At 33.5% G+C, this 243,793-nt stretch overlaps 28 protein-coding genes, 1 long non-coding RNA gene and 2 other non-coding genes across 47 annotated transcripts; 10 read left to right on the top strand and 21 right to left on the bottom strand.

Annotated features, from left to right (window-relative positions):
* Positions 1 to 525: 525 nt before the first annotated feature.
* Positions 526 to 1,452, bottom strand: LOC122579258 (abscisic acid receptor PYR1-like). The gene has a single exon (XM_043751383.1). The coding sequence runs from the start codon at positions 1,355 to 1,357 to the stop codon at positions 725 to 727; it is 633 nt and encodes a 210-aa protein (XP_043607318.1). The 5' UTR covers positions 1,358 to 1,452; the 3' UTR covers positions 526 to 724.
* An 8,251-nt stretch (positions 1,453 to 9,703) lies between these two features.
* LOC122578294 lies at positions 9,704 to 11,570 on the bottom strand. Its single transcript, XM_043750223.1, has 4 exons — positions 11,219 to 11,570; positions 10,931 to 11,095; positions 10,661 to 10,828; positions 9,704 to 9,977 (listed from the first exon to the last, which is right to left on the bottom strand). The coding sequence occupies exons 1-4, from the start codon at positions 11,294 to 11,296 to the stop codon at positions 9,828 to 9,830; spliced, it is 561 nt and encodes a 186-aa protein (XP_043606158.1). The 5' UTR covers positions 11,297 to 11,570; the 3' UTR covers positions 9,704 to 9,827.
* Positions 11,571 to 11,654: 84 nt separating this feature from the next.
* Positions 11,655 to 14,392, bottom strand: LOC122578293 (mitochondrial carnitine/acylcarnitine carrier-like protein). Of its 3 annotated transcripts, none has more exons than XM_043750221.1 (4): positions 14,308 to 14,392; positions 13,844 to 13,934; positions 12,440 to 12,831; positions 11,655 to 12,260 (listed from the first exon to the last, which is right to left on the bottom strand). In XM_043750221.1, exons 3-4 carry the CDS (start codon positions 12,829 to 12,831, stop codon positions 11,744 to 11,746), a joined length of 909 nt encoding a protein of 302 aa, XP_043606156.1. In that variant the 5' UTR covers positions 13,844 to 13,934; positions 14,308 to 14,392; the 3' UTR covers positions 11,655 to 11,743. The 3 variants fall into 3 exon arrangements, with proteins under 3 accessions (XP_043606156.1, XP_043606157.1, XP_043606155.1); XM_043750222.1 differs by lacking the exon at positions 14,308 to 14,392 and adding an exon at positions 14,117 to 14,250 and having other exon boundaries at positions 13,844 to 13,930; XM_043750220.1 differs by lacking the exon at positions 14,308 to 14,392 and adding an exon at positions 14,117 to 14,250.
* Positions 14,393 to 15,542: 1,150 nt separating this feature from the next.
* On the bottom strand, positions 15,543 to 16,610 carry LOC122580471 (mitochondrial carnitine/acylcarnitine carrier-like protein). The gene is made up of 2 exons (XM_043752743.1): positions 16,219 to 16,610; positions 15,543 to 16,047 (listed from the first exon to the last, which is right to left on the bottom strand). Exons 1-2 carry the CDS (start codon positions 16,608 to 16,610, stop codon positions 15,543 to 15,545), a joined length of 897 nt encoding a protein of 298 aa, XP_043608678.1.
* A 3,692-nt stretch (positions 16,611 to 20,302) lies between these two features.
* LOC122578751 lies at positions 20,303 to 24,061 on the top strand. The gene is made up of 8 exons (XM_043750777.1): positions 20,303 to 20,729; positions 22,040 to 22,191; positions 22,297 to 22,392; positions 22,468 to 22,530; positions 22,848 to 22,916; positions 23,290 to 23,392; positions 23,490 to 23,650; positions 23,741 to 24,061. The coding sequence occupies exons 1-8, from the start codon at positions 20,405 to 20,407 to the stop codon at positions 23,891 to 23,893; spliced, it is 1,122 nt and encodes a 373-aa protein (XP_043606712.1). The 5' UTR covers positions 20,303 to 20,404; the 3' UTR covers positions 23,894 to 24,061.
* A 14,484-nt stretch (positions 24,062 to 38,545) lies between these two features.
* Positions 38,546 to 40,663, bottom strand: LOC122579015 (transcriptional regulator SUPERMAN-like). 5 transcript variants are annotated; one of them, XR_006320580.1, is made up of 3 exons: positions 39,763 to 40,663; positions 39,531 to 39,606; positions 38,546 to 38,846 (listed from the first exon to the last, which is right to left on the bottom strand). XR_006320580.1 is itself a non-coding variant. In XM_043751094.1 (2 exons), exon 1 carries the CDS (start codon positions 40,392 to 40,394, stop codon positions 39,777 to 39,779), a length of 618 nt encoding a protein of 205 aa, XP_043607029.1. In that variant the 5' UTR covers positions 40,395 to 40,663; the 3' UTR covers positions 38,546 to 38,846; positions 39,763 to 39,776. The 5 variants fall into 5 exon arrangements, 3 of the variants coding, with proteins under 3 accessions (XP_043607029.1, XP_043607030.1, XP_043607028.1); XR_006320581.1 differs by lacking the exon at positions 38,546 to 38,846 and adding an exon at positions 38,907 to 38,927; XM_043751094.1 differs by lacking the exon at positions 39,531 to 39,606.
* Positions 40,664 to 65,738: 25,075 nt separating this feature from the next.
* On the bottom strand, positions 65,739 to 66,311 carry LOC122611008 (protein ALP1-like). Its single transcript, XM_043783960.1, has one exon. The coding sequence runs from the start codon at positions 66,309 to 66,311 to the stop codon at positions 65,739 to 65,741; it is 573 nt and encodes a 190-aa protein (XP_043639895.1).
* A 12,568-nt stretch (positions 66,312 to 78,879) lies between these two features.
* On the top strand, positions 78,880 to 80,050 carry LOC122579787 (AT-hook motif nuclear-localized protein 23-like). The gene has a single exon (XM_043752022.1). It carries the CDS (start codon positions 78,955 to 78,957, stop codon positions 79,894 to 79,896), a length of 942 nt encoding a protein of 313 aa, XP_043607957.1. The 5' UTR covers positions 78,880 to 78,954; the 3' UTR covers positions 79,897 to 80,050.
* A 5,162-nt stretch (positions 80,051 to 85,212) lies between these two features.
* Positions 85,213 to 90,763, bottom strand: LOC122578440 (AT-hook motif nuclear-localized protein 8-like). The gene is made up of 5 exons (XM_043750405.1): positions 89,836 to 90,763; positions 89,674 to 89,726; positions 87,908 to 88,039; positions 85,944 to 86,105; positions 85,213 to 85,856 (listed from the first exon to the last, which is right to left on the bottom strand). Exons 1-5 carry the CDS (start codon positions 90,359 to 90,361, stop codon positions 85,515 to 85,517), a joined length of 1,215 nt encoding a protein of 404 aa, XP_043606340.1. The 5' UTR covers positions 90,362 to 90,763; the 3' UTR covers positions 85,213 to 85,514.
* A 513-nt stretch (positions 90,764 to 91,276) lies between these two features.
* On the bottom strand, positions 91,277 to 95,783 carry LOC122578205 (AP-2 complex subunit mu). Its single transcript, XM_043750113.1, has 12 exons — positions 95,491 to 95,783; positions 94,564 to 94,741; positions 94,267 to 94,357; positions 94,081 to 94,175; positions 93,811 to 93,949; positions 93,592 to 93,730; positions 92,950 to 93,066; positions 92,770 to 92,860; positions 92,097 to 92,239; positions 91,896 to 92,010; positions 91,722 to 91,766; positions 91,277 to 91,644 (listed from the first exon to the last, which is right to left on the bottom strand). Exons 1-12 carry the CDS (start codon positions 95,571 to 95,573, stop codon positions 91,564 to 91,566), a joined length of 1,317 nt encoding a protein of 438 aa, XP_043606048.1. The 5' UTR covers positions 95,574 to 95,783; the 3' UTR covers positions 91,277 to 91,563.
* A 1,968-nt stretch (positions 95,784 to 97,751) lies between these two features.
* On the top strand, positions 97,752 to 99,776 carry LOC122578129 (pentatricopeptide repeat-containing protein At2g01860). The gene has a single exon (XM_043750020.1). It carries the CDS (start codon positions 98,108 to 98,110, stop codon positions 99,623 to 99,625), a length of 1,518 nt encoding a protein of 505 aa, XP_043605955.1. The 5' UTR covers positions 97,752 to 98,107; the 3' UTR covers positions 99,626 to 99,776.
* Positions 99,777 to 101,974: 2,198 nt separating this feature from the next.
* LOC122578131 (protein LOL1) lies at positions 101,975 to 103,832 on the bottom strand. 2 transcript variants are annotated; one of them, XM_043750021.1, is made up of 6 exons: positions 103,725 to 103,832; positions 103,287 to 103,458; positions 102,796 to 102,909; positions 102,588 to 102,701; positions 102,401 to 102,510; positions 101,975 to 102,297 (listed from the first exon to the last, which is right to left on the bottom strand). In XM_043750021.1, exons 2-6 carry the CDS (start codon positions 103,348 to 103,350, stop codon positions 102,259 to 102,261), a joined length of 441 nt encoding a protein of 146 aa, XP_043605956.1. In that variant the 5' UTR covers positions 103,351 to 103,458; positions 103,725 to 103,832; the 3' UTR covers positions 101,975 to 102,258. The 2 variants fall into 2 exon arrangements, with proteins under 2 accessions (XP_043605956.1, XP_043605957.1); XM_043750022.1 differs by having other exon boundaries at positions 103,639 to 103,796.
* Positions 103,833 to 124,041: 20,209 nt separating this feature from the next.
* Positions 124,042 to 127,199, top strand: LOC122579516 (aluminum-activated malate transporter 14-like). Of its 2 annotated transcripts, none has more exons than XM_043751700.1 (6): positions 124,042 to 124,433; positions 124,658 to 124,810; positions 124,897 to 125,169; positions 125,294 to 125,415; positions 125,618 to 125,761; positions 126,400 to 127,199. In XM_043751700.1, exons 1-6 carry the CDS (start codon positions 124,187 to 124,189, stop codon positions 127,051 to 127,053), a joined length of 1,593 nt encoding a protein of 530 aa, XP_043607635.1. In that variant the 5' UTR covers positions 124,042 to 124,186; the 3' UTR covers positions 127,054 to 127,199. The 2 variants fall into 2 exon arrangements, with proteins under 2 accessions (XP_043607635.1, XP_043607636.1); XM_043751701.1 differs by having other exon boundaries at positions 124,043 to 124,433; positions 124,670 to 124,810.
* A 181-nt stretch (positions 127,200 to 127,380) lies between these two features.
* Positions 127,381 to 127,452, bottom strand: TRNAC-GCA. The gene has a single exon. It is a non-coding gene; the product is annotated as a tRNA-Cys (tRNA).
* A 321-nt stretch (positions 127,453 to 127,773) lies between these two features.
* On the top strand, positions 127,774 to 129,016 carry LOC122578834. Its single transcript, XM_043750882.1, has 2 exons — positions 127,774 to 127,950; positions 128,322 to 129,016. The coding sequence occupies exons 1-2, from the start codon at positions 127,809 to 127,811 to the stop codon at positions 128,840 to 128,842; spliced, it is 663 nt and encodes a 220-aa protein (XP_043606817.1). The 5' UTR covers positions 127,774 to 127,808; the 3' UTR covers positions 128,843 to 129,016.
* A 189-nt stretch (positions 129,017 to 129,205) lies between these two features.
* Positions 129,206 to 133,128, top strand: LOC122578832 (protein ABCI7, chloroplastic). The gene is made up of 3 exons (XM_043750880.1): positions 129,206 to 130,186; positions 131,777 to 132,036; positions 132,579 to 133,128. Exons 1-3 carry the CDS (start codon positions 129,278 to 129,280, stop codon positions 132,901 to 132,903), a joined length of 1,494 nt encoding a protein of 497 aa, XP_043606815.1. The 5' UTR covers positions 129,206 to 129,277; the 3' UTR covers positions 132,904 to 133,128.
* Positions 133,129 to 135,614: 2,486 nt separating this feature from the next.
* Positions 135,615 to 141,084, bottom strand: LOC122578831 (pentatricopeptide repeat-containing protein At3g29230-like). 3 transcript variants are annotated; one of them, XR_006320554.1, is made up of 2 exons: positions 136,068 to 136,158; positions 135,615 to 135,978 (listed from the first exon to the last, which is right to left on the bottom strand). XR_006320554.1 is itself a non-coding variant. In XM_043750879.1 (2 exons), exon 1 carries the CDS (start codon positions 141,054 to 141,056, stop codon positions 139,155 to 139,157), a length of 1,902 nt encoding a protein of 633 aa, XP_043606814.1. In that variant the 5' UTR covers positions 141,057 to 141,084; the 3' UTR covers positions 135,615 to 135,978; positions 138,729 to 139,154. The 3 variants fall into 3 exon arrangements, 1 of the variants encoding a protein (XP_043606814.1); XR_006320553.1 differs by having other exon boundaries at positions 136,064 to 136,151; XM_043750879.1 differs by lacking the exon at positions 136,068 to 136,158 and adding an exon at positions 138,729 to 141,084.
* Positions 135,800 to 137,291, top strand: LOC122578833 (expansin-like B1). Its single transcript, XM_043750881.1, has 5 exons — positions 135,800 to 135,999; positions 136,117 to 136,223; positions 136,318 to 136,499; positions 136,612 to 136,744; positions 136,839 to 137,291. Exons 1-5 carry the CDS (start codon positions 135,855 to 135,857, stop codon positions 137,040 to 137,042), a joined length of 771 nt encoding a protein of 256 aa, XP_043606816.1. The 5' UTR covers positions 135,800 to 135,854; the 3' UTR covers positions 137,043 to 137,291.
* Positions 141,085 to 142,226: 1,142 nt separating the features above from the next.
* LOC122609926 (SUPPRESSOR OF ABI3-5) lies at positions 142,227 to 149,223 on the bottom strand. 2 transcript variants are annotated; one of them, XM_043782872.1, is made up of 17 exons: positions 149,080 to 149,223; positions 148,941 to 148,990; positions 147,591 to 147,706; positions 147,387 to 147,427; positions 146,565 to 147,267; positions 146,408 to 146,479; positions 146,235 to 146,327; positions 146,080 to 146,159; positions 145,814 to 145,958; positions 145,582 to 145,666; positions 145,418 to 145,509; positions 145,276 to 145,344; positions 145,012 to 145,188; positions 144,721 to 144,901; positions 143,732 to 144,637; positions 143,329 to 143,516; positions 142,227 to 142,559 (listed from the first exon to the last, which is right to left on the bottom strand). In XM_043782872.1, exons 3-17 carry the CDS (start codon positions 147,636 to 147,638, stop codon positions 142,380 to 142,382), a joined length of 3,060 nt encoding a protein of 1,019 aa, XP_043638807.1. In that variant the 5' UTR covers positions 147,639 to 147,706; positions 148,941 to 148,990; positions 149,080 to 149,223; the 3' UTR covers positions 142,227 to 142,379. The 2 variants fall into 2 exon arrangements, with proteins under 2 accessions (XP_043638807.1, XP_043638808.1); XM_043782873.1 differs by having other exon boundaries at positions 145,814 to 145,955; positions 148,941 to 149,222.
* A 5,908-nt stretch (positions 149,224 to 155,131) lies between these two features.
* On the top strand, positions 155,132 to 157,761 carry LOC122609932 (transcription factor MAMYB). 3 transcript variants are annotated; one of them, XM_043782881.1, is made up of 2 exons: positions 155,132 to 156,151; positions 157,501 to 157,761. In XM_043782881.1, the coding sequence occupies exon 1, from the start codon at positions 155,210 to 155,212 to the stop codon at positions 156,122 to 156,124; it is 915 nt and encodes a 304-aa protein (XP_043638816.1). In that variant the 5' UTR covers positions 155,132 to 155,209; the 3' UTR covers positions 156,125 to 156,151; positions 157,501 to 157,761. The 3 variants fall into 3 exon arrangements, with proteins under 3 accessions (XP_043638816.1, XP_043638815.1, XP_043638817.1); XM_043782880.1 differs by lacking the exon at positions 157,501 to 157,761 and adding an exon at positions 157,077 to 157,379; XM_043782882.1 differs by lacking the exon at positions 157,501 to 157,761 and adding an exon at positions 157,096 to 157,379.
* A 69-nt stretch (positions 157,762 to 157,830) lies between these two features.
* On the bottom strand, positions 157,831 to 162,431 carry LOC122609931 (type I inositol polyphosphate 5-phosphatase 2). Of its 2 annotated transcripts, XM_043782878.1 has the most exons (11): positions 162,334 to 162,431; positions 162,134 to 162,239; positions 161,928 to 162,020; positions 161,596 to 161,680; positions 161,362 to 161,466; positions 160,592 to 161,131; positions 160,372 to 160,507; positions 159,867 to 160,051; positions 159,663 to 159,771; positions 159,171 to 159,319; positions 157,831 to 158,294 (listed from the first exon to the last, which is right to left on the bottom strand). In XM_043782878.1, exons 1-11 carry the CDS (start codon positions 162,361 to 162,363, stop codon positions 158,084 to 158,086), a joined length of 1,749 nt encoding a protein of 582 aa, XP_043638813.1. In that variant the 5' UTR covers positions 162,364 to 162,431; the 3' UTR covers positions 157,831 to 158,083. The 2 variants fall into 2 exon arrangements, with proteins under 2 accessions (XP_043638813.1, XP_043638814.1); XM_043782879.1 differs by lacking the exons at positions 161,928 to 162,020; positions 162,134 to 162,239; positions 162,334 to 162,431 and having other exon boundaries at positions 161,601 to 161,682.
* Positions 162,432 to 173,236: 10,805 nt separating this feature from the next.
* Positions 173,237 to 176,682, bottom strand: LOC122578101 (tobamovirus multiplication protein 2A-like). Of its 2 annotated transcripts, none has more exons than XM_043749981.1 (7): positions 176,589 to 176,682; positions 175,960 to 176,201; positions 175,450 to 175,549; positions 175,202 to 175,282; positions 175,011 to 175,115; positions 174,687 to 174,896; positions 173,237 to 173,541 (listed from the first exon to the last, which is right to left on the bottom strand). In XM_043749981.1, the coding sequence occupies exons 2-7, from the start codon at positions 176,193 to 176,195 to the stop codon at positions 173,434 to 173,436; spliced, it is 840 nt and encodes a 279-aa protein (XP_043605916.1). In that variant the 5' UTR covers positions 176,196 to 176,201; positions 176,589 to 176,682; the 3' UTR covers positions 173,237 to 173,433. The 2 variants fall into 2 exon arrangements, with proteins under 2 accessions (XP_043605916.1, XP_043605915.1); XM_043749980.1 differs by having other exon boundaries at positions 176,474 to 176,668.
* A 6,335-nt stretch (positions 176,683 to 183,017) lies between these two features.
* LOC122580726 lies at positions 183,018 to 183,117 on the bottom strand. The gene has a single exon (XR_006320868.1). It is a non-coding gene; the product is annotated as a small nucleolar RNA Z101 (small nucleolar RNA).
* Positions 183,118 to 185,318: 2,201 nt separating this feature from the next.
* Positions 185,319 to 188,225, bottom strand: LOC122578051 (ribose-phosphate pyrophosphokinase 1-like). Its single transcript, XM_043749919.1, has 8 exons — positions 187,937 to 188,225; positions 187,472 to 187,630; positions 186,785 to 187,033; positions 186,541 to 186,684; positions 186,287 to 186,454; positions 186,116 to 186,185; positions 185,856 to 185,937; positions 185,319 to 185,669 (listed from the first exon to the last, which is right to left on the bottom strand). Exons 1-8 carry the CDS (start codon positions 188,069 to 188,071, stop codon positions 185,489 to 185,491), a joined length of 1,188 nt encoding a protein of 395 aa, XP_043605854.1. The 5' UTR covers positions 188,072 to 188,225; the 3' UTR covers positions 185,319 to 185,488.
* Positions 188,226 to 189,648: 1,423 nt separating this feature from the next.
* LOC122580104 (ALA-interacting subunit 5-like) lies at positions 189,649 to 190,905 on the bottom strand. The gene is made up of 3 exons (XM_043752378.1): positions 190,538 to 190,905; positions 190,142 to 190,448; positions 189,649 to 190,042 (listed from the first exon to the last, which is right to left on the bottom strand). The coding sequence occupies exons 1-3, from the start codon at positions 190,903 to 190,905 to the stop codon at positions 189,698 to 189,700; spliced, it is 1,020 nt and encodes a 339-aa protein (XP_043608313.1). The 3' UTR covers positions 189,649 to 189,697.
* Positions 190,906 to 191,837: 932 nt separating this feature from the next.
* Positions 191,838 to 200,485, bottom strand: LOC122578536 (protein NRT1/ PTR FAMILY 7.3). The gene is made up of 5 exons (XM_043750514.1): positions 200,382 to 200,485; positions 199,239 to 199,362; positions 194,202 to 194,419; positions 193,554 to 194,113; positions 191,838 to 193,122 (listed from the first exon to the last, which is right to left on the bottom strand). The coding sequence occupies exons 1-5, from the start codon at positions 200,406 to 200,408 to the stop codon at positions 192,246 to 192,248; spliced, it is 1,806 nt and encodes a 601-aa protein (XP_043606449.1). The 5' UTR covers positions 200,409 to 200,485; the 3' UTR covers positions 191,838 to 192,245.
* A 15,193-nt stretch (positions 200,486 to 215,678) lies between these two features.
* On the top strand, positions 215,679 to 216,845 carry LOC122611207. The gene is made up of 2 exons (XR_006325481.1): positions 215,679 to 215,830; positions 216,348 to 216,845. It is a non-coding gene; the product is annotated as an uncharacterized LOC122611207 (long non-coding RNA).
* Positions 216,846 to 217,126: 281 nt separating this feature from the next.
* Positions 217,127 to 218,981, bottom strand: LOC122611206 (glycine cleavage system H protein, mitochondrial). The gene is made up of 4 exons (XM_043784189.1): positions 218,761 to 218,981; positions 218,560 to 218,648; positions 217,674 to 217,844; positions 217,127 to 217,373 (listed from the first exon to the last, which is right to left on the bottom strand). The coding sequence occupies exons 1-4, from the start codon at positions 218,858 to 218,860 to the stop codon at positions 217,245 to 217,247; spliced, it is 489 nt and encodes a 162-aa protein (XP_043640124.1). The 5' UTR covers positions 218,861 to 218,981; the 3' UTR covers positions 217,127 to 217,244.
* A 787-nt stretch (positions 218,982 to 219,768) lies between these two features.
* LOC122578075 (ras-related protein RABH1b-like) lies at positions 219,769 to 223,277 on the bottom strand. The gene is made up of 6 exons (XM_043749943.1): positions 222,980 to 223,277; positions 222,198 to 222,268; positions 221,589 to 221,677; positions 221,303 to 221,414; positions 220,716 to 220,806; positions 219,769 to 220,263 (listed from the first exon to the last, which is right to left on the bottom strand). The coding sequence occupies exons 1-6, from the start codon at positions 223,097 to 223,099 to the stop codon at positions 220,123 to 220,125; spliced, it is 624 nt and encodes a 207-aa protein (XP_043605878.1). The 5' UTR covers positions 223,100 to 223,277; the 3' UTR covers positions 219,769 to 220,122.
* A 10,423-nt stretch (positions 223,278 to 233,700) lies between these two features.
* On the bottom strand, positions 233,701 to 234,762 carry LOC122611009. The gene is made up of 2 exons (XM_043783961.1): positions 234,363 to 234,762; positions 233,701 to 234,305 (listed from the first exon to the last, which is right to left on the bottom strand). The coding sequence occupies exons 1-2, from the start codon at positions 234,760 to 234,762 to the stop codon at positions 233,701 to 233,703; spliced, it is 1,005 nt and encodes a 334-aa protein (XP_043639896.1).
* Positions 234,763 to 235,827: 1,065 nt separating this feature from the next.
* Positions 235,828 to 238,172, top strand: LOC122578993 (BOI-related E3 ubiquitin-protein ligase 1-like). Of its 2 annotated transcripts, XM_043751068.1 has the most exons (5): positions 235,828 to 236,064; positions 236,159 to 236,310; positions 236,519 to 236,799; positions 236,901 to 237,254; positions 237,835 to 238,172. In XM_043751068.1, the coding sequence occupies exons 1-5, from the start codon at positions 236,018 to 236,020 to the stop codon at positions 237,916 to 237,918; spliced, it is 918 nt and encodes a 305-aa protein (XP_043607003.1). In that variant the 5' UTR covers positions 235,828 to 236,017; the 3' UTR covers positions 237,919 to 238,172. The 2 variants fall into 2 exon arrangements, with proteins under 2 accessions (XP_043607003.1, XP_043607002.1); XM_043751067.1 differs by lacking the exon at positions 237,835 to 238,172 and having other exon boundaries at positions 235,834 to 236,064; positions 236,901 to 237,725.
* The last annotated feature ends 5,621 nt before the right edge of the window (positions 238,173 to 243,793 follow it).

The following is a 243,793-nucleotide window of genomic DNA, read 5'->3' on the forward strand; positions in this document are numbered from 1 at the left end:
AAAAGATGTAGATAACCGAAAAAAAAATTATGCCTATTATATCAAAGTTCAGCTTTATTGAAATTAATAATAATCGTTAAAATGTCTGAAAATGAACTAAAAATAAAATCTTTGACGAAAATTTGTCCGGGCTTTAACTTCAACCCATAGAAAATAAATATGATAAATCCTTCGAAATAATACTCATCCTCCAATCATCATACTTGGTAGAATAAAAGAATGGGATTAAAAAATATAAATAAATGCATTATACTTGTCAGATTTCAAAGTTTTTAGAAAAATTATTATGCTATTTATTAAAAAATATACTCGTATATCATTTCCTGTAAGAATAAACGTTCTAGCCTTATGTCATTTTTCTTAGTATAATGTCCTTCATTAATTTTCACAAAACGAAAAAGACAACACTAAACATTTGGGATTAATATAATAAATTTTTGTTGAAACAAGCACCACATTTCTTCACTAAAAAGAAAAACATTCACAATTCACTAAATAGTTCATTCTTCAAAACACCCCCAAATATACAATTTGACAGAAACAACCATCATTACAAACAAAGGGTGTATTTTTTTTTCCTTTCATTTTGTAAGAAATTCCATACAAACAGAAAAAAAGCACAAATCTTTCAATTCAAGAAAGAGAAAGAAAAAAAAAAGGAACAAAGTGTAAGTGAAGGTAAAATCTTTTTTACTTTTATTATCCGGGTCGGATCGGGTGGAGCTCAAGTGCGAGTATCGCGGGCCATGGCTTCAGTAACCGACGCCAATTTTTGCAAATTCAACCTAACAACAGTATCAGCAAACAACCTCGTATCTTCTTCAGTGTTACCAGGAGGAACATCAACAACATAGGATTCCAAAACAACAGACGACACGTCATCACCCACGACATCATGAACAGTAGTTACAGCGCGGTAATTTCTCAGCCTATGTTCACCACCGATAATAGTAAATCCCAACACATGTTTTTCATCATCGAGTATATCCAGCCTTTCCGTACTGGTGGCTGCAGGCAAGCCGGATATAACATTGACGTCACGTGTGGCCCCCACAGTCATTGTGAAGTTTTCGTCCACGTGGCAGCTTTTAATGAAGTGTTTGTATGTTTGTGGCTTGTCGAACCTACGAACAATTGACCAAACGGTTTGGACTGGCGCGTGGATGTGTTGTGCGAGTAAGGAAGAACACTGAGATGGTGTGAGAGTGTATGTGTGGAACTCGGATATGATTGGTTGTAATTTGTTGAATTCTTCTAAAGTCAAACCTTGTGGGGCCGACAGGTGGTGGGTGGTGGTCTGCGATGGTGGTTGTTCCGGCGTGGTGGTGGTGGCGGCGGAAGTGTCGCCTGTTTCCATTATGTTTTCTTGAATGAATCTTTATACGACTTGACTATATCTAAAATTCTAAATAGAGTTTTGGGAAAGAGAGAGAGGGGAGATAAAGAAGGGGGTGTGGGGGATGGGATAGATAAGGACTAGATTTGTTTATTTAGTTTATAAATAAATAAAATAAAACATTAATTAAATATTGATTTTGCGGTGGAGTTTGTGAGGGTATAATTGAAAATTTTGTCCTTATTATTTTAATATTTTAGGCTACCTAGCTTCTGTTATATACATTTAAAACAAATAGACTTGCTAACTTTGATAATACTTTATATCAAAGTAAGAGAAGATTCTTCTGAAAAATGAGTGGGTTAATAGCTCAGAGTTTAAAGAAGTTTTTCTGTAAAATCGTGAATTTAAAGAGTGCCAAGTAAAAATCTAAGAGGATAAAACTTTCTTCTAATATACGAGTATAATTTTCGTGTTTTTAATCAGATTATTAAAAAGTTTTTTTTCTTATTAAATATTGAGTGAAAGACTCTTTAACATGAACTTAATTAAGACAAATACTATATTAGGTCCAAGTCATGTAAACTGGGCCATTAAAAAAGAAGAAGCCACGCAATTAACTCGTCTAGTCGCGCCGAACATATATATACTGTATTCGATAAGTGTGAAGATTAGAAGAGGACGCTAAATGAGTGATGAACATGAAAGACACATACTATCAAACCAAATGAAAACAAACAGAATAAAGAGATGCTTATGACACTGTAAATTTAGAACTGGATGCAATATACGGATCAACTATGTGCAAACTACAAAGTAAATTGTTTTGCGAAAGTCTAAAACTTTATAAAACTTTGGTGCCATTTTAATTTTATTAAATCTTCATACAATCATACTTTCCAGTATGTATATGTATATTACATTACATATATAAGGGTGGGGGGAGAGCTTCCCTGCTCCTCCCCTCCCCTCCCTGATTTTTCTTCTCCTTCCCCTCCCCTCCCCGAAACCTAGGAGCACTTCACCACCTCTCCCCTCCCCTCCTCACCCTTTTCTATTTAATTTCATTTCTATTTATTTTTAAAACTAAAACATTTTTATTTAATAAACTAAAACTAATACAACTTAAAAACACAAATAAAACACATAATCTTATTCAAACATACGAAAATAAGTAAATCATAAAACTTAATCAACATAAACATACAACTAAGGCGTCGGTCATCCGTACTGCTCACAAAGGGCGCGTTTCTGCGCCAAAACCATCTCCAACATCGGCCCGCTGAGGTGATCGTGTGGCCTGATCACGAAGTCCATATCATTCTGTCGCTGCTGACTCTGGACCATCCGTGTCATCTCCTCCTCCCGTTTCCTCCTAGCCTCCTCCGCCGCCATATAGCTATCCATCATCGCCTTCTGCATCTGCATCTTCTCCTCCCGAGCTCGTTTTTTATCCTCATTGTCGCATTTCAACTCTGCGACCATCTTCAAGAACTCCTCAGATGTAGTAGAGGCGGAAGGAGTAGCCTGCTTACCCTTAGCTTTACGGCGGGGTGGCACGGGTCTAGCCTGATGTACTGGTGCATCATCCATGTCGTTCCCTCCCTCCTCTTCTTGCTTCAAGTGGTCCTTATTCAAGTCAATATGGACCGACGGCTCCCCTGATGAACGTACATGGACAGACCCTTCCGTTCTTGCCCTTTTGCTACCCGACTCCTCACAAATCCCCTCCAAAGTAAGAACCTCTGACCATTTCGGTCCTCTCCTCAAAACCTGCCACGCCTCTACATGCGGAAACCCGGACTTGTTATTGTATTTCCGCATATACAATGCCACGGCCGCCTTAAACACATCCTCGTCACTTTGGCCACTCGACATCTTACTTTTCTTCACATTGTAAATACCACAAAAACCCGACACCTTATGCTTCAAATCCTTCCATTTCGACTGACACATTTCAGGGGTACGTCCCGACTCACGGTTCAAGTGTGAGTCCAACTGAAACTTCACCTTCTTCCAAAACGAACCCGCCGTTTGGGCGTTTCCGACGTATGGATCCTCAGAAACGTTTAACCAAGCTTTTGCCAAACACGCCTCTTCATCCTTCCCCCAATTTCGACACTCTCTTTTACCTTTAACCGAGACTTGGGTCTCGGGTATTGCTTCCACCTCTTCCTCCTCCACGTCTTCTTCTTCTTCTTCTTCATCTTGAACCTGCTGAGTCGCGAAGTGTGATGATGAACCACCCGCGAAACCCGAAAACCCGGTTTGAGTTTCATTCGCAAAACCCGAAAACCCGATATTCGGTTGAACACTTGACGGGACAGAATCGAAAAACAATGGATCCATACTATTCAAGAAATCTTCAACACGTTGTGGCCTATACACATCTTCAGCCGTATTTTTTTGCGAAGGAGGAGGTGACATAATATCGCGATTGTTTAGCGGTGGCACGTTTCTACGTTTTTTGGGTAGATTTGAGTAAGTGGGTTCTTTTGGTTTCTTCCCCCTATTCATTTTTGAGGGTTTAGATGGATGAATTGTTTGAAAAAAAAAAATAAAGAAGAAAGAATGGAGGATGTAGTTCGGCAGAAAGAAAAGAAGAAAAAAAATGAGGAAGAAAAGAGAAAGAGAAGAGAAAAAGTAGGGGGCCCACGTTTTTTTTATTTTAATTTTTTTTGTAACGGTCAAATACTCCGGCACCCAAACCGACACCACGGTGCTCAGTCCGCTCCCCACCCAACCGGTACCGGGGGGTCGGGGCGGTGTGCCATCCTGTACCGGCCCGGTACCGGTCCGTGCCTATACCCACTTCGTGCACCCTAAAGACAACCCCATATTTACTGTCATAGCTTAGTTAGCCTAGCAAACTTTGATACTTGACATAAATGTCACGGTAATAATGATTTATGTACATACACATATCAAAAAGAAAAATTAGAACGTAGGTCATTCAGATCTGTTTCTGTCACTACATACGACACAATACTAACTATAAATCAAAGTTATAAGATGTGAATGCTGTTATTAATTTAGTGTAATTAAGGGATATGGCTATAACACTTGGAAATGAGTTTGGAAGTACGTATACACCCATTAAGTAAATGACATCTCTGACCCAAAAGTTTTATAATAACTGATAGACATAACTATAATGTTTTTTACATGAATTCTAAATGTGAAATTGCTAGCATGACATGATTGGAATTTACGTGTAGAAATTTGATAGAAGTACAAGTTTAAAAATGGAAAAGTGAATATGTAGGTAACTGTGTCTTGCTTTGATAAGGAACATAGGCACATGATGTAAATTCTTATTCACATTTCCATTTTGTCAATTCACCGTATAGTGAAAAGGAAAATCACAATCATGCTGTCAATTTCTATTCTTCATTTCACATGGAAAACTCATATATGATATTATATTATATGTCATCAAACATATATGAAACTTTGCCACCTCCTATAAATATGTCCATCCATAGACTGCATGAGATATGAGAAAAACATATACGTAAACTTTGATCTCTTTCAGTTATTAAATCCTTTGGATGTCTCTTATAGAGAATTGATACGTGAGAAAATATATACAAAACACGAAATACTCTATAGCGAACGGGTTCTAGATTTCTGCCAAAATCTAGAACATTACTCTTTGTATTATCCCAAAACAAAATTCGTGTAACCCAGACAGTTAGGGTCGAATTGTTGTTTTCGGAAAGTGATATCACGATACAAAGAGATATCCAGTTATTGATTTCTTACCTTGTAACTTGAATTTCCCCAACAAATACGTAGCGAAACACATAGAGAGTAATCTGATACAAGCAAACTCAAGTATAAAACGACTAAGAAGGTTCAGATCAACACATGAACCAATAACAAGCCATTACACAAACTTGTATTTTGAAGGCAGTAGAATTGAAAAGGGGGGTGTATGTGAACTTTAACCAATAGATGTGGGGAGTGATGTGTATGTATATGAAAAGTAGGCCGAGTCCACCTCATTCCATTGCTGGTCCAGCCAGGCAACCAACAAAGCTTTTTAAGCTATTTTCTTTAAAATTTTCGTTGCATGATATTATTATTTTATATTATCCTTTGTAGTCCAAAATTAATGTGATCCATGAGTTTGAGCATGGACTTATATGTATTGGCGGATATATGAAAAGGGTCAACAACAACTTTTTATAACATCATACACATACATACTTTATGTGACTGTGAGCAGCACTTTCTTCTTAAAGGTCTTAATCCCAAAGTTCAATCAAATAGGATGAATCATACTGACTAATCAAGAAATGAACTTTTTTAGTTGTAATCCATAAATAACAGAAATTGGAGGTTTACTTTTTAATTTTTAAGGTTTTTTTTTTTAAACGATATAGAAAGGGGATTCCATTAGGTTACCTTAACATGATTAGGGTAATCTTAACCCTTAAATAAAAATCAAGGGTCACGATTCAAAGATCATCTTGGCCTTTGATTTTCATTTAAGGATCAAGATTTCTCCAACTTGACTCAAGTTGGGGAAATAACTTGAGAGAATACCCTTCCAACGATATAAAATAACAACTTATTTTCTATCTTTTAACAATTTTCTTTATTGATATTTCAACTAGTCATTGAACTTTTATAAATTGTTTTTTTAGTCATCGTATAACTTTGTAGGCGGACTACGCTCATGATGTCCTTCACTAAACGGGAGATGGGTCGAAATTTATTTATGAGTTTAGGGAAAGTCTTTTTAACAAAAAAAAAAAGGAGTTTTGTTTAGCTAAATATAAAACATCTCTTCTCTTCTCTTTTTTTAATAAAAGAGGATCCCAAAACAAACACCCTTCAAGAAATTGTCACGTGGCAGCTGACCCATATCGTTTCAAAATCCCTCACACAAACCGTCCCCTGTTTCTTTTCTCTTTTCTTTTTTCTTATCTCCTACTTCTTCTTATTTTCTTTTATTTTCTTTTTGATCCAGATTTTTAATCTCTATGAACATGACATCTGGAAAAAATATTTTATGAATTATCTAATATATATTTCAGATCATTGTTTATCATCATCGATGTTGTACTAAGATTCAAAGGTCTATTTTCACACAATATTCGGATCTCGATCAATGACGAACGGAAGTAAAATTGCAGGTTTTATGCGATAATGTAAGTCAACCTATATGTATCTATATATATTATGGATGAATTATGGATGAAATGGGGTTAGGGTAATGATTTGATTGGGAAGGTAAGAAACCCTAAATTTTGGGATGATATAAATTTTGTTCATTTGTAATTGTCAACTGATTGACAAACAAATTTGATGTTTAAATCATTTCAAATTTCCTTCTAACTTCAATCTAGGGTTTTTCCATACGCTTTGGTGCTGCATATTATTCTCATATGTTGTAACCAACTATTTAAATTGGATCCATTTGATTTGATGTTCAACAGAAAGAACATTCTCAAGGAAGGATATCAAGATAAACTGTAATACTCCCCCCTTCAATACTTAATCGGGTACTTTTTAAATTTTTATAAGTAATATTGAGTAGCTTAATGATTATAAAACTGAGTATATTAACGATATTATTATATCAAATTGTTTTGAGATTCATCTTTAATCAGTTAAGTGGTTCATTCTTCCACCAATTTATATATTCTTTCTGTATGAGAATTTATTATTTAATGTATTATGTTATATATTGATGTATTCTATCAATTAGATTTTGTTTTCTTTATCGACAAATTCATTGTTGAGTGAAAACCAACTATGGCAAGTGTACCAAAGGTGTGACCGTTCTTTCACTTGTGTCGTGGCTTTGAATTTGAAACACATCAACTTGAGTCGAGCCTTTCTGTTTGTTTTTGCTTTAGCTACTCCTTTGCTCTACTAACGTTTGTAAGAAGCCTATTGCTATGCTCCTGCCAAATGTATTAGATTGTTGCAGCAAATGTTAGATGACGAGTCAACGGTCTATGAGTACAGATGTACCTTTAAAATTCAAGTATTAGTTTTGGGAAAATATGATGAAGAAAATCGCTCACTACACCAATAAAGTGATTTATTCTTTGTGTGTAATTTGCTTTTGGTATTTTAATTGATTGCACTATAATAAGGTTAAGATTTTTGAAATGCTTATGTCCATTCTAGAGCCTTCCTACTTTAAAACACGGGTTAATTTGAGTAATCACAATGTGCTAATTACTTTTATGTTGTACAGTTTGCAAACTTACAAACATGTATAGCAAGCTAAGTATGTTCTGGTTATCTTTTAATGCCTTTATATGCTACCAATTAAAAAAAAATAGCGTCAACGTTGACGATATCTAAATCATGAGGTATATGTTTTGTGGTTCTTGCTTTTATTCTAAACGCATACTTTCGTTGTATCATATTATCATATCTTTTATAAGTTGGTTCATATCCCAAATCAAGAATTATAGTCATTTTAAAGGGAATAAAAACTATCCTACAAGGCTTAAGATTTTTATGTATTGTCTAAAGAGTGTCATGGACGCTTAAAATTTTGACTAATAGTTTGACATATGAATAGAAGCAGCAAAATAAAGTTCCTTATGGTCCTCTCAGCACCATACTTGGCTATAGATCTCATTGAGAAACTTTTATGAAATTGCCACTTTTAATATCATTCTAAGTAGCATCGGGATAAATATGTTGCCTTTCGAAAGGTTTTGTAGGTTCTCTATCGATTATGGAATTACTAAAATTACTGTTATGTGAGGAAAAAGTATGATAATTGCTTTGGGTGAAACCTCTGTGATTGATTATGACCTGTTTTGGATGCCGAAATGATTGACATACGTGATTGCTATATGTTGGCTTTTAATAGTGGAGTTGGTTTTGGGTTGTGGGATCATGGTGAGGAGAGTAGAAACATATATACATGCCACACGTACCTTAGCACGTTTTTAAGTATTTATATATGTGATTAATTTGGAACGATGGACGTGAAAAACATCTAATTCCATGCTTTGTTTGAAATGGTTTATATAAAGTTGTCATGGCATCTTAGATGGGTAAACATCTATATCTTCTTATATTGATGGTAAATGATAGAGAACGAGGTGATTTCTCACACGTAATGTTGGTAACAAAGCAAACTTTATGTAGAGCATGCTAAATCATAATGTTGTATATAAGTTAATTGTAAATTTTGGTTCATAAAAAACTAATCAGTGCCTATTTCATTTTTTTTTTGTTTTTAATTTCTATGCAGCATTCGTAAAAGCCAGAATTCACCCAAGCAAATTGGAATGTACGTGAAGAACAACACTTGGCTCCTGCGTATTTTTATAAGAATGAAGATTATCACGTTACAATTGTGAGCTTCTGTAAACGTATGCTCATAACAATCACTGGTTTCCTTGTGGTTGATATAATAATAGAATTAGAATAGACTGTTATTAAGTTTATAGGATGAGCCGATTAACCTGATGTTGGTATCCACCTGACTATCCAATTTCGTTCTTGACTCAACATGCTTGGGAATGTAATCATCTTTTGAAACTTGAAAGTACACATGACAATATGAAAGCTAACATGAGTTTTAGTCATCTATGCGTTTCATATTGTTTTTTATAATTTATCTTATGGTTCGTCTCACTTTTATATATATGATATAAGCAATGTATAAAAGTAATATCAAAGTAAGAAAGTTTAATATTTTAGTTTGTTAATCATGTCCGGATAATCATTCGAGTTGATTAGCTAGTATAAAATTATTTGCGGTTGCAAGATGGAAGTCTCCTCAATTGTGGAAATGAGGCCAAAATAAAAATGAACACATGAATGGAGTATTTGGTCATCCATTAACATGCAAGTTGCTATTAAACAATGCTATTAATTACAGTACTTGTTATTCACTAATCCACTTTATCTTTATTTTAGTTTCTCTTTAATCTTTATGTTTATATCTAATTATATTTATGTACCTTCGAGTAAGCAAAGTATGGTGCGTGTCGGCCATTTCATTCCAAAATGGCAAAATCATTACCTTTTCGTAAGTTCCTAACTTCCTATAAACCTCAAATACTTAAGAAATTTCAATAGGGTCATTTTGGAAATGTAAAGATACCAAACATTTAATAGAAGATCAGTTACCCATATTAAAAAAATTTATACATCATAATAGAAAGGATATCAAATACGAAAATGTTGATTTTTCTGTACATGAAAAGTTTAACCATATGGTTAGCAAATTGAAAAACCTTATAAATTATCTATGCTTAGAATTATTAATTTTCAATAGGGACATTTTGGAAATGTAAAATCATTTTTGATAGTAATGACAAGAACTCCTTTCTTTTGGTCATGTCATATGTGCAATATATATAAACAAGATGTACAAAATAGGAACAAGGCGATCCATATTTGTTTGTTTTCATTATTTTTGAGAGTTTTTCATACAAAATAAACACAAAAGGTTTAAGATGCAAAATGAAACAAGCAAAAAAACAGATTCGGGCGGCACTAACTAACAACCTAATAGCTTGAGATGTGGCCAACTGTTAGCTTTCTTCTTCCCATTCTCGAATGCCTTTTCATGATGATTATTGTCCCCGTTATTGTTTCGATTCTTCCTTTTTTGCTTCTGCTGCTTTTGTTCCACTATTTCACTCCCATTCTGTATACAAAATTACCGATGTTAATTAATAAACTATATATAGTCTCATTTGTTTGGTCTAGCTGTCTGTATGCAGAGGTAATTTAACAACTAAAAGGTATTGTGGTATATTCGTATTTTTTTTTCTTTGTAAAAATTAAGCTGCCAACCTTTAAAAATGTCACTAATTAAGGGTTTTTTTTTTTTTTTTGAACGGCACTAATTAAGGTTTTTGATAATGATAATCTTCAGAGTTGTCAATAATACGTTATTACGTACATTAAATTGTGACAATTCTTAGATATTATAAAAACAAATTATTTGAACAATGATATAAATGCTCAGTGTGTAATGATATATATATATATATATGTATACAGGATATAATGTAGGTAAATTCTAAACTTGTGCTACAAATTTCAAAAAATGATAAGCATCAGTTACCGGGACTATGTTTTATTATTAGTACATGTATAAAGGAGTTTGTAAATTGGATCATAATCCATAAAGCTAGAAATATAAATCTTAACAAATGGTTATGTTTAATGTACATTTACATGTAATAACCTTTTAAACATCCATATTTATCATTTTCCCCAATTTTGCTAGTATTAAATTAACTTGTGTTATGTTGAAGTCTACACAATGACTCACAAGGACATTAATTAATTGGTTGATCATTGATAAAGGTTCGGTAGTTTTACCTGCAATTCACAACCAGTACTGATGGGAAGGATATCTGAAGAAGATGCGCGCTTGCATTTGGGCTTAGGATTGTTGAAAACAGGGTATGAAGAAACCGGTAGTTCTTGTGGCCCAGAAAGCGTTGATGTTGTGGCTGAAGTTCTACGAGTTTCAATCTCTAACGAAAGCTGAAATTGTGAGGTGAATGTACGTAAGTATATATACATGAACCCCATGCAAAACAAGAGTACTTATGAATTTAGAAATACATAGTCAAGAAGAAAAGAGACCTGAATGAGACGATCTTCAAGTGACTCTATCCGATCTAGCAAATAAGTTTTCTTGTTGGCCTCCATGACGGTTGCCTTCAATGGTACACATTCGTTGTTTTTTCTGCCAAACGAGAATATATAGCGCCATCTTGATAGATTAGGATTCCTTGTGATATGCTTCAGCTACAAAGATATGTAAAAAATTATTTTGATTAGACCCATCGATATACAAACTAAAAAATAGCATTGATCTTCATGAATTACGGCTTATTAACTATGAAAAGAAGGGGGTGGAATTAAGCTCACAAAAGTTTCCATGCGATCTGGTTTTGAAAGAAGGGGCAATGAAGAGTGAGATTGCAGCTGATCCTCCATTTTTACCATTTTTAGTGTAGCAAGACTGTTTTGTTAGATATATGCAAGTACATGTGTATATATACATAATCAGTGAAGGTTGTACACGTGTTTCTATGGAACAGTAAAAATTGCCCCCTTTTTTTTCTCTGTTGACTGGACCAAAGGCATAGAGTTTTAAGGGAAAAGTTTGTTATACTTGGTCATAAGAATGAATCAAAGCTTTGATGTGAATTAGTAGTGCCTTTTTTAGGGGTGGAAAGATAACAAGATCAAGAGAAGAAAAATTTGGCAATTATCATATGTCAGATGAGGGAAAAACCCAATGCTTTTTAAGTAATAATTTTAGAACTGAAGCAAAATCCATGAACCATAAAAGAAAAACCCATGAACCATAAAAGAGAACTATTTCAATGCGTTAAAAGTAATAATTTTAGTCAATACAATGAATGTTAAAATTTGTAACTCCAACCACCTCTAACCCAAGCTTGACCTTGTGACTTCATAGGCTAAAAAGCAAGCAGCATTTGCTGGGATACTTCGCGCCATTGCAGGTCCAAAACCTTTATATAAACCACCAATTCCTTCAGATTTTAGAATCTTCTTGAAAGCGTCAATCGACCCTGAATACTTAGGGTTCTTGAAATCATCAATCTGGATCACACTTTTGACAACGTCGGTTGGGTAAACTGAAACCCAAAATGCACCACCAGCTAAACCACCTGCCATCATCAATGTACCCTGGCTTAACCCGGAAGTATCGGTCCCGCCAGCAATATATTGTTTTAGGGCCTCGTAGACACCAAACATTGTGGCATTTCCAGGGATTTCACGAGCAAATGTGGGCATCAACCCTTTGTAGAGACCTCTGATACCCCCTTCAGACCTGAGGACCTGCTTAGCCACGTCCATCGGACCACCATACTTGACCGCAGCTGCAACGGTTGCACCTGCTTCGGCCACTGCTCCTGAACTTGCACCTTGGGCCTGCAGTCTAGATTCCAAGATATAAGTTGCACCATAGACTGATATGAAGTTATATTTACCCTTAAACTTTATAGGTCAAACTCATTCTTCTGTGTCTAATAGTAAGACAACTGACCAATTAAGTTTTACTTAAAAAAGTCAATAGGCAAAGTGCATAACTATGATGCAGTTACAAGAAGCACGGACCTGCATTTAATTAACTCGGTTGGGGTGGCCAAAAAGGAAACTGCAACTCCAGCACCGGCTCCAGCAATAACCTGCTGGTACACAGTCAACGGTGCACCGGGTGCAGACCTCAATACGGTCTCCATTTGACCCCTAACGGAGAACAAGAGAGCATTGAAGGCTGCCACAGTAGCGAGTGGAGCCCCCATACCTTTGTATAGGCCGGCTGCACCTTCAGCCGCCAATGTCTTTTTAACAGCATCTATTGCACCTGAATATTTAGGGAGTTGACCAGGTACTGGAGTAGGTTGACTTTGGAGTTTGACCTTGATGGTATCAAAAGGGTGTCCAACTACCAGTTGGGCCACCCCTCCTACTGTTCCAGCAGCCAAGTCCTTTGCTACATCACCCATCTACAAATTGATATCTTTGTCACCAATATGTCTATATCTTTAAGTTCAAGCAATTAGTATTTAAGATTATAATTGACTACAACTTTGTATCAAACTTCTATGGCAAGAATGAAATGCCAGGCTTTTCATGAATATCTCAAGAACTGTGGATGGGGTGGCCGAGATAATCTTATCGACAATTCGGTTAAAGCTTTTAACTTTCAGATACTAGAGAAGTGCCAATGTCGAAAGGTTTCTAGCTGCATGGGACCTTCCGGTGTTATTAGCTGAGTCTAATTAAACTTTGTACGAGTCATTTTATTTTATCTAGCATTGGATAGGGCTATGGTTTTTTTTCCTGATTCATTGTATTGCACTATGGTGCATGGACGTTTTGTAAGTCAACTAGCATTATGCTATGTTGCCTATTTTTCGTTATAAGTGAAAATCGAACCAGGGTAATCCCTTTTACCCAAAAAAATTTGTATCAAACTTTGCTGTGATTAACTTTTGACCAGGGTTTGATGTATACATCTAAACACAAATTGTGTCCTTTGTCTAGGTACAATATATATACCAACCGGCCTTTGGCCTAGCGGTATCAATAACAATCAGGGATTCAGACCTTGTATTAGTGTAGTTAGACCGTTTTTAATAAATTTTATTATAACATTCGAAGTTGAAATTAATTCACTTGATGCTCAAAATTCAAAAACCAAATGTGGATGGACAGCCACTCCAGCAAAATAGCTGACTTCAATAAATTATGCCAACTTGAAGTTGCATTTGGTCCATAGCATATGTCATCTTAGACACACTACATTCTTGAAGATCAACAACTTTTTTTTAAAACTTTTTTTAGCTTGAATTAAAAAAAAAAAAAACAAAACAAAACAGTTCATTACTTAATCTACACCAAAAGAAGGATCCAACACAAAAAAAAAAGTAACAACTTGCAACTATCATAAACAAAGGAGGTGATTTGATTGGTTTATGTACAAAGGAAGAAATATAAAAGATTTCAAAATCATACCTTTGCAGAATGTTTGATTAGCCCACTTGAGATTGATCAAAGAAAAGATAACCTTAGCAAATCTTGCTCCAATAAACTCGATGAATCCTGCCTAAAATAACAGAGCAAATTATCGAAAATAACATTAACAGTATCGAAAAAAACAGAGCATCAAACGGATTTATATACGTATCAGATAATGTTCATGGGAATTCTACAAGATTGCATCTTTTCAATCGAATATCCAATTAAGAGACTGTAAAACACAAAAAGAAAGGAAAAAGATGAAAATACCAAATGGGTATAAGTTATTAGTATGTTTCCATGTATGAATCTTTTAAAAATCGAATCTTTTTGATAAATATGAGGGCAAAAAGGGTTTGTTTGAAATTGAAATACTGAAGATGTGAGAGCCACAAAAGGGAGATACAGAGAGATAGGATTGTGGGTTCTTATATATATATGGTGGGAGAAAAGATGTGAACCTGTCAAGAATTGAGGACAAGATTCAACGATCAATCTCAAAATACTTGTACAAAAATTTAGCACATATTTGTAGGTGAGGAATGGCTGTCCCTAAAGCAAACAAACACCAAAGATTCGTCACAATGTGGCAAAATTTTGGCAGAGTGGGATTGTCATTCTTTACCAACAAAGTCCATAATGCAAATTTACCAAATTCTCCATTCTCCACGAATATAAAATACTCCATGAGTAAATATTGCATACTGTAAGTAATAAAAAAGTTTATTAAATGTATACGTTAAGGTCATGTGTTGTGAGAGCTAGATATGCTGCTCTTAATACGCATACGTCAACAGCAACGGCAACGGTATCCAATCACGGCATAGCCGGGGTATGGGGGAGATATGATGTAGACAGACTTTACCCCAACCCAATAGTAGAGAGGCTGCTTCCAGATCCACCAAAGTGGAAAGGACCTCCGGCCCAAGAGTGGAAAAAATAGGGTTAGATCCACCGGAGTGGAAGCCTTAACAGGAAGAGGATAATCTCGATCTCAAAGTCTCAATCTCAGCTCGATCTCCGTCTCCTGATCACAAACTCAGATCCAGATCTAAAGTTTTGTTACCGTTGAGAGATGAGAGCGTATAGAGAAAGAGAGCTTTGTACTTTTTCATTATAAAGAAAACCAATAATCGGTTTTATAAAGTATCTATTATTTGTATTTGTTAAGGTACTATTCAAATTGCACTACCGGATAGTACACCATATCACTCAGGGTAGACTACATTGTCTTAATCGGTTTTTCACTAGTAACATCTTCTAAGGAAAAAGCCAAAACAAGCAATAACATAAAAAATTAAATAAGATATCCCAAACACCCCTAATTACTTTGAAAGCCATTCACTCATGTCGGAATTTTGGCATGGAGATCGTTTCCTTATCGTGTGTATAATACACTTTTGTTTCTTTCTTTAATTTATAAGTATCAGTATGATTGATTTAATGACCTACGTACCCACAGATTAATCTACACACTACCACCCTGTCTACTTACCTCTATCGGTTTCACAAGCTCTCGTGGGCTTTAATTGGTTTGTTGTGACGCTAGTAGACTACAATGCTCTCATCGATTTGGCGGTTACATAATGGGAATGAAGCAAAACCCATGAAACATACCGAAAACTATTTCAGTGCGCTTAAAAACAATAAACTTAATCATTACAACAAATGTTAAAGATCATGGCTCCAACCATGTCTAACCCAAGCTTGACCTCGTAATTTCATAGGCTAAAAAGCAGGCAGCATTAGCCGGGACACTTCGCGCCATTGCAGGTCCAAAACCTTTGTACAAACCTCCAATACCTTCGGATTTAAGAATCTTTTTGAAAGCATCAATTGACCCTGAATACTTGGGGTTCTTAAAATCGTCGATCTGTATCACACTCTTGACAACATCAGCTGGGTAAACTACCACCCAATATGCAGCACCGGCTAAACCCCCTGCCATCATCAATGTACCTTGGTTTAATCCAGAAGTATCTGTCCCACCAGCATAATATTGTTTTAGGGCCTCGTAAGCACCAAATATTGTGGCACATCCAGGGACTTCACGAGCAAATGTGGGAAATAACCCTTTGTAGAGACCTCTAATGCCTCCTTCGGACCTGAAGACCTGCTTAGACACATCTATTGGACCACCATACTTAGCGGTTGTTGCAGCAGCCGCGCCTTCTTTTGCCACTGCACCTTGGACCTGCAATCTGGATCACAAGAAATAAGTCTGCACCATAAACTGACATCAAGTTCAAATACTTTACTCACACCCTTCAACTATTAAGGTCAGATTCATATATCTGTACCTAAAGATCACACATGCTTGACATTAAAAGTCAAATGGAAATAACTAGGATGCAATTACAAGAAGCACCGACCTGCATTTGATTAACTCCGTTGGGGAGGCCAAAAAAGAAACTGCGAATCCAGCTCCGGCTCCAGCAATCACCTGTTGTTTCACGGTCAAAGGTGCACCAGGTGCAGACCTCAACATTTTCTCCATTTCTCCCCTAACAGAGAACAGGAGAGCATTGAAAGCGGCTGCAGTAGCAAATGGAGCCCCCATACCTTTGTATAAGCCGCTTACACCTTCAGCTGCCAATGTCTTTTTAACAGCATCTACTGCACCTGAATATTTCGGGAGTTGACCAGGTAGTGGAGTAGGTTGACTTTGTAGTTTGACCTTGATGGTATCAAAAGGGTGTCCTACTATCAATTGAGCCACCCCTCCAACTGTTCCAGCAGTCAAATCCTTTGCAACATCACCCATCTGCAAATTTATGTTACACTCATTAATATGTTCATCTCTTTGAGTTGATGAGTTCAAGGCCTTGGTATTGAAAACAACATTCAAATTTTGATTTTAGCTACAAACAAATTTTGTCGTGATAAACTTTTTTCCAGGTTCAAGGGATTTAGCGACCTTCCACATATAGAATTTGAAGTTCAAATCCAATCCATTAGAAACCAGATATTTCTAAGGTGCTTTCAAAAAAAGAGGCAGCTTTTATTCTCAAAATAAACTAAAAGCTTCGGACTTAAAAACACGCAATCCCATATATGGTCTTAAGGGCATTACTTGATCTACACCAGCAAAGGGAATGATCTAATACGAAAAAAACTTACCTGTGCAGAATGTTTAATTGAGCCACTAGAGATTGATAACCTGAGCAAACATAACTCCAGATAACTCAATGGATTCAACCTACATAATTCGGGAAAAAATGAAGACAACATTAATATATGACATGAAAATTAATAAATAGAGCATCAAGCACATTAATTTATATAGCAAATGATGTTCATGGGCATCCAACAAAATTGCCTCTCTCAATCTATATTCATTAAAAAGACTGAAAAACAAACCAAGAAAGAATAATACCAAATGGGTATGAGTTATTGGTATGAAACTTATAAACGTCGATTGAATTTAATGAATATGCTGGGTGCTAATGGTTCAAGATTGCAGGTGCATATTTATATATGGTGGAAGAGGATAAGAGATGTGAACCTGTCATGAATTGAGGAAAACATTCAACGATCAATCTCAAAATACTTGAACTAAAATTTAGCGCATATTTGTAGGCAAGGAATGGTTGTCCCTAAGCAAACGAACACCAAAGATTTGTCAAATTTTGTAAGAGTGGGATTGTCATTCTTTGCCAATAAATTCCCCAACAAATATTTACCATAAGCTGCATGCATAAATATTACTTTACTACAAAATAGCTGCATATTTTTAAGCGTAGAAGCCAAGGCTTCTATAACTTTTTATAGATTGAAAGGACTCATAGCTTGATCAATTTACCTTACTTAATTTCAATGTAGTTACACTTGGGCTAAAAGGTCTTGAGGCGGTCAGCCCAGAGATCCACGTCCAAATCGCCTTGGGATAGCCGGCTACACCACTCCCATAGGCGATCCAGGTTCCAAGCGATCCCCACAGGTTGCTTCAAACTCGTTTTACTATCACGAAGACCAATTAGGTGGAGCCGTTGAAAACGGCTAGTTCTTTTAAAAAAAAATAAACTTTTTTTTTAAATCTTTCACACTATGTATATATATACACATACACATTTTTTACATTTTTATCATCTTTCACTCAATCACTCTTCTTACTACTTTCTTCTAACAAATTTTTCTCCAACAATTTCAACAATCCTTTCAACAACCCGGGACACCGTCCATGCTCAAACGTTCCACAACCTGATTTGTCGTATTCCAACTTGCTTAATAACCCGGCATTGTATCAATACATGGCACAAATGAATGTTAACCAACAAATGACTACACAACAAATGACGGGTTTTCCTAATTGGAATACCCCACGATATACATACGGATTCGGTTCGTCACGACAAACGACGCCACCTCAAAACACACCGGCACAACACTTTAATTTTTTTTGATCGTTTTTTTTTTTTCATTCTAACTTGGTTTTTTGAATGCTTCAAAGTTGGGATGCTCGTGTTAACATCGACCTTAATGAATTTGACGATTAGGAGCCGGTGTTCCAAGAACGTGTTGGTGGTAGAGACACGGCTAGGAGAGCGGCATGTTTGGGGTCGTCGGGTTCAGGAGGCAAGGGTAAGGTAAAAGCTAGGTACAATGAGACGTCTGACCATTTGTCGGTGAAGTTGGACGGTTTGATGGACATAAGCAAGGAGCGTGTTAGTATGGCCAAGGAAAAGATGGAGTGGCTAAAATGAAGCTTAAGGCGAAAAGCACGATCAAGCTCATCAAGTTATGAGTGTTGACCACCGACTACAATTATCTTGACGAACCCGAAAGGTCGATCATGGTAAAGGCGCAAGAAGACATTCACCAAAAATATGGATATGCTTAGTTTTCTTTTCGTTTTTGTGTTGCTTTTTTTAGAAAAATATTAGTATGTGTAACTTTGTTTTTTTTTTTTTAAATTAAAATGTAATGTTTATGTATTAAAATCTAGTTTTAATTTGTAACTTTTATATTAGGCTCTAATTATGTGACTTTTTTTTTTCTATTTAATATTAGATAAAAATAATATGTAAAATATAAATCAATCACAAGAAGTTGCCACTCCATTACATCCTAAGCAACTCATGGATATCACATGACACTTTCTAGTGCAAACACCCCAACCCAGCAACTCCACTCTTTTTGGACTTATACTGTTGTTATTGACTTGTTTATATAACTTTAGTAGTTGATTTATTTTGTTATTAAAAGCTCTTATAACTTTGGCTTTTATTGTTTATTCAATGTTCCGTCAATAAATATATTACACTTTATAGTTGAAATATTAGTTTAGAATTTTTTTTAAAATCACATAAATATGATAAATGTGATAAGTGGATTTTATCATCTTATAAATTAAGAGTATTTTTAGGTTTACACTAGTTTGGTACCCGTGCAATGCGACGACGATGACAATTTAGTGGTATTGGTGATGGATGGTGATAACATCGACAATTAGCGTCGAGTGGTGTAATCGTGTAAGTTGATGTAATGGTTATAGTGAAAGTATTTTAAAAGATAAAGACTTAAAGTATAAATTAGCAAGATAAAGTTTCAAAGTGTAAATTAATTTATTAAGGTCAAATTTAGTAATCTTTAATAACCTTTTTCATAAAGGGTGTTTATTAAGGGTAATTTAATATTTTTGCATCTAACCATTTTTTAATACTTTTTTAAAATAGGGGTTGATAATTATATACCTCTATCAAGAGGAATGAAATCATGAACAGTGAACCAGGCTAGCAGGCATAACTTGCTTATTTATTTTTTAACCAGGCTAGCAGGTAGTTGCGCAGCTGTCTGCTAGCTTGCTTATTTATTTTTTAACAATAGCTGCGTATTTATTTATGTTTGATATAAGTATACATATATTTATGTTCTTTTTTATATTTTTAGTAGCCTATTAACATGTTTGGTTTTTTTATGATATATCGCAAACATTTTAACGTAATTATGTACGTAAATACGATCGTTAAAGCCGGCCCGTAACGTGGGCTTATAGACCTATTAGTTATTAGGCTATCTCCAATGCAGGTGCCCTTGGATATCCTTTGCCGTTAAAGTTTGTCCAAAACTAATGATTTTTTGAAGGATGCTCTTATCTAAGAGCATGTTCTTATTTGTCCTTACCTAATAAACTTTTGTTTTTAGTGGAGGTAAAATGATATGTAAGGATATATAAGGATGTTTGTATGGTTAAAGATAAAGTTATAAGATTTAAAAGATTTGTAAAGATGTATAAAGATTTATAAGAATATGATGTGAACTTCCTTAGCATTGGAGATAGTCTTATAGTATAGATTAGAGTAGAGAATGGAGGAAGGGGAGTAAAAGATGTGGAGTCCAACAACCCACCCATGACCCACCTTGTCACGCCTTTGTTATCAGCCGTCGATCTCCTCCTAATCATGATTATCATCATCGTACATATATACGAGTACTACATAGTATGGTGAGGAGTACCAGATTTTTGAAACATAACTCCGTTGACTAATTCTCCTCCCCCACTCGCTCCGCTAGTTGTATCTCAAAAATCACGTCATTAATTAATTATATATATATGGAATGGAGTTAACACCGATGATATCCCGATCGGCTTCTTGTGCTAGCAAAAAAGGTTTTAATAATGATTTGATTTTGAAAAAGTGGAGATACAACAACAACGTTCCAGCTGCTGGAGGAATAAAAAGATTATTCGTGGGTGTTAAAGCTACGGGGGAGACAAGTGGCGGAGAAAGGAAGATTAGTGGTGGTTACCGGAGCTCCTCCGGTGGCATGGAGGTTATTACATTTAATGATCTTATTAATAATAATAACAACACAACAGATACATTATTATTAAACTTGCCGGACAATATTGGTGCCCTTGTTAGACTTGTCTACGGAATCGGTTAGTTTTTCTTTATTACGTACCCATTTATTGTCTGTTTATTTACTACACTACAAAAAAAAGTGACCGAGTTCTGTCCGTCCGGATGCACTCTCGGCTCGCCAATAGATAAAAAGATATGACCATTTACATTGTTATTTTTGCTGTCTGGATTGGTTAACATTGGTATTTACAAAAACTATCTTTTCTTTTAGAACGGCAAAAACTATCTATTTTAATATTTGTTCAATATATCTAACTATAGCTTTTATCAAAGTATATATCTGCAGTAAAATATTTAGTACGGAGTAATACTAAACTTTAGTCCAGTACTCTAGGAGTAATTCATCTATCTAATTCTGTTAAAGTTTGACATGTGTTATGTATTTATTATTTTTCATCATCTCATTCTTTAATTTAAACATATGTCATGATCATATAGTTAATCATTTCTCTTAAATTAGGAGTCTATTATTTCTCATACCAATACCAATAGTTAATTTGACAAATTATAGAAACGAAAGCACGATATTCCTTCTACCAAACATATATAATGATTGAAAAGTATTGTTTGTTTGTTTTTTTAAACATAAAGCATAGATGATATCGGTTATCTCTTAGAAAGTGAGGATTATTAATCATATGACAATCTGTATTTAATACGGTATCATGTCCACTAATAGTTTGTCAAATGTTTGGTCACAACATTGGTAACCTAACATTTCTCTTTACGAATGGCAACAAAATCAAATAAAGTGACCAAATTATTGAGACAATTATACCTTTTGGATTAAATTTAGTATACGATTGTTCCTCACGTTAAATACACCATTATCTCATATGACATATTTGAAAGAGAAATATGTTATTTTTTTTAAGACCATCTTCAACCGTACACATTGGTATTCAAGAGACAAAAGTCTCTACCAAATAGACCAACTTTTGGGCATTGGCTGATTTTAAACAAGATAAACAACAAATGGAGCAACTCTATGGAATTCATATACCCTGTGTTATGTAGATTTTAAGCTAATTTTTTAGTACATACTTAAAAAGGGCTGATAGGAATTTACCTATATTATTCAATTCAAGGAAGTTCTGCATGCACTTTCAAGTTTCTAAGTTCTAACCACTGTAAAGCTCTTAACTCTTTAATTTTGTTCACAAACCTTTACATATTTTACAACCTTACTATAAGTAGTATAAATCCAATAGAGTTGACAAATCTGCAGTAGATATGTGGCATGTCTTTGAGCATGAACTTTAAGAATTTATGTGTTCTAAATATTTAGTTCTTTTATGGTTCCTGATCGAATAAAAAAACATCGCAGGGATATATGGCACGATGGTGTTAGCAGGGAACTTTATATGCTCCGCCTTAGGAATTGATAGCACCGGAGGTTATTTCCCATCCTTAGATGCCATTGTTTCAGGAATTGGATACTCTGTCCCTCCAATCATGGCCCTTCTATTTATACTAGACGTATGCTTAACATTCTTGTAACACATAATCAGATTTCACTTCATCTCAATGCAGAACTTTATATTCTATTGTTGTTTTGATTGTTCATTTTTTTTTTTTTTACAGGATGAAGTTGTGAAAGTGTCACCACAAGCTCGTGCAATAAGGGATGTAGAAGATGAGGAGTTAAGAAGCTTTTTCTACGGAATGTCTCCGTGGCAGGTACAATATTTTTATATGTCAAATATTTCATCTTCATTTTCTTCTTGTAGTGTCAAGTCAATAACTTTGTTGCAGTTTATACTTATTGTCGCTGCTAGCTCCGTTGGTGAGGAGCTCTTCTATCGAGCTGCTGTCCAGGTCAGTTTTTATCATAAAATTAGCTACATGTTGATTTCTCACATGGTTACAATGTTGGTTACAACAAATCAATCTCATTTATCATCGAAAGTGCAAAATGTTTTGTGACTAAATGTGTTTTTCCCACTGATATATGCAAATGTTCATTAAATGTCTATAAATGTGAACAAATTGGCCCATATTTTTCGAAGTCTTGAAGAAATAAAATGTAAAATTGCATTCCCTTTGTAGCGTGCAAATGATTCATCTTGTGACTTGTATCATCTTATCTATACTTGAAGCATGAAATTTCTTTATTTTGTTTTTCAATTAAGTAGGGAGCATTAACGGACATTTTTTTAAGGGGCAACGAATTAGTAACAGATGCTCGCGGAATGGCTGCACTGGTACAACCTCTCTATCTTCATCCTATAGTTGATAGCTAACTCATAATATCTGTTATGTTGCATACTAGTAATATGTATTACTTCCTCTGTCCTAAACAAAAACTGAGTGTAATCATTACATGTCACTTTTACTTAAGATAACTTTTTTAACCTTTTCCATTTGTTCAATACTCCATGCTCTTTTTTGAGCTCTATAATACCAACTTCAGTTAGGGGTGATATAGCCATATAGGAAACTTAATCAATTACAATCTACCCATTTTGAGTAGTGGACAACTATTTTGGGACAAGCAGACAATAATTTTGGGACGGATGGAATTTAATTAAGGGGATTCCATGATAACAAATGGGTTTGTGTTTTTTAATCTTCTAGGCTGGGGTGCTGCCACCATTTGTACCATTTGCCCAAGCCTTTGCTGCCGTTATTACAGCTGCTCTCACGGGTACACTCTATTATGTTGCTGCATCTCCAAAAGGTTGATCTCCCTATTTTACTGTCCTTTCATCTGGTTATAATTATTAAACGGTTCAGAAGCTAAAGATTTACTTGGTTTATGCCATATTCCCCTTTAGATCCTACTTACATCATAGCACCAGTATTGAGCTGTCATTCCGGTCATGGTGAAATGAGGAAGCTTTTTGCAGCATGGTATGAGAGGAGGCAAATGAAAAAGATATATTCTCCGTTACTTGAAGGGCTTCTAGCCCTTTATCTTGGATTTGAGTGGAATCAGGTAATACTAACAAAACTTCTATTTGGTTGCTATTTTCTCTTATTTCAGTGAAGAAAAAGTCACCTGATTATTGGTTTCTTGATGATACAGACAAATAATATTCTTGCACCCATTATTACACATGGGATATACTCTGCAACGATACTAGGACACGGGCTTTGGAAGATTCATGATCACCGGCGAAGACTCCAGGAGAGAATCCAACAACTAAAACTCGAAGAAAAGAACTCAGGTAAGCTATAAATTAGGGCAGTAGAACCTTTTTTACCTTTCTGAATATAGGAAATCTGTATATTGCATGCACAGAAGAGGTTGATTGTAAACAGAGTAAGTGTGTACAGGCAATTTGTATACATATACATGTCTCATTTCTTGAACAACATAATAAAGAATCAAACTTAAATGGTTTTAGCAGAGTTGTGCAGGTTCACTTGAACCCATTGAGGAATTTTTTCATGTATTTACAGATATAGTATAATTACTTGGGTTAATTGAACCCGCTGAAATTCTTTTAGTAGAAGTTAAAAGCATTGGGATAAATCTCTAGTTCCTTTACTGTTCATGAAAGTTCATATAGACATAGCAACTTATCTAAATAGCTAAGCTGAGAAGAGGGCCTTAACCCTTAAGCATTTAATATTGTATTTGTTTCCTTTTTCGGCTCATAATTTACTGAGCTCAAACTCCATTTCTTTTAGGATTCTTCGAAATAAACTTTGGAAGATGGTGTTACCTTAATATCTTTCAACTTTTTTTAGGAAAGTAATTTTTTACTAGGTATTGAAAATAGTTCCGTAAAAGCTGGACCCAATAACATATAGTTCTTGTAGCAGCGCTGCCGCTAATCAGATATGTTAAGTAAGAAAGAATAGCTGTAAAATAGTAATTGGATACATCCATTACATTCGTAGTTGGATTAGACCACACATTCAGTTTACACAGCAGTGACACCAGCACTTGTGTTTTATTCACGTGTAATGACTAATATCAATGCGAAGACATCAAGAACTAAAACTGTTAACCCCTAATGATCTATTAGCTAATGTTCACATGTTCTGCTCTGACATTGGTACCGATTTAAGTTAAAAACTGTACTACCCTTTCCCTCTGAAAAGAAAATTTGCACCATAAGGGATGCAAGCTCCTGGTTCAGAGCACTCTGTGCGTTTTTCTCCATAAGTCGAGTTGTAGATTCTAGTAAAACTGGTATTGTTTCTTGTCATTTTTTCTTTTTCACAATTTTGGTTCACCCCATGGTTCTGAAGGACTTTAAGAATAAAACATTAGTTTTGTGATATAGTAGTTTTAGCTCATCTAACTACAGGGATAAGTATCTTGTAATGTAACAAACTTTGAATGAATGTCTATAGTAGGAAATAACTAAAGTTGTGTGTATTGTATGTAAACAACTCGAAAGTAATGTTTATTGTATGTAAGAGAATGTATTCAACCAATTAAAATCAGACAAGTGGCACCTCTATATGGTTGCCACGTATGTTTTCTTACATACAATAAACATTTTTTAAAGTTGTTTACATATAATACACAAAACTTTAGTTATTTCCTACTATAGACATTCGTCCAAAGTTTGTTACATTCCAGGATACTTATCCCTTTAACTACATACACATCATAAACTTTGGTGTGTAAATTAAAAAGGGTAAATGGGTGGGAACCCTTTGGTCCCATGTACCATTTTGGCACTGAGAGCGCACACCGCATAGAACTCATGCCCGGTAAGTCACCATTCTCACACATGGAATCACAAGATATAGTTTCTCCACTTGCCTTTGGCAAGTTTTGAACCTGTGACCTCTAGCCTTCATCTGTGGGCCCATGTGGTCACATGATGACGGTACCACTGGGGTTTCACCCCATTGGTCTTTGGTGTGTAAATTAGGATCCTTTCAAGTTGAAATTTCTCATGTTGGTCATGTTAAATTAATCAAAGTGTTGTATTACTTTTATTTTCAAAAGACAACTATACAATCTACACAAATTCCACACAAGTTTACAAAGTGTCCCGCAACCTATAAATGGATGGTTCATTACAAATACCACAAAAGCCAAAGTCTAATGATCGATCAGTCATTCATAGTGTTTTGAACATGATAAATGATCCACAATATCTAAAATAGCGATAACCAACTGGGTTAGATCAAGCGGTTGGAGCCTTTACCTCTGTAGACAGAAGTTAAGAGTTCGATCCTCATGCCCAACAAGACTAGAGGTCTTTTTCTACCCTTGGTAGAACTTGGAAGCAGTTTTTCTACCTTTGGTAGGGGTAAGGTTGTCTACATCCCAACCTTCCCCATGCACCATCGAAGACGGTATTGAAACCCAAAACATATGGAAGACGGCATTGGGGGTTACTTTAATATCTAAAATAACGGTCACACTTTCTCTCATAAGGGTTCAACTTTGAGACAACTTGATGGAAACTTGAAAAGATCTCGACCCTTATAAATCGTCTCTTTAAAGAAAATGTTTGACTCCTATATCATACACTCAGTATTTCAATCAATGATCAGATTATGACAGTTGAAAAATCAAGAAAGATATCTAAAGAGGACAGTGGTGCAAGTACAATAATGTGGAACATGATAATGCCAAAATAAGATCTCTACACTGACCATACATATTTCTCTAGCTAGTTAAACACTACACCACAGCTGAGAGATATTATTATTGCAAAGTCCCCACGTACGTACACACATATATATATACACACAATTGGAGGCAGCATACCTAAGAAGGGTCATTATAGTTACTGCAACTGCAGCCCATGCAATGGAATAAGACCTGTGCTTCTAAATATCATGACCCTACTACTATTTAATCTCTCTGCAGAACAACTTCTCAATATCCGAATCTTGGTCGATGTATATTTATTGCCTACTAGCTGTATCTCTTTTCTTGAATTCGTATCATTATCTGCCAAGGTAATTTAAAGTGATACTGTCACACCACAGTAATAAGAATTAATCAGATTGTCAGCTCTAGCTAGGTTCCTGTTTTGGGTTTCTTGGTTGTGTTACTTGTGTATGTTATGTATCTAGTTTTTTCTTCAACAACTAATCATTCTAACTTCAACTTTTTTTAGTAGTACGCAGATCTGCTTTGTTACCTTTACATTGCTCTAATCGATCTTTCTTTTATTAGTAGGAAACAAAAAAGTTGCATTTATATATTGACATTTGAACAAGCTACAAATTCCAGCTACACAAACATATATACCGTACATAAAACCGAATAATATGAAGTAAACAAGATACACAACCAAGCAGAAAGACAACAATGTATCCATCCATCCGTCATGTTTCTAGGGCGCACTTAAAAATAATATGAAATTCAGTCATGGTGATTCCATTTCAGTTAAGAAATGTGTGTGGTTTGATGCACTTGTAGCCAAGTTAAGATAAAAGAAAATCCATACTAACCAACTAAAGCACTATAGCAAATTTGTTTCTTTATATTCGTCTTATTTTTGTTGTAATATAAGAAATTAGTTATAATAAATAATAAATATAGAATAGAAGTTTATTAATTAGCACATAATGTATAATGGTTGATGGAGTGATAGATGGAGTGGTATGCGTTACCAATGCAGCTTAGTTCCACATGTAAAGTTAAGAGAAGCAAGTACAATCCTTAGGGATGCCCAAATCATTTAGGTATTAAGTAAATAAAGACTTTTTACCAGCATCATAACCCTTATGGAGTGGGATGATGGGGATCCAATGTGATTCTGAGAACAAGGTGTCCTCCTTTACCTTTTTTTTTAATGTATAATGGTTGAACATAAAAGTTAAAAAAAATGTAAGGGCCAGAATCTATAAAATGACTAAGATAAATATAAGAAAAGCAAAATATAAATTTAGATAAAGTCAATTATTAAATGGGAGAAGTGAAAGTGATGTTGTTAGACATTTAAGTTAGGTGAAATCTCTTTTATATGCTAATTTTTTAATCCATAAAAACATGAGGGCCAATTATTTATTCATTATACATTTATGAATTAAAAAATTAACATGTGAGAGGGATTTCACCCAACTTAGATATGTGACAACATCACATTCACTTTTCCCTTATTAAATGCTAGTATATATATAGGAAACACCTCACATTTTGTTTTTTAATCATAAAATTCATGGGTCAATTGATTTATTTAAAATAGAAAAAAATTATAATGGGGACAACCTCATATTCACTTTTCTCATATTATATATATATATATGGGTGATGGCAATATAACATTAAGGTACTTAAGTTTAGATGTGCAATACTCACATATAAATTTTTTAATACATAAAATTTATGGTGCCCCAACAACATTTATTCATTAAACAAAAAATATTAGAAAGTTTGTGAAGGGTTCCACACCTAAGATTAGGTGTCGGACATTCACACCACTAGTTTCCCTCCCTCTTTCTGCTTTTATGTGTAGTTTTTTATTTTTTTTATTTTTAATTTTCTTTTTTTGAACTTTTTTTTGTTTTTTATTTTCTTTTAACAAAAACTCATTCCAAAAAAATAACAATTTTTTTTTTTGGTAAAAAATCATATGGGTTACGTGTTAAGAAAACGTATGGATACGGTATGGGCGTTGCCTTCATCCATTATAAAGGATTGTCACCGGACACATAAGAGAATGGTATGGATTTGATGGGCGGCGATTAAAGAGATGGTGACAGTTGTTACGGTACAGGCGTAACCCTTAATTCTAAGGGCAAAGCCCTTAGAGATGATTTTTCAATGGTTCTCACGGTTCTCAGCTGATTTTTATGGAATAAAAAATCAAGATGTGGGGGGTTTTTCATCCATGATTTTTATGATTAAAAAAACAAAATGTGAGGTGTTCCCCATCTAAGCTTAGATGGGGGACAACCTCATACTCACTTCCCCCTTATATGTATATAGTATGTTCTTTTTAATCATTTGTTAATAGTTTTTATATTCCCTTGTAGGGATTAGTTTCCTGGAATGTAACTATCTTTGACCGAATGTCTATAGTAGGAAAAAATTAAAGTTATGTGCATTGTATGTAAGCAACTCGACAAAATGTTTATTGTATGTAAAAAACATACATGGCAACCATATACAGGTGCCACTTGTCAGATTTTAATTGGTTGAAACGAAATTCTTACATACAATAAACATTATTTCGAGTTGTTTATATACAATACACAACTTTAGTTATTTTCTACTATAAACATTCGTTCAAAATTTCTTACATTCCAGGAAACTAATCCCTTCCCTTGTATGGGTTTTTCTAAGGTTAATGAAATTATTCATTCTCTAAATTTTTGAGCAAAATCTTTGATCCATTTTCATGAGTTCATTAGATTCATTTCAGTTTTAACCACAATCCTTCGTTCATTTCGAAACACTAAATCATTTTTTATTTTTGATTGTTCCGCATAATGTTTCTCAGCTTCTTCAAAATTCATCTGTGGTTAATCGATTGCTAGTGGCTACTAAATGATTTTTCCTTCAAATCAAAAAACACAGTCAGTGGCTAGATTTATTGTTATTTCTTCATAGTACGTCCGTACTCGGTAGTAACATCCAGTGCTATTGAAAAAAAAGTTCTGCAGCCCCAAGGTTATTTGATAATGAACACGTATTTGATAACGAACAAGTTCAAGTAATTCTGCAGCCCCATCTCGGTAGTAACATCAGTTCCAGACAATCGCTCAAGTTCAAGTAATTTTGTCCTAGGAAGAAATAATAATTCAAAGTTATTTGATAACGAACACGTATTTGATCTAGCACCATTGCATCACATAGTTTGAGCAACATTCCAACATTACATAATTATGAAGCTGCACATCTAAGTTATAACTACAACATTGCTTAACTCATGTCATAATAAGAGGTAACTTCAACTCTATTACTTGTAAAAAATAGCTACTTTGCATTATTATGTTTTAACAAAAATTTAAAGAGCCGAGTGGGTCATTCAAGTTGAAAGTCATCCCCCACAAAATATAGATTAAGGCTACGTTTGATAACATGGAACCATTTAGTGCTGAATGATTCAATTCTAAAGTCAGAATGGCTTATGAGTTCTGAATAAATATAGTTCTGAATGAAAACAATACGCAATAACAAGATAACAACAATACACAATTCTACTGGTGTATATGGTCCTTTTTAGAAAAATAACAAGATAACAACACTACACAATTCTCAGAAACCGAATCCAACGGTTTCTGGTTTTCAAAAACCAATAGATTCGGTTTGGGTTCTGGTTTTAGGCCAAAACCGACCTATGCTCACCCCTACTTCCAGGTCATTAAATTTTTTAAACTTGTCCTAGTAAGACGTTTTGTCACGGGTTTATTACCATGAAATCTTATGTAATATTTATTTGTCTCTTCTGGCCCGTCAAACTTTTTTTTTTGTCCTTTCAAGTCATTGAATCTTTAAAATGTGTTCTTCTAGACCATTTTGTTACCAAAAACCTTGTTTTAATAACAGAAAGAATGGTCGTTTAATGACTCAAAAGAGACAATAGAAAATTACGATGTCCTAGAAAGAAAAAATATATCCACAATTTGGAAAGACATATCAGAAGGTACATTTGTGTCATACCCCACCTTAGGCGGAATCGTAGGATATGACGAAAAGATATAGTTATAGCACATGGACTTTATAATAGAGTCATACTAAATGAAATTCAAATAAATGTAATTTTCACAAACGGAAAGTCTAGGCAACACGCCTCAAATAGCAAAGAAGTAACAATTGCAAATAGTGTTCAATGTTTCACATGCAATCTAGGAGTCCATGAAGGATCTCTTTATTGGTCTTCCTAAAGTCCATAAGCTCAATCTTCTTAAGCATTGTTATCACCTGAAAATGAATGCTCGAAAATGTCAACATAACGTTGGTGAGTTCGTAGGTTTAAAGGAATACAAATGAGTTTGTTGTGCATGATATATCAAGTTTGGACAATAGTGTAAATATAAACATGTAGTAGCATACTAAATACTGATCAATGCCATCATAGTTATCCAACAACACAATCCCCATCACTCCTGCCAACAACTCAATCATGCTTTAAATACCAACAACTACCAGCTGGAGTATAAAGTTGGTCGATAGTTTTCCAATAGTCTTCAATAGATATCAAAAGACATCTATTGCATCAAAGAAATCAATACAAGCAAACTAGCATACACAATTTCATAATTACACGTATTTGTCCATGAAAACAAACAAGTTTTGGCACAGCTAGTAAAGAAATGAATAGTGTTTTGAGCATCATTTTCCCCCAAAGAAATAATATAAAAAAGGGCCACGAAACTCACCTCAACAAGCAAGTAGTTATGCAAAGTCCAACAAGGTCGCTAGAATCTACACAACATATATATGAACAAGTTACAATTATGAACATGGTCAAGAACCATCCATTGTAACCCGTATTTGATGATATATACATATATGGCTACTTTCAAAATATTCCCAACTGATTTGTCATCTATTATTAAGTTACAAGTCACATAACTTAATATAGAGTATTTGTTTTAATGATTTATGATTTAGTTCTACAAGCTCTTATTCGCTGAAATTTTTGGTAACTTTATCAATTTTTATTCTAGATCACCCGAACTAACCAAGTCCTTAAATTTTTACCACAGTAACTTTTATGTGTTAGATACTTAAATGAATTTTTACAGAATTTATTTTGTTCTTGAACTATTTTTAAAAATTCGATAATTACAGACTAGTTAATAAATTCACTGTTTGCGCACAGAAAAGTTTTATAAAAGTTAAGGGCCTTCGAAGTTTCAAAAAAAATCCAAATTTTTACTGTACACTCTTAACATCTTAAAAATGTTTCTGGAAAAAAATAATCTTCCAGTTCATAAAATCGACCAAGATATGACTATTTGAAGTCGACCTAAATCTGTTCTGAAAACTCAGCTTTGCGCAGTTTTGTTATAAAATTCGTTTGACAACCTTAAACTTCATATTTTGACACGAAACCACTTCCACCAGAAAGTAGACTTCCTGAAATTAATTTTAGACACCAAAAACTCGACTTAACCATCTTCCATGACCAAGATACGACATTTCAAAGTTAACAAACAGAATCTGTCCAGATTCTGAAATAACCCAAACTTACTGTTTTAAAGACTACTACAACTAATATTCATATATAAACTTTCAAATCTTTCTAACACCTATTTACATCTGTTATTATGATTTCCATGCCTTCATAATTGAATTTCTCTAATTACATTAATTATTATAATACAATAAATACATAAACTTTTAACATTAATATGATTTATACTTCAAGCTTTTGATTTAACCTAAAAAAAACCCTTTCATTCATTATTATAAATTTGCCATAATATATATTCATCAAATAGGTTACTTATAAATAAAAATTAATAAATAAAAGAAAATATATGCTTATATATATATGTATTTAATAAATAAAAAGACTAATATATATGAAAAGAGAATATAAGTGATTTTACCCCAAGATTGATGATCTTCTTCTTAGATACCTTAAAAAAAGAATAGAATATAATCTTAAGAATTTTATTATTAATTGTAATTTAAATCAAGATTCAATAGAATTATAATTAAACTTACCAAAGTTTGCTTTGACAATGAGATGATTAAAAAATTAAAAAAATATTTGATGTTGTGGTGCTTTGGTGTTGATCGACCAAAGAGAAGAAAAAGAATCAAAAAAAGGTTTTGGTTTTTTTTATTATTATTTAGGTTATAGTTATTATATATATATATATATATATGGAGATAAGTGTTTTAGTTAGTTTATGATTAGACTTAATGCAACATAAGAATTCTAATGGAATTAAAATTCCTTGCTCACCATAAATTGTTGTAATATATATGACTAAAATTTTTTACTAAACATATGATATTTTACTATTACTATTACCATCTTACTACTTATACTAATTATATATTATTTTCATAATTATTGATTTCGTTCACCGCTAAATAGCGTATACTAATTTATCAATGTCTAGAAATAAATATGACTAACAACTACAAGTCTAGAAATTACGAGGATAGTTATAGTCATCTATGTTTAGGAAGATTCAAATATCTCAATCCTAAACTTTTGAAATTCAAGTAATAGAAATCCCATATTGTAAATGATCACCACATTTCTATGCTTGTTATACTATATAGGCATATTGACTAGTCAAGAAATTTGGAATGTAAGTTAGAGACTATAATAAATTACCAGTTTTGGTGACGGATGTCACAATTTGTTATTAAAACAAAGTCGTTTTGGTAACAAGTTGGCCTAATAGAGACGTGTTTTGGAGTTTTAATGTCCTAGAATAGACGTTTGAGAAGTATGATGGCTTAAAAGGGATCAAAATCAAGGTTGTACATATCCCTTTTCAGGGTCGTCTCGGTCGACCACCGAGATGCGATATATCCGAATATACCGGGGATATATTGGATACCTTAAATTAAAAGGAATTTTTAAAAAACTATATATGATATATGGGAAAAGTGAATATAAGGTTGTCCGACAACTAAGCTTAGGTGTGGAACCCCTCACATACAAATTTTTTAATATTTTATGATTAATGAATAAATGTTTGGGCCTCCATGAATTTTATGGATTAAGAAAACAATATGTGAGTGTTCACACCTAAGCTTAAGTACCTAACAACCTTACATTACCATCCCCTATATATATATATTCCTACTAGTCCTAATACTCGTAAGATGTACGATAGCTATGTAGATTGTATCATAAAGAAATTCGAATATATCTCATACATGATTCGTGAGTATGAAATAAATTATGGTTAAAGTAAATCGATGATCGAAGCTAAATTATAATAAACAATAATAATAAATATAATATATGTTTAGTTAAAGTTTTGGATTTACTTTAAATTTTTAGAACAACATCAAAATCAGAACTTGAGTGGATGATGACAGATAGCTTTGTGATTTTGGATCGTAAACTCAAATTTTTTTAAGTCTTCATGTTAATAACTTATTATAATTACCTTAATATAAATAATAGGAGTTGAAGAATTGAGGGGAAAAAAGAGACAAATTATTAATGAGAAAACGATCAATTGAATAAGGTTATAATGTCTTTTGTATTAATAAGTCTAAGAGTTAGAGTTTAATTATAAATCTAATATAAAAATTGAATTTATATACAATTATAAAAGCTAATTTAACAAAATAAATAAATTAAAAGTACACATGTTGATTAAGGCGTGTCATCAAAGGTTTTGACGACATAGCTAAGCAAAAAAATCAAAAAACGAGCCGAGTAAAGTAAACCAAAACACTATGTTAACTCAGAAAGTTACCAATATACCAATATATCAAACCTGTGTAAAATGGTAACATCAAAAAAGTTTAACATGACTTGCTAATACACCAACCAAACCGAGCAGAAAGTTTAACATTAGAGAAACTGGTAACAGAAAGTTTAACAGTTCAACAAAAGTTGAGCAGATTAGAAAGGAATCAGAAACACATCAGAAAGTTTAAAAATTAACTAGAAAAATTCAAGAAAACAAAGTAAGAAACATACTGGAGCATAAAGTGGAGTGGCCGGAGGTGGATTGGCTGGTGGTGGATTCGCCGGAGGTAGGAATTACGAGTGGAGGGGATGGTTAGGTGGTTTATGGCCTAATGGGCCTATGCGGCTACGAAAAGTGAAGTGAAAACCATCTTTTCAGTTTTTTTTTAAAGGTGAATTTCGCTGAAAACTTCGTGTCGCGATTCGACAGCGAGAGGTCTAGCATACGTTGTCTTAACCGGATCTATGCTAGAGAGCTCCCTCGAAGTAGAAATACCTATTTCAAATACCCGATAGGGGGAAAACCCCCTACTAATCCGCCCGAAGGCACAACGATTAATAGGGGTAAACCTTGTCCCTTCAGACTTGAACCTGGGTGTACCCAAGCCAAACCCTCATTAATGGACTTCCTTATGTCCTCCCCAAGGCTTGAATTCAAGACCTCATGAATGGGGGGATGATTTTTCAACCATTGAGTTAATGCTCAAGGACATCATCTTTTCAGCTAACTATGTTAGGCTGTTAGCATAGCAGCTAGCAATATATTATGGAAAATGATTAATTTTTTATAAAAAAGAGTTTTACTTATAGAATTATGACATTTGATTAAATTAAAAGATAAAATTAAATGTTTTTTCTTAATAAAATACACTTGATGTTAAGAGGATTATTACAAAGATATATCATTTCCCTTTTATTATATTTGTAACTTATAATTGTAAGGTTTTAGATAGTTTCCTATACCCGATTTATTTGTTATTGCGATGTATTTTTGTATTGGATGTGCACGGGTCGAAACCCGTTCTGACCTGGCAAAACCCGGCCCGACCCGTGAAAGCATGAAAAATGGAACCGTGACTCGGTCCGTGAAGGTCTGGGCCGGGTCCGGTCAAACAGGTTACAGGTTTCCTTCACAATTTTTTGGTTTTTAGCTTCACCCGACCCGGCTAACCCGAATGCACTAAAAACGTGACCCGAGACCCGGCCCGTAAGTGTTTCGGGCGGGTTGGTTCAGGACGGGTCACGAGTTTCGGTCTAAATGCTCATCCCTATGTCATATCATATGTTTCCCACATTTGTGGGGTGGTTTAATAGAGGGTTTGTCGAGAGTCCTAATTTTCAAACATACGTTTAATTTAAGAGTATGAGTAGGATCGAATGTCGTTAAAAAAAATTATTCATATCATATGTTACTAACACTTTATATCTTTTATTATCGAAGTTGTCTTAATTTGTATTGTTAACTTATCAATGCTATATGTTTTTATTGTTATATATAATGTATTGTTATTGTTAGTCTTATTATTGCCTTTATTTCTATTATTGGTGTATGTTATATTTAGTAAAATACTAGATTATCTACCCGTATCCTTACATGGTTTATACAGATTTCATGATAAATATGATTAAATTTAACTAAAAAACTAAGCTTAAGAAAAAATATGGAGGTGACAAATAAACTATTTTTTAAAAAATGTTTGTGTCATAAGAATCTTCTTTTATTTAATATAGAGATAATAATATAAACATAGATATTAAAATATATAAAGTAAAAGTTTATAGACTAAAAGGTTAAGGGAGACTTTTGAGGAGAAATGATCCAATGTCATTTTTTTGTTCATTCATTGTTCATATTTTCAAATCAAACACATCGAATAATGAAAGATTTAACACTGAGTGTTGAATCATTTCATTAAGTTCAATTAAACACGGCCTTAATTAACTTGTTATATACTTTCTATTTTCTTGCATATACTATCTAATTCTAGTTTTATATTCATAATTAGTCCTAATACCCGTATGATGCACGGTAATTATATAGATTATATCACAAAAAAATTCGAATATGTCTTACACATGATTCGTGAGTATGAAATAAATTGTGGTTAAAGTGAATCGATGATCGAAACTAAATTGTAACAAACAGTAATGATAAATATAATATATGTTTAGATATACCTTAAATTTTTATAATCACATCAAAATTGAAATTTGTAAGAGTAGTGGATGACCGACAAATAGCCTTGTGATTTCGGATTGAAAACTCAAAATTTTGAAGTCTTCATGTTATAACTTACTATAAGTAATAGGAGTAATAGTAGTAGAAGAATTGAGAAAAAAAAAGATACAATTTATTAACGGAAAAATATCAATCAAATAAGGTTATAATGTGTTTTGTATTAATAAGTCAATAGTTAGAGTTTAATTCTAAGTCTAATAAGGTAATTGAATTTATATACAATTAAAAAAGGTAATATAATAAAATAAATAAATTATAAGGACACGTGTCGATCAAAAATTACGACACATGTCGTTTCAAGAAAATCTCAATCATGTTTTAGTTTATTGGTAGATAACTTGGGTCATGGGCTCATTATTAATATACGAGTATGGTACCCGCGCAATGCGGCGGTGGTGGGGAAGACGGTCTAGTAGTATCGGTGATGGTATTATTGGTGGTGGTGGTGGTGTTAAGTGGTGTAGATTAATGTAATTGTGATAGTGAAAACTTTTAGAAAATAAGGGCTTAAAGTGTTAATTATTAAAATAAAGGTTTAGAGTGTAAATTATAATTATTAAGTACAAAACATAAAAAGTCAAGGGTAATTATAGTAATTGAAAGGTAGATTATTACCTAAAATAAAAAGAGTTATTTGCTTTATAAGGGTTAAAAGATAAAGATAAAAACTAGATTTCAGACTTATAATAATAGATACAACGGTTTCTATTGGTTAAATACGTACTCACCACCGATATTACTCTCAAAGTCCCGCAAAAATACCATCACAAATATCCATTTGGCAATATACCAGCTAGAAAGGTCGTTATACGAACTGCAATAAGAAAGGGGTGATAATTATCCATGGTTTTTGTGCCCATGCAATCGAATAGGACTTGTGCTTTTTTTGATGACCCTACTTTCTAATCTCTCTGCAAAAGAATAACTTTTCGCTATCCATATCTTGGTCAATATGTTGGTACTTAATATTATTGTGTCTCATATCATATACTCGTTACTCGTACACTACAATCTACATATATATGTCACTTGTGACATTAAAAAATTAAATATATAAGTGTCATTAAAATAAATAAAAAGTGCAGATAAAAAATGTAAACGCACACATAAAAAACATGGCTGCAGTATATGTAAAAAGTTATACATACTTTTAACTTTATCTACTTTTTTTTGCACATCTTTTAAAAATAATTACTAAAAGTCTTATACTTTGATTTAGTGATAGTTTTGGAAGCAAATAGTAGTCATAGTCATTAATAGTAAAATCTTGGTTGGTTCCATCACCAACGGGAGTATATATGTATGACAATTTTCAACTACGGTTCTTGTTGATGAATCTGTTTACTTCAATCATTGTTACAACACGACTAGATAAACCATAATGGAATAAATTTGACGCGATTTAGCCGCTTGTTATGCTCAAATATAACCTGACCGGGATGTTCTGCTTAAAGGGCAAATCCAAATTCCTCTTTTACACTCATATAACATTATAAATTAACAATAAATGTATAACAACTATATAAAAATTACACCACATTGTTGAAAAGTTACACATTTTTAATATTGAAAATGACTACTTTAACTTTACCTCTAACAATCTTAAATAATTGTATATTTAGTCAACTCCCACATTTTCTATATTTCTATATTAAATAAAACAAACCATCCCTTTTTCTCCATAAACTTTATGTCTTTGAAAAACCAAAAATACTATTCTCCTTTATTCATTAATTTAAACATCTTCATCAAATATATCTATAATACCATTAATGAAATAATTTACAGTATAGATCCCCCAATACTTAAAATAACTACAATAGCACCCAACATTAATTATTTTTACATTCACCACCATCGTCGCTCTATCACCGTCCCCACTGGCGCCCCATCACCGTTACCACCTTCGCCATCACTACCCCACCGCTGCCGCATTGCGTGGATATAAGTATAAGTGTAGTAAATATTAACTAATACGCACCTTATATATTTTTGTTAAACTTTCTATATTTACAATTATATTTTAAAAACGAGTTCTTACACGATATATTCGTGATCGTCGTATTACACGACTCTTACATTTTCTCAAAAATGAATTTGATTTGTCTAATTTATCCCTACCATCTATTACGATTCTATCACTTAATACGCCAAGATACCTACAATATCTCCTTTCAATTACATTTTCACCACCACCACAGCCAATAACACCACCGACGTTGCCGCCACCACCACCGTTGTCGCATTGCACGGATTCCTTGGCTCTAGTGACAAGAATTCATGCAAAGATACGGAAGGCAAACCTAAAGCATGTTTAGCATAAACAATCAAAAATATTGGGGGGAAAAAACTGATGTCACCATTTACAAACTTTTTATACCAAACTTGTAGGCTCGTACACCTATCTCAACATTAAGCCATATGAGAAGTAAGATGAATTAAAACACGAAATACTAGAAATCTGACTTGCATCTTCGACAAGCTATATGATCTCCTTGTTGAAACATCCGATCAGAGATCCCTCCGATTGACCAATCAAAAAATATGTGTATCTTAAACCTTAGTTCAGCATTCATAATGATCCAATGGTTAACGAACGTACAACATGAATTCTCCCATAGCTACATGATCCGAAAAACAGGTTTATTCATTTCTCTTGTCTTGGCTCTCAAACAACGCGAGAACTTAGATTCTAGCAGGCTCTTCGTCAAATAATCAACAACACTATCTTCAGCACCAAGTTACAATCGATTTATGGGATACAAATTATAAATAATTAAACATCCACCACCGCTACTCTATTTATGGATCGAGTGGGATTTTATTCAACTCCTAGTTCTACTCTATATATACCTAGGAATTAATCTAGGATATATATAGCTTGATACCTGGTTTTCCCTTGGTATATCCTAGTAAGTATTTAACATGCTCCTTATTTGTCCAAAAACCCGTATCCAACTGCATTACTTATAATAGTAAACCTACTTGAATTTAATTGGCTGAATTTTTCTCATTACTTATAACTACATTGTAAGCATCTATGCTAAATTTTCTGGGAACACGTAATTAAACTATTCATAAATGGTATTGTATCTAGAGATTAATCAGATAATTGAAAAACAAAACTATTATGATTAATGTTTTAACTATAACTATTATTCAGGGTAAAAATAAGCATAGATATATCAGGGATCGAGAGCATGTGATAGATGTCACAATGAAGTTAATTATTCTGAACAAGATAATGACACTCCAATATATATATATATATATGGTATAAGCATTTTTGTAATCATTGTATTTACCTTGGAATTATCCCTTCTTTATTAGACTAGAATTTACCACCACTCTAGCTATCTCTTCTGATGTACAATATATATCCTTGGATATATGAATCCCAAACAATTCAACAAATCAAAAGATCAAACCTCTTTTATATGAATAACGAAAAAAGATTGAAGCGCTTCTAAACAAATAGAAAGAAAAAATAAAAAAGGATAGAAATCACACACATTCAAGGACAAATCAAAAACACACCAGGTATATGTCTTTCAAGAAGCTGATGAGCTGCATCCTAGACGAAGCTCTAGATCGATGCCCTCAATTATTGCCGAATCAGTCTTTTCTAATATCTTGTTTTCATGACTAAGATGTGTCGGCGTTGATGCTTCAGTAGTGTTGCTAGAATAAGTGAGGGATGAACCGAAGCTATGATGAGGAACCGTGTTTGCTTTATAGCTCATGAAGTTTCCGGTATTGGAATGAGGTGTAACGGTGAGATAATTGGAAGGATTATTGCCATTCAAAAATGAGTGGTTCAAAAGTGCATTAGGGTTGTTAGGTAAAGAGTACAAAAGGCATAGACCACTGCTTGCCATAAGTTCTTGAGTTGGAACCAAGAGAGTACCGGTAGAATTGGAAGAAGATAGATTAGGGTTATGTAAGTTAGGTTGAATTTGGTGGAGGCGAGCCCTATCTCGGCGGTGGACATTCATGTGACCTCCTAAGGCTTGAGCTGACCGGAATTCTCTTCTACAAAATGTGCAAGTATACGACCTTGGTGGCCAAGTGGTTCCCATAACATTTCCAGCATCTTCTGCGAACGCTTTCACCTCCCATGAATCATCTTCCTCTTGACAAACCGGCGTTGCTGCACTAGGGTTCCACATCAATTGTATCGCCCTCGTCCCTTGACGGTATATAAGTGGCCGGTACGTGCTAGCTAGCTAGGATTAGTTGATAATTGGCCGGCGGTGGTCGTTAATAAGGAAAGATCAACAGTGCTAGCTTGGTAGCTAGCATATATATAGTGGTAGTAGAAACAACATTAATTAATGGTGGAGAATGTTCGTAGATGGAAAATATGTTGTTGAAAGGGTTGGATACGAAAGGATATATACTTGAAGACAAGAGAAAAACAAAGTTCCAGCACACACAATAATAATGAACATGTCAATTTTTTTATCCTTTAATTTACGTTTTATAGTAACACGTTTGGTTTTCTAACATATATAAGCCGTTCGCAGAAACAAAGAATAGCTTAAGTATTCCCTCTTCCTACATTGACTTCATCGATCATATATATATGAAGTTACTACAATTAACACTTCGATCAGTTTCAAAGTACATGTACGCTAATCTAAACAAGTCATTTAATTAAGCAATAATATACGTAGTCACTTAAGCAATGACAAACTAAGTATATATTAATATACTAATTAACATATAGTATATCCCTAGCTAGCTAGCTAGCTAGCTTCTTTTGTGAATTTGATTATGCCAGCAAAATTAATTATTCTTTGGTCATCGGTCGGATCAATTAATTTTTCTTATACCGCAAACAAATGTATCTCTCATTGGTTTTCTCAACTCATACATATATTAATTAAACACAGCTAGCTCAAAAATAACTAAATGTTTAAGAGATGATAAATATATAACTTTTTTTTTTTATTCAAGTTAATGATAACACTAAAGACTGTTGTTGGAAAAATCCAATGTTTAATATATGTGATATACAAGCAATAAAAGCTAGTATATCTTATGTGCCAATGAAGGCTAGCCTAACGGGTCAAAAGTATTGAGTTTTTCTTCTAGAATTTGAGTTTGAGTCTTGTACGTACGTGGCTGACAAGTTTTTGGTGGGTTTTTTTCTTAGGAATCCTATCTGTTGTAGCGCAGGTCCGGTTAAGATGACAGTGTAGTCTACACTGAGTGGTCTCACCCTTATACGGCGAGCTGGGATTATTATTCGAAACACATTAATTAGTTCAAAAAATGGTATATATATCTTGTGTAAAATTGTTAATGATCATTAAAATAAAACATCAGAGTGACAAATTAAACAGCGCGCATATATATAGCAAGAATAAGCATAATTGAGGTTCCATTCCGATCATATCAAGTATATATATATATTATCAGAGTTACTTTATTTGGATATATACGGTGTTTTATTGATTATTACTCTAAGTTTATATACATATACATATATATACAGAGAGAGAGGGGGGGGGGGGGGGGTCTAAGATATGATGGTGAAGTATGATACACACATATATAGTGTCTACTAGAGAAATAAAAGCCAAATTGTGGAGACTACAGAAGGGAAAGAGGGGACCAATGTCCTCTTACAATAAGTACTTGAAAACCTGCGGGTCCTATCTACGTTTCTTAGCTGTATCTCTCTACCTACATATGTTTTTTTTCGATATCCGTGATTTCGATTTTGGAATGATCTTATATTATACTCCATAAACATATATATATGCTTCCTAAAAACATTGTATTTATATGCTTGGTTTTCTGCTTCTGCTTCCTAAAACATTCTACTTTAGTACATAATAACTTCGGACATATATTACAAAATTAACGTATTCACTACTATTATAGCTTGACTCAGAATATACAACTAAAAACATTGTATTTATATTTGAAAGGAATTGAAGATCGGTATGTATTGTTTAAATAACAAATATATATATATATATATATACTCGATCGATATATTGTCTCGCTTTCACCAGTGTGGGGTTCGAATAGCAACACATGTTGATAGTTTTGGTCCACAATATGGTACCTTTCTGGCATTAATTCCGACCCCCCCATTTCGTATCAGAAATCTTGTGTTTGCGCATCATCATACATTCATACCTCTAGCTAGCTGCTAGCTGAATCAAATTGTAAATCATGTGGACCGTATTATATTACGTATTTTGAAAACCTTTATTTCAATTCTGATAATATGTTAACTAATTAACAGATATATTATAGGGATTAGTTCCCTCGAATGTAAAAAAACTTTGAACGAATGTCTATAGTAGGAAATAACTAAAGCTGTGTGTATTGTATGTAAACAACTTTGAAATAATGTTTATTGTATGTAAGAATTTTGTTTCAACCAATTACAATCTGACAAGTGGCACCTGTATATGGTTGCCACGTATGTTTTCTTACATACAATAAACATTTTTTCAAGTTGCTTACATACAATACACATAACTTTAGTTTTTTCCTACTATAGACATTCGGTCAAAGATAGTTACATTCCATGAAACTAATCCCTATATTATATATATGGGTTTAGTATCCCCGGAGTGTAAGTAACTTTGCAACTTTTTATATTGTATGTAAGTATCAAAAATTTTGTATATTGTACTCATATGTAAGTAATCTCTCTATATTGAACACTTAATGTAAAATTTTTACGTTGACCAATCAAAAACTTTTACGTGGGCAGCTCATTTGGTTGCCACATATACATTTTTACATTAAATGTTCAATTTAGCGAGATATTTATATAAAATGTTCAAAACTTTTTATTCATACACACAATAGAAAAAGTTGCAAAGTTACTTACATTCCGGGATACTTAATCCTATATATATATGCGCAATGTTTCCCTATGAAAAAATCTGTATTGTACTAGCTAGCTAGCTAGCTCCTACACTTGTTTATTTATGCGACTCTTAACTACCGGTTCGGTCGTCCTTCGTATAAGATACTATTGATTGGGCGGCTTTCAGTTTTGCCAGGATCTAGCATTTAACAAAAATTAATTAATTCTAGCTAGTGTCATATGATATATATAATTTTGCATATTCAAACCCCTTGATTTTAACTTTAAACAATGATAATTTTGAATTTGAATTTGAATATGAATCCATTCAACAAAAACTCTAGCAGACTCCTCCACTGTATATAATTTTTCTTTCAATATAAAGCTAGTCTAGCTAGCTAGTGATACTTTTTATAGATATAAACAAAGAATCAAAACTTTTTACATGAAAAAACAAAACTGAAGCTTAATATTAGTTGCGGATAGTCACAACAAAGAAAGACGCACATTGACCGACCCACACAAAACATGCATACATATATGTATGTGTTTCAATTAGAAGCCGATTTGTTGCATCCTAGACGAAGCTCTAGATCGATACCTACTTGATCACTGCTGAATTATTATTTGTCCTTTTCCTTTTCGTAGTAGTGACACTGATACTAGCAGCAGCTTTTTCATTACAGCTTTTTCATTACTTTTACAGTTGATGTTGCTAGAACTAGACATATGAATTGAAGCTATGAAGAGCCGCTGCTGGGATGAAATTGTCGATATTGAGATCATGAGTAGGTGAAACCGAGGCGGGAAGAGTGGTAGTAGTAGTAGAGGGATTTTTACTTGTACTACTTATTAAGAAAACTATGTATATAAGTAAATTATATTTTGGGTTGTGTTTTGCGGCTGTAAATTAATTCCAAGATACACTGTGATTGGATTAATCGCTCGGTGGAGCATGATTTGGCCGGTTGGAATTCGACGATCGCAAAGAATTGAGGATTTGAGGTGTTTCAGAGGAATTTTTTTTTTATTTTTGAAGAACAATTTGTTCGTTAAAGCGGATATGGCTCTGATACCATAATGTGATGTGATTTGTTTTTAATATTATCGATACAATGATGGGCTTTATATAGCAAAATACAATTGTTAAACAAGGAAACAAATAACTTAATAAACAAGAATCCATTATGAAGAAGAAATATAATTTATTTATATACATAGTTTCCTTAATACAAAATAAAGCTGCAAAACTCGTTTGCCTTGCCTCTTATCTCTCGACCACACAAAAACAAATCTCCAATCAAGTTACTTCTATTTAATTTTCATACACAATTTTATTTGATTTGCATGGACGCTTACAAGTCGCTTTTTAGTTCGACCAAGAACTAGACAAACCAACAACAACATCAATCTTCAGCCCATACCGTAGTGGCCGGTTTCATTAATCAAAAGCTCCAACGAGTCATTTCATTCAGAAGTCCATACTGTAGTGGCCGGTTTCAATTCGTACAATATAATATGGTATCAATGTTTCAAGTTCAAGACCAAGATGTGATCAATCATCTTGCGGGGGCGTATTAAGGAAGTTGTCTACAATTTCAAGTCCAAGATTTCGTGTTCAACTCCAAGATGGGCTTCCCTGACGGGTCAGCCATCTTGCGGGGGAGTATTAAGGAAACTATGTATATAAGTAAATTATATTTCTTCTTCATAAAGTTAATTAGGATTCTTGTTCATTAAGTTATTTGTTTCCTGTTTAACAATTGTATTTGGCTATATAAAGCCATCATTGTATCAATAATATTAAGAACAATTCACATCACAATACTACTACGCTCATTTAAAGATAAGGTCATATAATTCATCAGGTTTTTCATACTGATCGGTTGGGCATGGTGAAGGCGAGCACTATCTCTTCGGTGGACATTCATATGACCCCCAAGAGCTTGAGCCGATCGAAATTCTCCTTTACAGAATGTACAAGTGTGGGATTGCGGGGGCCATGTCATTCCCGGCCATGGCATTATTTCTAGTAGTGTCTTCTGCAAAGGCTTTCACCTCATATCCCATGAATCATGCATCTTCCTCTTTATTAGCCATTAATTGCAGCTGGAATATTATTAGGGCTCCACCTATTTAGATGATAGAAAATTGACCAGATAATAATTAGTATATATCCAGTACTTTGCCTTATGTATAACATCTTCGTAGAAGGCGTAAAGATAAAAGGAGGTTAAATAAGCAACGAGATTTTGTTTAAACTTGTATGTAAAACAAAGTCCAATATATAAGCATCCAGCTTACCAACATTGTCAAGTGTACGTTTAGTCTAAATCGGAAACAACACCGCTCTGTAACCAAAATGATGACTACATGCTTAACACAGTTTTTTTACTTTTCATAATTTTTTTTTGTTGCATTTTATACATTTAGTTTGAACGCTCATTCAAGTATTTTTTCTTATGATGATATTAAAACATATGTAAAAAGGGATAAAGCACATATCACTCATATTTACGTTTATTTATTGCCATTATATTATTGCAACACAATCATAAATCTATGAGTACATATTAATTAAAAAAGAAAAAAATCAACTGGGTTAGATCAGTAGTTGGAGCCCTTGTCTCGGAGACAGAGGTAATGAATTCGATCGTTATGCCCATTAAGGCGCGCTGCAGATCCTTTTTTACCTTTAATTTGTTAGAACCTGAACAACGCCGAGACTCAAAATCCGTAAAAAACGGCATTGTGATGATCAGTTACTTTTACTTTTTAAGACTAATTGGCCTCTGTTTTGATCTGCACGGTACGTACGTACAATGCTAGCTAGTAAGCTTACATAAAGCAACAAAACAATAGAGTATATCATAACGTACGTACTATCAAAAGAAGGTTTATTAATTAGTCCTAGCTTGTTGTTGATGATGAAGTTGAAGTAGAATATAATTATTAAATAAATGAAAAAGAATGCATGCCACTTGAGCTATCATTTTCTTGTACTTGCATATATGTTTGTTCGTGTGTATCATATCTATGTAATCGATCAAGGATCACCTAACATTTACTAGGAACTTAATTATTGACTTGCCTAATCGTTCCAAGAATGTATCTTCGAACTCTGCGTATGACAAACGTTGCTTCATTCATACTTCGATGTAGACAGTAATCAATTAACCTATATAGACTCTTACTAATAATTAATGGATTGTTGTTTCCTAACAAATTCCTAGTTTTGTTACTTTCCTTTTGTTTCACTGCCGGCACGATACATTCACTGTTTTGCATCGAAAAGATTCCTAAACTAAGTTAGAGTCGATCAGCTGTCTCTATTAAAATTTATTAATTGGAAGATGATAGGCTGTCCCCCCTGATTAAGGCCTTAATCTTGATTTTGTAGCTAGCTAGTTCAAACATCACACATTAAGATGCCAAATTCAACATAGAAACATTTAAGGTTAAATTAAACCGTTCTTTAAAGATCAGGTTGATAATAATTATTTAATCAATATTTTGACAGTGATAGATTATGGTATTAGGTAAGGCATTCATTGTTAATATCGTCATTAATTTAGCGACAGGTATTTTGAAGACATTGATTGTTCAAAATTTCTCATATTGATTGAATACATTGACTAAAATCCATCGATCTGTTGAAGTATTATTATTAAAGTTAGTTTATTTGCCGTACGTCGACGTTTCCTTTCTAGTTCTACGTGACAAAGAATAATGTCTTTCTTTTCATTCATAAAAAATAATAAAACTTAGGCTTCTTTGTTTAATTGAAAAGTGACCAGATAAATAAACTCTATATAGATTAAGTTAATATACTTGTTTTATGTTAATTAAGTTCATAAAAACAAACATTTTTATCACTTAATGGATTAAATGTTTTTGATTAAGTTACATTTTTTATTAAGGGACTAAACACTAAAAAAAACTTCATTTGTTCACACTTGATTATAAAAAGTGTGAAAAAGTTTATAAATTTAATCACATATAATAATATATTGAAAAATATTACATTTAAAAATGTGAATTAATTTCAAAAGTTATAAGTTTTGCACACTTATTAATGTGTAAACAAAATGTTAACACTTAAAAGTATGAACAGTTGTCAAATATTTTTACCCTTTAAAAGTGTGAAAATCAATTTGCAACACGTGATTTTTTTCACACTCTCCATGTGTGAAAAAATTAAGTGTTACAAATTAACTTTCACACTCTAATTGTGAACAATTGATATATTTTTACACACTTGAAAGTGTGAACTTTTAATTTCCACATGTATAGGTGTGTAAATGTTGTGAATTTTTAAATTTCTTCACATTTTTTAAATGTAAATTATTTCTACACATTTTTAAATGTGATTAAATTAACAAAATTTTTCACACTTTTTAAACATATAAAAAAATAAATGTGAGTAAATGACATATTTGTTTAGTGAAACAAACACTGCCTTAATTTGTGTTAGATTATGAATTTAAAGATAAGTTTAAGTCGATGGAGACAATGAATCTTGGCTCATCTTAAAAATATTTATGGGGTCGCCGTTTAGGATAATTAATAAGATCCATAAAAACGTAGATATTCGTTTACTTCGATGTTCAAATGACTATGATCCTTGCCTGCTTGCAATATGATAGTGGTGGTTCTGATCGAACCCAATAATTAAAGAAAGTTTAATCATATATATATTATACTAGTTCTAATACCCGTACGATATACGGTAGCTATATAAATTGTATTATAAAGAAATTGGAATATGCCTCATACGTGATTGGTGATTATAAAATAATTTGTGGTTAAACTAAATTGATGATTGAAGCTAAATTATAATAAATAATAATAATAAATATAATATATGTTTAGTTAAATTTTTAGATTTACCTAAAATTTTTAAAACCACATCAAAATCAGAACTTGTGATTTTGAATCGTAAACTCAAAATTTTGAAGTATTTATGTTAATAACTTATTATAATTAATATAAGTATTAAGAGTTAAATAATTAAGAAAGAAAAAGAAATAATTTATTAATGCAATATTAGAGTTAATTAATGACAATATATTTATTAAGCTTTAGAGTTTAATTCTAATTCTAATAAGGAAATTGAATTTATATACAACTAAAAAAGCTAATTTAACAAAATAAATAATTTAAAAAGACATGTGTCGCTCAAAGATTACGGTACGTGTCGTTTTAAGAACATATCAATCTTTTTTTAGTTTATTGGTGGATATTTGAAGTAAAAAAACGGTATAAGAAATAGTACATGTTTTGGTGTATTATTAAGTAGTGGTGGTACTTAAATACGAACTCTAAACTTAAACACTAAAGTCGGCCAGTATTGTTGATACGTACATTTTTAGTTAATCAAATGAAAATTAGACGTCATATAGTGATGGAAATCCTGATTCGTCCATGAGTTGGAAGAATTTGAGAAACTTTTAGTGTCGGTTCATCATGGGCCCATGGATTGAATCGGACTTTAAGATTTTTAAAAATTGGACCTATTTGTGGGTTTGGTGACAATTGAACGACCAAGCTCATATCAGCAAAACCAAATGTTGTAACAAAATGATGGGCTTGTGAATATGTAATTATGTATTGCTCTTGCTCCAGGTTGAATCCTTTGGCTTCAATCAAATAAAATAATCTCACCTATAGTGTTGTTAGTGAAACATTTTAACTGTTTCAAAACTGATCGGTCGGAAATGTTGGACCAAGATTAGACTAAAATTCATAGGAAATTCTGGTTTGGAAACCACGGTTGGTTCACTTGGGCCAAACCAGGTTTTGTTGACTTTTGTTAGTTCATTACATATAAAAATCTAATTTATGACAATATAAATGTGACGAGGCTTTACGGTTTTAAATTAAATTAAATATATGAATAAAATTCAAATGAGAAAAATAATAAGCCTGGGGGATTTACGTTTTTAATAAGGTGAATAAGGCTTTACATTCGGGCCCTCCGCATCTTGTAGTCAAAATAAAATGGCTCGGACTAGCAGTTGGGCCTACATAAATTTATCAGACTAAAGTTATGTATCACATCACAAATACTCGCTGAGCCCATCACAAAGCAACTTGTATAAACATAATATGACTTTCTTTCCTTTTTTTTTTCCTTTCTTTTTTCCTCCTCATAAGTCACAACGACAACTTAAATATGATTTAGAATCTACTGTCTTAATGAAAGACCCCTCTTATGAACTGGGCATTCTATTTTTCCAAATAAGAAACGACTACTTACATACAAGATACCAAACTGGAAATTTCTCAAAACTTGAAGGCCTAAATGAAAAACAAAGAAAAAGATAAGGAAAAAAAATACTTATTATAGCCCTAATGAACATTAACTATAATAAATGTATGATAATAATGATAGTTATCTCGTTTGATTATTGGATATACTACAAACAATATTGCATTTGTTCACACTTTTAAGTGAATGTGAACAAATTAAAAATTTTGTCACGCTTTTTAGTATGTAGAAATATATTGAATTAAAAGTGTGTGGAAATTTCTCCACACTAAAAAGTGTGTATAGATAAAAGTTCACACTTTTTAGTGTGAACTTTCATACCGTGAACAAATGGAGTGTGACAAAATAATTATGAAAGTTCACACTAAAAAGTGTGAACTTTTATTTCTACACATTTTTTAGTGTGGAGAAATTTCCACACACTTTTAATTCAATATATTTCTACACACTTTTTAGTGTGGAGAAATTTCCACACACTTTTAATTTGTTTACATTCATCTAAAAGTGTGAACAAATGCAATATTGTTTGTAGTATATCCAATAATCAAACGAGATAGCTATCATTATTATCATACATTTATTATAGTTAATGTTCATTAGGGCTATAATAAGTATTTTTTTTTCCTTATCTTTTTCTTTGTTTTTCATTTAGGCCTTCAAGTTTTGAGAAATTTCCTTATCTTTTATTTCTACACACTTTTTAGTGTGAAGAAATTTCCACACACTTTTAATTCAATATATTTCTACACACTAAAAAGCATGACAAAATTTTTAATTTGTTCACACTCACCTAAAAGTATGAACAAATGCAATATGATTTGTAGTGATATGACATTTTTTGCATTTATGATATCAAACATCGGCATCAATCTTCTTTATCAAAATATACAAGCTAATCAACTCAGGATCATCCCGGGTCAACTAATTAAAGTTTTAAAACCAAAGTTGTTGATATTTTAGTTATGAGATACAAAAAGACAAACATAAAAAATCGGACGATACCCGGGTGATACCCGGGCATAGTAAAGATATTTTAGTTATGAGTTACAAAAAGACAAACATAAAAAACAACACTACTTACATATTTATATAAAGTGATGATAAAAATTAAAAACACAACTGCAGACAAGCTATAATTCGATTCCTTTAATAAAAAAAAAAGTGACAAAACTCTGGCAAAAATGTATTTACGTAACACAAAAACATAATAAGTGTTAACCAGATTGATCGAAATTCTACAAATTATTTGTTGACTACACACATGTCTAACTGTTACTGAACTCATAATAATAAATGATAATAACGAAGCACAATTATCAAAACAAAAAAAATTTAGATATTATCAATAATGTATCACATGTTTTTTAAAATTATAATTAAATTGTAAGAAATGGTATTAGAAAGAAAATAATAATAGAATTAGTGAGACGTTATTGATAAAATTTGACATATGGTTAGATAAAAGTGTTATTTTGCATTAATTAGGCTTAGTTAGGTTTTAGAAAAACTTCATAATAAAAGAATTAAAAATAAAAAATTTAGAGAATAATGTCAAAACAATTAAATGCAAAAAATAACTATTAAAAGAAATTAGGAGGATGTCATGTAAGATTTTTTTTAGAAAATAATTATGTCATCAAAGTTTTGTTTTATTAATTAATATAATAGATTATTCCACAACTGAGTAAGTAGTACCACACCCCGGACAGATTCAAGGTTGGTGAAAAAAATTATAAGTATAATTTTACTTATTATGTATCTATACTTTTTTATAAAGATTATCCACCTCTAAAAATTGAAAGTGTCACACAATATTTACATACAAAAGTTCAAAGTTGCTCTTAATAAAAATCCCTTATGAAAAAGGTTATTAGAGATTACCAAATTTACTTTTAATAAATTAATTTACACCCTAAACCCTTTAATAATTAACGTTTTAAGCCATTTACATCAACCTACATCACTTGACACCGCCACCACCACCAATAATACTGTCACCGACACCATTAGACCGTTGTCCCTACCACCACCGCCGCATTGCGCGGGGATAGTACCATGATCGTACTCTTTTATAAAAATTATCACACCCCCATTTTTAGAATAGTTACACAATAGTTATATACGGAATTACTAAATCACCCTTAATAAACACCTACTATGAAAAGAGTTTTTATAAAATACCAAATATTCTCTTAATGAACTAATTTTACTCTAAACCTTTATTTTAATGATTAACACATTAAGCCTTTATCTTCTAAAAATTTTCACTATCACAATTACATCAACCTACACCACTTGACACCACCGCCCCCAATAGTATCATCACCTACACAACTAAACCGTCTTCCCCATCACCGTCGCCGCATTGTACGGATACTATGCTCGTATTAAATTAAGACGAACGAAGTATTAAAGATGCTTTTAATGACATTAGGACTCTCACTATCAAATTCCTAATATTATATATGTAGTTGATAATACGACAATATTAGTCATAATCAAGGCATATGGGCCGCTCATTAACATAGTGTTGGATTAGACCCATTCAATATTCTTAACTTTTGCTTTGCTTTTGAGTTTTAATATTTTAAAATCCTATCGATTCGTTTACTTTAGTGATTTTAATTTCTCTAAGATAGTGTTTGTTAATGTCTTAATAGAAAAAATAATGACATAATTAAAAATATTTAATTTATTAAGTTATCAAAATTGTTTATTTTTATGATATAATAATAATAATAATAATAATAAAAACTGACTTAATCCATAAAGAACTTTGATATTTGTTTATGACATAATTCAGACGTAAAATTTCTTGTGATAAAATATTACTTTTTGTCATAGTATATTGTACTGCTTACTTTGGTAGTGATTATACCCTACAAGGCTACTGAAAGAACTTTGGTAGTGGGGAGTTCTCGACTCATTGCGGCGCAGTGGAAATCCTCGGCCAGAGCAAGAACATGCCCCACTGCGCCGCAATGGGTTCGACATATCTCCCACTGCGCCGCAGTGGGAGGAACCAACATTATTTTCGTGGGAAACTACTGCGCCGCAGTGGACAAAGTCACCCCCAATGCGCCGCAGTGAGCCACCTGACAGCAACCCTAAATACTCATTTCGACCATGACAACTTGCGACCTTCAAATTTCAAAACAAACTTCTCAAAACACATTTCAGAGGTTTCCAACAACAACGTAGACGCATTTCAAACACAATTACAACATAACATGTTTCACAAATCCAAGAACAACCCTAACGGGTCATTTACCCGTTTTGGCAACATTTTCACCCATAAACAACAATACCATTTTTCAAAGACTTTACAACTTGGACATTTACAGAAATATTACCAAAACATGACCTCGAACCAAAATGTACCATGAGCCAAGAGGTGTGGGACGTCTAAGATTCTATACCAAAAGATCATCATTCATTCGAGAATGACCTAATTACCTTCAAGTTCTTCAAAGATATCTACAACTTCAAGCTTATCAACACACACTTAGTTCCTTCTTCCGGAACTACCTATAAAAGTGTAAACAACTAAAATATAAGCAAAGGCTTAGTGAATATACTTGCATACATTTACGAATACGAAGGAGGGCATAGTACAAGGACTTTCACATGTAACCTATGGCATCGTCATGTCACATTTACATATTCACCTTGCACACAAACAATACATATATGGATCCATATAAGCTAAACAATCATAGCAATCATATCTATCGGGATTCTTAGGCCCCGGAGGTTCTTAGGCCTCATAAACAATGCCCCACATGGGCTTCATGCCAAATCAATTACCATGCTTGGAACATTCACATCTCATGGTAATTGACCCAACGTAAACATAAGGGTATGCAAATATACTCACCTCCTCCGCAACAAAGATAATAACGCTAAATGAACAAGCACAAGCAATCTTCAACCTATGGTCATATCGTAAAAATGCATAAGCTTACATTCACAACTATGACTAGCTCAACCTAGTCATACTCAATCACTAGCCTTTTCTAAACCCAAAACCCAACCCATTTGTCATTGAGTCACTTTCATCTTTAACTATAACATTAGGTAGTTTAACCTACCATTTTCATTCACATAACAATAACTAGTAGTATTCATATTTTCTTACAAACTCAATTCATCACATGAATTTATCAATTTCATAATCAAACACGTCTTATAACTCAATGATAACTAGGTTAACTAAGGAATTGGAGAAAATTAACCATAATTCATTTTCTAGCAAAACCCCCAATTTGGTTCATCCATGAACCCTAATTTCAAAAGAAAGATATAACTAAATTAAGGGAATTCAATACCTCAAGATTCAATGAGCTAAATCAAGACTATAGGCTACAATTTCTTTTTCTCCATTTTTTTTTACTCTTGATTTTCAGCCACCACCCAAAATCACCAAAACCCTAGCTTGTAAATTTCTAATATAGATGGAGATGATTAATGATTTTGCTCTTTGATGAACTACTCTTTGATTTTGAAAGAATATGAGAAGGAATGCATGAAGGGAAGAAGAAAATAAGAGTGGAAGTATGATTCATACTCAAAAGAAGATGTCTGGCACTTCCTATGGGTGCCACGACCCACTTCTTAATTTGGTGGGTATTTTACCCGCTATCCGCTAAAGTTCTAACTAAATTAACCCCATATCCAAAAATAAAATACTAGGAAATTAATTTAATGTCAAAACAATAAAAAAGGGTTAATTTCTTTTACCTTGAAATATTTGGGGTGTTACAGCTACAATGTGCCACAAACTATAATAGAGATCCTTAATGGAAAATGATAAATCCTCCTACAGAATAGTCTAAAAATCCTCCTAAAATATAAGAATGTGACATGTATTATCCACTAATTCTCTTTCATAATCTTGCCCCCTAATTTTTCCATATGTCATCATCTCGTAATTAGATAATCTTTAGACTATTTAGCCAGGAGGATTAATCATTTCCCATAATTAATTTCTTATTACTTATAACAACATACGGCTTCTAAATAGATAAAGAGAAATAAAGCTAATGACTCATGGATGGGATGGCGTGGCATCCCAATTATACTCGTAAGGTTAATCCTAACTAGGAATTTATGGGATTTTTCGTGATGGAAGGTCTGAATTACAACGTTGTTTGCGTTCAGAAACGTATATGGTAATCTTTCACCATTGGTTTGTCCAATATTGTCTGATTTTCATTGTTGACCTAACAAAATATAAGATAAAGAAAAACTACATTGATACAAGTACTTAATAGTTTCTATCTTTAGTAGGTTTTTGCGTTAAATTATTATTAACTTTATAGATTAAGAGAAATATTAATATTAATATTTTATATATACATCCTTTATCATGAATTATTTAAAATATAAATAACTATTGTGAGATGCATATTTAATAACTTGTGGCTAGGGGTAACTATAATATTCAAATTATATATTACACAAAATCATATAAAATGCCCAAATGATTTAATGATTGCCAAAAGGGGGTTATCCTAGGTTGTACCTTTTATATATTAAGAAAAAAGTGATACCAATAGACTATAAAATAATTTGTTAATTAGTTTGCCTATTCAATTCAAGAGCACAATCATTTAGACTACAACCAACATCCAGATAAAGTCTATTTTATACCCGTATTTTTATAGGGAACAAAATGGAGTAATAAAATAAATAAAGGACTTCACTGTATATAAATAGATGTTTCATGTTTTTTACTAGTAAAATATAGCGTGTTAGATCTCTAAACATACTATTTCTTATTAAATAAAAGAACAAATATGACCATAATCTTGTGTGCTTAATTATTAATTGTCTTTCCTCAAATATATGTGCGCCAGTGAAAACGCAATTTAACTATGTTAAATTATTATAATAACATCTATACCATTTTTTTTTAACATTCAAAAGTAATATTATTAATCAGAAGAAGCCTAGCGAGAAGCTAGAGATACATCCGAGTTCGGGTTTTAAAATAGAATACACAGGAGATAAACTCAAATAACAGTAAAACTACTCCAATTCTGCCATTCGATTCAGGAATTTTGAGATCTATTTGAGAGCCATAAGAAGCTCATTGACTTTACTTCTTTTATAACGAAACGTCAGGAGGGAGTTTTGTATAAAGCATACCATCTATATTATATAAAGCATTAACTCCTCCACCTTTCGCATATTATAATTTTGAACTACCTACACCTCTTCATTAACTAATTTAAGCATCTCTATTTAATATCTCTATAATACCTTTAATTTAATAATTTACAGCATAAACTCCTCAACTCTTAAATAACTACACTATCACATTTAACACCAACTACTTTAACATGACCATCATTGCCGCCGCCACCACCATCCCGCGTCGTCACATTACGCGGACATACGACTCGTCTTACAAAAAGAAAAGTCTCATGTTGAAAGTTACATGAGAAAAAATGTTTAGAATATCCTTAATGATTATATTACATTATCATTTCTTTATCATTTAAAATATCTCCGTTAACTTTTAACATCAATAACCTACACCCCTTGATGACGCCTCTACTGCCAACAGTCGTCCCCCACCACCATTCTGTCGTCACCACAAATATCGCGCACATTCCACTTGTATCGTATATAATAATAATTGCATGTTTTAGGTGTTCATATTCAAATGAAAGAAATTAATATAGTAGCGCCTACGTTTTAACTGCTAAATTCAAGATTGTAAAGATTTGAAATATGTATTGTCATTCCCCTCATTTTGGTCATGTATCAACATAATCTAGTTGTCATGTTTTTCCTTAGCAATGATATATTTTCGTAAACTTTTTCTTGAAATTATGCTGTTTGAAAAGACAAAATTAACATAGAGGGTAACTTTTTATGTGTTCGTATTTCAATGAGACATAGATAAAACTACAACATCTTTAGCTATTCACAAAAATACACATAATACTACGCGATGTATAAATATATTAAGCATATATTATTGTAAATAACTAGATTTTGATACGGATTTATCACTTCTTAATATAACAAAAGTTATATTTTTTTATAATTATTTTTAAAAAGTAAATAAAATAAAGTTACAGTGTGCGGTCACAAAAACCATTGTGTCCATCTATACTTCTTATTAAAGATTATACACTCCTCTCAAAATGAAAAGTGTTACCAAAATGTCACATACGAAATTACCAAAATGTCCTTAATAAACTAGTTTTATTATCTTAACATTCTAAGTCCTTATCTTATAAAATAGTTCTATTATCTTAACATCAACTTACACACTCGACACCAATTGTCGATGTCATCACCACGCGTCATCAACCCCACTATACCGTCGTCGCTGTTACCGCCGCCGCATTGTACAGATACCATGCTCGTAACTAAAAATAGAGAGGGTTAAGTGTTCAAAGAAGTTGCCCCTTGCGGGGCGTAATGGGGCCTCCAACGAAAAAATGTTCGTTCAATATGTTGGTTTAGAATATCAAAGCTTGAAAATGTTATGATTGGACCCTCAAAATGTGTGTTTGGTGGCCAATTGATAAAGTTTTTAACTTTAGAAAAAATTTATTTGGGTTTGAGTCTCATTTTCTATATGTTAATGTATTGCTGAGATGACCAGTATTCTAAAAGCTAGATATCAAAGTTATCATTAAAGATAGAGTAAATTACATTTTTCATTCCTGAAGTTGGCACGTTTTTCACTTTTCGTCCCTTAAGTAAAAAAATACAATTTTGACGTTAAAGTTGGCAGATTTTTTCAATAATCGTCCCTCGTCAAACATCGTTAAGTTTCAGCCGTTAAGTCGGACACGTGCAACACACGTGAGGCACTGAAACTGCAAAAAATGACAAGTTCAGGGACGAAAACTAAAATTTACTTTTCTGTTGTCGTCATCTTCATCTTCTCCGGCTGACTTTCGTCGGAAAATTCGCCAGAAAACTTAAAATGCCGATATCTCACTCGTTTTTTCGAATTAGACCACGAAACCACCACCAAACTTCTCGAATTTAATTTTCGCACGAATTTTAACCAAAAGATTTCAGATTCAACAATTGGCGGAAAACTCAAAATACCCATAACATGGATATTGAGTAATATTTCTGTACGATTTAGCTTATTCCAAAAATGCAATATTTCTGTTTTCGCAAATAAGTCCATGTTAGATTAGGTGTACGTGCTCCTCATCAAGACACCAATGGTGTGCCTCATTTATTATTCCATAAGCTCTGCACCAAAAAGAAAAGTACAAAATGGGGAGAGACTTTCATGTGGGTTCGGTTTTTGTCAATGAGGCAAAGACATAAGATCGAAAAATTAGAAATATATATAAGGAGGAAGCAAAAAGGGACGAAAGGACCAGCAAACCTAACAAGCCCCTGCAACTCAAATATTTCAGATCAAAAATTCTGATCATCGTCACCTGATTTTTAGTTTATGTAATAAAAGTTCAAAGCAATTTACAGTTCGTCATTTGGTTGATTATAGCTCTTGTTCTATATTTTGTATAGAAACTTTAAATCCGTTGTTCGTGAAATCCTTACGTCGAAATCTCATTCTGAAAGTTGTTACAAGTTTACAATTGATTAATCTAGTCTTGTGTTAAGTTTCATAGCGATTCGTAACCTTTCATTTTTGACGATTTAGTTAGATCTTAGTTTCATCGTAAGGTTTTCAATATAGTTTACTGGTCAATCGTTAAAGTTGTTACAATAGTTAGATTAGTAGATTGAGGTACAAAGAATTCGGGTGTGACAACCGATTCATTGGATCTCGTTTCGGTTATAGGATTCGTGCGGAAATTAATTTTGATAAGTTTGGTGGTGGTTTCGTGGTCTAATTCGAAGAAATGAGTGAGATATCGGCATTTTAAGTTTTCCGGCGACGAAAGTCAGCCGTAGAAGATGGAGATGATGACAACAAAAAAGTAAATTTCATTTTTCGTCCCTGAACTTGTCATTTTTTGCAGTTTCAGTCCCTCACCTGTGTTGCACGTGTCCGACTTAACGACTGAGACTTAACGACGTTTGGCGAGGGACGATGATTGAAAAAATCTGCCAACTTTAAGGTTAAAATTGTAATTTTTTCACTAAGGGACGAAAAATGAAAAATGTGCAAACTTCAAGGACAAAAAGTGTAATTTACTCTTAAAGATACCTTAAAAATGACTGCTTTAAATGTAAAAGAGGAAGTTAATTTAAAATGATACATATGGAGCTCTCAAGTTATTTCTTTTCTTTATGTGTTTACCACAATGGTTTTAGATCAACTTTAATATTAGACATGGTCAATGATACGGATAGATTCAAGTGATGATCATGGCTCATTTCTTTTTGTAAAATACAGCTTTTCGAGCATTTCCATTCCATTCCTTAATACTGTACAGTACTTTTAATTTTGTGTTCATCATAGGTCGTTAAGATTGTAATGTTCTTTTTGCTCTAAAAGTATTTCCAACAGAATAATCCCCGCAAAATGGTTTAGCTCAAAACGGACGACCACGTTCATAGATTAAGAAAGTTCATAGTGTATATATGGTGGTGGAGTCGCCTTGAGTTAGAAGTGTGTGTTGGAACCACGTTAGTGTGACTGTCACTGATCATCTATCATTCATGATATGATAATTGACAATAACTGAAATCTCTATGTCTAGTAAATATATAGCAGACGTATTTACTCTTAAAGACATACTATAGGGTTTTCCATCAAATGATTGGAACTGTGAAGACTAATGTTATACACATTAAACATCAGAGGGGTTGAATGTGTAAATACCCTTATTATAAATAAATAGCCATTAACCCTAACTTAAAGGTTAATGAAGAATCACATAATCACACCTTAATACCCCCACTAAATTCGTGTGTGTCTTCCTCATCAGATTCGTGCATTAAGTTACAGTCGAATCATCATCTCATTATTACTCAATCATCTTGTTTTGAGAACCCGAAATCAATAGCAATCATGCTTAATGTTTTTACAGGTTCTACAGGACGATCTGAGATGTTTTATTACTTGAATCGAATCATGTTTATTCCAATAGTGTGCATAGTGAGATAGCTCGTTGTTAATTTAAAAGCATTTGTACTGATTGTATAATTTAAATCAAAGCTTATGTATCTAAACTCAGTGTTTATTTTCTTCAAATTTTTAAAAAAAAGAACTTGATATACCTATAACATCTTTAATGAAAAATTTCAAAAATATGTCATTCAACCTTTAAAATAACCACACTACCCGTTTTACATTAAATATACATTAATAACCACACCGCCAACGTGGGTGCCACCGCCACCACACGTCGTCGACACACCATCGCATTGCGCGGACATGTGTCTAATATATACAAAGATAAAAATGAAAAGACATCTTATTTTCGAATCTTTTATCTATGTCCTCTTTTTCTTTCTTTTAAACGTTAGTTTGGTCAACGATATATGTCTTTATATATTCAAGTACATTTCAAATAAAACTCATTATGGGAACCCTCTATCTTTATATTCGGAACTTTTTTGCTCGCACCCTGTTGGAGGAAATTTTTTTTTTTTTTTTTTGCCTGCAGGAGGAAACTCATTTAAATGATAAAACTTTTGTTGCTCGCACTTAGTTTAACTTAAATAAATCTATTTAAATAAAAACTTTATAAAAGACTTAAATTTATGATCAACTAGTTAGTTAGAGTTATTATTCCTCGTCAACACTATTTATTTTCAATTGTGCTATTGCTTAAGGATTATATATATCCTCTTAAACCTTAACATTCGATGGATAAAGTATAAAAATATTCTTCCTAATAAACTTTTTCTCTATATCCAGTCGTCATAATATTACTCTATATATTCAAGTCATGGTCGTGGTCTTCACTGTTAGACATTATTTAAGCTTGGTTATAGAACCTCTTACATATCAATTTTATATATATATGGACAATCAAATAAGAATAGTTTTAAAATAAGAACAGTGAAAACACCTTAAAAACAACATTTTGATGCATTAAAAGTCTATAAAACTGACATAGTGCATAACTAATTATCATTATTTAAGCGTTTAACAACACATTGATTCATCAAAATCGAAAAAATCACGTTTTTTGTTGGATGCATCATTTTGATGATTATTCATCCAAGATGGATGCACAAAACAAAAAACATGATTATTTTGATTTTGACGGATGAATGTGTTGTTAAACACTTAAATAAAGATAATTAGTTCTGCACTATGTTAGTTTTATAGACTTTTAATGCATCAAAATGATGTTTTTAAGGTGTTCTCATCGTTCTTATTTTAAGAGTGTTCTCACCGAAGTGTTATATATATATATATATATAAATGATTGATTCTCATAATTTTTATGGATTAAAAGATATGTGGGGTTTTACACTCAAATTTGAATGTTTAACAGTCACATACTCTCTAACCTCTATCCTTTAAAAAATAATATGTGAGGTATTCTACAGTCAAACTTAGATGTATAACAACGACTACTAATGGTGAGACTACAATTAAAACTTTTAAAATGCAATGTTTTACCAAGGGGCGTGATAAATCTACAACAAGTTTTTGTCATCTATAACAATACACGCTTTATACAGTTATATATTGTGCAGTATAATATGTACATTTATTGTAGATGACAAAAAATTGATTTAGATTAATCATTCCCCTATACGAAAGAGAAATGATATTAGTACCATTTTTTTCAATTAATTTACCATTAAGTACAATATATGTAGCATACTGTACAAGTCAGTAATGCAGTGTTGTGGTAAAAATATTAAAACAAATGGTACGATTATCACTCACTTATACGAAAAGATTATGTAACGAAAGCGTGTGGGTCCACGGCTTAAGGCTAGATTAGTGGTAATTAAAAAGTGATATATTAGGTCCGAAGACTAAGTTTATTATACAAAATTAATGCATGATGTTGTCATCGATATTATCAACACGATATTTTGTTCATTATCTTAATATATGGATGAAAATGACTCCATAACTAGCAGCTGAGGTAACGGTGGAACACGCCTAATTACAGAGTTATATAAACTTGTTTTCAAGTTACATAAACACACAAGTTATTTTTCCTAAACTAAAACATAAACATTTAATTAAAAACTAAAAGTAAAATCACATTCAACAATACTTAAAAAGCAAACATTATAATAATAATGATAATAAGAAAATTTATAATCAACTTTATAAATAACTTAATAAATGAGGGGCTAAAATGTAAATTCATTTACTATATTAAAAGTACAGGGACTAAATTTGACACAATTCTATCTATACATGGATGATTGTATTCTTCACCACCATGTATACAGTATAATGCAATATATATATAAAAAAAAAGTGAATATAAGGCTATTTGACACCTAAGCTTAGGTGTGGAACCCCTCACATACTAATTTTTTAATATTTATTGAATTTTAATTAAAACACATGACCCCCTTGATTTTTATGGATTAAAAAACAATATGTGAGTGTTTTACACCTAAGCTTAGCTACCTAACAACTTTATATTCCCATTATATATATGGGATCATTATTTTAAGAACCCATTTTTTTATAAGAACCGTGAGAACTCTTAAATTTTATATTGGATCACATGTTTTTTTTGTTCATTCACATATGAAACGTTATAAAAATATATGTTGCAAAATAAAAAAATTTTCAGAAACTTATATAAAGTTGTTTGTCACATGTGAACAGAAAATGTGAACAAATTCATTTACATGTTCATAAAAGGCTACTTTGAAGGTTTCTTAAAAAAGTTTCTTCTACAACATACATTTTTATATCATTTCACATGTGAATAAACAAAAAAAACATGTGAACAAATATATAATTTAAGAGTTCTCATGGTTCTTACAAAAAAATTGTTCTCAAAATAAGGAAACTATATATATATATATATATAGTAAAAGAAAAATCTAAAAGGATTACATTTTTCCAATAATGTAGATATTTTAACAGGTAAATTAATTAATAATATTTGGTTTTTTAAAAAGTTAAAAAAATAAATATTGTAAATTAAATAAGAATAAAATCCATAAAAAGTAAACAAATTCAGATTTTGAATTTGTTTGATTTGAATTTTCACAATGAACTGAATTTTTTGTTGCCTTTCTTTTTGAATATTTTTTGGGTTTTCTTAGGTCAACAAGAAATTCAGATTCCATGATGGTATAGAGATTTAAAAATTAACCAGGAAGAGTATTAATTTAATGATAAACAACTAAAAATCAAAGGATTGAATGGAAATGTAAGCGGATGTGTGGTAAAGGAATTACCCATTGAATCAAGACTTTGGATTTATATTCACTTTTCGTTCATTTAACTTTTGTATGAAAGAACTGAATCTTATTTTTTTTATTTCTCAAATTAATTATTTTTTCCTATTCAAAGGTCCACGACGGCAATTTTTAATATCGTGGCAAGTTCACATGACATTTAACTAATGGTTGGCGTTAAAAACTAACGATGTTATTTTTATTGGGAAATTTTTAGAAATGAGATTCTTTTAAGGGATTAGTTTCTTGAAATGTAAGAAACTTTGAACGAATATCTATAGTAGGAAATAACTAAAGTTGTATGTATTGTATGTAAACAACTCGAAAATAATGTTTATTGTATGTAAGATTTTCGTTTTAACCAATTAAAATCTGACAAGTAATTAAAATCTAACAAGTGGCACCTGTATATGGTTGTCACGTATGTTTTCTTACATACAATAAACATTTTTTCGAGTTGCTTAAATACAATACACACAATTTTAGTTTTTTCTTACTATAGACATTCGGTCAAAGATAGTTACATTCGAGGAAACTAATCCCTTCTTTTAATAGACGAAAACTAAATAGATTCTTTTATTATAAATTTTAAGTAAAAATATTATATTTTTATGAGTTTTACTCATTAATTAATTAAAGGTCTTTTGATGACCATTTATTTTAATTTTTAATGTGTTGATATATTAAAGTTATTTTAGACATTTCAAGATATAAATCTCAAGAAATCTATAAGTAAAAGAGACAAAATGCCATATACCCGATAGGGATCTTTATTTTAAGAACCACATTTTTTAAAAGAACAATAATAACTTTTAAATTATGTATTGGATCACATGTTTTTAAAGTTCATTCAGATATGAAATGTTAGAAAAATGTATGTTGTAGAACAATTTTTTATTTTCAAAATCTTATATATACTCGTTTGTTCACATGTGAACAGTAGCGTGAATAAATTCATTCACAAGTTCACACGATTATTTTAAAAGTTTTGAAATAAATTCTTCTACAATATATATTTTTATAATGTTTCACATGAATAAACTTTAAAAACATATGATCCAATAGATAATATAGTAAAGACATGGTTATCATAGTTCTTACAAAAAACATGATTTTCAAAATAAAAAAAATCCATACCCCATAATATAGTAAAAATAAAGATAAGATTAAATATATTTACAAAATCTCAAAAGAAACTGAAAAAAGAAAACGACAATCAAATCATCCGTGTAATTTATACTAATCTATATAAACCCGTGTAATATAAATTCAGTTAATCTAGATCGAATATCAAAAGATTTAACTCTAAATTATTAACTGCATCTTGACCTATATTTTTTATATCAATAACCTAAAGAGAAAAAGCAATACTAATCGTGAAAAAAAAGTGTTATAATTATAAATTATGTTGTTGAATTGTAACTATCTAAGTGTGGAAGGGGTATTAGTAAAAATATGATAAATGTATATAAAGCCCCTTCCACCCCATTTGTAAATTAATGCTTACATATAACAAAATCTATTTCTTTATATCAAAAGATTTAACTCTAAATTATTAACTACATCTTGACCTATATTTTTATATCGAAAACCTAAAGAGAAAAAGCAATATTAATCGTGAAAAAAAAGTGTTATAATTATAAATTATGTTGTTAAATTGTAACTATCTAAGTGTGAAAGGGGTATTAGTGAAAATATGATAAATGTATATAAAGCCCCTTCCACCCCATTTGTAAATTAATGTTTACATTATGAGTTCGCATCATGATCAAGTACATATACTTGAATGTCAAGTACAAGATTACAAGTATGTTTATATTTTAATTTTTAACTATCTTCCATAATAATATCACATTATGAGTAGTTGAGTACAACTGATTTTAAAAACTTCTATTAAAGAGAAATTATTATAACATTTGTCTTGTGGAATGACAACGACAAACAATTCCATCAATATGTCTAGCTAATTATGACAGTGACGAACGTGTGATTATTGTACAACAACTTGCAAAGTATAACACTTAGAACCGTATATTTTCAAAATTATAAGCTTTTATAACTTAAATGTATAAGGATCAAATATTGATATCGTAAACCTTTGTCCAGTGTTGGACACGAACCTAAAATATAGTATATCATTATTGAAGCTCAATTTTATAGTTTACAGAAAGAAAGAAATCTTTGACAAAATTAACCATGAGGTATACTACATTCAACGGTGCATATAAATAGAATTAGAAACAAAGATTTCCTCAAAAACAAAATTTATTAAATCAATCGGATGTGAACCATATGCTCCCGGGTTAGAAACAAAGATTTCCTCTAAAATAAATCATTTAAATTAAATTAAAACTAGATGATAAAATAAACATTTCTGTCGATCGAAAAAGGATATATGGGACTGACGTCATACAATAGCCCTATTGTGACAGAGAAAGAGAGGTATGGGCATAAGGTGTCCTAATTTTTTGGGGGGTATTTCCCGTTGAAGGGGACATAGACTCTGATTTCTTCAAGGTTAAGTAAACAACTCTGTACATTCAATCCATCCAATCCATCGTCTTTTCAAAAGTGGTGAACGTAGATTTAGTACCAAGCCTTTTTGTCTTTTTCGGGTGAATATCGGGCAGGTAAAATTTTAGGTGATGGTTGATTGGTTTCACAAATCAATTTTGTTTAGAAAGTCCCCAAAAGAATGGAATGGTATTTGATTTACAACTAGATTTAATTTCTATCCTGTATTTCGTACTAAATTGTCCTTGAGTACAAAGTGAAAAGAAAAAAATTAAAAGTAGTAAAAACTCTAAGGGTGGAGGAGTACAAGTTTGTTACCCAAACCATCTTTCAATTAAAACCCTTCGACTCACAACTACCTAATTTTTACCCAAATCACTGACAATACATACCCAATTTTTATCTAATTTCAATTTCTTTTCAATTTTTTTTTCCTACATAAATATATTATTAACTTAAAACATTTTATTTAAAACTTAAACAAACATTACACAACATAAAAAAACAATACATAATAAACGGAAAAAAAAACATATATAAAAATAAAAAGACTACAATTATTAGCTAATCGTCGAGAAATGCCAAGTCTTGAGCTCACACATGTTTGGTGAGGTCGTAACGAAGACGATGATGGATGTCTTCGTTTAGTAGCTCACCTAAGACACTATCGTCGAACACTGGTTGGACCGGCAGACCCATTATGTAAACCGGTGAGATTGCTCTGCCATCGCCTTTTATGACCATGTTGTGCAAAATACAAGCCGCGTAAACATACTGCCCGATCTTGTCTTTGATCATGGGTCGAAGAGGACGCCTAAGAATTTTCCATTTCCCTTTTAGAATCCCAAAAGCACGCTCCACATCTTTCCTCACCCCCTTTTGTAACTTCTTGAATCTTTTCTCCTTTGGGTCAGTAGGATACGGGTATGCTTTTATAAACGCCGAGTACTTGCTGTAGATGCCGTCAGTTAGATAATAACCGCGTTTGTACTCTCGACCATTCACGGCGAATGAAGTATCCGGGGCCGTGCCATTTCGCTCCGTGAGATACAAGTCGGATTGGTTCAACACGTTTATGTCGTTGTTTGAACTGGGAGCACCAAAAAGCATGCCAAATCCACGTATCTTGAGAAACGGTGATCTCAAGCATAATAGTGGGAACGCCATGGTCGCCTCTCGTATATTGTCATTTCAAGTGTCTAGGACAATTTAACCACTCGACATGTGTACAATCGATGCTACCAAGCATCCCCGGCATGTGATGGCGTTGTTCGTGTGCCTTGAAAATGCGAGCAACGTCGTGTTGAGTAGGCCTACGTAAGTACTCTCGACCATACAACTTAATGATGGCGTCACAAAAATGATCAAGAGACTCGCGCCCGGTTCGAGCGGCCATATGTAAGTACTCATCGTACTCGTCAGGCGGATTGCCCATAGCGAGTTGACGTGCCGCCGAGCACACGTTTTGGATCGTCCTGAAACTTCTTCTCCCATGCGCATCGATCCCCTCTTGAAAATATGGAAAATTTGCCTGGATGTTGCGACGATTTTTAAAAACATGGTTTTCTCCATAAGATACTTTTTTCGAAAGTAAGCATCGTCGTATTTTGGTTCGTCAACAAACCAATCATTTAATAGTATTTGATGACTGGTTTCACGTTCTCGATTGATGTATCTACGGTGTTGAACGTCATTAGAGTTTGTCGTGTCGTCCATCCATTGAACCGCGTATTGCAAAAAGTGAATATCGGTTTCGGATGACGAACCCGATTCCACAACGAGAGCCCGCGATTCGAAAGATTTAGAAGACATTTTTAAGATGGGGTGGTGATTATTTAGGTGGATGGAGAGCAATATATGTGTTGTATGTATATATTCAAGATGGTTTAGTATGTATATATATATATATACAAGTTAAATAGTTTTTTTTTTTAAATCTGGCCAGCTAGCCGTTTGGGGGGAGGGACCCACGCATTTTAACGTTCAAATTTCTTACCCAAGGCTCGGTTACATAGCCCGAATCCCTACCCGAATTCACATACCCGATCGCTGCCCGATAGGTTGCGGCGGTGTAGTTGATCGGTTCGCGGTACCCGAAGTTCTACCCGATGAAAAATTTGTATTTTTATACATATTTAGCATCCGAAGTGAATTTGGGGTTGTCCGACACATAAGTTTAGGTGTGGAACCCTTAATATACTAATTTTTTAGTACTTTTTGTTTAACGAATAAATGTTTGGCCCCATAAATTTTATGGATTAAAAAACTATTATGTGAATATTCCACACCTAAGTTTACGTTCCGGCAGCCTTATACTAACATTTCCCATTTATAAGTTAAGCATTAACTTGTTATTAAAATCACATATCTATAGCTATATAACATATTATGTTATACTTTTACGTATATAATACATATAAATTTTTTAAAAATATTTTTATGCGCTCGTTAAAATTGTGCGATCAAAATTCTTACTTGCCCCCTTCCGGGCCTCCTCTGAAGAAAAGAGCGTACGTGTATGTATTGTGTATGAGAGTGAGAGTGGGACTGTGTAGGATGGAGGGGCGGGGTTTAAGGGCTCGAAGAACCAATTTCCAAAGCAGCATTTTAATATTAAATGATAATAATTAAGATCGAAGAGAAGAGAATAGAGGGAGAAGATAGAGCCTCGTGGCCGACAGCCATACGCTCACACTTTACGCTACACACACTTTCAATCCATGTTTGACCCATTACTTCTTCCCACGTGATGACACGTGACCCACTTCTCTAGTCTGGCTAACTGCTAGTTTACTTGTAGTCAAGTAGTCAACCTTGAAATTTACCTAAACTAAATCCTTGGAATTCCAAACTATTCACTCGTACACCGTAAATTTCTCAATAACTATGAGTGCCTATCTTTATAACAAAAAAACTAAAATAAAAACTAAATAGAAAGCAATATTGGTCATACTATCGGATCAATCTACCAATAAACTAAAACAGCATTGCAGTATTTTTTAAACGACATAAGACATATTCTTTTTTTTGATTTATTATATAATTTGTTTATTTTTGAGTTAATCTATATCTCAGTATTCCTATTCCTAATTATTATCAGATACACCTTATTATATGTATCCATTAATGAATTAATGAATTTGCTATTCTTTTTCTATTTTACCGTCAACACCAAAATAAGAAACGATATAAAAGGCTTTTCTTTTTACCTTGAGCCGTAAACCAACAATGAAAAACTTAGATTTTGCTCTTTTATTAGTTTTGATATTTGGAGGAATAAACATCAATTTTGATGTTATTTAAAGCTTAATGTGGACGACTAAAAAATCAAGCACACATTCGTTGTTGGTTTTGTTTTCCTTTTAATTTTCGTGATCAACAAAAAAAAAATATTTCCTTCTCATATTTGTTTTTACTAATTATTGGTCATATAGTATATATGGTTCCACTATGATGATTTTTTTATTTTTTTTTAACGTTCGTGTCATGGGACGGCTAGCCGTTACATCATACAGGCAGGCAGTCACTAGCGACCAATCCACGAATTCAGGGACCACATGGGAAGTGAAACCCACCAATTTAACCGTTACAGAAGGCACGACATTAAATTGGATGTAAAACCTCGTCTGCTATGTAACACCCCAACAAGGCGAAATTATGAGGGTTACATACTAAGCACAGCACGACATGGAAATTATGTAGAGTAAGTCTAAATGCATAAAAAGGATCAAGTAATTCATACGAACCATTCAATAATGCAAGTATCCGGATCACACATAAGCATAACCCCTAATTCGGGAAATGAATCACGGATCCAAGAAGTCCAAGTCTAGCATGATCAAGCAATCAACCATCCAATACGTCTATGAGCTAATCTGTTCACCTGAAAAGTGTACTAACACGCGTCAACATAAAGTTGGTGAGTTCGTAGGGACAAGTAACAGGAAACAAGTGTGTCGGGATAACAACCGTTAACGATATACGAGGATTAGAGTATTTAATCACGTTCCAAGGAAACCCTAAAAGGTTTCACGTTATCACAAATCAATACAAGTCAACGTTTACGTTCAATTATAGTTATAATGGCACGACTTACATAATAAATAATGCGCGATAAACCGACACGACTTACATGATAAACAATGCGTATAATACGTTTCAGGCACGACTTACATATATTTCAAATGCGTAAACTACGTTCCAGGCACGACTTACATATATTTCAAATGCGTAAAATACTTTCCAGGCACGACTTACATATATTTCAAATGCGTAATATCACGACACGACTTACATATATTTCAAATGCGTAATATCAACGTTACGTTACAACTAAGCATTCATATTCAATATACATGTTAAACAATATCGTTAACAACAAAGTTATGCCACAAATCGTGGGCTTATCGCTATGCCATCAACATGGACTTAATCGTTATCACAATCACAAATCTATAATACGTTAAGGGGGAAAATGTTATCATGCGAGATCCTATGTCCCGATCCTTATCAAATGGTTTTCTATCAATCAACAACACAATGCACATACACTTCTTACGATTCTAATTTCAAGGAATCATTGATGCTTATATATAGGGTCATCCGCAACCTTCCTACCACATCTCCTATTCATTGAAAGTATAACCGTCTTCCATGTATGTACAACTACTCAAACCAAAACAAGTATTCATAAATAGAAGCATAATTAATCGAGCAACAAGTCAATACGTTAATCAAACAATCAATCAATCGATTAAACAACAATAACAAACACGTACACTTTTCAGCCCGAATCTCAATTGAGTAGAGAGGGTTTACGAAACTCACCTTGAGCGGCAAATGCAAGTTAAGAATGGTCACAAGCGTACAATATCCATCACACGATCATAACTATAGTTATACATATATGCATATCAATACACGTTCATAATTTCATTATTCGGGACTCGTTTGATCGTGAGAATCAAAATGATGTTTGTTGGATGGATATGAGATTAGGGGTATGTTAAGAATTGACTTCAATATGGATTTAACGAGTTAAAGACATAGAGGAAGAAAGTGGGCAGCAACATGGGTAAGAATGGTTTGACTAAAAAGTCAAAATTAACCAAGAACATCCAAACCCTAATTTTGACACTTGAAACCGGTTTGTAATGCTTCAAAACTGAATTTTATGCTTTAGTAGACATGAAATAACATCAATGAACATAACCCACTTCAAGAATTTAACCCATGACTCACAAAAGCATCAAAACCCGTTTTTGACCCACTTTGACTTTTGCAAGAACCCTAATTCGACCTTGACCTCGCTTTGAAGAGTGTTAAGAAATGTTTTGAGCATAACTTGGCATAAGTAATGTGTATGAAACTAACCCATACTTTAAAATCATTCCATAACCTCCATTAAAACTCAATTCTGATTTTGACCTAAATTATCCAAGTTGTAAACCCTAAAATCGACCCATTAAGCTTTCAAACCAAAAATTGATTAAGGGTTGTTTAGGTTAGACTTGAAACATGATTATAAACATAAAATGGTGGATTTGAGATGAGTTTTACTTACCAAAATTACCTTCAAAGAGTCAAACCCGAATTTGAGCTAGATGGAAGAATTTCTTGGACTTTGACCTTCAAATCTTTGATATGTTGTTTAGAAGATCATGTTGATTATTATTCTAGTTTTAATCTTGCTTAAATTTCCATAAATATGATAGAAATCTAGAGAGAGAGAGAGGTATGTTTGTGTGTGTGTTCATGGAAGAGAATTAGAGAGAGAAAGGTAGATAAGAAATGGAGGGTGGGAGGAAATAAAATCTGAGATAAAGGGGGTGTGGGAGGCAAATTTTAGATTCCAGCACTTAGACTAATACTCTGTGAATTAGTTTCACTATGTCTATTTAGACTAATACTCTACGAATTAGTCTCATTTTGTCTATTAGACTATTACCCCGAGAATCACAAACACGAGTTATATACATGAATGAAGAATACAAAAAGGAAAAGACAGATGTTATATACATAATTAACGAAAGTCAATGGGTCCAACACCACGAGCATTACAATTAACCACATAGTCAACGAAAGTCAAACATAGTCAAATATGTCAAAATTCACGAATGTTACATGCTAAGACTCGAACCTTGATTTCCCAAGATCCAAGCATCATTGCAAGACTTCGAAAGACCGTTGAGGTTTTGACCTATTTAATTTACATCTTTTCACTTCTTATATTACATCCATGTTCATATTATTTTGCTGTCAAAATATGTTGTTTTTAAATTATAATCACTAATAGTTAGCCCATTTAGTCTTTTTAATGGATCAATCTATGATACATGATTATTGAAAATTATTGAGAGCAGTATAGGTATTGGTATAAATCCATTGTATAAGTCTATACAATGTATATAATATATCAATTCGTACATCGTACGGGTATTAAGACTACTATATTATATTTATCATTACTGTTTATTATAATTTAGTTTCGATCATCGATTTACTTTAACCACAATATATTTCATACTCACGAATCATGTATGAGGCATATTCGAATTTCTTTATGATACATTCTATATATTTACCCCATCGTACGGGTATTAGGACTAGTAAATAAACTAAAACAAGATTGATATATTCTTGAAACGACACGTAGCGTGATCATTGATCGACACGTGTCCTTTTAATTTTTTTAATTTATTAAATTAGCTTTTTTAATTGTATAAAGATTCAATTTTCTTATTAGATTTATAGTTAAACTATAAATCTTAGCTTATTAATACAAAAGACATTAAAACCTTATTTGATTAATCGTTTTCTCATAAACGAATTGTCTCTTTTTCTTTCTCAATTCAGCTTCTATTACTTCTATTACTTATAATAAGTTATTAAAAACGAAGACTTTAAAATTACGATCCGAAATTACAAGACTATTTGTTGTCATCCACTATGCTTTCAAGTTCCGATTTTGATGTGATTATAAAAACTTAAAGTAAGTCTAAAACTCCAACTTAACATATATTATATTTATCATTATTGTTTGTTACTATAATTTAACTTCGATCATCAGTTTTTTTTACCACAATTTATTTCATACTCGCGAATCATGTATGCTTTATATTCAAATCTCTTTATGATACAATATATATAGCTACTGTATATCGTACGAGTATTGGAACTAGTATGATACATATAAAGAGCAAGGAATGACAAGAAGTTTTCAAATATTAAGGTTTGTTTATGAAAATTATGCATAACATTAAAGTTTTTGATATTTTACGATATACAAGTAAGAAAAAGAAGAAAAAATATATAAAGTGGGATGATTGGATTAAATTTAAGATCCAGTAGGTATTATAATCTATTCAGTGGCAAACAGTTTCTATAATACTGACAAGAGTAAAAATTAAACCAGTTTGAGGTTGTCAATTGACAATTACCTTTAAACTAAGTAAATATATAAAAATAATTCTAGAAGTTATAGAGTTTTATAGATATTGTGGAGTACGTTGTCATAACCACTATTGGCTACCACATAGCTCTGGCACTGAGTCTATTGTAGTTACTGTAATGTGATTGGTCTTTCTATTAGTGCGGGACCAAATGTTGAATGTAATTTTATTTTTCAAGAAAAAAAAATTGGTCATATCACCTCAATATACACATGGTTAGGGATGAGTGGTAGCCTCGAACCGAGCGAAAGTACGATATGTCTGGAAAGTCAGAATCGTAAATGAATTCGACTACCATTTTAATCGCCTCTTTAATGATCCTTTCTATAGGTATTACTCATAGTTTAGTTATGTTCAAAACCTAAAAATTAGTTATCTGATGACCAGTTGAAAAATTTTTTTGATAATAATTGAAAGAAGAACTTTATTACTAGTAATTTTAGTAAATGGTTTCTAGTTACTGCAATGTTTTTAAGTTATATTTAAAAAGCATATTATTAGACAAAAAAACACATTAAATATTAGATTCATATCTGTATTTAAAATATTAGGTGTCGTGACAAACTTAATTTCAAACCAAATACATTTATGTGAGACTTGAATTAAACTAGATCCTAACAAGGTTAACTTGTTAATTTCTTTTATAAAGTTATTGTGATTCTTTTAAAGATTTCTATGTTATAGATCGACATCTACCATCGAAACTGTCACTAACTTGTATTTTCTTTGTTAAAATTTTGTTACATTAATGGTTAATTTGATCAACTGTTTGTGTGATTGAAAAGCTCTGGTGGCGGTCTTGCTGGTTGGTAGAAGTGGAACCTGACCGGGTCTTTCAATGGAGTTGAACAAATGGAATGGAATGCATTATCTAGATTGATTGCGAATGTCAGTTTGCATAACATTAAAGACAAGTGGACATGGATTGGAATTAAAGTAGTATTATAGAGTTCGAGGTAAGAGATGTCTAAAAGTTTCTGTTGATGAACCAGGAATGGAAGCAGGTAATATGAAGGAAAGGAATGATTTAGAATTGTTAATCCTTTGATCCAAATCAGAACTCAGAAGTCAATAGAACATTGTAAAGTTTAAATCATGGATTAGTAACCTGGAGTGTAACAAACTTTGGACGAATGTCTATAGTGAGATATAACTAAATTCGTGTGTATTGTATGTAAACAACTTGAAATTATGTTTATTGTATGTAAAAAAAATATGTGACAACCATATATAGTTGCCACTTGTTAGATTTTGATTGGTCGAATACATTATTTACATACAATAAACATAATTTCGAGTTGTTTACATACACTACATACGACTTTAATTATATTCTATTATAAATGTTTGTCCAAAGTTTGTTACAATCTAGGATATTTATCCCGTAAACTTGTTAGTAATTAGAAATTAAATGAATAAATAATATATGGTAATAGGAAAACATTTTGAATACTCCGGCCGTAGTACATGATGGCGATGAATAAACAAAGTTAATAGAAAGCTACTTTAAGAACATATGTACTTTATTAATTAATACATGGTCGTATAGCTTTACCTAATTGGTGTCTTTACAAGCTGTTTAGATATAGATTATAGAATCCCATTCTTATAGCCACTAACCTTCGCTAACCCCCAATAATTCCACGTCCTTATAAATCTTATCTTAATCTTAATCTTAATATATATTATAAGATAAATGAACTAATGACTTATTAATCAATCACATCGTTCGATTTTATCAAATTGATTTTCGCTTATGTCATCATTTAGATTAACTACAAATTAAAAATTTTAATAATCATTATCCAAATATATTATTATATTAGTATTTATATTAATTTGTAGAATAATTTACATTTTTTGGTTTTCCATCAATAATTTATACTTTTTAACCTTGCATACTTAATTTATATTTATTTTTAGTCATCAACTTGAGAGGATTTTTTAGAATTTACAATCATTTATTTAATTAAAAAAATTCAATATATAAAGTATTGTTTTCAAAAAAATATTTCAAAACCTAATGACTTATAAAAAAAATATTAGATTAGATTTTTATAAATTATAAATATTAATATTTAGCTTAATCTTTATAATAAATAAAAGAAGATTGTCTTCCTAAAGTATTTTTAGAAAAAATATTATGTGGCAAACCCATATATTTTTCTATAAAAAATTTATTTGATTTATGATGTCATATATATATGAAAAAAAAACCCATTATATTAAATGCTTATTTAAAACTCCTAATCTTTTATTAGAGATAAAGAAAGTTATCTTTCAATATAAATCTTTGAAATTTCTTATTGTTTTAACCAAAATGGTAATCTTATTTATGTATTTTTGTCTTAGTCGATTCATTATCTTTATATCAATATCAAATTATAATATATTAATAACAAAAATTACATACTTTTTTTTTACTACATATTTTTTATTTCTAAAACTTTAATTAGAATACCCGGGTTAATTAGCTAGTAAATAAACTATAAGCCTCTAATATTTTAATTGAACTTATTATTTTATTATAAAATAAACAGTAGTAAGAGTAACAGTAATAATTTTTTAATAAATAGTAAACTAACAAAAAAAAATTCAATCTTAATTACCTAATAAATACGTCAATTTTATATGACACGATTAATTAAAGGAAAGGTACAACATACGGTTCTTAACAAAATTATATTCTCATGCATGATTAATGCATGCTTCATATATATATATATATATATAGATATATCGACTTCTTTTAAAAAATAAATAAAAATGAATAAATAAGTACGCAAGTAATTTGCTTTCCCATAAAATAATTTATAGATTACGGATCAAATATCATAGAGTAATGGAAAATGCTAAATACAGCCCTTAGGGCTGTATTTAACGTATATAAAAAAACTTGTACCTTCCATATTAAAAGTCTGCCCCCTGATTTTCATGGTAAATGTATAAATAATTTATGCACTTTAAACACAGCCCTAAATTAGAGCCATATTTAGCAAAACCTCTAGAGTAATATATAAATGTTTTGCAAATTTAAAAAATGTTTATCTCATTATTAGGCTTACTTTAAATATACTTAAACTGATCATTATCCACATTTAACTATTTATTTGACTTTCGTAATCATTGAAACACGATATATAATATGATACGAGCATGTTAAAAAGTATCTGACTATTTACCAAAATTAAGAAATCAAAAATATCTAAAGTACAAAACCAGTTGCACATATACCTTATATTATTACGATGGTGGATCATTAACATTTACGAAGTACTAAAAACTATTGTCAAAACAATATAAAGTATTTCCAAAGGAAAAGACCTTTAACCTCTAAATACTGAATGTATTTTGGAGAAGGATTTAAAATTTAGTGGTTATAAATTTCTTAAAAATGAAACAAAAGATATTTTACTTAGTTAGGTCCATGATTGACCAAATGTCATTTCTAAACTTTTAAAGTTAGACTTTTTAAATTTTAACTTTAAATATATATATTTTTTGTTTTAAATAATATTATATTACAATTATATGAAGGGATAATGTTTTGAAATTAGTATTTAATTGATATAATCTTCATCAAATTTTATTAGAAAAAAAAAAAGAGAAAATGTTATTAATGGTCACTGTGGTTTGTCGTATTCGTGTTTTGACCCTGTAATTTTTTTCGTTGCAAACCATTCTCGCATTTTTCATTTTTGTTGCCAACAGTCGCTGACACTAACTTCTGTTAGTTTTAACCATTAATCCCCTCACGTGCATATCATGTAAGGGCATTTTGGTCCATTCCGTAATCACATGGATTATTTGTGATAAAAATTCTTTCTCCTCATTCTTTTTTTTTTTTGTCCGGCCACCACTAACTTCAATTTCGGCCAAACATTTTCTTAATTCATTTTTTGTCATCTATATCTACATAATAACATAAATAAGCAGGTGTATATAATAGAGTCAACTCATTGCCTTATACTCGATAGCACGATTTATATTTATACTCATATGATCAGATATGGTTCTTAGCTAAACAAACATAAATTATATATAACTTTATCAGACAGCTTCTTAGCTAAACAAACATAAATCGATGTAATGCACCTTAAATTCAGCCTAGCATCTAGACGTACTTTTAAAAATGTTTGAATTTAACCTTGAAAATAAACTGGTTTTCATTGAGGAATTTTGTCAAACACCTGGGGTGCAACTTTCTACCACTGATTTCTTTATGAAATTGGAACCAATCATGTTGCCCAAACAAAGAATCAACCAAAAGAAGAAGTAGGGGGAGGTTTATCTTCATTTTCACTTCAAGTTTTTAATAATTTAATTACCCTTTTTTTGACTTTTCTAAACTTGAACTATATATAGATTTTGATCCCAACACCACTGTTTAGGGTTTCCATGAAATCCAATGAGTCCATGTTTTTAGTAGGCATCTTAATTGGTGTAGCAATGTGATGCGACTTAGCTTGGCTAGAGCAAGTTGTTCCATCGGTGTTGCATGTTCCACATAGTTGTCTGGTAATGCAATGGGCCTCAACTGGAAAATACCAATACATTTCAGCAAGTAAAATTGAGGCATGATTTGATGTGAGATTGAAAAAGAAGCATAAAGGGATTACCAGATTGAAGATGGAAAATTTTTTTTGTTAAGAAATCAAAGTGTCTCTAAAGTATATAAAAGTGTGTATATATATATATAAAGTTAAAATATCTTTTTATCACATATATTCCCTATGGTTGTTAAAAAGATGATTATACCCTCACGTGGTATGCACGTGAGGGGTTTAACGACTTAAATTAATAGAAGTTAGTGTCAGGGACTACTGACAACGAATACGAAAAATCCAGGGATCGTTTGCAACGAAAAAAAAGTATAGGGGCAAAATGCGAATATGACATTTTCTCAAAAAAAATATAAGTTTAAGGTTAAAATAAAGACTTTCAATATTCAATATAAGACATTTCTAATGATACAAAATGAGTAGATGACTAATCACCGAACTATTTTGGTAAATGTTGATCTGCTTCTACTTATTAAAATTTTATAAAAATGTAAATAAGAAACACTAATAATAAATTAGGTTTAAGATGTAATTTGTATATTATTATATAATTATAATAGTAATGAACATATAATATAATTATAATAGTAATGAACTATATGTAGCTTATTAACATGGGATGACATTGAAAAACTTATGAGTTATGACTTATGACTAAACAAACTAATTATAAAACCTATCAGATTTAAACACTAAATACACTAAGGATAGTGGCAATGGAGCTAGGCATGCCCCATGCCTAGCGGCAACACCAATGCCATGACTTCGGCATGAGGGAGACATGGATGTTTTAGGCAAAAAATGTCGCTCAGGCATGGAAGAGAGAGGGGGGGGGGATAACAGTTGAATTGAGGAAGGATAGGAGAGAGACGAGTATAATTGGAGAAAAATAGTGATGGATGTGAGACATGGAGAGATATGATTGTTATGGTTTAGGCATGAGTTATGCATGAAATGATGTGGATGTATATTATTGAATGATTGTTAAGGATGACTAGACATAGGAGACATGATTGCCACCACCCTAATAGCTAACTTCAATAAAGAACCCGCTTCAAAGTGGATTTGTTGTGCGAAGAGTGCGTTATGACCCGTGGCCGCCTGCCTGGTGGGGGCGGCTCCTCCGTTGTAGCTAACTTCAATAAAGAACCCGCTTCAAGAGTGATCGTAGAATGCTCAAGGAATCAACGTTTTCTTCACTTCCATCGTTGCTTTTTGTACAAGAACTTGCAAGAGTATGAGTTGTCTCGGATGTTGACATTACTTTGCGAATCTTCAATCCACCATCGCCGTTATTGTCGTCGCTATTACAAAGCCGTATCGTGCAGGGACCGTTGTAGTTAAAATTTTAAAACTTATACTACATGTTTGCTTGTGAGGTTTATAAGTTATTATGCTAATTCATATAATTATGTTTGAATTTGAATATATATATATATATTTGGTTGTGAGGAATGACTGCGTTTGTCTCCCTTTTTTCTCTCTCATTCTTTCCCATCCCTCCCCCCTTTCCCTGTACTCATATATCCTTATGTTTTTCTAATCTAGGGTTCAACTTCCACAGCCGTTTCTTTCTTTTTCTATAATTATTTCCCAACTCTATACTATATATATATATTTCCTATATCCTAATTTATAATAATAATAATAATAAAAAAAAATCCGATCCATAGTAGTATAATATAATTTCCTTGGTTTCCATTTTTAATAATTTCCTTGTTTTCTGTTGCTTGTGTGTGTTTTCTTTTGATGTTTGTATAAGTTATATATTTATAATAATCAATACATATATATCTAATGGCTGGTTTAGATTTAGGCACTGCTTCTCGTTACATTCATCAACAACAACAACACCAACACCAACACCAGCTCCATCTTTCTGACTTGCAACTCCACAGCACTACTCAGCCACCGGAAAACAACAACAACCACCACCATCTCTTCTCAAACCACCAAGATGAAGATGGTGGTGGTCACGAGTTGGTCTCACCCAACTCAGGAGGAGGTGGTGGTGACATCGTTGGCCGGCGACCAAGAGGCCGTCCGGCTGGATCTAAAAACAAACCAAAACCTCCGGTTATTATCACAAGAGAAAGTGCCAACACACTGAGAGCACACATCTTGGAAATTGCAAACGGTTGTGATGTTTTTGACTGCATAGCGACTTACGCGAGAAGACGGCAAAGAGGGATCTGTATATTATCTGGAAGCGGGATTGTTACAAATGTGAGTCTACGCCAGCCTGCTGCCGCGGGGTCCGTGGTTGCTTTACACGGACGTTTCGAAATATTATCTCTTTCAGGTTCTTTTTTACCCCCACCTGCCCCACCAGGGGCCACCAGCTTGACTATCTTTTTAGCTGGTGGACAAGGGCAGGTGGTTGGTGGGAACGTGGTGGGGGAGTTGACCGCCGCTGGCCCGGTCATCGTTATCGCTTCTTCTTTCACTAATGTTGCTTATGAAAGACTTCCACTAGAAGATGATGAGGCGGAAGTCGGTGGTGGGATGCAGGCTCAACAACAAGCGGTTTCACAAACAGACGCCGGGGCTGGAGCTGGGGGTATAAATAGCAACAACAACGCGTATCCGGACCCGTCTTCCGGGCTACCGTTTTTCAACCTACCACTGACTATGCCTCCAAATGTTCATCAGTTGCCAGTGGAGCACTACAAGAGTAATAATCCAAGTGCGGATTACCCACGGAATAATAACAACGTCAACAATAATAATCCATTCTAATACATATATGGACCAGGTACCCCAACTTTGTTGTTTGATCAATATTGGCCGGGTTAATTAGATGATATCATGTAGCTTGTTTTGGATGATCATATGTTAAGCAAATTATCATATTATTGCATTAAAACTACTACTACTACTTCCTTATTCCTTCCATCATATCCTTCTTTTTTTTTTGGTTATCTTTTTAATTGGGGTGTGTGTAACTTAATTAATCAATCTGTGCTGTTGTTGTTGTATCGAAATTGTGTCACAATATCTTTATGAATCTCTCTCTGTACGTCCCTAGCAGCTAGCTAGCTCAGCTCTCTCATTTTTTAAGATGTACGTAGTAGGATTTTCAGGAATATATATATTGCTTCTTATAACAATTAATGAGACTAAGAGTTTGATGTAAGTTTTCTGATCGATCGAGAATCAAGCATTAATTAAATATATGTCATTGCTTGCTAGCTTATTTAAGGTTTTTGGGTACTGATCGAGATGTTTGGTTTCTGCTGCATTGTTTTCAGTAACAACAGTAAATATTTAAGACCCGGCCATATGATCATATACTATAACCAATATATTTTAGCTCCATCACTTAGACAAGTAGTTGTGAGGTTTTGTGATATACTAGTATATGTATAATTAGCAAGTTACTACTATATATATATATATATGCTTTTGTAAGTTCTAACACATTGCTATTGCACAAAATTAACATGTTTCCCACTTGTATAACTATCAAATTAAAGACCCCATTATTTTGCTATTGCACAAAATTAACATGTTTCACATTCACTACGTACGACCTTGAGTCTTCATCAACTTAATTAAATTCGTTAATTAATCAGTGCGTTATATTCAAGCTAGTACCAAAAAAAAAACGAAAGAAGACATCGAGTAGAACTAGCTACTACACCATAGTACCCCGAAGTTATTTAATTAGGATAGATCGAGTTATCGATACCAATGCAATGCAAACGGCAAGGTTACTCGGAGTTGTGCCATGTTCAATCTGCGCGCAGTATAAGTTTGTTTTATTGCTCATCATTTTATATGCACCATTTACCAGCTTCTTCTATATTTAAATTTGCACACCTCTGCCCTCGTTGAATATTTTTTGAAACCCATGCCAAGTGCTCTATATCTCTCATACACATGCACAAAAGCTAGATTTTATGTGTCATGACTCTAGATACGAAGTTCTGATCATCAAGGAATAGCTTCCAAATAGTGAAAGATATGTAGAAAGCCTAATATATATTGTGGGCTCCAAATTAGTACTACTGTCCTAATAGTAATAATATGTTAGCTTGATAATCATCATATGTATAGTTACCATAATCAGTTCGTTGTACTTTGAGTTGGTGTTTTTTTTATTTAATTAATTATAATATATATGGTTAATTAAAACTACTGTTTGATAATGCTCAATATAAGTTTGTTTATATGACAAACTTTATGGAGTAAATTAAACTAATCTTCCCCATGTGGGTAACATATGAGTTAGTAATTAATTAAAGTTATAATAATACTAAAACCAATGCTGCGCACGTTCATTTTTATGGACTACTATACTTGATGCATGATGTTAATTAGTAATTTAAGTAAGCTAGTAGGGTGTTATATACCGTGAAACGGAAGACCAAAACACTTGATTATATAAATGACAAACAATTCGACGGAATTTATTAATTATATTGAATCGATGGATAAGATTCACCCGACTGCCAATACACGTTTTGTTTAAGTGATGTGTACTATAGATATACATATATGCATATACATATAAGTTTACATGATGGGAGAGTTTATATGGATATATGGCTACACATCACAATGAAAAGGTAAAACGCATCCATTTTTTGTGTGTATTTAACCACTTTGGAAATAAATCTTTGATTTTGTCTACTGACGAATCTATGTGACAAGATATGTCTATATATATAGTCAGGACTAATTGTATCTTACTATACTCGAACAATTGGAAAAGGAAACTCGTGTTTATAATGATAAATCAACCTAATTTATATGTCTAATAGTCGACCTAATTATAAGATGGTGACATGTGAAAAAATCAGGGGATAAGATTAAGAAAGAAAATTAGTGGAATCCACATGTCAAGTTATTAAGATTTTAGATTGATTTTTAGGCATATGAATTGAATTAGGTTGATTAATCACTTTCCAACTTAAAATTAAATGTCCATGGATTTATTTGACTACCTAAGCAATATTTGTCCTAAATTTATTTCTCGAAAGGATCATTAATGGTTAATTGTGATACAATACTAGTTAACTGGAGTCATTTAATTAAGCGGACAAGCTATAGCTGATGATCGAAGATAATTATTTAATTTGTAGCCAATTTCATTCTCCCTGTTTAAGTAAATTAATCTAGGCTCATCATCAGTGTCAAGATTCATATTATATTCTCCATATCCACTATGTTTTTATGTTACAATATATAATGCACTACCACAAATGGATATATGCATCCCATGAACACATCTATCACTTATCACCACACACTAAACTAATAAACAAGCGATGGAGCTGATGAGCTCCAATGGTGCGGCATTGACATTGCGTCATATTCCTTAAGCAACATATAAACAAAGATTTGTATATATAGTTATCTTTAGCTCAAGGTTTTTGGCACCACAAAGTTTTTGTCTTTTTAATTAAAAAAAAAAAACTGATGTATATGTATTTGTGATGATAATTATTAGTTTGTGACTTGCTTTTAGAGTTTACTAAGAATAAGTTTGGATGAAGTAATGTATAACTTTGAGCCTTAAGAAAAAGGAAAAGTTTTGTCCGTAGCTCGTATTTTTGTTGTTTTTCTCTTTTGAATTTTATATGTATTTAAACAGTACTAATTGGTTGTATAAACTATTCAAAAGCCAGGCAATGAAGTGGCATTTGCAAGAGAGGTTAGGAGAACATGATTCCTTGAATTAATTAAGGAGTGGTTAGTGCAAAGGTATACCAACTCATTTTGAGATATAATTAACTTATTCTTAAGTTTAGATTAGAAAACTAAATTTAATAAGGGTTTGACTTCGATTAATGAGAGACTAGCTAGCTAGCATCCAGATATTTAACTGATCATCAAACCGAAGAACGACTACTTGTAAATGATAGGTACACATGCATATATCCTGCAACAATCACTATTAATTAGACACGAAAATGAAGATACATTTAGAAAATTCATAAATCGTACATATACGGTGCCAAATGTTTCAAAAAAAAAAAACGGTTGTTGAGTTTTTTAAAACATCTTCTTCATGGTCATGTTTTATTAATAATTTGCTAATAATGGAACCTAAACAATTATTCTAGTTACATCGTTGACATGGCATGAAAATGATTGGTATGCGTATTTTATTCTCTAATTTTTGTTTTTTGCTGGGCCTTTTTATGTTTTCAAGCGACAAATCAAAAGATAAGGATGGATGTTACATTTTATAAATAGTTATCGAACATAAAAGATGACGTTCCGTAGGAAATTCGCTATTAAGTTGTCTGTCTTGAGTTTTTTTTTTTTTTTTTCATTTTCCTTCTTTGTTTTTTTGAAGAAGAAATTAACTTGATGCATGTATGGACTGTATCTAATTTTAACTATGTCTTTGACGGGATATCTTGATTATTTCAAACCTTTCACTGACTGCTTTCAAGATCGATCACCTTGGAGGTGGTTTATAGAAGGGTGATCTTATTATTTATAGTTATGGAGAATGATTAAATGGATAATGATCAATCCTCTTAATTGGTTAGCCTAAAAATCCTCCTAATTAATAGGATCGTGACATATGAAAAATCAGGGGGTGAGATTAGGAAAGAATATTAGTGGATTACATATGTTAACAAGTGAATATATTAGAAGGAATTTTAAGAGGATTTATCATTTTCCTAATTAAATATATAGTGCTTTATGATATGTAAGCATTTTTGGTTTGTCGCAAGCAATATAATTAAAGATGCATCATATATGTCATTGTACATTTCAAACCATCATACTTATGATCTATAAGTTGTATACCGTGTTAATATAGGATACGATATTTTAATATTATTGTACACTTCAAGAACACACATAATATTATATTATATATGATTACAGTTAACACCATTCAATCTAAGCTAAGTTCCGTAGTATAAAATGTGGTTATATGTAAACATGTGAAAGATGTCGTCTTTTATTTATGATATCTTAACCTACAAATCTACTACTCGTATCATATTATTGAGCATTCTTGACTAAGTAGAGTATATATGTTGCTCACTTTCTAGTCTATAATAATATAATGAAATAAAAAAATAAAACAAAGTCCAGTGTGAACTAATTATTGTCTTTTAAATAACTAGAATATATATTTGTCTATAATCCCCCCAAATATTGAATTGTCCTACTAATTGTGTTTTTTTTTTTTTTTCTAATCCAAGATTGTGGCGAATAACCATGATTGCTAGACTCCTATATAATAGACAAATATTTAATTCAACAAACTTTTTATTTCATATAGAACTAATAATCTCGTGAAAGGAATATACGAGCACGTTTCAAATATACCTTTTTTTATATTTTGTTTAAAGAAGTTAATTATGTATTACAGTACATATTTTGATTTTATCGCACAAGTGTTAGTTTATAATTAGCACTGAAAACCATGTCAAAAAAACTATTAACCACTTTATTTTAGTTTTAAACTAATAGTACATATGAAAAATGCTAAATCCTCCTAAAACTTAGTCTAATAATTCTTCTAAAACTCTAAAAAGGTGATATGTGGTGTTCACTAATTCTCTTTCTTAATATTGCCTCCTGATTTTGCCACATGTCTTCATCTAATAATTAGAGAACTTTTAAACCATTATATTAGGAGGATACATATTTATAACTTAAATAAAAAACTGGCTTTACTTTAACAATTATTAATAAATAAATAAAACCTATGTACCAAACTACCAACACAAACACCATGATAATCAATTAATCAGTTAATTAGTGTATATAACTCAACCCGACGAGAGTAAAATGTGTGATGGGTCAACCAACCTAACCCAACCAACATCATACCAATAAAGGCCCACTAGAACGTCATTATCATTTCAATTCAATGTCAACGAACATACCAAACTGAGGGGGAAAATATTTAAGTTATTCAAACTATGTCACAAGATATATGAAAAGGGGTGTTATAGCCGACCACATATATCATAAATTACTCGCATCTTTACAAATTATCCACCATAAAACCTTAAACCCATAACCTAAAAATACCATATGCGCAAGCGCAACAAGGCATGATAACTCAAGAGGGACTAATAAAGAACTTGCATTCAATCATGATTCCTAAACTGAAACTTGTACAGAAATACTTCACTAATAGATGAGTCAATATCTTAAGCTAATAACTAGCCATATTCAAACCACCGATTCATGAAGGCTAAAACAACCAAAATATACGAGAAAGGCTTAACGTTTTCTAAAGAGACAACTAAAATATAATGCTGATTAGCTTACATGATGCCGATCTTTAAAACTCAATGCTACGGGAACATCACCAGAATATTTTAAGCTAACAACTACCCATGTAAGATTTGTTGAGAATTTAGAATTTGTGCTTAATTTGGGAGCATGTTCATGGTGGAGTTTGGCCAGCCCATGTTTGAATACATGGGCAGATTTTGCATGGGGTGTTGTTGCTGGTGTTGGTTTTGGGGGTGTTGTTGGTTTTGGTGCTGCTGTAGCGTAACATCGTGGTAGGATCCACGGATTCCATGAGGAGCGCTGCCGCCACTTTCATCAGATGATTCACCACTTGATGGTCCTTCAGTTGGAGGAGTTATACCAGGAACAGCCCCTCCACCACCAAAGCTCAACATGTTCGGTGGTGGTGACGCTGATGATGGCCCAAAACTAGATTTTGATTTCTTCTCATCTTTAATGAAGCTACCAACAATAACCTGTTACACAAACCATTAGTTAATATAATAGTGCACACTATAGTACTCCATGTGTTTGTGACTTTCCGTAGACAGAGAGAGTTGGACCTGTACAGGTGATGCGGCCACCAACATTCCAGCAACACCACCGCCCAGAACCCGTCCATCAGAACCAGCAAGAGAAACACTCAATCCACTAGGTTTGCTGTGGTTACCATTACTCTCCGAGTGTAAGAACGAACCTGATAATGATATTAACTCGAATCGGCCCTGAAACATATCAAGAAACATACTGAGATTTAGCAATAATCTAACACAGCTGGCACTCATGATCGGAGGAGATATGTATTACGCCAAAAGTTTTAAAAGTGAAAATTCCAAACTGAACCAAGGAAAGAGGAGACTAGGTTAACCGGTTCATAGTAGTTCCTTCCATATCAGCCCCAAAGACAGAACCACAAATAGAATATGAGCTTTTTTACTTATATAAATAAATAAATAACACCCGAGTTATTTTAAGTATGAAAGAAAAAAAAAATCTGCCATGTTTCTGGTCCGAAACAAAAACAAGAACCAGTTCTCTACATAAAATACCAAGAAGTCGAGGACCAGTTGTTAATAAAATCTAAAGCTGAGAAGCGTACTCAATACGGGCATGTTCCTGTACGGTATAGTTTTTTTGGGTTTTGTTAGCCCACACCTCTAAAAATAGAATAGATAGTTTTGACCCATTTACCTACAACTGGATTTATCCGAGTTATCTTAGAACTAAAAAGTTATATGGTTAGGCTAAAAGATTTCACTAAAAAGAAAACAGACCAAACTGGTTGAAAATATCCATCCAAAATGTACAAAACCTGCATTAAGGGGTGTCAACATGGTTATCCACATTGAGTTAAAGATTCGGAGAACTCGAGATACAAAGTTTAAACTTTGACTGATGCAAAGAAGAGAAGAAAAATATTGACATGCAACTTACCCTTTGGGAGAGCTTTGATGGGTTTAAGTTTGTGTGGCTGTTGGACTCAAACCTCGAGACCAGTCATCCAAAAGGTCGGATACAATACTAAGAAAAAGAGTATAAAACTCCTAAATTGTATTAAAAATAACAGCTATGGGGGTAAAATACACGAATGATCCCTATTGTTAGGGCCAAATGACATGGGTCATCCCTAACATTTTAGAATTAAACCGAGTATCCCGCTTTTGAAATTTTGCACTCACGGTCTCTGTTTTGATCGTCGGTTAAAAAAAGCTCCATCAACCCTTAACATATGCAAAACATTTCTTTCATCTTTGGTTATTCCATTCCTCTCTGCTTCTCCTCTCCCGTCTCGCCCCCAACCCTTTCTTCCCCCCTTTCGGCCTCAGCCGTCAAATACAATTTAATCAATGGAGCGGAAGGGACTAAGAGAACCATCTTATTCACGACTATGGCCACCACAATCGCAACACGATTTGCAACACACTGTTTATCAGACTGTCTATATCATATCCACCTCTCTGTAAACGACCAGAGTCACCACACTCATTCACATACTAAAACACACTACCAATTTCAAACCATAAAGAAAGTGTAAAATGTAAACTATACATTGAAACTTAAGATTTATACTTCAGATTAAAAAAACCATGTCAAGAAGGAAAGACGGAGAGAAAATGACATCATCAACATGTTTAGTGGCTTAAAAGACAGCAAAGAAGCTGGTAAGAAGAGGGGGGGGAAGAATCTGTGGTCTTATAAACGATCTAAATGAGGGATCATAGGTTTCAAAGTAGTAACTGTACTTGCAAAAGATTATGGAGCAACTTTTTGTGCTTACGTGGCTTTACCGGTCTTTAGAACAAAGAAGGGTAGCTACTATTTCTAATTCATCTTTACCAATAAGCTACAAGAGGATCCTCTTTTAATGGGAAAAAAGGGAAGCTGTGATGTGAACTGGTCTGGAATTTGGATAAAGGGTAAAATAGTAATAATATTAAGCTAATAAACATATTAATTATGAAGAGAACTTAGATTGTGAAACCATAACTAAGGTAAGCATAACAGCGAAGGGAGAAGAGATGTAAACCTCATATGTTACAGTGCCACCAGACGACGCGGGCTGTCGAAGTGTCACATTGCAGATAGAACCATTAGCGGATAATATACAAACAGTACGAGGTCCTTGTTGTGAAAACGACATAAGTGTTGAGGCTATATCCTGTCATATATAATAGAACAATAAAAAAACTTAGAATTATGATTCATATGTAAAGAAAAAAAAAATCAGAGATATAATAAAATTAAGAATTATCGAATCAAGTGATCTGATTACAACTATACCAATATATTGTTGTTATTATGGTATAAAACTATAAATCAACAATACATTATTCCGTCGAAAACAATTACAGCTTGTGAAAATAACTTTTACCGACTATCCTTGGAGACAATTACGGACTTAGAAAAAAAATCATGAAGAGGATTATGTATACAAAAAATCTACGAAATTACCAATGACCATAGAATGTGTAGGAAATTTTGTAGTATTTTGAACAAATGTAAAAGAAACCTACATGTTTTACCAGAATACGTGTAAACCCCCAATGCTTAGTGATCATGCCATTAAATTAACTGTTCATATAAAATGGCCCACGGCTATTTATGAAATATATGTCAAAAACGTTTAGATAACAAAAACTAAATTTTTCTATGCAATACTACATAGCGGTGTTATAAATGCACACCTATCTGGCTATCTATGGCAAAAAAAATGAGAAGTGGTCTCAAGTGATCAAAGACATGAAGCTACCAAATCAATATGTCGGTGCAAAAGAAGAAAATTTACAGACAAGCAAAAATTAGATTCAAACATTATGACCATAAATGCGATTTTTAATAAAAATTATCTAAGTGAATACATCAAACATGCATTAACTCTACATCATCAAAACTGAGTACCAAACATCAGACTGCCCGTTTCTTTAATTTAGCCATCAAGTCCTAAGTGTACTCAGTTGTTGAATGTATAAATAATGTCTATATGTATTAAGTAAAAGATAGGTAATTGACGGTTACTTTTGTTTATCAAGTCAAAAAAGAAACATGAAATTTGACTTAATTATTAAGTTCTTACCTATTAAGTTTATTAAGCAAAACTTATAAGAGGGTGAATTAAGAAACACTTGTAAAAAGTACCTCGGTGTATCCCATAAGAACGGTAACTATTGAAGCACCATGCATATTAATGGAAATTTCTGAATATAAACTAAAAATCAGATTCATAAAACTATTTTTTCAGCATAGTTTTCTAGAAGCACTCTCTACTTTTGGGTAAGAGTATGACTATCCACTTTTGACCTCGACCTTGAATATCTGTGAGATTGGGTATTGTTGTTGTTGTTAACCTTTTAAAATAATTTGCTTTGACAGATGCACAAGAAATTATCCAAAAAGTATGGAAAAACGTTGCCTTGATATAAATTGTTGTACCAGCAGCAAGATTTGAAACACAAAATATAACTGTAAAAGCAATTTATGAGTGTTTACACAATTTCCAATATCAATAACAGATCAACCGAATAAACAGGCTCGAAACTAAACTACTCGATACAACAATCCTTTATCCAATAGACTTTAATTAGGATCTGCTGCAACCCGAAAGGCCTCGTCAATTAAAGGGCTAAACTTATCAAGCAATCAGGCTAGTCGAATACTTACCACTGTCTACAAGTCTCGTATAATTAGCTAAACAAGTACCTTAGGTACACAAATGAAATACTCCAAGTAATACAAATTTCAAACCAAAAGCTTTTTAATATCCGTAAACATAATTACAATAAGTCAAAGAATTACCTCTCCTGCTCTAACAATAATCACATGAGGTGTAAACCCAACTCCAGCTGCACCTGCCCATCACATAATAAAATACTACTTGTATAGAAATCTCCAAACAAACATTTATTATATGTACATGTATATCTACACATATGAAACATGGAAATAAGCTAAATATACCTAAAGCATCCAATTGCTTTTTCCCAGAACCAGGTGGCCTGCCTCTATGTTTCTTAGCAGATGGATCGGTATTCGGGGTACCACCAGGGCTACCATCATTAGAATTCTCCAAAATTCCACCACCACCACCACTCGAAATCGCAGTCACAGGGGCCGGAGCCAACCCGAGAGCAATGTTGCCATCACTTGAAGGCGAATACTTTCTGGGTCTGCCTCTTTTCTTCTTGGCAGGCTCAATGCTGTTATACCCACTACCCCGAAACCCACCGGAAGACGGTGAAGACCCGTCCCCATACTGATCAGCAGAATTGAACTGAAATCTTGGTTGCTGTTGAATTGAATTGGGTGTCATCAAGTTTGGATTTTTAATATTGTTAGGTGCAAGATTATTGGTTAGATGATGATGGGTGGGGTAAGAATTTGGTGTCATCATCATTCCGGGCGGCGGTTGCTGGTGGTGGTGGTGATGCGGTGGTTGTTGGTGGTGGTGGTGTGGTGTTGGGGCTAAAGATTCACGTGAATCCATTTATTAATTCGATAAAAATCTAACACAAATGAAATAGAGATTTAAACTTTTTTTGTTGGCATTGAAAATGCAGGTGGATCTTGATAAAGAATTGTGAGAATCCAATCTAAAGTTGAAAATTACATTACTAAAATAGAATAGAATTGAATTTGAAAAGATTTTGGAGATGAGGTTTAAAGAAAGAAGAGAGTTTTAGGGTTTTGTAATTTTAATTTTTATTATTTAAAAGACGGAAAATTGTGGTGGGTTGTTAAATAAATAAGGAACATATATACACGATATGATATGATCTTTTATATAAGAGATTGCTAGGGCATTTAATGAGTGCAACAAAGTAGAGGTTGTGGTAATGTGGTGGTTGTGTTGGTGCTTGAGTATTGAGTGTTTGACACCTTTGTGTTTTTGTGTCAAAGTCTTTTCAGCAGCTCTATCTCTCCAGCCAGCACAAAGTCAAAATATTGTCTCTGTTTATGATTTGCGTTTTATCCGGTCTGCGTTATGTAACGAGTAATAGTGTCAATTATCTTTTTTACTTTCCAAAATATATCAAAATCTGTTCATGATTAGTATGAAGTTTTCTTGCAAGAGAAGTTTAAAATGCATAACTAAGTAACCTAACTACAAGTGTACAAAGTACTATATAGAATTACAGTAATAGTATACAAAAATGTCACATAGCTACAAGCCTACAAAATGTTACATAGAATTGATAATAAGAAATATAAATATAAGATTAAAACGGTTTTTAATGTATCATCCCAATTTTGTGAAGGCATGTTTGTAGTTTAAAAACATACCTTTAAAGTCACAAGAATCTCTCATTGTGGTTTTAATATGTGATTGACCAATCTATTCAACATATATCGAAATTATAGTACAGTCACAAGCCCTACAGACCAGAGAATGAATACACTATGAATAAATCATTGAAGAACTTAAACTAATGGTAAATTATCCTTGATACATTTGATTGATTCATTTAATAGGAATATTTTCTCATTCTGCAAGTTTTCTCAAATAACCATTCCAGATCATCCAGCATATCATGAGTTCTGCTCAAGAACGAACCTTTGAAACACGAAAGAGAAAAAATTTACAATCCAATTGTTTCTATAAACGTTGATATAGCACACAACTACAAGAACTTGTGATGCCATGGGATCACAATGTCATCAAGAAAGTCTCTACAAAGCCATTTGATATTAGCATCTGATCTCATATGAACCTGCTTTGGTGATATACCTCACCCACTCAACGGTGTTGTAGCCACTCTTCTCCCAAACCTGCAATAAGAATTTAAAAGCAGGTTATTTAGCTGCATAAAAGACATCATGTGTTATGGTAAAATTCGAATATGTACCTTCAGAAACCTGACTCTTAGTCCAGATGCTGTAAACATAGGAACCTACAAAAGCACAATAATGAGAGCACTTCTTACTCAGAAAATTCAATTATTTTTTATACTGCGGGACAATCAGTAGTGTCTACATAATTTTGTTAGTGGTCAAATTGAGCTAGTGATCAATAGTATCACCTGGAACTCCATCTGTATTGGTGGCCTAGTCCATGACTTCTTTTCCGCAATCGTTGATATCAACTCCACTTCTGCACTCAATGTCGATTCAGTTTGCCCTGGAAATTTTCGGATCCTGCAAATTATAGCAACAATACATGTTTAACAATAATAATACACCATCCAATATAAAAATACATAGTATAATGCTTAAATACTTACTTCCACATTATACAGTCCAAAGAAGCATTGTATTTCGCTTTCCCCGAAGTCACTTGAAGACTTGTTTTTGCTGTTTGTTTAGGTACCGGAATCTTAACCAAAACTCCAAGTGCAAACATTTTTGCACCAAAAACGCTCTTTACCTGAAGCCGGCAAGGTTTAAATATAACTATGTAGGTACCGCAAATTAGCTCATTATCTATAAGTGTTTACATTTGTATTTTAGAATTGATTACCTAAGTAATCAGTTTGCATAACACATTCTGCATCTGATTATCTGATCATTTTAGGGGTCAAGTAATCATTTTGCCATTTTGGATATTCAGTTTCATACCAGTTTCAACTCAACGATTACCTAGGAAAAAAGTTTTGTTACCTATTTATTCCTAACCAAGATTTATGAGTAATTTTGTGCTCTGCATTCACAAAATGTCTTACCAATTTCACCAAAAAAACAAATGTCTTCTTTGATCATTCTTAGATAATCAGTACTTGACAACCGTTTAAGCAAAATGATTATCTGATTAATACCCCTTTAAACAGCAAAACCACATCCAAACACCATAACTTACAGCCTCTTCTATTACAGCTGATTATATAAATCTGGTTATTCAATAGCGCATAATCATTTTTAAACACGCACGCCAAGACACCCCCTAAGTTATTTACAAACCTTGACATTAACTTCCATCCGCGTCCTGCCCAATTCCTTAATGGTAGGTAATACCCGAAATGGAAGATTGACCCCCTCAGTAATACGATATCTGTGAAATATAATATCACGTTATCCACATAAATGGTACAATCTATTGGATATGATCACATTTAAAAATCAACAGAATGGCGAGCATACTTCATTAGCTCGAATTCACCATCTGGTGGCACAAAACTGACGGTTTTTTCTGAGTTAAATCTGGTCAAGTTCACACACTGATGGAAAGTGACATCATCAAGCTCAATAGTTTTCCCACTGCAAAAGATTGTGAAGTTAAAGATCTATTGCCAGTCAATATTTCAGTACGTGGTTAAACTGGTACAAAGAACAAACATTTATAACTTGATATCATGGTTGAGGAACTCGCAACTCGAGCTGCCCTCGGCCGGTGTCCAAGTTAAGACTTAAGAGGACTCGGCGATTCAAATAGTACTCAAGGGAGAACTCCATTTGAATTTTTCTATATAATGTAAAAATAATAATATAATTTGAAATTATATGTATGAAAATAAAAAACATAACAATATATTTTGGAAAAATATTTATAATCTCTAAAAACAAGTTGTCATAGTGGTAGTTCGTGTAATGTTTAAAGAAATCTAGCAACGATTTCACCGATCTTAACTGCTTTTTCTAATGTTGACTCCGTTGATCAATTTCCTACTTGAACTTTGCCTAACTCGCCTCGGCTAACCTCCGAGGTAAGAGTACTCGAGGTGGCAACAGCCAACTTGGAAGAGTTCTACAATCATGCTTAATATGCATGAAATCATAACTTACCTTTTAGTAGGGCGTGATTTAATTTCAGACTCTTTCTCAAGTCCAATTTTGTCATTTAATCCCAGCTTCAAATCAGGCATTCCAGAAAGGAAGCACTTCATAAGAATCTTCCCCGTTACATCACAACGTAGTACACTGCCTATTAACATTAGGTAATATATCTGTGAAGGAAACAAGCTACATGCACTGATGCACATGTAAAGAATGATTAAATTGTACCTTTTGAAGACATAAGAAGATTAACACTTTCCACAATATCCAAAAACACTTCATTCTTTTTGTAAACAAGACCTTCCCTACGCCAGCCGACCGCACCAGTTACTTGTAAAGTAGCATTCGGGACAGGTCTATCTGTAGGCTGTTTACATTCATTGATAAAACACGCTACAAGTCAGTAACTTAAATCCTATCACTGTGAAAGTATATAATAGTCTACATATATAAATAAGATCTTAGAGAAAAATGAAAGGGTAACAGGTCAGGTATAACCTTGGATGAGAATGGTGAGCGTACACCTTCTTGAGTGATGTAAAGCTTTAAAATTTCTGGTGAAAGATTTTGGGGATAACCGAAATCCATAATTTCTGCAGATAAAACCAGATGCATAGCAAAATGAACCATTTTATAATACACAACCAAGGAAACATGACTTTTAATAAATGAAGCACCACATACCGTCCAATAACTCATATATCAAAACAAAGTTATTTCGAATGGCATCCTCGTCAAAAGCACCACCAAAGTATGATTTAAATAAATTAACCGCCTGCATTGAAAAAAATAATAATAAAAAAAAAACTAAGAAACACTAGTCCTGGGAGTTCATAAGAAATAAATGGTTTGGTATAATTAATATGACAAGGATGCCTTTAGGACATGCAACAAGTATAAGTAAATTTTCATGTTAGTCATTCTGTTTGCAAACGAATACCAATTCAGTAGACACTTTATAATGAAACAAAAAGTTTATACCTCAACGACGAACTTGAAGGCACATGCTACATTAGCATTGCTGCTGACAACAATCACAATGTAGACATTGCTGATTCTCATATAGAAGAAAGAGCAACCACCAATTTGACGCACAGGACATGTACCCAGTTCCTTTGTTTGCATTATGTGCAATCTAAAGGCATCAACCATGTTTCCCCTGAAAGATGCAACAATAAAGAGCAAATAAAAACAGTAAAACACTTGAACAGATATATCCTCTATATTTGGAACAGTTAAACTATATGCTGTCAGACAGATATTTGTAGAACATTGTTTTGAGTAATACACTAGTATTGCCAGTAAAAAGAGTGATAACCTGGGTACAGTGCAGGACAATTTGAAGAATACAAATATGGACAGTTATAATGGTATGTGATTTTCGTAGAAAATATATAGTACAGATGAAAAAGTAAACGTAGCACACCAGATATGCACCTTCCTGAAATGGACTAAAAGGGGTCATGGATGAGAAGGGGGGAACAGGTTGGATGGATCGTTCTAGCAGCCCTTCTTTCTATGTACTTTGTTATTCATTTTCCTATTTTATTATAGAAAATTCTTTTGGGGAGAAAGCATATGAAGCTAATTTATTATTTTCATACATAACAAATGGCAACAACAGATACTTAAAGATCAAAAAGTCTAAAACTGAAGGAGCAGATCTTACACTATGCCATAAGAGAATTACCAATAATTATAATAATGATAATAATAACAAGATTGAAATGTAAAATGTAGCAGTACTAAACGTCTGGCGACATCCCGTGCTAACTATCTAAGCATATATTTTCTCTTTTGCAACAAAGAGATAATGAATTTATGGAAAAAGTGATCTATGGATTGTCAGTAAACATTTGGTAAACCCCATAGAAAATAACAAGAAAAAAAATAAATAAATTTATGTACCCGACGTCATCGCGATAAAGGCGATTGATGAGAACATCGCCGCGAAGATTTAGAAAGTAGATAGCGGATGCAGCCACCGGCATCTCTCTCTCTCTCTCTCTTCAGCCGATGCAGGTACAGGTCACCGGTCAACTCGGTGTAGATCGGATCGGATCAAATCAGATCAGATCTCTACTACTAGTTGTAGTAGTATAAGTTTTTTCTTCTCAGAAATTAGGGATTCAGATTGTAAATGTTTTATCTTTGGCTGGCAGCTGGTATAGACGATTTGGGGCAGCTGTGTTTGTGTATATGCAGCATACATATATACATATTCTTTCTTTCTTATTAAAACATTTTTGTTTTATTTTTTTTGTATATTTATTTCACAAAAACACTACGTACTAGTCAACATTTGTAAACTATGCCCTCAAAGACTTTAATGTATTCTTGTTAAGAAAAGAGAAGATTTAATAGGAAAATAAAGGATAAAAAATTATATAAAAAATACTCGTATACATTCTCGAGTTAATATGCATTAAAAAAATATATTTTTTATGTTAAAATTATACCTTTTTAATTTTTACCCGTGCATATGACCCGTGCGTTGCGGTGGAAATTTGTTTTAGGAGTGACAGTTTGTTATAAGGGTGGATATGGTAATTTAGTGTTGTGGTGTGTAGAGGGAAATTTTTGAAACTATAAATATGGTGAAAGGGGCTTTTTTGAGGAAAAAAAATATGCTTAAATTTTTAAGACATACCATAAATAAAATCTTAAAATGCTTTACAAAGGAGTATAGATTATATTTCTTATTATTAACTAGCAGTAAATTAAGCATTTTTTTTTTTAAATATTCTCAAAATACCTTTAATCACCCCTCACATATCAAACACACAATTAAGTCTCGTTTTCTTACACATACATACACAACAACACTACTACTGTCCATCATCACCATCAGTTGCCGCCTTGCCACTGTCGTCGTCATTACATTGCCACTATCACCACTATAGCACTACCCGTCGCCACTACTATTACACCGCCGCATCGCACAAGTATCCTTCAAGTAATAATTATATAAATATTTTTTCCACCTTAATGAGAGCTCTTGTCACATAGGTTGTATCTAACAAAATTCCAAATAAATATATTAAATTAAAAGGTTTTGCTAAACAAAGTTTGAAACATTATAGATAAGATGCATTAAATAATTACTTTCTATATAATATTTTTAAGGTACATTTTTAATATGAAAGATAAAAATTCCGTAATGCACATTAAGTACAAACCTAAGTACTACATTTAGTGTTTTCTTACATTAAAATAGGGCAATTAATTGGTGACGGGTTGATAGTTTGATCTAGGACATCGTCCTCGATAATTTTGATAGAACTAATATACATACATCTTAGTTTCAAAAATATATATTAGTAAATACTAATAATTAGCTTAAGACTAAAAATCATAGTTAATAGCCTCTATTATAATGTATATCTTAATTCGCTTAGTTAAGCGATATATTAGTCTTTTGCACACTTCATATAGTAACCCATTGAATATTTTTCAAGTGTATCTTTTTTTTTTCTTTCTTATTACGTATTTTATTGAAAGTTTCTCTTAATTTTACTAAACATATTTTATGCCAAATACCTAAATTAGTTTTAAAAATTCAGTTATCAGAAAAAAAATTAAATACCGGTATATACCGGTCGATATTACCAGTATCGGAGGGTACTCTGATATTTTAAACCCAGTATTTTTCATATATTTTCACTATTCAATACCGGCCGATATTTCTGGTATTTCCGGTATTACCATTCCGGCATTTTTATTTTTATTTTTTTGTATATTTTATAAAATAATATTTATGATGCTTTAATGTTATTTTTTGTTATTTGTGAACTTTAAACCTTATAATTTGTTATAAAATACCTATTTGGTATTATTTTTTAATGGATTATAACTATAACTTGACTATTTTCATTAAATTGTAACAAGTTTTATAAGATTTTAATATAGAAAAATTAGTTAAGTTAAAATTGTCGTATCAGCCGGTATTTTCAGTAATACCAATAATACCGATAATACTGATAAATTTCTCCACCGATATGATTAAATTTCCGGTTTTTAAAATATTATCCACCAAGTCACCAACCATTACCTTTCAGCTATTTTTGTCAAATTGCATTAGTTGTGGTGTGAGAAACATAAATAAAATTTAGTTGAACTATATTAATTGTAAGGACTAATAGTTGGCATTTGTAAGCTTCCAACTCACCGAAGACTATATAGTCTTTGCTGTGTACTTTCCGTATCTGTAGAAAAATCGGCACTTGTATTGCCTTTTCCCCATTAGTTATATATGTATCAGATCCTGTGTACGTGTATCTTTAGACAGATTGTCATATGATTCTTGGAATCCAGAACGAACGGGCTGCAGAGGTTGTATATTTCGAATTGCACACCAAGTGTTCGATGAAATGTCTGACTCAAGTGACGTCTCTAAAAAATTGAAAAAAAGCCATGTTTAAGACTTCTGATAATCGTGGCTGACCAGGAGTCTATCTGGGTTGTCGGGTTACTGTAACTAGAAACAGCATTAAAACTTTTGTATATCATAACTCAGCTTATAGACATGGATGGTGCACTTCTTTCGTGTTCCTTTTGTAACATCTTAGACACCCGTGTATCTGCTGGTTTTACCAAGTTCAGGAAGACTGCGATAGAAAGAAATAGCCGGGCTGAAGTTAGATTAGATTTGATGGATCCATCAAGAACAAGGATCTATCTTAGGAAACCAATCAAGAAAACCACTGATTCTCAGGGCAATAACGAGCCGTCGGTTTTCAGGGTCAATAAATCATTAAACGAGGGAATAAGACCTTTTGATGACCGTCATGATACAATGTCTATTGAAATGGATGATGGTATGGAAACTGACAATGATGAAGAGGAAGAACTTATAGGAGAAAATATTGAGTGGGATCAAGAGGAGATTGAAACGATTTCCTCTCTTTTTAGAGGCAGAATTCCTCGAAAACATGGGAAATCAGTTAGAGAAAGGCCTCTTCCTCTCCCTCTTCCATACAAAAATCAACCATTGGGACTCCCTACTTCAAAGAGATGGTCAAGAACTATAAATCCTTCAAGAAAATCTTTATCTAGTAGAGTTTACAAAAACCCAACGTTCTTAGTTGGTCTAGCTAAAGAAATAAAAAATCTTCATCCTGAACAAGATGTTTCCCTAGTTCTTAACAAGTGCAGTCGGTTTCTTAGAAAGGGTTCGTTGTCATTAACAATACGGGAATTGGGGCACATGGGTCTTCCTGAACGAGCTTTGCAGATATTCTGTTGGGTGCAGGAGCAACCTCATTTGTCCCCAGATGATCGGCTTCTTGCTTCAACGGTTGAAGTTCTTGCAAGAAACCATGAACTGAAGTTATCTTTCAAGCTTGAAAAGTTCTTGAGCCTGTCAAGTCAGAATGTGTATGAGGCAGTAATGAGGGGGTTTATAAGAAGTGGCAACTTAAAACTTGCATACAAGCTCCTTTCAGCTGCCAAAAACGGGAAAATGATGCTGGATTGTGGGGTCTATGCTAAACTCATTCTAGAGCTCGGAAAAAACCCTGATAATCACTTGCTTGTCATGAACTTGCTAGAAGAGCTTGGTGAAAGAGATGATTTGAATCTAACACAGCAAGATTGTACCGCGATAATGAAAGTTTGCATTAGGCTTGGGCAATTTGAGATTGTGGAGAGTTTATATAATTGGTATAAAGAATCGGGCCAGGATCCTAGTGTAGTCATGTACACCACTCTCATTCACAGTCGATATTCTAATAATAGTTATAGAGATGCACTGGCTTTGGTTTGGGAAATGGAAGGTTCAAATTGTCTATTTGATCTTCCAGCATACCGTGTGGTGATAAAACTTTTTGTTGCTCTTAATGACCTCTCTAGGGCTGTAAGGTATTTTTCAAAATTAAAGGAGGCGGGTTTTTCTCCGGTATTTGATATATATATGGATATTATCAAAATTTATGCGGTTCATGGGAGGATGGCTAAGTGTAAAGAGGTTTGCAAGGAGGCTGAGGGTGCTGGGTTCAAGGTGGAGGAACAAACAAGGTCCCTACTGATGCAACTGAACAAATAATCTGTAAAATCACTTGTATGATCATCTCACCTTAGCTTTTCTATATTCAACAAAGCTATTTGATAGCATGGTTTATTGTTGCCTGAAAGTTGTATGCTTTGTTCACCTCTATTTGCAATAATTACATCTTCTTTGTGGCTCTTTTCCTAAATGTTTTAATAGAAAGTAAGTAAATAACCTGCTATTTACCTTTACCTGAATGTCTCTTGCTAATCAGTTTATCCTATTAAATGAGGGTCATTTAAAACATGTTCTCGTATAGAGTCCCTTTTTAGCTCATTCTTTGTAACTATTATTAAATAAAACTTTCAGATATTTCGCAAACAAAGTGAGCTTTAGTTACTTGGAATAGTGTAGTTATCATGACATACATTGATTTCATTACTATTTGCATTATGGTATATTTAGGAAGGATGGACTAATAGAAGGAAGTACCTGGAAAGTATGATAGGCTATATTGTTGGCTTATAAACTTTCCATCAATAGCACCTAATCTGATTTGACATGCATTAATATAATTTTATAATAAATATCCTATGGATCTTTTAGACTTCTACAGTTCTACTCACTCAAAACCAAAAAGGAAAGAGAACTTGAAGTGCTTATGGAATTGCACATATTTCCATCAGATAGTTGTCCAATTGTTTATCATTGCTGTAAGCTTGTGTAATAATCTTTTGTGACTTACTTTTGAAGATCATATTTGAATTTTTGTTGCTTTTTTGTCATAGTTTTTATTTTACTATTACTTGCATGTTGTTAGAGTTTGCTCGTACAACAACAGCTCATCTTGTCTTCATAATAAGCACTTCAGCTTTTAAATTCGCAATAGGAACTTGATAATATACACTGGCTGGCCTATATTGGTCCAGTGTATAACCACAAAAAAATTTAGATTAGTTTTTGCTATGAAAAAAGAAACTATAATTAAGCTGCGTACCTGAACCAGATTGTATTGATAGCGCGAACCTTAGTCAGACTTATTGGATCTGCAACTAAGTAGACCAAGTATGGCTACAACATGTTACACTAATATTTTAGCTAGATACATCTTAATCTACTACTTGATTTTCTTTAGAATAATGTCATCCTTTTAGGAAGAAAGGATCCCCTAAAAAGTCAAAGCCGTCTGGATACTGTTTCTTATTGTTGGTCCATCTACACAATCCGGCTATGGTCAGGGTCAGGGTCAAACCAGGGTGTTAAGACTGAAGTCACCTGCAGGATGTTTTGTCCCAACTTCCATCAAAGCGGTTTAGGCTGAGGCATTGCAGAATCATATTTTTTGATAAAGTCAAAAGAATACTTCAAAAACTCATTTTCTAGAAGACCAATCAGCTTTGTGTTAAACTTTTATCTGTAATGTGTCGCAGTCAAAGTTTTACTTATACCAGAGAAAAAGATCTCCAATTTTAGTGATGGATTTTCTTTAGATGACGTTATCAGTATAAAAAAACGATCTGTCAATTTGTTTGCGAAAATAAGTCTAACTTGTGGAACCTCACAAGATGAATAGCATTGCCATCAGATATTTCACATTATGGTATCCTGTCCATTCCCTGGATGGTAATACCTTGTATGCTATCGGTTCAAATTCTCATCACCTTCTGTGTACTCAAAATCTCATAATTCTTATCGAACATTATGTTCACGTGCTGTAGGACCCCAAAATAAGTATAGGATAGCCATACGGTTTTCGAGTTTCCACAAATACGAATTTGTTTGCAGGGCTCTGTAGCATGTTATTTTGTAAGAACACTGAACTAAATTTGGACAGCTAGCAGCTGCACTTAGCTGTTGCATTGGCATAATTGTACAAACATGAAAAAAATGTTTTACAGTATGTATCATAGATATATTATGTTACCAAGTTACTGTTTTGCGGCTTTATACTTCATGTTATGTTGATATTAATATTGTTTTCACATGATTCTCCTTCACCTTATGGTCTTCATGCTTATCCTTTGTGGTCTCAAGTGTCATTTTCTTCCTTCCAAGACTATTCCATTGAATACCACAAATCTTCAAAGATGTGAATTTAGAACTTTGTAACATGCTTTGATGTTACATGTAACTACAAAATTACATATCTACCCTTTTCTTTGGGTATGTTATCAAGGTTTAGTCTCACTTTTTATAGATAATACAGCTTAAATGTAACTAGCTTTACTTCTTTCACATGATTCTTCTTTCATCTTTTTTTTTTTTCCCTTAATGCTTATCCTTTGTAGTAAGTCATTTTCTATCCAAAATTCATACCTTAATTATAAGTGTCAAGAAATACCACAAAAAAATAACTTCATGCCGTGTTATTTCTGGCGTCAGATTCAACACATATCAACATTAACATTTCCAAACAAAATAAAACTTTTCATTATCCGAAGAAACAAACACCAGTTTACAACCATAAATGTCCTCTCATAATCAGATACATCTCGAATCCAAAACGCGCCTGCCAAAACTACGTTTATTCTTTAATCACTATAATATATATGAAAAATATAATGATAGTCACAAGCAAGAGGAAATTCATAACTCTATACATTGCACGTGTAGTGAGACATAAGCTCTTTGGTCACCATGGATTTGAAGTGATATCTGAAGGCATATTAAGTCATTCTGAACGCAAAGTGTTAGGTGTTGAACTTCTGTTCTGCAGCACTTGTTGAAGCCTGTGCATACAAAACTTGTAATAAATTCGTGATAACAAAAAGACTGGTATAGCCATATAACACTCTGCTCAATATGTAGAGAAAAATAAGGTTTTGTGCTAACCCCGACGGATGTAATAAATTGACAAACCGCACATTTCACAGAACGAGCTCCATACTGGTACATCAGTAGCATCCTACAGTTTCCACAATTGACATGTGCTACCTGATTTGCTGTAAACAAGTTCACAATTTGTGTGCTTTAGAAAGCCTGATTAAATGATTGTGATAATATTATCGAATAAGGCTACCTTCTAAGGCTAAATTAATGGTATGACAGCAAGAACATTGTACACTTGTCGCACCACGAATGTACATGAGCAATGTGTGACAGCCTCCGCAGACCAGTTGCGCCATTTCGGTACCTAAATAAAATAAGCCCCATATCAACAACAGCAATGTTATAGAACAAAGTTTGATTGAAAACCTTATATAACAACTTGATAGATTGCAGTTTACCAGGTGGAGGAACAGCTGTGACAGCATTGCACACTGCACAACAAACTGAAGTTGCTCCAACCGGATAAAGTAAAAGATTTCGACATCCCGAACACACTAGCTGACTTTGTGAACCTGTTTTTAACATTATTGTCTCTGGAAAATTAGATCTAAAAGAAATATAGACTAGAAGAAAAAACAGAGCCCTCTGTTTTTCTTAGCATTCTGGGCTTTTTTGTTTGATATGCACCAAAGTTACAAGTTATCTTGTCATATTAACTTTCATCGTGAATTTTTTTTGGGTATTTTCTTAAGTTTTCTATAGTGTTAGTCTGATTCAGTTTATAACAAAATTTAGAGAAATAGTGTATGCAGAATTGTTTTTCTTCAACAGATTAACTTTCAATAATCCACTTACATCTTATATAGAAATGAATATAAAGAAAAAAGTAGGTGTATTATAATAAGATTGAATGAATAAAATTATGAGAAATGAGCAAGCATATATATACCATTTGCAGGGGTTGTAAGTGGCACAGGAGGAGGAGATGGATATGGAGCTAGAGGAACAGGCATTGTTAATCTGTGAAAAAATGTCTATTCTTTTTCAACTCCAAGATTCAAAAAGATTACAACTTTGGAAGCTTGTAGTACAAGTGCTTCCTTTCCACTAGCATCATTTACCTGATGAACTCAAACAACAACAAAAAAAGGAAGCATAACACTAGTTAAGTAGTTATGGTCAAGATAGCTACGGTAACTGTTTGATGAAACAGGGTATTATGGGGATTCAGAAGAAAAAAAAAGTGCAAAAAAGTGAAATCTGAGACACCAACATGAAATTTTGCCATTAAAAAGCCATACATGAATCAATTTTCAGTGGAAAGATGATGCTTTTGCTGGCACCATACCATGTTATGAAACTAGTTGGAAGTGGGGCAAGCACACACCTTTGCTAGTTTTTGCAGAGCAGAGAGAAGAGAGAGAGACAGAGGGAGATGAGTTGGACAAAAACTTAGAAAGAGATGGTGATGCCTTGATGTTTAATGCAACAGATTATATAGTAAAATTGTAGGGGGTTTTTCAAGTTACAATAAGTATAGTTGTTTTGAGTTAGAAAATGATGTCTTTTGCCGGGGCTTAGCTCCTTTGGTAGAGATTTTTGTTGGTGGTAAATTCAGACATTTCATCAAGTGGTCTTTTATTATCTGTAAAGCTCTACCATCAATGTCTGAATTTACCATCAACATGGTAAATCTCAAAATGCTAAATCTTTTTTTCTTTTTCATCATCATGGTCTTTTATTATTTATAAATTTCGGTTCTTTCTTCTATTTGAACCAAAAAATTATATACATTTAATCGAAAATCTTTTACTGGGCTACAAGTCGTTGTAATCGTTCTTCTCTACTTATAATACATTGGATACGTCGATGATTTTTACGTCAAAAATCTTGACATGAAATAGTTTAATATTATTGGGGAGTATAGAAATGATGGAGCTAAGACCAATGTCCAAAATCTTAGCATGTGGTTTAATATTATTGGGGAATGGGGAATATAAACATGAAAATTTGTAATCTGTCTTTCTTAACATAGAAAATGATGTCTTTAATGTCTCAACTGCATCGAAAGATATATCTTAACATTTGCTTAATCACGAAAAGTCTATCATTGTATTTAAATCTTTGAACTGCACACATTGTATTATGGGCAAGCAGTTTTATGCTTGTCCTACTACGACTGTTCTACTAGGACTTTTGTTGCGAGGACCCATGAAATACGGAGTATTCATGTAGGTACTGTACAATTTTCGAAAAAGCTTACATTACTTTACGCCTCTTTATTATTTATTATTATAGCACTATGTACCTATTAATAATCCGTCGTACACCACTTTCGATCCCCAACCCATACACAACACAAACACATACATATATGTTTAGAATTTAATTAATATAATATTGCATGCGATGATGAACACGTGAGAAATCATATGAGCCATATTGGGGGATCGAACAACTAAGATTTCGCCACGTTCCCCAAAGAAATAAAATATAGTATAGTACTAAAAAAATAGCAAGTAAAATACAGGATTGGAAAGAAGTGTACAAATCGGACCCTACTTTTAATGGAAACGGGATGACTAGCCTCCTGCCACTTCGAACCATATTCGTAAGCTCCAAAAGTTAATGATTTTTGGTAAAACTATCCATCTTTTAAATACGAAACATGATAAATCATCCTAATCAATCCTCATAATATATTCACTTATTAACACATAGAATCCATTAATTCTCTTTCTTAATCTCACCCTTTGATTTTTCACATGTTACAATCATATTAATTAAAAGGATTTTTAGGCTAATAATTTAAAAGGATTGATTATTACCCTTTAAATACTCATGAACTTGCAACCAGAACAATTTAATTACAATTTTTAAGCAAAATATGGAAAAGAAGATATATTTTTTGTTATTGATATATTATACTATAACTTAATATACACAATAAGAATAGATATTTTATATATATATATAATGGCATTTCATGAAAGAATTTTCTTTATTTCCAATAAGAACTTTTAATAAAAATTTAATTGGATTATATTCTTTTCAAAATATTACAAAATTATACGAGTATATGACATCATAGTTGAAAACAAAACCTTTTAGAATTAGAGGTGAGTTTGCCAAATTACATTTTTTTAATAGTACTTTTAAAAGACAATTCATTTTTATCAATTAGGGGCAAAGGTATAGTCAATTCTTTTTATTGGCTAATCATCGGTATTTTTTGGTAGCAATAATCACTTACACCCAAAATTTTAGCAAAAATGGCAAGTAAAATCTGCACTATATAGCTAATGTAAATGAACGTTGGGTAAGAGTATGAGATCACTTATTTTATTTTATTTTTGTCTTTTTTAAAAAGAATATCACATGGGAATGCCATGTGTCATATTTTTTCTTTCTAAATTTGTTTTAAAAGATTGGCACATCTTACCACACCACTTCTTTACATTTGGCAAATATTTAAAGCTTCATAATGCTATTGGTCAAAAAACTAGCCTAAAGTGCCTCATAAAGCTTCATAATGCTATTTATGTATTTTGTTTATTTCATCATGAATCATAACATAGTTAACCCTAATAATAAGTGGGTTGTGTTAGAGTTTACATTTTCACCATAAACGATCAAACAATTTAAGGTAAACTTTACTCAACAACCTAAACATGAAACGAGTTGTGAGTCCTATCTATAGATCGTCGCCAATGTATTGACTTTTGTGGAGAATCAAACGACCATCACTCACATTAACCGCCATTGATCAAATCACCGTATGGTTAGGTCCCCATATTTATCTTAAAGAATAAGGAATTTAATTTTGTTCAATCACTTCGAATTATCTGATAAAAAAAAATTTGGTATTGGGGTTCATCCGAAAATACGTAAAAGGAAACAATAACAATCGATATCAAGAATCTTGTGTCATATTTGTCATTTGAGATGAAAACATGTAGGTCCAAAGGTAGTGCAACCCAAACCAATGCAATAATATAAAGATGAGCCAACCCTTTTCAAGTTTGGGGCCAAACACATGTGAGATAGACCCCAAAAACATGAATTGAGACAACATGATTTCGCATCGAAACAAACACACATCACTATACCCTGATATATGGATGTTATACCATTGTAACACATAATATCTACACCTCAAATTGCCTTTTGAAATGTCAACCCGACGTCAACATGATACAATTCTATCGTTGCATGACGCATCTATATTACACTAAACTATTGCAAATGCGCAATGTTTGTATTATGTTTCTCTTCTTTAACCATTAAACTATTAATTTTGTCATCTTTTAACCATCAAATTTAAAGAAATAAAAAAAAGTCCATGTCAGATACTAGATGACATCTAGCTCGGAGGTACATGGAAGTCACTCAATCACTTTGACAAGTCAAACAAATCATTACATTACCGATTACTACAAAAGATACAATTTTTTGAGATTATGATAATATTTATGATGGTTAACTCTAAGAATAAAAAAGTAGACTCATGCAAATTAAGAAATAGGTTGTTATTTTAAATATTTATCCTTATTTTATAAACTAAAACTATTATTTAGGAGAGAGACTTTCAAGTTGTATAAAGCTAGTCATGCACATGAAAACCGGTTTTCCTAAATCGGGTTTGAAAACCTGAAGCCTAACCAGGTCAAAATTGGGTTTGATCAAAACCGGCTTTGGCATTCAAAATCAAGTAGTTACCGGGTACAAAAGTCGGGTTAGGTCCGGTTTGGGCAAAAAAAGCCGGTAAAAATCTAGTCCACGTTTGACAAAAAAAAAACAGTTTTAAACCCGTTTCTAGCCTCGTTGATCAAGCTTGGTTTGGGTTTAAGTCGGGTCGAACAAAACCCGACTTTTGTGCATCTCTATATAAAGCTTATCATTTTGATCGCATATTGATACATGAATGAATACATATACCATTTTTTAATTCATAATAATAGGTTTAATTGTAATTTAGTAATCTTAATTAATAATGTATATGAGATTAAAGCTTTTAGGATTCCTGCAAAGATGTATTAGTTGGGAAGATTGTAATTGTCTAAACATAACTTAACAATAGTTGTAAGTTGGTGGTACTCCCTATTCCCTAAATGCGAGTAATATGATATAATTAGAATGATATTTACTTTTCAAAACAAAAAATGTATAGTTAATAATTTACATCAAATTCATCTTATATGTGTAAGGATGTTATAACACATTTATGATTAAGTGACTCTTACTACAAAAACCATTAATTTACTTTATCTAAAATAATAATAATAGGTCGAATAAAGAAAGGTTATTTAAGAACTCACAAATAAAAAAAAACTCAAGAACAAATGTGAGCCACATATTTCTTATACTTTTCTCTCTTTTCAATTAAATAAGAAAGTTCATCCAAATTATTCAAAATGTTTTATCTCACAAACCGTAAATTATTAGATGAAATAAAAAGTATGGGTAGTCTTAAAATTTCGTCCGCTTTCATTAGAGATGCAATTCAATATACTTTTGACGACTTTTTAATTTTCGTTTTTTTTCTCATGTACTTGTGTACTTACACATGTGTAGGATCTTTGTTTTCACATTTAAATTAGTAAATAACCATATATATACAACAATGAAGGTTAAAGGCGGAGCCCGTTAGGTAGATCACCCGTCACCGATCTCCCCCTATGACCTATCACACTATGACCTATCACCCTCAATGACCTATCACCCCCACCAGCTACCCTTTATGAATATCCTTAAGGGCGAAGCCCGTTCCGAATCACAATATTCATTCAACTTACACATGTGCAGGTTATGTGTAAGTATAAAAAAGAAAACGAAAATTAAAAAGTCGTCAATAGTATATCGAATTGCATTTCTAATGAAAAATGACAAAATTTTAAGACTACTCATACTTTTTATTTCATCTAACGATTTACGGTTTGTGAGATAAAACATTTTGAATAATTTGGATGAATTTTCTTATTTAATTGAAGAGAGAGAAAGATAGTAGAAATATGTGGCTCACATTTGTTCTTGAGTTCTTTTTTATTTGTAAGTTCTCAAAATAACTCACCCCTAGGTTGAATATTTATATTGAGGGCGCGTTTGGTTCGCGGAATATTTTTTTAAGGAATGGAATCTTTCAAAGGAATTGGAATCTGAAGGAATAGAATTTAACGGAATGTTTTTGATTTTTTGAAGATTCAAGTGAGGGACGGAATGAGATTCCTTCCCCCATCACCAAGGAATGGAGATTCCATCAAATGAGGGAATGTTAACATTCCAACGGAATGTGATTCCTCCATCTTTAACCAACCAAACACACTAAGGAATGAAATTCAATTCCAATTCTATCAGATTCCATCAAATTTTGTAAACCAAACGCGACCTGATTATATGTATCCCTTCTCTCAACATTATCAAATATGTATATTTTATACTCCGTGTATAAAAAATTTCCTATCAACCTCATGTTAAACACGGGATTTAAATCTAGTTTTAAACAAACAAAACCTCTATTCCTCTAAACCTTCAAGTCACCATACAAACAAACAAACCTTATGTGTACAACTGTATAATTGTTAACTTGAAGGTTTATTTCGTTCATCAAATATTTATTATGATTATGTATATTTCGTTGATATGAAATCCACACATATATATTCGGTGGATTATAAATTTGTAATCGAATATATATATATATAGACATGGTCCTTACAATAGAGAGTGAGAGGCAAAGGCAATTGCAAAAGATGAAAAGTGGTGGCCAAATAGAAGAAAATGCATGAATGGCAAACAAGCATACAGCATGGGCATGGTCCATATACCACATCGCATCTTTTACTAGCGATAGCAACGACACGATAGTTGAAACAAAACAAGTTCATTTCAATATATACATTAATAATAGTAAATGTCATCTATTTTATTTTGTTTTTCCCTTGCTTATTTCATAGTTTTGAAATTATTCATTGGAGCATATTCTTAGGAGAGTTCTGGAATAATCCTTCAACTATTTTACCCCCATGGTTTTTTTTTTAGAACAAAAAAAAAAAAACACAAACCATTATGCTCTAGCTTAATGTTTGTTTACTAAACTTTACTTTTTGCAAACCATATATATATATATATATATTCAGTGAATACAAATATAAAGTAGAAAATGTATATTATATATATAGATTCAAAATCTAATTACATGCTGACACATGGTCAACCATCAAATGTTAATTGGTGGATTGTAGACTGTAAATATATGATGCTATGTACATATTGTCAAATTCAACAATGAATCAAATGCTTATATAAATTAAGAGAAAGACAAAAAATTAAATAGTAATTACCGTCAACAAATATTATTTATTTTTAATTCAGGTACTCTTAAAAAATATTTTTTTTTAACCATAAAAATATATTTTAATATACAATTGTTTTATGTTTAGGTTCATCCCATCTTTAACTATTTAATATATTTTAAAAATATTACTCGTATTAATTAATACAGGACTAAATATAATAGAAGATTAAAGATACAAAATTAAAAACATTAATTACATAGTATAAGACATTACAATTAAAAGAAAAAAAAATGATAAGCCCTAAGGGTTGTCATTAATACTTTATTACATGCATAAAAATTAGTATTTTAATAAAAAACCATCCCTCGAATTTTTACATGACAAAGCACAAATTTTAATGCACCCATATAACTTATACTGACAGCCCTAAAGACTGTCATTAACAAAACTCAAAACTCGAGAAAGAAACACAAAAACAAAAATAATGAGCTACACTAATTGGAGTATTGTATATTTCGAATGAAGTTTTAGGTTATTTAAAATTTAAATAATATAATTAAAGTTTCTATTTTATTATTATATTAAAGACTAGAGAGCTACCTGCGTAATGCATCAATGGTGAGGGGTGGGGTGGCAACGATGGTGGAGACGGTTGGCAGAGACGGAAATTGTAGGTGTATAATTATTAATGTAAAAGTAATTGATGTAAAAGAGTGTGGTGTAATAAAGGGTTTAGGAATGTATTTTTAAAATATTTCTTTAAGGTATTATAAGTATATAAAGTGGAGATAATTAAATTAGTTAATTAAAATAAGAACATTTTGAAGTTATTAGTTTATTATTTGGAAAAAAAAAAGAACAATTTTTATAAAAAGTAAAGCTTAAGTATTATAAGTTCTCTTTTCGTACTCTTCTTTCTTTTTTATTTTGACTTGGTTAAACCACTCATAAAACTTATTTTTTATTCAAATGGTCACTTATGTTGACTTTTAAAATGATTTGATTAGCGAACTAACTAATCATGCATTTTGTATTTTATTGTCTTTGATTGGAAGTAGGATATCAAAACCTTAGCCAAAAGGCCCAAAACACAATCTAATCTCCTTATCTGAAACATTGAAGTTATCCCAAAGTTCAATCTTATTTTCTAATTTTCTATAATGACCACAAATTTGTAAAACCGTGGGCAGGTTTGTGATTAATCAAAAATGTGGACATTGTACAATACAATGAATCTGTTAAAGTAATGATGAGTATTACGTAAGGTATTTTTTCTTGTTTCCAAATCATAGAACATTAGTACAAAATTACAAATTGACAACATATTTGTAACCATCGAAATCTTTACGTGTTCTATTCAAGTAAGGCCATCTCCAACATGCCCTCCAAAGTGAAAGGACTTTCGTGTCAAAGACTAATGGGTTATAAATTGAGTTATAAAGCTGGAAGGGGTTTGTGTTGGGTAATTGGGTTTACGGTTTTAAAGGTTCTTTGGTATGGTAAAAATCATTTTTAATTTAAAAGTTGGATTATAAAACCTGAGTTAAAAAATTCAAAGGTTGGATGATTCACATTCATGGGCCGTTCTCTGCTGCATTGGCGTTTTCGTTGATATGACAGTTTAAAAACTGATAAATAGTTTAAATTGAATTGGAAATGGTCTAACATACGTTTATATAAAAAGCATATAATACGATACTAAATTTTTGAACCATGTCAAAACACATCATGTTTACGATATATTAAAAATAATCTGTAGCGTTATAATGTTTTAAAACGATTATTATGTGGTTATTATAATTTTATGGCCTCGTTTTCTTATATGTATTTTCACTTTTGCGTTTTATATGTTAATTATAAGTTATCGTTCATATGAAACTTAAACGGGCCTAGCTATGACAAAACTCAAGGAATATAAGTTTGAGATTTCACTAATATATTTACTGAAATTGATGAAAGTATAAATATAATTAGGTATTTTGAACCGAACGTTGAACGTTTTGTTGTACACACGTTTATTTAGAATATATTTAGCTCATTAATATTAACATTATATGAAATAAATATAGATATATTAATTTTATATGTATAAGAGATCTTATTATAATTAACAATGACAAATATAACTTCTTAATAAATAAATATAATGAAAATAAAGTTGATATATCATTATCTCAATTCACAATGTCTCTTGATATCGCGTATTTATACATATTTATTTTACGCGATATCATTTACTTGGATGTTTAAATGATGATTAATTTGGTGAAATTTGATACTTAATGGATGATTGTATATATATATTCGCTTGTAGGTTCAAATAATCATTGATGATACAAATGAACTAAAAACTGGTGATTTTGAATGAGTAAAGAGAAAGATGAGCAATAACAAAGATACATGCCAAAATCCTTATATTTTGATCAGCCAAAATCAAGTCAACACGTTGGCTATCATGTTGTGTCTTGGACAAATGGTCAAATGGACTACCTGGCTTCAAGGTTAAATGGGCTCGTCACATTATAAACCGCATGAAATTGATTTATACTTTGGGCTCTTCTCAAAAGCCCAGCATTACAAGTAGGCTCGACTGGCAAGTGGCAAGTAATGATCTGGCCTTAAGTAGGTCACGTAGGCACCAAAAACAAAAGACTTCGGGGGCGTTTGGTTGCGAAAACACCCCTTGTTTTCCATTTCTGTTTTCTAAGAAAACATGGAAAATAGAAAACGCGTTCTAATCATAGTTTTCTAAGAATGTTTTCCAAGAAAACAAAAACAATGTTTTCCATTTTTCCATAGATAACTTGAAAACATCTTTTTCTTGTTTTCCATTTTTCATTTTCATTTTCCATTTCATTGCTTCCCCTCCCCTCACATCTCTAACATGTTTTCAAGTTTTCTAATTATAACGCACTTTCAAAATTTTTATTTGTTTTCTAGGAAATAAAAACTCCTTTCATTTTCTAGAAAATTAGAAATAAAAAACTAGAAAACATTTTCTACAACTAAACGCGCCCGAAACTTTTTTTGTTTAAAAAGTTTGGTTTAAATTCATTAAATTTCCAACTGGATCATAATATAATAATGGACTAAGTTGACCCGAGTCTTACACCTTGGCCGATTTTTAGACCGAGTCTTACAAACTTGTATCGGCCGAGTTTTACAACCACGCCATTGATCATTACCTAAAATTATTATAGTTCAAAGTTTGTTTTTTCCCCAAATTTTAAGCTGGTTAACTGAAATAGAAATTATACCTATGTGGTTCAGTTGTTGTTTTTTTGTATGGGTAAGGAGGTTGTTGTCCTTGGTATAATGACATACGAATGTAATCACCTATGACAAAATAATTATGTATTTATGTAATGTAATGACCTATTCGGAGGGCTATGCGATGTATGCACTTATGTTTTTTGGGTTATGTGATGTATGTTATCGGGTACTGCAAGTTGTAACAGGTAATTTAGTAATAGTTTAAAGATAATGACATATGAATGTAACCACCAATGACAAAAATGATTATGTAATGTATCCGGCAAATTTACATTCCGGTCATCTTCTTCGATGAGTTTTCCGGCAATAGCATTCTTGAGGTGTTAAACCAATACATTTCCATATAAACTCAAAATCGTTGGAGTTAACAACAACCCAAGAATATATAAACTCAACTCCAGATCCGAAATCTAAATCAAATTGCAATTCAATGAAACAAATCAACCCAAAGTCCAATTAAAGCTTTCCATATAAACTCAATTCAATATATAAAAATATATATACCAATAGAATTTAGAAGATGAACACGAAAGGAAAAAACTAAGCAACCAACACTCGGAACCACCATAATACCAATTTCCCGTTGACAGAATCTCCGACAACAATATTTCCAACGAGTTGTTATATTCTTCGGCGAAGTGTTTGACGGTTAGTTTTTGGCTAAGGGTTGTGCGGAAATCATTTATGAGTCCAATTGGCACCGGTTTCAAGTTCTAATTCGAAGTAATGTGTGAGAAATCATGACTTTTAGTTTTCCGGCGAAGTTTCCAAGTCAGTGTGTACCGTTGAAACTGTCTTTTCTGTATATATACGTATATTTAAGTTTTTTAGGGTTCTTTTATACAGATAAACAGTCAGCCTCCACATGTACAAGTCAACACGGGTCAACTAGTGTTGTGACCAATAACCTTTACATTATACATATATAGATTTATATTATTATATCTATGGGATAATGGCATACGAATGTAACGATATATGACAAAATGGTTATGTAATGTAGTGTGGTGACTGATAACCTTTACAACTGGTAACACGATACATCACATAACCCGAAAAATGAAGAATCTTACATCACATAACCACCCAAGTAGGTCACTAGATTACATAACCATTTCGTCATAGGTGGTTACATTCGTTAGTATATATATGAATATACTAACGGGATTTAAAAGTGGCATGCGTCCCCGTACCTATAATTTTCATATATATATATATATATATATATAATGGGGGAAGGGAATATGAGGCTGTTAGGCACCGAAGTTAGGTGAATAACCCTTTACATACCTTTTTTTAAACCATAAAAATCATGGGGGCCAAGCAATTATTCAAAATATTAAAATATTAGTATATGAGGGTTTTTTTTACCCAAGTTGAGTGCATGACAGCCACATACTCACTTTTCTCATATATAATTAGTGTATGATGTTGTATGCTAAAAATTGCATATTGGATGACCAATCAGTGGCGAAGCTAGAAATTTTTGAGTGGGGGGTCGGGATCTAATTTTTTTTTCCTAACGTTATTTTTCAGGTAATATGTTCGAATCGGTGATTCGATTCGGGTCGGGTAAAAAATTAGATACTATTATTATAAAAAAAAAGTTTCAATCACGGCAAAACTAAACATTTGTCCAAGACAAGTAAACATTAAAAAGGAGACAAACGGTTGGAACTTGGTTCGATTCACTGAAAAAATTAGAGTTCAGTCTTTCGACCTTTAAGAACCTTGAATTCAGTGGGCTAAGTTTTTATTTAAGTAATGAGTTTTAGTTTGGGCTAAGTAATTTTGTTGGCTTATGTAAAATGTAATGGATCAATTTTATTGCTTAGTATATAAAAAAAATTTCACAATTAAGATGGGGGGTCAAAACCGAGTCTATCGAAATTTTTCTACACGAAAACAATATACCCCTACATCGCAAAAAAAATTTCGAGGGATCGGGCGCCCCTCCCAGCCCCTATGTAGCTACACCCTTGTGACCAATGACAGTATCACATCAACCCATCAGACTAGGTATTCAACATAATCTTAGGTAACTTAGTTGAATTGAAATAGTTAAATTAAAGATGCAAAGTTGGTGTTTGTACAGCCAATCCGGTTGCCTAGAAAGGAGGAATAGGGGTGTTTGTGGTTGTTCGTTGGCAGTTCCCTTCTGGTAAGGCTATGCCTTTTGTACGCCAAGAATGTGTGTAAGTGATTATGAATCATTCTAGTCATTCTTCCCCCTATTTATAGGGGTTTCATGACTTATTCCCCAAGTAGGGTTTTCTTGGGTCGTGTATATCCCTTCCGGAAATAAGAGATTTGTTCTGATCTTCTTTCCTAATGTATAGGATTCTTGATAGATACAAATCATTTCCTTGTTTACCGAAAGTAGAATGTACCCTTCAAGCGTACCCTGGGTGTTTGCCCCTGGGTGGGTACGTCATCAAGTCCCCCAGTCTAATGGGGTGACTCTGCGAAGATCATCGTATTAGACTCTCGCCCTGCACCTGCGATTCTTTTGAAAGTTCATGCAAAGTATAGGGTCTTTTTTGAAAATACCGTTGGTAGGTTTGGGGTATTTAATTTTTGCGAGATAGTGGGCGCATATCTCGAAAATCAAAACCTTGATCGACGACCTTGCCATTGAGTTGCCATATAAACATCTTTTTGTTGTTATATCGATCCAAATTCTTCATCCGATCAAAATTATTTTGTTGCTTCTTTGAGAGAGAGAGAGTCGTCGTTTGCCCAAGGTACGATCTTTTTCCTCTGTTTTGTTTTTTGAATAAACCCTAGAATAAATGGCAAAACGTGGTATAGCCGGTACCAAATCTGTTGTAGATGCCGACACTCTCCGGGATTTTGTTGATCAGTTTTTCCCTGGTCGCCACTCATCTTTCCGATTACCTACTCGTTCACAGAGTGCATTAAAACCCCCGAATGGGTTCGTTAGTATTTATGTGAAAACCTTCACTATGGGAAACCTAAGGTATCCGTTTCCCAGTTTTTCCTTGAAATTTTGAAATACTATAAATGTCATATCTCTATGATGCATCCACCTGGTTGTGCTAGGATAATTGCCTTTGAGATTGTTTGTCGTGCTTACAGTGTTGAGCCATCCGTAACTCTATTTAGAAAGTTGTTAAGTGTGTTCGCCGCTGGTGACTGGATTACCATTGCCAATAGGCCTGGCATCGAACGTGTTATTAAGGGCGGTGTAGACATTCGTGATTGGAAGGATGAATTTGTGTTTATGCACCATAGCTTGTTCCCTCAACACTGTGAGTCTTTGTATGAAAAAAGTAGGCTTAAGGTTCAGAAGAAAGGGTTTTTTGGTGATCCCATCCCCGATGATGATTGTGGTGAGATTTATGATATTTTAGAAGAAGAGGGTTTTGTTGTTTACCCTTATCCAGATGGAATTTTGTTTAAGGCAGGTCTTATTCCTGTTCTGGCTGAAGGAGAGGAAGAATTTAATGGTATGCCTCCATTATGTGATATTTATATTGTTGCTACATACCTTGTCATTGTGTTTCTTTTTGTTATTTACATAGATGTCTTATCTGAAGTTCGTTAAGAAAGGTGCCAAAGAGATCTCCCAAATGCCCACCCCCAATGCTTCTGGTGGTGGCAATCGTGGTGAGAGGACTGGTGAGACTGGTGAGGTTGTTAGTCGTCCCCCTCCCATGCTTCAAGCTATTGATGTTGATTTGATCCCCGATGCTGGTAAGAAGAGGGTCAATGTTCTTCCCCCTGGTGGTTCTATTGGTGCCCGTTTGAAGAAAGCTAAGATTGCCGCTGCTAGTGCTCATGCCCCAACTGATGATATTGAAGAAGGAAATACAAAGCTTCGTGCCTCAAACAGGAAATCCAGGAAGTCTGTACCTGCAAAATACTCTCCCAGAAAAGGTAAGGATATTTGCTTCTGCTGCTATTATTTTCTGTTTTCATTACAATACTTATTTCTCCCTTTGCTTTTGCAGAATTTTATGAATCGAATTGGGTATTCAGGTCCCAAATCCCCAAGCAAAGCGCCGATGAAATAAGGTCAATGGAGCCCCTGGAGTTCTTGGCCTAATATGATGAAGATTGTGATGCACACAGTACCATGTTAACTGAGATGCGCTTCTGGTTTGAAGGAGTTGTGAAAACCTTGAAAGAGAGTACTCATAGGGAATCCTTGCTGAGTAATAATGTAATTGATTTGGAGAAAAAGTTAGCAGATTATGGTAAAGATACCTCTGTTGGTGAAAAATTAAAAGAGAAGGAAGCTTTGTTGAAGTCCCAAGAATCCACCCTGTTTTCCAGGAATGAAGAAATTGCCAAATTAAAGACATAATTGCAATCCAAATCCATTGAAAGTGCCCGAGTGTTGTCCCAATCCCAGGCTGACAAATTGTTGATCAAAGACCTTTCAAAACAATTGCAAGAATTAAGAGTTAACCGAAACAGGGTGATATCAGAGTACGTCCCCTTTGTGTGCAGGTCTCTGTTGGCGAACCCAGATGTGTTGAAAGCTGTTGGTGATGGTGTTTCAGCTAACTGTTTGGAAGAGAGGTCAAGGGTGCTGGAGGAGTTCAGCCAAGAGGGTCATGTTGATTTATCCTCCCGCCTTGATTATGATGCTAATGCCTCACAAAAAGTTGAGGCTGCTGCAAAGGAGTGGGAGGATGCTGAATTTCCAGTGATTGCTTCATTTTCTGCTCAACCTGATTTGTTTGTGGACCAACTTCTTGCTCTTGAATTCTGAACAGTTTTAAATATTTGGCTATGTAGCCCTGGTTTGTAAGACAATATTATCTCCCCCAACCCCCCAGTGTATCTGGGTTTCATCTTTTGGACCTGCTGGTCAACTTGAACAATTTATCTTATGCATGCTTTTAGCTATATTATCTACGTACCTTTTTTTCAGGATTGCTTTTTCAGCAGCTTGGCATATATATCATAGGAGTATGATTTAAGTCGTCGGATTCTTCATCCGTTTTAGAATGATCGGATTCTTCATCCGTTTTAAATCGTCGGATTCTTCATCCGGTTTAAAATAATCGGATTCTTCATCCGGTTTAAGGTAGTTTTAGCTCTTGGAGTTTTTTGTCCAGGCTATACGTTTATATACCTTTTTCAGGATTTTGTTGTATGCACGTGCTTTTTCAGCAGTTAGGCATATGCTTTGATAAAATCATAGGAGCATGATTTTTTAATGCCATTGCCTTTTTGGCATTTTTAGGCATGTGTTTCACTATAATCATATGAGTATGACTATTTCAATGTATTTTGCCATATTGGCTTTTCAAAATTATGTGTGTGAGGTTGCGACCCTTCTTCACCATAAATCATAAGTTTATTTGAACAAATTTACTGAAACAGAAAGTAATGCTAAATAGATAGACTTATTCTGCTTTAGAAGTGCCGTCTTCGAGTTTTGGGTCTTCTTGCTTTTGTATTTCCATTTCGTGGAATGTGTTTGCAAGTTCCCCCTTTTCTCTGCCTAGCCTCCTTTTCTTTATTGGCATACTTGTGCCTGTTCGTCCATGGACGCTTGGTGGTTCGTAACTTCCCCGGATGCTTGCGATCCCATCCTCCGTTTGAAATTTGACCATGTTATGTATTACGGAGGGTATCATTCCAAATTTTTGGAGTGCTGGTCTTCCCAGGATTGCATTGTAGGGTGAGGATCCTTTGATTATCATGAACGTTAGCTCCTCTGTCCTCCTACGTGGTCCTGCAACAATGGTGACTGCGAGGGTAATTGTTCCCGCAGGTTGAGTTTTATTACCAGAGAAACTTATTAGCCAAGTGCTTGGGGGTGAAGACAAGATACGTAGGAGTGGGTTGTCCCCTGGGAACGTATGCTCGTAAAGTATATTGCAATCGCTTCCATCATCGATGTGGATCTTATCTACCCATCTTTCTTGCAGTATTGCTTGTATGGTTATTGGATCATCCGAGACATTTGTTCCTAATATTGGGGGGAATGAAATTTCTCCTACGCTCTGAATTAATGCATCGATTCCCCTTCTTTTCTCGACTTGTTTTTCCCTTCGTATTGTATAAATTGTTGCCTAGGTATTATTGTTTTTCTGCTCCCCAGAGTCTTCTATTTTTTGCTTTGGTTGTTGTCGAATTCCTTTCACCAGGTGTGCCAGTTTTCCTGTTTTAATGGCTTCATTGATTGCTTTACTCAGTTGCATACACGAGTTTGTATCGTGCCCTGTATCATTGTGGAAATCACAATATTTGTCCTTATCTCTCCTGCCCCTTTCGCTTAATTTTGGTGGGATGGGGAATGTTTTTCCTACTGTCTCCGTGAGTAGTATTTCCTTTGGAGTCTTTGTCATGTCTGGGAGTGATATACTATAATCTTTTCTTTTTTCTTCCCTGTTATACGGGCTGTACCTTTGTTGGTCTTTGTTTGGTTGCCATTTTCCCTTTTTGTATCTTGTATCATCCAATTTACTTGCTCTAATTTCTTTTGTATCTAGGAATTTGTGCGCTCTTTTCTTTGCTTCATCGAATGTTTCTGCTAAATCTGTATTTAAGCGTTCAACCAACTCTCTATTCCGACAACCATGTATTAGCCCAGAAACCCTTTGTGATTTTGGCAATCCTGTGATTTCTTGTGACTCTGCGGTGAACCTTTCTATGAAGTCCCTAGAGGTTTCATTTTCTCTTTGTTTGATGTTGTGGGCTGCTACATGTGTCTTCTTATGCTTCTTCTGTTGACAGAAGTGCGATAAAAACTTTGTTTTGAGTTCATCGAAGCTGTTTATCGATCCTTCCGTTAAGCTACCCAACCATTCTCTTGCATCACTCGTTAATCCCATTCTGAATGCTTTGCACGCCACTGGTTCGACCCAGTTTTGCATTTCTGCTGTTCCTTCGAATCTTTGCAAGAAGTCATCTGGGTCATCTTTGCCATTATACGTCCCTAGGTGGGTTGGGTATTTCATGTTTGCTGGCAATGGGTGGTTTCTTATCCATTCTGCAAATGGTGATCTTGTTGGCATTCTGCTAAGACTGAATGGTCTGAGTGTGTTTGGTAGGTATGCTTGCAAGGTTTGGTATGTGCTTGATCCCCAGGTGTTTGTTCCGTAGGTGTTGAAGTTTGGACCCCCAGCCTGATAGTATTGCCCATACCCTTGGTTATTGATTCCTGAATTGTTTAGGTAGTGATGGTTGTAATCCTGACCTGATTGAGGTCCTGTATTTTGATAATGTGTTCCTAGGACTTGGCCCGGCATCTGGAATCCTTGCTTGGGTTGGTTTTGAGTAGGCCCTACTTGTACCTGCGGTGTGGTTTGATTTACTTGGGGGACGTAGGGTTGACCGTAACCCTGCATTTGTGGACCTTGGGTGAAGTTTTGTGATCCTGTTATATTGGATGCTTGTGTATTGGTTGGAAAAAATTGGTTTTGGGAGTTCTGTTGGTACCCTGACATGTTTGTCCCTTGATCATAGTAACATGGGTTACTTGTTCCTTGTACCTGGTACTGCGGGAGTGAATTTGTCGAGTACTGAGGGAAGTTGGTGTGCTGCGTATAATGCACATATCCTGGCACATTATATTGTTGTCCTGGATTTGATATTCCTTGCGGGATGTTCTGGCCACCTTGGTTGTTTGAACTTGGGTTGGTTTGTCCTTGGGTGTTGGACCCTAGGTTACTTTGTCCCTGGGTGTTTGACCCGAGGTTGACTTGTCCCTGGGTGTTTGGCCCTAGGATGCTTTGTACCTGGGTGTTTGACCCTAGGTTGCTTTGTTCCTGGGTGTTTGACCCAAGATTCACTTGTCCCTGGGTGTTTGACCCTAGGATGCTTTGTACCTGGGTGTTTGACCCTAGGTTTCTTTGTACCTGGGTGTTTTGACCCTAGGTTGCTTGGGTTTTGAGAATTATCTTGTGATCCCGCTGCATTGCTTGGCTGGTTATTGGTCCTTTGCACTCTTGATCTTGGATCCATTGGTTGCCTACGCCTTTCGCCTGGCGGTGTATCACCATCATACTCGTCATATTCTTCATCGAAATTGATTGCCCTTCCTGATAATTCTCCCGCGTCTTGGAGACGCCTTAGAGTGTTCAGGATGCTGGCATAATTTTGTCGTATGTATGCATCGTTGATCTGGGGTTGAGCCGACGTAGAGGCGTGTGTCACCCCTACTGATGAAGGTGTGATTGGTGTGCCGCCTTGATTTCGGTTTAGATATATGCTTTCTCCCCCGAAACCAGGTGGCGGCCTATCTTCCTCGCTCATTCTTCTAGGTTTTAGGGTTTGGGAAAACAAAAATTTTTGCAAGTTTTGCTGTTCGGAAAATATCTCGCGGATGGCGCCAATTGTTTGTACAGCCAATCCGGTTGCCTAGAAAGGAGGAATGGGGGTGTTTGTGGTTGTTCGTTGGCGGTTCCCTTCCGGTAAGGCTATGCCTTTTGTACGCCAAGAATGTGTGTAAGTGATTATGAATCATTCTAGCCATTCTTCCCCCTATTTATAGGGGGTTCATGACTTATTCCCCAAGTAGGGTTTTCTTGGGTCGTGTATATCCCTTCCGGAAATAAGAGATTTGTTCTGATCTTCTTTCCTAATGTATAGGATTCTTGATAGATACAAATCATTTCCTTGTTTACCGAAAGTAGAACGTATCATTCAAGCGTACCCTGAGTGTTTGCTCTTGGGTGGGTACGTCATCAGTTGGAACATTGAACTGGTCTGGTATGAAGCTGATAAGGACTATATGAACTTGAATTTACCTAAACTTAATCCTTGGAATTCCAAACTATTCACTCGTACACCGTAAATTTCTAAATAAATTCCAAACTTGAATTCAAAGGTGAAACAAACCAAAATCATTATCTAGTGGAAAGAAAGCATCAAGGACACACCTTAATTACACAACTCAAGACGCAAGTCATTGTGCTGTATTGTAAAATAAATTAGTTGGGAGATTTGTGTATTTTCAAGTAAATTAATATATGGAGGTTTTCTAGACATGCAAAACTTATCATATGTGTGAAATAAATTAACAAAGCACATGATATATAGAATGACTTATATAAGGATATGTCATGTGTACAAGGAGCTGTCTATCCTGAAAATATACAACCTATAGGCCTTCAATATAAAAGTTTCTATCTTTCTAATACTTTAATAAAAAAGAAAAAAATAAACCGGCTTCATCACATAAAACAAAAGATTTACAGTTGTCAAAAAGTGTTTGGGTACTGTAAACAGTTTGTATTTACATTGGGGGAGAGATGGCGACATCACCAATTCACAAGTGATAAAATGCGGCACGTTGCTTTCTTATTAAAGTTTGGTTAACAATGCTTGACACGCTTTAAAAATCGAGTTCAAACCAGCATGAAAAATTGAAAAGTAATGGGCTAAAAATTTTATGATCCCGGTTCACTATTTCTAGCCTTTTCAAGTCAAATTCGGGTTCGCCATTTCAGGAATTAAATTGGTCCTCCTACGAATCCTAAATTTTTTAAAAACGGAAACGAATAGCTCACCTCTCACTTAAATTGTACTATATCACTGAGATCTTATAAATTTATTTGTTAATCATTGGAAGCTTTAATTTCCATTATATCATCTCATGAAAACATGGTTAACCAAAACGGGAACGAATGTTCCAAGTCTTTCCCTATACAGACAGTTCCTGGTTTTGTTAGTCCAAAAGCCAATTTTATCAAACCAAAACATATCTGTAGAAAAATTAATGTTTTGATCTAGGTGTCTCAAAGAAAATATTAGTTCGATTTTTCTCAAAGCTTTCATGGTTTAGTTTCGGCTCAAAATTTTACGACGTGCACACTTAGATAATTTTTTGCCAAAATCGAACTTAACTGAGTTATGTTAAAAATGTGCAACATGTATAAACTAGAAATTAGCAAATGAGAAAGAAATTCACACGTGTTTTTACAATGTGTGCGCGTGTTGGATTAGTTTGATGGCCACCGTGTTGGAGAGAGGGGCGTTTTGGGATTACTTCCGATCAAACGGCTTAAAAGAGGGTGTCGTCTGGTATTATAGGATAATGATAAATCAACCTAATTGGTGTGCCTAAAGATGTGTCTAATTGTAGGATGATGACATATGAAAAAAATAAAGGGCAAGATTAGGAAAGAGAATTAATGAAATCCACATGTCAAATTCTTAAGATTTTAGGCATATCGTTAGGCACACCAATTAGGTTTGATTAATTATTTTCCGGTATCATAATGTAATACCAAACAAATTGAGGTTTTAATGTTATGATTACAGATACAGCTGATTGAGTTAATGTATTGGTCTTGTCACATACAACTTGGGTTACTTGTATACCTTGAAAGAAAATAATATATTGTTCATCTTTTTAGGATTTATAAATAAGAAAATGTTAACCCAATTTTTAGGGGTGCGAGTTGTACTTAACGTGTATTACATTTTATATCAAAAACATTTATTTTGAATTTTATGGTAAATGTATAACTGTTTAATAATGCGTTTAGCAAAATTCAAATAAATAACAATTATCATTGATTAACGTAATCAAGTTTACTTTATATATGCGGCACAACCCAAGAAGTTTCCTTTGTACAATTGTACTACGTGTTACTAGATTATTTCATTTTTATAAAGTTTTCTATATATCAATTTAATAACTGTACATTCTTCGATAAACCGAATAAAATATCTCATGTTTTAACTCAATGATCACAAATATCGAAACATAACCACGTTAATTCTATATATTATATCTTTTGTTTCTCGTTCGTTTTTATTTTCAATGATAAAATAATAAAAGTGAAATATAATCAAATTAAATGTTTTTATATTTAATTATTATATGCTTGAATAATAGTCGTTATCTCATAAGTAATTATTAATGGATTTTGGAAATAAAATAAGTTTGTAAAAGTTGGCATACACTTGTTGCAAACGTTTCACCTATATTATTGCGACTGATTACATTTGTTTATTAAACAATAATTGGTTTTTATTTATTTACATGTATAGATATGTGTCATTAAAATCTAGGACTAGTATCCCTTTCAATGGAGACCATGTGAATTTTTTTACTTTCTCTGTCTTCCACACAACACACCTATATATATTTTAACAAATTAATTTATCATGGTGTCATATGCTCTCTGCTTATAAATATAATATAAATATATGTATTGTTTGTCAACATCGCATATATAGTTTTTCTTCAACAATAGAAATCTTGTTGAATATAAGTGATCAGTAGATGCACCTGCACCATTGTCGTGTGTGGCCGGCTGTGTATGAGTAGTAGTAGTCAAACACGATAATGACCGATTTGAGCAAGAAAACGAAGATTTACGTAGACAAGAGTAGGAGGTTTCCGGGTTTGGTATGTCGAGAAGTATGGAAATTGGGTCGAGATGATCCGAGAAGAGCGATCCATGCACTTAAAGTCGGGTTTTCTTTGACATTGGTATCTTTGTTATATCTTATAGAACCTTTGTTTAAAGGTGTGGGACAAAATGCTATTTGGGCTGTCATGACTGTTGTAGTTGTCCTCGAATTTACTGCTGGTACATATATACGTTTTTCATAACTAGTTACGAGTACTTTTTTATTTATTTTTTCCTATGGTTGATTTGACATCGATCGATCGGTTACTGAAAAACAATATGTAGTAGTACTTAAAAATTATTCTCCGTACTTATAAAGTGCGCGCGGCAGTAAACATACACTCGATCTTTTTGTTATATATCTCAAAAGGATGTTTACTAATTATATATATATATATTACGAGTAATTTTGATAGGGGCGACGTTATGCAAAGGATTAAACAGAGGATTCGGGACGTTGTTGGCAGCTTCATTAGCCTTCTTCTTCGAGTTTATAGCTAGAGAATACGGCAAGGTTTTTCGTGCAGTTTTTGTTGGAGCTTCAGTTTTTCTAATCGGTACGTACGTAATTAATGAAAAAAGATCATGTTGTTACACTTATATGTAAATGTGTTATTGTAACACATTTGATGGATGTTGGCAGGCACGTTTACAACATATTTGAGATTTTATCCAAAGATAAAAAAGAATTATGATTATGGCGTGCTAGTATTCCTTTTGACATTTAACCTGATCACTGTCTCAAGTTATCGCGTCGACGACATCCTGAAACTAGCGCACGGGCGTATGTCGACGATAGCCATCGGTTCTGGTCTGTGTATCCTTATGAGCATTTTCATCTTCCCACATTGGTCAGGAGAAGATCTTCATAATTTCACTGTTACCAAAATTGAAGGCCTGGCAAAATCAATCGAAGGTAATGTACAGTTGTACGCACGTACATTAAATTCGATATTTTTTTTTCATATTTCACTTATAATAATCGTTAATGACTAATAATAAAAAGATTTCATTCTATGTTTTAAACACAATGCGCGCAGCTTGTGTCGATAAATACTTTAATGACGAAGAAATAGATATGGACATAGAAGAGCAAACAGAGGATCCTATTTACGACAATTATAAGGCCGTTTTAGATTCAAAATCCACCGATGAAACCCTCGTGAGTTCCTTTATTTCTAATTAGTTAACTATAGCTATATATATAGCTAAATGTTTTGGAAAAAATGACATATTTATAATTACTTCTATAGTTATAAAGTTATAATATATATGTTGCCAATGGCACTTATTTGCGCTCTGTTTTCTTTTGTCTAATTAACGAGCTAATAATTGAATCAATGTATGTCGAATGATACAAACAGGCCCTCCACTCGAGTTGGGAGCCGAGACACTCGTTGCCTTGCCACAAATTTCCGTCGCGACAATATGTGAAACTAGGAGGCGTCCTTCGTCATTTTGGGTACGGGGTTGTCGCTCTTCATGGAAGTTTACAAACCGAAATCAGGGTACGTACATTATTTTGCAATAATTACAACATATATATAAAGGAAATAGTACCATAATAAAGACGTTTTATGAGTTGCTATATTTATAGATTTATTTATGTACAAGTTGACAAATAATTTACATTTAGGTGAGATCCAAAAATGGATTGTACGTTCATAATTGAAAGATTCTTTCTGGCGTATACATACATGATTCAATTAATTAGGTTCCAGATCATGCTATCACTTATCACATCTTTATAAATATCAACTTATATCATTTTCTTCTTTTAATTATATAGTATTGTTTTGATACCGATGAGATTAGTTTAGTACTCGTAAATATTATGGTCGGCTTGGCAGCTAATTATTCATTGTGCGTTTACTCAACTGTATTACTAGTATCTAGGACTTAAAAGGTTAAAATAATCATCACCAAAATCAGCTTTGAAATTTTTCTAGCCAAAAATCATCAGGATGACCATGAAAATGGTCTAAAACGATTACAAGGGACCGCATATTTTGTGTCAAATAACTCCTCATTTATGGGTAACCTATACAAATTTATTGACTTCCTCCAGTTGAGTATTATTTATAACATGTTCTTATTATTTGACTTTTCTTGATAACAACAAATATTTTTGCTTCAATTGTTATAGACTCGGAGATCAGTAAGACTACTATTCAGGGATCCATGCATTCGCATGGCAAAAGAAATCAACGCAACTCTAACGGAGCTCGCCGGTAGCATAAGAAACCGACGACATTGCTCTCCGGAAATCCTGACCGAACGTCTTCAACAAGCACTGCAAAACCTCAACAGCGCCCTAAAGTCCCAACCCAGACTCTTCCTCGGCCCAAACTGCCCTAACAACAATTCCAACATGCTAGCCTTAGTCGCCGCAACAGCAAGACAAAAATCCTTTAACCACTTAACCAGCTTGAAAAAAACCGACTCCCCCAAAAAGTCCGGCTTGAAAACCGACTCACCAAGGAAATCGGGCCTGAAAACAGAGTCCCCTAGGATATCAAAAGGTGGGACAGAAGCCGAGAAACGGATTTTAAGACCAACATTGAGCAAACTAACGATCACAAGCTTGGAGTTCTCGGAAGCACTTCCATTTGCGGCTTTTGTGGCTTTATTAGTTGAGTTGGTGGCTAGACTTGATGTTGTGATTGAGCAAGTTGAAGAATTGGGGAGAGTGGCTTGCTTTGCGGAGTTTAGACACGGGGATGACGTGATTTTGGATGTCGATAAGAGAACATCAACATCAACCGAGATCAATGTTCCTAATGCTGCTGGAGCTGAGTGAGTGATCAGCTGATTTAAAGCGAATAGCATTACGTAAACGGTATAAATATATTATTATCTTTAATTGAGACCATCAAGTTAGTAAAAAGCGTATTTTGTAATCCTGGTTTTTGTGTATAAAATCGATATGAGATGGTTGCTTGTGTACGTCTTATATCTAAGTGCGAATAGGTCTTTTGCCAATAATTCATTTTTCATATGAGACATACATATTCGGTATGATCTATAATATTTTGATAACGATGGTCACTAATAATTTATTTAAAAAGCATCGAATGAATAATAGAAAAAGTGTCACAATATAAACTCGTCGATAAGATAATAAAAAAGGGCCCTACCGGGTTCGAACCGGTGACCTCTCGATCTGCAGTCGAATGCTCTACCACTGAGCTAAGGACCCCATTGACGATTACTTTTTCAAAAGTTTCTGATTTCTCTCATCTTCACAATTGTTTCCTTTCTCTTTTATAACCTCTTATCATTGATAAACATTCTTTTATTACCTGTTTGATGCGAAGACACACGTGGAAATTCATGCTATTTTCTTCTTGCTTAATAAATTCTTGGAAGAATGAGAAAATTAATCGAATTAGAATCTATATATAGGGTACATACATATATTAATGTGTATTTCAAAGTAGGGCCTATGAAAGGTACAATTTGTTGAAGATAAGATATAAATAAGTGGATGAAACCCACTTAACTTTTAGTTTGTAAAAACTGTTTTGGCTCAATTTCAAGTGTTCATTTTTGGGTATGGCTTCTTGCATATCAAAATGTGTGTGCCTCTTTGGTTGGAACATTGGCAAAAACAAAACTAATGATAAACCTCAACCCAATTATCATAATATTGATCTTGCTTTTCCTTCTTCCCTGCTCACAAAAACGTTCCTCAATGGTACTCTCTTTCTCTCTTTCGCGTCTTGTTTTACTTAAAACGTTGCGAAGTTTTCCCTCTATATATACGACCAATGTACATTGCGGGGTTGTGATTATACGTTTGTGTTGTATATCCCCACATCATACCTAAATAGAACTTTATCATAAAATAATGTATTCAATCATAGTTCAATAAGTTAGTGATTTTCTTTACTAATGGTTATGATCATGTACTTGTATGTTAGTATGTAATCAAAAGTTAGACTTAATTGGGACTGTTTAAGTGGTAATTACAAGTATTGTACGATAGGAAAAAAGAACCCTGATAAAATGAATGGTATACATTAGTTTGGACATATGGTTGAGTTTTGCATATATGATCTTGAGCAGGAAAGGAATTAAAATGTTGCTACAAGGCCACCTTAGACGGATTTAGTGCAACCTCTTTTCACGAATGTAGCGATTTCAAGGGCCCATGTGTGATCATCGGTTACACAGATGACTCATTCAAGTTTGGTGCATTCAATCCCGAAGGTTATAGAAGCACCGACGATTACTACGAGACCTTTGATGCATTTCTATTTTATTGGCCGGATGAAGATAAGAATGAGCCTATAGTGTTGCCTAAAATAGGAGGTAGTGGTGCTGCTCTTTTTGATTATGCACGAGGTGGGCCACAGTTTGGGGCTGACGGGCTTCTTATTGGACCACCACTCGCACCGGTCATGGGTGGGTTTGCAGGACCCGATACAAATTCAGGTGTTGGAGATTTAAGGCAAGCAAAGTCAAGATTAGGATTGTCTTATGCCAAAAGAGTAGATGGAAAGGAGTCTTTGTTTGGTGATGAGTCCAGGGCTTCTCTTGATGAAGTGCTTGTTTTTTGTAGTCCTCAAATTGCAAGCCTATACTGAATGGTCTGATTTGTAAATGGTTGTTTTACCAGACTGTACTATCTCATTTTGTAAATTTGTTAGCCCAAAAAGCATCTATGATATTACATAGTGTATAGGTACAAGAGGTGGAACAAAGTGTGACTTTGGTTGTGCTAAAATGAAACATCTAATATATGTTATTTTTCTCACCAATTTCTCTGTATGCATTCTTGTTGGGCTGAAGTTAATATGGTCATGAAAAGATCACATATTGCCATATTGGTCGTTATTCCCTCGTTATTACTATAAAAAAAAGAGATAAATTTTGGGAAAAATATAATCAAACTAAAAATAGAGGGACTTGAGTAAAAGTTACACCATATGATATGACACTTCAAATCACCTTATGGCGATATCTTTGATTCCCAGTCAAAATAAACCCACACACCAGACTCCTCACCATCTCCACCTTCAATGGCTGTTTCAGCCTTTACACCAATCATCCGTACAACCCCATCACCATCTTTCACTATACCCACATCATCATCATCATTCCTCACGAAACCAAGAAAGGTCAAACCTTTTTTGTTGACCAAACAATCTTTACCCCCAATTTCAGCTGCTCTTTCTGACCCATTTGTTCTTCAAATTGCAGAATCTTTAGAAGATTCCTTACCATCTTCATCATCATCATCAAATTTACAAAAGCTCAGAGATTTTGCTTCGGAATCTTTACTTTCTACACCATGGCCTTCAAGAAAAGATGAGCCTTTTAGGTTCACAGACACATCTTTCATTAAACAATCAGATATTATACCTGTTTCTTTTCCTATAAAGCATGAATCTTTAAACAATTTAAGTGTTTTTGAGGATACCCAGTGGCTTAATTTGACTATAGTTGATGGATATGTTGTTGATTCTTTGTCACAGTTATTAGGTTTGCCAGTTGGGGTTTTTGTTGGGGGGTTTTCGAGTATCGGGTCCGAGGAAATAACGAAAAGGGTACTCGAGTTTTTGGCTGGTAACGAACAGGGTGATTTGTTTTGGTCCCTTAATGGTGTTGGGTCACCTGAATTGGTTGTGGTTTATGTGCCTGAAGGATGTAAAGTTGAGGGCTTATTGCATTTGAGATATGTTTCGAATGAAGGGAGTGATAAGGGTTCGAAGAAGTTGCCGGTTTCAAATCCGAGGGTTTTAGTTGTGGTGGAGAAAGGTGGGGAGATTGGGATACTTGAAGAGTATATGAGCGGTGATGGGGATTTGAGTTATTGGACGAATTCGGTTATGGAAGTTGTGGTTGGTGAAGAAGCTAAAGTTAGTCATTCTTATATTCAGACTCAATCTTTGAACTCTGCACATATTAAATGGACATCCATTCGACAGGTAATTTAATGTGAATATGATTTCATGAAAACATAGATGATATTAGCAATTATAAGGGGAAAGAACACTGAAATCGGATCATATGGCTTGTTTAGATGTATCTATATACATTATGCATACAACTTAAGGTTCTTGTTCATGCTGTTGGTAGTCAGCTTATTGGTGTGCAGCAGATAGTCGTTTGCACTTGATTATCTCAAAGTAACTTTGATTGACATGTTGCAGGTTTATGATGTTAATATTAGTTGAATATCGTTATTAACTAAAGTTAATGCCCAACTAGTTTTTGGCAGATTTAGATGGCTTATTGGGATATATACGCGTAAGAAAAAACACCATACTGCTACTTTTTACCCAAAATCTATTATCGTTGCTAAATATAGTTATCCTTTTCGTGTTTACATAAAAAAATGGTTTTTTTAAAAGCCAGGTACAATGGTCGTTAGAATGACTGCATGTCAAGACAGTTGTTATTCTTTATAGGAATGCTGACTATTATTTATGCATCAAAACTTTTAGTACTCTGTATTTGGTTACAGACTCTGATACTTTTCTTTAATATTTGTAAATTGTGATGGCAATGAGTACGTAACTACGTATATATGCCTCTTTACCTTTCTCAAAGCTGTAATAAGTGCTGTTTCAGACCTGTGGCTTTTTCTATGGTGAGCCAAGACATGTTCAAGGGGCTCCCGTAGGTGCACCACTTTGGTTGAGACCTGAGAGGCCCTTATGGTCTTATGCACAGCTATGCATTTTCTGGATTTTGAACTTATATGACTAAAATTTGGACCTTCGAATTTTTCTACTACTTTTTTCTTAACCGTGGATCACGTTTGAAAATTTAAACTCCATATTACCAATCCATCTATGATTCTATCTCTCTTTTCATCACGTAATATGTTTTTTAATGTATTTAATCTCTATGTCATTTTTGTCTGTGTATGCAAATAATTCCTATTTTTAACATCATTGCTGTGTATATGTGTATTTATGTGTAGAATGTCTTAATAGTGTAGGGTCGGTGTGCACTATGTAATCATCCAGGTGCAAAGTTATTTTAAATTTATAGCAAGCTCTTTGTATGCCTAACTATATGTATGTCGCTACCGAGTGTCCGGATGCAAAGTTATTACAAGCTCTTTGTATGCCTAACTTTAGGTATGTTGCTACCGATTGTCCAGATGCAAACTTATCAGCTACAAGGCCTAATTTTATGCATCGTATATGTAGCTAATGAAACTGTATATGTATGTATGTATGTAGTTGCTTATCCAGACCCAAGTTCAATTAGCTATTGTTTTGTTCAACTTGTCCATATGCAATGTGTGTAATTGAGTATGTTATTAAATTGAAGTATGTTTCGTATCACATTGACTTATTATTTATTTTCTTTAGCTTATGCATGATATTTGAATTGAAAGTATATTTGATGCTTTAAGTATGGAATTGAACAACCTCTCATACATTTTTCTTCCATGTTATTCACTATGGTGTTCCCACTTATGAGGCCTGCATCTAGGCCCTATCGTCCCTTTGCGTCTTAAAAGCGAATTCTACTGCTAATTATGTCTTGCTTATATATTTTAGGAAAGGTCAAGTACCTATGAGCTAGTAGAGGTAAGCACGGGTGGAAAGTTGAGCAGACACAATGTCCATGTGCAACAAGTTGGGTCAGATACGATAACTGGATTATCAACATTTCACTTGTCTGGTAATGATCAAACACAAGATCTACATAGTAAAATAGTTTTGGATCATCCACGGGGATTTTCTAGGCAACTTCACAAGTGCATTGTGGCTCATTCACTTGGACAGGTTGTATTTGATGGGAACGTAAAGGTCAACAGGTAATTATTTTTGACTTGTCTTTCATACATAAGCACCAAGCATCATTCATATATTGTTCTCTATCAGTTGAGAGTATTATAAATTGTATTGGACTATTGGTATTTGCAATCAGTGTGTTCTCTACCTAAAATTAATCACTCATTACCTACCAGTTAATGAATTTCAAGTAAAATTTTCCTTCGGGCAGGACGTGTGGGTTGGTCCTAGTTTCTTGTAATCGATCTTTTGGGGATAACCAAATAATTGGTTTTTTCAGTATGTCGTGAACTTTAGTTGTTTAATAGTGAATACATGAATTACATAAAATGACCATAAGGGACATTCTTGTGATAAAGGTAATCGACTCTTGTGTGATGGAACTAAAAAGTCACAGTTTAGGTGAAAAGAAAGATTGCTAGTCAAGTATATTGAGGTTTCCCTTTAATATCTGTCCGATTATAATTGTGGTGAAACTAGTTATTTGCTCCATAAAAATCATAATGTAATATTAGGCTGTAATACATTAAATTATTGTTTTTACATAGCTGTAAAATGTTGGCAGATACGCACAACAGACAGATGCTGGTCAACTAACAAGGAGCCTTATTCTTGAGCCACGTGCAACGGTTAATGTGAAACCGAATCTGCAGATAATTGCTGATGATGTCAAGTGTTCTCATGGAGCTTCAATATGTGACCTGGAAGAGGACCAGCTGTTTTATCTTCAGGCGAGAGGTATTGATCTGCAAACAGCCAGGAAAGCCCTTATTCTCTCGTTTGGTGCTGAGGTTATAGATAAATTTCCATCCAATGATCTCCAAAAGAAGGTGGAGCTTCATGTAAAGAAATTACTGGATCCTCAAGTGGATGTGGAAAAATCGGTGTAAATTTTGATTTTGAAAAGTAATTTGTTTGAAATGTGTAACCAAAAGTGGACTTTGATTACAAATCCAAAATTTATAGGAAATTTGAAATTCTATGTGTAGATGTTGAAGGCTATCTGTAGATGTTGAGGTGTCTGGAGAAGCGGAAGATCCTTATTTTAATATGTGTTACACAGATACGATTGTCTCATTTTTTCTGTTTCGGGTAATTTTAAAATAAGTTTCTCATTTTATTGCTCCTAAAGTTTATCACTCATTTTATTTTAAGCATTAAACTGATAGTGTGATGTTAGTGGTTTAATTTGCGAAGCAGGAATTGTGTCTTTGTTTGTCTGGGTCAGGCAATTGGTGCATATTAGATAAGTTTCATGCATGAATCATTTTTAGTCAGAATTCTTTTCCTTTTTTTTTTTATTTATCAGGCCCAATTTTGGTTAAATGTTGAGAAAGAAACATGTTAGTGGCGAATTTATATACTTGCCAAAAAAATATCAATCTATGTTATACTGTAACGAAGATTTTAAATTGATTCGTATATCAACTTGATTCTGTATCCGCCTGGCACTCAACTCTCTCCAACAAACCCATTTTGTAATCTACCAAGGAAGGTTTACAGTGAGAAGTTGATGACTTGATGCACATATATATGCTATACCTTACAGTCATTAAAGATAAAAACACTTTTCACCTCTACCATCATGATCCATTGACCGCAAACACACTCCTTTTCTGGAAAGTTACAAACTTGCTCAAGAAACTTGAGAACTATAATTACAACCTAAAATAGGACAAACCAAGCTTATTATTAAGTGCTCATAATTTCTTCCATAATAACTAAAAATTGAGTAATGTGTAAGGAATTACTTAGGGACATATATGCAAATCAGTGGAGAGCAAATTAGTTCATACCCTCAATTGTAATCTCAAGAGTCTTATGGGAAAATAGTAAAAAGGAAGTACATTCGCAAGGCACAGTCAGCTCGACTCAGATTTTTTGGCTAAAAAGACCCCGATCTGTTTTCAAGAAAGAATCAAACAAAGCAGAAAGGTTTCAAGACATTCAAGGTTGAAACTTTACACATCCAAGAAATAACAAGTTGTATCAGTTTACACAGATTTTGTTTACACATAATTTTGACATCATAAACAGACATGGTAGGGTCAACATGATATAATGGGCTAAAGACACTTGATGTTGGTGAGTGGATATATTGCTTTATGTCTGCATCTTCCTCAGCAACCCCAGTTTTAAATTCTTATTTTCTTAACTAAATGCACAGTATTGTAAGAAAGTTATCCGAAAAAAGCAGTTTCAAGATTACGTAATGGCTGCTCGCATTTCCACTGGTGGCTGGACCGCTGGACCCCTGGACCAATGCAGGAAAAACGAATTACGATAACGTTCAAACATGAGATTCTCGTTAGAAATGAGTTTACATATATTCTAACAAGAAAAAGTAAATCAATATGAGTAGTAATCCTTTGAAAATTAGAGAACATGTCCTACAACTTTAGATTATTTGTGATTATATTTTCGTTGAAGTTGAAAACTTTGGGTACTTTGAACAAAAATACATCTAAATAAATAATAAAAAAGGTATAATGATTTCTCATTTAGGAAGCTAATTAGGTCCTACTGTGATTATTAGAACAAGTGAGAAAAGAATAGGGCTTAAGTAGTATATTCAAATTCAAACATGGTGCTAAACCACCTAACTGCCCTCATAGTTTTACTTCTATTCCAAGCAAATCCTTTTGCATTTTCAAATGAAGAATTGTTTCGCTTCAAACCCACTACCATCCCCTGTCTTTGTTTAAAACAAACAATATGTGTATAATGTTTGAATCTCATAAATCATGTTCGCGCGCGGGGGATATATGGTCGATGATTATGTTGCCATAAACTAGTTTAAAGAGGTCTAAGTTCAATTTGTGTAACCAATAATGATTATGAATACTTGATACCAGATGCTAAAACATGTATAATCAACAGTTTGAATCAAAGTTCTAGTGCACATTAGGTTGACATATATATGATTTGCCAATAGTTATATCACTTATATCTACTTCATTTATATATGAAAGCAACTAACACTATATAAGATTCGAAACAATATTGTGGAATGGTTCAAAGTCAACATCAGTAGTTTTCAAATGAAAAAAGTAGAGGGAAATTCGAATAAGTAATATCATTTTGTGGAGTTAATTAGTTTTAAAAAAAATTTTAATTCCAATTTTCAGCTTGTATGTATCACATACGTTGGGACGGTTGGGTAATTGCGTCACATTTGTCATAACTTGGAGTGATACAACTATCTGGCCCGTCCTACGCCTGCAGGCTATGATGCTGATAAGGCAGACACAATTGAACTTTGCAAGGTAAAGGTATCGTAAATTTCATACTATTTCGACATCAAGACGACTGTTGTCTCCTGGACCCGAGAGACGCGCGTAAATAAAGAGGAAGAAGAAAGGGTTTCAATGGTGATGGATTCAGGCGATGGGAGGCTGTGTTTCAAGAGCTTTCGTCGATTGAGTAAAGGCAACAGGGTTTTGTTCGACTGTGTTTGTGGCTAAAAGGAGTTGAAAGGAGGAAACGTACATGGAAAAAAGGCATTTTGGAAAGTTTATTGTCAAAAGTACTAAAAACTCAAATACTTAAACTAATCATCTCTTTTTTGAACTAACCCACAGAATATAGTAAGATATTCAAATTTCACAAAGTAAAATAGTAAGATATTCAAAAAGCCATCAAAAATTTCCATGTAGTTTCGGTATCATCCAAGAAGGTTGATGACGAACATACGTAACAAAATTCCTTTCATTCAACACATAATGTCAAACCATAGAACATACTACCAACTACAAACTCATTTTGTCCACTATAAATAGTACCAACCTTGTGTTAAGTGCTTCCATACAAAACTAAACTTCTCCCTTTTATCTTTCACATAATGGCATTTCCTGTTAATATTCTCTTTATAGTTTCTGCAATGATCTTCGTTGTGCTAAATCCAGTACAAAGCGCTACGTCTAATGGCTCTTTCACCCGTTCTCGGGCAGGATTCTACCCAAACTCTGATGACAAAGGATCAGAAAGTGAGAAATGAAATAATTTAAATATAAATATGTCACTTAGATTAGCATATATACAATTACATACATACGAGGTATACTTGTATGATCTCTAGTCGTTACTGATATGTTTTGTTACAGCTGGTAGATGTGGGTACGATTCGTTTGGAGCAATAATCAACAATGGGGATGTAGCAGCTGTATCTAATCTTTATCATGATGGTGTCGGATGTGGTGCATGCTACCAGGTATTACGCATAACATATACGGAGTATCAATTAAGGAGCCTCAAAATATATACAGTAGCAAATTGATAAACTAGTTTTTTGAATAAATCATCAGGTGAGGTGTATCAACAATAAAAACTGCACGGATGAAGGAGTGACCGTTGTTATAACTGACCAAGGATCCAGTGACGGAACAGACTTCATTATGAGCAAGAAAGCCTTCCGTAAGATGGCTCAGTCTACATATGCAGCATCATCTCTACTATCACATGGAATCGTGGACGTTGAATATAGAAGGTGATATTTAAATACAAAAAATATCTGTGTTGCTATCAAATTGCAAGAAATTTATTAAAATATAACTTCATACTGTCTGTATAATATAAATTCTCTTTCAACCCCTCCACAGGGTTCCATGCATATACCCAAATTATAACATTACCATAAAGATTAAAGAGAGTAGTAATTACCCATATTACCTTGCTTTTGTCATATGGTACCAACAAGGACAAAATGACATCACTGCAGTGCAACTATGTGAGGTAAGTCTATAGATGTCATACCATATCGATATAAGTTTTTTTGTTGTTGTTGTAGTTGTATGTTTAGTTTTGTTATGTTATGTTTCGTATGCAGACAAAAAATTTCAACTGCAAACTGTTAGATAGAAGCTATGGATCGGTGTTTACAACAACCTCGCCACCTAGGGGGCAATTGTCTCTAAGGATGCTATTAAGCGGTGAAGATGGAGATGAAAATTGGGTTGTTCCAGTTAATAATATACCCGAGAATTGGAAGAAAGGGGACATATATGACACTGGGGTACAAGTAGCTATATAAGCAACTGACTATTTATCAGCCATTTTTTTATACATTAGCATCAACTTAAAGACCACAATAAGCAGAGAATGATCATCTTTAGTATGTTGGAACTTTCTATTTATTATTTTTAGCACATTTCTTGTGATTGATTTTGTTTTTACGGCCATTTATTTCCAATATATAGGTTCTATGTTTGATTTGTTGATATTTTGATACCTTGTAAGATTTTACCAAACTATACGAAAAGTGTGTCCATTTATTTGCATAGATAAATCATTGTCTGAAATTAGTTCGGGACTAGATTAGAGTAAGTTCTTTCTATAATATAAGTGGATTAAAAATCTTTACTTTTTATATGATTTGTGGATATAACAAAAAGGTTCTTTACAAGGCAAAAGCAATGATGTGATGCTTCTCAAAATGCAATTCCCCTGAACAAAGGAGTGGGAGAGCTGGGCATGAAATTAAAGTGTAGTTTGGAGGGAACACCTTAATCCCCAGAACCGCCCTGGTTCTGATATGTACTGGCCGCTCAACAACATATACCGGTGAACCACCCCACACATGAACCCAACAGGTTTCTGGATTAAATCCGTCTGAGACTAAGATTCGAACCCGCGCCATTACAGCTTCCCTTGTGGGCCACGTGTGCATTGGTGACGGCTGGCCACTGGGCTATGCCCAAGTGGTTAGTTGGGCCTGAAATTAAAAGTGATATATTCTAACTACTATTTTGAATGGTCTCTATATAAAAACGATAGATTGATAGGAACCGTTTGATCCCATGTACCGAATTGGTACCCACATAACCCCCAGCAGGGATAGTATCAAGGTAATTCAACCACTTAAATTCAATTCTGCCTCTAGCAAGATTTGAACCCAGGTTTCTCCTAGAAAGTGACAGCTGGTGGCCAATTCTTCTACGAAGAGTTGGTTGAATGGTCTCTCTATATAAACCTACATTCTTCCAAAGTTGAGGTAGTGGAACTATCATCTTCAAAATAAGCATTCAACCATATGAAGTAGAAAAATATTTTGTCTTCACCAATGATGCAGTTAGAAGCGCATTCAAATTCAAATGGCTCGAGAACAAATGATCAATCAAAGACCGAAAACCATTGACAAAACGTCAATTCTCTTATAACTCAAAACTAATCAACTGAATTTTACAATAACCAAAATCCTTATTTATACTAATCCTAACACCCCTAAAATAAGAAACAAATCAATCCATACTTATCATAATAAATAAAAAAAATAACTTATAAAAATAAAATATAACTTATTAAAAAAAAAGATAATCTAAATTAACCGCATTGTGGGTTGGGTCGGGTTGGGTCACGGGTCTCCTGCATCAACCAAATTTACCCGTATGATAATATCTTAAGGATATCAGACATTTTTCGTGAAACATGAATAAAGTAGTTACGCTAAGTTCAATGATTAAAATTGGTAGGAGGAATATATATCAATAATATCACAGAGCAAGAAAAGGAAGAATGGGTAAAATAAAGGACTGGCACTAATCTATACTATGAGCCCCTACTCTTTAAGATTCATCGAGGAACTTAGACAGAACAATAGCAATAATTCTAGCATAGTAACCTTACCTACAGGATACTAAACACAGGCATCAATGAGAAGTATGAAAGATGAATGAACCCTTTGGTTGTCTTATTATGCAGTAGATAATTGTTTCATTACCTTGTTTCTTGTCTCTCCATCCCTTTATAGTACCCGCCAGCAAAAAACAAGTATGATGTCTAGTCAACGATGGCTTCTCTCAGGCAATATGATGTCTGCAGCATCTTAAGATGCCACTAAATTATCATGTCTCTTTCAAATTTATCAAGACGATTTCAGTATCCATCATTCGATCAGGGTATCTGTTACCCGTGAAGAAAGTAGTGAAAGAGGGAGCAGTACTTGACTTCAACAGTCCAAAAGAAAGTATTATGCACCTCTTTCCGCCACTGCAAGCATGCTAGATTCGATCTCACACCACTTGTCAGGTAGACTTGACCTTTTCCCCATCTAATCATCATTTTATAGCTATACTTGAATTTTTCTTTGATTCTAAATAACTGAATTTTCATATAAGCTCCTTAAACAACCATGCATTATCAATAATTAAGGAATCATATTTCTGTATGACATTTTCACTTGAACACCCATATCACTCAACATGGAGTACATTAATTTCCTCTTATGGAAGGAAGGCCCTCGTTCAACTGATTTATCATCAGAAATTTCTGGATAAACTAGGCTCGATCCTGCAAACTTATGTAACCCCTTTTCCGTCATCATCTCTCTCACATTTTCAACATCATCCCATCTTTCTCCAGCAGCATATATGTTTGATAACAACACGTATGGCCCAACATCACTCGGTTCCAATTCAATAAGCCGCTTGGCCACCAATTCCCCTAATTCTAGATTTGAGTGGGTCCTACAAGCCGATAGTAAGGCTCCCCACAAGGCCGGGCCTGTTCCCAACAGCACATTCTTGATCATCTCCGCGGAATCTTTCATCAATCCAGCGCGTGAAAGGAGGTCCACCATACAACCATAGTGCTCGATCTTTGGCTCAATCATATAAACTCTTTGCATCAGGTCAAAATACCACCACCCCTCCAAGACCATCCCTGCATGTGTACATGCACTAAGAATGCACACAAAAGTAGCATCATTTGGCACTAATTCACTTTTCTCCAATTCTAAGAAAATTTCTAAAGCCTTCTCCCCATGCCCAAGCATTCCATATCCCATTATCATCGAATTCCACGATACTATAGTTTTCTCTGGCATTTCGTCAAAAACTTGTTTAGCCAAATCCATAGCCCCACATTTAGCATACATTGTTAACAAAGCAGTTGAAAGCAACACATCCATTATAATTGTATTCTTGTTGTTCTTAATATAAGAATGGACCCATTTGCCCTTATCAAGTCTTCCCAAGTGTGCACAAGCAGTCAACACACTCATAACAGTTGCTTCATTTGCCTTTACACCTTTTTCCTCTAGCATATCATCAAAAAGCCTCAAACACTCATCGTGCTTTTTACACCGCACATAAAGAGCTAGCAAAGTGTTCCAAGAAATAACATTTCGGCGTGGCATCCAATCAAATAATTTCCGAGCAAACTCAACATTTCCAATCTTGGCATACCCGTCAATTAAACAATTCCAAGAAACAATATCTCTACAAGGCATCTTATCAAACAACTCTTGTGCCACCACCATATCCCCAATCCACACATACCCAGAAATCATAGAATTCCAACTAAACACATCTCTTTCCGGCATTTCATCAAACAACTCGCGTGCAAAAACAACCATCCCATTCTTAACATATCCATCAATCATCGAATTCCATGTCACCATATCCATCTCCAAACTCAACCCAAACACCATTTCCGCATCCTTTATCTTCCCACAAACCGCATACATATGAATTAAAGAATTCCTAACATACAAATCCAACTCAAACCCGTCTTTCACGACACGGTTATGAACCTTTTCCCCTTCTTTAACCAACCCCAAGTCACCACAAACCTTAACAACCAAAGGGTAAGTAAAATGGTTCGAGGGTACGAACCCCTGAACCATTTCTTGATTATAAAACGCCAAAGCTTGAACCTTTTTATCAGAATTAACTAACCCTCTAATAATAGTATTACATATAAAAGAATCAGGGTAATCTAAACAATTAAAAAGTTTAACAGCATGAGCAACAGTATGTGGTAAAGAAGATAGCTTTTTAATAACTCGACTCATTGCGAAAGAATGCTGAAAAAGATCTGAAACAATGAGTTGTGCGTGTACTTGATTGAATTGTCTTAAATTGTTGATTGAACATGATTCTAGTTTGCTTAAAATGGGGTGGTTTAAGGTTAAAATGGGTTCTATCTCATCGATATCGTGCCAGAGCTTCGGTGAGGATCTAAAGGCAAGATTTTTATGGATTTCACGAAATTTTTCAATGGGTTTTGAGAGTTTAGGTATCATCTTCATCTTCTTGCCAGAAGCCATTGTTTGTATGTTTGTTTGGTTGGTTTTTGTCTTGTGTTTTCTGTTTGGAGATTTTACCCTCCCTACATTCTCTTCTGCTTTATATTTGAAATTACTCAACGAGTACTATTTTATATTTTATCGTGTCAAATACTTCCTGACGATTCTGTAGAATCTGGCGATTTTCTATTTCAGATTTTACATAAACATAGCATCACTTAGCAACTAGCATGACTTGATGTTCATACAATAACATATATCAGCATAGAGTATTAGAATGGTTTTAAAACTTAAGCAACATGAATGGTTATTTTGTCTACTCAACTAAGATGGGGTCAATATCGTCATTCAAATCCCGGTTACTAAAATCATATAAACGACTACGTCTAATGCCACATTACCGGTACATACAATAAATATTACAATAACCAAGATTTAAAAGTTAAATACCAATCATAAACACAAAGTTAGATACCTACCATAAACACTTTTAATCGGGTACACACGATAGAGATTTCATATTTGTGTATAGTTAAAGAAAAGAAAATATGAGTCTGTTAGGCACTTAAGTTGGGTGAAAAACTTCTCACATACCTTTTTTTAAATCATAAAATCACATGGACCAAGCATTTGTTCATAATATTAAAATCTTAATATGTGAGGGATTTTTCACATAAGTTTAGTGCATAACAGCCTCATACTCACTTTTCTCGTATAGTTATCTCATACTCACTTTTCTCGTATAGTTATTATATTGAGACCTTTCTCCCTATCATCATAAACCATAACTGATAAGACATCTACAACGAAATATAAAAATTTTGTTCAAATTAGAACACATATTCGAAGCATGATTGAATTATTGTTTTAAACCAAACTTTAATGTTATACGAGTATACTGTTTGTTAGTTGGCTTTGTTATTTCTCTAGAACTATTGTCTACAAAATCCAATTTATATATTGTTTCAAATTATACAAAGCCAAAAGCATAATCAACATTTTAAAAAACACAACTTTAGCAAGTTTTAGATCCAAACCCAACACTACACATAAATTGGATTTTTAGATCCAAACCCAGCGCTACACGATTAGTTGATTACTACCCATTTGGATAGAAATCAAACCCGACTGGTCACGACATTTAAAACATCTCCGTTACCATAAATCCACCAAAAATCGACACAAACAAGATTGCAAATAAAGAGGGTAATCTTGATTCATAACTCGATCAACATAGACAATTATTGCAAAAATATCATTGGCTACGAATAGCCTAGAAGAGGCTTCAATCCTACTCATTTACCATTCTAAACCATCAAAATATCTTCCATCTTATTTCCCTACCTATGACATTTCTCGAAATCTAGCAAGAGCTTTCTTTTGAATCAAAGTTCGGTAGCTATCACCAGCTTGCACCTCAAGACTAGGATCCAACTTTTTGGGCTGACTTCCAAGTCCTGCTCTCTTTTCTGTTGCTTGCGCTTGCACAGGCTCAACCATGCCACTCCCATCTTTTCCTAGCCCCTATACATCAAATCACCAGCCAAAAACAGAAAACAATAATCCCCCAATTTGATGTCAAAAACTTTGAACAGAATCTTTAAAAACATTACCGAGTTGTCTGCCAATGTATAAATGTAGTTATGGTTTTAGGGTTGTTTTGGTCACATCACCAATAATTCACTCATTCGTAACATCTTGCTAGCTTTTATATATACATATAAAATATTATATGTATATGTGGACAAGAAAGCAAATTCCTACAGAGGTTATTCACTTTAAGACTGACAAGTTGCTACAGAAAAGGTTTATTAACCGTCTTGAAAGGTGAGATTTCATTATTGATCCCAAGGATGATAAAAGAGACGGGGCACGCGAACACAGGTTTGGATCATGACGGAAGAATTTCTTATACATAAAAAATGAGTTAAGCAGTGTCAAGTTGATGCGAGACACTTTTTGTATAATTGTTTCTAGAAATAATTTTGGTCACTTGATCCAAATAATAAGTTAATATTTTATCATAACAAATTAGGACGTAGTTATGCAAAGAGATTAAGCGGATTAACCCTAAGTAAACAGGTCAAACTCATCCTTAATATTTATTTTATGTAAGAATAAATTGTGGAATGGCCACCCACGATATGATTAGTTATAAATGGAGATAATGTAACAAATTGCATTGATTTATGCGATCAAAGTTACTAAGATGTATATAATGAAAGGGTATTGGTCCGTATAACAGTTAACTTAATCTGGAATGTAAAGTAAAGGGAAGAGTTAACAGAATTACCAAGCCTTCTTGCCAACCCATGTTGCGAAGCATCCGATTGCCAACATTAGTCTCATCAATTGCCTTCTCGGCTGTAATTACCTCATAGCTTTGGCTACTGCTATTGCCCTCTCCGGCTCCACGTCCTCCAACACCAGGAGGGAAAGGCATAGAATCCATCCCACCCCTTTTCAATCCCAAATCTCGATCTTACCGGTTCACAAAGGATGAAAACAAAGGATTTCCGAACAAGTCAATATAGGAAAAATAATACTCATAACATTTAAGATTAGCAACGGCCCATCAACACTCTTTTGTGCTTTTAGATCTCCCTTATTATTTCTCAGAAAAATGGGTGACTATCAAGAGCAAGTATAGTCCTTTTTGTATTTAAAAACAATTCAGAAACAGTTGAGATGCTTACTTGGATCCCCAGCCCCTAAATCAGATAGACCATCCCCAAAAGAAGATGAACCATATAAACTCCTCCGTTCTGCAGCTCGATCCCGATAGGTAGTATGAGGCTGCTCTTTGATGGAAGATGCTGACTGCGCAGGCAACTCAGAAAACCGTCTCTTACCACTAACAGAAGGTGCTGGTGGTGTGTAAGAACCTAGAGCAGATGCATCTGTCCTGAAGGGCACTGCAGAATTGCGTACTTCTGTGACCATTGATGATCCCATAGGCACATTCGTCGATGATCCCACATAACCAGTATCTGATTTCACCACTCCTCTACCAGATCCCCTAATTACGCCTCTTAGAGTTCCTCCAGATATGTTACCTGCAGGCCTGGGCATATCTTGTGAATCTAGGCTAACCACCTGAATAGAAGTGTTCACAGAAATTGCTGGACCTATGTTGTCTTTTACTACTTTGCCCTTTGTTAATGGTACAACAGGGTTAGATTTTTCTTCTGCGGAAGCAGATGGCTGGTTGTCATCAAGAGCTACTCGTGGTGCTTGACTCTCGTGACTCCTTTGCTTCCACATGGACAATACGTTACTCATTTTCTTCTTGCTGGCCAGTATGCTACTCTTTGAAGCGAGCCTTATTTCTTTCATTTTTTCTTTCTCCTTTTTTTCTGCTGCTATGGCTGCTGCAGCAGCAGCCTGAACAGCATCCGGTAAGGAAGTAGTTTTGTCATTTGATGTTATTGTAGCAGCTGGTGCAGATATAACCACTTTTCTAGTATTGGAAGCATCAGATGCTTTTGAAGGTTCCGTCTCTTTTCCAGGTGCTATACCATTTTGATCATTACATGCGACATATTGTTGACTTTGGTTATCAAAAGTATACCATATTCCATTATTACCATCATAGTACAGACCTGCACGAGTAACATAATCACACGTTAAACAATGGGTCAATAATGTGATAATCATCACAAATAAAAGCAAATAGGAAAATAACCTGTATTTCCATCATAATAGAACCCAGAAGCAGCATCGTAGTAATAGCCAGATGCTTCATCCCACACAAAACCAGACTGTGGAGCTAAAGCATCCTTTGGATCTCCACCCTGTTCTTGATTGTCATTAGGTTGTTTGTCATCTGGATTATACTCTTTTGGGGCCCATCCAACAGCATCATACTACATAATATCAGACAAACCATTAATAATAAAATGAAGTGGTAGTTAAGGTACATGTGTTTGTTTCGTAACTCTTTTTATCTCATGCCAATTATCTTAAAAAATACTACCTGCTGAGAAAATGCTGCAGCCTCAATCGCCGCGGCGGCAAGACTGCTTGATTGAGAAGAGGATGCACCAGATCCTGGCCCAAGAATGCTTTTTGCATATGCCACTCGCAAAATTTGGCCATTTTTTTCCAAAGTTGTCCCATTTGTTGCCTCGAGAGATTTAGTGGCATCAGCAACCTAAGATAGAGAGTGATGATTCTTTAGCATGGGGAGATATCATTGATGCTTTTTCTGCAATATAAACTTACATATAAATGAACTTACAGAATGAAAATGTAGGAATGCAAATCCCCTTGAAACATGAGTAAATTTGTCTCTGACAAGTCGAAGATCCTGCAAATGCATTATTAGTATTCAATTATTCATTACAACTTTTGATACACTGAAGCAAAAAAACAATTTGTACCTTAATTGGAGCATGCTTAGAAAACTCGTACCGAAGCATTTCCTCGTCAGCATTTTCGTCCAATCCTCTCACAACCAAAACATGGGTGGGACCTGAAACTCCATCAGGTTAAAACAGCAATGCATAAGGCCAGTGTGTTACTTTGACAAGGTGAAGAAACTAACCTGTCTCCCCTTTCTTACCAAATGAAGCAGAATTTGATGATGTCATGTCTGCTGGAGGAGCATCGTCTGTCCTAGCTTCATTACACTGATTTGAAACAATGATGTAAGAATAAAAGTCACATAGATTGTCTCAAATGTCAAAATTATAAACTTCAACTTTTCAACAGAAAGTCATCGAATGAAAAGAACACTGAATTGGGATAGCATAATCATATGAGGTATAAAAGAACACCTGAAAGCAAGATGTCCTCCGCGCAAAATTAACGCATCCACATATTGTACACATCCAATCAGATAGAAGTGTGGTACTTTTGTGGTTCATAGGTCCTGACCTTGATGGCCCGTCTGACCCAAAGTGTCCACCAGTTGGTTTACTACTGCCACAAAAATAACAAGTAAATAACAATGAACAATACATGCACTAAGAAAATTTTTAGAATAGTTCAATAATTTTGAACTCGGTCATCAATTATGACTACACAAGGCACATGCATTTACCTGTACTCAAAGAATAGCTTCCTACCATCCACAACAAGGCCCTCATCTCCAACCTTCTCCATCATTGAACGTGCAGATCCCTAATTTACAGCAATAGATTCAGAGTTCCACACACATCAATTGGGTACCCTAAAATTGACACACAAAAATGATACCATGGAAGGGAAATCTATAAATGCAAATCCACGAGAAGCGCCAGAATTTCTCTCCTTGATGACACGAACATGGCGAAGTGGTCCCCATTCAGCCTAATTAACCAAAAAAAGGAGTATGATACAACAAATTAAACAAAAAAATAGCATGCATTGCAAAGAGATAAGAAGAGTACAAGTATTTGATACAAATCTTCTTCGGTTGTCATTTGGGAAAGACCCTTCACAACAACAGTAGCAGATGGAGCCTAAAAAAAAAAAAAAAATTTAGAGTCATCACACTAAAAACCTAACAAGTTTAAAATGTGAATAGTCTTAACAAATAATGCATACCGAAGAATAATGGTCATGACGTTTTTCATCACGATCTCTTCTTCTATCTGACCTGTCATATCTATCATCATCGTAACTGTCCTCTCGGTAACTTCGCCCATGACTACGACTTCGGGGAGATCTAGACCTAACACGGTCATCATTACCACGAGACCTGGAACGTTCATGCCTTGTGTATGGACTTTGGTCTCGTTCTCGACTCAGACCTTTCCTGTCCCGTTCTCGATCACGGGAATCACGTCTTCGCCAACTACCCTCCCGTCTGCCACCTCTGTCATTATCAGAATCATAGCTGTGCCTCCCATGATCATAATCTCCCTCACGGCTGTCCTCCCTACTATGAGAAACACGAGGCTTATAGTCATAATCATCATATGCATATTCATCACGATCCCGTCCACCATATCTATGTGATCTCTCATATTCATGACCATCGTAGTAATCATTCTCACGATATTTTCCAGCTTCACGACCCGTATTCATTTCAGGATATGGATCAAAGTGGCGCCTTGAATCCCTATCAAGCGGATATTCATCCTCATACATTCGTCTTCTTGCTTGGGGCCAGCCTCCAACAGCCGGCGGAGGAAGAGGATAGTTCTCCCTCTCCAATTCATCTCGTTGGAATGTGTTTCTAGAATAGATGTCATCTCTTGGAATTCGTTCATCTAAATATCTCCTATCATCGTATGTATCAACCTCCCTGTCATTTTAATAAAACAAAGATGCAAAAAGAAAAAGAATGGTGATACAACAAATAGGACAAATAGATACAGAATAGATGGAATTTGGTGGTAGAGACTAGAGAGAAGTAAAACTCACCGAAAATTTGGTTCATGAACTGCACCATACCGATCGAGGGCCTGTGGATTCAAGACAATAATGTGTGTCAGCAAGTTATAAGCATGGAACTAGAACTCAAATCGATTCCATATCCTGACTGTCCCATGGCTTTATCTCAGTCACAAAAGCCCTAATATCTTTATATGATCCGATATATGTGATTAAAAGGAAAACCACAATTACGCTGTTATTTTCCCATCCATGCTGAAGACCATAGCGACCCGGATCCATTTCGAATGACCAGTCAAAGTTACCCCTGCAAAGCTCTTGATGCTCTCTTACTGTATAAAATTTTTTTCCTGTAATGGATGCACAAACAGAGAGTCATGCTATGGTGAACTGAAACAACCTTCAAAACTTGGCCTCCCATTTTATTCGACTCCTCAAAAATCTATTTCTTCCCAGAAATAACCTTCTTCAATTCTTATGATACACAAATTAAGTCCCTTGATAAGAAACCAGTAGAAAATAAATTTATGAACATATCTGCGTTTCTGATGAAAGCATACAGCAGATTTTATAAGTACTAGTTCCAACTAAGTATAACCTTCCGTAACAGGATCAACACTTGCACAAAACTAATAAACTATAACATCCTCCTCGTGTAGAAAATGACTACTCGAACTAAAGCTCACGATAGAGAAAAAATGGGGCACTTGTAGAGGGGGCATAATCCCACTTTTAGTTAACAATTGTCCTAGATTCCTTTACTTTATTTGCAAATAACAACCCACTTCTACAAACGGGTCATCATCTTCTACTTAAATTATATTATATTATTACCCCTATAAAAACTGAACAAATGGGGCATCTTGTTTGGATATTCATCCGAATATTCAATGAACGTGTAAATGGGAAGGGAAAACTAAAGCAATTGTGCTACTAGTGGTAAGTGGAAATCCCAAAACGTGAAATTATAATTATAGGTGATACCCATTAGAGAATTGAAAGAACACTAAAACAGGGGCAAACAGAGAGGGTTCTGTTCAAGCTACCCAAGAAAAATTGAGACTGACTCTAAAAACCATTATATTTATCAAATACAAGTCCTAACAGGTACTCCCATGGTTGATTTCCTAGATGGGGGACTACAGGACCTATAAGGATAGCTTTTTATTTATGAAAACAAAAGAAAATATATCTTAAAAGCTTAGAAACTGCAAATTTATATATTTTACATGCCTCAATCTCACACTTACAAATACAAAGTAAGAAAACTCAAAGATCTATATATACATTCACAGTTCATCAGTGTTGTCCCGACTTAATGCGCATCTAATCTAAAGCCATTAAATTTATCAAATGCAAGTCCTACAAATAACTTGAAGTTTAAAACCTAAAAATAACTGATAACCCTAAAAACTAAATATATATATAACTAAAAATGAGGAGATGAATTGGGAAATATCTTGGATACACCTGTGAAAAATCCTGTTACAAAAGCCCTAGATATATTCAATTAGAAATCGATACAATCAATAACAATATTTATTAAAATATATATATAATAATAAAGAAGAGCAGAATTCTTACGGTTGATTGGATCGCCGGTGGATACAGCAGATAGACGATAACGAAGCAGACTGTGTATGATATAATGGAATAATAAATAAAAGTATATAAAATTGGAGATTAAAAGAAAATAAGATGAGAAGAAGATTCAATTAAAGACCTAGGCGCTTTTGAATTCAAATTGATCTTTTTGTGTATACGTTGTTTATTATATGGATATGATTATATGAATGTGAATATAAATCAATGTTCGTATGTATATTGATGATGCAGGCAAGAAACCCTGTTTCTGTAATTAGGTTTCCTCGGATGGAGTGTATTATGGGGTGAATGGCACCCCTAGTTTTTCAAGTAGGAATGATCGGGGTCGGGTCGAGATCGGGTTACGTAGTACCAAAACCAAACCCAGGCCCAGACCTGAACCCCATATTTTAAAGGATACTGGCTCAAGTCGAACCGAAAAACTGACAATCCACGGACCAAACCAAAACTGAATTCAAAGGTTATCTGCATTAAAAAATAAAAAAATTCGCTTTAGGTTTCGGTTTTAAGTAAAAACAGAACAACACTCACCCCAAATGTGTGCCATTAGTTACTGACACATATTTTAGGAACTAATATGTTTGGTGAGGGGTGTAACATTCGTGAAATTTGACCCGTTTGACTCTTATTAAACGTGATTTAACGTGATTATTTGATTCTCGAACCATTGACCTAAACGTGTTGAATGATTAATTGTTTTAGTAGTTTAGGTAATTAATTCATTTAAAGTTGAATTAAAGACGTGCCTTTATGCTAAACGAGGTTATGTGAATGTATTGGTCGAGTTAGAGCGTAAAACAATTTTTATGTTGATTAGAAACGTAATCGGGTGATCCATGGGTCGACCCATGAACCACCCATGACCCAACTCTATCCTAAACCACCCAATCACACTCTTCCACTCTTTCCCTTCCACTCATTCAACCACCCAAACTCCTTTCCTTTCTCTCACCCTATTGAATGCAAGACTTTTCCCTTCCCTCTCACAAAAATTCTTACACCAATCAATGTTGTCAAAGTTAGATTAGCATTAAATTCATCATCTGTATCACCATATAATCATCATATCAAAAGGTCAACTCTTCAAGTGCAAGAATTCTTGATTTATAGCTAAATTTCGGATTTAATCATTTGGTGGAAGTTTTTGGTAAGTAAACTTGTCTTGAATTTATCATCTCATATTTATAAACACATTTCTAATCATATATAATCATTATTGAGCCATTTTCCAAGTAAATTTAAATATGGGTCAAATTAGGGTTTCATTAGGGTTTGAGGTTGATTTGTAAGGATTTAATTATGGATTTGATGTTTTGTGACAAGATTATGATATGGGTTATGTTCAATGATGTTAAAATATGTTGATTTTTGCACAAAAATGTGTTTTGGAGCTTCCTTTGTCGACCATGGAGTCAAAAATCTGCCCATTAGGAGCACGGCCACTCAGACAGACGCTTAGTGCTTGTGGCCACAGTTTTCCCATAATACAGACGCTCACACGGCCGATCGTGCGAGCGGCCGCAGTTCTTCTGTTCTTTCCCCAACTTTTTCATTTGGTTATCGGTCGACTTTTAATGATCCAAAACTTGTTTAATGGTCTTATATTAACATCCTAAGATCAACAAAATTGATTAAACACATTTCTAAACACTTTGTTTTTGGTGCTAAGTCATTGAACCACTTTTGACCAAATCCCTTCCTTTATCAATAAATGTTCTTGAATCACTTCTAAGACATCTCTGAGATTTAATTTAAGTTACATGCCAACTATGAAACCCTAATTAGGGTTTAGCTTACCACGTAATAATGCATATATTATATATAATGGTAGGTTGTGGACACGTGGCGGACATTGAACATCTATAAACTCACCTTAGCTCGATCTTAACTACTTTTGCCGACCAAGGTGAGTTTCGTAGCCCCTATGTTTACATTATTTGGGGTGGAAAGTTGTAACACCCCAATAATTTTAAGGTAATAAATTAACCCTTTTTGTAGTTTTGACATTAAAATAAGTTCCTAGTATTTAATTTTAAGATATGAGGTTAATTTAGTTGGAACGTTAACGGATAGCGGGTGTTTTATCATTAAAATTCTAAATGGGTCGTGGCATCCATATGGAGTGCCAGCCACATTGTTGTGGGTTATTCATGTTTCCACTAACTCATCCTTTTCTTCTTCATACTCCTTGATTCTTCAATCCAATCTCAATTCATGCAATTTGACTTCTAATCTCAAATCAAAAACTCATCAAGAACCATAAGCTAATATCATTCAAGAATTTACAAGTTAGGGTGTGGATTAGTTAGTGGTGGTGGTGGTCGACTATTTCAAGGAAAAAGGGGAGGAGAAATTTGTGAATTCAAGTATTGATTTGGTCTTGTATTCCCTGGGGTAATCACTTCCAAACCTAATTTCCCTTCTTTACTAGGAATTAGGGTTTTTGAGAATAGGAAATTTGGGGGGTTTTGCTAGTGATGAGTCCATGTATGAAATTCCCCCAAATTATTGTATATAATGAGTTGGTTATTGAGTTGCTTATGTTAAAAATTTAATTAAACGAGATTAATGGTAGTGAAACTCCAACTATGAAAAAAATGGTGATTTTATTAGTAATTGAAATAATGTTGATGATGATGAAACCTTGGAATTTATATGAAAAGACTTGTTGAATAAGCAGCTCAATGACTTAGTGAGATGGGTTAGAGGTTAAAATTCTAGTGAAAGGGTTGTTGAGATACCTAGGATAGTGAACATCTTCTTATGTATGCATTATGATATATGATAGGTTGAAAGCTTGATATTGTGCTCTTGCAGTTATCTTGATTATTTGTTGTTTCCGCGAAGGAGGTGAGTATACTTGCATATATTGTATATTCGTTGGGTCAATTACCATTCATGTTGAGTGAGTCCATGGTGGTAATTGATTTGGCGTTAAGTCCCATGTTTATGGTTGAGTTTTATTACAAGCCTAACTGGTGGCCATAGGCTCATGTGGAGCATTTGTTATTGTTATATTTGTTGTGATTGTAATCATTTGCTTATATGGATTCATGTAATGCCTAGCCCAAGGGTGAGTATTATGGATATGACACGACGGTGTCATAGTCCATATGCAACAGTCCCTTGAGCATTGCCCTCCTCCTTCGTTTATATGATATTATGCAAGCATATTCACTAAGCATTCACTTACCTTTTAGATGTTACCCTTTTGTTATAGGTGGTTCCGGAAGAAGGAACTAGGTTTGCTTGTCTTGAAGAATAAAGAACGAAGTTGCTAGGGATTGTAGATAGTTGGAAGGTACCTTGGCTATTCTCGGAAGAATAGCATGATTTGGTTAGAAACCTAGTTGTCCCTCTTGACTTTGGCTCATGGTACATTTTGGTTGTTATTGGTCATATTTTGATATGTTTCGTAAATGGTCATGTTCATGTCTTTTGGAGTTGATAAAGATAATTGGTTTGGTTGTAAGATGTCAAATGGGTAATCAACCCATATGGTTGCGCGGTCGATCATGGATAAAACGAATTTGACAAATATGAATGTTTTCGGGTTAACTCTCTTACTTTCAATTATGGATTGTAATTTGCTTATAATTTTGTTTGTGGTTTGAAGGTTTTGGTTAAATCTTAAAGTGGGCAAAGTTTGATGTTGAAGGGTTTTGGGCCACTGCGGCGCAGTGGAGGTGGCTTTCCCCACTGCGGCGCAGTGGAATCCCACGGCCAGAATTTCCTTTCTTCCCACTGCGGCGCAGTGGGAATGTGCCAAGCCTACTGCGGCGCAATGGAGGTTCTTCCAGCTTTGGTCCGAAGTTTTGCACTGCGGCGCAGTGGGTGTACTCGACGTCACTGCGGTGCAGTGAGGGTATATATAAAAAAAAAAATCGTGTCTTTGAGTTTATCGAGTCTTGTCGTTTCAAAAGTGTACTTGGTCGTTTAAACGTTGTCGGTTGATATACTTTGTTATAATATGGAACGAGGCGTTAGTTATCTAATTGTTTACTTGTAGTATGTGTTAATGGACGTATATGTGTGATGATGGTCGTTGTTGTATATTATATAAGACGTTATGTTATTCATATATATATGGACGTGGACGGTGGATTGACGAATCCACACCCGGTATGATCATTACCGTGGATATAGGTTGTTTAACCTAAATGAGGACGATATTGCATGTATATGGACGATTATTGGACGTTGATTTTGACTTGTGTTGACTTTTGATAACGTGAAACCCTTTTAGGGTTCCTTGGACGTGATTAGGTATCCTAATCCTCGTATATCGTTAACGGTTGTTATCCCGACACTTGATTTTTATTATTTAAACCTACGAACTCACCAACTTTATGTTGACCCGTTTTAGTACACTTTTCAGGTGAACAGGTGAATCAAAGACGTGTTAGATGATGATTGATTGTTTGCATGCTAGGATTGGACTTGGACTTTATCATGGATCCGTGATTTATAGTTCCCGCTTATGGGTTATGCTTATGATCATATGCCATCTTTTGTGCTATATTTTGTAAACGTTTGATGGTCATGCTCCTTATGCATTTTTGTATGATCTCGGGATTGTAATTGAATGACTGTATGGATTTCCAATCCTATTAAATGCATCTAGACTTGTCTCTACTTAATTTTCATGTCGTGCCGTGCTTAGTACGTAACCCTCATGATTCCGCCTTGTTGGGGTGTTACAAGGGTCAAGGGGTTTGCCTGTATCGTATATCACGATATCACGTAACCACTCCTATCATCTCCAACACCCCCCCTTTATGAACGCGACCCGTACGTAACCACCATCTCCAACCAATCTATATATCCACACGTCATCCAGATGTTGTGTTTGTAGATGGTTTTGGTGGAAGTTGAGTAGCGGCGATATCAGGAAAAAAAGAGTTGTCGGTGGTGGTGGTAGAGGCTCACATTTCGCATCTTTTTGTATCGTATGAGTAAATGGTTCGATATTATTCTTTGTATGGTTGAAGATGAATTTTACCTTTAGTAAAATCGAAACTCGGATGCAAACACTGTCTTGGTTAAGGATAAGGTAGCAAACACTGTCTTGGTTAAGGATAAGCTATCTACCAAGTACCAATAAATGAAAAACAACATTGTGTATTATTGAGTTTGTTTTCATAATGAAGAAAGGAATAATAAGTGAAATTTTTGTTCGAACATTCAGTTGGTATATGACATTAGGGAAACCTCGCCGTATAATGGTGAAGTCTTGCACGTGCCTTAGACAACGAGATATTGACCATAAGCCGTTATAAATATTCAGAATGAAAAACCCAAAGACTTACCATTCATGAAGATCGAACTCAAGCACCTGTGTAAAATCGAAAGTGATTTTAACCGGCTAGACTCACCATCATTATCAAATAATAAGTGATTAGAAAAGAAATGATCCACTTATTCACTTAGAAAGTTAAAAATTAATTCAAAATCAAGATAATTGCATTTGAACTAAAATTATTAAAATCATCTCACTTCTTATCATTTTTTACTTTTAAAATACTAAAAAAATTATAACATCCATTGTTCTTTTTTTTCCTCCCAAATGAAAAACATAGAGTGAGATTTTGAGGCGAAAAGATTCCCTAAAGTTATCTTGACCATTTGATGAAAATCAAATGTCAAGATTTAAAGATAAGTTTTAAATCTTGACTCTTGATTTTCATTCAAGGGTCAATATTTTTCTAACATGACTAGTCAAGTTGGTATAACTTTAGAGAATCCCTTCCGGTTTTGAGACCATGATCTGACTATATTCTTTAGTTTTTGTTAATGAAGAAAAGAAAATGAAGGAGAGCGGAACAAATGAGTCCAATTTCGAGAGGAAATATATTGAAAGAATTTGCACCGTAACTTTTCTTTCTTTCCTTTCATTTTTACCTTTAAAATTTTAAATAATCCGTACTGTACCGTTTTACCTATTGTAGGTACTTTAATGTTAAAAAAAATTACAAATTAAATATTTGAATTTGATAAACATAAAAACCCTCTCTAAATTTTACGTAATCTACTAAATTTAACATAATTCCCCCTACCTAAGGTATATACTGCATTCTTTTAACTAACTTCTTATTTTATAAATTTTCTTTTCATTCCTTTTTTTTTCTTTGTTAAAAAATCTTAACAATAAGGTATTGGGAATTCTTTTCTTTTATTTTTGTTATTTTTCTTTTTGTGTATCTGGTAAGAGTCTTTTTTTTTGTAGAAACCCTAATTCACAGACTCGAATGGATTTCTTTGATGAAGAAAGCAGACCCAGATTCCTTCTTCAATCACGATCAGTCCCCAAAGCCACACACCAAATCGAAACCGTTGATAATCTTCACAAGCCCACTCTTTTTGTATCTCTATCTCTATCTGCATTCTTCTTAACTCTCTCCCTTTTCTACTTTCAATCCGACCCATTTCAGTCTATCCTCATTTGGTTCTCACTATCTCTTTTGATCGGCCCATTTGCCCCGACTTCATTCACCGCAGGCGATATCCGGGTCGGATTAGGCCCGACCCTCCAACCACAATCCCCTCCTAAACATACCCAAGATCCCGAGCCACCAAAAAGATCAAGATTCAAAGCAAGAAAACCCGATCAAGATTTCAAGATTTCGACCCACCCAGATGGGGTTGTGAATCAACCCGTTGAAACAGGGAAAAAGGTTGACAATGTGAATGTGGTTGTTATTGAAGAACAAGATTGGACTGAAAATGATCTCGAGGTTTTGAAAAAACAAATCTTGAAAAACCCTGTTGGGATGCCGGGTCGTTGGGAGGCGGTTGCAGAGGCGTTTTCGGGCCGGCATACGGTGGAGAGTGTGGTGAAGATGGCGAAGTCGATGGGGGAGAGGAGAACGGGTGATTCTGATTCGTTTTCGAGGTTTTTGAAAGATAGAAAGGCGGTGGATAAACGCGTTGACGAGGTTATTGAGAATGAGAGAGGGAATGCGAGTAATAATGGTGGTGGAAGTTGGAGTTCAGGCGAAGATATTGCTTTGCTGAATGCATTGAAGGCTTTTCCGAAAGACGTTCCAATGAGGTGGGAGAAAATCACTGCTGCGGTTCCTGGACGGTCCAAGGCTGCCTGTATGAAAAGGGTTGCTGACCTTAAGAAAGATTTTCGGAGTTCGAAAGCTTCTTCTGAAGCTTGATCATTCTTGGGCTATTGAGTTAAAGAGGTAATTGTTGTATTACTTGATCAGTCATGATACTGGTGTTATAGAAATTTTGCTTCTTATATTGAATGGATTCGAATTACATATGGGAATTTATTATAGTCTTTGACATTTCTAAATTCTAATATAACATATAATTTATACTGTATTAATTTTCAAGCTGCATTTTCATACGTTCTAAGATATTAGTTCATTGTGTATGTGGAATTGCTGGAAACAACTAAGATGTAATTGTGGTGCTAGTGGGTTGATGTACGGAATAATGGTGCGTAGGCTATTGAGATTTGTCTAGTATAAGTTATTGAGAATCTGGATTTTGAGATTTGTCCGTACTTATGACTCTATGGAACGTATCAAAAGAAATGCACAAACATTTTATGAACATGTTGGAGAATTAAAGTTCTTTATGAACTCGATGGAAATTAGTGATCTTTCATATCAAATTTGGAGATGGAAGCACTAGTCTGTAGATTTTATGAAAGAGAATATTGATCCTTGATCCTGAATATTAAAGCGTTATAGCATAGTGCCTTTTTTTCTATATACTTGTTATGAAAAATCAAATGCCACTTTGGATGATTAGCTTATTCGTCCTGTGCATTTACCCCTCTTTCTAACATTGTTTACCTGACTAGTCTTGTATCTCCCCCCCCCTTTTTTCTTTTTCCCTTCCCGAATTATGGTTATAAAATTGCTTGCTTACAATCAGTTTGGATTTCCGGTATTTGATTGCAAACATCTTGATGGATCTTTCTTTCGTATGCGAAGTTTGCAACTACTCAGGTATCTGTTATTGTCGAGTGAAGGAAGTTAGAATACCAAAACATGTCACATGCCCATGTCATTTTAGTAATTACAGTATGCATAAGGTTATATCTATTTCCAGTTTTATTGTCTTGAGTCATCCTTTCTTTCTTGTGGGTAACAGATGGATCATTGGTTGTTAGGGTGAATGGAACTTTGTTGAAATTGCTTCTAAACATCTTTCAAGTTTTTACTAGAAGTGTACCGGTGTATTGTGCGGTGGTGGGTGATTTCCCAAAAAGATTTTAATTTTCTGTATTGGTGTAAATCAAATTTAAAAATATAATTCGTAAACTTCGATTATGAATTGGCAGCGGGTTGCGTTTTCGCCAACCTCTGTTATGAATTGTCTCTAAAATTGTGTTTATTATATGTAGGGTGTAGATTTGAATAAGGAGATGATTATGTAGATAAAGTATTGTACTAAGGTTAAAAGAAAATATAATAATTGTCTTGTACTAAAATTCAAATTTTAAGAAAGAATCAAAATGTTTTATAATAGATGCGCCATGTCATAATACCTTTAAAGCTTTTTTTTGCTCTCACAGTGGGTGCAAGCCAAAAAAAAATGCGTGCAGAGTGTTGGTCACCTTGCTCATTTGTAGAGAACAGAAAGTATGAGAACATGAACTAAATTTGTGCTTTATGGTATCATTGGATGATGGTTGGTCACTTGGTCGAACCTGACCTCTTCTCATATAGTCATATTGGATGAATATCCGAATGAGTGATGTAAAATTATTGCTATTCATGGCCCATGGGTATGGTTTCTTGCCCTCTTTCTAGTGACAGTAAATACCCCAGTTTATGTAATGCTAATTGGTTTGGATGGTGAAATAGTTGGTAATATGTTAAAATAGAACATTGAATATCATAGATTGAACAGTTAAAATCTTTATTTTCATCCAATCCCCATATATACCGATTAAACATACTATTCATTTATATTTCTATACACACTGTAATCCACCTTATAACTCCAATGACAGACCTCTTATTTTCTTTCTATAATTTTGTGAAAAGACCATCTCCCTTCTATAAAGCTGACAGTAAGTCAAAAAAGCATCATTCTAATCCTACAAAAAAAATGAAGATCCAGAATGTATGAATAAACTCGGGCTTATACTAGTGTCATAGTTCCAGTTCCCCTTCATCTAGCATGATCACGGGATGCACTGCAGCACTGGTCAAATTGAGAGCTCTGCGCAGCTTTCTTGGGTCAAAAACTTCAACTTCAATTGCAAACACTGAACTAACTGGCCGATGGTCAGACATTTTTATTGCTGCTTGATTGTAGCAAAGTTGTCTTATGCCTTTCCCCATCCATAATATGCGATCACACCTACATATTTGAGTAAATCTGTCTGTAACTTGATATATAGATACTTTCATTGTCACAGCTAACAAGATAAATTTGTATACATTACAAAATTGGTTTTGTGACAGTTCTTAATCCCATGAAGTTTGCACTTAATTTGTTTTTTTTGAGCAGTAATTTGTAGCATTTGTTATCAGTAGTTTGTAAAATATAAGTTCTATAAATGCCGCATCAAAGTAAGTTTGAGTCATAATGTTTGATCTTAAAAGTCAAAGAAATTACTTTGCAAGCCGCATGCACCCATGGGCTGCTTTCAAACCATTATTTGGTCTAACTGCCGCCCGATAAAACTCATAAAAGGGATAGGCTTTGACTTTTGTGGTGAAATGATCAGATCTTAACCCCAAGAAATTTCTCTTTGCATTTTGTTATAACATCAGAATAGCCATAAAAACATTTCGCAGCCTTTAACTAATTTAATCAAAGTTTTAAGGTGGAAAACTAGTTTGTTTGACCCTGAAAGTCAGAGTCTACTATTTCTGTGAGAGTAAGGAGTAATTTGACTTTCGACACTGAACGCTTTGAGTTGATTCATATTACAAAATGTCACTTTGACTTTTCAGGTCAAACAAAACTGTATGTATGTTGAGACAATTTCTACCTTTGATCTTGCCACATGGCCTGATCTTTCTTTTAGGCATATCATTAGACATATAAATTAGGCATATTAATCATTTTCTTTAACCATTACAGCTTTCAATTGGCATCTGTTGTACCTTATTAAAATTTATAAAGTGATTTTTCAGCCTTTTAGTCTTCAGATGAAAATCAAACTAGAAAAGTACAACATTTGACCACAAAGGTGAAATCCACTTTTTGTTTGATAGAGGAAGTACTTACCATGCTGGTGTTCTCCTTTTCTCTCCTTCCTTTGGATTTTCACCTACATAACGATCGGAATTGACTTCATACTTGTATGTTGGAGGGAAGTCAATGGCACCTTCATTCCATTCATAAAAAACGCCTCCCCTCCTCAGTTCCTTGCAGAGCTACAACACATTAACAACCTTAAAGAGTTAAAGTAAAGCCTTTTCCCTCAAAGAAAAAAAAAACTATTGAAATTGAGTTAATCTGGGTTACATATTATCGCTAATCAGTCAAATTGTATATGTTGCATAAAAGTGGAACAACTTGAGTATACAAACGTGTGGAAAACTGGAAATGGCCTGAGCCGTACTCAGATGTTTCAAACTTCTAATTGTTTATTCAGACAAATTGAACAATGTTATTATAGTAAAAGTTATTTGACCAGTTACCCAGCCTGTGGACTGCCTATTTCAGCACCTCTAGTTCATGTAATCATGTGTATCAGGTTATTAGGATCTTAAATACCTGATCACTATTGAGTAATTCGTCCCACTTCTTTATGGCTATGAGCTTTCTGACCTCATCATCTTGCTTATTGATACGGTAATTCAAGTCACCAAACCAGAATATCTGACTGTTTTGGCAAAACTGACAAACTTTATAAGTGATTCCAAAATATTTTGAAAAGGACACAGTAAAAGAGTGGAAGTTATTTCTTAAATTACTTACTCATGACTTGGGATTGTCTGTGGTTGATCAGGATCTAAAACAGATGAGAAACGTGTGCGTTTCAGGATCTCAGATACATTCGAGTTGCGTCTCTCTTCGTCTCCAAACTTATGGCCCGAGGTCAGATGAGAACAAACAAAGCATAGCCGTGTTTGATAAAGAGACATGCTAATGGAAACTGATCCCTGAAGCATAACCAGTAATCAGTTTTCAACTTTTGAATGAATGACTATTCAGAAATATTAACAAACAGGAGTTGTAGAGATGGGTGACTCTCAATGATTAGAAAGACTTTATAAATATATTCTTTTTTCAAAAGAAGCTTTTTGAACTGAATGATTTAGAAGGTTTTCAAGGAATGCAATCTGGGTAACTTTTGACCCGTTTTCTTATTAGCTAAATTTACCCATGCTTGATTTGTTAGAGTCAAAAGCATAACCGAAATCGACACGTTCATAAGTTACTTGGTCAGAATTTCATCTTGTACTGAATAGAGCCTAATTACCTTGTTTCCCATGTATCCCATAAGCCCGACCCCAACTGGTGAGACTTTCAGGTTGTTTATATGTCTTCTTAGCCTCTTCCGAACCCAAACTGAAATGTATATGCCAACCATCTGCTTACTAACGATCCTTACATACCTAATATATTCCTCAAGAAATCAGATACACTGCACTTCTTAAATACACCAAACAAAAATGGACTGAACAAAAAGGTGTAGATACCTATGATTTGAGTTTACATGATCATCTAAAGGCAACGTTTCATGCTCCACTTCAAAAAAGTCATCTTCCTCCTCCAAAACTTGTTCCTTTACATCATCAAGTGAGTCAACCATGTCTGTCCTTTCTTGCTGCTCGGTCCATAGCAATCCCAAATCACCGGAGCTATGGTGCACCCTTTTTAACCCACCACTGGTTTCTTGAGGTGCCAACCAGTCAGAGCTCACTCTTGCAGTGCTGCTTAACACCCTTCTTAGCTTGGCACCAGAAGAAACAACTTTTGGTTTTAGGTCCAATGCCTTTTCAGGCCAATTTAATATATTAATCACTTTTGTTTCCGGAACACTTATGATCTTGGTAGGGCCTAAATCGCCATTGTTGTTCAAGAGTGGAGAAGTTGGAGCACTGTAGCTTTTGTGTAAGGCCACTCGCTCAGGTGTTTTGTTCAAAGCTTTTCGAATTATGGCCTCCCATTTTAATATGGGCCTTCGTGTTTCAGCCCCCAAAACATTCCCAGCACTTAAAGGGACAACTTCCTGGAAACTGTAAAGGTAAACTTGATTCAAAAACACAAAGTTTTGACTAATTATGTCAAACCACTTTTCAAGAGTCACAGTTGTTCATATGAATTTCTATGATATGATGAAATCTTTTTTCACTTTCCAGTACACGTTATGTATCTTAGAAAACGTAGTAATCGAATATTTCTAACTTTAGGGATTCATTTCAGTTTTGAATTCGAAATCTTATCAGTTTGACCTTAAAAGTCTTACCCAAGAATGTAAATATCAGCTGGTTGATCCATACAAAGCCACTCATCAATCTCTAGGTCTTCATTAGGTAGCCTTCCAGCTACATTCCAAGTGCCAATTGTCATCCTGCATATAATTAAAAAGAAAAGATAACCATGAATTAGAAAAGTCTACGTTATAAGAGAAACAATGACAAGAAAGCTGGTGAACAACTATATATATATGTTTGATATAAGTAATATCCTAGAGCCAAACCTCACATCTTTTGTTTTAATATAATGAACACGCATCGTCTCGGATTTCCCTCTCTTATGTTTTACCATCCCTTTTGGTGGCAACCCTATATTACATAATCATCACAATATTAGACTAGCGAAAAATACGATATTTCTCAACTAAGGGTTCTTTCTAAGTGACTAAAAGGCCAATTTAAACCAACCAAAACCGCTTGTGCAAAAGATGGCTAGCTAGGGAGATCATTTTCAATATATCCAAAAAAGTGGATACTTTTGTGGTACTTGTAACATTTCCCATGAAGGAATAAATTGGTAACATCAACAAATTAAAGCCAGTGAAAATTTAATTACCATCTAATGCATGATTTGTAGATGAAGACATGTTTCTTTGGGTTCTAGCCCGATTCTTATCAAACCGCATTCTTTCTTCTTTCATAGAACAAACTAACATCATAAATTTAAGAATCACAAGAACTATCAGAAACAACCAATAAACATGACACACTTTTTAAGGATTATATATACATGTAAGTATATATAAGTCATATATATTATACCTTCATCTTCACTTTCAGTCTCTGTATCAACTTCATCTTCACTAAAGTCATTATTTCTAGGCTGAATGTTTAGCCATTTCTTCATCACCATTGATGGCCAAAATGCCTACAAAACAAACATATACACTAAATTAAAATGATCACAACTACTCTTTTCGTGTTACAAGTACAATAAAGAATCGTCTAAAGTCTAAACGTACCTCAGAACGCTTTCCTCTTCGGGTTTTCATTGTCTCAGAAGAAATTGCAAAATGAAGAAAACTTTTTTTTTTTTTTTCAATCTTCTTTTTGTTGTAGATTCTGCACGCACTCTAGAAAGGTGCATGTATTTATATATATGAGAGATCTCCATGGATAATATTATATAAGGGCCCACTACATTTGTTCTATTGTATCTTGTATCGTTTATTTTTTATGATCTAATGACTATAAAAAACACGCTAGCTAGGCATGCACAACTTGGCCACATAAATATACATACTAGTAATTTCATAAAGACCATACTAGCCTTGATTTCTTGGAGTCTTTTAACAATATCCAAGATTCTTAAAAGATAAAAAAAAAAATTATAAGAAAACTATAAAATTTGTTGTGGTATAAAAACAGCATGGTTGAATCAGTGATAAACACCCTGACCTCTGAGGTTATGGGTTCGATCCTCATCCCGTGCAAAGGTTGGAGGGCCTTTTCTACCAATTAGGTAGAAATGGAGGCAACCTCTCTACTTAGGTAGAGATAAGGAATCTCCCACATACACCGTCGAGGTATTAAGCTCAAAACCCGCAAAATACGGCACTGAGCAAGTTTCTTTCTTCCTTTCTTTTATAAAATTTGTTGTGGTTGAAAGTAGCTATTATACTTGTTTAATGATAATATTTTGTATAGTTATGAATGGCAATTAGAGAGTGATACGGAGTATTATCTATTTATTTTTTTGAACGGCGAATCAGGTAATAGTTGTTGCTGATAACCGGTAATGGGAACAAAGAGAAAGTAAATAATCACATAGTAAAATTTATGGTCAAGTTTTAGAAACACGCTTAGTCTAAATTAGCAAGAAAAGTCAAACTTGACCTTCTATACTTGGTCACACCTAATCTTTTCTACCTAAAAATAAATATATAGAAACAAACAATGACGCTAGTTGAATACAGTGATGAATGAAGCCCACAAGTCCTGTTAAAAAAAGAGGTAAACATCACTTTCACTACAACTAATATACAGTAGAATTGTTTGATGGATGGAACACACATGTTTAACTTTCAACAAGAGTGTATTAGGCCACATGAATCATTTGACTTTTTAATAGTTTTAATAATTGGGAATTTGACTTGATAAAAAAAAACATGCAATTATTTTATCAACATCACAAGTATAAACTCAATGTTTTATCAACTTGAAATTAATAAAGAAATAATATTTCTTTAAATATACAAGGAAGGGTCTACAAGACTACAAGTATAATAAAAGTACAAAACATTAATGATATCTTGATCATGGTCCCCAAACAAAACTTATGTCATATCATATGTCACCCAACTACTATAAGTAGGTTTGTGTTTCACCATAAAATCTAATTAAATGTTTAAGAATCCAATCAATGAGATTATATTTAAAATAAATATACATTTGATAAAGACATATATAGTATAAATATATAATATAAAAAAATGAAAACCTTGCATATATACACCACCACGACACTAGAGATTATGAAGACCCCACTTGCAAAAGAGCCATGATTAGGTATAAAAGCAAAAATAGTACCCAAATACATACAACACACTGTCTATAGTACGAGTAAGATAAAAAAAAATGACAAGTCAATTAATTGGGTGTTTAATTATAAAGCATATCATGGAGTATTGCACAGCTGTATTTAGCAGGCTGGTGTGAATTGAATGTGTGATCACTTTAGCTAGAAACACATAAAATGAGCCATTTGAATTATAAAAAGCAAATTAAAGGACCCATAAGTGAGCAGATTTAAAGAAAGTTAGTTATATAGAAGAGCACTATATGTGGAGGTTAATGATTGTACTAAAAAGGGGCTTTTGTTAAAACTAAAAAACCATTTTCTTGAACTTAATTAATAGTATAACAACTTTTCTTAGTTGATAACATGTTGTAAAGTACATGTTTAAATTGGAATTCTTTAGTTATAAATAGAGACCCCTAATAAATATTAATTTCTTAGACTCATGCACCAAATATATATTACTCTGACAATATAATCTAGATACATAATACAATTAAATATTACAAAAAAAATAAAAGAAAAATGTAGCTATGACTTATGATAAGAACATAGGAAGGTGGGTAGAACATAAAGTGTTGTACCTTTTTTCCAAGAATATGAAAATGATAGCATTGTAAGAATAATTAAGATGGTAAGGGGGGGTCATAGATATGATAGAATGGAAGGTTGAATCATCACTTGAATGGGTGAATATGCCTACCAAGAGACAAGAAAAAGGAAGGTGTAATATGCATACTGGTATATATATGGGCTACCCAATTTCTGTTATCTTGAAGTTACAGCAATGTCAATTTTGATTCCTTGTGGGGCTTATTGGTTATGAGGCTCGTTTGAATGTCTCGGAATATCGAAAATTGAGCCAATCTGGTGAATTCGAATTGAAATTAGTATATGATGATATTCAATTTTTACTATTGGTTTCTTTTTTGGCGATTCTATTTATGTTGACAATTTGAATATAGTTCCAACAAACTGAATGTACTTCGTTACTTAACTAGACATCCTTAGAACGTGGAATGGTATAATCAATGAATGAACTTAATTTTATGCATTCGATATAAAGATATATCTGTGTCATCACCTACGTTTAGGTGTGTTCTTATTTTAGTTTGTACTTAATTTGGAGTTTTCTTTTTTTGGCATAATTTTGGAAGGTTCTTTTATTATGTTTAGGAGTGTTTATTCATGTCTTGTAATTTCTAGATTTTCATTCATTCATGAATTCCAGAAGAGAAATAATAAATCTACAACAATTTTTAACTTTTAACAACAATGTTTACTTTATACAGTTATACACTGTGCAATATAATGTGTACAGTTGTTATAAATGACAAAAAACTGTTGTATATATATCACTTCATAATTGTATGAAGAAATTGTATACGTTACAATGAAATTTTGAAGTCATTTATGATATCATCCAACATCGGTCACAAAGTATAATTTTTTAAAAACAAAAGAAGAATATAAAAATTTATAAAGTTTTTAAATCCAAGTCATTAAGAAATACGAGTTTATCTGTAAGAGAAAATATTACTTTACTAATTAATGTATTTACTTAATATCTTTACGTGAAATTCAATCTATTATCTTATCAATGATAGTCCTTATGGGCTTAAGGCTGTCCGTACAAAGTATTTGTATGCATCAAAATTTATATTTTGTTTTAAAAAAAATAAAAGTGTGGTTTTTTATGTAAAAATTAATAGTTTTTATGTATTAATGTATGTAATAAGTCATTAATAACAAAAGCTATCATTATTATATTTTAATAATTAAAACATTCAATGACAAAAGAATCGGTAAGAATATGTATAAAGAATCATACCTAAGATGGATCTAACACTATATTCTCAAGTTTATATATATAAGAAAAAAAATGATAATATTAGATAGTGGGAGATAAGAAAAGAAACTATATAAATATAATTCATTCTCAAGTTTAATAAAAAAAAAATAAAAGAATTGATAAGAAAATAAATAGTTGATTACATTTTTGAGTTTTTAATGAAAGGAAACGAAAAGAAAAAAAGATATAATTTTACACATATAGCCTTTGTAAAATGAGTATTAGATGTAGTTTGAAGGGTGGAGTGGTAATTTCATACATTTATACTTTCTTTTCCATCACAATCATGGCAAAATTAGCAAGAAAAATTTGGGGCTTAAAACCTAAGTTTTCCTATCCTTTCTTTTAGAAAAAAAACTCAAGAATGACAATTTAGAAAAATTTTCTATCATTTATTTTCCAATCTTATGAAAAAAAAACTCAAGATAAGAGCATTCACAATGAGAGGTTTTTTAAAAGTTTTTATGAAAGATTAATTAATAAAAAATTTGTGCTCCAATGGATCAAGTCTTTAAAAAGCTTTAAATCCTTTAAAAAAACATTAAATTAATTAAAAGAGAGTGTAATGACTTAAGAAATTATAAGTGACTGACAACAAAGCTTTTACTTACAATGGGAAAAAAAACTTTTAGTTTGAATTGAAAGCTTCATAAAATAGTAAAAAGCTTTTGCAAAATTCTCCATTGGAGATGCTCTAAGTAGCAAAAATGGACCATTTATTTATAATGTTTTTAGGGGTTTGCTAAATACAACTCTTTGGACTGTGTTTAAGGTGCATAAATTGTTTGTACATTTACCATGAAAATCAGGGGACGGGCTTTTAATATGGAAGGTACAAGTTTTTTTATGCACGTTAAATAAAGCCCTTAGGGTTGTATTTAATATTTTCCATGTTTTTATTACATATTCATATTTTAACTTGGGAAATATAGCCCTAATGGCTGTATTTAACGTGCATAAAAAAAACTTGTACATTTCATATTAAAAGTCCGCCCTCTGATTTTCATGGTAATGTATAAACAATTTATGCACCTTAAACACAGCCCTAAATGCTGTATTTAGCAAACCCCAATTAACTTTTAACCTACCAAATTAACACCGTGTCGTTATCTGTTTCTTTTACCATGTCAAATTTGAAATTCCTAATTAAACCGACCATATCTTGTCTTTCTATTGTATTAATGCATTATTTATTTATTTATTTATTTACAAGCATACAAAATATATTGTAATTTTAAAGTTTATATATGTTCCCTAAAGTCATTTGTCGCGTTATTTTTTGGGTGTCAACATATTCTCACTTCCAATAAAAACAGGGATTAGAGTCCAAAGCCAAAATGCAAATGTCAAGTCTCTGAATTTCGTAATTAAAATTATCGATTTTAAATTGTGCTATAACTATGATTTGTAAATCATGAAACATAAATTGTACGTTTAATTCGAGCTTTTATGTTATTGAATAGTGAATATTACTGTGAGCAACTTGTTTATGAACTTTTTTCTTTGATAATGACAATATATATAGGTTAGGTTTTGATGTATAAAATACTTTTGATTTTGATTTATCAATAATATAGCTATCCTTGAAAATGAATTCCACTCACCAACCTTCTTAATTAGCATGTCTCTATCTTTTTTTCCTTTCTATTAGATGAGTAACATGAAACGTTAACTAAAACTATAAGAACAATAGCAACAATCATATAAAACAAAACTAAAAAATTAAAAAAAAAAAAAAAAAAAAAGTCCATTTCAAATTATTTGCCAGATATTGAACGTTTGGTCAGGCATTTAATTTATTTTTTGCATTTTAAACTGTATATCGATTATATGCAGCTTAATTAGAAACAACGAACTAGCTAATTACTTAATTAGCGATGTCATATATATATAGCCCACCACTATGTTTTTTTGTTTTTCTTTTGACAATACAAACTAAGAAAATTAGGGGAATCGCAAATAGAGAACCCAAATTAAACCGATGTCGTGGAAGGGGGCAAGGTGTTGATCGAAGTCGATGATTAATCATTGATTATACTTTCCATATTAATTAATTAGTTAATATATGAATGGATTTAGCTAAAAGGCATATCTTTTGCAAACACTCCTTTTTGACCTTAATTGCGTGTACCCATTTCTTCACGCCTTCTTCTTTCGTTCCATAAGTAAACTTCACTTGTTATATTATCGACATCTTGTACGTCACCATAACTTCCATTTTTTCGTAAAATCAATCAATGTATTCATTTATTTTTTTTTCTTTTTATTTATTTATTTATTTTCTCTCTTTTTTTTAAATCACGTTTTTAAACGTGGTATTCTCGATTTTAACTGATCAATGTGTTGTTAAACATTTAAACAATGATAATTAGTTATATAATATGTTATTTTTATAAACTTTTAATGCATCAAAATGAAGTTTTAAGTGTTCTCACCGTATTCACATTTTAAGAGTGTTATATAGCTATTTCGAAGCCATATGTATGTCAATCAAAAGTTAGCGAGTGAGGCGTTCTTGTGCATCGCCATGACATTAGGCGATCGATCTTGTTTATGATATATATACCTTGATTATTATTTTTTTGCAACTATGTACTGTACCGATGTACGTAAACGGTAAACGCACATTATGTAGATTGAAAACGCTATTCTATGACATTGACCACAGGATTTGTATATGTCAATGAGGTACTATTTTAAACATATATAGTGTATAGTAGGCCGTAAATAACATTTTATGTTGGGGAAATTCGAGATAACAAACAGATAACCAGATACAAATCAATCTTTGAAGGTACGTGATCACTTTCAGATTGAATCAATTTGGCGGTTCACCCAAACTATTCAATCGGATACAATCAAAGATTAAGAATTTTCTGTGTGGATGTGTTTGAGAGAGAAGAACCAGAGAAAAAGAAAGAATGATCAGAACCTTTTTACATACGGGACATATATTGATATATATATCTGTTGGCCCATAAAACTGCATAAACGACAGTTAACAATATGGGTTTTTCGAGTTGCCACATTTGGTCCCTCAAGTTCCAAAAATTAAATTTTTGGAGGGATTTTCAATATAGCAATATGTCGGAAATAAAAAATTTCCAAGCTGACCTGGCAGTTCGACCCCAGCCAGGGGCTCTGCCCCTTGGATCCTGTCAGGGGCTGCCGCCCCTTGGATGCCCCCGGACCCCCGTACCTTAGGGGCTTCGTCCCTAAGGTCATAACAAATTCAAATAGGCGTGCATTCCGCACCACCAATCCTATATGATGTATTATTTTGATGTTATTAATCAAACAAGTTAATCCAATTACACTAAAATATCCAACATTCTATTCAGAGTACTTGATCAAAAAGCTTTCAATTATTCATCACGTCCTTTTAAAAGACGTACAGTAATTAAAAGAACATAGGTAGAAAACATGATATATTGTTGATTTTGTCCACGACATGAAAACAACCTAATGGAAGAGAATATACAATATAATAACAAATATATCACTATCGTGAACAGATTTCATGTGTCCGGCAAATTTTTGTTATTGTCAATTTTGTTCACTACAATAAATTAGTTAATTCTACATGCTTTGTTTTACGCAGTCTTAAAAACTACATAAAATTTATTGAATCGTTCGCACTTATAAATGAGTACAGAATGTCTACATTAATATTAATAAATGCGTACAAATTTAAAAATTTCACATTTTAAAGTGTGAAGATAAACGTTCACATTAATAAGTGTGTACAAATTTGCTAGTTTAAGCACTTAGATGTGAAACTTGTAATTTTTTTCCGCATGTTTTAATATAGACTAGTTGTACACATTTGCAAGTGCAAACAACTTAAACAAAATTTTACGCATTTTTAAAGAATGCGTAAAAGAAGTACCTACTAACGACAAACTTGTTGTAATGGGTGTTCTATCAATCTCATGAAACATGGTGTCACTATAAATACATTACGTACGTACATCGTGTTCAAATGTCCAATACTACGAATGGACGAATGGTATACTTTCAAAATTGTGCTTGCTTCACGTTGTGAGAATCAGAAAATCTATTAAGGTGGATGGAGTGTCTGCCTATTTTATTCCTACACCTCATTCAGGGTCTAATTTCGTCACTTGCAAGAAATGCATGCTTATCCCCAGAGGTGACTTAAGTTTTTTGTGACCTTAAGTGAAACCAAATTTGGAGGGTTTTTTTTCAAAGTCTCTAACAAAAACCTCGTCTTTTACCCAAGTTTAGAACAGAAAAATATATGAGAAAGCTTGCAAATGACAAAATTACCTGAGACTAATAGGTACAATATAATATAAGTTTCTCCCTGTTTTTGTTCTTGTATATTTTTTAGTATGCAAACCTTGCTCTTTAAATTGTGTGATTATCTAAAGTTAAAAAAAAAAACGTCAAAACCAATAAAAAAAAACAAACTTAGAATTTGAAAATGGAATATGTGCACGTTATCATTTAAAAAAAAAAGTGTATTTATTACAATGAGAAGTTCAATTATTAACAAACTAAAATTTTGAAGCCTTTTATAATTGGTGGCCTTAGGCCACTCCTTAGTATATCACTTATATTGAGCCGGCTCTGCTTATCCTTTTCCATCATTCTAATTTTTTTTTTTTTTAAAAAAAAACATACTAAAAAATACTCGTCAATAAATAAGAAAATGTCCAAACTATATGCATTAAAATAGGTATCATGGTTCCTAATTTATACTTCCCAGTAGGGATGACAAAAATACCCATACCTGATGGGGAATCCGATATTCGCACCCGATTTGACCGGGGAATCTCCGATTTAACCGGGAAATCCCCGAGTTGACCGGGATGGGGACGAATATGAGAATGTAAATCTAATCCCCGATGGAATTGGGGACGGGGATGGGAAACCGTAAATCCCCGATCCTCATACCCGAACCTGAAAAAACTATATATATTTATTAGAATCACTTTAAGTCCTTATCTATATTCTAACATCAATTTTAAGTTTAGAGCTTTTATTTAATACTTTTTATGTGTTATACTTTATTAATTATTTACTTAACATATACATTAGTTTATACATAGAAAGAAAATGTCACATTCTCCTACGTATTTTTTATCAAGATAAATTCATGTTCATTCAAATAAGGTATCCCTGATACCCGACGGGGATCCCCGATACCCGATGGGGATGGGTATGGGGATGTAATTTAATTCCCGAAAGGGGATGGGGATTACAAGTGAAAATCGGGAACGGGGATGGGGATTAAGATCCCCGACAATCCCCGCCCCATTGTCATCCCTACTCCTCGGTCCCCACTAAGAATGACAATGGGGCGGGTAGTGCTAAACCCGAACCAGAAATGAGAAACGATACCTGAACCCGACCCGATATCCATCGTGGATCTTATCGGGGTACCCTATCGGGAAAAAAGGTTACCCAAAATCGACCCGATACCTGATATTAACCCAAAACCCGACCCAGAATATGTTTGTATGATGTTTTGTAGATATTTTCTATCATATATTAGTGTGTATGTATATAAAGTAAGAAAACACAATCATGAAGCGTGTAATAAGTTTGAAAAATTATACACCTAGAGTATGTGAGCTTAGAAAAAGAAAAGGTTAAAACATAGAAGGAAACTAACTCTTCTAGAATGAGAAGTTAGTATAGAAGCATGATGGTACTGATCAAACTCAAATCTATATCATATTAATATAATATTAATAGTATTTTTATTAAGATGTCTAATATAAATATAAAGGGAAAAGTGAATATGGGGTTGTCCCCCATCTAAGCTTAGATGAAGAACCCCTCACACACATATATTTTATTAGTATTTTTATTTTAAACAAATAAAGGGCCCCCATGATATTTATGAATTTAAAAAACAAATTGTGAAGGGTTCCTCATCTAAGCGTAGATGGGAGACAACCCCATTATATGTATATAATGGATAGATATAGAAGTTTATGTTAATTGAATATTTATATACGAATATAGTGCTCGCGCGTTGTGGCGGTTAGAAGGTGAGGACAATATAAAAGGAAGCGGTGGTGGAGATCGAGGGAGGCGGTGAAAAAGGAGGGAGGCGGCGGAGAGTGATATAAGGTCGATGAGAGTGTGTAATGATTAGAGAGAATGGAGGAAATGAGGGTATATAAGGGTTTTATGTATAAGTAAGGATATTTTGGGAATAAAAAATATGCTTAATTTCTTAATTCTAGTTCTCTTTATAAGGGATTATAGATAGATATTTATCTTGGGTCGGGTAAGGTCGGTGTAGACATGCCCCAGTCCCTGACACGTACGGGTTCAAGTATCGGGTTTTTTTGGTCGGATAGCGGGTTTCCCCATCGGGTCGTTTTTTTTTGTTTTTTTTTTCTTTCCATTCCTAGTCCCACCCCACGAACGGGTATCTATAGAGACGCCTATTAGTATTTAATTAATGTCACGGAAAATCATTGATATATAGGTCTAATAAATGGGGTTAAGCACGTGTTAAAATTAAAGGTGTTGCTTTGTCCCGGGGCTGGTTGTATATTAAACTCAACTTTTCGTCAATCTTTCTCACAACATTCGGCCGGTCCCTAAAAATATATCATGGACCTCGCCTTTGGAAGAGAGTATATATGCTCGAGATGTCAGACCACATCATTGGTTGGTTATGTTTCCATGGACGCCTAGAATATCTAGTGTTTTGGAATAGGCAATCATTTTATCGTTTTATAATCATACGATGTTGGATTCAGATTTTGAACTTTAGTGATTATGGTATGTAAAATACCTTTCATTGGGCTCAAGCCGATCAAGATATTTTGCAAGTTAGTGGGCGGAGTGTTGTGACTGGTGCCGAAGTTGCGACCCAGTAACTTGAAAGCAATTGATCGTTATGGTACTAATTAATTCACCATTTGTTTTATTGTTTAAGTTGTTTAGTTCATGTTGATAAGACTCCTTCCTAACTTGACTTATCATATTTTTAGTTACCTTATGATGATTTTTCTCCCTTAGTATAAGTTATAATAATCCAACTAGAAAGATCTAGGATCCGAAGATTTGTCTGGGTTGACATCGCCTGTGCTCAATCTTTGCAATAACATGAAGCTAGATAGAAATATAAAAATGGTTTCCGTGTTTAAAGTGAAATGAAACTAAAAGTCATCATGAAACGATTTTTTTGTAGTAATGGATTTATTAATTGTGATTCATTATAAATATAGTTAACATATCATATCAATATAAGACTTTAAACCTTCGTTTAGAGTTATTCGTCATCCACAGCTGGTGTCGAGTACTGGTCATACACATGCCAACTTTTGGTGGACTTTGACTAGTCAAACAAAGATTGAGTGCAGCCCTGGCTAACACACACCTTACTTTTATGAATTACCGTAAGCTTACCAGACTAATTGCGTAAAATGATAATCAAATTTGGTTGGTATACAAACTGCTAACTTTTTAACTTAGGACAAAGGAAAATATATAACTACAAACTATAAACTACAAAATAAACTCTCAATCGTAATATTATGAAGCATGGATATACACTCGCAAGTGAAGCTGCTGAAACTTTATTTTTATACACTCTAAAATGACCATTATGTTTTTCCACTCAACATGCATACATGATACATCAAACACAATCAGTTTCAAATACACACTTTCTGATCGAGGACGAAGACCTAGTGTCAAAAACTACATGATGGTGCAACGACTCTTCTCTTCTGTTGGTTGTGTGTTGCCATGCTGGTTCTTGTTTGGGTCATTTGGGTCATAGGTGAACTCTGCTGTGTTAAGCCCATACTGGGATGATCATATCAGCAAAAACAAATAAGTTAACAAAAAACTTAAGCAAAAAATTCATAGCAACTAATTGAGAAGAGCCACACAAAAAAGACCAAGTTTAGTTAGAATCAAACTAGGATCGGTAAATAACAATGCACTAATAATTGGGTTAATTTAGGTATGTTTGATCTCTAATGGGTCAAACACATGTGTAGAAAGGAAACAACTCCTATGAGCTGAAAGTCATGCATGTGTATCAAATGCCCAAAACCTTTTGAATTGCTTCTTTTTGAAAAAACTGGCTGTATTTTTTAAATTTAGCCCCTACAGTTTCAGCGGCAAGCAGCAAAATTAAGCTGTAGTTGCAAACTCAACCTCAAAAGTATCAGAAGTCTTACCCACACCCAAAGAATGAAAGAAGATACTCCATTACTAAGATTGTGAACCAACAGAAAGAAAAAAATTATTTAATACTACAGGGGCACCCGCGCAATGCGGCGGCGGTTCAGTGGTGATGTCGGTGAGGGCAGCGAGTAGTGTAGGTTATTGATATAAAGGTAATCGATGTAAAAGTGGGGCTGTGTAGTTATTTTATAGGTTAAGGGATAGAAAAAAGAGAAGGGAAGGGGGGGGGGGGGGGTAAATAAGGAGTGTAGATATAGATATCTCGGGTCTTCCCCAGTTTTTGCAAAATAAAATAAAAGAATAAAGATTATGAACCAATAGAAACAGCAATCAAAGACAAATAGGTTATGAATATGATGATCTGGCTTACGTTATCTCAAACAATTTAAATGGGCTAAAGCAGAACTTATTAAAAGGGAAGACTTAAATGGGTTGATCCTATCAATAATTGTTTTCAGAGTATCTAAAGCATAGTTGCATACAACCTCCTAGAGCACTTTAGGCCAAAGATTCTACAATTATGATAATAATATGCTTTTGTAATCATAGATAACATATTTATTATTCTTAGTTCTTACCCACCCTTCCAATTTGAAACAGTATAAAGTGACACATTCTGACCCGTTACCCAACATGCGTATCTTGCGACCTTTACAGATAATGGTGGTTATAAGAAAGTAAGGCAAGTTAGGATCAAGTTGTCACGAGTCAATCTGAGATTACTAAATTAGGGAAATGAGGAAAGAAAAAGGATGCACCTTTTCCCTCATTCGTGCACTCCATGCATCATTTCTGCTGGGACGACTATCAAGAGTTCCGGCGACAGGCACACCTGTTGCTGGAACCGGTTGCCTACTAATCAAAGGCTGCCTTTGCTGCCTGGGACCACTTATGTACTCATCATCACTATCATACTCAGCTGGTGCATTTGCCGCGCGTACCACTAGAGCTAAAAGAAATATCAGAGCCTGCATATCCACACATAAACTATTCAGAACTTGTAGAAGAAGTTAGGATAACAAATTGCTTTCAATAATACACTGATTAATGTTCTCTCGAATATATTTTTGGTAGTGTCTCACCTGCAAAATAACAGCTCCAAGTGCAACCCATTTGCAAATATTCCAGTTATCTCTAAGGAATCCATATATCGTGTTGAATTCTCCAGTTTTATCAATTGGGATGTCCTGAAAACAGTTTTGTTTAAATAATGTTTAACATCTGAATTATGCATAGAATTAAGTATTTAAGTAGTAGCTCAAAGAGAACTCACCGATTTCCAGGTTTTGTCAAAGAAGATGAAAGCAGCACATCCCACTTCTACCACGATGAACAAGATCAGAAGTAAAGAGTACTGATATTCCTTAAGGAAACCAACTATCCAAATACATTAATTATATCACAAAAACATCTTTGGCCATTTTGAATATATAAGTTTATTCTTATAAAACCCCGTTATGATTTATATTCAAAGTATGAAAAGAAAAAAAAAATAGAAGCAGCTTGTTTAAACTAGGATACACAGGTTAGGCAGCACCCGTTCCTGGTTGATGCTCCAATGCAGCCAAAGCAAGATATGACAAAGAGAATTGCACCGACACCGATAAACAGATAAATGAACCTGCACACACACACACAAAAAAAACTATCCACCATGACAACTCTATGATTAAAGATTCATACCATCTCATGTCTAACAAAATAAAAGGAACACAAGTCTAGGTCAAACAAGCACACATTCTCAATGTAAACTCAACATCAGTCCTTCACAGTTTACAATGCCATAAATTCCAGCAAAGAAAAAATGAAGCATAAATTGGTTTCAGGGAACTCTACATACTGATAAACACAAAACTACAGGTTATCGTTCATCGTCACTTACGATCAGGCAATATATGCGCATCAATAAATGCATCATATATACATGAAAACTGAATATCAAACACGACATTACGATACCCAACATTGTTTATAAAACTACTGAAGTTCCACACATATATTTAACAAAAAGAAAAAGGCCGGGTACATTACCAAGCAGTAGGCAAGCTATCGTAAAAGTGATTTGTAGACAGGGAGACAGCAGTCATTAGCATAGGGCGTCCAAGCTGTATGGTTCCTTCATCGGACGGCACAAGATGCACTTCATGGGTTGCATTTTGGTACATAACAAATAGATATACTCCGTATCCGACCATAGCTAAACCGGAAAGGGTCAATAACAAGTTGAGGAGCTTCAACAAGCACTCCAAGAAACCCTTACACGCCATCCTACCCTGAATGAAAAAACAGGACTCCCTCCATAAGTGGATATGCATACATTTCAATATATATATATACAATTCTATATATAACTTTCTCATTTTTGTAAAATCACAATTATAACATTTTCCTTTTTTTTTGTGGCTAATCCGATCGTCAACCGCAGTGAATATAATTCTAAACTAAACACAATTCACAATTCAAGAAATTGAACAAGTAAATCAAACATTTGAATTATTATTAATGTTATAAATAAAGAAGCAAGGAATAATAAAAAAGGGTATACCTTTGGGTTGAATTATTAATATCGAAGATATATATGAATAAAAATACAGCGGTAATTGATTTATTGATAGTAGTTATTAAAAAGGCTCAACTAAATTAGGGAATGGATCACAAACCGTATTATATTATATTTTTATTTACAAATTGTGATGAGGAGGATGATGACGATGATGCTGTTTGTAATATACAAAGAGATAACATAACTAAATTGAAAAACAAATTGGGAAATAAATTGTAGAATAACACCGCCAAAAGTTAGAGGTTACCGACCTCTTTAATAAATAAATTAATAAATTAAAAAAAACATATATAAAAAAATCTTAAAAGAAAATTATACATATCATACCTGAACTATAACTCAAATAATGCTTTTAGTACAACTTTTGATGTTCTACTTAAACTATACCCAAGTTACAAAATCCTACTCGAATAATCACTCTTTCTATCTATATGGTTGGACTTAACAACCCATAAAACAACCATCAAAATAAATAAGTAGAATTTTGCAAGTTGTGTATGATTTGAGTACAACATCAAACATTTATACCAAAAGAATAATTTATTATATATATTTCAAATACTATCGATATAATATACTCATTATAAATATATTAAAAATAAAGTATCGAAAAACGTATAAAAAATAGTATATTTTTAATTTTTTATTTTATTTTCAACACATAAGTTTCAATCTTTACATTTTTAACACTAAACAATAATACTTTTTAGTAAACTTTTTGTTTTATTTATTTTTACCACAAAACTTTCAATCTTTACACTTTTAGCACTAAACTATAATATTTTTTAGTAATAGTATACTTTTTATTCTTTTTTCTTTTACCACAAAAGTTTCAATCTTTACACTTTTAGCACTAAACTATAATACTTTTATTAAACTTTTTAGCGTGTAGTATATTTTTTTATTTTTATTTTCACTACATAAGTTTCAATCTTTACATTTTTAGCACTAAACTATAATACTTTTTAGTAAACTTTTTGTCAAATTTATTTTAACGACAAAACTTTGAATCTTTACACTTTTAACACTAAACTATAATATTTTTTAGTAATAGTATACTTTTTATTCTTTTTACTTTCACCACAGAAGTTTCAATCTTTACACTTTTAGCATTAAACTATAATACTTTTTAGCGTGTAAAGAGTAGTATATTTTTTATTTCTTTTATTTTCACCATATAAGTTTCAATCTTTATATTTTTAACACTAAACTATAATTTTTAGTAAACTTTTTGTTCTATTTATTTTCACCACAAAACTTTCAATCTTTACACTTTTAGCACTAAACTATAATATTTTTTAATAATAGTATACTTTTTATTCTTTTTACTTTCAACACAGAAGTTTTAATCTTTACACTTTTAGCACTAAACTATAATACTTTTTAGTAAACTTTTTATTCTTTTTATTTTTAACAGAAAACTTACAATCTTTACACTTTTAACACTAAACTATAATATTTTTTAGTAAACTTTGTATTCTTTTTATTTTCACTACAATATTTTAACTATTTACACTTTAAGACTAAACTTTCATAGTTTGTAATTTTCTTTTATTTTAAGGTACGGGAAAGCGTGTATAGAATAGTATACTTTTTATTTTAATTTTTATTTTCACCACAATAGTTTCACTCTTTACACTTTTAGAACAAAACTTTTATAATTCTTAGTAAACTTTTTAATCTTTTTATTTTCACCATAGTATCTTAACCCCTTACATTTTTAACACTAAATTTTTCTACTTTTTGATAATCTTTTATTTTAACTACAACATTTTAGCCTCTTACACTTTAGCAACAAACTTTTTAACACATATATTAAAAAGAAATGTACGGAAAAACTTGTAAATAATAATAAACTTTCTATTCATTTTATTTTCACCACAACATTTTAACCCCTTATACTTTTAGCATCAAATTTTTATACTTTTTGATTTTCTTTTATTTTCACCACAACATTTAAGTCTATTACACTTTTAGCACTAAATTTTTATGTGAACGATTTTTCAATTTCACACAAAACTTTTACAGTTCATTTTTGAACTGATAAATGTCAGTTTTTAATAATTTGAATAATACGTGTTTTCTTCAAAAAGTTTATGGCACATTATCTCTTGAATAATATTTTTTATTAAATCGTTAACAAATGTAATGTCTCTCGGGGCAACGCCCGGGTGACATATCTCGTTATATTATTAAAAAGATTTTTGAGGATATCATTTTTCAATTATCAAGTGAGACAAGATGTGCATTTTATAAGGGAAAATTACATATTAGTCCTTCTAATCTTTACTCCTTTATAAAGCATTTTGGGATTTTATTTATGCTATGTCTTGAAAAATTAAGCATATTTTTTTTTCTTAAAAATGTTCATTCACACACTACAACACTAAATTACCATATCTACCCTTATAAACAAATTGTCACTCTGAAACAAAATTCCGCTGCAACGAACGGGTATTATGCTCGTTTATAAACATACATAATCTTTTCTTGATTATTAAGGTTGATGCAACTAATATCCCGTTAACCACATGGATGATTAGCCTTTTTTTACAAAACTATGAGAGTAAATGTGAATGTCATGCTTCACTTTTGTTTTTTCATTTAGTGGATTTTCTTTGAGTGTTTTTTTCTTTAAACATTATACAAGGAGTTTAGCAAGAGGTTAAATGAAACATACAAAATTCAAAATTCATAGAAAGAAATTACAATAAATTATAACTAAAAATTATTCTATCAGGGCCAGGTGTATTCGAATGCATTTGGGCCTCTATTGGATAATCATTGAAAACTAATCTCTTTCATCTTTTTGACCGTGAAATGTAATAAAGAGGATTTGTTGGAGAAGATACAATGTAACACCCGTCGTTTAAAAATATAAATTTCAAAAACTTTCGCCTAACGGCATTAAAGGAATGCGGAATTAAACTTTAAAAGTTCAAACCAGCAAAATGTGTTTGGTGTATTCATTAAACAACTGATCACATTATCAATACAAGTCATTATTATCTAAACATAAAGCAAATGTCTAAAGCGATCAACCACTATGGGTAAACTATAGCCAGCTTCAAGATCATCTACCCATGTCTCACGTCTTCTCAAATCTACCTGCTCACTATTGTTAGACCTGAGGGGACAACACATTTTAAAAAAGTAAGTGTTAACTAACGAATTAGCTAGGTAAGATAACACAAAGTTTATAAAACGTTTGTCCATTTAAACATTATATAAAGGTCAATATTACATGGTCAAGGCACATATCACATCAATGCATCACATCATCCATAACATATCATTACATCAAACATCATCATAATAGGTTGAATCACCTAACTGTGCCTAATCATCTTTTACTTTACATATAACATATAAGCATCATCGTATAGTGTGACATAAGTCACTTTCATTAGGCTTGACATAAGTCACTCATCACATAAATCGTATACATTTTTATAAGTGTGACATAAGTCACACCCGATTAGATGGACAACTTTACGGTTGTACATCAATGTCGTTAAGGAATGGCAAGCCAATCCTGGAGTAATCCGTATGTTCAAGACAAGTGGGGTTGGTAAGACCTCCCGTATTACTCTTCACGTTGTACCTCGTTGCAAGCTGCCACCCAAGCAACCACATCAAACGTATTACCCTGGCAAAGGCATGTACGGGTTAAGCTTAACACTTTCATCTCTGTAAAATAGCTCGAGCATTCGCATCACGTAAAATTTAGGCGTTCACATTACCTAAACATTAATCACATATCACATCACATCTGATTAACGTCTGGGCCCTTAAACGTGCATGTGTCATGGCAACTTACATGTCTAGTGAGCTAGATGTACAAGCCATGTAATCATCATATCTCACATTTACACATGCACATATACATATTAAGCATCATTACATAACATGCATGGTCACATCACGTACCTTATCATATATCTCATATCGTTACACATCATATTATTTACATTTCATATACAATTACATAACATCTCATAGCATGTCATTACATATCATCTTTCATTGCATAACATAGTTTATCACATGACGTATTTCATAATAACTCAAAGCATTTCATATCATATCATAACATCACATATCTTTGGGGTAGCATTTTAGGCTTCAATATGCATATACATAGCCCATATCACCTCCCGTGTAATCCAGATTAACCATAAGTAAACAAGAAATTGAGAAGTTATTATATGAAAACCATGTTTTTGTTGAACCCTCAGCGTGCAAAGTAGTGTATCTTACCTCGTAGAAGCATACAACAAATGATAACGTAAGTTACCGAGCTTTGCAAGTATTCCCGACTACCTATAATCAACATAGGACCGATTTATGAGTATAACGAGACTAAACTGACCTACAGTCTATATACGTGTCACATACCATTTAATTACCGTCATTCCAAATAATAGTCTCTTTTGACTATTACTCTAAGAATTATTCTTTTTTGGTCTATTTTCAATTTTTGTCTATTTCTAGACTATTACCTTAAGAATTAGTCTTCTTTTTAACTATTACCCTAGAAATTAGTCTGCTTTTTGACTATTACTCTAGAAACGGGTTTTACACCAGATAAGACTCTTTTAAGACCTAATTGATGATTTAGCACCATCAATTGCCCCATGAATGAGTTGTTAACAAAAGGATCATTAGGTCACATTTAAACAACCAATCCTAATATCGAAACTCAATCAATTAACCACAAATGATTATCAACAACCCAATCCATTCTCTAAACCTTATGAACGACTTTTGTAACTCAAAATTCATCATTTTAAGACCATAATGATGCAATGAAATCATTGATTAACCCCTACTTGATTTGCATGACAATAACAAACGTTTAATCACTCAAAACAACGTTAATCGATTAATAAACGCAACCGAATTCACCCCAACCCCTTATGGCCAGGAATGTGATGATAGAATGGACCAATCAAACATTAAATCATGAAGAGAATACCTTAATTACCTGTAGGCAATGATAAGGACATAATCTATGAACCAAATCTCACTCGAATCACCATTGAATCCCAAGAAACACACACGAATTGCTTGAGAGGATGAAAAGGGGGGGGGGGGGGCTTGGGGTTTGAAAAAAGAGGAGAAACTGAATTATGTGTGTGATTAGGGTCTAATTACAACCTAATCTGCTGTAGCAAGTTTCCCCACTTGACACTTTGAGTCCCTCAACCTTAAGACACCACATCCAGGGCTTAAACTAACTACCGAGAATACTTACCGACACATTTAACACATCTTAATTATCTTTGACATCTTAAACACATTAACATATACATCATTAAGGCATTGAAGCCTTCCACATATAGCATATTAATCACATATAAGCATTAAATATCCTAGAGACTTAACGGACTTGTTGTGTTGACCTAACGACTCAAGTCAACCGTTAATCAAAAAGTTCAGGCTGTTACATACAATCAGTCCGAATCTTCCAAACTACCCAGCAAAAGGCAAGGACACAATGGTTGGCGAACTTACTCGTTGGGGGAGGGATGGCGCTGTTGTAATGTATATAGTATATCCAGAATATCTTGCAAGTGTTGTGTTTTTTTTCTAGTGCTTCTAATGTAGTAAAGAAGCTGGTATGAGTCTATAAGATAATGGATTACTCGGATATTACACAAAAAAAAGAAAGAACAAAAGATTTAAAAAGAACAAACTATAAGCAATGATTTTGGAAAAAGAAAAACCACATAGTTAGTTACAAAATCCAAAAAGGATGTAAAAACCTTGCAATTTACATTCCTACAAAGAATTTCTGTTAAATTGAGATCAGAAAATAGAAATGATTTCATTTTTATTATTTCTTAAGAAATGGTTTTGTTTTTGTTTGCAAATGATACAAAGTGCAAAATATATGACAATGGATTTACACATGGTTAAATACTCAAAGTTGTTGGTTAACATTTTAAGGTTTTTGGATACAAAATATCACGTTTTTTAGTATTTTTCAAGTCAATCTTTTTTAGTGTTATCAATTTTATTTTTTTTATTCATTTCATTACCGTCAACCCATCAATTTGTGAGACCATTAGGCTTGAATACAAAGAACGAAGAAATACTGCAGAAAAACTTTGGTGAACATCCATGTCTGAATCTTGTATAAAATATGTATATTATACTGATAATTATCATATACTCGTAAATTATTTCTTTAACAAACACAGTACATGATTTGCTTTGTCTACAGGTTATCCGATAAAAATGGAAATTTATGACAAGATTATACAGAATAATTACTCAGATACAAATTACGCATTTGTTTTGAAGATTATACACACTTTTGCATTCCAAACCATCCAAAATCCAAAAATATCAAAACCCAGCAAATTATTTAACTACTTTCATATATACTTTATAAAAGACAACTTCGTAACCTTAACATCGTTGAAGTTAAGTATTAGACACTGAGAAGAGAGGTACTACAATTAATTTCTTGTATGGAAAAGCTTAATGTTTACTGTATATAGCATGGTATTTAGCATTAGATGGGCATCAGTTCTCCAAGGTGATCAAAGCATCATGGAAGAGTAATATTCAGACACAAAAATACCCATTTATTAGATGGGATTCATCATCTGCCCATCTTAATATCTTATCAACCACACAAATACAAGTAAATGAAAAGACACATAATAAAGAAAAAAAAGATTATATTGTCACTCGAAAAACATGTGAGTTGAGAAGGATCAGACACCACACAAAGAAGCTAAAACATACAAATTACTATCGTTACGGTATAAAGTAGAAATTAACTATTTAGCAAACTTTTCGGAAAAATGAAATCAAAAATATATTAGTTTTTCTTCAAGCAAAAGGAGGAAATAATCAAAACCAGGCGATGAGTGGAGGATATATATGAATGAGGGAAAAGGCTGAGTTACCGAGTTGTTATGTTGAAACCCTAATTGCCAAAGCCCTAGCCGGATTGTTGGGCCTATGGGCCACTATGTTCGAAGAGATCAGATAAAATAGAGAAATTGTTTTTTTTTCCCCCCCTTTTTGGTCTATGTATAATTGTATATCATCCGATTCACACGCACAATCCAAATTTACTTATTGTTGCCCCTGTGACCCAATTATCAACTTTCTATTGCACAATCAGTCCAAACGTCTATGTTACAAATTTAAAAATTTAAATTCATATGTAAATTTATATATCTAATCTATATTACAAACCTAGATGATTATCAAACTCCAATTCCATCCATGTCTAATAAATACGGCGAGAAAATCCTTGGAAGAGGGGTAAGAACTAAGAAGAATGCCAATCTCAACAAGTATGTTACTTTTTGGCATTTGGTATAGTTTTACAAGCTATCAACGAGTTTTATTGCATAAATATTTTTTTTGACATTTGTTATATGAAAGTTAAAAATATCTAAAATCCCTTATAAAGCATATTAACCTCTCATATTTTAGGAAATTCGGCACTACTTTTATACCCAAAATACCCTTATTTCTTAATCCTAATTCCCTAATTCCCTATTTCTTAATCCTAGTGCCCGCGTGTTGCAGCGGTGAGATGGTGGGGTGGTAGGTAATAGGAGGTGATAAGGCATAGAGTGTGATAGCCAAATGCCTTAGCTGTACGCCCTCGAATTTGAAAATTCGTCAAAGGTATATCGAATGACATCTCTAATGAAAGAACATGAAATTTTAAGAACGCCCATACAATTTTTATAGTTTATCGATATACGGTTTTTGAGATAAAAGATCTTGAATAAATTAAAGGAATAAAATGATTTATGAAGGAGAGAGAAAAAATGAGTGATTAAGATTTGAGAAGAGAGAGAAAAATGAATAGTTAAGATTTAAGGGTATCATAGGTATATTAGGTAGAGATGTTTAAATTAGGGAATAAAAAAGAGGGGCAATATAGGTACTTCAATTCATCTTTTGAAAATTTCAAAAAAATGGATCCTCCTTTATAATATAGTATTAGAAATAAAAAAACCCTTTCTTTAAAAGTTACAGAGGAATTATCTAAAATACTATTAATGATTAAACTACAATATCAGCCATTTATCCAAAATATCTCCATTAACCTTTTACATCAATTATCTACACCACTCGCCGCCGCCTCCACTACCAACAGTCGCCCCCACCACCACATCGTTGCCGCCACAACCTCCGCCGCATTGCACGGGTACCGACGCACCGTGCTCGTTTGGAAATAAGAGAGAGAATTGTATCTTAAGATATTGCATTTTATATACTATAGAAATGTTTCCAAAAAAAATTGTCTTCAAATAGCATTAACTCAAACAAATAGCATTATTCTATGACAATTGAAATTATATTGCATAACTTAATTTTTATTGTTTTAATTTTATTTTCGTTATAAATTATAACTTATGTGGAATGATTAACTGTTCATAATATGAATCGGTTTGAGGTAGATAGCTCTATCCACAAACTCTAAAACTCTTACTTCATTGTTCATATCACTTCATCTCGCGAATAGTAAAAGAATGAGTACCAAAAGCAAAAAACACAACTAGGAAAACCATCATTATCTACTGCAATTAGCAATGATATATATAGGCTTATATTATATCACAGAATACACACTTGCCAACCCTTGGAGAGTAGTTTAGAACACTTTGCATCATAGTGCTGAGCAAAACAGGCTTAAATATATTAAATTTCAAAATCGCGACAATCACAAACATAATCTAAACCTAAATCAAATAATAAATGGGGAAAAAAACACTGTTTTATCCAACTACTAGTTACCATGGAATTCAGTTGTTTTGTACTTGAATGCATATATGCACAAACCTTGTTTAAAAGAATGAGCAGTCCAATGAGATATGATAGCCAAAATGACCAACTCAGTCAGTTTAGAAGTAAGCAACAACATTACAGAACAAGTTATTGATAGAGCTATCTATAGTAATAAGAAAAATGAGGTCCAATTGCAATTTTGGTTGTGACTCTTTGCTTTCATAAAGTTCATGTGAATATGCTACTTACAGAGCTGTCATCATGAACACGCCAAATGGTCTCACCCAAAAGATTTGCTACTGAAAGAACAGTCAGCTGCGGAAAATAGTGTTGTTCCTTTAAAGGAATTGTGTTTGTAACAATCACTTCTTGGAAAAGACCGCTTGACAACCTTTCAATTGCAGGGGGGCTGTAACAAAAAAGGCGCACAAACAATGTAATTAAAAATAATAACAAATCATCATGGCACGTTAGTGGGCATACTGAAATAATAAACTTCCAAAAGAAAAGAAAAAGAAAATATAGCGCTTTGGTACTGTGGAGGTTCTTTTTCTGACCGTCGGTCAAAAAAAACAATGACAATCGCACAATTTACCTAAATACGCCATGAGTGCAACACGCATAGACTTCCCTTGCTCCCTCTTCATGTAACAAAGCTGCACCTTTTGATATAGTTCCTGAAAATAACACACAATATACTGGTGTTATCTAATGATTACATAAGCACGTTCAGCTAACTAATATGGTACAATATTTGGTATTTCAATTAAGAACACTGTTATTCAAACACTTAGAAGAAATGAATATGCAGCAAATAAATTTGACTCATATATTTTGGTATGTTGAATGACTCACCAGCAGTATCGATCATATCATCCAACATTACAGCAACTTTTCCTTTGACATCACCAATCAGATTCATTACCTGAGATTAGATGTAGATTGCACGGGAATGGTCACAAAAAAGACGAATGAAGAAAACCATATATATATTTTGCAAAAGAAGTAATTGAGCTCAGAACCTACCTCAGCCACATTGTGTCCATGGCGCCTTTTGTCAACAATTGCCAAAGGGGCATCAGATAACTTTTTGGCAAAAGCACGTGCTCTAGCAACTCCACCAACATCAGGTGATACCACTACCAAATCACTGGAGCAAATTGTCTTGCTAGCAAGATAATCAAGAATAACAGGCTTTTGGAACAAAATGAAACAAATCGTTATCAGTAAATCGACTAAGAGTAAAAACTTCTAAACATAAGAATATGTTCATAAAATACCTGACAGTACACGTGGTCCACTGGAATATCAAAGTAACCCATTGACTGCCCAGAATGAAGATCACAAGCAAGAACACGATCTGCACCTGCTTCTGTAATGAGGTTTGCTACTAGTTTGGCAGCAATGGATTCACGCCCTTGAGTCTGAAGCAATGAAAACTTGTAAGCAGATGATGCATACGTACAAATAGATATTACTCTGTAATACATACATACATATCCTATTAAACCAAAATGAGTTCACCTTTCTATCTGCTCTAGCATATCCGAAGTAAGGAATGACTGCTGTGATGTTCTTGGCTGATGCTCTTCGACAAGCATCAATTGTTACAAGAAGTTCCATGAGATTTTCATTTGCAGGGGGGCTGGTAGGCTGTACCAGAAACACATCACACCCCCGCACACTCTCTTGCAGCTGAACATATATTTCACCGTCTGCAAACCGCTTGATCTCAATCAATCCAAGATCAAGGCCCATGTACCTTGCTATTTCCTACACGTCAATAGAGAAGTCAACAAGCCAGAAACATAGCACTAAATAAGTTAACAAGAAAAACGGGAACAAATATGAATTTCATATACTTTGTAGCAGTAAATGAGTAAATGGGGAAAACGAGGACAAAACTTGAAGCTTCAAATACTTGATAGCAAACAGAAAGAAAAAAAATGCACAATTGTAAACATCCACTTTCAAATTTTCTGACAAAGGTTATTCTAAATGAACTAGTGGTTAAATTTTTTGGTCCTTCCTGTTCAGCGCATTGATTCATCAACAAGGAAAATCTCATGCTTCCTAGACATTTTTGGTTGCTTTAAGGATTTCATCACATAAGACAAGACACTTTTTAGCTGATTTAGTTTCGCATAATTAAATCGTCTTACCATGAAGTTTGTAAGCTATTGCAAAACGAACAAAGAGCAAGTCTAATACCTGAGAAAGGGCTGAATTTGCAGTGCCAGAAAATATTTTAAGCTTTCCATTCATAACGGTATGATTCAGGCGGCCAGCTTGAATGAAGGTGGGCAGCATCCCTTCGTTAATAATTGGTACCCTTGGATTTCCATTCAACGATCTACTAATCTCGCACCTCTAAAAAAAAAACTATTAGTACTGATATCAATGTCTTGACGGTACAATCATTTTCATAAAAACTACTCCAGATACTGATGATATACATAAAGATTTTAATTCAAATCAAACAGAGAAAATCATTATGTATATTCGGCTGAGTGGAAATTTTATTTTTGGAAAATGGGCAGGGGATTAGGGGAAGAAGCAGAAGAGGAATTTGAAAATTTGACCCGGGCAAATCTCTAATACATTACTAGCTAGTATAAATGAACAAATTACTTAATTGAAAAGTGTCGCAGCAAAAATTCAGATAGTAAAACTTACGATAGCGTTAGAAGATGCCGGAACACGGCAGTCCTTGTAAAGGAAACGGCGGTTGAAAGTGCGCCGAGATGACAGTGAGGAAGAAGAAGAGGTGGAGCATGACGCCGGAGATGGCAGCGCTAGAGACGCCGCCATGGATATTGCGTCAGAATAAAGCTAGCTAGGGTTTTGAATTCTGAGCAGTAGTACCTTTTTGGAAGAAAATGCAAATTGTATGGCGCCTCTTTGTTCTGTTTATTCGTATCAGGTGGCAGCATTGAACGAACGACTATCCTTTTTGTGGTCCACAAAAAGTAACGGGGTGGTCAAATGTCAACAAACTTAAAAAGGGTAAGACCTCTCGAATACGGACCTTTCCTTTAATTCTTTTCTCGTCATCGCATCAACGACTAGTCAATACTTCTCTAGTGACATACATACCCAATCACCTCCTCTTTACATTTTACTCGTTAATACTTCCCTATGACTCAAAACACACATCAAAAGAAGACGATTTGCCAATGATGTCTTGGAAAAAAAAATGCCCCACCCATTCGTGTCCACCTCGTCTCCCCACGATGATAAACCATGCTCATGGTGTCATGGGAAGAAGAGGCAACAAATTTCGTGTAATGTTAAGTAGTTAAAAAGACAACAAAATGCTTGACAACCAAAATACAACATAACATATTTTAGCTGGTAAAGATGATTTGGGGTTACACAATAGCTAGATTGTGATACAGGGCTTCTTGTATAATTGTGTCAAATCATCATTACAAACCAAAATATAGCAAAGTTATGTTTTAGTCTACAAGATTTGTTTTTTATTTCCCGATTTCAGGTTAAAATATATGGTTAAAAAAAAGAGTTTTTAAAATATATGATGACTAAATAAGACATAAAATTTAAAAATGTTGTCACATAAAATAGATAGCCAAAGGCCACCGAATAGAATCTCGTGGGAGACATAACTATATCTACATTTCTATATATATATATACTACTGTCTTTTTCCTTTTTTTTCCCTCAAATTACTACTTTGAACTACTTAAGATACTTTTCTTCTTTATTCGTTAATTTAAACATTTCTACTAAATATACCAATAATATCCTAAATGAACTAATTTACAATATAGTCACCTCAACCCTTAAAATAACTTCATATCCATCTGTTAATATCAATTTCTTTTACAATAACCATCATTGCCGCCACCGCTGCCGACACTCGTCGCAACCACTGTCGGCACTGCCTCCGCCGCCGCCGCCACCATACCGTCGCCGTTACCATCATCATCACATGAAAAAATCGTTACTGCAAGGTTTTCAGCAGCAACGTTAGCATGTCATTCGCAAAATTTATTTAATCTTGTTAACATACGGTTAATCACCCAATTGCAAGCGAAAAGTGCCATATTGAGGATGAGATTTGTTTGTGGATATAATTTTGTGGGGACTTTTTGTTTTGTCTTTTACAAAGTTTATGTCCTTTCAAAAGAAATGGAAATAAAAACGTATTTGTTCTTATCATGGTAGGTTGTTATATATCTTGATGTTAACACTATTTTCATCCAACTTAGATTCTTATAGATCTTTTCCTCTTGAATTAAGCTAAGTCGACACTTCCTAATAAGCCTTTGTTCGTCTTCATTACATGCACAAACATTAATTTAGTGCACACTAGAATAATTTTGTGTTATTGAACAACACGAATGTAAAAAAAAATGTTTGTATATATGAGTAACGTGTGGTAAAACGCATAGATGATACTGATATGAGTATGTTTTATTGCGTTGCTTGATTTATATTCCATGACAAATACGTTGGATCTCCCAGAGGTCTGGGCTTTAAAACATACAAAAGTATGAAACAAATTGCGACAAAGAAACATATGGCACCAGTCGTAAGAAACGATATGCCAAAGAAATCATTTTTCCCACCAATCCAACTCGCGGTGGAAAGAACCAGCTTTTTTTCTCCCCCGAATCCATATGTATTGTAGTTGTTCTGTATCACAACTGTTATCGTCTCGTCGGCCTCCAAATCCGTGGTTATTTTCCCATAAAGCTTTCTAAATGTAGGCAATGCCGCGGTCCTCATCCAGACGATAAGGTCCTCTTGCTCACTCAGCTATACAAGATTATGATGAAGAATTATATAGTTATATAAAAGAAAGATGAAAACCAAACAGTATAAAATAAAGATCGAAGAATATTAGTATTTACTTACGGGTTTTGATTCATCTAATTCTCCACCCCCAATCAATTCTCCTTTTTGAAAGTTTTTTGGGTAAACATCTGACCCGAATCTGATCTTTTTATCGCTCTTCCATGCGATATCCTTCTTATCAATTTCTATAACTTTGTTTCCCTTGGAGAATTTGTATGTATCGTTGAACAAACTCCACGCGACCAACCCACATGGAACAATAGGCTCATCGCGGTTCCCATTTAGTCTGTCTTTGGGCTTGCAATCATCTGTTTCGTCCGCCTCATCAGGGTCTCTTAATTGTTTGTCACTTCTACTTTTCACATATCTAATAACAGAAAGAAAAATTAATACACACGATTCATGAAAATAAACGCGAAAATTTCAAGGAACCAATGCACACCTTGAATGACATACCGACGATGATTTTGGTAGAAATTGTCAAGCTGATAGTATATAAAGATAGGGGCATTCATTTTGCGTGGCACTTTTATTGTACGGACACATGTTTTATTCGTATTGTTGCTCTGAATAAACGAATCAACGTTGTTGATATAAGACTCGGGAAGACAATCATCGTCATAGCGGTCCACAATCTGTACGACACGTTCTGATGCCCATAAACATAAAAGACCAGCAGGGGTGAATAGAATGCCGATGGTTACAAATGTGGTGATGACCCATTTTGGAGTTAAGATCGGTTTCCAAGAGGGGAACTCTTGTTGTGTGAATCTTGAATATTTTGGTTTCTTGGAAATCAATTTTGGTGTTGTTGATGCATCCATTTTTACTATTGGAGGAAAAAATAAATAAAATGGAAATCACATTTTAATTTCTTATATGGTATTGGGCCGTTCAGATCCTACATTGATGCAGAAAATTCTTCCTTGTTTAACTGAGCGGAAAGATGATTTATTTACATTTACATTTACAATTACAATTAAAATTTATTTTACAAAACTAACCTCCGGCTACTATCAATTTTAATTCGAAGATACTGTAATTCTTTTTCTTTACAATTTTTAAGTAATTTACCCTTAAAAAATGAACTTTTTTTTTTGTTTGTGAAATAGACACTTTGCACACCCAAAAAGTTATACATACAAAAGTAGAGAAAACATAGAACTCGAGGTTTCGGAAATCTTTGTCACCGATGAAGAAGACAAATATATTAACTTCATTACCGATTGAAGTTTTTGGACCCATTTTCAAGATGTCAAAGGCCGGTGGCCTGAGATGTTAACGAGGCCGACAGGTGACCGGCGAAAGAAAACGAAGGATTAATTGACATCTTCTCCGGTACACATCATATACTTATAAAGCCATTATCTGTATTTTTATTTTTTATTTTTTTTTTGATAACCGGTAACTAATCTTTTCCTTTATAAGTGAGTGAGTCCATACTCATTATAAACTAAATTATTTGATTTTGTGCACTTTGGTTTTTATTTTAATCTTGTGCTGAGTGTATCATTTTTCCGGTACACATCATCTACTCATAGACGATTGTTGCAATTCTTACGAGAGATACCGAGAAGTGTTACGGGATAGAAGTAGAAAATGCTTACGGATGATCCAGGCCTACGGCTTAGTTCTTATATGTCGTGAACAGAGTAAAGCATTCTCGTTTTAAAACTTTTAACCATTTGTTGGTCTGTTTTATGTAATTGTGATTTAGCAAGAAAGACAAAGAAATAAGGAGAAAAAACAAAGGAAAGAAAAAAGATAGAGCTCACATATGCATAAATTTGTTACATAATACAGAAAACAACTCACAAATAACAAAACACATGTTAAATCAGTGCCTTGTTGTACATACATACAGAATGAACATAAGATCATGAGCCCAAAGTAACTACACTCAGCGCCTTACAGGCAGATCAGCCTCCCTTAGCTCCTAATAATCCTGAATAGCTAATGCAGATTAGATGTAAGTGATTATGGTAACTAGGGTCATTTCCTGCCTTAAGCAAACTCAATTTTTTTTCTTTCCTCTTATCAGCGGAATAAAACCATATTCAGAGTGTTTTTCGCTTTCAGCAACCCCATCCCACGTCTTATTTATTTATATTCGGGATCATATGACCATTGAACTTGAATGTTTTTAGCTAACCATTTACAGTTTTTAGACTTCAGAGTCTTCAGAGTCATCAGAGTCGTTGTCTTGATTCTTCCCCTCAAGTTTAATACTCTTGTACCATTTAGCAAACACAATGTAGACTAATAAATCTACGGCTGTTAATCCAGCTAGAAGGAAGAAAAACCTATCTAGATGACCTCGATTTAGATTTCCTGGAATCCACCCTGGCATACGGTCTTCTGTTGAAATCTTCATCACAATAGTTACAATGAAGCTACTGACATAATTCCCGAGTGAAATGGATGTCATGCAAAGGGCACTTCCAAAGCTTTTTAATGCATCTGGTGCTTGTGCATTGAAAAACTCAAGTTGACCTACATACATGAAAACTTCCGAGGCACCAACAAATGCATATTGGGGTACCTGCCAGAATATGCTCAACGAGCTCGAGGCTTCACAATGAGGGCAATCTTGGTTGGCATACTTTAGTCTATAGCATTCCACGATTCCAGCTGATACCATTGCGAGTATTGCTATTATGAGCCCAATTCCCATTCTTTGAAGCTCGGTCAACCCTTTTGAGTCCTTTTTCTTGAACATTAGCACAAGAGGCCCAATAACTCTCCGGTAAAGGAAAATGAAAAGGGCCACACTTAAAATGTCGAAACTAGACATGCTAGATGCAGGAATTTGAAAGCCTGAGATTGTACTTCTCATGGCTGCACCTTGTTCAACGAAAAGAGACGCCATTTGTGTAAATACAACCGAGTATATTATGGTGCATAGCCAAATGGGAAGCAATCTCAGTATGCATTTCACCTCTTCAACTTGTGAAACAGGGCATAAAGTCCACGGGTTGTGACTTCCCTGCTTCGGGTCATTGAAATCTCTTGAGGTAATGAATGCCGCTTTATCCAAAAACCTGCACCATTTACACTTCTATTAGCTAAAAGGTAGCGGTGTAAGAAGAGGTATCAATTCAACTCATTTACTGGATGGGTCGACTCTGGCCGTGTTTTATCTCAGATGGGTTGATACTCTCTAATATAGCTAAAACGAACAGGTCAAATTGAACAAAATTCTATTTTGACTACAAGGTCGTGTATTCAGAGAATTGGGTTGTAGTTGCAATAATATTGTTTGTGTAGCAATATTAAATACATAAATTATTTATAATTTTCTTTTGATAGGGAGTTAACCTACACGAACTCAGCCCGGTACCCGACCCGTCCATTTTGCCACCTCTAGGTGTAACTCTAATTTGCTAAATTATTAAATTAAACTAAACAGAATACAAGATTGATTTTAATTCAACAAAGCTTGTAAAAAAATAATAACACTAATTAAGCTTACTTGAATTCATGTGTATGAAGGATCTTCCTCCCGGTACTTAAAGAATCGTCTTTGTCATCTATAAACAATGCCTCTTCACCCTGTGGCAGCTTAACCCTCCACTTCTTGGATGCAGCCACAAACACTTGACAAAATCTGTTTAACGGGTTTCCACTTGGCTTGAAATGCCTGTACCTTACAGTCCCACAAAGAAATAGGGCGAGTCCTGCAAAGGCTGACCCAGTTGATAGCCAAAACCCAAGTGTCCACATCCCTTCATCCTCGAAATAGCTCAAGATAGTGTTGGAGAAGAGCGAACCAATGTTGAGAGCAAGATAGAAGTAGCTAAAAAAAGCTACCTTTGAGTATCCCTCTTTCATATCCTCTTCATCAAATTGATCAGCTCCAAATGTAGCAATATTCGGCTGGTAACCCCCATATCCTAGAGCAATCATGTATATCGATAAATAAAACAACCCTATCTCCCAGCTCGAGTGTGTCCCACATGGAACCGTTCGGTTGCCACAACCTTTAGGAGTGATCAAGAACATGCTCGATGCCACAGATAGTCCTCCTAATCCCTGTTGTTATTATTGTCATACACATTTAGTTCACTTTTTTTGCAATAAAATCTTTAAAATCATGAAATGTGAAGGTAGGTGAACTTACTAACACAAAGATGGTCTGAAAGATGGCACACGTTTTAAATCTGCCCCAGTAAGAGTCGCTAAGAAAAGCGCCCACGAGTGAAAATATATACACAGTTCCGGTCCATTTGCTAACATTGTTTGCTGCCTCAGCATTGCCTTGCTGTAGAACCCTTGTTAGATAGAGCACCAGGTTCACCCCAACTCCAAAAAAAGCCAAAGTGGCCAACCCTTGGTTCACTGTTAAAAAATAAAAACACAACATATATAAAGTTAGACAACAAAAAGATACTATATGTAACTTTATATTTTCATATAAAACCTATAAGTGACTGCAAGTTCTTGCCTATTTTCAGTTACCAATTGAATTCGGTTTACATGACCTCTAATTTTCATATTGCCACATTTTCATATTATTCAAGGTAAAAGTTTTACGGTTTCATTTATAGATCCAAATATGCAGTATATTATGCTGGGATACAATGCAATGGTTTAGTCAAGTAACATATTGGTAATTACTCTATTCAAACTACTCAAAATTGGGTAAATTCAAAGTTGGAGAAAGTCGACATATATACATATACAATAACAATAATGCAATATGTTTGTATGACACGATCCCAAGTTTTGTTTCACGACTACTCTTCATATATAGTCAGTAGTGTGCATTCCGTTACAAGGGTATTTTGGAGAACTTGTTACACAAACGATGGATCTCCAAACCGACCGTCTTTGTACTTACCTAAAAGGACAATAATTCGATCCTGTTGACAACGAAATATAACTAGACGTGATCATCTTTTTGTTACGGACCCTATCCATTCTATGGCCTAAATGTGTTCATTGAATTGTATCATTATTTCAATCAATATTTCAGGTTGGCTACAAAACATATAGTTTCTGTTTAATAATAACAATCGTATCTATGAGAAAACTTTTCATATCTCATCTATTTTTGGAATTAAAACACATCCATATATGTTTGGTGTTGACGTATAACTAAAGTTAGCCTATATCATTTTCTTTTTAAAATGCAAAGTCATGTTATTTGAATATTTTCTATATTGTTTTCTATAACTAAAGGATTTAGTATCGTTGTTATTGTTTTCTACTTTAAAGCACATTGCGTAAAGGGTTAGTCCTATGGCTATGACCACCATTTCGCTGAAAGAACACGACAACCTTGTCATTTTCACTAATTTTCCTTTATACAAGCAATCCTCCGGGTGTTTGAATCATAAAGTGGCTATTGATACAGATGTAGATATATGTATATATGTGTGTCTCAAATGCATGTATGATCAATTAATTATATATATATTGTGTGTGTGGTGTATACTCATCCAAAAAGCTAGGGGGATTGAATTTAAACTTAGTGTATTTAGTACCATATAAGGAATTATTGGTGCAAAGTAACGTCAAGAATTAGGCGTCATTTTCTACTTAATGCGCAACAGGTTCATTTCTCTTTATACTCTGAAAAGGTTGATTAAGCATTAGGTCTTGTTAGCCAAAATGGTTCTATTAATAATTAATGATCTTTATGATATAGAAATTAAATATATTGGCCTACATGTATGATATTTTAGCACCTACTATATTGTTTGTATAAGTATGAATTTTGATGTATAATAGCATTTATATAATGAGATATTAACATTAGTTTGTATATAGCTATATTTCTGAAAATCCGCAACATGTTAAACACCTCCGAAACTCATGGTAAAAATAATATATGTTAAATTTTCTCAAAGAAAATTATAGTTATTTGTAGTGTACAAAACTTGAAATCCGTTTAACCAAAAAATGTTTTTGTATTTTGTTTTTCTTTTCTTTCGAAAAAGAAGTTATGATCTAAAACATTACACGTAGCACCGAACAAGATCTGACACATTTCGTCATCTATTGTTCCTGATATCTATGAAAAAATCTAAGCATAGCACTTTTATCATTTTATCTTTAAAAGCACAAATAGTAAAACAATATATATAGTACAGAGTCATTAAAAACATGTGAAATTAAATCTTTTACCGAAATATTCAATTCATTGAACGTATAATTAAGTCCTGCTACAAAAATAGTATTAGTCAAAGTATATTGAACGAGAGTCTAAGTCAAAGCCCAGGAATTTGTACTTGTGTTAAGAAAGAAAGTGTTCGCAGTAAAAGATAAAAAAGAAAAAAAGGACCGTCCAACAGATTGTCTTTCACTGTTTTGGACTTTTGGGATGGATCCTGGGAATTTGATAAATGAGCTAGCTGGTGAGTTGGAATGATGACCACAGGAAAACAGTTGGTAAATATGCCACGTTGCATAATCAGCTTACGTCATGCATCCTATTCAGCCCATCGCGTGTCGGGCACGTCTTCAATTTTTGCTTGCTTTTCCTATCCCATCTATCCCCACTATTATATCCCATCCCGTATTTATTGAATTTAACTAAAAACAGTTTTTTTTTGCCAAAATTTACCCAATGAAAAAGTGAATATAAGGAAAATGCAAATTTACTCATCGAAAGCTAAAAACACGTAACACATCTTTAAATTATCTCTTATCGGAGGTTTTTTCCTAGAACAATCTTTTTGCTATCCGTAGAAAACTGACCGTGCGTATTTTAATTCTCCCATATACCTTATCTTTCACGAAATCATATACGAGTATTATTGTTTTGCATATAACTTCTTTTTTTTTATTAATTATTTTTAACTTTAGGCATTCGACGTTTTTAAATTTGTGTAATCCTAAGATTAAAACTAACTTGTAATCATATATTATTGTTTTGCATATAACGTTTTTATATGATAATGCTTAGTTATTATCTTATAGTCTATCTTCCATGTATATAGTATCTACAAAATATATATAATTTAATATTGAACGGGTTCTCTTTTGTTTGCATTCCGTACGGATAAAAATAGATACATTATATATCCGACATGTATTATAGAACCCATATGGCCTTGTCTCTCTGTTTGAGGATATACCCGTCTAGGCATGCGTACATACCGTTTGTATGGAGTATACATTTATACAAATTAATACATAAAGATATAAACAAAATATACATAAAAGTTTGTGTTATATATTAACATTAACATAATATATATACCTATAGATCGACCATGAATAGATAACATGTTTCCAACAGTAATTATACTTTAAAAGTATGAATATATATATACTCCAACACAACATGCATATTGGACAATTGTCTCTAAAAGTTTATAATCTAAATTTGGTACCTAAAGACAAAGTACCTTTTTCAAACACTAAACTTTGCACCTAAAATTTATATAACTTTTACTACTTAGTTATGTGGCTCTTATGTTTAAGAAATAGATTCTTATATGGGATCTCACTTCAGCGATATGATGTGTTTATTATGGCATATTGTCTTTTTTGTCATATACTTGTAATTAGTTTATACAATTTTTTGTAATAAGTGCACATCCATAAGTATTTGTATTTGTACGTATACAAATTAATACAATGCCGTGTTGTATTCCCTAAATGAAATCTACAAACTTCAACATCGACATATATAGCCAGTGCTAGCTGTGAATACCTTTCACTCCTATGTGGACTTGTCAGTTGTCACTATATGTAACTTTCATAATTCTTTATTTAATTATTACTATATTAATAAAGTAAATACTACAGTAATACAGAGTAGTTTTTATTCAACCAATAAGTGGATATACCACTATCAGTGTAAAGTGGTTTACCTTGAAAAAAATTGTAATTTCATATCGTGAATGAAAAGTTTGATAAAACCTTAAATAATCGTGATGTCAGACTATCATGTTTTACTCCGTAATGATTTTTGTTGTTCTTATGCCTAGCTACATGATCTGTTACTATATATACTTAATTAATGAGATCATTGCAAGTTTGTGTGACTTTGATTAAACTTATATTACTGTTCTTAAAATAACTATCATCATAAAAATGATATTTTAATTAATCAAATTGTTGCATCTACTCTTGTATAAGTGTTACAATGATCTGAAAGCAATTCTTTAATTATTGTTATGTCATTAACTATTTAAATAAGTACACATTCCACATATAAAAATAATAAGCATGGTACTCGTATAATGCGGCGGCCATGACAATAACAGTGATGTGGTGGCATCGACGGATGGTGACGGCGCCGATAACCGTTACTGGCGGCAGATGCGTCAAATGGTGTGGGTATTTGATATAATGATATTTGATTTAAAAGAGTAGTGGATATCTTTTAGAAGATAATGAAATGATTATGTAAGTTAACTCATTAAGAGTAAAATAATAATTTTGTATGTCCAAAAAATTTTAACTTTTTAATATTGAGTATAATTTTTATATAATAGTATAGAAGTATAGATAATAAAATAAAAATATATCCACACACAGAGCTATCATAAATGTTAAGATAGACTTCACCTTCACCATGGCACCATGCATCCCTAACTTTCATAACATTGTTTCTATGATATTTTGTATCATTAATCATTATTGTATAATAGAATATATATTGTGAAATTAATTAAAACTAGAAAAAATAATTTGTAATTGTGTAAAGTGAGGTAGTAACCCAAAAGTAAAGATATAAATATAGGAGAACCAAAAGGTTTATATTATGATACACTACAAGAAAGTTGGTTTTTAGCGAGGATGCAAATGTAGTGCAATGGTGATTAATTTGGTCAAAATATTTTAGTGTTAACGCATATTATATTCTATTTTAGCTTTTATACTATATATAAAAACTATACGGAAATTTTTTTGTAAGGTATGTCATACTGATCGATTATGAGGCTTTTATACACGTATATATATCCATTATTTATATATAGTTTTCCTATGTGTATGTACACATGCATGAATAGTTATTATAATTGAAGTTTGTCTTTATCTAATGTGCAGTATATATCTATATATATACACGTATGAAGATAAGCAAGGTATGATATCAAGTTTTTGCTGTTCTTTTACACACTTATTTCTTTTTTTGTTTTGTAGCAAAGGTTAAAATTTAAGAAAATAATATTTAAAAAAAAAAAAGTAGCTAGGTTACCGAGGATGATAGTTCCAGCTGTCCATCGACCAGTTTTTTCTTTGATAGCTGGTCGGCCATGGAAATCAACAGTTCCATCCATGGTGCTTGTCCCTTCTTCTTCGTCATCTATACACTTGATCACCTGCTATACATAAAGATTTTCGATAAGAATACAGTTAAGTAGTAATCTAACACGCGGGATGTTCAATTCGTTAAGCAAGCTCAAATAAGTAAATAACAACAATATTTAATCTCGCGAAAATAAAATAGTATACGCCGGGGTTAATTGTATGTTAATTTGTGATCAATAAATTAGCAGTATATATGCCATTAAAAAGATGTGATATATATACGCACAAACTAAACTTAACTACACGATAACCGTGTAAAATATGAAATTATTATTATTATGTATAAAAATAATTGTTGTGTACGCATCACTAATAAAACCTCTTGTGATACGTTTCAAAAGAGAGTTCTAGAAGTTATGGGTTCGGAAAATGCATCCAATAATAATCGTCATGTGATGTGTTTGTTGAAAATCTAATACGTTTTTAGTTAATTACTTGAAACGAATTAATTTACGTGTCTAGGTGTTGATGGATGGATGGGTTTTGAACTAAAAGAATGCCAAATCAGTCATGTCTTTTCAAAACATTCGAATTCCTACCCTCCCATTCGTCTTTTAAATTTCTAAAATGAGTTTGGTGTGAGTTACACAATGCATGATCTACAAGTCATATACGATTAATTGCAAAATACCCAACCTACCCTTAATAAATCATCAAAAATAAACCAAAAATGAAAATAAGAAGAAAAAAAAGAAACAAACTAACAAACGATAATGTTGAAGACCAACACCTATTTGAGACAAAATGGGCACACAAAGATGCAAAAAACCAGACTTAAAACATGTATATTGTCACACTATTAAAAAAGGTCCAAAAAAAGAAGCGTGATCAAAGAAATGTTAGCTGAAATGTTGGCCAAAAAACTGTCTTGAAAGAAAATTACAGCAGAATTCCTCAATTCCTGGCATATTTTAGTATGTTGGTGTTCATGAATTTATTTAGTAACCCACATATTGTGTATAGCAATAACAATGTTTACATATATTGATAATGATACAACTATAGAGAGAGTAAAAGAGAGATGAGCCACCTTCTTAGATACACCGAAAGGTTCCATATTTGTTGAAGTTAAATTGAGAAAGTGAGTAGCTAGAGAGAATTGAGAGATTGTATGAGACAAATTGCTAAAGAGGCTTTGTGATAGATGGACAAAACAAGAGTAGAATGAGTAGGTGGTTTTATAGACCTTCTCTTACGAATATCAACGGTCCAGATCATTCGGATGAAAATTTTTTAATTTTTATATCAACCACATATATATTTTTCTTTTAAATATTGGTAACCAATTCTATTTTTAGTATAAACGAGATACGTTACCCAGGTGTTGCCTCGGGAGACATTATATTTATTGTGCTCCGTACTATGTAAAAATTATTACATGCTTTTAGAAACATTATATAGCTCAAAAGCTGAGTTAATATTGATTTTTTAACGAGTAAGCAATTATAAATTAGAAAAAATCGACAGTATAATTTTATAACAGATTAATTTATTATATAAATTTTAAAAGATAATAAGTATGAAAGTAGAATATTTAAAATAAAAATACAAAATAATAATACAAACAAAATTAAAGCTAATTTCCCAAATCATTGAAAATAGAAAGTGAAACAAAAATAATCCATAATAATAAAACATCAACCGAAATAACATTGAAACTAATAAGTATTGCAAACAAATTTTTCGGAGATGGTTAGGTGTATATATTCAAAATATACACCCTATTGGTATTTGTATATATACTATGTAATAGTTCACTTGTAATAAGATGAGATAATCTTAAAAATGTTACAAACTTAAAAAATAATAATATGCAATTAAAATAAGTGATCTTTGTAAATAAATTGGAAGTAATTTAAAAGATCAAAACATCATTTGTTAAGCCCAAAATTGAAAATATAAGATGGGTCTAAAAGAAAATGAAGTGTCCCATTAAGAAAAAAAACGGGCCCAAAGAAATAAAATGGTTTGTTACTATTCTTTGCACGTATTTCCGTATCTTTGTTTTTAATATATATATTAATTATTTCTTTCTTCTTGAAAATGGGCTTAATTTGTTATTCTAGACAACGTTTCTAAATTTTGATCTGAACGATAGTGCATTGTTTAATTGTATGTTGTACATAAATAGTCAATGATAGAGTATTGGTAAATCGATTACACAGTCAATGATAACTAGTCCAACTGATTAGAGGCATTTCAAGTTTTACCCAAGATCTTGAGTTTGATCTAGGGATGATAAGTCTTGGGGTTTTTTCTCCGAATACTTGTAACGGCCCAAGGTCAACATCTCGTTGTCTAGGGTACGTGCAATGTTTCACTATTATACGGTAAGATTTCCCTGATGTCGCATACCGACTGAATGTTCGGAAAAAGAAATTCGTTTACACAACCAAACACTATCGATAACTACATAATATCAAATATACCTATATTAAAATTGAATTTACTAGTATTTAACATAATATTTTTCATATATGTTAAGGAAAATGCAGAGGGAATGTGGTTGTGCCCACATTAACTCCACCATGCGCCTACCACACCGATGGACGATGTATATAACATCGGTTTATTACGTTGTTGTTGTTACTACCATCACACTGCCGTGGACCGCCTCCACTACCACAATCGTCGTCGTGTCGTGGGAATATCCATCTAGTTATTATAAATAGGTCTACTATCAAATAAATAAACTATCCATATCCATATATATATATATATATATATATATATAACAATTAGGAGATTGCAATACTGTATGAAATAATTAATGCGTTCTTTCACAAATTAGATATTTGTTTCCTAGATCTTAATTGATCAATTATATCACATTTCTATCATTATTATGTTTTCCTTAGAGAGATTAAATGTATGTTCAAAGTTTATTTCATTTATAACAGAAATAATCAGACAATATATAGAGTTACAAATATATATATATATATATATATATAATCAACCCGTACATCATATAAGTATTAATACCACTTAATACATGTTGTAAAAGCTAGTCGTCATGTTGTTTTCAATTGTGGTCGCACTAAAAATACCTAAATTAATGGGGCCCTTTTTCAAAAATTACCTCCTTTTGGTATTCTAATTTGGTGCTTTTTCCCATCGATGATGCACTCTATTTTATCGTTTTTCCATACTCTATTATTTGAAATCAACCATCCTAAAATGATCTTTCTATTTTAAAATTGAACAACATATATAGATAATATTGTGTCTCAAGCTATTTGATTTTTAAACAGATACATGTTTATCTAAGATGACAAAAAAAAAAAAAAGTTTCTTATATCTGTAGAGTTTATGATCAAATGCCTATCTAAAAACTGTAAAAGACTTAATATGAAGTGAAGTTCATATAAAAGCTTTGATTTATAGTTTCTCATAAATTTGAATTTTTGCAAAATTATTTTTCTTTTTTGTCAAATGGCTATAATTGGCAATGGATTTGCAACAAATAGCTAAAGATATTGAGTTCAACCTAGGAGACCTCATAGCCGTGACTACTAAGTTAGTCAGACATAGTGTTCCATTCGTTCATGTATGTTTAGGGTGTATAAACTTTGTTTTGTAACACACTAAAATTTATTTTGATCAAAACAAAGAGAATTATGTAATTATTTATGTTTAAATTATCTACTTGTACTTGTGCTAAGTTAATTTTGCTTTACAAAAATTTTTAGATAACAAAACTCTTCATATTTGTCAGTTATATACAGGTATGATTTATTGGTCTTACAATTGAAATATATCAAGAAATGAGCTACATATCAGTTATTGCTCATATTAGAATGTTGAAAAATAAATAAATTGAAAAGTGTATGTGAATATGACGTCATTGTAACTTGTAAGTTATAACCCAAAGATAAGAGGTCACTTATCTAAAAATGTATCAATGTCTTGATATGTAATGAAACAAGTTACGATAAAGATAAGACCAAAACATGAGTCAACAATTTATACTATGTAAACCCGTATATAGAAAACTGAAGCGAACAATGTACTCTTTTCCAGGAAATAAGTGACATAATCTTTAGATTCAAGTAGTCAAACAGAACAAACACATGCATACTTGTTTCTAAAGTTTATAACCATACAAGGGCATACGGAGTGGAGCGTCGGATTGAAGCGGGTTGGCTTCATACCGGCGGCTACACCGTTGCCGGTACCATCGGTCTGCTTGGATGGGCTGGTCAAAGGTTTGTGAACCCGACTTCCATAAGATACAAAACCTGGGGGCCGGGGAGCGTGCATTCGAAAGTTGGTATGGGGACAAATTTGAATAAGATAGTCGTTTCATGCTTTGACTTAAAATTTATTTATTTATTTTACCCCTTTTTACCTTTTATTATACAACTCTTCTTTCATTTCAAACACCACAACACATATTAAAAAAACACATACACATTCACATACACTCTAAAAAATATGTCTAATTCATCTTCACCCAACAAAATCCTCCTCCCGCCTATGCTTCCCGACTTATCCACGGGTAGCTCGTTTTTGTTTGTTCAAGATGCTTTAGCGGCGGGGGAAGAGCTAGAAGACTCGGGTAGCTCTAGCGGCGGTTGAAGTGTATTTATTTTTTGTTTTTAAATGTAGTATTGTGTTTTTCTTTATAATGTTTTATGTTTTAATAATAAAATGTTATGTTTTTTATTTATTTAAAAAAGAAAAAAAAAGTTGGGAGGGTTGGAAATTTTATGGAATTCCAATAAAAGAGATTGAGAGGGTTAGGTGGGAAGGCTGAAAAGGTAAAATAAGGTGGATAAATATTATTGGTTGGAGTTGAGAGGATTGATAAAATCTTGTGTACCACTATAGTCCCCTAATACTTCAGCAAAATGATAAAGACGATTAAAACATTGGTTAATCATTTTATTTCTCGTGACCAACCAACCATCAACCAAACCTCACAAGGGTTCTGGACTTCCGAGCAAATAGTCCATAGCAGTGCAAAAACTTCATTTTCATAACCAACAAAGTTAAGTGGTTCATGGAATTGAAAACAGGACAAAACCTTAACGAAAGTCAATCGTTATACTTGATAGTTCATTAGAAATCAGCCTACTCTGCTTTAATTTGCCACTGTTCAAGCCCCTTAAGGTGTTGTAAAGTATCTGGCTACACTATTACACACGGTCTCACAAAAACAACATTGATATATAAGTCAACTATATATATATCTATCAAACTCACAAATTATTTATATATCTTGTTTGGTTGAAGGTCTAATTAATTAGTAAAATACTCGTATATAACAAGCAATAATCAACCATCTCATGTATCGTTGATGGATATATTATCATTTCCAAGCAATATATGGTACGTAGTTGAGCTTTCGAAAAGTTATTAGTTTAGTCATTTTTTAAAGAAAAATTCCCAACTAATACAAATTTTTATGTTCATAATTAACTAATTGCGCATGATATAACTTGTTACGCACTAAGTATACTTTCAACAAAGGCAACACATCCACATATCCAAGATATATACCTACTCTGGTAATAGTACTTATGGTATCTAAAACATATATAAATGGACAATGACCCTTTCTACTTAAATCACAATACCATATTAAAGTGAGATTTACCTAATTTGATATCATACTTTTACAAAAAGCAAAGTTATTTAGAAATATTACAACTGGTGAGCAAGAATAGTGTATCAATAGAAGATATAATGCAAAAAAGTTGATTTAAGGAAACGGAAGGACGCCGACGCATGTTCTTATTCACTCGATCGATCATAGTGTCTTTTGAAAGTGGACGCTAAGGCAAAATCAATATCACATTGGTTATGCATTTACTCAAGGACTAGAATCCGAGATGATTTATATACATCTGTATCTCTCTCTCTATATACACACACACACACACGTACGGTGTCTTATTATATAGTTCTATCCTATTTTTAAGTTTACTCTACATATATAAGAGGCATCCGTTTAGTACATGTGAGATTAATACTCGATCAATGTATTAATCTGCAAGGTATCTCGAACTTGTTCAAAGGAGCCCGTTGAACTTAATCTAAGAAGCCTGGGCAAATATGTTAATCCATCTATTAACTTAACACATATCCTGGTTTGCCAAAGAAACCTGCTGGCTGGCTTGGTTGAGGCGGATTTACAGAAAAGTCGATTGGGACTTTAATTTTACTTGCCTGCCTAAATATTAAACGGCCCTATGCCAGAAGTATATTTCAAATGTCTGTATATGGCCTCCTAATAATCCTTAATTACAATTAAATAGTTAAATGATTAACTTTATTATTATTGCAGTATACTCTTACCTTACCGACCCAAAACAGAACGGCCGGATCGTCCTAGTTTGCTCGCACAATACACTAAAATCATATCAGACCTGTTGATTCTAGGCCAGACCAAGTTTACTTTCAACAGTATTTAACCAAACAACAATGACTATGAAATGCACTTATTTATAGCAAATTCCGATTTACACTTTATGAAAGCACACGTACGATTTCATAATCTATATATGTATTGTGCACTAATCATAAAGCTAAACTATTTTTTCTCATCCAATGGAACTTTAAAAAAAAAAAAAAAAAACTTTCATCAGCTTGCAATTCCCTTTGAAACATAATTAATGTTAATGTTTCTCTATAGCATATGATATTTATTAAGGAATAAGGTCGAAAACACTTTATATATGTATAAAAATCAAATGTTGGAATTTCATGTGGAAATAAGGAGCATGTATAAGAAGTCGTTGTAATGTCGTCCATTAGCAACACTAGCTAGTCAACTTTTTGTTTAATTAACTTTTATTAAAAGGCCTAATCTTACTAACTAGTCACATGCCACAATAATCTGTCACATTCCATAAACATCATTATCAAAGGATAGGCCAATATATTACTAGTAAGACCATTTTACTAAACAATCATTGGTGGGTACCTGCTAAAATTAGGTCATTGTTTTTTAATTAGGATATAATAGTGTTGTCGATCTCTCGCCTCAATCGCCTATAGACCATGGACAGTTGTTGGAATTCATCAAAACCTGCTTATCAGATTCGTTGATATGTTCACATATAAATCGAGTACTGTTAATTAGAAAAGAGCCCAATAAACACTTTCTCGATCGTAAAAATAGGTTTGCTTTATTTAAAGTTTTAATAAATGCGAATAAATTTATACTCCATATTAAAAACAAACTGTCCATTTTTCTTCAACCATTTTACTTTTGAAATACTTAATATACACTCCTACAAACAATTGTCCCTCCATTCTTTTAAGTGATTTTCATGTGCTACCCTTTCAGGCTTCCATCTCTATATCTATAATACCTTAGATATCTTATAAAACAAACTCAACCCCCTCCTTACCTAATTAATATTTTTGAAATACCTAAATTACCTCACAAGTTCAACATTCTTCTCATTCATCCATTAAATGTTCCATTGAATGTACCCAAAATACCCCTAACAATTTCAACTCACACAAATCTACGGTCAAAACCTATTCTAATTATCTATCTACATCTATGCATCAAATCTCATTTTATTGAATTTTAAATTTGAATATTCCACAATTCACCAAAACTACATTACATCAATAACTTATATTACTTGCAGCCGCCACCATCACCACCAATCGCCGTTGCTAACACCATCACCATCGCCACCGTCGACACTACTGTCGTACGCCAACATCTATTACTGCCACTGTCGTCGTCATTACATCTCCATCACCACTATCACCTTCACCACCGCCGCACGCTACTACCACCTGTCACTGTCATCACCGTTGCATTGCGCGGGTACCCTTCTAGTTTTAGCCATATATATATATATAAAGAGAGAGAGTTTCCTTATTTTGAGAACCATTTTGTAAGAACCATGAGAACTCTTAGATAATATATTTGTTCACATGTTGTTTTTGTTTATTTACATGTGAAATGATATACTCCATAAAAAAGTATGTTGTAGAATGAACTTTTTTTAAAAAACCTTCAAAATAGCCTTTTGTAAACTTGTGAATGGATATGTTCACATATTAACAAATGGGTATATATGAGGTTTTGAGAAAAACTTTCTTCTACAACATGTATTTTTATAACGTTTCACATGTGAATGAACAAAAAAAACACGTGATCCAATACATAATTTAAGAGTTCTCAAGGTTCTTACAAAAAAATGGGCTCTCAAAATAAGGTTCCACTAGAGAGAGTTATATATATATATAGGGGTGAGTTAGATTAGGGACTACTTATTTTATGAACTGTTAGGGACTCGATCTAGACCATTCATTTTCATCAGATCTAATCACCACTAATCATCTCCAGCCATATTCATCTCCGACGACATCTCCGACGAGACTTACACATGTGTAAGTTGAGTTAAAAATTATGATTCGGAGCGGGTTTCGCCCTTAAGGATATTCATAAACCAAAGCTGGCGGGGGTGATAGGTCATTGAGGGTGATAGGTCATAGCGTGATAGGTCATAGAGGGTGATAAGTCATAGGGGGTGACCGGTGATGGGTGATCTACCTAAAAAAAATTGTACTTAAAACATGTGTAAGTTACTTACACATGTGTAAGTCTCGCCGGAGATGGTCGTCGTCGTCGGAAAATCATGGTGGTGGTCGGAGTTGATCATGGTGGTGGTGGTCAGAGATGATGATGGTGGTGGCCGGAGAAGGAGGTATAAGGAGTCTCTAACAGTCCCTAATTTAACTTTTCCCTATATATATAATATCTAATACTTACATTACGTATAGTACCCTTGTCGTTTGTATTGATTACTAAATTGATCGATCGATGAGAAAATATATCATTCTGATCATGAATGTATACCTTACCTTCAAATGTGCCGGTGGGGTATATGGAAACTCCTATTCATGGGGCTAGGACATGAAACCCCAAATGCGGAAAAGAAAAGGGAAATGAGTATAAGTTTGATTTGATTTGAAAATTTCGAGATATCGATCGAATACACACTATTCTCACATGCTTCTATTAATTTATTTCAATTTCAATTGGAATAGAATTAGATTAGAATCTATAATATATTGATTCCTTTGATTGATAGTTTTGTCGCATTAATGTCCCTAAAACAAAAGTGTTTGGATTGACCTATTTATGTTGTGCAATTACAACTACTGATAATGATGGAATTTTATATTAGACACCATTGATGTAATTATTTACGGCACTGGTTAAGCCGACCTCAAAAAAGGGTATCCCGATCAGGACAAGTCGTCGTGGAAAGTCTAATAAGACAAAAGTCACATCGAATGTCGTAGTCAACAGTCTGTCGACTGTCATAGTCAACAGGAAAAGTCGTTGTCGATGTCGCCGCGGATAGTCCATAAAGACAAAACCACACTGCAAATCAAACAGTGTATTTTCAGTATATAAAGACTTCTTCCCTTTCATTCAACATTCGCTTTCGTTTTCGTTTTCATTTTCAGTATATAAAGGCTTATTGAAAACCACATTCGCTTTCGTTTTCAGAATACATTAATATAAAAAATTACAACATTTTTACAACATTCGCTTCTTCCTGCGAGTCTTGATCTTTAGATATGTATCTATGCATACATTTTGGTTTCATTTTAATAAATATATCCGTACATACACTTATAATATAAATGTTTATATATAGTATAAAACTATTAATAATACATATATATATTATTAGTAATATATTCCCATACTCTTTTCTACCTTTATATATCTATCTTATGTAAACATATATATATATATATATATATATATATATATTATGGATATAGATATAAATATTATGTCTAGCCAACTAGCTACACCAACGCATTAAAAAACATCCCTTCCAAGTTAAATACTTTTGAATAACAATAAATCAAATTTAAAAGAGACGGCCGGAAAAGTGACAGCCGGTTTTGAAGATAGGGTTTTGGTTTGAGATTTGTTTGGTATTTAAAAGAGAGGTGGGGATGATGGTAAGCAAAGTCGCCGCGGAAAGTTGACCGGAATTAATGGAGAATATGGGGTGAATTTTTGATTTTTGAGAGGGTTTTGGGTTTTTTTTGTGTGGAAGTCGACAGAAAAAAGGGGCAAAGGAAGAAAGAAAGGGGTGAAGTGATAAGGAGAGGATGGAGGATAAAGGGAGGCAACGGACGGTCTAATTCAAATCGCGGTTTTCGAGATTACTTTCCCCGGCGATGTCGCCGCGGAAAGTCTGGTCAAAGTCAGCGTGTAATTAATGTTGGTTGTTGGCTACCAGTTTTGTCCTATTCGACTTTCTGCGGCGACATCACGGGGGAAAGTGATTGGTCGGATTACACTTTATTTTCTGGTGGGGGTACGTGTTTCGTTATTGACCTAATATATACATTCACAGTTCTGAAAAATAGCTAGGGTCTGTAAACTAGCTAGTAGTTCTAATATGATCGTTTAGATGAGATTCTTTTCCCAAGTAATTATTCGAAAGTTATGAACACCCAATCAGCTTAACTCTGTTGTATGAGTCTTAACAATACTAGCATGGTACCCGTGTAATGCGGCAGTGTTCGAGGGGCGACGGTGTGGTGGTAGGGGACGACTACTTGTGGTAGAGGCTGCGTTGAGTGAAGCAAATAATTAATGTAAAAGTAACTGATGTAAAGAGTTAATAAATATATTTTAAAAGATAAAAGACTGATAATGTAATATAATCACGAAGAGTATTTTAGACATTTTCCCCTATGTAACTTTCAACATGAGGCAATTTTTTAATAAAATAGTAAATATGTATAGATATTTATATAACAATAAATATAAGAGCCAATTGGCAAATAAATAAAAGTTGAGGGACAGACAATGTTAGTTTGTTAATTATTGTAGGATATGCATATGCAGTGTTGTACATAACGGTCGTTATAACGGGCAACGGAACTCCCCGTTACGTTAAAGGGTTGTGGGTAGATTTGAAGGTATGAGTCTGAAACGATCAAATAATGAATTTAACATAATGGTCAAATAACAGGATTTAGTGGTCAACTAATGTATTTAATGAAGCTTAACGGTCTGAGTCAATCCATTATTTGACCGCTAAATCCCGTTATTTTACGCACATTTGGCTACACACACAAACTCTAAAACCCGACACTCTGTGCCACTCAACCATTGTCTAAATGCCCCTTGGTCCTCATATCTTTACAAATGGTCGTTTTCAAAGTCACTCCCTGATCAACAGAATAATATTTAGTGAGAATCCTTTTCAAAAAAAAAAAAAAAACTTAGTGAAAGTCTTTTGATTTAAGACCTTTTACATAATTAAAAAAAAATCAGAAATGAATAATCACCAAGTCAATTTGATACTTTGATAGTTCTCTCTGCTAGAAATAAAATAAGGTCATATAGCTATAACTTTGTTATAATCCAATTGGAAATTTATGTATTTATGTCCACAAACATCCCTTTCAATCTCTCGTATTCGTTTAAAGATTGAAACCTACAAGTGTATATAGTAGGGTAAGCTTCTGGAGTTTAATAAAATGATGTTCGGTCATCAAATTAAATGTTGTTTAGGATATAGATTTCGAGCCTAGTAAAATATACATGGTGGCAAATCTCTTTTGTATGGCTCTCTTACGTGTCAACAGTAGATAAAATTATTGGAAATAAGTTTTGACAGAAAATGCATGAGGCATCTTTTCATAAGTTAGGCCATGCTTTCGTATTGTCTAGGTAGCTAGCTCCATCTGTCCACTCTTTCATTAAACTAATCGAATAAATATCACTCAACTACACTGGAATAAAAAGTATCTTGTCATTAGGTCTCTGGTAGATATATGGATAAGGCTTGACGCTCAAATTACATTACATGTATAATACAAAGGGGATGACTTTGTTAGCAATTGAGGCAACTCTGTTTTCATCCTCGATGGAATTAGCAAGGAGACGTTTCTTTATCAACACGAGAAGTATTATCCATTAATTTGTTCATAATTGAAGTACGAATTAACTTCAATAATTGATTTAGTTTATGATTCATATATCTTCACAATCAAATACGTAGTATTTTTGAATTAGGTGTGGATTAGCTTACGTAACAATGTCCATTAATTGGTTCATAATTGAAGTACGGACAAGTTGCAATGAGAGGCCGGTCACGTACAAAGTACGAGTTGATATACTCATTTTATGATTCATATATTTTCGCAATCAAATATTTTAAGAAGTATCTAATAAGTCATCCAAAATATATATAGAATTGATTGATTTGCTGTCTACCAAAATCTTGATTGTGAATAATATATGGAAAAAGTGAACATAAGCTTATCTGATACCTAAGTTTAGGAGTGAAACTTTTCATATACAAAATTTTAAATATTTTTTGATTAATAAATAAATGTTTTGGCCCTCATAAATTTTATGAATTAAAAAAAGCAATATATGAGTATTCCACAACTAAACTTAATTAAATACCTAACAATTTTATATTCTCATCTCATAATATATTATGAGCCATCAGAAGTATATATGTACTATGTGAGCCCCTTAATTTGATATCAATCTCTAATAATACTTGTTAGATAACAACATGTCAGAGTTTGATATGTGGTTACAAATGGTATATCTTGGATCATGAGGCCATATTGACATGGAAGATGTTGTTTGGTCTCTCTTTAATAGATAAAACTTCATTATTATACATATTACATAACAACACGTTATAATATATATTAAAAATAAAGTCTCGTAATTCGTGTAAAGAATAATAACTTCTTTTTTTTTTTCACCACATAAGTTTTAATTTTTACATTTTTAACACTAAACTATAATACTTTTTAGTAAACTTTTTGTTCTATTTATGTTCACCACAAAACTTTCAATTTTTACACTTTTAGAACTAAACTATAATATATTTTAAGTAATGGTATACTTTTTATTCTTTTTACTTTCATCACAGAAGTTTCAATTATTATACTTTTAGCACTAAACTATAATACTTTTTAGTAAACTTTTTATTCTTTTTATTTTCAACACAAAACTTTCAATATTTATAATTTTTAGCACTAAACTATACTATTTTTTAGTAAACTTTGTATTCTTTTTATTTTCACCACAATATTTTAACTCTTTACACTTTTACCACTAAACTTTCATAGTTTTTAATTTTCTTATATTTTAAGGTACGGAAAAACGTGTATAAAATAGTATACTTTTTATTTTATTTTTTTATTTTCACCACAATAGTTTCACTCTTTACACTTTTAGAACAAAACTTTTATAATTCTTAGTAAACTTTCTAATCTTTTTATTTTCACCACAATATCTTAATTTTTAACACTAATTTTTTCTACTTTTTGATAATCTTTTATTTTAACTACAACATTTTAACCTCTTACACTTTAGCAACAAACTTTTTAACACATATATTAAAAAGAAATGTACGGGAAAACTTGTAAAGAATAATAAACTTTCTATGCATTTTATTTTCACCACAACATTTTAACCCCTTATACTTTTAGCACTAAATTTTTATACCTTTTGATTTCTTTTTATTTTCACCACAACATTTAAGTCTCTTATCCTATTAGCACTAAACTTTTATGCAAACGACTTTCACTTTCACACAAAACTTTTACAGTTCATTTTTTAACTGACAAATGTCAGTTTTTAATAATTTGAGTAATACAGGTTTTCTTCAATAAGTTTATGACACATTATCTCTTGAATAATATTTTTTATTAAATCGTTAACAAATATAATGTATCCCGGAGCAACGCCCGGGTGACATATCTCGTTTTAAAATAAAAAACAATGAAAACAAATACTTTTACATCTCAAATTCATCAATTGATGCATTTACGGTTCAAATAAACATCAAACTCATGTATGAATCGATACAGATTTCATTATTTGACAAAAACAAAATGTTCTCACATTTTACTTTATTTTACTAACTAGTAATTAATAATTAACATTCGAAACATCATATTGACATCCAATATGTTGAGCTTGAACCACGCCTGACTGGATGACCCCCCCCCCCCCCCCCGGCGATGAACTGAATGAGGTTCGAATCCTAGTGGATTTCCTCACGGTCTATCATTTGATAACTAAATATAAGCTATATGGTAAATATATGAACCATGATACATGCATCAACATGGAATTTTCAATATTCTTATAATCTTGAAGAGTAGTATCATTTAAACACAACACTATAGAACACATACATAACGTTGATTCCTAACTGACTAAACCTATCAATGGAGATGAACTTGTTTTTGATCATTTAGATGTGCCTGCATATGAATTAATCGCTTAACAAAAAAAAAATAGAGAAAAAAAGGAACCGGGGCCGAAATGATACACAAAAACTAACATCATCAAGTTAAGGGTCTAATCTAAATAGAGAAGATGAAAGATTGAGACTTTGCATATGGCAAGTTGTGCCACTTGTTTAAAATGTTGGTGACTATTCGTTTAGGTATTTTGAGTGTGGTAAAATGAAAGATCAAGATCAATAAAGGCATATAATTTGAATGTGGCCAGGATTGGATTTGAGCGAAATTTTTTTTTTGGAGAAAAGCTCTCATAGTGAAAGGGAAACATGCATTTGATTACGAGTAGTTTTGGGTCGGCCACCTTACAGCCTAAGTATCAATTAGCTTTTCTTACAAGATTTTTATCGATATTTAAAGATTTTGATATGTACAACGCTAGCTAGTTACACAAGCAGTTGAGAAGCTATGTGATGGTTGGATAGTCATGACAACCTCACAATATTTTTAAAACTCTATATTTTTAATACTATTTTTATAAATTTATTTACTTTTAAGGTAATTGGCAACTCCAAACTAATGTAATTGAATTTTCTAGTTTAACTTTACACTTGTTAGTATCATATAAAATCGTTTGGCGACCCTAGAACAAAAATTCTGGCTCCGCCATTGTACACAAGTTTCATGATATATATATACTTGTTCAACGAGGTGCAACTTATTTTAGGACCAATTTTAGGACATGTGTTTTTTGTAACTTATACACCACCATGATCATCTCTGACCACCGCCACGATCATCTCCGACCACCACTATGATTTTCCGGCCACCGCGTCGCCGGAAAATCATGTGTAAGTTAACTTACACATGTGTAAGGGGTCCGTCGCCGGAAAGTCTTAGTGTTTTTACAAAAAGATCTTGTATATCGTAGTAGATGATGATGGTGGTGTGTAAGTTACAAAAAATACATGTCCTAATTGGTCCTAAAATAAGAGGTGGTTCTAAAATTATCCACCTCTGTTCAACGATTTTTATATATATACTCGTACTTGTTAGTCCATGGATTGAAAATTATGTTTATCATCATCAGCAAAGTAATCAATAGAGAAATAGTCACTGATAATATCAGTGCTTGCCAAAGCACAAGGATGAACAATTTTGGAAAATACATGTTCAATTTGTAAAACCGCTCAAAAGTACGTCTTAATTTCTTAGTTAGAAAAAAAGTAAGAACTCGAAAGAAAGGTTGCTAATGTAAGCAGTCGCATATCTAACTCTCATTACAAAACATATTTTAGTAAAACATCAACATAACTCATTTTAGGGAATGAACATTTTATGTATAAAGACTTACACAAGATCTCTTTCACCAAAAAATGTTGAAGAACATAATAAGTTTTATTTATGGATTAAAAAATCCTTCACTAATTTTTTTAATATTTTTAATAAATATTAGGTTCTCATTTTTTGTTAATATTAAAATTTAGTATGTGAGAGATTTTTTATTCAAGTTGTGTGTAACAACTAACAACCATATTCACTTCCTCTTTATAAAATATGTTTATAACTTATATGATATATAGATGTTTTCAAAATATTAATAATAACTTGGTGAAATAAAAAAGAAAAAAAAAAAGAAAGCTATGTATCTAAAAATGAATGGTAATATTGTAGGTAAAATAAAACAAGTATTAAAGTAAAACAAATAAAACAATAGGTTTTTTTTCACTGAAGATCATAGTGCATTATTAAAATCGTGCATCGATTATTTCGTGAATCTTCGTGTATCAATTTAACCATAATCTAAGGGTCAAGATCTTATTTTATTTGTTTTTCTTTAATATTTATTTTACAATACACAGAACCCTGTTACCTAAACGAAGTCATAAGGGCTTTCGTTAAAGTGCATTAATTAGTTATACACTTACCATAAAAATCAATAGGCCGACATTTAATATGGAAATGTATAACCTTTTTATGCACGTTAAGCGAAGCCCTAAGGCTTCCTTTAGCATTTTCCTTTATATATACACTTTGTTGCCAAAATTGACCAGTGGAGAAAATCCACGTAGGAAAAAGGCGTTACAAAAGAATCGAGGAAGGAAGGAAGGAAGAATCAGAATCTCCCCCCACCAACCAACCAAAAATACATAATTCTCTCAATTCTCCCTCGCGACGGACGGCCAGACGTACGTCGGAGGCAGATATCGATTTATCCATAACCACCGTAACCAAAGCCCAAAGGTTCGCACTTTGTCCCCGACTCTTCTTGTTTATTCTTCTTGAATCTTCTTAGTTTTAATTTCCTGTTAAATTTCATGTTCTATTGATACGTGAATGTGTTTTTGTCGATCCTTCAATGCGTAAACCCTTTAAAATTATGTTTTGTTTATTGCGCTTTCTGTTATAATACAAATTAATAATTTTGCCGTTGTTGTTGTAACGTAGTACATTTCCAATTCAATGGTTTTTAATAAATAAAAAAGCTATTGGAAATGAGTACTTCTTTTCTTTTGCAACATGATATTCTTAAAATCAATCCTTTAAAACATTATTATAAAATCTTATTCCAATAGAAAAGCTAGCTTTATGAAAGAAAAAAAAAAATTCGTATCAAGCTTTGCCCCTATGTTTAGTCTGTCTGTTTGTGAATTAATATTAGTTTGTCACATCTTAATTAGTCAGCTTGGGTGTTCCTCACAGTACGTATGCTTAGCGTTATTATAATAAGTAATTAATAATGTTTTACCTATAATTATAGGTGAGTCAGAGGTTATATGGATTATAAGTATAGACCACAATTACAAGAGGTTTCACTAGAGCATGCGAGGGAATCGCTCATTGCCATCTCCCACAGTCAGCCAGAAAGGTTTTCACTAATCAATGAACTTGAAACGACAAACACTGAAGACATCATTGTGGCTGCTGCTGCTGCCGAGTCTAAAGTGGAGACACTTATCGATGATGATGACGATGATCTGAGATATAAACTCATGTCTATTGCTACTACTTATGTTCCATCAATGGTGGTGGATTGGGCGGGCGGGTAACAACTACAAGTGCAATTTCTATGACGCCGAGGTTTAATCCCTTCTGTCATTACAACTTTTCAAAGATATTAGCCTTATATGTCTTCAATATCCAAAGTATTACATAGTGACTGCAGACCTTTATTTAGTTCATACTAGTTATTGATAGATGTCATATACATACAATTGAATTATTTTTACGATGAAGATCAAAACCACGTTTAATGATACATCTTAACATGTGGTTTTATGATTAAAAAAAGAAAAAACAAGAATGATGAATGTTGCTTTCATTTGTCAAACGAATGATGGTACTTTTTTCCTCTTTAAGATTGACAAAGCGTTTTATGGTATCCTCTACAGAATCTATATATAGGGGAACTTAAATAGAATAATTTCTTGATCAATTGATAGATGTAGTAATTTGGGTTCTTTTCATCTGAATGACTGAATCTTTCAGTTGAAAAGTACCCGCATACACGTGCTACTAAACATGTGAAAACATACATACTTGATCAACATCAAACCTTCGAATAATATGATTTATTTGAAACAACTGAGATTTCAGTTAGTCGAAGTTGAGGAAGAAACTGAAAAAATTCGTAGGACATCATCATGTATATTCAAGTCTAGTGAGAAGCGTCTTCTTCCTCACAGAACTTCGTATACTCTTTCGAACCCATCAAAGATTCCAATTCTGATGGGTTGCTGGGCTTCACCTTAATCATCCATCCATCTTCGTATGGGCTTGAATTGATCTTTAACATTCACAAAGTTTAGTTGTTAGTCATAACATATATAAATACATTGTGACTTTGTAGGTCAAAACTGTGGTTTTTTGAGCTGAAATTCAGGTGTGTTATCCTACAAGGATAAGTGATAGTTCTTCTTACAATTAAAGTTTGTTATGAAGTTCAAAATTTTGATTACATTTTTTTAATAAAGTGTAATCAAAACTTGGTATATATTTGAAGCCAAAAGATAACATGTTTGACCCTATATAAAGTCATACAATGTGTAGTATATGAACAAAGAGAAAAAGGGCGAGGGAGAATTACCAAACCAGGGGTCTCGGACAGCTTAGAGTTCACTTCAACAATCTCTCCGGAGATCGGGGAGTTAATGTCACTGGTGGCTTTGACACTCTCTACTGCTCCGAATCCAGTTGCTTTGCTCACTGAGGCTCCGGTTTCAGGCAAATCCACAAACACAACCTCTCCAAGATGGTCCTGCATTTATTTTTCAATTTAAACTAGAAAATTAGGTTGATTAGCCTACATTATAAATCCTTAAAAGCATGCAACCTTCGGCACATACCAAAACAACAGAATCAGTTTATATGCGCCAATCAACACGCAAACTTGTCTAAACATTTCAGCTATTTGAGTTTGAGACGTTATTATTCAAGTACTGGGTACTTAAACTTAAAACAGTATTATTCAGTATTTATATATATGCATCAACCATAGTCCATTATATTTGATGTTTGTTTATCTAAAAATATTTCTGAAAGGTTCATCAGTAAACTGTTTCTAGAGGTTCCAAAAAAAGTTTTAAATCTGTGGCGAAAGCCTTTACCCAGTGTGCCTTTTGGAAACCAAATGGACCTTCTCTAAGGGCCAGCCACTAGCAATGTTCACCTACGTTGAATAACGAGTTAGGCCAAACCAAAGACAAAGTGAAGTGTCCCCAGATTTGGACCCATGACCTTTAATTCCAAATTTGATACACCAGAGTGGCCTCACAATAAATTTTGGTGAGTGAATGATGTGAGTAGACTCGAACCTTTAACATATGCAATGGAATGAGTTATGGGCCAAACGATGCGCCTGACTGCCTAGTGAAAGTTGAGCTCAGCTCGACTCGAGTTGTATACAAACTATGTCCAATAAGTAACAGGAATATAAACAAATTATTTTGTAAAGAATGGAAGAGGAGAAGAACCTGAGCATGGTCAGTAATACCAATAGTGGCAACAGAGCCTTCATGCTTCACCCATTCATGTGAATTTGCATACTTGAGCCCATCCAATACTGAAAAACCAACCCAAATCAACATTTTAATTTCTCCTTTAAAATGCTACCCAATTCAAATAAAAATAAAAAATACAGACACTGAGCCAGACCCAAAAGGAGAAATACGTACCAGAAGAGAAGCATCTGGCAAGAGGGGAGAAATGAGGTCTTGTTGCAGTAGATAGCCTTAGAGCATTGGCTGTAGAAGAAGCCCACATTCTAAGAGCCATTCTAGAGTCTCTCTTTCTATGTGTGTGTATGTTTTTGGTTGTGTGTGTGTATGTGTTTGGGTCACACAGAAGCAGATATGATGGGGATTGAGTAGTGGTATTTTCTTTTAGATTGTTTTTGTTATCTTTAGATGAATGGTTGCAAGTGAAGGCCTCATCCGTTACTCCTTTGCGTTTCTATTTCTTTCATTTTTCCCTTCTTATTGGATCACCCATATACATCCATCTATAAACAGTAGTTACACCCATACAATTAAAACTAATCCACATATTATAATTGTAAAGATCTTTCTTATGTACACATGACCACTTTTTAAGAAAATTTGTAGGATTCTGTTTAGAAAGAGACTAGGACATGTTAGTCTTTTCATAATTGTAACTACTTACTGAAATGTTTGTTTTGAATCCATTGGGTTACCATATTTTATTGATGAATTATAGGTCTTCTTTTGTTATCTGTATTAAAAGATTAATCTTCCAACATATGTGTTTTAGAAATTCAAAAAGGTACGAAATCATCATTCAGATAATTAGTATTTGGCTCAACGACAAATTATAGATGTTCTTAAAATATAAACCTAAAGATGTGTCTAATAAGTAGCATGCTTTTTAGGCATGTCTTTTTTTTTTTTGCAAATATATCATAACTCATCTAATAATACTGTTAATATCACATTTCATAGATTCATGATAGTGTGAAGAGGTGGGGCATTTCCTAGATCTCACAAATTCATAAGTGCCATTAGGACTATTTTAACAAGATAACTGAAATCTTGGCTCAGTATAACATGATCACCTATGAACAATGACAAATGCGAAGCCTGATCGACCTGCTACTACGAAAAGCTCTTTAAAGCAATTCACAACCCTGAAAAGAAAAAGGTCTAAATTACATCGTTCCACACATATTTTGTTTCATCATTAATCCATATAAAATGAAATCAAAATCTTTGGGATTCTACATAAATTTTTTCACATGACAAGCTACTACTCAAGTACACAAGGGTATTCTACTCCCGTAACAAATAGAATAAATTGAAAAAGAAAAAAAAAAACAGAAATCGTTACATACATTTGTGGTGAATTACAATACCAAATCAATAAACACAAGGGTTCCAGTTGAATAGTTTTGTTTCTGACCTTTTGCGTATGCACCTGGAACTTTGCGCAAGACAGAAACAAATTGTTGAGCCAGCAACTAGATTAACAGCCATCGTTGGAGCAAAGAAATGTCTGTCTAAAGAGTCTGGACTTGACTATAATCAGCAAGCACACCCACCAGATTCTGGCTGGGATGAAGTCACGCTCGAAGACTTCAAATTCACATCAACCATTTCTTCATGTTTTGTTGCAGAAAGTGTTTCCATTCCAGGTAATGCAGATGCTATTTTCCGAAATAAAGCCTGTAATCATAACTCACCATTAAGAATCTTCACATGGAAGAAAATACAGCACTTCTTGTTTGTGTATAGCATAATTTGACATATCGGCCATAAATTCCGAATTATTTATGCAGTTAACCTCCCTGTCCCATGAAACTGCAAAATTATCTTTTATTCTAAGGTTTATGAATATAGAAGTATCACTCTGCCTATTTTCGCTGTTACTAAACATTATTTTCATGAAGTTGTAAAATTGTTGGAAACAGCCATAAGATTCAAATTATAATAGAAGTGCTTTTAAGACGTAAAAGCTATTATAGATGAGCGTTATACAAATTTTGATCTATGGACATGATTGTCGTTTTAGTCTGCTATCGGTGGCTAGGAAAAAGTAAAAAATCTATTATTATAACATGTGTGTGTTTCCCACCTTTTATGGGAATTTCTTTCACATTTGCAAGGATGTGAGGTACCTTTATGTTGAACCCAGCTTTAGCACTTGTTTCGATAAACATGACTTTTAGCTCACTGGCTTTTGCTTCTCCTTCCTCCACAGAGACTTGCCTGAAGATCATCAATAGAGGACGTCAAGAACTCTTCTGAAGTTCATTAACATGCCAACTTATTAACCAATACATTTAAAACATCAAAATATTGGTAAATATATCTTATATGTTAAACACAGCTATGGGTTGTAACCAATGTTCTCTAACGGAAGGGAACTTTGACACAGCATTTCATAAACTAGGAGGGTTTCACCCTTTCAATCTTGCTTTTGGAGCTAATCTATAGCTAGCATTAAAAATATACAAATAAACTCACCAAATTTTCTGTTTATAAACAACTAAAACATGTGACTTAATGCACAATTCCTTCCCTCATAATCTATTCTCTGTTTGAGGAAAGAAAAATAATGAATTTCATGATTAGTGATCTCCACAGATTGACTGGAAAATTGTATAGACGAAAGCAGTTGATCAAAATATGAAATTACAGCAGATAATCAACTGCTAACAGCACAGATTAGCCAGCTGTAAATTACTCGGCTAGAAAGGTTCACCTTTTGTCCACAAGGTCAGTCTTGTTCCCAACCAGAACAATAATAACATCACTGCCTCTCTCTGCACGAACTTCCTCGATCCACTTTATCGTGTTAAGAAAAGTCGGTCGACCTGAATCACAGAAGCAGGAACAAATTAGAAGTCATTACTCTATGGTGATACAAAAATAAAGAAAAAACCAAAAATGATATATTGGAAATCTGTATATCGTTCAGACCCAAAGCTATTCCTGAAGAAATATAGACTAATATATATTTCAGAAAATGATGCTTTATCATTACATACTTGCAACATCATATGTAATGACTGCAACCGAGGAATCCCTAATATAGCTTGGTATTAGACTCCTAAATCTCTCTTGCCCGGCAGTATCCCTGAGAAATCATTAGTAAACGTCAGTCACTAATAATCTGTCAAATAGAAAGCGGAAGAGCAAGGGACATGTAAATGCTGCAACAACAATAACGCACGTAAGAATCTTACACTTTAACATGTCATGTCATATTTGTACAAAGCAAACACATCACACATGCATCATTTATATATTTAAGTTTGGTTCCATATAAATTCAATCATAATGAATTCTCCACGAGGTTTTTTAGGAATGGCAATTTTCCAATATGCTAACTCATGACAACTGGGACGGTGTAAAAGTTGGAACTTGGAACGCTTGCCAACAGGCCTTTGGCATAACACCCAAACCCAAAAACACAAAGAAACTTATAGATCCAAATTTTCATTATGGTTGTCCTGAAAATATAACAGTCAGCTGTCTGGAGGTAAGTCTTAACTCTCAACTAAATGTTAGAGACAGACATAGTAAAATTCAAAAGAAATGTAAAGAATTTCCATGGAATGACAAGAATCAATTTCACTTCTCACTAAACACCTTACCACAACTGCAGGCGAACTGTCCGGTCTTCGAGATACATAGTCTTAGACAAGAAGTCAATTCCAATGGTTGCCTGATCAACATACAACACACTTTAGTGTCAGGCATATGAATTTGATTTCGAATTTAAGAAAGCTAATCAAACATTCACATTTAGAAACCTACGGAATCATTTATTTATATATTGTTACGATGTTGTAAGAATTATCAAACATATCTGACAGACATAGTTCCGTCAATTAGACAATAAAACACAATCAAGCCCTCAAAATCATAATCTCGTAACGAGCAACAGAACCAATTCTAAGAAAATTTAGTAATAACTAGACTCAGAAGTGCATCATGACAGTCTGTTGAAGTGCAGATCTCTCGTTATATATCACAAAAGCGAAACAAATATGTACAGCTGAATTGTGACCTAATCGTATATGCTGTGTTACAAACCACAAACATGATCCTATCTATATCGATAATTATTACTCCTATTACACTAGCTACGAGCATACGCCGCACACCTTTGGCCATCTGAAACAGCCGGTGGTCGACAATGACAACCGAGGAATGCCGACAGAAACTATTCACGGAGTGGATCATGTTGAACAAGTAACGCATAAATAAGTAAAATTCTGAACCCTAACAGACTTTCAATTATCATACACACTTGGAATCACAACGGAAAACTAACATTAACAGGATTAAAAGGGGCAATTAAATAAATAAATTAATAGAGCAAACAGATGTGCATATATAAATATAATAAAATCACAATGTGAATTTGAAGTACCTGATAAGAAGTGTCGAACTTGTCATACATAAACCGAGTGATAATGCTGGTTTTGCCGACGGATTGATCGCCTAAGAAGACTAGCTTGTACTTTGCTAGTGCTGATACTATTGGCGCCATTTTCAGCCCTTAATTTCTACGTTTTATTTTGACTTGATTGATGATTATTTGTTTTTGATCTCCGATCTGATCTGATCTGATCCAATTATTGCAACCGGAATTGAATAATGACGCGGTTAAGACACCTTTATTAGGAATGAATTTGTGGGTTTTGCGGCAGACGATTTTGAATTTAATTATTAAGTGGAAATTACCTTTGCTACTATTATTATTGATCCAGTCAACCATCCGTCAAAATTATTCTAATGTTCTACAATTTCAAATTAATTAAATATTTATCGGGCTAACTAAAATATGCCTCGTAGACACTTGAATCTGGACTACCTTAGAATGTATCGGGCTTTGCTCGGGCCTAAGAAGCCCATATGTTGTTGATTGTTTAAAGATTGATCCAACTCAAGTGAGACTAAGATTAGGGCTTTTAACACATTGAACCAAGTCTTCTTGATAAAGCTTCGAATTTTACTTATAATGATTCATTCAAATTCAAATGCTTTTCACAAAAACAGATTTCTCGAGTTAAGTATATGAAAAGATATGACGCTGAGACTAAATTTTTCATTAAAAAACAAAAGTTACTTATAGCTTGTGATAGATGATAGATCACATTAATACGATGGTAGTGTATAATTATTAGGAGATGATAAATCCTCTTAAATTAAGGTTTTTAAGTTATTATTTAAAATGATAAATCATTTTTCATAATTACAACTTCAAAAGCAACAATGGAGTCTTTTGGGCCAAGACTTGGGCTTCAAGTTTTACACACATTGGTGCGACTTGAGTGGACCTCCATTTCTTTAAACCCAGCCCGAACCTAGAATGCTGCGGTTTGATACACAAATTCTTCGTTTAATATTAATATATGCATCAAATATCCTGTGATTAGAGATATAAATGAAAACCTCATAGGTTTACACTCTAGGTCACTCACATGTACAACTCAACCCACATGCATTGTACGTATGACACCTCTTAAATCCACAAATATATATAAATAAAAATGACCCCATGCACCACTATAGCGCATTGTGTTTTTTTGGTTGCTTTATCCCATGACTTAATGGCTCACTGACTTCATGAGTGTGATGCTGATACATGTCTCTCTTAATTGAGATCTCTCTCAAGTCCCTTGTGACCACCATTATTATTATTATACATACATGGAAATCGAATTATCAAATCCAAGTGATGGCGCATAGTACTTACTTTGAATTTACTCTCCTCCTTTCAACATATATTCTTTTCTTTTCCATTCCTCGAGTACTAGCAATTTCTTAAGATAATAATGTGTGCAGTGTGCTCTCTTTCGTGGTGGGATCCTTTCGGTACAAGAATACAATATGAAATAGAAAAACACCGACAGTGAAATGAACACTTGATTATGGACTAAAAAACAATTTTAGGAATAAAGGTTGTATTCCAGATCAATAAATAAATAAAATCGTTAGAAATTAAGATACACAAGAACTTATTATTAATTAAAATAACGTCGCACACATCTGGCCGGTTTGAAAGAAATCTAAATGTGATCTGAGGTGGTTTGGTCATGTAGTAGGACCTTGGGCAGAGACTTGTAAGAGTTGATAAATGCATATTAAAAGGATATATAGGTTGTCTACTCATTGAGTTTATATATTACGGGGATGGTAATATATAGTTGTCGAGTATCTAAGCTTAGGTGTGGAATGTTTACATATTGATTTTTTAATCAATAAAAATCATTAGGGCTCATGCATTTATTCATTAAACAATAAATAATAAAATATTAGTATGTGGTGGGGGAGGTTTCACACCCAAGCTTATGTGTCGGACAACCTTATATTCTCTTTTTATATATATATATATATATCCGTAATTTTATAAGGTGGCCACACTACAAGAAAAAATAACTAACCATAACTTAATTTTTATTAACTTCGAATGTGTCAAAATAAATAGTTATTGTAACTTCTTAAGTAGTATTAACATCTATGGATTTACCTGCGACTATGGATATTGGATACCCAATGGGTGATAGATAGATAAATATATAAGTATAGATTCACATTTGCCGACGGATATTCACAACTTCGTGATGTAAATCACGATTAGGACTTAAGATCAGTATCTATGTATGGGTGCAGAAGTGATACCAAAAGGGAGAAAGAGAGGCCAATGTCTCTTTCAAAATTGAATTTTTACCATGAATTTTTAAAATTATCTTATAAATTTTTAAACTTTGCATACATGAATTTTGTTTTTCATTAATATTTTAGTTTTGCCCTTCTTAAAAATGTTTCTGGTACCGCCTCTACATGACTGCATGGGTGTCATCTCTCGAAGCTTTTGCATCCAACTATCCAAGGCCACGAAGATTGTTGCAGCGTTCTAGTTGTGTATATGAAAAGACAACTCATATGTGCATGGTCGGTTGTTGGGTGGGACAAAGTGGACGACGGCCGAGACCCGATTTTTTAAAAATATATTAAATATATATAAATCAACTTAACTCATTACAAATCCTAACAATTAACCAAAAATTAAACCATATAATTTAACTTACATAAAAAACACATTTATACATCTTTTACGGATAAATAAAGTTATATTTTTCAATCTTATAATGTAGCCGCAACCCGCAAGCTAATCTAATGTCTTTATAGACGTAGAGTACTATTTTATAAAGTAACAATATAGAATAAGAGTATTATGGTATTATATATTTTTATTCGATGTGTCCAATGTATAAGTGTTATCCAACTTAATATGTATTTTATTAAAGCTCCTTTTTAATCTTGTTTCTTGTTTCTTTTTCAAATGTCACATAATTTGAAAAATTACGTTTGTTATGTTTTTGAATATACTATAACCTTTTTAGTCATTTTATTAAATAGTTTATATAATATAAATCGTTGCGTTTAACTTGGGAGCTTTTTTTCTAGATCGTCCTACGTTTATAAATTCTCAAAGACGGTCCTGCATATGTGTATTGTATAACAAGCATTTCAGATGTTCTAGCTATGGTTTAATTAGGTGAGTATATAACTTCAATTTGGTAGTTGACATATGCTTTAGTTGTCCATCCACCATCAGAAATATGAATTGTTAACACGCAGTTACTATGAGACTGTTTACATCTTTAATACATAATGACACAAAAAAAAAATGAAGAGTTTCAGTATTCCTATCATGGTCCAAAGTTTTATGTGGATATCATAATATCCTTGTGTTAATTCATGGCCTTAGAAGTTCAATGCATTCTTACAGTCTCACTATTCCAAATTGTTCATTTTCATTGTTCAAGTTCGATCTTATATAGCATATTGTATATATTTGTGTGTAAAATATATCAATAGTAGTTTATGGTACCAATTTTACTTCTTTTATTCAATTATCATTGCATTGTGTATATCAATAGTAGTTTATGGTACCAATATTCATGTTTTCCAGAGATACATCAAGAAACTCATCATATACATCATATGTGATTTTAAACGTTAGAACACATGAAACATTGAAATGATTTGTCAAAGATTATAAAATTCAAAAAAGGTAAGATATAAACTATCAATATATATGTTACCTTTAAGCAATTTAAAGAGGACAGTGTCACATGTTCACCTGCAATTGATCAATTGGCTAGATTACTCCACATCAAAGCCTCTATTTAAGGTCTCCAAATAGTCTAATATAAAATTTGGAACTTTGCTCAAATTTATTTATATCTATGATTTCTTTTAGAGTCAAAGTCAAAGGAGAAAAAAAAAAGATTTTTGTTGAATCAAAGTACATGGATTACACTACTTGTCATTATTTAAGGTTTTTAGGATGAGTTTTAAGTTATTTCTTAAAAGGATTAATCATTTCCTGATTCATATATATCTTCACCTCACATATCACTAAGCCAAACCCTTCAATTCGATGACACTGTTAAGTGTTAAACTGTATATTCTATTGTTTGAGTACGCCGAGACTTGGTTAAGTAAATAAAGCATAATCCCATGAGATAAATGAGAAAACTTTCTATTAGATATTTCATGAAAATAAGATAAAAATCACGAAAGGGTAGTGATGAAAAAGAAAAATCTTATAAGTTAAACTCATTTTTTTTTTTATGAGTTATCAACTTTCTTTTAATCTAAAAAGCCTAATACTCACTTTATATACGTGTATGCCTAAAACTGAACTAATAATTACTCCTCTAGCCGCCTAATAATGTTAATAGTTTCGTTAATGGGATAAGAAAGCATTTCTACAGGGATTAAGGATTGGTGAACGTGTTCCGAATTCCAAATGAATAGTAGTATAATTTATAGAAATTCAGAAAATAATGTGATAATAAAGTTGGATTTTGACAACACCCCGTATATATGCACGAAATGTATGTCATAATGCACTCGAATCCAAAATTTGTTGGTTTCCTTATATAATTTAGCATCTAGAGCCCCTTATGAAAGGTACAGACAAAGCGACATTTTGTGATTTGTAAGTTTCTAGGCATCTCGATCACCACCGATTTCAAAGTCACAATATAAGTTATATATAAAAGGCACAATTGGGTGTATAGTGTTGTAGTAATCATACACAAGCAGCAAAAAATCCTTAGGAAAAAGAAACAAATATGATTCTCTTTTTTACCTTTTAAGAGCACCAAGGGATTTTTTATTTAAATCAATACCAACTCCTCAAAGAAAAGGAAAGCATGTCTTAATCGTCAAGATGTACCTTGCAGTTTTTAAAATGCAAGTAGCTAGGTTAATTAAGCAGTAACACACAAGGAGGTTTCAACATGGAAATGATACTTCAATGTTAAGCAAACGTGCTCATTTTTATGTATATGTACAGTGCAAATATTGATCACGGGGGTAGCCCTTGGGAAATCGTAGGAAAAACGGTCTCACTCGTCAATGCCATAATATTTTATGTTCACAATTAACCACGGTTGATTATTGTTAATAATCACTTAAACAAATTAAGAGGTAAACGGATGAGATTTTCTTTGTTCAAGTTACTCGCGATGAGACCGAGTATTTCCCTTACCATCCACAAAATGTTTACTTGAAAAGATCCATACTTAAGACTTCATCACGACATTTAAGCATTTAAATTTGACTGTAATTGAAGACAAAATCACGATTTGAATGCGATTTATGGTGATGGTTCGTAAGAGAGAATTAACTACCATACAAGTTAAATTGGATGGTAGATTAAAGTTTAGTTGTACCTTTTCAATTCTTGGATTACGTTTTAAGAGCACCCCTTATGTGCTAGTATTGAGGCCGTATTCAACAACCAATACGGTGAACACCATTAGGTGTGAACCGTATTGGTTCGTATTGGGCTGCGTATTGGATGGGTTCGTGGTGGGCAATACGGAAGTTGATGTTGTTTTGTTTTGTTTTTTTGTGTATAACGTCTAGTTGGGTTAAAAAAAAAAAATTTTTTGAATTTAATATTTGTTAATTCAAATAACCTTTTAAACAAACACATTATTAAAAAAAAACACAATTAAAATACGAAATATATTACGATACGATTACTCATCATCATCTTTAATTGACATTTTTCCTAAACCACGATAAGCGGTTTCATTTGCCCACCATTTGTCATGTTGCGGGCACTTGACTTCCCACGTCGTTTTGTCTTCTCCGCAATTGTCGTGGTACGATTCGGCTCAAGTGCATTGGTCGGTCAACGTATGACCGGCCTTAAAAACATCATCGACCACGCTCTTGACCTGCTTGATCTCTTGTTGCAGAAACGAAGAATAATGTTCTTCGTGGTTCGAGACCTTGCGGCCTGGTGCTTGTATTGCCTCAATCATTTGCTCGGATCGTCGTCTTTTCTTCCGCAAGGAACCCATGACCATAGAGATTTCAGTTTGAAGTAGTGTGTCCTCTTTGACATCATCCATGATTCTTTTTTTCATCTCATCTTCGGTCAAACGAGGTCGGTGAACATTTTTTTTAGATGACGATGATGAGGACGCCATTTGGTTAAAAAGAGTGAATTGTATTTGTAGAAGAATGAAAGTTGGAATGGTAATGAAATTGAATTGTACTCTGGGTTGGTATTTATAGAGTGACAATCCAGGCTAGCCGTTCAGAGACTAAAAGTATAAATGTTTTTGAATTATTTGGCCGTTTGAGGGACTATAAGCGTAAATATTTTGAATTTTGAACGTTAGAGGAGCGTCTTTTTGTTTCTATATATACTGGCATTGATCAAACAATTCTGATCAACACACAAACTCTTAATATGGCTTCCTCATCAAATGCCCCTTACCGAAAACCACCAATGACCGTCGATCAAGTGCATGAGCGTATCATGGCTGATATCGTCGACCACCAAAGGTTCAAAGAGGAACTGCTTGAAGTTGGTCTCAAACATAAAGCGAAGAAGGAATGGTGTCAACAGCAAATAACCTACATACAAACCGGGCATTGTACTGAACTTGAGTGTCAGTACTTTACTTATTTGCAGGGGAAGATCGATAAGATTGAAATTGCTATGGAACAACTTGCTTCTACGATCATAACCTTGAAGCATATGATCATATGAGTGAAATCAATGAATAATTTCTGTTGTTAAATTGCTCCAAGACATGATAAGTTTGTAATGCTTTTTATTTTATGTGTTGTACTAGTTTTTATTAATAAAATGGTATTTTATAATTTTATATATTCAAATATAATATTTTATTTATTCAAATAACGTCACACAAACACATTACAAGTAGACACATAAAAAACAAACACATTAGAACACACTTAATTAAAAGACTAAAACACACTTAATTAAACGTTTCGAAAGTAGGAAGCCATGATAAACTCCATGAAGCATTGCTCGTAACGGAAGCCCCTCCCATAATTCCCGCGGTACTCCTGATGCGTCGTTGCATAGAGTAACTCATCAGATAAGGTCCTCCTCTTTGCCTTCAGCCTCGTATAGATTGGCTCAAACTCCTTACATTCATTGCGAATTTTTTTGAAGCGATTGAGTAGTTGAGATATGGTCCGTGGACCTTCAGTTGTGAGGTTGTTGAAGCTTTCTGATATGTTGGTCCAAGCAGTTTGTTGGGTTGGGAAGTGCATTTCACATCCTTCTATCCAACACTTGCATAACAAAAGATCTTCGGATTCAGTCCACATTTGTCTCGCCATTTTGAAAGAATGAGTTGAAAAACGTTGTTTTATATAAAGTGACATAGGGACTAAAAGTGTAAATTTTTTGAATTCGAACGTTGGGGGACTAAAAGTGTAAAATATAATATTTGTGTTTATTTTATAAATTATATTTGTGGTTTTATTTATTAAAAGTTTGAAAATTAATATGTTGGAGTGTATTGGTTAGTATTGGATGTATTGGGTATTGGGTGTAAATTGAGAAAAATGTATTGAAAAAAGGTTTTGCTGATATAACACTGTATTAGTTAGTAGTGGTAGTGACCATTGGGGGTGCTCTAAGAGAAAAAAAATGCTTATAATTACACTAATATTGTTAGTTAATTTTAATAATGAATTGCAGACATTGGAAGATGTTGTCATATGACCTTGTGTATCAAAGAGAAGACCCACCATGACATGGGACCAAAGCAAAGAAAAATTGCAAGATATGATACCATTCCTATTTCCTACCACTCTCTTTCACATTCTTGTGTTTTTTGTTAAGTCTTTCACCTTTTGTTTGTTGGTTTCTCTCTTTAATTCTTACCACCCTCACTGATTAAAGCAAATTATTAGTACCATTCTTGGTTGAGGATTAATTACCCACCACTACCAACAACCCCCTTTAACTTTCTTGGCATATATTCCCACCTTTACATACATAGTTGAATAATTTGATGTAATGTAATGGGGAGATCGATGTGTTTTCTTCTTTCTTTTCATCATTCACGATTTTCAATTTTCATGGTGGTGAAATTCGTTTACACACACACACTTTATTCTTCTTTTACCTTTTTCCATCTCTTGTCATTGAATTTAACCCCAAATGGAGGGGGGTTTTCCACTTTAAATTCATACTTGAAACAAAGGCCGAAATTAAACACATTTTCAACAATGTACTATATCGAGAAAAATGAAATCATTGTAAAAATAGCAAAGATATGTCGTATTTAATTTATAGTGTGCATGTTATTAGATGTCGATACAAGTTTTATTTCACAATAGAAACAGTTGGATGACAAACACATCTCGAAAGTCGTCCATGATAGCATATATAATAATAATGTCCAAAAATGCGACTATCATACGGGCAAATTAACCATGTATACCATTCATCGACCACGTACTCTATTTAAAACTTGGTCTAGAAAGCGATGCAATAACACAAAATATTGTCATGTCACGTCCATTATAAATATTAGTATTTGGCGGTTATTATCAAGAATATTGAAGCATTTTCACATACAAAGGGGTTTGATGATCAACGAAAATCTAACAAAATCATGCAGAATCATTATTAACTATGATTATGTTTGAATAATAGTAGGAATTTATTACACCAAATTAAGGTTGTTTTTTTTTAAGTATAAACGGATCATGTTTTGTGTTTTATTACCTGATTTATACTTGACAACTAGCTATACCAAAAAATGAAAACAATGATGAATAAAAGACATGCCGTAAGCATTGGGTCGAGGGTTGGTTTGGTTTGGTGTTGTCAAATGGTCATAATCCACAAAACAAGTAATGCTGAAACAGAAAGATATGGGCATTGCTTTCTCTATTCCTTCGCAATCACTTATGACTCACACACCCAACCAAATGATGGTCCAAGATCCGGCCATATGGGTTGTCATGGACATTTTAGTAATTCAATCCCAGCAAATTCATTAGATTTCTAGCTAATGTGGCTAACCAAGTTATTCACATCATAATAAAATTGTTATTTTGGTTAGCATAATAATATACATTCATTAAAGTTTATAGATTTGTTTGATTTGAATTCGATATAAATGGTCCATAGACATTGCTGATTGTTAAGGACATCTAAGCCTAATTTCGTTACGCCCTAGCTATACTTTATTCTTTTCGAAATGTCTTTCTAGATTTTGACATATACGACGAAACACACTTGATGCCCCTTTATTTTCCCTAATCCCCTCGCCCCAAGTTTGACAAAGGTGTTTTTTAATTTGGATTTAACAAATCTTTGACAATTTGGTTTACATTTTAATTTCTAGCTAGGAAATAATTGGAAAACAACATCATCAATATATTTTAAGAAATGGCTTGATTCGGTTCAAATATAAATATTGAGTCAGTTTGAAAGCTTCGTCATATTAATATTCTAATTAAGAACCAAAAATCAATTTGATTCACGTAATTGAGCCGGATTAAGTCAATCCGTCCATATAAACATCGCTATTATACCATAAGCCAATATAGAAAATACAATCATGTTTCACTGACATTATAATTGATCGAGCATAGATCATCATTATTCAATTTGAGCGTGAAGATGCTTGGACCGGATCCACATTAGATGTTTTCAATGGGGAAAATTTGAGTTTGCCATATATACGAACTCCAGGTGCAAATATAATGGTGCATCACAATGACGTGGTTTGGCAATGAATATAAACACATGTATATAAATGAGTAACGTTAAATAGACTTAAAATTTAATTAAATCTAAACATATACCTCAAAAGGTAACGGAGACATGGAAAGGTTTTTTCGGGCAGGACGGAGATTGGCCTTCGAGTGCAAAAGCAGAAGGGAGCTTAGCTGCAAGATCCACCCGTCGAGCAGGGACAAAAGTCATCCTTAGTGATCCGACGGTGTTCATCATTTGACAAATGTCGGGCATTATTTCACTTTGCTCATATTTATTTTTGATTTTGACACATATATGTATCTTATCTTTAATTACGTTCGTTCATTTTTAGGCCAATGATTTAGTTTTATCAATCATTCTCTTATAAGAAAATACAAATAGTAAATCTTCTAAGAAAATTAAAAATAATGTTTTTCTTTAAAATAAGGTTTTATAAGATGCATATAAAAATAAAAAAACAAAACGACGATGAGTTTTTGACTCATTTGCCAGCAACATGGGCCCCAAAAGTGAGTTTTTTTCAAGATCTCATACTCAAGTCTTAGGTTTCTCATTTCAAGGTATTTTCCATGAGGAGGGGGTTAGAGCTCCAGCAAATCGCTGGTTAAAATTGTCCCCAACATGTCTGAATCGATACTAACTTTGCCTAAATAAAAAAAATTGCCAGCAACATAATATATTGAGATTTGAGATGTGTATAATGTATTGACCATAGTCAAATATTTCATAACTAACCCGAAGATTGTGTTAACGGAATTCAAAGGTATAGCTCTTAGGGACAAGGGTGTAGTGCCACACTTATGGCTAATTGGCAAAAAATGGCAAGAAACAAGCCAATCACAAGCCGCCACTTGTCTGAAGATTTTTTTGCCAAAAACTAGCCAAACTTTGCCAAATTACATGCTATAGTCCCAATTTTTTTCCAATTTGCCAATTGAAAATATTTTCAAAAGAAACCTTACACTTTTATTAAAAACACAATACAACTAAATAAAACATTACATTTATTTAAAACATAAAACACACAAATACTTAAAAAATAAAAAACAAGATCACTAAACATCGATATCTAGATCTCCCACGTGCTCCGTAATATCACGACGTAACATGTAATGCGTCTCTTCGTTACGTAAGCGATAGAGAAAATTAGGGTCGGTAGCACGAATATCGTTAGAAGGATCCCTGATGTACACCGGTGATATCGCGTTGCCGTCGTCCTTGAGTATCATGTAATGTAAAATAACACACGCATACATCGCGTTAATGATATTTTCTTTGTCCCTCATCCGTGCCGGTCGTTCGATGATCGCCCACTTGTTCTTCAGAAGCCCGAATGCTCGCTCAACGTATTTTCTCGCGGACTCTTGAAGTTTCTTCAAAACCTTCTCCTTTCTCGCAACCGGGTATGCATATGCCTTAAGAAAACAAGACCATGGTGGGTAAATACCATCCCCTAGATAGTATCCACTATCGTAACGGTGCCCATTTACGGTAAAGCCGTACTCAGGAGACTTCCCATTCACCTCGGGAATAAACAATGGTGATTGCTTCAAAACATTGATGTCATTATTTGAGCCCGCAACACCGAAATACGCATGCCAAAACCATAAATCATAGGAAGCAACGACCTCAAGTATGATAGTCGGGCGGTCATGATCACCTCAATGGTATTGCCCACGCAAACTATGTGGACAATTTCTCCAACTCTAGTGGGTACAGTCGATGCTACCGATCATGCCAGGAAAATGATGTCGGGCTTCATGCGCCTTATATAAACACGCAACATCGTGGCTAGTCGAAGAACGCAAATACTCTTCACCATAAAGATACTTTATGGCAATGCAAAAGTTGTCTAGACACTCACGAGCCGTTCTAGTAGAGAACGACAACCCCTCATCATTGTTGTCGGCGAGGTTGTCATACGCGAGTTGCCGTAGCGCGCACGTGCACTTTTGAATCGCCGAGAACCCTCTAATACCCGCCGCATTCGCCGAAGACCGAAACCATGGAAATGCTGCAGTGATATCTTCCACGATTTTCAAAAACAACCTCCTCGACATACAATATCTCTGGCGAAATACATCATCCTCAAACATCGACTCATCCACAAAGTACATGTTCATCAATCTTTCATGAGCCGAGTGCCGATCTCTCCAAATATATCTTCGTGAGTTTGCAGAAGAAGATGCAGTGTCTTATTCTAAGGTTGCAAGAGCAACAAACGCCAAAAACTCGAAGCCGCCGGAAGACGATGACGATGACGAGAACTCAGGAATTATATACATGGGTAGTTCATCGTCAGACATTTTGCCTTATGAAATTTGATAGTTTGGTGTTTGATTGTATGTGATAGTAATGATGTATGTGATAGTTTGATTGTTTGATAAATATGTGTTTGTATATATAGAAGATGGAAAAGGAAAAAAAAAAAACTCTCAACGTTCAAATCTCACAAAAAAAAGGTCAACAAGGACGCTCCCAACGTTCACTTTGATCGGCCAAAACTGGCCGATGTAGTATGTCAATTCTTGCCGATTAAACTTGCCGATACTTGTCGAGTGACGTGCCATAGCATTTCCGATTTGCCGATTTAGCCGATGGTTTTTGCCGATAAAATTAGCCGACTACACCCTTGCCCCTTATAAAGTTACCTGATATTAACCATGATACCTTGAAAATGGTTTGAAATTAGAATCTCAACTCTCTAAGTTTATCCAAATACAAATATAACTATTGATGAGCTTAAACTTATCAAACTATATAAACTCAAACTCTCCAAAACTTGTACAAAACAGAGATTCAAAGATGATCTATGTCTAGTACTCTAAGAAAGTGTTGCAAAATAGACTTTGGTAGTTTTCCATTGACGATAAGCATTTTAAAAGTAAATTTCATCATTCCAACACACCGTACATTAGTGAGATATATATTTACACCCTAATAAAGTAAATATCTTTCTATTAAATACTTTTGTTTTTGAAATACCTTATTTATCTTTGGACTTTTTTGTTTTTTTTTCTTTACATTACTAACCAAAATTCCTAATAAAGCAGACCGTCTTCTCCACTACTGTCGTCGCATTGCGCAAGTACCATGTTCGTATATAGTTAAACATTTGCATCCATAATTGTGAGTGAAAATTTATATATTTTAAATAAAAGGAGAAAAGACATTGAAGACTCCGCCCAATGTGTTTTGAATTGGGCACCACACTGCACCAGGGCACCTTGTTCGTCTTCTCTATCATGCGTTTTTGTGTTGCCATTTATTATTAACCCACTCCCACCTCCCTCCCTCCCTCTATTTTATACCTCTTTCATTTGTTACCACATTTTTTACTCTAAATTCTTCATACAACTAACAATACAATTCATGGCTGTTCAAGCTCAATGTTCATCCAATATTTTTCTTCTTAACAGGTACTAATTCTTTGAATTAATTGATCCCCCATCACATTTGATTGGATTGGATTGGATCATCAAATTTATATACATGTTTCATTTTGACATGCAGAAACATACAAGACCAAATTGGGAATAATAAATATTCCTTGCCATCTCAACCTGGTAGTGATCATGATGGATTAGCCACTAATCTTCTTGATCATCAATCTTTCAACCACTCTCTGTTCAACAATAATAATAATAATAATAATAATTTCCAAGGTAATATTATATATTCTTTTTATTCTATTCTATACAACATTATTTATATCTAAGTACTCAGTCAGGGTGTCCAAGTGGTTGAACACTTTGGAAATACAACACTCTAAAATAGTTGGTGGCCTGCTGTTAAGAAAAAACCATAAATAATGTATTTGTATACATTGAAATAATAATAATAATAATAATGGGATTTGTGATATTGTTACAGTTGGGAATTGCAATACAAGTCAAAGAAACAAAGGAAGACAAGATACAATGAATCAATTCATGTCAAATATCCAACAACACTCTCATGGTAATCAACAATTCATGGATGTTTCCCAGTATCAATCAAGAAACGACATTGATGTTTCAACAGGTCTTCAGTTAGCTTTCAATGATCATCATCAGCACCAACAACAACATTCGTATGATCATCTCTTATCACAAGATTTATCAACCTTGATCAACCAACAAGCAAATGAAATCCATCATTATCTTCAAACCCAAGTAAAACCCATTACCAAAATCCAATTTTTTTTTCATGGGTTTTTAATATTTTTACTAAATTACTAGGTATTTAAAGAAAACTTGCATAATTTTTTTTATAGGGGGAAGAGTTCAGGCGCAAGTTAGCAGAAAAGAGGCAGCGACACTATCATGCGCTGATCGGAGCAGCGAATGAGTCAGCAACACGTATGATGAAAGAAAAAGAAATGGAAGCCGAGAAAGCGGCTCGGCGCCACGCAGAGCTATCGGCTCGGGCGTCCCAGCTAAGCGCGGAAGCCGAGGTATGGCAAGCTAGAGCGAGGGCGCAAGAAGCAGTGGCAGCGGCGTTGCAGGTACAACTGCAGCAGGCGATGGTAGGTAACGGCGGCGCGTGTGTGTCAACGGGGGTGGAGGTGGCGGAGCGTGAAGCGGAAGACGCCGAGTCGTCATACATTGACCCGGAACGAGTTGTAGTGGTGAGTGGACCCGGGTGTAAAGCGTGTGGAAAAAGAGTGGCATCGGTTGTGTTGTTACCGTGTCGGCATCTATGTGTTTGTAGTGAGTGTGACGACGTCGTTCAGGCGTGTCCGTTATGTCTTTCCTTTAGAAGTTCTAGTATTCATGTTTACATGTCATGATACACTATCGTGGAGTATCAAAAAGAGGCCCTTTTAAAAGATCATTGTTTTGAAATTGAACCAGAGGGTAAAAATAAAAATATGCGAGGTAAAAATGGTCAAAAACTATCTTAAAATTTCAGTATATAAACAAGCAAAAGAATTTATCTTGACTTAATTATTTTAGGAGCAATAATTCAATTGCCTTTTTTAACTTTTTACCTTTTGGATGTAGACTCCAGTCATCCACAATGTAAATGGGCAATATCAATGTGGCATTCTTTCTTTCTTTTTAGGTTTTATTGTTCTTATAAATGAAAATTATTGTTATATCTTATTTTTCCATATCCTAGATTTGATGAAATTGGATATCATTTGTATAATACTCCGTATTTTTTAAAGTTTTTTTGGTTTCATGATCTCTATCGGATGCATACAGGATGCAGCGATGGCACAAAAGAACTTATGCATCGGTAGTGAATTTGGGACGATAGTGTGTGCATATGGTGAGATTTCTCGATAATAATCTTCTTAAAGTTACATGGATCATAGATTGGTCCACACGCAAATATTGCATAAATTTCTTTGAAATATGCTATGCGGATAAATAATGCTTTGTAGTCAAAGTTGCTTGTCGTTAGGAAATATCATTATTAGTTCTTGCTAATGACAATCCTATAAACCTATAGTATGCATAAAAATGTTTAGATGATACACTATTTATATGAAATGTATAATATTTTTATACATGTTTATCATAGAGAAATCCTTACTATATATTTCGTGCTAATAACAAACTTTTTACTTATTGAATACGAAGTATCTGTTAATGGCGTTTTTAGTAATTTTAAGATGCATGTAAATTCATTCAATATTTGAATTGATTATCGGTTGAATTTAGGGAATAAAGTTAAAAAGTCGTGAACTTCTACTCTTCTAGTGATCCTATAATTTACATAGTTAATGTCATACTAGTCATATACCAACGCGATCGGAAGTTTAATAGCAGCGGTGGTGATGGGAGGCGGTGACGGTGTTGTCGGCGGTAACACTTAAATGATGTATCGAACGTGCAAATCATATGTACTACTGTTATATTTGGAGGAGAAACTACAAGAGGATTAGAGAATACAAGAAAGGAGATGTTGATTTTTTGTCATGACATTTAAGTGAAAACCTTTTAGTAAGAAAAACCAAAACCTTTCGTGTAAAAAAAAGGAAAAGGGACAATAGTTACTATGAATCATCGTTGATTAATATTGAAATGAACGTCCTTGTTGCCGTCAAAGAAGAATGAGTATTTGTTGTCAATTTTTTAAAAAGATAAGTACTTTAACTAACCTATCCCGAAAATAACGCATCATTTATCCATCTTAAATAATTGGTAAGCCCATCGTAGAGGATTTTTGTTTAAAATATGTCACGTCTTTGAATACGTTTCCAACTTAAAGTGGTGGTGATCAAAGACATGTGCTATTACCCGAACTGATTCTTGATTAAAAAAGAAAGTGTTAGTTGAATCCAATGAACTATTTAAACCTTTTGGTAAAAATCGTTCTAATCTATACTATCTATATCTATATTATATTATAAAACAAAAAGTCTCTGTCTAAATATTAAATTTCAACATTTACATTTTTAAAATGTCCCCTTATCAATTTTATATTACCAAACACCTTTTCTCTCTCATCAAATATCAATCAATTATTTTTTTCTCTCTTCTCCATAAATCATTTATTCTTTAAATTCATTCGAAATCTTTTATCTCAAAAACGTACATCGATAAATTATATAAATTATCTGGATGTTCTTAAAATTTCATGCTCTTTCATTAGAGATGTCATTCGATATACTTTCGACGAAATTTTAAATTTGAGGGCAGAGCCCGTACGGCTAAGGCATTTGACTATCATACTCTATGACATATCAACTCCTTTGACATATCACACTCTATAACCTAGCTATCACCCCATCGTCTCACCGCCGCAACGCACGGGTACTTACTCTCGTTTATAAAGAAAAGACAACGAATTAAATCCCCTTAAAGAGTATGCACATTTCCTGCTTCCAAATTCTGACGACATGCAATTTTTTTTAACGGTAAGTTTAGGCTCAGCGGCATGCTTTTTCATATACCCAACTCCAATTCCAGAGGAAACCCATACTGGAAAAACCCCTGTCTCTATTCTTAGGAGCATTTTGCTCATACCAAGATTTGAACCCAAGACCTCTCAGTCTTAGACTCCACTAGATACCAATTCATCTATTAACAATTGGTTGACGACATGCAATTAAGTATTCAAATGTAACACCCCAATTATTTTAAGGTAAAAGAAATTAACCCCTTTTAATAGTTTTGACATTAAATTAATTTTCTAGTATTTTGTTTTTAGTTATGGGGTTAATTTAGTTGGAACTTTAGCGGATAACGGGTAAAATACCCACAAAAAGGTGGGATGGGTCGTGGCATCCCCTGAAAGTGCCAGCCATCCATATGACTTATGAGTCATATTCCACTTCTCTTCATCTCTACTTCTTCATACAATTCCATCCCTTTCTCTCAAAATCAAAAAGCTTAATTCTCTCTAATTCAAAAAGGGAAATCATCATACTAAACATCACCATCATATAATCTTCATTCAAGAAATTGAAAAGCTAGGGTTGTGGGTTTTGAGTGGTGGTGGCCGAAAATTTCGAAGAAGGGGGGAAAGGAGGATTTTCAATTTAAGTCTTGAATTAGCTCATTTAATCTTGAGGTATTGAATTCCCTTAATTTAGTTTTTATCTTTCCTTTGAAATTAGGGTTCGTGGATGAATTATGGTTAATTTTTCCCAATTCCTTAGTTAACCTAGTTGTCATTGAGTTATATAATGTGTTTGATTATGAAATTGATAAGCTCTTGTGATAAAATTGAAGTTATGAGAAAAGATGAATCTTTTTGCTAGTTATTGAAAAGATGATGAAAATGGTAGAATGAGCTACCTAGTGTTTGTTGGTGCATTTCCGGGTGACAACATCATTATAGAAGTTTGTCTTGAGTCTATTGAATATGTACTTGTAATAAACGTTATTTTATTTCATATAATAAAGTCAACCTCAAGTTGGTCAATGTGTTGACTTGGTCGAGCTCGACCTACACGAGACGTCGGCCCGGCCCGGTCCATGTTTAAGCCTATATATATAGATGTAAGGTTTAGGTTACAGAGAGATAGAGTTTTGGTGGCAACTCGTGAATCTTCTAGCTTTGGTTTCAGTCATATTCTCGTGTTTAGGAACTTGGTATTTACTTATAATTGCATTTACTGAAGTAATATACGATTCCAGTTTATTTATATTCGTGTTCGTGTTTATATATTGTGTTGATTGCTTTTGTATAAGAATTTCCGCACTTATACATTAGATACTTAATCTTGTTAGATCCGGTGGCAAAGGGACTTACAAGTGGTATCAAAGCCAACGGAGATATTCTTTTGGTTCGGGATTAAGGTTTCGACAACAATAAAGGTGGTTTAATTCGGGTCTTCGGTACAAACTAGCCAAACTCAAACTCGACCAAGTCAAAGCTCGAGCTCGACCACACTCCTAGCTCGAGCTCGACCTCCAGGCTCGACCTCGACCTAGCCCGAGCTCAACCTCCTAGCTCGACCTCGACCTCCTAGCTCGACCTCGACCTCCAAGCTCGACCTCGTCCTTGCTCGACCTCGACCACGCTCCTAGCTCGAGCTCAACCTCCAAGCTCGACCTCGACCTAGCCCGAGCTCGACCTTGACCTTATACCAGCTCGACCAAACTTCTGATTTTTGGGAGTTCGAAGTTTCGTGCTCTATATAGATACGTATCTTTTGTTCGAGTAAAGGATGTTTTTAGAATTTGCAATCTTGATTATGTTTAGGTTCTAAACTTGTCTGAATATTGAACTTGTAAACTCTTTTGAGTTTAGGTTTGATATCTGTTAATCGAGTTTTGGACTTGTAAACTTGATCAACTTTGGATTCTAATTAATCACTTTTCGAATTGTCAAGAACTTGTAATCTTGATTTAGTTTTGGCCTAAGCTTGTTGGAATATTGAACTTGTAAACTCTTTGAGTTTTGGTTCAATTTCTGTAATAAAGCATTAGACTTGAAAACTTGATCAACTTTAGGTTCTAAATTTAGACAACTCGAATCAATGGTGGCTAGAGTTCTATCCTTTATAGAAGATTCTGAGAAATCTTAAAAGGAATTCAAGACCAGGCCAAAAAGGTTGTTCTGACAAGGAGCTACTGGGTTATCTCTTTATTGAAATATATGAACAATTGTGTCATGATGTTGTTTTGGCAAGGAGCTATTGTGTTATCTCTTGATTGTATATGTGAATAATTGTGTCATGATGTTGTTTTGGCAAGGAGCTACTTGGTTATCTCTTGATTGTATATGTGAACAATTGTGTCATGATGTTGTTTTGGCAAGGAGCTACTTGGTTATCTCTTGATTGTATATGTGAACAATTGTGTCATGATGTTGTTTTGGCAAGGAGCTACTTGGTTATCTCTTGATTGTATATGCGAACAATTGTGTCATGATGTTGTTTTGGCAATGAGCTACTGTGTTATCTCTGGATTGCATATGTGAACAACCGTGGGATGAAGATGAGATTGGGAGATGTGTTGAAACCAAAAACAAACATATAGGCTGTTTTAAGAATTTTGTAGAGAAAATGGGGGGATAAAAATTTAAAGCTTCCATGTTTTCTATGCAAAATTCTTGGATGTTCGTAGCAATGAAGATCATGATGTTTCGACAGGGTTTAGTCATGGTATCTTTTTGGTTTTGAATCTGTGTGACATGTGTCCGACCTAGTTTTTGGATCAAAGGCGCTTGATTTAAGATTAGGTGATTCAAATGAATCAGATGAAAATTGAAGACCGTGATTGAAAATCTGAGTAAATTGTTCATGATTTTTGCTTAACATGTGTTTGGAATTTTGTCGAAAAGCTTTTGTGATAAAGTTAATCATTTGTAGCCGAGTAACTAAAAATCAAACCTTTATTTAATGCCAATGGTGTAGAGATGATTAATCCAGTGACTAGTGAAGAGGTTGCAGATTAAGTGGTTCTCTATGTATTTTGGAGATGCTTACCTTGAGGGGAGATTTGATATGAAAGACTTTAGGTGATTGGTGAATTCATGAAGATACAAGACAAAGTCAGACACTATTGGTTGAAGACATGGATCTTGTGAGTGCTACATATCTGAAATTCAAGTTACAGAATTTCTTATCATTGTGAGAGCTGATTAAATTCGATGTTGATTGTTGGAGATTCAACTTCTTTAACATATGTCGGTTAAGCTTGAAGATCAAAATAGATTGAGCGATGATATTTTGCATAATGTCTGAAGTGATGATATCCGAATTGCATGAGGAGGCAATGATGTCTGTATTACTTTAAAGTGATGATGTTTGGCATGATAATGTTGCTTGGAGCTTAATTTGGAGGTTACTGTTTAAAGGAGAATTACAATTTGTGTATTGGATTTGTTAGTTGTCATAAGGATACGGAGATTTTGCAGTTTGAAGATCAATGTGCAGCGTATGAAGATCAAGTCTTACCAAAATAAGACATAATATTATTAGTTAACGAAAATTTGTTGATTGTAGATTTTTTAACTAATGATTGTCATAAGTGATAGCAATAGTCAAGGAGTGCTTGATTAGGCATTTCTGTTACTATTTTCATGCATTACAAGTGAAGACTTTGAAGATCGATTAAAACTTCTAAATGTTGATGTCAAGGGGGAGTCTGTTGGTGCATTTCCGGGTGACAACATCATTATAGAAGTTTGTCTTGAGTCTATTGAATATGTACTTTTAATAAACGTTATTTTATTTCATATAATAAAGTCAACCTCGAGTTGGTCAATGTGTTGACTTGGTCGAGCTCGACCTACACGAGACGTCGGCCCGGCCCGGTCCATGTTTAAGCCTATATATATAGATGTAAGGTTTAGGTTACAGAGAGAGAGAGTTTTGGTGGCAACTCGTGAATCTTCTAGCTTTGGTTTCAGTCATATTCTCGTGTTTAGGAACTTGGTATTTACTTATAATTGCATTTACTGAAGTAATATACGGTTCCAGTTTATTTATATTCGTGTTCGTGTTTGTATATTGTGTTGATTGCTTTTGTATAAGAATTTCCGTAATTATACATTAGATACTTAATCTTGTTAGATCCGGTGGCAAAGGGACTTACAGTGTTATTATAAGAATGAAAGTAACTCAATGACAAATGGGTTGGATTTTGGGTTTAGAAAAGGCTAGTGTGTATGAATAGGTTAAGCTAGTCAAATTGTGAATAAAAGCTTATGCATTTTATGACATGATCATAGGTTGAGCTTGTTGAGCATTATTGTTTAGCT

Source organism: Erigeron canadensis, chromosome 8 (genome assembly GCF_010389155.1).
Source record: "Erigeron canadensis isolate Cc75 chromosome 8, C_canadensis_v1, whole genome shotgun sequence".
In the NCBI taxonomy this organism is placed as follows: Eukaryota; Viridiplantae; Streptophyta; class Magnoliopsida; order Asterales; family Asteraceae; genus Erigeron; species Erigeron canadensis.

Excerpts from the sequence above, each read along its gene's own strand:
- LOC122579258 (XM_043751383.1), bottom strand. The coding sequence starts at position 1,357 with ATGGAAACAGGCGACACTTCCGCCGCCACCACCACCACGCCGGAACAA.
- LOC122578294 (XM_043750223.1), bottom strand. The coding sequence starts at position 11,296 with ATGGTAAAAATGGAGGATCAGCTGCAATCTCACTCTTCATTGCCCCTT. Across the intron at positions 11,096-11,218 it reads CAGATCGCATGGAAACTTTT|CTGAAGCATATCACAAGGAA; the intron begins GTGAGCTTAATT and ends ATATCTTTGTAG. Across the intron at positions 9,978-10,660 it reads GTACTGGTTGTGAATTGCAG|AATGGGAGTGAAATAGTGGA; the intron begins GTAAAACTACCG and ends TTTTGTATACAG.
- LOC122578293 (XM_043750221.1), bottom strand. The coding sequence starts at position 12,831 with ATGGGTGATGTAGCAAAGGACTTGGCTGCTGGAACAGTAGGAGGGGTG. Across the intron at positions 12,261-12,439 it reads ACCGAGTTAATTAAATGCAG|ACTGCAGGCCCAAGGTGCAA; the intron begins GTCCGTGCTTCT and ends CTTGGAATCTAG.
- LOC122580471 (XM_043752743.1), bottom strand. The coding sequence starts at position 16,610 with ATGGGTGATGTTGCAAAGGATTTGACTGCTGGAACAGTTGGAGGGGTG. Across the intron at positions 16,048-16,218 it reads ACGGAGTTAATCAAATGCAG|ATTGCAGGTCCAAGGTGCAG; the intron begins GTCGGTGCTTCT and ends CTTGTGATCCAG.
- LOC122578751 (XM_043750777.1), top strand. The coding sequence starts at position 20,405 with ATGGAGTTAACACCGATGATATCCCGATCGGCTTCTTGTGCTAGCAAA. Across the intron at positions 22,192-22,296 it reads CCCTTCTATTTATACTAGAC|GATGAAGTTGTGAAAGTGTC; the intron begins GTATGCTTAACA and ends TTTTTTTTACAG. Across the intron at positions 22,917-23,289 it reads CTCGCGGAATGGCTGCACTG|GCTGGGGTGCTGCCACCATT; the intron begins GTACAACCTCTC and ends TTAATCTTCTAG.
- LOC122579015 (XM_043751094.1), bottom strand. The coding sequence starts at position 40,394 with ATGTGGAACCCTAGTGCAGCAACGCCGGTTTGTCAAGAGGAAGATGAT.
- LOC122611008 (XM_043783960.1), bottom strand. The coding sequence starts at position 66,311 with ATGGCGTTCCCACTATTATGCTTGAGATCACCGTTTCTCAAGATACGT.
- LOC122579787 (XM_043752022.1), top strand. The coding sequence starts at position 78,955 with ATGGCTGGTTTAGATTTAGGCACTGCTTCTCGTTACATTCATCAACAA.
- LOC122578440 (XM_043750405.1), bottom strand. The coding sequence starts at position 90,361 with ATGGATTCACGTGAATCTTTAGCCCCAACACCACACCACCACCACCAA. Across the intron at positions 89,727-89,835 it reads AAAGCAATTGGATGCTTTAG|GTGCAGCTGGAGTTGGGTTT; the intron begins GTATATTTAGCT and ends TGTGATGGGCAG. Across the intron at positions 86,106-87,907 it reads GTGGCACTGTAACATATGAG|GGCCGATTCGAGTTAATATC; the intron begins GTTTACATCTCT and ends GATATGTTTCAG.
- LOC122578205 (XM_043750113.1), bottom strand. The coding sequence starts at position 95,573 with ATGCCGGTGGCTGCATCCGCTATCTACTTTCTAAATCTTCGCGGCGAT. Across the intron at positions 92,011-92,096 it reads TTGGACTGTATAATGTGGAA|GATCCGAAAATTTCCAGGGC; the intron begins GTAAGTATTTAA and ends TATAATTTGCAG. Across the intron at positions 91,767-91,895 it reads CAATACAGATGGAGTTCCAG|GTTCCTATGTTTACAGCATC; the intron begins GTGATACTATTG and ends GTGCTTTTGTAG.
- LOC122578129 (XM_043750020.1), top strand. The coding sequence starts at position 98,108 with ATGGATGGTGCACTTCTTTCGTGTTCCTTTTGTAACATCTTAGACACC.
- LOC122578131 (XM_043750021.1), bottom strand. The coding sequence starts at position 103,350 with ATGCCTGTTCCTCTAGCTCCATATCCATCTCCTCCTCCTGTGCCACTT. Across the intron at positions 102,910-103,286 it reads ACTTACAACCCCTGCAAATG|GTTCACAAAGTCAGCTAGTG; the intron begins GTATATATATGC and ends TGTTAAAAACAG. Across the intron at positions 102,702-102,795 it reads CACAGCTGTTCCTCCACCTG|GTACCGAAATGGCGCAACTG; the intron begins GTAAACTGCAAT and ends TATTTTATTTAG.
- LOC122579516 (XM_043751700.1), top strand. The coding sequence starts at position 124,187 with ATGACCGATTTGAGCAAGAAAACGAAGATTTACGTAGACAAGAGTAGG. Across the intron at positions 125,170-125,293 it reads CCTGGCAAAATCAATCGAAG|CTTGTGTCGATAAATACTTT; the intron begins GTAATGTACAGT and ends CAATGCGCGCAG. Across the intron at positions 125,416-125,617 it reads AATCCACCGATGAAACCCTC|GCCCTCCACTCGAGTTGGGA; the intron begins GTGAGTTCCTTT and ends TGATACAAACAG.
- LOC122578834 (XM_043750882.1), top strand. The coding sequence starts at position 127,809 with ATGGCTTCTTGCATATCAAAATGTGTGTGCCTCTTTGGTTGGAACATT. Across the intron at positions 127,951-128,321 it reads CACAAAAACGTTCCTCAATG|GAAAGGAATTAAAATGTTGC; the intron begins GTACTCTCTTTC and ends GATCTTGAGCAG.
- LOC122578832 (XM_043750880.1), top strand. The coding sequence starts at position 129,278 with ATGGCTGTTTCAGCCTTTACACCAATCATCCGTACAACCCCATCACCA. Across the intron at positions 130,187-131,776 it reads AATGGACATCCATTCGACAG|GAAAGGTCAAGTACCTATGA; the intron begins GTAATTTAATGT and ends TATATATTTTAG. Across the intron at positions 132,037-132,578 it reads GGGAACGTAAAGGTCAACAG|ATACGCACAACAGACAGATG; the intron begins GTAATTATTTTT and ends AAATGTTGGCAG.
- LOC122578833 (XM_043750881.1), top strand. The coding sequence starts at position 135,855 with ATGGCATTTCCTGTTAATATTCTCTTTATAGTTTCTGCAATGATCTTC. Across the intron at positions 136,224-136,317 it reads GATGTGGTGCATGCTACCAG|GTGAGGTGTATCAACAATAA; the intron begins GTATTACGCATA and ends ATAAATCATCAG. Across the intron at positions 136,500-136,611 it reads GTGGACGTTGAATATAGAAG|GGTTCCATGCATATACCCAA; the intron begins GTGATATTTAAA and ends ACCCCTCCACAG.
- LOC122578831 (XM_043750879.1), bottom strand. The coding sequence starts at position 141,056 with ATGGCTTCTGGCAAGAAGATGAAGATGATACCTAAACTCTCAAAACCC.
- LOC122609926 (XM_043782872.1), bottom strand. The coding sequence starts at position 147,638 with ATGGATCCGGGTCGCTATGGTCTTCAGCATGGATGGGAAAATAACAGC. Across the intron at positions 147,428-147,590 it reads ATGGATGGGAAAATAACAGC|GCCCTCGATCGGTATGGTGC; the intron begins GTAATTGTGGTT and ends TTGAATCCACAG. Across the intron at positions 145,345-145,417 it reads CTAAGCATGCTCCAATTAAG|GATCTTCGACTTGTCAGAGA; the intron begins GTACAAATTGTT and ends ATGCATTTGCAG.
- LOC122609932 (XM_043782881.1), top strand. The coding sequence starts at position 155,210 with ATGGATTTCTTTGATGAAGAAAGCAGACCCAGATTCCTTCTTCAATCA.
- LOC122609931 (XM_043782878.1), bottom strand. The coding sequence starts at position 162,363 with ATGAAAACCCGAAGAGGAAAGCGTTCTGAG. Across the intron at positions 162,021-162,133 it reads GACTGAAAGTGAAGATGAAG|TTTGTTCTATGAAAGAAGAA; the intron begins GTATAATATATA and ends TTATGATGTTAG. Across the intron at positions 161,467-161,595 it reads ATTAAAACAAAAGATGTGAG|GATGACAATTGGCACTTGGA; the intron begins GTTTGGCTCTAG and ends AATTATATGCAG.
- LOC122578101 (XM_043749981.1), bottom strand. The coding sequence starts at position 176,195 with ATGGCGTGTAAGGGTTTCTTGGAGTGCTTGTTGAAGCTCCTCAACTTG. Across the intron at positions 175,550-175,959 it reads GATAGCTTGCCTACTGCTTG|GTTCATTTATCTGTTTATCG; the intron begins GTAATGTACCCG and ends GTGTGTGTGCAG. Across the intron at positions 175,283-175,449 it reads ACGGGTGCTGCCTAACCTGT|TACTCTTTACTTCTGATCTT; the intron begins GTATCCTAGTTT and ends AAGGAATATCAG.
- LOC122578051 (XM_043749919.1), bottom strand. The coding sequence starts at position 188,071 with ATGGCGGCGTCTCTAGCGCTGCCATCTCCGGCGTCATGCTCCACCTCT. Across the intron at positions 187,631-187,936 it reads CGGCATCTTCTAACGCTATC|AGGTGCGAGATTAGTAGATC; the intron begins GTAAGTTTTACT and ends TTTTTTTTTTAG. Across the intron at positions 187,034-187,471 it reads CAAATTCAGCCCTTTCTCAG|GAAATAGCAAGGTACATGGG; the intron begins GTATTAGACTTG and ends ATTGACGTGTAG.
- LOC122580104 (XM_043752378.1), bottom strand. The coding sequence starts at position 190,905 with ATGGATGCATCAACAACACCAAAATTGATTTCCAAGAAACCAAAATAT. Across the intron at positions 190,449-190,537 it reads TTCTACCAAAATCATCGTCG|ATATGTGAAAAGTAGAAGTG; the intron begins GTATGTCATTCA and ends TTCTGTTATTAG. Across the intron at positions 190,043-190,141 it reads AATTAGATGAATCAAAACCC|CTGAGTGAGCAAGAGGACCT; the intron begins GTAAGTAAATAC and ends AATCTTGTATAG.
- LOC122578536 (XM_043750514.1), bottom strand. The coding sequence starts at position 200,408 with ATGGAACCTTTCGGTGTATCTAAGAAG. Across the intron at positions 194,420-199,238 it reads AGCTGGAACTATCATCCTCG|TGAACCAAGGGTTGGCCACT; the intron begins GTAACCTAGCTA and ends ATTTTTTAACAG. Across the intron at positions 194,114-194,201 it reads TTCAGACCATCTTTGTGTTA|GGATTAGGAGGACTATCTGT; the intron begins GTAAGTTCACCT and ends TAATAACAACAG.
- LOC122611206 (XM_043784189.1), bottom strand. The coding sequence starts at position 218,860 with ATGGCTCTTAGAATGTGGGCTTCTTCTACAGCCAATGCTCTAAGGCTA. Across the intron at positions 218,649-218,760 it reads TGCCAGATGCTTCTCTTCTG|TATTGGATGGGCTCAAGTAT; the intron begins GTACGTATTTCT and ends TTGGTTTTTCAG. Across the intron at positions 217,845-218,559 it reads GTATTACTGACCATGCTCAG|GACCATCTTGGAGAGGTTGT; the intron begins GTTCTTCTCCTC and ends AAATAAATGCAG.
- LOC122578075 (XM_043749943.1), bottom strand. The coding sequence starts at position 223,099 with ATGGCGCCAATAGTATCAGCACTAGCAAAGTACAAGCTAGTCTTCTTA. Across the intron at positions 222,269-222,979 it reads AGTTCGACACTTCTTATCAG|GCAACCATTGGAATTGACTT; the intron begins GTACTTCAAATT and ends TATGTTGATCAG. Across the intron at positions 221,678-222,197 it reads ACAGTTCGCCTGCAGTTGTG|GGATACTGCCGGGCAAGAGA; the intron begins GTAAGGTGTTTA and ends ATGATTTCTCAG.
- LOC122611009 (XM_043783961.1), bottom strand. The coding sequence starts at position 234,762 with ATGTACTTTGTGGATGAGTCGATGTTTGAGGATGATGTATTTCGCCAG. Across the intron at positions 234,306-234,362 it reads CATGATCGGTAGCATCGACT|GTGATCATGACCGCCCGACT; the intron begins GTACCCACTAGA and ends AATACCATTGAG.
- LOC122578993 (XM_043751067.1), top strand. The coding sequence starts at position 236,018 with ATGGCTGTTCAAGCTCAATGTTCATCCAATATTTTTCTTCTTAACAG. Across the intron at positions 236,065-236,158 it reads AATATTTTTCTTCTTAACAG|AAACATACAAGACCAAATTG; the intron begins GTACTAATTCTT and ends TTTGACATGCAG. Across the intron at positions 236,311-236,518 it reads TAATAATAATAATTTCCAAG|TTGGGAATTGCAATACAAGT; the intron begins GTAATATTATAT and ends ATATTGTTACAG.